General features: G+C 38.5%; 1 protein-coding gene and 3 long non-coding RNA genes across 25 annotated transcripts in view; 2 read left to right on the forward strand and 2 right to left on the reverse strand.

Moving 5' to 3' along the window:
* Positions 1-6,904: 6,904 nt before the first annotated feature.
* MEF2C (myocyte enhancer factor 2C) lies at positions 6,905-143,370 on the forward strand. Of its 15 annotated transcripts, none has more exons than XM_048290835.1 (13): positions 20,477-20,994; positions 30,152-30,202; positions 32,377-32,623; positions 64,220-64,417; positions 76,622-76,825; positions 105,866-106,009; positions 112,470-112,656; positions 113,759-113,806; positions 128,228-128,400; positions 129,582-129,605; positions 130,547-130,676; positions 131,589-131,724; positions 138,632-143,370. In XM_048290835.1, exons 4-13 carry the CDS (start codon positions 64,364-64,366, stop codon positions 138,951-138,953), a joined length of 1,422 nt encoding a protein of 473 aa, XP_048146792.1. In that variant the 5' UTR covers positions 20,477-20,994; positions 30,152-30,202; positions 32,377-32,623; positions 64,220-64,363; the 3' UTR covers positions 138,954-143,370. The 15 variants fall into 15 exon arrangements, with proteins under 15 accessions (XP_048146798.1, XP_048146805.1, XP_048146801.1 ...); XM_048290836.1 differs by having other exon boundaries at positions 32,400-32,623; XM_048290841.1 differs by lacking the exons at positions 20,477-20,994; positions 30,152-30,202; positions 32,377-32,623 and adding exons at positions 6,905-6,994; positions 16,747-16,845.
* A 31,274-nt stretch (positions 143,371-174,644) lies between these two features.
* Positions 174,645-288,358, forward strand: part of LOC125319392 — a 116,554-nt gene continuing 2,840 nt past the window's right edge. Inside the window, exons 1-6 of one of the 7 annotated variants that reach the window (XR_007200706.1) lie at positions 174,645-174,846; positions 178,010-179,019; positions 187,950-188,757; positions 231,148-231,249; positions 273,104-273,158; positions 274,449-275,249. This is a non-coding gene — a long non-coding RNA (uncharacterized LOC125319392). Of the gene's footprint in view, positions 174,847-178,009; positions 179,020-187,949; positions 188,758-231,147; positions 231,250-265,867; positions 266,592-273,103; positions 273,159-274,448; positions 282,173-288,358 lie in introns of those variants that run through there. The other 6 variants (XR_007200705.1, XR_007200708.1, XR_007200709.1 and 3 more) reach the window with 6 other exon arrangements.
* LOC125319393 lies at positions 184,248-194,233 on the reverse strand. Of its 2 annotated transcripts, none has more exons than XR_007200712.1 (4): positions 194,054-194,233; positions 190,768-191,098; positions 187,936-190,692; positions 184,248-187,649 (listed from the first exon to the last, which is right to left on the reverse strand). It is a non-coding gene; the product is annotated as an uncharacterized LOC125319393 (long non-coding RNA). The 2 variants fall into 2 exon arrangements; XR_007200713.1 differs by having other exon boundaries at positions 193,543-194,233.
* Positions 266,818-288,358, reverse strand: part of LOC125319394 — a 34,615-nt gene continuing 13,074 nt past the window's right edge. The window contains exon 2 of the long non-coding RNA XR_007200714.1: positions 266,818-267,362. This is a non-coding gene — a long non-coding RNA (uncharacterized LOC125319394). The remainder of the gene's footprint in view (positions 267,363-288,358) is intronic.

Genomic DNA, 288,358 nt, shown 5'->3' on the forward strand with positions numbered 1-288,358 from the left:
TCTGAATTCTACTAGACATTTCTCTGCCTACTGCCGTGGAGCGCTGTGGGATATGCCCAGCCTCGGACCACACCACCAGCTGTAATAGAGCACTGGACAATGTTTGCTGTCATACTAAGAACTGGGAAGGTGGGACAAAGAGAGAAAATCAAGGTGAAGTTAGTTCTCTGTATCATTCCAAGGAGCAGGAAAAAGGTGCAAAGAGAGAAGAAACAATGTGTATATTCCTCCTTTTGTACTAGAAACTGCGACCAAGCAGGTAGGGAGCAGCCAGCAGCCAGCACATCAATCCATACACAATGCAAAACATACACACCTTAGTAATGCTCAGATTCTGTGATAATGTTAGGTGTTTAGAATACCACAGATATCAGAATTAGCTGACATGCAGCTCTAACCAAGTTGGCTCTATGCATACAGGCATGACAACAGATTTTAATCACTCCCCCTCTTTGGTGCCAGTTTTCCAACTGAAGTCTCAGACAAGCATACACAACCTGATGTTCTCCTGGCAAACATCTTTTTGGCAGACACACTCTTTGAGCAGACAGTAGGTACATTACTAAGATGATCCCTGAACTTCTTCCATTATTCCAAAAATCTGTAGTTATTAGCAATTCCCAGTGAAACAATTTTACATATTTTCTTAACAGACATAATCTAGAATACCACTCCTCCTGCTCATTTCAAATTACTGCTAAATCATTATAGAAAATCCAGCACAAGGTACATACCCCAAAACAGTAACTTTAAATTTGAATGGTTGAAATTTGACAACCCACAAAAAATGAAAAATCTCAGTACAACTTGTGTATGTCTGTGGTACTGGAACCACCTCAAATGGTAGCTTTCAAAGCAACTGTTCATGTAGAATCAAAGCACTAAAAATAAAGGAGGCCCACTTACTCATTTATTAATAAGCATCTTTTGTAGTCACCAGGACAAATGCAAAATAAATCTCTTAACTATTGAACAGAATGTACTTATAAAACTGTAGCTTTTTATGAGTTTGGGAGACAACAGAAAAATATGAAAAATTACTTGTGGGAAGAGGAGTTGAATCATTTTTACATGAAACTGGGAATGTTTAGTGAAACCTTATTTCACTGATCCTTTCCAATGTTTATTATAAATATTCCTTTTCAAATAATTAATTTGACAATACACCATATTGCTGATTTGGACTAAAATGTTTTCATTCTAAAACCTCATAACATTTTGAGGATTTTGTTTTGCTTTTAGATACTGTCTATGAATCACTCCCTATTATATTTACATTTCAATTCTTGGGCAACTATACTGGCAATTACTATGTAAAAGAGTTATACAAAACAGCATATCAGTCTGTAACAAACCATACTTTGGCAGAAAAGGTCACTATTAATTTATTACTTTAAAGTAACTTATAGTCAGTGTTAACTGTTCTGCAGTAAACATTCCTGGGGAAGTTCTCATGTATTTTCTCTGTTGACAGAATCCTGGAGTACATTTAAAATAATGGCATATACATACCCGAGTTCCTCCTGACTGTAGCTGCTCACACTGCTTTCACTCCAGTGGTATAGATGCATTCATATTTGTCTCAGAATTGTTTTTCATTATTTTTATTTTAACTGTGAGAGAACATAACAAGACAGGCTTGTTGTGAGTTAGGTATTTGTAGTTCCTGGAACCAGCTATCTTATGGCATCAGCCTGTCACCTTACAGGTATGTACCTAGTGTGTATCCTCTATGTGAACCTCATGTGACTGAGGCAGTGCTACAGCCTTCACAGAGTGGCACAGAGGCTGCTGCACTTGAGATGCCAAACTTGGGCACTGCCATGTCATCTCCTCCCTTACTGCCCCTGTCCTCTCATATTGAATTACACAAGCACACTGGCTAGCCAGTATTCATGCATGTGTCAGAAAGTACTTCTGACTACATGAATAAATTCTGCCCATAGTTTCTGTTACGCTTTTTAAACAAAATCTACAAATAGGAGCATTTGAGGTGCTTGCACATATGTGTATATGTTTGTCTCAGCATTTCAGCAGAATCAGTAACTCACTGAAAGATCAGATTCTTCTCTCTAATTCACTCACCTATACTTCCCCTACAGTACTTTTATTTTTCTTTTTTGAGAAGTTGTTCTCACTTTAGGGCATAAAAACTGAAAAAGTAGAGAAGCATGTTCCAAAGTTTTCTTTTTCTCCCACCCCCATAGACATGCTTTTTCCAAGACAGGTTGGGCCAAATGATCCTTGAGGCCCCTTCCAACTTGGTATTCTATGATTCTGTGATTATCTTTTTTCCTGCCTTCAGCTACATTTATGCCAAATCTGACTGTTTCTGCTGCACAGCATGCATCTGCCTCTGCCTACAAACAGCCACAGACATGAACAGAATTATTCCTACTTAAACACTGTCTCTTCCCTCTGTTTCCTTCTCTACCTCACTACATGAGGTATTTCATAACCATTCTCTTTCATAACTTATGGACCTACCTATTTCCAGCATTTTACTATGCAACTTCTTTCCTAAATATAGATCTTCATTGCAGTGAAATGTGGCTCACCACCATTGCAAACAACCACTTAAATGGACAGATACTTCACATTATCTACCTTAACCGTGCCCTACATTCTTTTCTCAAAATTGTTCAGAATGCTGCAGCTAAACTGACCCTTTTCCTACCATACCTCTACTGTCTATATACCTTTCAATTTACTTTTTCTTTAGGAAAAAAAGTTCAGTTCCTCCTCTGTATCAGGAAAACCCATATAACCTTGCTCTCTCTCTCTCACTTGCCAAATGTATATTTACATCCTTTGTCCTTTCAGAGTTTGCACAGTGATACAGGGGAGGCCACATGCAAATTTGTCCATGTATATTTACTGCTGTATTGCACCTATTTGAGTAAATTTATGAACGGGGAATTTCACACTCCATCACCTTGCTACTGTAACTGTGTACTTCCCTCTTGGAAAATCTCTGCTCCTACCAGTGGAAGCAGACTCCTACCCATTTTCGAGCCCAAATTTGAACCAATTTTGTTCTGTGCAAGTTCCTCAAACATAGCTGCTTTTTAGTCAGTCAGGTTTCTTTCTCAGTCCTTTTCATTTGGGTGTGCTTCGGGCATGTAAGGTTCAGAATTTTAGGCTTGTTTTTGCTGTGATAACTCAAAAATAAGAGGAGGATATTCTATTCCTTGTATAATTCCTTGTATACATTTTATTCTGCTGATGATCCATAAGAGCCTTCACACAACTCAGCTCACTCTTCACAGCAATACTACCTACTTCTTTCCCATATTCCTAAATTTTTCCTGGTTTTTTTCCCACTTATTTGTATTTGATCTATAAATTCATAAAACATTAAATTAGCCTTTATTTTTCTAAAGTACATCTAAGTTGATGTACTTCACTAGAATAGTGATCTGTGGAAAACTAAAATAGTAATAATAAGTTAGGCATATGATGATCTAGAGTTGTATAATATGCCCATTATCATACGATCTGTGCAGTTTTGTCATAGCTTTTTAGCACCTGAAAAACTGAATATAGGCCAAATGTTGAATCTCTATTTTGCGTGATGGAGAAGGGAGACAGATTTTATCTGCAATATGCTCAGGCTGACTTTCTAGCATTTTGGAAGTGATTCTTTAACAAATGCTAGGGGGAAAAAAAAGACATCTTGGATTAAAAAGCCAAAAATCATAAAGCTGAGAACATTACTTAGATGAAGATTTATGTGCCCAAGAGATACCACTACCAATTTTCCTCATCCCTTTCTCTCCCCAAGATCTGTGGCTAAGAAGAATTATATTTTTGCCACTTACATAGAGTCAACAGGGCAAATCTAAGTTTCATCATTTCAAAACAGCAGGGTTAAGCCAAACTTTCACTGTATTTTGCAGCGCACCTGAGCAATCCTTCAAGTGTGTAACTGAAGTTTTATTTGCTCAGGATGATGAGCAAGGTCAGAGCTTGCTCGTCCACCTCAGGCTGAACACATAGAGGGCTGAGTAGAGATTAGGTTCTCTTTCTACTTCCCCATTTAGTACCCCAGCAACCTTGACCTTGTAACAAGGTCAGGCACACGATGAAAGGGAAATGAAAAAACTGCCATGTGTGCTGCATCCTTCTCTGGAGGCTGAAAGTTTCACCTCTCTGATATGCTTAGTTGGCTCAGAGTAAAAGTTCTTGAGAGCAATCACAATCCTAGGTCTCATGTGGCAATTTGCAGAGCAAACAGGCCAGCCCACAGGAAGATTACTCACTGAGGTTTTCACAGGGGGTCAGGCTGCTTCAACTTGCCTACACCATGATCATACTTTGTAAATAAAATGATTGCACATTTGTAAACAGATATCCATAAATAAAAGTATAAACCTGATATGGAGAATCTGGCATGTAAAAAGGTAACAATTTTTATCATATAACAAAGTTTTATAGAATTTCTACACAAATACTACAGCCTAATCAGTGGAGAAGTCATTTGTGTTATCTGCACTCATCAAGGACTGCGTTGTGGACACAATGGGGCAAATAAAAACAGTAACAGTAGTAAATGAAAATAATATGCAGGGATACAATCTTAGCAAACCAAGATTCTAAACCAGTAGGATTTCAGTGAGAAGTACTGGATCTTTGCAGACAGAAGTGTGTTTTTCTGATAGCAGTTGTAGTTAATAAAGTATTCTATTGTTACAGCCTGGCTCAGGTGAAGAAAACGCTTTTTATAAACAAAATTAAGGCAGGATTTTTTAAAAATACATAGAAGATGTTAACTAATGGGTAGCAATAACCCATTTTCATATTTTTTAAATCAAAGCACATTAAAAGTGTGCATCAGTTGTACCAATTAATAGGTGGAATTACAAGAGAGTCTTGAATTTGAGCCAAGGCCGTGTTGAAATAGCTACATTTGATCTGCAAAGGATCTTCTTCAGAATGATAGTTTTGAAAATAAATGTAGTTCATGCCAATTTTTCTTTTTCTGCATGGAAATATAGAGACATAAAATCCCGTATTTCTCTTAGCTCTATGCTTTGAAATTTTAACTAAGAAGTGTGGCAGACACATCTTAAAAGAAAAATTATTATTTTGCTTTTCAATTACTTCTGTGTAAAAACTCAGAATAAGCTCCTTTATTTTCATTCTTTTGGTTCAGTTTCAAGACAATTCCATGACCTACTAAACAGTGACATAGGTGGGTATGGCTGTTGCCAAGAGAAAATAGTCTGATTTCTTATTTATTTTCCCTATTTCTTTTTCAGAAACACAGAAAAACCAGACTAGTTTAATGCAATGAGAGCAGTGATTAAGTCTGATGATAATGTGAACTATGATCCTTGTTTTTCAAAGAGTAATGAATAACGAGAAGTTTCAGAATTTCCATTCATTAGGACTTTTGGAACATTAATTTTAATCTAAGAATTAGAGCAGATAGGAGACTTGAAACTAAACACTTTATTTTAGCAAACATGAAGAAAGTACAAGATCTTTATTATGACAGATATGAACCCCACAAAACAAGCTTCCACAAAGAAAATAATAAAAACACTTACTTATTTGGTACTCAGCTCCTAAACCCTGAATAAGGGAAGTACATATTGAGAGAGAGGTACTTAAAATGTTTCCATGGTTACAAGATGATGCCAATAAGGTCCATGTTTCTATCTGAAAGGGTGCCCCTGCAGAGACATACAGCTTGGTGAGTGGTTGTTTATACAAGTAAATAAATAGGAACCTTGTTTATCTTACAAAGAGCTCCTGACCCACAATTTTTGTCTCATTTGTTAGAAGGAACATTTTGCTCCTTCTAAATAGCATATTAGAGCAAAGTAGACACCATGGAAATTTTTTCTTTAAAGCCACTTGAGTTTATGGCATAGTTTTCAAGTAGAAAATGGAGTATCTGGGTATGCTACCAATCCTGGCAAACCTATGTTGGTGACTCTTTTTAATTTTGTGAGAAGACACACTGGTGCAAACGACACCTTTCTCTTTCAATTACCAGAAGCCATCTCCAGGAAGAAAAAAAGGAAAAAAAAAAAGGCAAGGGGCAGATATAAATTATAAATACCCCTATTATGAGTAAATTATAGATATCCAATAAGGACAAGCATAACAAGTTTTGATCACTTCTCTCAAAAGAGCCTCCATTTACTTTAACTCCCATTTTAAAAGTGGCTGGTTCCTGGATAACCACAACATAAGTATTACAAACATGTAATTTTGAAATTCAAACTCTCAATTCTGTATGCTTTCTAATTTTGGGAATGAGATTAATATCTTCTACATGATACATTTGAGTTTTCTAACACTTCTTGGACAAAAAAGCACAATGAGTTACAGAAGAGAAATACAATCAATTTTAACACCTAGCACAATTTAATAACCTGAATTGAAATTTCTGTGTGGTGTGTTCCCATTTTAAAAAAGTTTTTTTCCAGCCACATTTAATAGAACAAAATCTCATCTTGTTCATAGATTCTCCTTGGAATAATGTGATTTTAACATCTATTTAAAGGAGGAAACTTTTTTGCCATATACGAGCCTCGTGTCCTTCTTTCTTCTTGAAGAAGCAATTCCTGGTTACTGGATAAGACGACCGAGTAGATATTTTCCATTTTAACTTACAGGGTACTTTTGAAGGGGGATGGCAATGCTCTGTTTATTTGCCAGCACTGACAAAGGTCTGCTTGTCAGTGATACCTTTTACAGCTAAATTTACTTGGGAGTGACAGAAGCAGGTGCACCTTGGCCTGCCAGACACTTGTGCGCCCACATCATGCTGCCTACAGGTCAACATCCAAAGGAGAAAAAGCCCGGGTCTGCAGAGCAGAGGGTGAGTGAGGCAAACACAACCCAAACTGGGGGGGCTTCTCTTCAAAGCCAGCTGGTCTGGCTTTATTCTACAGGAATTTTTTTTACCTGCCAGTTTGATCAACAAAGCCCTCAGCAGGTGCTGACGGGTACAACTTCCTGGAGAAGCAGAAGGGCACTGGTGAGTTTTAATAGAAAAACTTATTAAATAATTATTCTTATGTCTTTGGAATGTTCTGCTTGCCACAGTGATTCAGCTCCAGGCTCATGGTTACTCTCACAAAGCTTTCTTCAAGAGAAAGCAGATAAGCTTTGTAGCGTGCTTTCATTTAACTTGATACAGTGCTTGATTTTAGCTTCTATTGCCAAGAAAAGTTTATTTAAACTAAATGGATACTTATAGTCCCTTTCTTTCAAACTGTTTCTATGATTCTGAATGGAAAGGACATAGAGGATTACATGCAGGAACAGCAGAAGCCAGACAGTGCTGGCTGAGGGTGTACTCTGTACTCTCCATCTTCCTCCTTAAAAATAAATGAGTTATCCTGATAATTCCCAAATAAATCAAAAGGATTTGTTGTCTGTAGACTGCTTGGAGCTTCAACAACCATTCTGAGCTTAGACATTCCTTCTGAACATCAACTAAGTTTCCTTTGTAATAAATGAGTGAAATTAACACTGTTTAGAGCATTTTACAAGACAATCAAAGGGTTATCACACAAAACCATTGCCTTATACTAAAGTGAAAATGTAAATTGTAAGCTAGAGGCTTCATGAGAGCAGAGCTTGACACGGTGCTTTTTAAAGATATGAATTTACACATTCCCTTGTTTTAAAACCACAAATTATGTCTGTGTGTGTATTCTTTAATTTGCATAAGATTTGGGAAACTACATGATGGGGGAAAAAAAATTATTTTTTTCCTAGAACAATAAGATTTCAATTAATGCAAAAATGCAGGAAAATGTGACCACATGTTAAAATAAATATTTTCAAGGGGAGAAAAGCATTTTTATTATTACTTCTATTTCAAGAATTCATTCTTTTAACTGTGTTTCACAGTATTCATTACAAATTGTTGTGTTAAATTGAAAACATTTATTTGAGTAAACAGACAGAAAACTTAACCATATGAATCTTTTTCAGCAAACAGATTACATAGGCACAAGTCACTGCGCAGCATAGAAGGCACTAATGGGGGAGAAAAAGGAATCACATGTCAATATACTTTTAGATTATTTCTGTAGTAGGTCTTCCCTATATATCAAAATAAATTATATATCAGCAATGCATAGTCTAAGATTAGGCTGAACAATAATACCTGAATAATAATGACCTTTCAAACACCCATGATCTTTGATTTTGTTTCTGCTAGGCTGCTTGGTGTGGGAGCCACACAATTGACAGGGAAGTTCTACCTCAGCAGAGGTAAATCTGGCATAGTTTTCATCCATTTTCTTCATTTTCAGAGACCGGAAAATGAAGAAGAGGTTGTTTCTGTTTCTGGAATGTGCTATATTAAAATAATCACAATTTTGTTTGCTGCAAAGATATCCTGCTGTATGTGAGAATAAAAGGCCAATAGCATAAAACATTACTAGTCAAAGCATAAAGTAAACTTCTAAATATGAAATATACACTTTAAGATCAAGTATGAAATATAGAACAAAATGAAATCTCCAAAACTAGATCAGCCTTTAAAATGAGCAGTGCCTGTAAAACTCTGCTGTTTCATGCATAACATGTAATGTATGGAAACCAAATCCCCTAAATAGTCATTAAAACCAAGCACTGTTAAATATGAACTCAGTAAATAGTAATAGCAGTTCCTGGAGCTAACTAGACTTTGTACATGCCACACTAAACAAGAAAAACATACAGCCTGTAGTTTAGAGCCTTTAGTTCTGTATATTCTAAGTTCATCAGCATTTTACTGTATTGATTTTAAAGGCTTAGAAACAGTAAATAAAGTGACAAACTCTTGGATAATTTCATGAAATTACAGGTAAATTATTCTGTATTTCACTGAGGGAAAAGAGTATTTTGTGAAATGAAAGATGCTTTCCTTCTCTAGAAAAAGATTGTTTAATGCTTCAAAAGGTAGAGATTATCACCATTAGACCATTATATTTAAATGACTGTCCTTAATTGGACTTTCTGGTTTCTTATTTCTGTCGTCAACAGATTTCAGCATACTAAGTGAAATTCTGAAATTATTCTGTTATTAATGAAGTACTAACAGATTAAGTAATAGGGACACCTAATTTAATGCACTGAAACTTTATAACTATTTCAGTTAGAAACAAAATTACCCCTAAAATGCCTGGTACATTCCTTTATTTTTGTACCAACTATTCCCTATTAACTAAGACCTCTGTGGTCTGTTTTGTAAACTATGACAATTTCTTCTACAACTATCTTTTTATCATTTTTATTTTGAAAAGCTACAGTGTAGCTCAGCTTTCAACCACATGTTTGTCTTTTCCAGTAAATCCAAGTCTTAGTGGCAGGAGGATATCTGTATTAGTTTTTTCCATAGTGCATGTAAATAAAAAATGGGATTTGACCACAAAGCTTTGGCAAAAATCTCTTTAGGAGATCCACAGTCTGGATTGTGTTCTTCAAAAGTTAATTTAAATTTTTTCATATACTGTTATGTGGTATTTTAAAAGCATCTCATGACCTTCTACTTACACTGGTGAAAACTGGACACTTTCCACCAAAGGCAATGAAGTTCCATATAAAAGTTAAATAAGAAGATGAGATACTGATAAAAAATCAGGAAGGGAGTAGAATGAATAGCCTTAATTACCTCTTTATACAAGAGTATTTTAAACATGAAAATTTTCCATTTTGTATTTCTATTATAAAGTGTATTTGCATATATACATGTATACGTGTGCATATAACGTGTGTGTATGCACAAATATATATATGAATTAATACACACTTTAAATTTATAATTATTTTCCCTTGGTACAGTAAACAAAATCTTATTCTAAACAAGGCATATAATTTTCTTCTTGGACTTTCATTAATTAATGTTTTTGTTCAGAAATAATTGGTTATTTGTCCAAGACAGTCACCATGGAAATCAAAGGATCTGACTAACATTAGGAGTAGTGGAGAACTCTCCTCTTTGCCAGTGTGCTGGCGACATAGGGAGCCACTTGGAGCCTTGACTGAGGGCTCCATGCCCCTGAACTGTCCTGGTGACTGCAAATGGATGGCTTTGCAGCTGTTCTCCACCCCTGCACCCCACTGTGGCTCATTCCCAGGTGAAGATGCATTCACACACCACTCTCCATGACTGCTTGGAGCTCCACCCTCCTATCCCATTTCAAATATGCTGTTGCACTCTACACTCACCATAAACTAGGTAATGAGGATAGGTCTCAAAGTATACCCCTTGTCACAGTGTATAGGTACACAAACAGTTAACGGGAGTTGTCTTCTCCAGTTAAAGTACTGACAACCTATTGCATAGTCAGATATGGGTTTGTTCCTTTGAAAGCAACTAAGCATTATGAGACAAGCTCTGAAAGCACCACTTAAGAAATCTCCAATAAAGACAAAAGCACTGTGCTTTCTATGCATAACTCTAAAGGCACTGGGTTCTAAATCAAGTTCAATAAATACAAAGAATAAACATCTAGATTTAAGCTAACATACACAAGTTTACTGGAAGCACATAAAATAACTGCACAGGAAATAATTTTTAAAATAATAAAATAATAGATGAATAAAACAGCAATTACAGCTTTGTTCATAAGTATAGCTATATAGCATTACTAGTTCTACATAGGTACTTAGAAGCTGTACTTATGGCATATGAAGTTCAATCTAATGTTAATGTAGCTGATGCGCTGTATCCCAAAACATAGAATCATCTGTCAGGGCAAAAAAATTAAAAGCTGAGCAGTATGATAACCAGTTGCTAAGTACTAATCCTGCAAAATAAACCTTTCTGTTTATGGGTCGCTACATTTGATCTTCTGTTTTGGCTCTTTTTTTAACAAAAAACTCTCCCCCAATAATTTTCATTTCTCTCTATTTTATTGCTACAAAAATAACAATAGAGAAGTATAAAAAATGGGTGCTTCCTATAGTTTTTGCTATAGGTACCTGCACCATTCATTCTTTTCCTTTACTTTTTAAAGTCCTATATAACTATATGCAAATAGCCCTTTCCCTAATATCAATCCATCTCCTGAATTTAAAATTATTGTAGAAAGAATGCTTGGTAATAACAATTTTTTTATGTGTGTAATAATTATAAAAGAGTACATTAATACTGAGAAAAATAGAAGAGATTGTGAAACAATCTACCTGTATATCAGGAGATTGTTCCTATCCTTGTGAAAATACATCTGGCCATTTAATTTTATGTCCTTGCACTAAATCAATTCATTAGCCATTTAATACCCCACCTCAATCTCACTGAAATGAGAAAATACACAGGAATACAAGGGAACTGGCTCCCACTTAGGGCAAAGAAGCACTTGGTTCCTTTGTTCCCAGGAGAAACCACTCCTTAAACACTTCTAAACTGCTAGTTTAATCTGCAAAAAAGGATATGTGAACTCCTCATCCAAAAATTCTTAACCCTTCTATCTCCACTAGCAACAGTCCTCTTGAGTTACTTCTGCCTATATTCCTTTTGTCTTATCTTCCCCTACATGAATATGTAGACTACAAAAAGACCCTTTGGTCTCACTTAGGAGCTAGAAAATTTTCTAAACCCCTTCCAAATATGTACCTGTTCCCCAGCTCCTGCCCCTTTAGCTGAGCAACAGCAAAGAAAACGATTCAATCACATCCAGAGACAAAGAGGTTTTACAGCACAGACCTTCCAACTGCTGTAGATTTAAAATGTAAAGAGAGATACTAGGGCCACCATAACATATTTATTTGTTACTGAGTGCTTAAAACTAAAAAGGCTAACAATATACTAGGTCAGTTCAAGAAGTTCCAATACATATTTGGATGAAGTTAATTGAATTTAAAAAAAAAAAAAAAAAAAAATTCCAAATCAAGGAACTTCTTGGATTCAGTAATCAGGTTTCTTCTCCTTTAGCCATGTTAAGGTAGCTATCTGTAAAGTCATTGCTGAAATCGGACCTCACTGGTCTGATTGGTGCAGGCTTGCAAGAACATAACAGACCAGAAATGGGAACTTAAATCTGTCTGCATCATACATGAGCTGTATAAAGAAGCTCAAACTAGATCATATGGCAGTAACAGCAACTTCAGATGAAATAAATGTGAACCAAAATACATATCCAAACATGACCTGAGGTTTTTTTCCTTTTAACTTCAATAATATCAACTTTTAAAGTACTTCCATGGGAAGACTTATAACCAATGACATCACAGCAGGGGGCTCATGGAAGTTTTAAATAGATGTACGTAAGTGGCACAATCACATCTAAAAGCTGACCCAACTCTTGTGCAATTACGTTTATCGTCACAGAAGTTACGACTTCTTCTTCCCTTATCAAGAAGAGCTGTCAACTTTCAAAAGGCCTCTCTAAATCATCTAATAAAAATTTGTATTAATTATTGTTTTTACAACAGAGATATTAGTATTACAGCAGCGCTTAGAAAACATATTTATAGATCAACACTTGGGTTTGGAGCTGTTCAAATGCAAAACAAAAACATGAATTCAGTACAGAAGAGTTTGAAAACACATAAAACCACTGCATTTTGTCAAAATATCAACAGAATAGCCTATTAGTTCTCGATATCTGCATGCAAGCATATCTGTATAAAAAGTTTGAGACTAATACCTTCATACCCTCATTCCATGTACTGATCTATAGCTATTGTATTCTATATTCAATTTATGGTGTAAATATCTCTGTTAGAACAGGTTGGATCATTGACCATTAAAATTTGTACATCATTTACTCCAACTTTGGTTCCAGAAAGTGGTATGAAATCTGAAATAGAGGGAAATTGTCAGAGAAACAGCAAAAAAAACCTGGTCACTTACCTAAAATATAGCTCAAAGTCTAATCTGGAAAACTCCTGAAAATTATTTTTTAGGGAAAAAAATCAACAATTTTGAATACTGTAAGAGAAGTGTTTTCATGTGTGACGTTGGAATACACGTCTAAAGCCAGAACGGGAAACCATAGTGGCTTTCAGGAGATGAAATTGACCAACCTTTTTTTTCCCCTGGAACATGTTTCATTCAGAATTTTGTTTGAATTGTGGCTAGGGTTCCATCCAAAACAAACCTCTATTTTGCTTGGCCCTCAAAATTACAGTGAATTTCATTGTCTACGCAGATGCAGATGCTGATCTAATTTGTAGCAGCTGCAGAATACTTAATTAAGGCCTTTCTGGCCATCTTTGTCTGTCTGCTTCTGTATCACATCATCACTCAGTGCAAAATAGACAAAAGCTTGAGTGTCACACAATGAGCAAGGGGATGCAATCATATTTTTTGGTTTGGGTTGTGGATTTTTTTGTCAAAATATCTGAAAATATCACAATACCTTAGTCAGGCAATTCAATTTCTGGAAAAGAGAAGGAATGCGCAGCCTAAAAAAAGCTTTTCCCTGTTCCCTCCCAGCTTTTTCCAAAATGAAAGTGAATCACAGAGAGATTTTCCTTATTCAATGGCACACAATCACGTGGACAAATAAATGTGGTAGAAGGAATAAAAAGGGTGGTCCTTACTTAAATGCTAATTCTGAAACAATTTCTGACAGCCTTTCCCCTTAGAAATAAGTAGAAGGAACTGCCCCAGCAGGAACTTCTTTAGAAACACCCAGCTAATGGTGCAGAGGTTTAAGACATATAAAGCCACATAAATTAACAATGAAATACAAAATTATCTTCCTCTGCATCAATTCTAGAAGCTGTGAGAGATAGCTCTTCTATATTAGCAATCAAGTTGAATGGTAAAGATACTGTATTTCTTGGGTGAAGGCTGTTTAATAATCTAGATAGACTTTAATTACAGAGGTATTAAACCATAAAATAAATTACAGTTCCACCAAACGCTTTGCTTTCGAAAAAAAATTCTGATGCTTCTGCAAGTGAAGATGCAGAATTATCAGACTGATGAACAGCAGTTCATGAAAATGACAACATTTCCAAGATTATTCTTCAAATATATTCCTGTACTTAAACCCTATTAAGATGGGGAATTGACTCCAAAGTTCCACTCTAAGCTCATATTTGATCTATTTTTGTATATTTGCATAGGAAAAAAGAAAGCCCATTTAGCTTGAAATTTTACCTAATTAACTTTATGTCAGAAGAGATTGGGGAAGGGATGTAGAATTGAAACTAGTTACGGAGCTTTTGAGTTTGTCTGAGACTAAAGTTTTGCTTGACAATTTCTTACTAGCACTGAAAACTTCAAAACCCTTGATGCTTTTCTTTCAGGCAAGTCTAGACCCAGATTTTTGGAGTCCCTAAATCTCAGCAAGGGAGAAGTTAGTAGGTTAAATTCTTCCTTTATTTACACTTAAGATCATGGGCCACAAGAGTTGTGCCCCTAAGTTGCATATGTGTATATACAAACTCTACACATTTGGTGGAACATTGTCATACCATAATAAGTATCTCTGAATGACTTACAGAGAGAAAGTGGCCGGTACAGGAACTGGAGTTAGAACATACCCTGAGATTAATTTTGAAGCAGAAGTGGGATCTGGGTGGCCAGTGGCATAGGGCTGAGCTTCCATTGTAGTATCTCAGCCTGTCAGAGTACACTGGATTTCAACAGACTTCAGGGGACCTTTGGACACACCACATAAGCTCCACAGCATCCATGTTCCACACCAAGCAGGAGATTCAGGATTTCTACAGATGTTAACTTCCTTCAGATGCAATTTCAGTCTCATTTTGAAGAAAAATATAAAAAGATACATAGCTTAAGTATTACTTATTTCTAAAATGCATGTGTGGCAAGAGTGGTTATCACTAGACTCAGATTTAATTCTAATATCAGTCTGTGTTGTCATTCAGAAGGTAATAAATACTTTTTTTGCACTCTTTAGGACAATTTTAGTAATGCCTAATCCTTGAAAGAAAATGTATTTATCTATGAAGAAGCTATCTCCTATCTCTAGTCTGAAAGCAGTTTTAAAAGAAACTACAATTTTAAAAAGTCTTGGATAAAAATAACCTTTGGGCAGCTGTTTATGAGATATTTAAAGGACAGTATGAACTTGCAAACTACAGTTTCAGAAACTGCCTTTAGTAACAATGAAACACTGCAGATTACAAGAACAGGATCAATTTAGCAAAACAAACAAAACCCCTTTTCATTGTTGACTTAACGCATTTGGCAGCCTTTTTCCCTTAAAATCAATCTCTTCCCTGCAAAGGTCCTTGAAAATATCAGCAGGAGAGCATAAAAAAAAAAAGAAAAAAAAAAAAAAAAAAGCCTAGTAGAGGACAGGGGGAGTGGGGAGTTGAAAAAACATCTTTCCAAAAGGCTGGAAACTAACAGATAATGCCCAGTATTAATTAGTCAATTAGTCAACCTCCAAGCCCTCCATCCAACATCAGTCCACGGCTTCAACACCGGCCTGCTGGACACCGATCTGTCCCATTCCCAGGACTGCCATATGCTGCTGGAGCTTCCCGAGCCTGGCCCTACGTGTTTGGCCACTTCAGCCCTCTCTGAAGCCCCGGGACCGCGGCTCCGACCACCCACCACCCACCCTCCTGCGGCTGGCGGGCAGCAGCCCCTGCTCCAGCCTGGCCCTGAGCTGGCAGGATTGGCAACCCGGGTCCCGCTGGCACTGCAGAGCTGTGTCTAGGCCTCCCATAGTGGCGACACCCACTTGTTCCAGAGGTCGGAGCCGTGGGCAAAGGCTCTGAACCGGCTCCGGAGGGGCCCGATAAGGGCAGTTCTGCCGGGGGACGCGGGGCAGCCTTCCCCAGAGCCACCCTTTGGTCTCGACTTCCCAACTCTTTCCTAATCCCGGCCAGTCCCACACAGCCATAGCTGCAGTGGAACAACCACCGCTCCCTCTGGCCCTCCCTCGCCGGGACCACCCGCTCTGGCGTCAGTCGGCGCCCGGCCGGCCTTACACCGCCCCCGCACTGCCCCAGCGTCTTCCCGTCGGAGCAGGGACGAGGAGAGGGCGGTGGAAAAAGCACCGGCAGCGCCGGCGCGACCCGGGAGCCCCTGGCACTCGCTGTCCCGCCCGGCGCCGCCAAACCCGCGGAAGAGATGGGGTAGGGGACCGGTGTCGTACCTGTTCCTGCCGTGACTCACGACCAACGCACCCGGAGGAGCGCCCCAGCACCTAGAAATAATGAGTCAATAAATAAATGATGAGAAGCCCGGGGTAGTGATGTGTGCAGGTGCGAAGGGTTGGGGCAGAGGCCAGAAAGGTCGCCCCTCAAGACCAGTCGTCCTGGTTGGGACCCGCTCTTCACAACTACAGGTGCAGAGAAAAAGGAATATTTGAGATAAAAAAAAGTTCTGCTGCTGCTACCTGGTGTTGCCTGCCTGAAAGCAGAGCCGAGGAGATGCATGTCTGGTGTTGGCATCACACATACCAGCCCTTGATAAAAGGAAAAAATTAATATGCCAAGTTTTACTACTTTATAATTCACCCTGGCCTTTTAAACAGGCATTTATTAAACAACGAGATAGCTGTGTTTTCCAAAATGCATGTCAACACACAAATACCGATTGGAGGGTAAGTACAGCCTGTGATCAATAGTTTTGTAATTTTATTGATAGCGTAGCATCCCCAAGGTAGGATTTAGATGGCGTTTATAACAGCTTCTGAAAACATCAAGTTACTTACAAGTAAGATAGGCCTAAGTGCACATCAGCAAAGATTTGTATCCTTTTTATAGAAATTGTTTCATTAATTGCTTTAAATATATTGAAGTACTATAGGTTTACATTTTAATAATATGCTACTTTTGTGCTTTTAAACATCCAAGGTGCCGAACAAGAATTGTAAACTCCGAAGTAACTACTATGGGAAAGATTAAGTAAAGCATTGGAGGTGGATCATTTTGACAATAAAGAGGGTGTATGTGGTGAGTGTTTAATATTCCTTACATTTAATATTACCAAGTGCTATTTATTATTTTTAGGTTTTTGTTCAAAGCAAAACCTGGAGAGCAAAACTCTATTATATACTTACAGATACACCTGTGACAAAGGCTTTCTGTAATCATTGCTTGATGGGTATGACACCATTTTAGTAATGGCATGCCATTTTATTTAAAGTTAATATGCCATCTGTGCCTACCTTGCAGATTTTTTTGCAATTAAATTATTTTGCAAAGAAGCATGTACATGTCATCTCACTGCAGTGGTTTACAAAGCAATTAAATTATGCTCTTGGAATATATACCCTATTAGCTTTGAAATTATCTGAGTTTATGTATTTTTGTTCATTATAAAAGCATATAGATTGAGGGAATATTCTGAATGAATGAAGAACAAATACAATACTGTTGAATAATCTTGTGGGGTAGATTAATCTATAGCCTCGATTTCTCTCAGGGTGGGTTGCTGTGGCAACCGCCCCAGCTCACTTTAAAATAATTTCATAAAGCTCACTTCAAGAGCTGCACCCAGCGTGGGCCAAGTTTAAAAGCAGCCAGACATGGGAAGAAGCGTTATACTGCATTGCTCGTACAAACAGGAAGGTGGTGGAAGAGAGCGAGGTGTAGAGTGGAATGGGTTTGAGCAGAACTTTAAACAGAAAATAGAAACAAAGCCAACCCAGGGTTAAGATGCAAAGGAGGTGGATCATTTCATAGTAACCTCACTGCTTTTCTGTTTAAACACCATGAAAGGATTTAAACTGGCAATCTCATTTCTCCTAAGGGAAAAATATGTTCTGCATCCGCAAAAGAACAAAAACGGACTTTGATAATCATCTTGAAAGGAAATGTTACCTTGAGGTAATCACACTTGTAATGGAAAGAGATACTCGGGTACACTCTTTAATAAACCTTTGGAGATGGGATTTTATAATTATTACATTTTGACTGATGTCTCATAGTTTAAAACACTGCATGCCTCAGGTGGTAGATTGGGAACAAAAAATTGTGAGCGGACCTACACATGGACTGTGGACAGCAAAAAAGCCTAGATTTGAGTCTTGTGCCAGAAATTTGAAAAGGGTGCATTTGTGGAGAATCAGTACAAGAACAGACATCAGAACAAAGTTTTTTTACTGTTTGAAATTATTCCAGATTTTTAAATGAAATGCAAAGATAGGAAAAAAACTCCTAAACCTTTCAAATTATGCTGCATAAATTCATGCCTTATCTAACCCTGAGATGAGTGACAAATTTTGATCCCTCCCCTTATATCTGTTTGTCCATCTAGCATCTGAATCCTGTTTTAAAAATCAGGATGTCCTTTACATGAATTTGATGAATTGTACTCATGACAAAAACTTGGCATGGCTTTAAGGTGCTCCAGTACGTGAAGGTCACAACTATAAAAAGATTAGACCACAAGTGCCCACATGGAGGTGTAGTTGATGTTCTAAACTGCTGTATACTTTTATTTTCTGAAATACTTGCCTACTGTAATAATTACTTTCAAAATATGGCAGTGTTCATGTTCTGTCTTACCAGTTGAAGGGCTGTGTTACCAACTAACCAGAAACCAGAAAACTTACACATCCTGCACAAAATAAAGCAGATGAGAGTAGGTTTCAATTAGAGCACAAAAGTGCAAAGTTTTAACACAATTTTCTATTTTTGCCACTAAGAATATACAAATACTATTGGATGGTTGGGTGCCACACTGAGAGACCAAAATTGTCTGCAGAAAAGGCATAGCAAGGGTACAACCTGTGTAACTGCTGTATTTCTTTCCTGCTGTGCTTCACAGCAGACCTGAGCTGAGAAAGTATTTATTTCTCAATGTTTTTTTGGGTTCTGCTGCCACTGCCAAGAATATGTGCCTCTCACCACCGTGTACAATGTGCTTGGCTTGTATCTGGCTGCCAGGTGACTCTGGGCACATCAGTATCACTGTCATTATTGGTGTGGGTATATTTGTAGCATGTCACTTCATGGAGAGTTGTGCACTCTCACCCAGACAGACCAGGAAATGATGAAACCCACAGTATTCTCTAGGGATTTGCAATGCGATCAATTGCAGGGTGCTTGTTAGAACTACCTGAGCTTTGTTTTGCTCCAACCAAGCTTTGAGCATCCATCTTTTAAAAAGTGCAGTGGAACTGAAAAGGTATTTATTCACTGTCAAATACTTGGAAGTAGGTCAGTGGCCCAATGAGATGATTCTGGGGGAAAAGAGTGTAAGACCAAGGACTTGTATTAAAATAACCTAAATATATATTTATCACTGTGCTTGAATTCAGTCATTTGGTTTTATCACGTGTGCTGTTCCTATTTCCAGTACCTTAATTTATCATAAGAAATAATAGTCTGTGCCTTTACAAACTCCCCTGCTGCTCCCAAAGGATCATAAAAGTTGGCTATCTGCATAAAAATTAAGACAAGTATGTGCAAGGTCCAGTCTTACTCAGAAATTACTGCATGTGCTTAATCTGGATTCAAACTCACATACAGTGCAGTCCTTTCAGTCCAGTTTTAGAACCAACTGGACCTATTAAAAAAATAAAGCCCTGTCCACACAGAGCGTGCTGTCAATGCTGCGTTTCTGCGAGTGAGTCTGAAACGAGACTGTCACCGGCAGCCGCCCGTGGCCCGGACTTGCTCGAGGAGGCGAGCGGGCCCGGATCCGGCCGCCGCTCTCCGCAGGGGAAGCACCGCTGCACCGGCGCTGCGCCGGGGCCGCTCCTCACGTCGCGGGACGCGGAGCCCGATGAGTTGGGGAAGTTGGACTGCTCAGCAGGCGCAGGGCTCGGAAGGGGGAGCCCCGCCAAGGTGCGAGGGGCTGGGCAGGAGGTGTCGGGGGGAGGGGGCAAGTGCCGGAGGACGGCAGCCCCGCTCCACGCCGGAGGCGGTGCAGGGGTCGGCGCCCTCCGGACTGCGCGGGCCGCCGCGGGCCGGCTGCCCCCTCTCGGCGCCCGCCCCTCCTCGCCGGAGGCGAAGCCACGCCGGAGGTGACGCCTCGGGGGTGCCGGGGGTGCGACATGCAGAGATGTTCCGGACCCTGGGCCTCGCAGGTCCCCGCGTGCGGGCGGGCTCGGTCACTGCCCCGCAGCCGGGCCCTGACCGGCCACGCTGACCGGCCGCAGATGCGCTGCCGCGGGCACTGCGCGCCTCCCCGCCCCGCAGCCCTTCCTGCCAGCCCCCGCACGCGGCGGTACCTCGCCAGGAGGGGGAAAACACGCACCGGCTCGCCGCCTTGTCTTCGCTTTGTATAATAAAAGATGTCATTAGGTTTGCGTGTGGCATATGCCATTACCCCCACCGTAAAACTAAAATTAGCAAAATGTCAGGAATGGAAAGATTGATTCACCCAAGATGCAATTATCATTTTAAAAGTGCTTGATTGAGGTGCTGATGCTCGGTGATTTATTCTGCATACCATATACATAATTAAAGTAGTGTAGTGGAGCAATTTATCAATCTAGTTTAGACTAGAGGGGCAAGGAGCTGCTGCCGCTGCTGCTGCTGCTGCTCTATGTTTGTTTTATTAAAACGCTTTCGGGATCTGATCCCGCCCCCTTTTTGCAAGAGTGAAACTGGTTATTTCTCCGTCTCGGGAGGAGAGAGTCATTCGTTTGGGATTGTGGGAGAGGGAGAGAAATAGAAACGCGGAGAAAGAGAAGAAAAGGGAGGAAGAAAGCAAAGCAGAAAAGGACGCCTCATCTGGCGTGTAGTTTGAATCCCTTTCTCGCCTCCCCCTTCCCCTCCGCGATGTTACAAAGGCTGTGAGCTGTTCGCCTTTTCCCATTCGCTTGCTGTCACTTCCTTCCTGGACGATCTCAGGACGAGTCCGGTTACTTTTAATCCGACCAGCAGCTCAGCCACTTTCTCCTCCTCCACGCCGCGCACACACGCGCACCACACACACACACACACACACACACACACACACTCCAGGCATCTTCTGGCTGCTTATTGGATTGACTTTGAAGGTTGTGTGTGTGATTCAAGGCGGCTGCATGTTGAACCAGGTGGTGAATATTTAAGGCTGGAAGAAGTAAAGGGATTTTTTCTTTTTCCTATGAAAGAAAAATATCTGAAGGACTAGTCTGATCAGCCAAACGGCTAACTGTTTATAATGTAAGTACATGTGAAATTCAGCGTCGGAATGAAATATAGTGGGCATGGTACAGAAACCCTAGGTACATTTCCTATCACCGTTTGAAGAATGTATCAGTCATTTTATGTGAACTGGGACTGAGATTGCTTGCAGACTTTTTAGTGTGTGATTGTGCAGTTGCTTAAAAGTAACTTGTTAGACAAGTAACATAGTTAAATCTCTGTCTAGTAAATTACTGCGGACTTGTCTCTATCAGTGTCGTTAAGTGTTTTAACTTTGATGAAGTTAGTTTACATAATTTATGTGCTTGATATTATGAAGTATTGGAAGCTTATTTGATTTAGATAGTTCTTAGTTGATTTAAAAGCTATGACCTTGTAGTGCTTGCACTCTGATTTATCAGACTAAGGAAACAAACAGGTTTCAGTGAAATGCTCTTAAACTTCGTGGTACCACAGGCTCTTCAGTCCTCAGTTTAGGTAGTGCATGCTTGCAAGTGTTTAACTTTGTGCATCTTTCATCTGAATTACTTACATTTGAGATGGAAAGACCCCTTGTATTTATGTGGGAACTTAAGTCATGGGCTGCAAACCACTTTTGGAATAGCATGCTTTGGTCTTTACACAGTACTTTGAGTAATCTTTAAATTTTTTAACAAAAAGGAGTAGAGATAATCAGAATTACATAACTAGCTGGTGTAGTTGCAGTACAGGCTAATCGCTTACAGGCTAACTTAAAGTTTAATGTACATGAGAGACTTACAAGATTATTGTTGCATTACTTTATTATAATACTTAGTATTTCCCATAAAACTTAGTGTGACTTTCTGTCAGCCTGAAAAACAAAACAAGTATAAAGACAAGCTAATAATCCCATTTCCAAAAAAAAAAAAAAAAAAAAGAGAGAGAGAAAATAATAATAATAATAATAAATAATAATAATAATAATAATGATTAACAAAAAAAGCAATGAAGTATGGTGCAAAACAAAATCTAATGAATCATTGTGGGTACCTAAGCATTGCCTTTTATAGAAAAGTTCTATTTTCTTTATTGTATATAATGACAATTATTACCAAATAATTGCATACTTAAATAAATACTGTAATACACAATTTAAGACTACAGATTTAAGAGAATTAAACAAAGAAAAGCACTTTACCGATACTTTGCTGGTGATCAGAAAATAATTGCTTTGACACAAAATTTTCCCTGCACATATCTGACCATCACCTTAATGGCAAATGTCCTAGTTTCATATCTTTACTTTTAAATGATTATAAGATGAATGATAAGCCAATTGTTTTAGATGTAATTGTGATTACATTTCTTTCATTAGCACTTTCCTGGCTATTGTGTTTGAAGAGTAAAGATGTTTATATGGAGTGTAATAACTAATCCCTAGATGCTGGGCAAGGCATGGAAATATTACCACCTGTGAACCAGTACTACAGCACTTCTGTATTGCATATGTACTGATTTTCCATTCAAATGATAAGACAAATGGTTTCTCTGGGGATTTGTTACTTTGTGAACTATTCTTATTACAGAATTTCAATTACCTTACATTAAATCCAAAACCTGCAAAACTTTCTTACTTTATGAGTTTTCTTAAAATACCCATTATATTATTCTTTCTGTATTAATGAGTACATAATTCATAACATAACATTCAATTCATAACACTGAAATCTCTGCCCACAGTTGTGTTCTTTTGGAAGTAACAGAAAAATTCCTTGAAGAACAACTTAAGACAATGGCCCTTAGTTCCAGGTGTCTATGTTCCTGGTTGTACACATACATTTATTTGAAAAACTTGTTCATATATATTTATACTAATATGCTCTATGTAGTATGAGAAGATGGTTCTGGGACCTGAACTTGGAAAGGTTCTTTCATGCAAGCAGTTCTTACACAACTAGTCCTGCTGGCAATGCTGAGACTACTTGTGTGAAAACGAGCAAGTCACAGAGATAACAATTTACAGGATCAGGACCCAAAGAGACTAAACCTCTCGCCTGTCCCAAAGCTTTCACAGGACAAAGATGTAAAGAATGTCACTTTCAATGTCCTCTAAAAGCATACAGGGATCAGATACTGTCTGTATCTTCTTAAGATTATTTGACCAACAAAAAGGGAAATTTAAGTTTAAGAGCCTTATTAAAATTGGTAGTAAATGATGAATAGTTTGGGAGGTTACGTTTTTTTACAGTTATGTTCCTGAGCTTCAAGTTTTGGACCATAATAAGAAAATTCATGCAAATACTTTCTTACTGTGAATTTTCTTCCAATACGGGATCAGGAAATTTTTCTTCCTTTTTTTAAACCTTTCATCTACCTGCAACATGTATATTGAAAACCAGAGGTAACTTTCTTAAATGGTTCTGTCTTTTAAAACACCTAAAATATTATAGACAAAGAGAAATGAAGCTTCCCAAAGCTTCTCACAAAAGTTTGACTAAGAGATACTTTGGTAACTCATTATTCAGTAGATTAAAGTAATTATATAGAAACTTAGGAACTGGGAAGGAGTTGTGAATAGAATACTTCTGCCAACTTAATTTCTTTAATTTTACTTTTCTCTATAACAGGTAAATTTGTTGTTCACCAGGATAGTTTCGTTCATCTTCAGGGACAGCTAAAGTTATTTCATTAAGGAAGAAGTCATTAATTTCTATTATGTTCTTGAAAGAAAAAATGCTTGGTGTTTGATACACTGCGATCCATTTTTACCTGTTTGATATTGTTATTCAAAATTACATGATAATGATTCCAAAAATCAAGTAAGGTGTAGTGGTATTTTTTCGAAAACCCTGATGATGGAAATGAATCTACATAAGGTGTTATGTAATTTCAAAGAGTTAATAGTCCTTGCTTCAGCATTCTGAATAATAACCAAAACACTTATATTTGTGATGTATTCTAAGTTTTTTAATTTCTCTACATGATATCAGTAGAGAGATTTTGTATATCCTCATTTATTCTCTGTAATGACTTGGTACAAAATATTTTAAAAATTATATATTTAATTCCAAAAGCTAGAAAACTTCAAGCTTAGCAGCAGAGTTAAAATTCTGGTATTTGAAAAGGATGAAAATAGAATTTTGCATCCTGGATCAGAAGCAAAATGGATTCAGAAGAACTTTGGTCAGCAAACACTGGTGGTACAAGTGAAAATTTGAAAACCTGCATTTTTAAACTATTTTTAGAAGTAATTATTTGAGTTCTCTGACCAACTTTAAGGTCATTTTCTTAGAACTGATGATCAATGTACATGTGGACAGGTGATTAAAAGCTAGTGTCTTCAGCCCTCCACTTTAATGTCACTGTCTCATTGACTGCAGTGCAGTAGAGCTTGTCTATTCACTGAGATCTGTCATCTTTAGGAAATCAGACCAGCTTATAGGGGCGATTCGCAAAACCAACAGTGGCAACAAAGTCTTATGTGCCTTAGAAAAGAGGATTAGGCAGTTCACATGTCGTTTTGATTGGGCAGAGATAAAAGCTGATTGCTGCTGCATAGCAAGGCACACTTCAATTTTAAGTGATTATTGTATGAGACAATTATAACTCTATTGCTTAGTCATTGTTAAGGGCAATTTGAAGCAAGGAAAGCTCAATTTTGACATTAGTGGATTTGTATGACTTTATAGTGAAAGTACAGCCACTTGTAGCATTGTTACACCAACTTTATAAAAAATGTTTAATACACCACTATGGGGAATTAAAATTAAAATGTAGTAGATTATTGTTCTGGGATTTGTTTAAAAATATGCTTCTCTAGATAATATCCTGTAATCACAATTAAAAGTTCTTAAAAGTGCCTAGCACTTAAAAAGTGCCTAGGCTCTAAAAAGTGCCTAGGACTATACTAAATTCGCAGCACTTAACCCTATTAAGAGCTTACAAGCAGAGAAGAGTGCCTAAAATGTGCCAGGGCTTTGCAGATTTAGCAAAAATTATACACAACTAAACCATCTTACTTTATTCTATTATTTTTTAAATGTAATGTGTTGTAAAACTATTGTGTCGCGTGTGTGCAGTCTGATTTGAAAATAGCCAAGAAATTAAGTGCTGTCCCTATATTATCAAATATGTCATTTATCAGTGAGAATAAAGAGTTTTTCCTATTTGCACAATTTAGTTATAACATACAGCCTTTAACATTTAGAAGTATGAAAGTAGAAAGCTGATAACTTCTATGGTAATTTCTTAGCATTTTTCAAAAGAACTACTTTTTTTACCCAACTGATGCCTCCTAGTGTTTCATATAATAAAACACTAATGAGTCAACCATAAATGTAAACATTGTTCTTTCATTTTCTTCATCTTGTGTGGTACATAAAATTAATATTTATGTATTTAATTTTGTATGTTTTATTGTAATCAGGCAGGAAACTCGCATAAATTCAGATGTCTCATTTTAATGCATACTGAAGGTACATTTTTAGTTTCTTTCATTATAGCTTTGCCTAGCTGTGTTTTGAAAAGTTTAAGTTATATAGAGTACATTTTCTTTTTTTCCTTTTGTTTCCTATGTACATTAAACAAATTTCTCAACAATGTCTTATTAAGCTCAAATGGGAATTTTAAAGATTTGCTAGCATAATGCTTTGAAAAGCAAGCCCTTCAAAGTAGGCAATTAATGCAGTTATAGAAACGTTTGAAATATACTAAGGGACCTCACAGCCACAAGACAAAAAACACTGGCCTGAGACATACACACTGACTACAGTCCTCAAAGAATAGTTATCATATTTTGTAGCTGTTCCTGATTATTTTACTGTTGAATAAGCAAGAAAACTGTATTAAGACAGTTTTCAAATTCACAACAGGTACACCTTGCTCTTTTGTATGTATGGATGGATTATCAGTACTTCTGATAAAGGATTCATGTGCGTAAAATATTGAGTTGGATCTTGAAGTGGTAAAGACAGTGTCCTTTTCTTACAACAGCAGTCTGGTCATGTAAATCCTGAATGCCACAAAAAACCACATTCTCTATCATACAACAGTAGAATTTTTTACCTTTTATTTTATAGGAGAGTTTAATTTTCAAAAAGTTAGCTAGCATCATTGTGACAAAACAAAACCTATGGACCTCAGCTCTATATTGGATCTGTCGGGTATGCTCTTCTAATGATAAAGAAGCAGCCAAGTCTGAGCATACTCTGGCACAATTTAGTGGCACAGTTTTATCTAAAGTATGAGATCAAGTTAATGAAAATTGAATTGGAAATAAAACCATTATTCTAAGACTTCCAAGAAAAGCTATGAAATTCCTTGGTACTTATTCTATTCAGGACATTTTAAAACAAAGTAAAGTCAGTTTGCAATTAAAAAATCAAAGTTTAAGCATTAATATGGGTCATAAAAATTTGTGTGTTCTTCTCAATGTACATACGGTAAATTTAGGTGCCTGCTTACAGAAAGATTATGACTGAATGCAGAGAGTTAAATCTATATATGCAGATCTTGGTATTGGGAATTAGTATTTGATTTTAGAATATTTAAAAAACGCATATTTTAGGATTGTGTTTTGCCATCAGCCCTGTTAATATAAATTTTTTCTCCCAGTAGTTTTAAAGTGCAAAGAGATCTTTTTGAGATCAGTCATTTATTTAACCCAAGAAACATCACATAGAAGCCTAGCCTTTAAACTTTCTTGCATCTTGAAAGTGTTTCAAAGTATGCAAATGACACCTGGTATTCTGCCAGGAAAGCTAACATGCTATTGATATAATTTTCTGATATAGCTACATTGCAACTTCCACTGTAAAGAGAAAGCAAATGTGGAAGAAAAATAGAGGGAAGCATAATGAAAAAGAATCTTTGAGTCATTTCAATTGTAGGACTGATACTCCGAAATTTTGCCAAAGAGAACCCCACCCAGCCTTTTTTTTTAATTTTTTTTAAACAACTGAATACATTTAGATTGCAGAAATATGTCCTAGGAAAGCCTACATGTGTGTTATCTGACTTAGAACAAGTTCTGGACAAATTGTCTGAGAATTATTTTAACACTGTAATATACTCTGTGACAATATGGATTCAGTAATCACACCAGTGAGATCTGATAGACTATGCTCCTTTTGTAATCCTCCGAACAGGTGCTTTAGCAGTTACCTGTTCCAGCAGGGTAGATGTACTTATTTCTGCCTTCTGGCACCTTCCCCGATATTGGAAGCCTGCAAGACTTTGAGTGAAGAGAGCTCCAGAGATCTTGGCCAGTACAGTTGGTCCTGGAAAGTCAGTCAGTATCTGCTGCCTTCGTTTAAGTTAACCATAAGGCAGCCCACAGATTAAGGACAGAATTGAGCAGATGGTATAAAGCTACTCTGTCTGCTTTTCCCAGGTTATAAGCTGATACAAAACTTAGATTCAAATCTAACAAGTCTTATCTTACTCTATTTTCTTCAACTATATAATTGATTAGGTGAAGTTTATAATAAAAATTATTAACCAAATACCAGCGCAGGAATTCACCTTAAATATTACCATCTTTTATTTCTTATACTGTAATCAAAAGATGTAAGTGAACTGAATTAGAAACAACATTATTTATGTTTGCTTTTATAGATATAGGGTGCATGCCACTTGTGGAAACCATGCTCAGTTAAATTTCACTATTTACTTTTAAGTTGTCAATCAATAACTGTTAGCAAAGTATGTACAAAGGGCAAGAAGGGAGGATTGTGAAATTGTTTATAAAACACATCTGCACAAGTCCACAAAGTGCAGAACATTGTCCACGTGGTACATTAATTTTAGTAGTATAAAAAACCAAGTAACACAGTAGCGTGTGCTATTTATGTGATTTTGAATAGGTTCTTCCCCCTAGTGAAAAATATATTTTGATATGACATTATATTTGAAAAAGTTGTGCATTCTTTTAACCAGATAGGGTAGATATTGTTAAATCATCAGAGAAATTGTAATGTTTCAGAAGATATTCACACTGTAAGAAGCTTGACTGCAGCACTTTTCATTTAAATATTCAATATGGACTTCATGGAAAAAGTTGTCCCTAAAGATGGGAGCTAGGAGAGGAGGACATTGCAGAGAAACAACAGGACACTGAGGTTCTGTGACCATCCTATAATGCTGGCCCATATATCCCCTTCAGACTGGCATTTAGCTTCATGCTTCTACTGCCAAGAATTCCCCTCTGATTGCCATATCCCATGGGAATGCCTAGGCAACTACTATAAAAATTGTTAATACGGTCTGGGGATATTCTGTGAAACCAGCAGGAGACAGTATGTTCTCTAGACTTAGCCTCAGGGCTGCTTTATGTCTGTCTATCTGTGTCCTGAATGTGTTTCTGCCTATACTGAGTATGATAAGTGGGAGAACTGCAAAAGAAGAAGGCCTTTAGGAAGATTAAGAGGAATGTGGATATGGTCTATTTGGTAAGATGGGATATAAATGGAGGAGAGTGGACAATACATGATAGCCAAACTTAAAACATTAATCTTGGACAATTTTTTCATTAAAAATTCCTGTTGAAGTGTATTTAATTAATCTTGCTGTGAATAATCTTTAACTGTTGTAGACATAGGGCAGCGGTCTTAATGACTGTTGATTGAAATAAATCGTACAGTTGTAAGGAATGATCTTTTGAACAGTATTTGATGAGAACCTGTTTTACCGACAGTCTTGGAGAAATCATCTGTTTTTCCTTCATCTTGTTTATGTGTTGTGATGGAGACAAGGAACTGATATAGCAGAGGAATGAGAAAAATTCTGTGTTATGACCCCAGTGCAATCTATGAAATAAGTGTGAATTTGCATACTTACTAAACTTCTTCATGACACATTTTTTTATTTCAGAATACTGGGCCAGAAAATGCATCCATGCAGTGGCATACAAAATGTATAACTTTATCCAAAACACCCATCCAAATTTTAGAAATTATAAATATGACCATAAATGTTGGTAAGAGCCTATGAACTGGTATGGTCATTTAAAACTAAAACAAATTTCATTCATGTTCTTGAGTATACACATTTAAAAAAATATAGCCTAGGTTAGTTGGATTACTAGTACTCTTAGCTATATGATGAATGGTTATCAATTGGAAATAATATGGATTTACATTTAAAATGTATGTTAAGTAGAAAATAGTTTTTCAGTTTATCCTTAAAACATGATTAAATGATTGGCAAGCTACCTAATTGAAGCAGAACTTCCCACAGTTGTACCTGTATCCTGGGTAGGTAGAAATCTGCATATCTTCACAAGGAAAACAATAGGATCTGGTGTTTCTATTTTATTTTTGATGCTGCAGTAAAAAAGATTATGCATAGGATAGAAACAGAAGAATATTCTACATATCCTGTAATATTGGCATGCAAGTGGGACTAATATTTTTGTGGGTTTTCCAAAAATTGTTATTGACAAAGTGAAATGAGAATCTATTTTCAGTACATGTTTCAGTACTTAAATCCTCATCCAGAACCTTGCATTTAGTTCAGTTATGCTTCCAGTAGAAATTGTCACAGGCTTAGTATTACATTCAGTGGTGACCTGCAAAATAGTCATCTAGAAAGCATCCTTCCTGGGTGCTATCTTTTCTGGAATTTCATATTTTTAAAAATTGCGTAAGGGGTGATACAGTGGTGATAGGCATAATGTAAATCCTATGACAGATACAAAGCAAGCAATAGAAAAATTACTAATTTTGCATCACAATTCTAAAGCTATTAGGATTTCTTCCCCATGTTCCTAATCGCATAATAATATACATAAGTGACAGGGCAAGGATTTCTCAATGGAGGCAGGGCGTGTTTTTTATTTAACTTTTTTTTGTCAATAAATAACAGTATGAAGCAATATCTTATGCCGCAAAGAGACATGACATAAAAAGAAAGATATTCTGGTCTGTTTTTAGGAGCAGTACTTGTCGCATATCTGGACAAATGGTGATTTTCTTGAGCTGCTTTCTGTTACAAGTCTCTAGAAGTCACTAATGTAAAACAGTAGCACTCTGTTCTAACATTTTTATATACATAAAAATGTATATGATTACAAGCAAACCTGTCATGAGACCACTACTTATTTGAATACTCCAACGGGCCACTGAGTAACGCTTCTACAGATTTCAGATAAAAAGTAATTTTAAGAATAGTCAGGAAGAAAGTATTCATTCGCTCTTCTTGCTTTATTGTTTTCCAGATGTGATCAGAAAGAGAAAATTGTTTCACTAATGGATCAGAAAATTGCCCTGTGAGTTAAATATCATCTAAAAATACAGGTCCCATGCTTGATAGATACAAATTCAAAATACAATGTGGATATACCAAAAAGGCCTCTTTAAGATCACAAGGAGTCTAAAGACATATAGTTTTGTGAGATTCTGATGATGATAATTTGTGAAAGAAAGAATCATCACCATTCTATTTTCTTATGTTGGTCTAAATCCTATTCTTATATGCAGAATAGTTAAATCAATACCCACTATTATGTCCATTCACAAAGACCATTTTGAATATCTCATGATCTAAACTAGATATCTAAAACTAAAATACAGGTTTTCTACTGAAAAAGTGAACATAAGGCACATTCCGTTTCAAAGTGTGCTCCAAATTTTGAACAAGTTTCTTGAATGTAATAATTGCCAGCACCACATGTAACCCATTGGTTACAATTTCTAAGACCAGGGAGGAGAATCCTTCAGTATGAATTCCAAAACCTAAAAATAATGGGAGCATTTAAAAAATATATGTTTATTCTTAATGTACAATTCAGTAATTATCATCTCCCAAGAGATACATGAACTTTATTTGAGGCAACAGATGTGAGGTAAAAAAATTGCAAGTGAAGCGCAGAAGTGAACAACAGCTTAATATATACAGTGTAAGAGAAGGGAATCAGAACCCCTAAATGTAAATTTTAATTGGAACTGCATACTTTTTTTTTTTTGGTGCAAGTTCATTATGCAATGCCTCAGTTGAATGAAATAATCAACTTTATTAGAACCTTAAATTTGTGCTGGGACTTACTAAAAAAATTAGAGAGGACTTAGGGCAACACCTAAAAGGGGAATTTAAGTTTTACTTTGCTGTGTCCTGTTGTCTACCAGAATCCACAACCCTAGATTAAGTCTGTAAGTCCTTTATAAACACTGGTTTAATTTTTATAGTAGAAATTCAGAATTGAGAAATCTGACTGGAAAGACTTCCTAACCTTAATATAGAGCAGTTAATGGCAAATTCTGTCTTCCACTGGTGGTAGAATATTCTGGGAGAAAGCTACTCTCCGCTTCCAAATGTCAGGCCATTACATTTTTGTATAGATAAAGAAATAGTAATTGAATGAAGGACTGTAACTGAGTCATGTTTCCCTGGAATGTCATAGTTCCTTACCTGTTGTTTAAGTCTCTTGTTCTCTTTTATCTCTCTTACTAAAAAATGCAAGCCTTTCTGTGTTTCTAGTCTGTAATATAGCTTTAAACTAGTTTAAACAACAAATTCCATGCCATTTTTGCTATTGCATTGTCTGAAAAGTTTTACTTTATAAAGTACAATGTATAAGAAAAAGTTCTTTTGATGTTATCTTTAAATTTGCAAGTCCATTCATCTAAATATGTAAAACCAGATTTTAATCACCTCTGTGACAGTATTTCATAATTTTTAGTGACCTCATTCTTCCATTTGAGTTTGTTTTTGAACAGAGATATACCATGGCTAATGAGGTTCTGAAATCTAGGATAGGAGTTAGAAACATGAAGAGGTGTTTGAATATGAGGACAGTGAGCATGCTGTAAGTGAGAAATGGATTGATTATGGGTTGGCTGAGACAAGAAGTACAGCTTCAGAGTGTGATAAATCTCTCAGTCTACCTAGGAGTGTTTAATAAACCTATATGAGAAAAAGTAGTTCAAAAATAACCATTTTTTGCATGTTCTCTCTCATCTTCAGCAGAGTTTGGGTGGTCCTTTAGGAAAGACCTTGTGGCCTAGCATGCATGCCCTTTCAGCCAGTTTCTTGTATAGTTAATGTGCCTGTTGAATGTGTGGGTGTGAGTCCAAAGCTAATTTCCTGACCACATTATTATGCTTGAATTAATGAAGAATAACAACTCTGGTTAAAAAGTTCCGCTGATATTCTGCCTTGACTAGTATTTATCCAAGAGTATGGAGCAGCTCATAAGTTATAAAAGCATGCTGCTGTTTCCTTTTCTTTTACTATAATTTGGAACTTCTGATTTCAGAAATACGAAGAGAACTTACATCCACATATAATATATTTATGTAAAAGTATTTAAGATATAAGTAAATACATGGCACTATGTCCTTTGCTCATGTATTCGAACATAACTTCACTGACTCAATGACCTACTAAAAACTGCTTTATATACAGACTTCATGCTATTAATTAATATCCACCTCTTTTTCTCAGTTCCACTCTGACTCTTTTTCCAGACTCATTAGAAACAAAGATACCATTTGAATAGAACATTTCAAAAGAAGATCTTCTTATCTTCTCTTCTGGACCACCTTGGGAAGAATGTATAAAGATCTACCACTTCTTTGATCAAGAACATTATAAGCAGACTTAAGCAGTTTTCTAAGTCACCCTTGGGGGTTAAAGTCTGCATAAAGTAGGCTTGCCATTCACACATCCTGAAAAGAGATGGAATGTGAAGGTACATTTTATGCTGTTCTAGAGCTCTTCTCCAATTAGGAGAGTATACCTCAGCTTCTGTCCGCTGGATGTTAATTATATTATGTAATGAGTTTTATATATATATATATATATATATATATATAATTATGTATGAGTTTTATAAAGTCCAAATCATTCCATTTTTCTAATGTTATTCTGAAGTACTGCCAGAATACCAAATAATCACTGTATATGGTATACATATACAGTATGTATACTGAGACTGCTGGACTCATGAGAATTCCAGATGTTCCACATTACTTGAGGTGCTCAGAACATTAGATGCTGTATTAGTCTTTACTCAATTGGCAGTCCCATTTTATTCCTGTTGTATAAGACAAAATAGTGTGTAAAACATCAGAGTAAAATTCAGAAGTGTTAGTACGTTCTTGTTATTGGAACACTATTTTCTTTAGAAGGAAGGAAGGAAGGAAGGAATTCGGAAGGAAGGAAGGAAGGAATTCGGAAGGAAGGAAGGAAGGAAGGAAGGAATTCGGAAGGAAGGAATTCGGAAGGAAGGAAGGAAGGAAGGAAGGAAGGAAGGAAGGAATTCGGAAGGAATTCGGAAGGAAGGAAGGAAGGAATTCGGAAGGAAGGAAGGAAGGAATTCGGAAGGAAGGAAGGAAGGAAGGAAGGAAGGAAGGAAGGAAGGAAGGAAGGAAGGAAGGAAGGAAGGAAGGAAGGAAGGAAGGAAGGGAGGGAGGAAAGAAGGAAGGGAGGGAGGGAAGAAGGGAGGGAGGGAGGGAGGGAGGGAGAAAGCATGCTGTTCTGGTGCCTTGATGAGTCAAGAGCTGGAGAATACTTTTAACCATTAGTGGAGATCAGGTTCTCCTTTTATATGAGAATACATAGTTGCAACTATTTTTGTTGCCAGTTCTGTACTGACAACTGTAACTCAGTGATCCTTTTTAGAGCCATCTTGGATTCTCAATCCATATATTCAAGTGAAACTTGAGAAGATGCAAGAAGCAAGAGCAAAGCTGACTCAATCACCATTTATGCTAATTCATATTGTCAGACACTCTAGTCCTGTAATGCTAGAGTACTAGCAGGCAATTTGCTTAGTATCAATTTTAGGTAAAATGCTACTTTTGTCTGAGAGCACAACTAAGCAGAGGAAGGATATTCTAGCATCTACAATGGCAGCCTGGATTTAGGCTGTGTGGAATTAATTCTTCCAAAACCCCTTTTATAGCACTGTGAAGATTTCACTTTGCTCATGCATCAATTCCCTGTCTGTAGAATGAGGTGATATTTCTATGAGACAAATTCTGTGGGACACAGACACTGCAGTAACAGTGTCCATATAAGTACCATAGGGAGTAAACAAGGCAATGTAGACTATAAATATGTAGTGACTTTTAGAGAATTACAGTCTAAAGCAAAGCAACAGACTCTTAGATAACTTCACTTTTGCTAGAAATCCATTTTAATTAAAGTTCAGAGCTTTCTACTTCTTTCTGTCCGTTCTTCTACTTCTTTAGTAGCTGTGCCAAGGTATCCATGTGTGTTTCTTCCACTGTCATCTGGCTCATTCCCAGCAGATGCACACAATCTGTTTTGCTGTCATTGACAGGACTCAGTTTATGAAAAAAATGTGGCAGAACATGCTGCTGTAGTCACTTATACAGGATTCTCTTTTCTAAGTAACTGAGAAGAAATTAATTCTTTTTGGGGTTTTTTACATATTGTCCAGTCATAGGATTTTATCCGGACTACTTTGCATTGGGTTAAACAGAGTATTTGTTTAACATCTTAGCTTTCTTTTTAAATTCCTATTTAGTAAAATTAAAATTTGCCAATAATACGAATATATAAAATCACCACAGAATGTTGACAGACCTAATTTCAAGTGGTGGCAGTAATTCTGGCCATTCTGGAATACATGTGCTATTCCCAACTATTTTAGAAAATATTATAGTATTTCCTTTAAATTTTATAATATAAATACAAATTTTCCAATTTATAAATAATCCTGATCATCCAAAGATGGGGACTCTTAAGTATCCTGGATATATGTGAATTATAGAAAAGGATTTGTATAAGGAGATGTGTGCTCCTTCTCATGCAAAGTTCTATTCAGTAAGAGGCTGAGTAGAAACAAATCAAAAAATGAATTTTTTTACTTCATTGCCTACAGAAAAAAAGCTCTAAACCTTAATGTTATCACTTATTGTGATATTGTGGTAACAGGTCCTAACAGAGATTAGGGCCTATTGTGCATGATGCTTTGCAAACACACATTAATGAGCAGCTCTACCTTTGGACTTAACAGCATGAACAAACAGGATAATAAAAAAGACGGTAGATGGAAAGAAATGAAGATTTTTTACTATTACAAATGTCTTGCTGTTCTTCTCAGTGTTCAGTAAGACTTGGTGTAAGTAATTAAACTTTATGGAAAGTATCTAACCAGACAAATACTGTTTATTGGATGCCGGGGTGTTCCCATTGTCTTCACCAAAGACAAAATTAATCAATAGCTCAAATTTTGTGTTCCTTCTTTGCTGCTTTCTACCTCTATCCCAACGAAAACAGGGATGACAACAGCACTTTCCACACTGGACTACTAAGGTTACAGCCTAAGCCATTAAAAAACCACTAATGTTAAATGTGTATGGGCACTCTACATGTTTATTAAAAAACAGAATTTGCTTTACAAGCTGATGTTGTCTGTAATTCTTTCATTTTGATCTAAATTTTCTCTTTGAACTGTACTTTGTTTGGATGGGTTGATAGCTCTGGCTTCCTTTTTTTTACTCTACAGCTAAGGGAAAAAAAATCTTCAACAGCTAGAATCTCCATTAATTCCCCAACATGACAACTAGTGTAGTGAGTCTAGTGCCTTGGCTGGCTTTGAAATAGCTATATATATACATTAACATAAATTAAATATATTTAAAGAAAGTTTATCTGTATTTTCAAGACATATTTTTAAACACTATTTCATTTTGGGAAATGCCTTTAATATTCTTACGACTCTCAATTCGCGCTGTTGTCCCTCACATAGGTGTTTGGTTTTGTGCCATTAATAGGGTATTATGCTAAAAAGGCTACCTGGAACTATGCTACAATGGCAGACTGACGTGTTAACTAGGCTTGTGGGTTTTTTGTAAAATTGTTTCTTATGAATATGTACATATATTTATACGTACGTACATTTCTCTATATATGTGTGTGTGCTTTTTATACAAATATATATGGTTTTCAAACTATGATTACATGCTGCTGGGTATGCCTTAAACTGTAAATAAAACTGTCAAAATGTCTCTTCACAGTTAGACCTCATAAAAATAATCAGTCCATAATCACATGGTGTTCTTTCTTCACATATATACAGTTGCTACATAAAGTGAATGACTTTCTTCTATTGTTCTAGACTTAAAATCCTCTGTATTATGGGTTAGAAATACAGTATTTTTTAGTGGGTTCTTCGTATGTGCTTTTATATATGTTGGTGTATGCCAGTATCAAAAAAATAAATGTAAGAATACCAAACATAATTTCTCTTGATTTTATAGACAGGTTGAATTAGAAGATGACTGTAACCCTGTTTTTCATTATAATATTTTTAATTTTTTTCATGTTTTTTGAGGTGAGCATTTTTGTATTTTGCGGGGGTCTATTACAAGATAGACCTTCAAGGTTTCTGGAATTAATGTCAACTTTTTAATTAGTCCTAAAATTACTTTAGGATGCGATTTGTAATATGGGCATTTCTAGGAGACAAATACTATTGGTGTATCAGTTACGACATATAATGTAAAAAGAAGACAGAGAAAATAAGGTCCTTAGATGATTTCATTTGCTACCTCTATGCCTTGATTACTAGGCTCAGTTCAACTCAACAAATATCATTACCACTTAGCTATTACCCTTTAAGACCCTGATTACAACACACCTATTAGTTGTTTGGGCAGCAAGAAGTGAAAGGAGTAATTTAATACATTTGTAAAAGACTAGAACTTCTATCCTGGTATTTGTCACAAGAATTGATTCTTATCTGAAGTGTCAAGAAAGATGGCAAAGACCAAATGAAAGAGTGTAGAATGCAACATTTTCTCATTATATCGCCTGTCAAACTTCATTTTTTTAAAACCACTCTGTTTTAAATTTAAGCATATTGACTATGCTACCTTTGTTTAAAAAAAAAGCCAAAACAAACAAACAAAAAAAAAAAACCCAAACACCCTCCCCCCAAAAATAAAAACAAAAACAAAAGGAACTGCTGCTAGCATAGCAATATATTGCTTTTAGATCTAAATGCTAAGTGCCAGAATCTCAAAACCGTTTGCCTGGTATTTCATGATCTTACTTGGAATCTGATGTGATAAAAAAGATGAAATTTATACACTTCCAGACTGGACAAATTAGATGATAAATTCCAAAGCTGAAGACCTACTATATAGAACTCTGTTCTATACATTAAGCAGTTTCAGATTCTGTTTCAGACATCAGTGCTGATCTTAGCTGTAGATGCTTTGCAAGTAAGAAGATGAAATAAAGAGGATGTTTCAGTTTTTTCTTCATTTTACACAGCTGATCATTTTCCATGGAAAAACAAACAAAGAAACAACTAAAGACCTTAAGAAAACTGGTAAAATTAGCAGAAAAACAATAGGCTGAGAGCTGCTTTTTCATAGGTGCTTCGGATTTTAGTTTACATAAAATAGAGCACTTAGCTTTGTATTCCATTTATTTTCACCACTGCTGAATAGGGACTAGCATTTTCAGACTCCCAGTAATGTTTCAAAAATAAATATTGATACTTAAGTGAGAGTATTGCATATCTTCAGATAAAACAATATATAGAATAGGTCAGTAAATCTTGTACATATTTCCATCTTACACTTGAATAGTAACATAAATAACTTGCAGATATCATTAAAGGTATCAGTTTTATGTGTGATTATACACTGGAAAATTAGGATAAAATTAATGTTATAAGATTACATTTTCTTGCTGTTTACAAAGTAGGATAGTTGGGGCTTTTTCCCTTGAAAATACTTTCCAGTGCCTTGCCAATAGCATGTTTCCAATGGGAGAATCACCCTCTCTAGTTGGCCGAAGCAGATTTTTTACCTGTGTCAGGCTAGATGTGCACTTTTCATGAGCAGAAACAGCCTATTTTTGTGATGTGAGCTGGCCTCAAAAATGTATTATTCATAGAGCTGGGTTCTTCACCAGTAATGATAGTCTGGGCTAGTACGGCCCTTCTGAAAGCACTGTTTGTACGGGGAATTTTTTTCCTTATAAAAATACACATATCCTTTTTTAAATCTGTTTGCCCCCAGATGCAGGAGAAACACATAACTCAAGAAAAAATTATACTTATCCACAGTATAAGAGAGAAGGGGACTGTCTGGATGGAGACAGGGCTGACCACTGACTCTTACAAGGCATACAGACTTTGCTGTGGTATACAGTCGCACTCCACCTGCTTAAATCTCAGAAGCTTGTCTCAGAATCTCAGAACTGCATCTATGCAGTGCAAGAGATACCTTAAAAATGAGTAATTTTTAATCCCATCACAATACTCAATATACAAAAATGTCAGTAATAAATTTTATGGTCAATTCTATTATGGCCTCTGTTTCTGTTACAATTTGTCCTTGGCAAAAATACAGACAGTGCTTTAATTATAAATTTATCATTTTGAAGAAAAGTACTGTAATTTTTAGTGTACTTTTTTTGCATTATTCAGAAAATTTAAACATGCTGACAGTGTTAATATGACTGAGGACAAAGCAGTTCTTTGGTGGTAACACTTCTAAATTATCTTAAATTGAGCTTAATTGACAAAGCTATCTAATAACATTTTATTTTTTATTTTCATTGGCAGTGTCATTAAGCCTTCAAATACACTATCTCCATAACTGTTTCAGTTTTTTATTTCTGTTATCTAAAAAATGTAAAAATATGAATGGACAGAGAGCTTTGTTGTTTTCAAGGCCTTATAATTCCACTTTAGTTTGTTTGAAAATATGAAATGTAAGTAGGTGAAAACATAAAGTATATTATATCTTCCTGATTATGTAGATTCTGTTGTGTAGAAAATATACATTTGATGTGATAGAATGAAACCTCTCTCTTCAGTATGTTAGAAATAGCAATTTAAACTGCAATCTACTGTATAACTCCACTTTCTTTATGTTTCAATGACAAGTCAGCAGTAAGACATAGAACTCTGATTCCGAAAAAAATTCAAGCCATGAAAGCTCTTATTCAAATGCTCAGTTAAATAATTTGCACCCCACTTAAAGTAAGGCCTATACCAGACCCACTGGGCAATTCAAGCACTGAAAGATCCTGACGTTTTGTTGAACAAGAAGAGGCAGGACATTTCTGGAGCTGTGAAGAGAAACAGTTCAATACAAGAAGGCAAAGCAGATATTTAAGGAGCATATAATCTCTTGGCAACATGATCACTTTCAAATCTTCAATATTTTCTTAATTTTTATTGTGTTTCTCTCTATAGAGCATGCAAGGCAAGGGGTTTTTCGTCTCTTGTGCATACAGCACACTTCCTACAAGCAGAAGCTGGGTTATGGGCAGAAATATTATATATTTTTAAATGATATATAATATATATCATTTTAAAATTATATATAATTTATATATTTGTTAAAAAGAAAAAAAAAGGCAAAGCATCAAGTTTGTGTCATCAAAAAGATTTTTTCCACTACAGCTTTCAGTCATAATTGCTGCATACAACAGCTTCTCAGTAAATCAGAAAATTTTAGCTATTTCAGCATTACATTAAGCTAATATTTTCCTTCCTTTAATACACACTGTTACATAACAACACTGAAAAATAGTCAACTTGTTTACACAAACTATTTCTCTGAGAGATCTATTCCTTTAAGCAGTAAGGCCTGGTGACTGTGGAAGGTCTTTTTCTGAGTGAGTAGAATTTATCTGATTTTGGTTTCTTTGCCTATCTTGCTTAATAAGAAAAAAAAAAAAGCAGATTTATACAGCCTCTATTCTGAATTGTTGAAGTGTGAGAAGACATTCTATGAAAGCCTCTTCCTAAACTGGACTAGTGAGACAGGCTGTTAGTTGCACAAGGAAACTTGTGTTGCTATCTCCTTCAGCATCTTCTCCCATTTCTAACTCAAGAGAAACTCTTTTCCACATCAGAATATTCACCAAACATGTTGTATTTTCTGGCATCCTTAAGTGTGACATTTTCACACAACACATCACAGAAAACATTAGACACTAAAACCTCAGACCAGGAAGTTTCTTCCCGTCTGCATGAAGCCACGACAAAGGTACATGTTATGAAAGCGTAATTTTGTAGCCTGCACATGTACAAAGCTGCTCTAAATGAGGTTTAAGGAACGCAGTAATCTGGGTATATTGTGTAGTTGTGTTAAGATAAAGGACCAAATTTTTAGTAGAAGACCTGAATTCTTTTCCCATTATTCTCTAGACCTGCTGCATGACTCCAAAAATTCCATTTGAAAATTCCTACTTTTGCTGTAAAACTTCACCAGTGTCTGTAGGTTATAAGTGAAAAGCAGCGAGAGAAAATTTTATTATATACATTATTTTATAATCAGTCTACTATTTTCAGAAGCTTCCGAAAAAATAGCACTTGTCATTTGAGAGCTGCAGCTGTTAGTCTGTTGAGACATAGAGGGGATGGGGCAGATATTGAATTATTCATGAAGGCTACTGCTATAGTTGACATAAGTTCACCAGCTAATTCCCCCCCTCCATTATGAACTTTCTTTCAAATTTAGTCAGGCTACAGGGGTACAAGCTGTTACTTTTAATAATCATGCTACCAGAAGTTTCATAAACTGTATCTGTCACATAAGCTTTCTCTTTTAAGAAAGTTACTTACTGTTCATTGGGGGCTGATAAGTGCTTAATTTTTAATACTTTTAATTCATGGATAATGTGAATAATCTGATGTGCTTTTAAAACGTAACTGTTACAAAAATGTTTTAAAAATGCACGTAATCATTTTTTTACCTTAATTTAGTTTGATGAACCAAACCCACTGGCATTTTCATTATATGCTTATTTAAATTTTTTGTGATTTATGAACACAAGGAGGTTTTGTGTATTGTTACTTACAATACATTTTTCAGTTTACAGGCCAATTCAACATGTGTAAATGCAAGAAAATCTTAGTTTGCCCAAGCATGAGGAAATAAAGTACTTTATATTCCAAATGCTAATTCATTTGCTTGCATGAGGGAGTTGAACTAGACGATCTCCAGAGGTCACTTCCAACATTAAGTATTCTGGGATTCTGGGATAAACCAACTATTTTGTGGCCCAGGCTATCAGACTAATAATAAAATATTTTATGCTCCTGCAAAGCAGTGCTGACATTCAAGGTTAGTTTGGCAGACACCAAAATCATGTCATGAAGTCATGGTGGGTGTTGTGGGAATGTTAAATATCAAAAACTTTGTCCCAGTTTGAGCAATAAGGAGCTGGGTGACTGTCACACAAAGGATTCCACAAACGTAACTCTTCACATAGGCAGTATTGTCAGCTATCTCTGCCTTGGCCGCAGCAAAAGCACAAATCTTACCAGCATGTATTTGTTTTCTTTAGGAGATTTCTCTCTCCTTTTACACATCACTACAGTCTGATTTGGGGATTTGTGAGCAGTAAGAAATTGTAGTAAAAATTTCATATCCAGTTCATCCCCCTCTTCTCTGTGGAGATTTCTGCAGTGAATGAGATTGAAAAATGTCTTTTTAGTGGTGTGCTTGATGCAGACAGTGCCCTTATTTATCCTGTGATGACCTCATAGCAGCAGCACATGCCCTTTTGATGGAGAGGATTATTGTAATTCTCTCCCAGAAAGGCTTCCAGCAGCTCAGCTCTGTCACTTGCAGCCTGTTCAGAATGCAGTGACACACTCTCATCCTGTCTTGAGCAAGTACCTTCGCTCATTTACTTAATCTGCTATGAAGTAGCTGTTTGATTTTAAAGTTTGCTGCCTTAATTTTTAAATTCTTAATGGTTTAGATCCTGGCTATTTTCAAAAACTCCTCCACAAATATCATCTTGACAGATATCACCACCCCCACAGCACATTTTAGGAATTTCAGCATCACATCTTAGGTTGGCAAGTTATGTCCTTTGCCGTGATAGGTCTTCAGTTAAGGAACTCCCCCAGGAAATCTGTCTTGAACCATAACTCCTTATCAGAAAACATTAAAATTAAATATACATTCTTGGCTAGTTTTTCTTCTCTGTTCTTATTGTTCAGTGTAATTTTTATTAGGATCATATTTATTCCAGATTCTCTCAGTAATTCTTGGAATTGTTCTTTCAAATTTTGTTTTTCCCTTATTTGCAGAGTAACCTAAGCATACTACTGATGTAGTTATGGACAGTGACTTCTTAATGGTGTTTCATGTCTAGAGCATGAGCTTTTTTGTGTTAACATAAACCATATGTCAATATAATTGCTTATTAAATAATACACAGGCTGCTTTTTAAATTTAATGTATTTTTAAAAATAGTATTTGAATCTTTATTCCTCTTCTTTAAAAGGAAGTATGCCTTTCTTCTTCCCATTATGCATTGTAAGTCTTAAATTATTTCTAATCCTTTGAATTTTACATTGTCTCATTGGTGCAAGTTTCTTAAATAATCTGATTTAAATTATCAGAACTTAGAATATTTTCCAGATTGTAGTATTACAAAGTGAAAGCCAGTCTGAAGTGGGGAAAGAAAGTTATTGGTAGGTGGTTTCTTCTTCTTACATCAAATTTTACAAATTAGCTATTTTTCAAAAAAAAAAAAAAAAAAAAGAATAGGAAGTGGGGGAATTTGGCATGCATACCTGAAGCTAGCTTCATTATATTTAGATCTTTTTAAATTTTACTTCAGTGCAAACTCCTTGCTCTGTAAGATTAGCATACTGATGATGTTTTTCACTTTTTTTTTGTCATGTTATTTTTAGTAATCTTCCAATGGATTACAGTCAATGGCAATGCCAACGAACCTTTTAGCCCAAAAAATTTTTGAAACTATCTAGAGGTGTTACATATTATTAAGATGGGAATTTACAAATCCTTATTATTGGGTAGTCTTAAGGGTAACTTAATCATTAAGCTTTGAGCCACAATCCCAGTAGAATGTGGTGTTTTTAATAGCACTGGTTCCTATGAGCAAATTTTATTGTGGCATCATGGAATACCATGCATTCTTTTGCTTATGATTTATTCTCCCTAGATACAAAATGGTAAAAGAGATGTGTTAATCTATTTTTATTCAAAGGACAGAAATAGCTCTGTTACAGTTCAGGGATAGAATAACCAATATTAATATACTACTTGTTCATAGTCATGCTATACCTGATGCTCACAATGAGAATATTGATCAATTACTAGGAAAGATATAGAGCACATTTTACAGACCATTGTTAAATGTTACTTTCTTCCGTTTCAGTGTTTCCTAAAACACTGCTGAAAATCAAAAGCATAACAATACTACATTCAAAAATAGATAATGTGTTTCAGTGCTGGTTGCAACTTTGTGCTAGATAAAGAATCACACTGAGATGACCCAAAATTATCCTTAAAGAATGACAATATTTTATATTATTTTCCCTCTTGTCTGGATACTTAAGTGACATTTTTTCTGGGATTTATGCCCTACATATGTATGAATTTATACAACTGACAAAGAAGTGTGTCAGAATGCAAATTTATCTCAAACTTGAGGGAAACTGTTACTTGATTACCTGTTTTTCAGCATGCCATTAGAAACTGGCTGCTAAGCAGTACAGAAAGGAGAAAAAGGCAGCTTATCTTGCTTGTCTGGCACTTAACCAGTCTGTGACTGATAACTCAGCCTGACCCTGACCTTGGCAGCATTGCACAAGTAATCTTTATGAGAGGATAAATTTTTAACAATTTCTCTAATATCTTAGATATAAAAAAAGCGCCATTTTAACAAAGGAATGCATATTTTCTTTTTTCTTTGTACCTTGAACAAATGTATTTGGACTAGCATCTGCCCAGGACTTTAAATGCTCTGTTTCTCATTTGATCTCAGTCCTTATTGTAGTACCCTGGGACTTGATGCAAGTGCATAAGTGAAGATTACTTCTGAAGTCTTTTTCTGTCATTAATTTTGACATGCTCAGATTGTGTTGCTTAGTGACCTAAAGCTGGAATATTGCATTAGAATTAACAGTGTGGCAGCAGGGACATATTTTTAGTCTATTCAAGATGAACTAAAATGATGAACTTATCTCCTTTATCAAAGGAAATGCACTACTACAAACAGAGAAGGTAGGATAAAAGAAGTGGTGCCGTGAGCATTGCCATGAGTTCAGATACTAAGATGGAAAACATCAGAAAAGTCGGTTGACTCTAAAAATCAGATCTGTTCAATTGCTTAAACCTGTATATGTTTGGTTCTAGTGGAAGCTTCATCTCTTCAGGACATTGCATATCATGTTCATTTAAACTCCAGTTTTACTTAAAATATATGCAAAAGTTGGAACATTATTACATGTTTTTGAAGTGTTTTCCTTTTCTGCCTCATTTTATTTAGCTAATGTATTTATCTTTTAAGGACAGCAAAAGGGTAATAAAATACATGTGCATGGAGGCAAAAAGTCAGAACCGATACTTTAAACTGTAATACAATCAAGGTAACCTGCTTCATAATCTCAGATCAAATCACTGATAAGCAGCAAGAGATTAGAAGTGGACTCCAGTTGTAGAAAATATTTTCTGAAGACCTGTGCTAATCTTTAAAAATCTTAGGCTTCAGTGAAGACAGCAAGAGCAAAATGTTATACTACAATATTATCAGATTTTCTGTTACAGAGACTACATAGTCACTCCTAAAATGCAAACTAGGAATTTTTTCATTATTTTCTAGCTGACAGAAGAGAAAAAAGGGTGTAGAACTAAATCACTTATTACCAATCATTATTCCATGAACAGGGAAGAATTTAAAAAATCACTGCACCCTGCAACAGGTGCACAGAACTGTTGAGATGAGTCACTATTTCTATGCAATGCACATATTTACCCTTCACACTTCTTGTTTTCATAATGTGCATGACATGTAATCCTACTACATAGCTACAAACCCCACAGCTGTGACACTGGGCCTGCTTTCTGCAGTAAAATGTAAAAAGTCCAGCAGTAGTAGAAACCAACGTGACAGTGAATTTCACAAAGGATTTAAGTTAATAATACTCATAAAAAATCAATCTCACAACATATATTGACTAAAATACATGTAAATTCTTGCTAATAATCATAATATACTGAGTATGTTGTACCATATTTTTCACAAGTTACTTTTCTTTCAGTGAGACAGGGCTCAAAACATAACCGTTTTCATGTAATTTTACTTACTGTATTCCAAAATTATTTTTACCTTGTCAAGTAGAAAGTTTCACATATTTCCTTTGAAAGATGGCCAAAATTCAGGGAGAAAACTCCGTAAAAATATAAGCAAATATATCAATGCATTCTCATACAGATTTAACAGCAAACCAGAATATAAAATGTAGTGATGAATTTTTTTGTATGAGCGAATTCTGCCATGTGTACCTTGGAAAATGGAAGACTAATTTGGTTACTTACAGGCTATAATTTCAGGCTTAAGTACAGGCAGTAGCAAACATTATACAATCTACTCAAAGTCAGTGTTGGTATTTGACAAAACTGGACAGACAATTCTAGGTTTATTCAGAAAATGCTCAAGAATTAATTAGGTTTAGTCTATAGTTTTCTTTCATGGCATTGTTATAATCATCCATAAGTTGGTATTTCAAAAAACTCCGTGTTGTAATCAGTTTTATCTGAATGTAGATATTAATTTCATTGTTAGGGGGAGGTGGATGCAAAAAATTCATGTCTTCACTAATGTTCATTAATTTGAAAGTAAGACCTTATAAGCTTTTTTTTTTCTGTTATTTTTCTAGAAAAGTAAAAGAGAAAGGCTGTGCTCACTTCAGATAAGTTGAAATTCCTGTTAATAAAAAAGCTCTCTAATTGCATATGAAATAGGCCTCTACAAAACTTACTGTAGGCAAAATATGAGCAAGGAACAACATTAGTTCACCTGATTCTGAAGGCAGAGCCATGGTGAAGTGTTAACACTTCAAAGAGGACAAAATATTATGAAATCTGTCTAAACCAAAAAGCAAAGAGTGTCTTCTTCATCTGCATTACGATTTGTATAACAGAACAAATTCCATTATGGAGTTTGGCCAGTATGTTAGGCATATGAAAATCATTATAGAATTAATTGGTATCTCTAACATTCTCAGTGATCAGGATCTTGGTTGCAATTCATTAGTAACACACTCTTTTCTGTTCGCATAGTGCCTTCAAAACATCATTGGTTGAAACGTCTTTAATTTTATTATCTGTGCAGGTTTGAAGTCTTATGACTGAAGGCCCATTATTTAACCTGTTATTCTTTGCACCACTGGAGTTTATAGGAAGATACTGTCCCTGTCCTAAAGAATTTGCAATACATAAATCTGACCCAGATTGACCCTGATTAGTCAGGATCAACAGGATCACAGCACATGCTGGTTTGAGTGTAGCAACTCAGGGAAGTGTCTTTTTCATTAATGAGGGTGACCATACACCATACAGTTTAAGAGTATTTGACACCTCTTTGATTGAGATTGACAAGTCTTAAAAAGATGAACATCTAATCTCACCCTCTTATATGGCAGCAGAGCATGGCTCTGACTTAGGGTTTAGGAAACAAGCAAATACTGCTACTCTATCTGTCTTGATGAAGAACATGCTTTGTCTGTGGCAGATGCAAAGCCTGTTTAATTTTGAAAGAATCCTTACATTCTGTTCCAGGTAGTGTAAGACTCTCTGTTCTTGCTGCTCTTCTGCTTTTTATCAGATAAGTCAGGCTGAGCAGAGTGAGCTGTTTTAAAACTTCGCATTTTAAATCCATCTAAAACCAGCCTGCCATGGACATGACTCTCTACATAATGATAAGTGTATTTTTGATTGATGAAGGGAAATAAGTGGTACAGTAGCTTAACCAAATTTGCAAAAGAACGCACAATGTCATGTTCCCTTGTTTTTTTAGGAGACAAGGTATTGTACAGTAAGGCTTACAACCACCAGTCTGTACACACCTGAATTCATACCACAAATTCTTGCATATGTCTTGTCAGTGGTTATTTCTACAGACTCATGCAGCAGTGGGGTTTTCAGAAACAACCTCGTAGATTTGCTGCAAGCTCTATTTATCCCTGCAAGAGGTTTCAGCAAGAGCTACAGACATGCTAACGCATGGTTCTCATCTGAAGAATCTGCTCTGTGAACTGGAACAAATTATTCGGGAATCTAACATCAAAGGATGACAGACAACAAACAAAAAAATGCAAAAGTAAAGACTTTGACCTGAAAAAACAGCCCCAAAACCACACTAAACTTATAAACCAGCAAGAGATTTGCCTCCATTTATTGGAGCCAAGAAAAAAATGACAACTGAACAACAAGGTCTAACATGGGAAATAAATCAGCTAGTTCTTGTCTCAGGGTGATGGTGTTGAAAAGTAAATTCATGAGCTGGTATGGGAAAATGTTGAATGATTAAAATTACATGACAGCATCCAAAGTATCCCAGTAATTTTATCCCAAATTTCTCAGTAATTTAGACTTTTTAACAGCAAAAGCTATAGTTGTTAAACTTTCTAATCTATTCTTGAATATATTCAAACTATTTTATAGCTGTTTCATGCAAAATTGCAGAACGGAGCCTTTGATTCCTCAGTGTTCATCTCTAAGCAACATGAGAAGAACCTTTGTAGTAACATTGCATGTAGAGAGTAAGAGGATGATGATGATGATGATGATGATGAATATTACTATTTCAAAGATTTGTGCTCAATTTTTGTGATGCTTTATTACTGTATAACACTGCTGTAATCTGTGAGGATTTAGAGCCTTCCACATCATGGCAACTCATCTCTCTCCTCCAGAACCAACCAGTTGACTTACTTGAGAGAAGCACCAACATATTTTTCTTTTATTTAAATGGGATAATACCATAGAGATGTGTGGGTTAAGCCCATTTATAGTCTGCAACCTTGATACTAAAGTGATCTTGGGCATTTAATATGGTATTTCTCAATTTTTTTTCCAAAGTCTCCACTTGTAAAAATCAGTAGTAGAAAGATTCCAACAGAATTCCATATGCACAAAAGCAATCAGGAAGTGGGATATTATTTTCATGAACTCTGTTTGCATGCTCTACATTCTGAATTTTGAAATAATTGTAAAAACATATTGAATTAGGTTATGGCATGTTGTTGACATTTCCATTTAGTAGAAGCCATTACTGACTTAGATAATTTTCACTTTTGCAGCACAGCATGGATAGATAGCAGGATGAATGTACTTACAGTATTTCATCATGCATAATTTGTTATATCTGAGATACAAAAGAGTATGCTGGAGATTTTTTACCTGGAGATATAGTGATAAGTAAACCACAATTTGATACATTTTCTTGGAAAATATGCTGTTTAGTAGCAGTGCACTGATACTTACTGGTCATTTATGCATGAGCTAGTTGTAAAATTATCTTCATATTACCTACAAAGAGAGGAAATTTAGGTTTACAAGCTAAGAAATCACTCTGACACAATATTTCCATACAATTAAGAACCTGTTATAATTATTCTGCTTTTACTGTTTGCAGATTTTAAAGCAGATTTATTATCAGGAAGACATACTAAACTTGAATCTGTCTTATCCAAAATGTGGTTTTATTCTAAAAGAACTGTAAGAATAAATATACAGTTCTCATCTGAGTCTTGTTTATTGTATCACTTGTAAAGTACTGCTTGTTTTGCACCTTGAATATTATTACTTACCCCAAGCTGTCTCTAGGACCAAAAGCGAATTTTCTGTTATAGGCATAACAATTAATAGATATGGAAGGTATTTTGTCCAGTCTTTTCATCGGTTCATTTCAAAATTGAAATTAATCTCTTTTGCTTGAGGCTTCATAGTTTACTGTCATTAGTTGGGGACAGTCCAAGTCATGAATTTTCAGTAGTAGAGAAGCCTTGGGATTTTCAGCTGTTTCTGAGATCTTAATCAAAAATGTTACTGATTGCTTGGGAATCAATGAAAACCCTCCTGAGGAAAAAAAAAAAGGCAGCATAACCTTAATATTATTCACAGTGTTTTGTTAAAAGGGGCAATGATTCATAATGATTATTTTTTTATCATAATGTAACATAGTGAGGAATGCCAAAAAATATTATCCATTTTTATTCTATGTGAATGGGTCAGAAGTATCAGTGCTTTTGATCTTTTAGAGACAATCTTGCTCACATGAGCATGCTCACATGCTCACTAGCTTTAAACACATAGGTTTTCTGTTTGACCTCTCAGCATATTAAGTTTTAGCATATTCAAAAATCTTTGCCAATTCAGGGGTTGTGAATCCACAGCTTTGTAGTCACTGGACACTTCAGTAACAATATAATAAATTCTGGTTTAAGAGAATTAACTGTGCTGATGACAGAAATTCAAGCCTGTAACATTACTGGAAACAGCATTTCTGAATCATTGAAGAACTTACAAGGTGAGAAAAGGACCTTAAAAATAATCACATTTCACTTCTGGAGAATACCATTGTTATTATACTATTCTTGTTAGCAATTTGTCTGGTTTTAACCATGTATAACTGAATAGAAGTTGAGCGTTTTTAAAAATACTGGACTAATGTCCAGTCAGATTACTGAGTTTCAACTTTTGGATCTCTTTCAAACACAGAAGCGGAAGCACTTCTTTTTACAACACCATGTTAAGACAAGGACACACTCTCACATATGCACACACATACAAAAAAGGTACTTTTCAAGTTGCTTCAGAATTTGCTGGTTGCTACATGGTATCCTAAAGGATAGCAGGAAGAAAAATGCATAATGTTTTGTAAAAAAATAGCAGCTTATTTATGCAATGTTTCAGGAATTAAAATATTGCTGTCCAAAATACGAGTAGTAAAGAGAGTTGTTCAGATTAGGCATCACAGTCAAAGTTCTATCTTAATAAAGCAACAGGCTTAACTTTCCATGCACATATATGTGTAAACTATTTTAAATCCTTCTCTTTATACAAATAACTGTTGCAGGGAGCATAGAGATTTCATTTTCAACAGTGTAAATACGAAATAACAGGACTGGCTAGGGTGTAGTTTCACTCAGGGCCATGCATTTGAACAGCCAGCACCACAATGCTGGCCCTGGGGCTACAATGCGCATCTTTACAGTGCATTTTTGGTAGAAATAAGGAGATGCTGTGTTTTCAGAGGATTGTGTTGACAGCAAAGTACATCAATGAAGGCCACCTCACTCACAGTGAAGGTCTGCATTTTAAAACAGCACTAAAACAAAATAGTCATTGTGTTTTGACAAGGGTCTTAACTATTTACAGCACAACAGCCAGAACTGCAAGTAGAGCTGGATCTCTCAAAACTAACCCCAAAGCTGAAGGTAGTACTATTACTAGGGGCCTCCTCTTTGTAGCTTTTTAAAATACAGTCTCCATTGTCAATGTAAACATTCAGAAGCCCAGGCTGATACTTCTTTTTAAAATGCAGACTTGATTTATGACAGCTGCATTGGATCGTTAATCATATATTATCTTTATGGGAGCTTTTTTCTAACATATGTTAATTGGCTGTTTTCTGTGACAAATTATGAGCTCTTACTTTGATGAGGTTCAATTGCAATCATGTTGGAGTAGAGTATGCAGAGTTTCCAGCCCCCACTGGCTCCTTAAATGACTACAAACATCTGCACGTCACTGCAGTGCTGAGTAATGGCAGGATTTGGATTGATCTGATCTCTGTACTGAGCTTTTTCCACAGGATATTTTCAGCTCATGACACTGAATCTGTTACAGGGTTTGCTGGTTTCAGCAAAAGGGCTAAAAATAATATCTTTTATGGGATTATTAGAATACAATGAGAAATAATTAGCAGTATACTGAAATATTTTTTAATATTCAGAAATTTCAATGACTGACTAGAACTCAACTTTATTGCATTCAAGTTTACTGATGTCATATAGCATTTCCAGAAGCAAAACTGCTGCCTGCTTTTTGAAACCCATGTTTTTTAATTCCTAAATGTAATATTTGCTAGTTTAAAAAAAAGAAAAATATTTTACTTGAGAAGTGGTTGGCCTCACTTTAATTTTTTTAATTTTTACCAAAGAAAAGTGTACTTCCCAGCTCAGCAGGAAATGTATCTAATTATGCCTTACATAAAATTGCACATCTTTCTGTTAGTAAAGAAATATTTGCACTGAAAGTTACTGTCTTTCTATCTTTTTTATGTTAAGGAAAATCATGCTTATATTTGTTCAGTATGTAAATTAAGGAAATTCAGAAAAAAAATCACCATAATGAAAGTTGCTGTGTTTTTTATTTGGTACTTAATCTTTTAATGATACCTGTACACATAATCTTATTTTATACAAAGTTTCATTGGAATTACTGAGACAAAAAATGTGTGCTGTATTTTAATATTTTTACTCAAAGCTGTACTTAGGGTGAATGTGCAAAAATATGAAATCTTATATATTGTAATAGTGAGAGAGCAGCCTGGTCATAAAACTGTGTCAAACAATATCAATTACATTGCAATTAATTTAGCGGAACACTACACAGCTCAGCTTTGACCTAAACCAAATGGCATTAGATAAATCTGTCCCATTTGTTCTTCAGAGACAAGATGGGAGTTAAATTTCCAAGCAGGTGTTAGAGTTTAGAATAAGAGCCAGATGTGTATGGAAGCTACTTCAGTCCCATGAGGGTGGTTTTAATTCAGCTATTTCCCTGGAGTACCACACAATCAATGAGTTTCAAATCCTCAGGCTACCTGCCTTTATGTGAAAACATTTCTTCGCAGATTATCACTGAACATGTGTGCAAAAATTAGAGCAGAAATTAAAGGTAAAAAATTTTAACCTCAGAATTTACATGAATATCACATTTCTTTGAATTTCTGCAGTAGAAAGGTGACAACCCAGTGGAAATGTTTACAGAAGAGATGTATCATTATAAAGAGAATTGTAAGCAGTGCAAAACTCAGACCATGGGTATTTAATATGTTTCTCTAGTGACCGCTTGTTGTAGGCAGTATTTTACAAGTAAGCATATGTAGGTCACATGCAGAACAGTGAAGAGCATTAAAAATAGGTGAATTGAATTAGAGAGAGGTTTCAAAATGATGATTTTGAATGTGTTGGCCCTGCTTCCAAGTGTCAGTGAAAGTAAAGTGATGCATTGAATTAATCTACCAATGGCATTCAGTTCTACTTGTTAACATGAGCTTAGTTGGCTTTAAGAAAATAAAACAAGGTAAAGGGAGATATACATGTGAATGACAGGGCTTGGCACTTTCTTGGATTTTGAGGCCTGTGAGCCATGTGTCTTAATTGGGGCCAGTTGGGATCATTTAATAATTGCTGTCAGAAGATCAAATTTAATTCTCCTTATAAAACGACCACAGTGGGATAGAGTTAAAGAAATTGTCATCTGAGATTTCAAATGAACTAAGCTTTAATTAGGTTGATTAGGATGCCGTAAGAGAGAGAGAGGGAAACAGGAAATTGATGCATCTGCTGCGTATCATGCTGGACCTTATATGACAGTACTGTCAAATGTCTTTATTTCAAGAAGATACACATTAGCATAAAGGATGATAGAGCTAGAACATCATGCATATATAAATGTGTTAGGTATACAAGGTAATTATAACTTTCTGAAATTAGTGGTTTCAAATACAGGTATTAATGCTTTTACAGTCATAATCTTGGCCCTTAAGATTGCTTTTATACATTTTCACATATTCTAAATTATCTTCTTTATTTGCTTACATACTCACTGGTTATGCCAGAGGAGAAGTACAGCCCTCAGAATTTCTCTATTGCGTAATACATATTCACTGTACTTAGTTCTCAGGACACTTGCATGACCAAATCCACAGGTTCCAACAAAGAAACTGAGTAAAACATGAAGGTGACATGAAATATTTTTGACAGAAAAAGGAGCACATCTCAGACATGCTTGCATTCCCACCTTGAATCCAATTCTTTGAACTATGCTGCCTGCTACTTTTGCCACAGCCACCTGTTTCTAAGGATATATTTTATCAGAAATCATCTTACATATCAATAGACCTCAAAAAGTGCCGTTTCTGAGAAAATGTAATGCACTTTCATGGCCACAAAAAGATTTAGCTTGATTAGTATTAGATTTAGTATTGATTACGTTTTTGCTTTTTTTGCATGCTTTTAGGATAATAAGATGAACAATGCTGGCAGTGATCCTGTTAGAAAAACAAAATGCTCATTGAAGGTAGAATGGAGATTATCAAGCAAATTCCTCTGTATTTTCCTTCTGCAAATTAAGCATATTTTGTATATTTCTGTTCTGATATTTGTTAAGAGTGTTGACTTTTTGCATTGGCTTCTGCCAAATGCAGTGTGTTGTGTATGAATAAGAAAGAAATAAATCCAGCTGCATATGCTAATGGAGTGGTTATAGCTGAGGTTCTGTAAGCAGGGTGTGATGCTCACTTGTGGCTTTTGTAGTTACAGACAGTAGCAGGGGTACCTCTGTGGTAAACACCATCCCTTTCAGTAGAAATTTTGCTTTTACAAGGCTTGAGGTGAGAGCTGTTAGACTCCAATTCTCAAAAAAATCAGAAGATCAAATCCTCATGTGGAAAGTATGAATTAGTTACCTAGCAGAGTTTTCAAAAATTACATATGAACTATGATGTGGTTGAGCAGCACACTAAATTAGACGAGGCTATTTATGTCTTTGTAACTAATGCAGATACAAAGCTGCAGCTCTTTTAGCTCTTTATCATATCACAGCATAATTCCTCAGTGTGTTGATTATCTTAGGTTTCTCTCTCTATTTTCATGTGAATATTTTTAACAGAAATATATCTATTGTTTGCCTAGTTTTTAACCAGTAAGGAAAAAAATGAAATTTATAGATATCACACTAAGCTAGAACAGAAATTTTTTTCCCCAGTAGAGATTTTAAGCCAATTGTTTCAGACATTTTTCTCTCATAAGGCTTTTTTTTTACTTTTTTTACATGGAAAATTCCATGTTATCTTTCCTTTCTTACAAGCAGCTTTATCTGTTTATGCATTTTCCTAGTTTCAAACCAGTGGGAATCCAGTTCGGATCTTTGAGCATAGAGAGATCCTTCTTGTCAAGATGCAGCCAGGACGTAGAAAACAAATAGCTTCAGCCAATGATTTGTGGTGTGCTAGCACTAACAGATATGGCCACATACTTTATTTCTCGGTAGTCAAAACATTCCATTTTTTCCAACAGATGCTTCATCTTGAGCATGCAGAATTGCAGACATGAGGCACAAGGCAATATATGTGCAAGGTTTATTTCCTATCAAGTGGCTTGTGAATTTTTTGTAATTGTAAGTTCTTCATTGCTATAGTGCCACTGTACATTTTTTTCCTTTCTTTCAGAGCAAATCCATTCCAAATTTGTGTGTTTCTACTTAAATTGTCTGTGTTTTGTATGTTTAACAGCAGTAACCTGTCCTAATTTATGAGCTTTGCCATTAGGAAGGACATATATTTCACAGAGGTGGTTCCTCACTTCTCTGCAGTGAAATGCAGGTGTGGGGTTTCTTTTTTTTTATTAGCCTTATTATGTACCTGACATACATTTCATCTCCTTTTGTCCTTGGGAAAAAAAAATTATCTGAGTGGGATTGGAAGAATTAATGTAGACTTTTGAGTTGTCATGGTCATTGGGAAGATAGATATATTTTCCTTGCTTTTTTTTTTTCCCCTTCTTCCTCCTTCTCCTGCAGACAGCCTGCAGCTGTCTCTGGGTAAGGAGTTGAGTTCAGGGAGTGTCATAGTTCTTATACTCATATTTATCATATTAGCATTCTCACAAAAAGACAGCTTAGCAGTTCTCCACAATGTTGTGCAGTCTACATTTCAGAAGAATCATATTTAATTCTTGACATTTTTGGGAAGGTCAGGAATTAAAGTGAAAAAGATGTGTTTCTATAACCGAATACACAAAAAAGAGAAGCAGAACATCTCTGTGTCTAATCATTCCTCTTTAAGAAAGAAATTACCAGATGAAGGATATACTAATCTGAGGTTGCATTAAAAAACTAATAAAGGTACTTAAATATGAGTTATGTGTTTAGGGCTATATTATAAGAAAACAAACCTTTTGTTTCTGTGGTAGTATAGTTGTAGCTAAAATAGTCTAATACCATGGACAAATTATTTCTAGACAGAGATAATATATCTCATTTTCCAGCTTCTATAGCTGGAAACAAAGGATCAGTTTGGGGTACACTGAGGAGCCAAAGAATTATACAACATAAAGGATTTTTTCCAAAATTATTAGTCTTCCTTAGGTACTAACTCTGCTTCCATGTTTACCTGACTTCATTTTTCAGTACTAGTGGTGGATCTGTTCTAATGTTGGTATGAGTTAAAAGGAGTAGAAATAAAAATCATTAACATAGAAATCAGTAATATTCTCTAAATTAAAAGTCACGTCTGTCTGAGACTTGTTCCATCTTTGGTGAGTCATTGATGGATTTGGATGCCTGGTTGCATCATACAAGATCTAATAGCAAAAAGTAAATTAAAAAATATCTGAGCCATTATAATCAAAATTTTCAAGCCTGGGTAGGTGTTATCATACAGCAAAGTACTATCAATTAACTTGAGATTCTGGCATACACAGATTCCATGGGACTCCAAATATTTGTACAGATTTAGTGGAATTTCAGTGGCTCAGGACACCTGTGAAATCTTTCATGTTTGATTACCTCATTTCTCTGGTAGGAAGCTGAACCATGTTAAGAGTCATTGTCCATTTTTGGCTTGAGTAGCTAACCAAATTCAGGGTATTATACAGGTGATTGCCATTAGGGCAGGGAAACTGATAAGTGACTCAAACATTTCCTTAATACTGTTTGTTTACAAAGCTTTACTATATCTCTAAATGCAACAAGCCTTGAGAATTGATGTCCATTATCAGGTATTAATGTTTGAGTTCCCTATCCTGTCAGCTGAGCTCTTTCCCAATGTTTCTATATATTCAGCTTCTCCTTATCATCACAAATTACAAACCTTTACAAACTAATACCTAGTAGAGCTCTTTGCTGTATTTTTTTCAAGTTTTCAGGACTATAAGATCACAGAAATTATGCTTACTAGCAATAACCTTATAAGTTCCATCTCTTTCATCTTCCAGACATTACTCAAATTACTCTTAATATGGCAACACCATAAGCCACACTTCCAATTCAGAAAAAAACATTATGCCACCCCAACATATTTATACAGTTTTCACATCAAGATATTTCCCATCACAAACATGAAACAGTTTTAATTTGGTTCAAGCTTTACCTTGGCAATTTTTGTCACCTTAATTATGTTGGAAAGGATTCCTTTTATTAACCCCATTGACAATGTTTCTATAGAGTCTGTTTTCTGGTATTTTCTTACAATGAGGAACTTATTTGCATCTCAGTTTTTTTTCTCTTAATTTCTACATTCATGTTCCTGGTTTTATGGTATTTTCATCTACAGTTTTTTCCTCTATTCTACCTCCTTAGATCATCCTTCCTAATTTTCATCTTAAACTTTGAACCAACTATAGTCCTCAGTCATTTATTTGTTTGGTAATTTAAAGACACTTTGGGTTCTTATTATGTTTTTTTTCTATTTATTTATGCCACAAAAATAGTTTCTAAAAGCATTCTCTTTTCTCTAAAATCTTCCTGTGATGATTCATTTGCAAATGTGTAAGATATTCGTTTTCAAAATATGATTATGAAGTTCCTGCATTCCAAGTCTTTGTTCCTCCTCACAGAGATCAAGTGGTAGTGCAGCACAAACCTGGAATAGCAGAACTCAGCTACGTTGTTAAACATAGATATGTATGATTACAGTGAGAAAAGGGAGGATTCCTTTGGAGGATTCCAAAGGAGGATTCTTTGAGTGAGAAGAGGATCCTGGGTCAGAGTGTGTAAAATTTCTCTGAAGCTTGTTGGATGAAAACAAATGAGACCAGGCCTGTGTAGATCTTGACAAGTCCATCCGTTCTATCCAAAATTTACTTCTCTTCTCCATCCATTCCATCTATTGCTTCTAGGCTAATCATTGACCATAGCTCAGACAGACACTGTCTAAGTGCATGTACCAAGCTTCCTTGCATTTCTGCAATTCAGCAAATTATAAGCAGAAAGTCTTACCCCTTAGGAATCTCTTAGGAAATAATCCTTTTGAGAATTAATCCATAACTTCTTCAATAGAGGAAATCTAAAATTGCCTGTTACTGATATTGGCATTACTAAGCACTTGTACACAAGTTCAGACTATGATTTGCTATTGTATTACACAGCTTTTTCCAATAATACCTGGAATTATCCCCTGATTCTTAAAAGCTGCTTTGGGGATATAAGTTACACAGACTTCCTCACATACAAACATTACTAACAAATCTGTACATCTAGATCTAACCACAGTCAGAGACTGCTTTCAGGTAATGCAATAACTTAACACTAGAGATCTTACACTTTTCCTGTAATAAGCCAACACTCTTTAAAGTCATTTGTGTTTAAGAGTGCTCCCACATTATAGCACTAGTATTTTACCTTGTGCGCAAGATGTCTTTCAATACAAGTAGACCCAAACCAGAGTAGCTCCAAGACCTTTTCAGCTCACAAGATGCTAAACCTTACCCTGATAAATGCTGAAGTGCTTCCTCTTTTTAGCTCAGTAAATGACAGACTGAATTTGTGAAACACCTTTCATTATATTCTTTATGCATCTAGTAACTATAATGCAATCCAATCAAATTATTAGCTCAAAACTGCCAAGACTCCTATGTGAATTTGCAGTGGTCCAATTTCTTGACTCCATTTTCAGTCTGGTTTCTATTCGTAGGCAGTCTCCATTTCAAAACAATTAGATGATTCACTTCTCAGTCCTTTATTTTTTCCCCTTTTATTATTAGCATGTCTAATTGAAGAAACTGCTATGCTTGAGCCAGTCTCTGAAGTACCTTATAGATCTTATTCCATTTATATTGGTCACACTCCCATTATGTCCGTATAGCTGCTAAGGGTACATCATGAATCTAACCATAAACATGTAGACCTTTTCTTCAAACTATTTACTTTAAATTTTTTTCTTTTGGGTGATGGGTACACATGGAAATACCACCCAATAGTTATTGTAGTTTTAAAATTGACTCTTCACAGGTATATATTTTATACCATCATTTGACTTAACTGCTTACTTAAAATCTGCATTAGTGTCTGCATTCTTTGCTTCACAAATCAAATAGTCCATTTTAGCCATCTTTAGAAATGTTGTAAATTAGCCAAGTCTTCCTTTCTTCATCAAGCATAGCAGGCACATATCTTATGCCTGGAGTCCAGGCAAACAGTTTTCATCTGGTGGTTGCTTCTTTTGGCGTACTGCTGCAAGGAATGACTCACCATCTGTGGCAAATTCCACAATCACTTGGATGTATTTTGGTCTTCTGTCATGGTTTTTTACCAGCATGACCAGGTTTGGTATAACATGCATGCAATATTCATAAAATCCTTCTTCACTATGCTGGATGGGTGCTTCTCAGCACATTCTGTGAAAGGTAAGATAAGTCACTCTTTTCCTTTCATACAGCCATGGATTGACTTAAATAGAGAAGCAGCTACAGACAAAGTATTCTGTGTCTGGATACCTCAGTCTCTTGAAAAGCAGGTTCTATGGCATAGAGAAATAGGGCAACTGTTAAGTATCATCTTCTCCACTGTTTTGGCAATGATATTTAGTTTTCCCTCAAAAAAATTTCAGGGGATCTTTGCAAAACAAGAAACTCTTCCACCCATGCTGCACAAGTTCTTGCTCTGTGAGATAACTTGGTACTGTATCTGAATTATAAGCTACATAGACCACAGCTGTCTGAAGCATTCTTACAATGAGTCTTCAAAATGTTTAATTCCAAATTGAAAAAAAAAAAATAATAATCACATTGCAAAATATTCTCATGGCTTTTCCAAGGCATAGAAAATAATGGTATTGATTAAGCCAGTAACTCAGCTGCAAGAGAGGAATTTTTCTGCAATTCATTGCTACATTTTCATTATACTAGGAATATGTTGAAATGTAAACAAGAAAATAAGGTATAACTCTGGAAGCTCAGATTTAAAGTAAACACTTTCTACTATCCTTTATACATAAACACGCAAACTAATAAATGGAGTGAAATAATCTTAAAAGTCCAGTAGGTGCTTTCAAAATCAGTTGAAAAATTAATGAAATATTAATTCAAATCAAATTATTTAAGTTTTCTCTTAAACTTCTAAGTAACAACTTAGATATAGGGAATGATTTTGTAGTTTGCAACTTTATGAACATTTTACTCCAGCTGTGGTTCAGAACTTCATTGCCCTTGAATTATTCTCCATTATAAATTAAGCTCATGCCATAAGTCAGAAGTCAGGTTAGATAACTGAAACGATAACAAGCCTTGGTAGTTACAGATTACAAATATTTTCTTTGTGTACAGACTTTTTGGTTTGACTTACTGTCTCTCCAGTAGTCTCCAGTACTTCATCTATTATAATATATCCATTATGGTGTAAAAGTTTGTTTTATATTTCCTGGAGCCAAATGATCTCTTGAGAGTTAAATTTAGTAGATTAAAATGAACTCTCTTCCAACCTTTTCATATGGCAGCCTGCCCATAAGATCAAAACACATAACTGTAGGTTATGTTTAATTTCTAAATCAGAGTGTTGTGGACAGATGTTTGAAAGCTTAAGATGACTCAGATTCATTTTTCATGGCTTTCTGCCTGGAAAACCATACTGTAGATCGTACCATTTTTGCTTTATTGGTATATTGCCATGGTGATGACATATATAATTTTATCATAACCTTCTGTTAATGGCCCGAACTGTATCTTTTGTAATGACCATGCAACAAAACCACCATGTAAATGTGAAGAACCACTTCTCTCTTTAATGTCAGCTGATCTCAGTCAGATAACATGGTATATGCTAATTATTTTCACCCTTCTCTGCATTTCTTTAAACTATATCCAGCTCAAGGTGACAGACACAAAATGAGTAATGTCTTCAATTGATGCAGTATGCCCAGCTGTTTCTTCACTGTGTAGCTGTCTTTGTCTGTGTGTGGAACATAGCCGGGGATTTTACAGAAAAATTTGAGTGACCATTTTATCTTAATATGTGTCCCTCACTGTTGATGTTTATGGTTATGTTGCAGTTTTTGCAGCTAATTTTTCATCAGAAAAGTAGACAATGTGCGCTTACTCAGTACATTCACATTATTAGACAGAGATTCAAAACTTGTTTGAGAAAACAGGTTTGCATAAAAAGATGTCATAGACCTTTAGAGTTACTTATATATATCAAGATAAGAATGGTAAGAGAAAGGGAACAGCACTTTTTTGTTTACTTCCTTATATCAGCATAATAAAAAAAATATTGTTTTGTTCTTCAGTTTTAACCTAATTAATCCACTCAGAATGCAAGCTGTTTAAAGTAAGAAGAACATCCTTATGACAAGTTTGTTACTTTTGTAAAGCCATGAATATCCTAACTTCTAGCACATTTTAACTTGGTTTTTCTCTGGCTGCCTTCTTGTTTATAAATTAAATATTGTTACTGTCTTGTTTTGATACTCCTTATTGCTCCTGGTGTAACTTCTCAAAGGACTCTCTGTCTGGGGTGTTGCAGCAGAGCAGATTCAGACAGTTCTGCGCGGAGAAGGAAGTGGACAGTTTTGGTTCCCATTTTGCACTTCTGGAACAGTTTAGGGAAGGAAGCACCTTTACACCTTTTATTGTTTGTGGTTGCTGACATAATATCCTTCCCTGACTGCTCTGTGCGTGCTTCCTGCCATTCTGTCGAGATTCTTCTGTGTTGCAAAGAAAGGATAGCGGGTGTGCATGTGTGTATATGTGTGCACATATGTCTGTGTGTGAGTGTTCAAAAGAGAGACAGGAGCAGTCAAGTGATTTGCTGCATTTTTCCTTTAGCTCTGTTCCCTTCTCAAGGCTCAGATCAATCTCCTGTCAGCTACCACTACCTCTGCCAAATCATATAGTGAACAGAAGCCCGCCAAAAATGAAGTTCCTCTTTTTGTAAGCAGTCTGTTTTGGTTTGGTTTTGGTTTTTTTCCTTGCTGTTTGGCTTTGCAAAAAAAATGCAGAAAACTATAACACAATAGCATCTAACTGTGTTTCTTTAAATGCAACTTGTTTGCATGTGATTATATCATTAAGTTGGAAGGTTTCTTTTATGTGGAGCGACTTCAACAAAGTTTCTTTTTAGATTCTGTTGGATAATTGAAGCCTGCAGTACTATTTGACTTTTGTAGTACATTCAACTTTTCTAGTCAATGTGCTTTATTAGTGTTCGTGAAATAAAAATTTACCAGTTAACAGGAACTTTAAATACTTAATACTGCAATCCTTGATCCTGCAAAAACTTTCAAAAGGTATTGAGAGCACTGATGAAGTCCCAAGCAGCCATGGGGATTTGTTGGTCTCCAGAGTTCTTTACATTCTGTTTGACTTGGAAATTACCAGCCTTTGAAGGTTACAGCCCTTGCATGAGATGACTTGATTTACTTATCTGAATTTCACTGAGTGGGAATCAGTCCAGCTATCTTTTTAATATATGTACTAATGAAATATATAGAACTATGAACAAACGCATAGTAAGAATAGCGCTTGAAGGACTGTGTGTTGATAGGTGTGTGTGTAAATATATGTATATACGTCCATATATGTGCATGTCTGTGTCTGTGTGTCTGTGTAAAAGACTGAGATATAGAGAATGCCACAGGCTTCCCAGTTTGTTTGCAGTAGTAGTAAGAATAGCAGAAATGTGGGGGTTTAAAAGGAAATATATTTGCTACAAAAATTGAAAAACTTTTATTTGAAATTAAACTGGTAGGAAAAATGCAAACTAGGACCTACAGGAAGACTTTTTTTTTTTTTAATCCATGCAAGGAAACTTAACTCACTGCCCGTTTAAGCAAATTTATGTTTCTTTGCAAATTATATATTTTATGCGGATGACCTAATTATATGTTATATGCAAAATTCTGCTTATCAAGTCTTGCATGAATTACTTTAAGATAATTTTGTGTAGATCACAGGAATGTTAAGGTTCTGACTTTAAACTGTCTGTAAAAGCTGTTGTTGTTTGAAGACTGGTCTTAAATATGGAACTGGTAATTGTGTGGGAGGGACTCAACATACTGCTCCTCCGCTAAGATTTTTATCCTTCTTGACAAGAGTTTTCTCAGTACTGAGTTTTTTCTGAACTCACTCAGCATCAGCATCTTGATCTGCAGAGCAGCTCATCCTCACTAACCTCACCACTGCTCTAATCTGCCCACCCTGACCTTCCACCCTGCAGTGAATAGAAGCTTAGGCAGACAGAGGGCTGTAAACCGATAGCACTGGCCTCAGCTAAATGAAAGGAAAGGAAGTTGTTTCATATGCATTTGCTGTGGATTAGAGCGTGGGTTTTCTGCTACAGGGAAAGCCTTTTAGACTCCTTTGAGTCCTGCATGTGCACGGGAAACACCATTCTAACTTGTGCTTTGTGTCAGGGGTAAGACTATAGGAAAAACAGGAAAGAAACCCAATCCAAGGAAATCTAAAATTGTTTCTAAAAATACACTGGGTTTGTTTGTCAACACTGAAAATCAGATAAGACTGTCTCCTAACTTTGTTTGGAAAAAGACTTTTAAAAATACATTTAAAAAATAAATTTATTTCAAAGTTTTGGACTTTTTTAACTTTTTTTTGTTGTAGCAAATATAACCACAACCTTTGTATCTTTTTAAGCAGTGAGAAGTTATTGTTTTCAAATATAAAAAGCAACAAAGAATTTTTGCAATCTACATTTTATTATATTTACTATATGAATTGTTCAACATTCTGTTTTCTGCATTACAGTAATGATATATAAATATGCCCAGAAAATCATATAAAAAGACATTCATGTACAGAAATGCAGTAAGTATTATACTTGAACATTTGTTTTGCTCAACAGATTAATTACATCATAGTGGCTAGCTAGAAAACTCTGACTGACTGCTTATTCATCAACCTTTTTTTTCTTAAAGTGATAAAACACTTGAGCAGCTTAAAGTTTAATGTATGCAAAGAAAATCAAAGGATAATTGAGGATCAGAAAGAGTGAAATCTAGGTTTTCTACCTCAATAGCTTTGAATCAGAGCCAAATAATGCATTAAATGACCAGGATATCAGCTTAGTGTTATGTAGCATATTGTGAGAATCTATCAAGTTGGCTGAGAGACGAAATAGGATAAATAAGGAAATACTAGACTCTGTTTTAAAATTACTAATTTTTTATTTCCAAGGCAATAGTTTTACTGCACAGTGGAGCTAATACAAAAACTTCAAAAGAACAGTTAAATTCATGTTATTCAGATTTCTTTTTCCTCTTCCATGTTTCAGAAAACTTTGTGCTGTTCTATTAAAAATATATAAATATACAAATATGGTAAATTAAGATTATAAAAGGGAAAAAACTTGTGTCTTTTACCTTATAGTAGACTAAATATTTTTTGTATTTTTTTTTATTTCCATGGGCTCTTGTATGGTTAAAAATACTTTGTATATGATAGAAATTAATTATGTGGTTTATAACATTTTGTGAATATTTCCCTGCATGGTGTGTTCTTATATACTGTACGTATCTCTCCAAGCTCTGTGACAGAGCCAGCATTGTAAAGCTCATGCATTAATAAAACAGTGAAAATATTTTTCAAAACATTCTTAAATTGTTGTCTGCCTCTATTATTCTGTTTTTATAGAAAATATATGTTTGCAGGTTATAAATCCTTTGTCAGAATATTTTAGAATTTACACTGAAATGAAATGAGGGAAAAGTGCACTAGTGTTTTCTTCAAGTATCTTCAGTAATACTTTCACTGATTTATATCCTTAAAAAATAAGGTTAAGAATTTTGGATTTAAAGTAGGTAATATCTCTTATATATCAAGTAAGGCTTTAATAAATGTCCATCATATTTGCATAATGAGGGAAATTATCACCTCTGCTGTCAAAACACAAAATTGTTTTCCCTTCTGAAATGAATTAGCTGTCCTGCTGAGCATACATAGATACAGAATGGTTCATTAATGCTCTGATTTAGGCAATTTGTCATATTAGAGCTGTGAATGATATTTAAAGGAATCCAATTCCATTAAAATTTTTTACTGTGTATTTCAATCTTTTTCTTTATTTCTTGATCTATTTATGTTTGGGGCTTTCTTTCACAAAAATAAGCCTTTGAATAAAATTTTTTTCTCCATGCATTACTTATTTTATAGGTGCAGTAAATTTTTATTATAATTTACTTGTACACTAAATTATAATGAGGATGCTTGGCCAGCTTCATACAGCAACTTTCATGTGGTTATCAGTTTCATAGTATCATTTGATTTCCTTTCTGTGTTTAGCAGGAACGGATGCAGGAGACTGTGAACTGAGTAGTGCAAGTGCTGAAGAAGGAGGTTTGTTTTGAGGAAACAGGAAAGAGGAAGAAAAGAGAAGGGAAAAATACGTAATTTTAAGGAAGAAGGAGAGAAAAAAAAACGGGGACTATGGGGAGAAAAAAGATTCAGATTACAAGGATTATGGATGAACGTAACAGACAGGTGAGTTTCAAAAATACCTGACTTGAACCTTATGTTATATTTATAAGGTGACTTATTATCAAAAGTGATTAAAAAGTTGATAACTTAGTGTATTATGCATATGGTGACATATATGTATACATATACAAAAAGTATTTTAAAATATCAAAGAAAAAATACTTTTGTAAACAACCTGAAACACAGTGTTTTCAAGTTTAGTAACATGCACAGTTAGGAAGTTTTTACTTGAGGACCTGATTCTACAAAAACTGCTGTGTGTGCTCTACTGCACACTTGCTTTGACTTCATTCTGGAATACACATGGTTAACCATATCTGTGAGTTGTTACAGAATACAGGCTTTTAGTACTATATTTTGTGAACTGTTATAATATGATTTATTATAATATGAGGACTTTCATTTAAATTCAGACATCCCAATTATTTATGCTTCTTCACCTTTGCAGTGTCTTTATTTTTGTCTCCTTCATATGAAAAATTACACTGCTTCATAAAATGTCTCATCTTTTCCTGTCTGAATTTTTAAAGGAATTTGAGTAGCCTAACATGTTCTAAAATCCACATACAATAATATTAGCCTGTTGTAGTTATAAAACCAATCGCTGTTTAACTAGGTCCAACAGGACCGGTTAATTTTTACCTCTGCTTTAAATAAAATGGCTAAGGAGCTGTCACATATTATCAGCACTATGGCTGCTAGTTAAAATATGGTCATAAATTAGAGAATTTGCTTCCCTGTTTTCACAAAAATGAAACTCAATAGCTGACATCTTCAAATATAAACGGTGAAAGTTGCTGCTGTTTACAGCTGGTGTAAATGAATGGATGTTTTGTTGAAACTGGAGATTCACAATTATGAGAATCTCTCCATATAATTATTTAATACTATGATTAATGTTCTTCATACACCTGGCTACAATTTAGAAATAATCTTCAGTAGCTGATTTTTAAGAGCTTGATACTGAGTTACTATTAATATAGCAGTACTACTAATTTGATCTATAAATTTCTTCATATATTCAGGGATTTTTTTAAGAAGCTGTTAGTCTTGGAGGATTTTAAAAAGCCATAAAATCTCAGCCTAAGCATAACAACAAATTATAGTCTTTAAATATGCTTTCCAAGAATTTTAAAATTTTGTGGTGTTAGTAGTAACTTGTGATCTCCATAGCAGAAAATCATGTGTAACAGCAAAATGTTCTTTATGATGGATACATTTCATGTTTTCCCTAAAGGCTGGCTGTTCTTGTGAGACAAGCTAAAAAGCAATAATTCTAACAATATAGAATTATCATCATATTTATTTTGATTGTCTTATAGCTCAGAGTTGAAATTGGATTTGAAATTGGATTTGAAATATTGAACTTAATCTATTATTAAATATTAAGTCAGTAGTTGTTTGAAACTTGCCCATGCTACAATGGTTTCTTTTTGAAGGGAACCTGAATTATTCTGTAAATGATAACACAAAATTTTGCCACTCATAACTTTAGTTCATACAACAGCTTCAATCTCAACTTGCTTACTCAAATATAGGATTCGTAGAGATTTTAGCTCCACTTTTTTCAAAAAAATATCTTTCAAGGCCTTAAATATACTTTTAAAAAAGAAGACAGCTAGTGTTCCAAAGCATTCAAAGTAGAGTTTCAAGAATTCCAGAACCAGCTTTCAGAACTAATAATTATGAATAAAACCATAATATTAGAATGCCAACAAGTGCAGTGTTAATGTAGGAAGTGTTCGTGTTGCTAGTATTTCTTAGACTCATAGAATCACAGAATGGTTTGGGTTGGAAGAAACCTTAAAGACCATCTAGTTCCAACTCCACTGGGCAGAGAGTCCCTCCAAAAGACCAGGTTGCTCAAAGCCACATCCAGTCTGACCTCAAACACTCCTAAGGGGCAGGGCAGCTGCAGCTTCTCTAGGCAACCTGTGCCAGTGTTTCACCACCCCCACAGTAAAGAAGTTTTTCCTAATGTCCAATCTAAACCTACTCTCTTTCAGCTTGAATACATTCCTTCCCATCCTGTCACTCCATGCTCTTGTAAAAAGTGCCTCTCCATCTTTCTTGTAGACTCCCTTCAGGTACTGGAAGGCTATAGTTAAATTCCCCCAGCCTTCTTTTTTCCAGGCTGAACAATCCCAACTCAATATTTGCTAATGTTGATTTGCCACTATGAAGCTGGAGGTATAGATTTATATTATTTTACTCTCCACATCAAAAAACTGGCTTGATTCTGCTTTTTATTTTTACTAATATGTTAATGATAATTTTAAAAATATTTCTGCTGACTTTATCTTGCATTTAGTGCCCTGATAAAAAGCTCAATGAAGCCAGCAAAAAGGTTTTGGAGTGTGGGATCAGGCTTTTTAATTGTAGTAATATATATGTGATCAAATAATATTTTCAATGATAGTTGATTGAGGTTTTAACCACTTATATGAGATGTACTCTTTCACCAGAACCTCACTGGTTCTTAAAATATCACAAGGCATTGCTGTTTTAGTGTAGCAGCATCAGTTTATTTGTTTTCTAACTTGCACACTTCCAGTAATCTTAAAATATTAACTTTTTTATATTTCTATATTTTCTTCTTATTTGATTGCATAAATATATAAATATATACAAAAAAAAAAGATTAAAAGGTTGCAAAAGAAAAAAATTGTTAAAAGTTTTTGATTAGTAAAGCTAAGATAACAGCTCAAGCACAGTTCTACAAAGCCTCTTTTTAGCTCCATTTACAGATAGAGACATTTTCTTTCTACCTCACCAAAAAATGTATGCAAGAATGGCAGCAAGTCAGTTGGCTAGAAACTGCCTTATTGATGTATATATTTAAACATAGTGTGGCTTCACAATACAAGGTATGTTACATATGATATACCTGGATGGTGCATCCTCAGCTGTTCTCAAGCACATAAATCCTCTGCAGTACTGCACATGCTGGTAAAAATATGTGGAACACGTATCATATGAGGAGATATAGCAGTAGTTTAATTATTCTGTCTCCTCTCCCAGTGCAAAGGTGAGTCTATTTGGAAAGCAGGATATTTGCAAAAATGTTCAAGTTGTTAAAAGACCTGGGGAACGAAATTTTTGTCCTTGCTTTCCCAGCCTCCTGAATAGTTATCTATGTCAACCATTTAATGGTGTATTTGTTCTGTCAATGAAACAGCTGTTTCCTTGCACACTACTATCTGCTACAGTTGGAGACTCCCCTATTCTTCAAAGGGCTTGTATGAGTGGATTGGGAAGGACAAAAATAGTGTTGATTTCCCTTCAAGAGAATTTCCTCTGAGCAAGTCTAGTTGGTTGGATTTGTGTACTTTAGGGATCATCCTGGTAATAAATAAGTTCAAATTATCCAGAGTCAGATTTCTCACTGCAAATCTCACAGAAATATGCAATATGAGGATACAATCTGTGCTTTTCCAAAAACTATTTGAAACTTTGATTTTTGGGGATAAATTAAAGGAAATCTACTGCAACCTAGTTATTAGAGGCCCAGTCCTTTTACCCTGGCCTGCTTAAGAGTTCTCATATCAAATTTAGTGAGTGCAGAATTCAGGCTTCTAACTTGGAGGAGCCATTAATTTAATGTTGTTTCATGTGGGCTGCAAGTTGGCTGTATTTTTCTAGTGCTCATTGTTACCTTGTGGTGACAAAGGTGGCAAGAATGTTTGACTCTTTGGTTGTAAAAGTTTCAGAGAGGCCTATCTGAAAAATTTCCTTTTACCACTCTTTGGCACATGTAGAATGGGTACGAATAACTGCCAAGGCTAGATTAAATGTTTATTTATTTTGTTTAATTTGGTTACCACCACAGAATTAAATGGAAATAAAAACTCTCAAGTGAATCCTGCTATAAGCAGCCAATGTGATGAAATACTTTCTTTTTATTCCTGTGATAATTCTTGGATAATATAGTCTTCATAGATGTGGAATGAATCCCTAGTAATATTGTTCAGGCTCATGAGGTTGTGCTAGCCTTGTCAACAGACCATTCAAGTAGACTGTGACTGCTTGCATGATATTAATTGCAGCATCAGCAGAATCGATAGTCAAAAATATTAGCATTGACGTCTGATGCTAGAAGTTCCTGACTACTACTACAAGTTCTTTCTGCAGAAATTTCAATTGAACAGATTGGAGAAGGCTTCTGTGAACACTTCTACGTTAGTTAAAAAAAAGGAGGAGGGTCATTTGGAAAAAATGTGTGAACTTTATTTTCCTGTGTTTTCTTAATTGAAAGAAATAATTCAGCTACCTTTACCATGGTAAACACATGAGGGGGAAATTGTATTCATCTGCCTCAGAAAAGTCCTTGTATTTTTTCTGTGCTTTTATAAGTCTGAAATATTTTGTTAGTTTTAATGATAGCCTTTTGCGGTCTGCTTTATATGGGGACAATCTGAAACTCTCTTTGCAGCCATCCAGACAGGGCTGTCCAGGCCTAAAATAAATAGGTGTAATGACATAAATGATATTGTATTACTCTTATACAAGGCCTCTCATAAAATATCTCATTAAGTCAATGGTCTGAGAGCTAAATCTAGAGGTTTGACCTAGGAACGAGGGCATATTGACCCAATGTTTTTTGGTGTCGGATCTGGAACACTCTCTTGCATTTGATCCCCATCTTTTTTCTAATTAGTATTAGGAAATATGAAGTCTTACAGGGTAATGCACCATTTTTTCTCCCTATGATTTTCTTGCTCATTAGTTTTGCATTTTTTTCCTACTTGTGAAAAGTCACAATTAAAACTGAGTTTATCTTATCTCATGATTCTGCACAGTGTTCATTTATTTCAATTTTTAATGAGCTGCCTGGGCCTTAATTATTATTAAATACCATAGTAAGTGTACACTTCAATATTAAGGTGTTTAACATTGAGACACCCTTTTTAAAGCATCACGTCTGTGTAATTCAGTAGGGTATAACAGTAACAAACACTTGCTGTTTAATTTTTTGATGCCCAGACTTTTTACCATTCTTTAATTTCAGAAAATCGGTAAAGCTATAAGTTAAGAATTACTGAGGTATCAATCAGCTCAGTGGAGAACAAATCAAAGCAGATAAGTAAAGCGAGGTTATGGGTCAGGGGAAGAATATCCTGGAGGGAAATGACCATTTGCAGGAAGACCTAGATTTGTTCTACTGACTTCAATACCTAATGCTGCTAGTTTCAAAATTAATTTCAGCCTCATGTATCTATTTTCATCTGTGTCTCAGCGCTATTTAAAAGGAAAGGATAAGAGACTATCATCTGAACCGGGAGCTTCCCTGTTGAAAGAGGGAAGAACCTTGAATATTAATGCTAACATGAGCACAAGACAGATAAAAAACATTTTTCCCACCTATTTACTTATATTTTCAGTATTCTTTCACGAAGCATTTTCATTTTATCCAAGATATGAGATTTCCCCACATGCCCCCAGGGAAGTGTTTTCACATGAAAACATAACTGCTTGACTATGCAACCAAGCATAATTTTCATCAAGGAACTTTTGTCTTAAACATCACATGCTTTATCTTTTACACATTTTAATTCATTGCTAATATTAAATTACACACAGATATATACTTGAAATATAGCATTAAAATTAGTCATTGGCCTTGGTTTTTTAGAGGTAAAGTTAGGTTTCAGCAAGAAAAGAATTGCACCCCAATTTTTCAAGACTCCTAATTTGTAGTGATCTGTACAACTCTGGCAACACTTTTCATGTTATGCCAGACTACCTGAGAAGTAACATTTTAAGAGAGCTACTGAAATGAACCGTGAATTTCTAGAATGCAATACTTTAAGGTTAAATATGCTTCTATTACAAATTGATGTTCTGAGCATAATTTAGAGTGAATTATCATACGGTAAATATTTAGTCAAATTACTTTTAATTTGAAGTGTGAGCAAGAAGCCTAAGTAAAGAGAGTGCAGTAGTGAATGAGACATCTGCCAACACAGCAGAGCTAAAAAATAGTGCAGACAAAGGCACAGCCTTGCTGTCTTGCAAGGAATAGTTTAGAAAACCCTGGGGGAGAAAGAGCTGGAGGTGGTAAGCAGAACTGAAGCCATTGTGGAGAGGAAGAAGTTACACTCTTCCTGTTATGACAGGAAATGCAGACAAATGTGCTTCCTGACCATTTGCTCAGCAGGGAATGAAATATTCTTTGACCTTTACCTTATGAACATTTTAGCAGCACAGAACTAGTAAACATGTTTTTTACAATAAACATCTGTTTGTACCTGCCAGAACTAGTGATAGCACACCAAAAAAAAAAGTCAGCTTTTGTGTATATTGTATTAGCTACTGTGTTTTTGAGATTATGTTTTTTGCCTAGAATGTGTACGTATCTGTAGATCTGTCTCTAAAGGACTTAATCATGTCTCTCTGGTTCAACAAAAGGAAGTGAAGTATCAGAGATTAGCTGTGATTATTCTTTCATTCTTGTTTGGTCATAGATCCTAATTTATAAGTTAAAATGGGAAGCTTACTGATACTGGCTAACTTCCTAATTTCTTAGGTTGCTGGATCATCTTTAATTAATATAGCTTTCAATTTTATCCCTCCTTTCTTTATTTTACACGGGAAAAACTTACAAGATTGACCCTCATCTTGGATTTGGGCAGATTGAATATTATCACTACTTTAAGTATTCAGTCTGTTATTTTCGTACAAAGATTCTAAAAATGTGGTGCAACATAAAAAACCTTCTTTTTTACATGAGTTAATCATGAATATTTTATTTGTTATGCCTATAATTTTACGGCATCCTCTTAGAACTCCTCTTTATCTGGACTATTTAGCAAGTCATAGCTCAATATGCTTGAGGCTTTCTGGGGCAATAGCTCATTTACCAGCATAAATCAATGCTGTCTTATCCCTGTAAGTTATGTTGGAGGTTTATAAGAACATGGAAGCAGTCTGATGAAAGTCTTTCATTTAATATGGTATGCCCAACTATTGCATAAAAGAAGGTTTGTCTAGGTCAAATTCTGCACTGGTGCTGTTTGCCAGTCCCATTTGAGATTTATTGTAAAGATAGTTTCAGCCAGACCTCTTCATACGACAAACAGTTCTAGACAAAAATCAGAGGAATTTCCTCAATAAGAGGAAAAAGGGAAGAGAGAATATGACAACAGCTTTTGCCTCTCAGTTATTTGAGATTTTGAAAGGATAGGCTTAGGTGCCTGGCAGTGACATTTCAGTGAAGAGCCCCTGTGATTACACATGGCCAACTTGGCCTTATGTTTGAAGTTGGGTAGACTGCTCATGTAAGTACCTCCTGTTTGTCACATACATCGTATCTACTGTGCTTGCTCTAGTCCTCATATCAGAAATTTAGACATTCCAGATGAAATAAGGAGAAACAGACGACACTTCTTTTTGACAACATGGTGCCACTATCAGATACTTGTGTGATCCCTCTTCTTCACCTGTTTAATGGCAGGAAATGTATTTGGGAAGGATTGTGTGAAAATTCTGTTTCTCTCATTTTCCTATGTCAGCAGCAATATACCTCTATAGCCAGAATAGAAAGAAGTAAGGAGAGCACTGATATTCTGACACTGGCTGGACTGAATTACATGAAACATCACCAGACTCCTACTTTGAAAACATAAAGTGTTAGTACATATGCTGTGACTATTAGTGACAAATAAGGAGTGATGTTATGGTTCAGCCTCTCGTAGTTTGTGAGATTTCAGAAAAATTACTAGAAGGATATGAATTAAAAATAAAGCTAAACTAAACTGAACTAAACTAATCCCAAACCAACTCCCACCAAAAGAAAGAAACAATGACCACATGGCAAAAAAGATAGATAATGTATCCTGAAGCCTGTATTCATTAAATGAGAATATTTATGGATGCATCTGTTTCTTCACTGATATATTAAAATCTATAAGAAGTAAAAAATTGTCATTACAAATTTAGTTAAATAAAGACTATTTCCAGTGGCCAGCATCCCCATTCACAAATCCAACACAGCTACATTATAATTTCAGCATATGAATTTGTAATTGCAAACAAGCAACAGTACCTTTTAATTAATGTAGCTTGAGTAAGTTTAACTTAATAGTGATTAAATAAGAAAGTCTTCTCTGCACCAAATTACCCTATAAATGGAGCATATGAGTGTGTGACACACACACACTTGAATTCAGGCTGTTTACACCTCCACTTGCATATATACCTTAGTCCATTTGAAAGTTGTTTGCATGGAACTGAAGAAAAGTCAGGGTTGAAATGGAAAAACATCCTTTTTAACAATCTCTTTTTTCGATGCGTTTCTTTTAACACATGTGTTTCACCTTTAGTTAGAACTCCATCCAAAATGCATAAAAATCTCACCTTGATTTATATCAAGGAAATTGAAAGTTGGCTACTTCACTATAAGTATTTTATAATCAAGTAACATCTTGATTAGCTCACACCATAAAAAATCACCAGCATTAATGCTTATTCATACACAAAAATGCTTCAGACTTCAGTAACCTACCTTCTTGGTACCACCATTCTTATTAGGACAATTACATTTAAAATAAATAGATAGAAATTAAATAAGTAGAATGACCACAGTTCTAAGACAAATATAAAAGACTAGTAGGTTTTGAGTTAATACAAAGGGATAGAATTAAGTTATTTTTGGTAAGATTCAGAAATAATTTTGGTGTTATCCACGCCCTACTCTTTTTCCAGTATATGTAAAACAATGCATTCAAGCATCTCATTCAAGTATTTAGAAATTGCATAATTGTTGAAAACCTTGTATTTTATATACACATGCTTAAAAAGGTTTTAAAGACCCTTGAATGTTAGCCTCCTATCTATTCCACTTTCCACTCCACTTTAATTTTCCATCATTTTCACGCTGTCCTTATAAAATATTCTATCCCAAAAGGAAAACCTAAATTGCTTATCTTTCTCCTAAAGAGAAGTAGGTTTGTTAACTGGAAAACTTACAAATTAACAATGATTTAGATAGGGGGTAATTAAGCATACATTGACTAATATTGTGAGGAAATGACATGTAGTGATTTGATTCTTTCTGCTGAAAAAATTAAATATTAAAGAGATATTGAAGTGTATGCATTTTTGGGGGTGTCTTATTTGAAATATGTAGATGGATTTTCTCACTGTGTGTATGTTTTCCTTCAGTGTCACTAGCATTGTTTATGTCAAATGACAAAGTGACATTGTCAGTTGTTATAAGACACTATCAAGACTGAGTAATTTGAACACAGTACATAATTATAAGACTATGTGAACACATGAATTTTTTGGTGATGTAGTTACAGTTTGTGCTCATGACAATGTGAGTGTCTTGTTCATTCTCAGCACTAAATCAGTTCAAGTGTAATCAGAGCTTCTACAATTGAGTTGGAAGGCAGTTGCACACTGCCTTTCAACTAGACAAAAGAGAACAAATCTTTTACATAACTTATGCTAATTTTTGCCACTCAACAAATCTTGTTCAGTACTAGAATATTGTCTGCTACCTTAGAGAATATTTATTAGATACCTTTAGTGTGGACAAGTATAGTTAACATAGCAAATGGTGAACAAATTGAAGAAATAAAGTTAAGTAATAAACATTCTGCTTACTTACATTGCTCACAAAAGTATTTTAGCATATGGCATATTCATCTTCCTTATGTAGCCACATAGAAGAATGTATCCAAAGAGGTAATTTTGGTAATTTTGGCTTGAAGAGTATTCATAATCTTTTCTGAAGTTACTGACAGGACATTTCACTATAAATTTGAAATGTTCTCTATTATAAACTCTTGCAAAAGCATAATAAATTTACATCTGTGTATATGGATAATGTATATGTAAAGATAAACCACTATGAATGAGATATTTAAAAAGAAGTGGAACAGTAGTAGATACAATTGCCTTTAATTCATTAATCAGCAGTTAAAGAAAGGATTATCTGGTACATTCAGAAAATATTAGGAAGATCAAGAAACTGAAACCAAATTAAATTCAGAGTAATTAAGATTATGTTTTAAAGAAAGAGAAAAGGAAGATCTAGATGATTTGTTGTTCTGGTTTGTGGGGTTTTTTCACTGTCCATAAAAAGGAACTCTAACCAGTATCATTCTGGTAATAAGTATTATGAATTAAGTATCTGCTGTGCAGCAGAGCTGAGTGGTTTTTCAAAATGTGCAGGAATTTTACCTAACAATAAACACAAACAGTGGCTTTAAGGATATTGTTGTACTGGAGTGGACTTTAATGGTGAAAAGCATGCTAAATGCAGAGATACTCCACCTACAGCACGGTGGTCAAAAAATTGATTGAAAGGCATGTAAGATGCAGAAAAATATGTTGAATTAGTATATTTTATTTTCTGTATCTTTAATTATTTCTAAAACAAGCTTTTATATATATATATGTATACATATATCTTTCAACCATTGCGTTTCATTTTTCTGTAATCAGAGAAACCCTTAAAGGAGTATTTTGAAGACAAGGATTTTATTATCATTATTGTTATTATTATTATTTAGAATTTGAGTGAAGTTTTGTTACCTGTCTCATTATTCATTCCAAATATCAAAAGCCATGATTAACAAATTTAGAAAGAACTATCAATTGTGCATGCTTGAGACCAGTGCTGTAGAAAGTGGTTTTTTAAAATGTTTGAATAATTGTACTTAATGGCAATCCATCTTTTCTTAACAGTATGTTGACAGAGGCTAAAATGATACAATAAAAGAAATAACATTCTGTATGCATTTGGGAGAATAAGTGTTCACAGTATGGGCACAAAGCCTCATCTTTCTGAGACAGTCTAACAAATAGGGATTAGCAATACTTAAAAAGTCACGTTTTCCTTGGCCTGACATGCTGGGATTTTAAGGTAGTCTGTGGTTGCACTTAGCATTAACTTGTATTAGAAGTGTGACAAGCTAAAACAGCACCCATCTGAATCACAGACAGGCAAATGTTGCCTCAGCATTAAAGAGCAGAGGTGCCACTGTTAATGGGTATATAAGGGATGGTAGCAACAAATTCAGAATCAGGCAGACCAATAAACTTAGTTGTGTGCCTGTCCTTGACATGCAAAGTACCTTGACTACGAGTTAAATTTGATTAATTGTAGGCTTAGCAAAACCATTTTTTGTCTTAAAAATTCCTGTAAATGAAAATTATTTAATAGAAATTGCACATGTGAAGAAACAGAGAAGAAAAATTCAACCACACAATTCGCTTAAACAGCTCTTAGTAGTTTCTTATTTCAAGTCACATGTCTTACTGGAACTTGTAAGCTAGTAGTAGACGAAAAAAAGTCATTTGATGTGTAGGTCTTTCATTGTCAAAACAGTCCCAGTGGAAAATTATGGTTTTGTAGACTATAATTATAATTTTCATACTGCATGGATTTTGCACGATGTCAGGGCATTAGTTGGCCTACTGAGAACTTGTAAACACATCCCTATTTCTTTCCTATATAACATGATCTAAAGCCCTTTGTACTTAAAAATGCCAGTTCACATTCCTAAGCATATGGCTTGAAATGAAATACGATAAGTGTCTTCAGAAAAGACTTTGTTTCAAAGGCTGCTGACCAGCTATTGTTTTTTCTTCATTCATGCTTTATAATTCTCATTTCTCACAGGTGTGAATTTTTAATACTAGATATTTCTTCAAAATTATTGTGTTGTATTGTGAGCAATGTATCTCTTTTGCACTACTTAAATGCTTATGAAATAATTTCTTTGCTTCGAAGCTAGCAGGAGTTGGGGGGCTTTAAATCAAAGTCAATTGCTATCAGAAAAAAAATCAGAATTGACTGCACTTGTTCAAGCTATTTACAGCTGCTAATCTGAGGCGCAGTTTTTAAATATTGATGGAAAAGATGTATGCAGTCTAAAGGGTATCTGAATTTAAAAGTTACAGAGAGACATGCAGTATCAACACTTCATAGCACCACTAAATGAAAATACCTCATAGTCCTTACCTATATCTCAAGTTTTGTGGGGTGATAATTACATATTACTTCTCCCTTGTGTAATACATACACACACACATATATAATCTATTTTGGAGCTGTATTTGTATTTATGCATTTGTTTCCTGAGCATATTCAATTCAAAGACTACAACAGTTCCACATTATATTTCAGAAAAAAAGGAGAAGGACTAAGAGAGCAACTGGTGGATTTCTGATGCACATTTTTTGCTTTTTTTCCAGGTGACTTTTACAAAGAGGAAATTTGGGTTAATGAAGAAGGCTTATGAGCTTAGTGTTCTATGTGACTGTGAGATTGCTCTGATCATCTTCAACAGTACCAACAAACTGTTCCAGTATGCCAGCACTGATATGGACAAAGTGTTGCTGAAATATACTGAGTATAATGAGCCGCATGAGAGCCGAACGAATTCAGATATTGTTGAGGTAAGTCTTCATCTTTTGCTCTGAGATGGAGGTGCCCCAAGTAGATTATACCCTCAAGTGACATAGCAGCAGGAGAGCAGAACAGGACAACAGGGCATCGCTTGGACATTGGAGTCCATGAAGCCAAAGCTGCAGGAAATCCATGTCTTTTGTGAGCAGTTTTATATTTCTGAGTCTTGCAGAAACTTCTGCAAAGGGATTTCTGCCTCCCTATTGCCCAGCTTTCTGTGCTGCTTTGTCAATTTGTCCCATTAATCCTCTCCATGCCTTGACCACTACCTACCAGCTGAATCTCCCTCTTGTCTTCTACTATCTTCCAGGGACATGGTCTCTGGAAAGCATTGCATAATTTGTCTCCACAATCCAAAAGTTATAATATTGTCTGTCCAGAAGGAATTAAGAATAGATTGTAAAAGATGTGGGAGAAGATTTAGAACCACTTGTTGGAGGCGTTTGACTGACTTTTTTAGCTTTTTGTTTGTTTACAAAGAGCGTCTAAAAAAATGCAAGTTGATTTACAATCTGCTCAGTAAAAATATATCAGCTACCCACACAGAATATTGTTACCATAATATAACAGTAACAGTATCAAAGCAATAGTGTCAGAATGCTAGAAACACTTTTTATTTTTTTTAAATTATAAGGAACAATTTTTATTTACAATTACTGAAAATTATTAATTTAAATTTAAGATTTTAAAAATTAAGTTTATAATATTTGGAGAAAAGTCAGTTTACTTTACTTTAGTTTGGATTCAAACCATGAAAAATACATGAAGCCTTCAATGATTTTTTTGCTATTAACAAAGCACACTATCTTAGACAGATATCTAAAAGATGGGTTATGTGACCTACACAACTCCCATTTCTAAAGCACATGACTGATTAGGGATCTAAAGGCTCAATTAAAAATGTAGTGGAAGGACGACAACCTATCTGAAGGGTCAGTGAAAATTTATTCCTGAATATATTAGTGTATACGCCTAGTTTACTCCAGACCTTTATAAAGTTAGTTTCAGATTTTTGAATGATCTGGATGTTGTCTGAAATGATACTTTGATGCTTTTAGAATCTTCACCAGGGTTAGCCATGTTTTTGAGACTAGCAATGTAAGAAAGTGAGTTATTTCTATATAAAATGTTTTTAAAGGATAAAAGATTCTGCATAATTAAGATAGTTAAACTTGTTACAAGGAGTTCCAGTCACACCACCTTAGATGGGCAAAGATTGCACACAGGAATATATATCTCTTCTGTCTATCCTTATGTCAGTATCTAGGAAGTTACTGTTTTGCTTTCCTCATTATTTCCCTCCGGATTCTCTCCCCCATTAGAAGAGGGTGAGGTTCTGACAGCAGAATAAAATTTAAGTGAGGTACTACTAGAAGGAAAGTGCATAATTTCTTCTTCCTCTCCATCATCTTTCCCCTCTTATTTCAAATATTTTGTACAAACATGAAGCCTTTCCTGTCACTTAGATCTAGGAAGTCATGTCCTGTCCAACAGAATTCAAATTTTATGCCCAAAATAAAGTCCTGTCCTCTTTTAGTGGCAAAAAGCCAGAATATTCTTAGCAGAAGAGTTTCCTGTGATATCTTTACTTCTTCCTGCAGGCTTTCTTGTGAAAATAGGTGACTAATCCAGTTAGGGATTTATTACTTGCTTTACAATGAATGAATACTTTTGATCATAAGGACTATGGCTTTTCAAGGAACTTGAATGAAAGCTTAAAATTTCAAATAATGTTGACATTTTCAGAAAGAGCGCTCACTGCACCGGTAAAATCCCTTTCTGCATAAACAGTGGGCCAATTTAGATAGGCTGATCAGCAGTTTTGCATGCAGATGTGTAATTTTCTGGCTATACCCAAAATTTGGTGGGCAACTGTTTTCATTTCTCCAAAAAAACCAAAATAAAAGTAGGTAATTGAAATAAATGTTATTTAAATTGAACAGTAGACATAAAAGGCCAAATGAAATGAATGTTCTATCAGCTCTGAGTTTGATTTTCTACTTATCTATGTTCTCCCTGTAACATAAAATACTTAAACTATATCAATATTTGTACAGTTTCAGAATCCAAGGAGTACTTCTCCAGGGTGTAGGTTTGAACTAGAATTCCATATTAACATGCTTTTACTGGATATTGAACATCACAGTTACAAGTACAGTAGAGGACAGAGCCCATGAAAATATGCAATCTGATAAATGGCTTGACCCTTAGTGTAGTCTGGGTATAGTTTTAGGTACAGGATATAAATCTGCCACACATTTAAGTATTTTAATTGATCAGTTAAACTGACTACATTACACATATTTTCCTTGTAAGGAGTCCATCTTCTTTTCACTTTCAGACAGCTACGTTTCACACTTACAATTTTTAATCTTGTTCTTCCAGAGCAATCAACAGAAGCTGAGAATAAGACAGCATTATTAAATCTGATAATTTTCAACTAAATGTCTGTTGTATAACTATATTTCAGCAGAAGAAAAGGGCATAGCTGTGCTCATAGATTTCTGCACAGTATTAGAGAAAGAAAACTTTTTTAGTCAGACCTATGAAAATTTGAAATTTAACTAAAAACCGTATAAAAGTCTTTAATTTAGAATCCAATTTTTGTTCACATTCAGCATAATATTAACTATTTTGTTACTTTTCAGTTTTGGTAGAACTGTGTAATCAGACATTAGAGTGTGGTGCAACTTCTTTGAGCTACTTATATTCAAAGAAAATTAAAAGAGCAACTCTCTAATATGTAGTTAATTACTTTTAAGTTAAACCACTGCTATTCAAATAGAAAAATGACATAACTTTTCATGTAGATCTGGATAAAACTGTTAATTTTATAAAGCAAATATTTTCTGTGTAATTACTAGTATTAATTATATTTAGCATTTCTGAAGAAGTGAGTATTCAAGCCATAACTTGTTATTTAAAGTATCAGAAGAAAACAAGGTCATATATCTAACAAACATCACACTGTTTTTTAATGGAAAATTAGTTCCACCCAACTTACAGGTATATGATCTCAATAAATCTATCTTGATAAAAAATGGAATGCTAATATTAAGAGAATTGTAAAGGCCAATTACTGCTCTTCGAGCTTTTGTAGTTTAATGATTTAAACAAATAACACTTTCTTTCCATATGTAGCAATTTTATTTACATGTAATAAATATAACTGAGATGTTTTCCCCTTACTTCATCAAAATGGAGTTGATTAACATGAAATTTGATATATCTGAGTTTTTCAGGTCACAAAAATTGTCTACCAGCTGAATGTGTTTCAGTTAACACCCAGTAAATATACTTACAACATACATAGGGAAATAAAAGTCAGTAGACACCCATGAAGGAGAAAATATATGCATTCTATACTCACATTTATCCATTTCAAGAAACAGTGACAGTTACTGTGAGTCTTACCAAAATCTGCATGGAAATATGCATACATTCTGGGAAACAAACAAACCAAACAAAAAAAGCCAACAAAACAAAAACAAACAAACAAAAAAGGTACATTCTGAAACTTGTGTTTAGCATATAACTTGATTCTTAAAATTGAAACTATTATGGCCTCACCCACCAAACTACTCATACTACAGTCATTCATTCAATTTTCCTTCAGTTAAAAAGTGAACATTAGTTGCTGGATTTAGTAATTTCTTTTAAGGAACAGCAGAAACTCTGGAGAGTTCATTCAACACAGAGAAAAAATATAATACTTCATCTTTGTGCTAACCTCCAAGTGTGTATGTAAATTCCAACAATAATATATTCAGCATAATTGTATAAGACTAGGCAATAACTCTTTTGTCAGTAAGGAAATGGGGAACAAAAAATGTCAGCATTTTACAAAGTCAAGTATATGCATTATGCTTTCTTTGGATTTATTAGAAATTAGGCCATATCCTTTTCTTGTTTCTGTAAAACAGAAGTAGATATAACACAACTTATTTTAGTGATATCTCAACGCCATACTGCTGTGGTTAACAAGAATCTAGTTCTGAAGCACTATAAGACCACTACTCAGAAGCTCAGAAAGGACCTCACGCTTGGACTAAAGGAGGCAGATTTCAGAGCAGGAATATGGGGAAATGTTTTGCTGCAAATATAATTAAAAGTCTAACCATGCTACAGAACTGCTGTGATTCTTCAGCTAAGCCATCAAGCCTTTGCTGATTTAAGGTGAAACTCCCTGCCTGTTTTCTTTCTCATTGTCCCTTTTTCCTTCTCATTTCTTTCATGTCAAAGCATCAGCTACTGTCTCAGCTTTAGAAAATCTCTAGTGAGTTTTCACTAAGTCCTAATTTTGATTCAGTTTCTGGTATATTGAGTTTAATACACTGAGCCTTGCTCTGGGTGTACATAAATCATTCCTTCACAAATCACTCACTATTTTATCTTTCAGCTCTCTTTAAACCCCCAATCCATCAATTGCTTTGGCCCTGGTGCTATTATTGTCCCTCTTTCTCCAGCCGACTTCTATTCATCTGCTGATTCAGTGGTCACTTCCTTTAGTCCAAGTTCTCCTAGTAGTAGAACTTTCAAATTCATCCCATTAAACATATCTTCCATTTTGAGGCAAACTCATTTCCATCTCCTCAGTGCCCCTTTACTATACCACTAATCGCTAGTAGAGAAAAAAGAGAAACACAGACTTCATTCATCCTTCTCATTGCTAACTGAGGTTCTATATCATGAATGCTGATCATCCACCAAATATCTTAATTTTGCAAAGTTTGCTGCATAAAACCGCTAATTTGTATGCTTGCACAAACATCTGTCTGATCTTTGCAGCTCTCCGTTACCTTACAAAAAATTCTCCCATAAACTCAATGTCTTTTCTGAAATGTCTCTCTTGTTACCTGCTTTTTGATCTATCTTTTTCTGGCACCTGTCTTCAACTGCTCCTTCATTTGTCTCTCTCTCTCTCTCTCTTTTTAATCAAGTCTTAGAAGGATTTAATGGTCCTCAACATAGATTTGTACATATAGGAAGATATCAGCCCCTGCAATATGCGGTCATATCTTTCTGCTTCAATAGAACCTTAATCTCATCCGGCTTCTCATCTATACATTGTCTTACTCTGTTAGGGATTGATTTTCCGTTACACTTGATGGTACTCCATCCTCTCTTGCCTCTTCTTTCTCATGGAAATTAGGTAAGTTTGGAAAACTTGAATTCAGTGAACTCTTGCTTTTAGTGATAGTGAAGACTTAATCAAGAATTAATCTGAGCTATTCTAGGAGTTTAATTATTTTAGGGACATTTTGATGGGGTTGCAGGTTTTGCATGGCAAAAAAAACCCCAAAAATGTAGTTCTAATTTGCAATAATATGTTCCATTTTAAAATAATTTGCACATTATAGATTCTTTTTCATAGATAATGAGCATCTAGCATGGTCCTTTTAAATTGTGTTGCATAGGGTCACACACGTTCATTCTCTAGTAACTGCTGCTGAATTGACCTTTTACAGAGTATTTTTCCTTTTCCAGTGGACTTCTGTATTTGGTAAGCAAGAACAGTCTGAACATAGAAAAAGAAATATGTGCCATTTGCAGCTTCATTTTCCCCTAAGAGCAAGAAGTGAGGTTTTGAACATGTGAAACTCTCCCTGCAGATTGCTCATCCTTTGTGTTTTACAACACATGGAGAAATCTTCACAGACCTTAACATTAAGAAGGCAAGGAACAAAGTATTACCAAGCCCTGTAGAGTGGTGGAATTCAGAAATTTTTTTATTGTGTGCTTTTTTGTTTGTTAATGGTGGAATTCAGAATTTTTTTTATTGTGTGCTTTTTTGTTTGTTAAACAACCATTTTTACTCTGAAAAAAATGTGCCTAATGAAAACATACAACTAGTGATAGACAGCAGTTCGTTCTTCCACTGATCTGTAGAAAAGTTAGTTTGAACTGAAAATCTGGTCGTTTTTTGTATGGCCAGTCCCAACATGTTAATTGGCATACTTTTAAATCTCCTTGAGGGACTTGAGAGTTAACACTTAGTACAGCTTTAGCACAGTAGAAGGTTGGAGTTGATAAGAATGGCACTCAGGTGGCTATAGGCAGTACTTGTGCCTGAGAGGAATGCCGCAATCCTGTTTTGCTCATGGACTTACTGCACATTATCCCATCAATCCTTACAGATGTGCTGTGGGTCCTATAGCACATGTAGTCAATGGATGTGGAAGTTCCGAATGAGATAAAGAGAAAAGAAAATTTCTTCTGTCAATTATTTCTAAAGGTCACAGAGCTAATGACTAGCTGGGAGGTTAATTAGATTCTGAAAGCCTCTTCATATCAATTAAGATTCTTATCTGTTTATTTGTGGTAAATAAGCCCATACAACTCTCTAAATGTTCTCTTTTTAGGAAAAATAAGGCAACTGTTGTAGCTTGTTTAATGTAATAGGTGTATTTTCTTCTCTTGTCATCATAACATAATACTGCGTATAAACAAGCCATGAAATACACATCAAGTCAGCTCCTGAGCTGCTGAAATCAGGGGATTTCTTTCAACTACCATGGGCTGAAGATCTGGGACAGTGTGGAAAGTAAGCCTGTATGTAAGAAAGGTTATTCAGGGTGATCTAAAGACAGTACAGTGTATTGGATACTGCCCTGGACTAGGACTCATGAGACCTGGGTTTTATTAATAGCTTTGCCAAATACTGTTGTGTGACCTTGGGTAAGTCACATTTCCTCCTAATGCTTCAGTTTCCCTATCTGTGAAATGGGGATAGCACTATTGATTTCCTTTGTAAATTGGTTGAAGACCAGTTGCTGAAATAACAGTTACCATTTACACAGGACAGATATTTGGAAGGAGTCTGGCCAAAAAATTTCCTTTGGATGATTATTTAGGCTTTTTAAATGCCTTTGTCTTCTTTCATTTTTTAGAAAATACAAGCCAAACCACTATTGCCAACATCATGTATGACAAAACCATGGGACTGAATTCAAGATCTTCAGCATTTTTCCTTTGTCTTTGTTTGCCAACTGAGTATTGAGTCTTTGAATAATATGTTTGTAAATTAATGTACTCTTCTGAGTTTTTTCTGGTTTTTTCCTAACCATGACTGGTTAAAAAGAAATCTCAGAGGGAAAAATATCTTGGTTTCGAAAGTAATACAAGGCTGTCCATTTTATCAATCTTGAACTAATTTTTTAAAGCAACTACTTTAGATATACATCTTTTCCAAACAAAATCTGACATTCTTACCTAATCTTATTATTTCATCAATTTGGGATTCATGTAAATAGTAGCTATTACAAGACCACAAGAAAAACTTCAAAGCTGTAAAACTGTTTGGTAATTCTACTCTGTCCAAAGTAATCTCTCCGTGGAACTGCTGTTTCAGTCAGTGAGAATGTCCAAATTAGTCCTTCTACTGCACCCAGTAGGTAGCAATTTATTCCCTTCCTCCCACTTATCCTCATGAGATTTTTGATTCTTTATCTTCCCAGGCTATTTTCAAGCTCTCCTTGATAATTCTGCATCTTCCTGTTACTGTGCATTTAATAAGTCAGAAACTTTAGTTGCTTTGCAGTCTAGAAGAAGACAAGTAGAGGGTCAGGGGTTTTTTCTAATATTTCAAATTAATTCAATACGTGAAAAATGCAGCTAGGGGAAAGTTGCATGCTGAGTTGTTTAATTTTGCTTTATCTCAAAAAAAAAACCGTTTTCCATTATGATTTATTTCAGCAAGGATTTGGTTAACATGAAATAAAGTTTGTAATCTGTGTTGGTTTAACAAAACCTGGTTGGTGGAGGCAGGGAAAAAAACCCTGGCGTCCCCTCCATATATATCTCAAATGAAAGCAAAGCCACTCACCTGAGAGCTACTTTTCCATATGTGGAAGAAGAGAGAAGGGACAGACAAAATAAAATGGATCCAGAGTTAGTTATTCTGAAGCACATGGTATATGAGAATCATCTTTTGAGTGTATTTAGGGGGTGGTCTGGGCCTCCTATTTTAACCTTGTTGTGGATTGTGTCATTTTATTTTTCATTTATTCTTCTGTACTTTTTTAATAGTTTTTAAAATATTTTAATAACTTAATAAATTTTTGGATGAATTGTTGCAAAAATACTGAAATGAACAAGGTGAAAAATATGTGCAGAATATAAATATGTTTCAAATGGTTCATTGCCTTTTTTTGTCAAACTGGGATTTAAAGCTGTATTTCTTAGAGCAAAGTCTATTTCACAGATCATGTTTTGTTTCTCCAAAACATGATATATGGAGCTGGAAATATCTTACATGTCTGTGTAACATTCTTAGAACTTAATAGCTCCAAAGTTTTATCCCAATGTAACCACTGGAGAACGTTCTTTGTTTTTGTAATCACTGTTTCACATAGTAACAGCTTGTTGTATTTTAGTCTGTTTGCCAGAGGGTAGGTTTATTTTTAAATGCCTGAACTCTGAATTTTCTTTATTTTTCCAAGATTGGAAGCAGCTGAAATGCCTGAAGTTACAGGTTGAAGGGCTTGCTTCACAATATGAGATGAGAAGCCTCATTCCCTCCTCCTTGTGTTTTTCTTTTTTTAAATTTTTTTCCTAACAATGTCTCTTAACGGATATTTGTCTAAAAATAGAACACTGTCTAACTAAAAATAGCTTGGTGCTCAGTCTTGCCAAGGAAAATGGAGAGGAATAGGCGTGGAATAGAAGGCTGAGTAATCCAGCTCTATTCATTCACAGATCCCTTTGAGAATATGGGCAATGATAAAGTGCCCTCAAAAAACCACAGGCCTGACTTGCTCTCTTCAGACTCCTAGGTGCCAATAAACATTTTAGCCCAAGGATATACTTTTTTTTCCTCATGGACCGTAAACACTTTCTGAAAGACAAGGCTTTGTTTCACAGAAACTAACTTACTGTCAAAAATAGCTGACTTTCCTAAGGTCCATTTTTTTTTACATTCCACATGTTTTTAATTTATTTTAAGATAAGCAATGACTGCAATGCTCTGTCAAGAATTACCATGAAATGTCGCGTAGCTAGCGTGAATGCATGAAAAAAATAGACGCTTTTAAATTATTTCATGTGCCCTCAAAACTTCATATATAAGTAAGAAGGAAAAATTTATCACTCTGATTCGGAGCAGCAAAAGTAAATTGGTAGACATTATTTATTTCACTGAAAAATCAAACTTTAGCTGCAGAGCACTTCTGCATATATATAAGCTTTTTAATTTCTAATTGTTCTGAAACTCAGATTTCACCAAGAGAGTATGGAAGATTGGAACAGAAAAGGGCAGGATCTAATTTACTTTAAAATAAACCTGTTGAGAACCCTGCAAAGCGGGAACTTTTCATTTGAAAAGCTGTCAAATTAGAGAAAATCGATCTTGTTCTGTATTGCAGTTTTTCGTTTCACATCTCCATTCTGGTATTGCAGTGTGAGATATCAGTACTACTACATGGCAGAAGAAACACCAGGAATGGTTGAGCATGTTATGTAAAACAGGAGTGTTTGTTGTTGTTCTGCATGGAGTTTTCTGCATTTGGGTTTTTGGTTGTTTTTTTTAACCTGAGTAACCTGGTCAAACACAGCAACAGGGTGTGGAAATGTCAGCGCAGTTCACAGGGTTATTTGAGTGTGAGTATTGTTTTGTTTTGTTCAGTTCCTGTAATGCTGCTTGTGATAAGACTCTGGAGACAAAGGACGATAATTGATGGAAAGGGACTTAAATCACTCCAAAAAGAATCAAGGTCCTTGTATTTGGGTACATCGACTCTTCTGGTCTCCTTCCTTCTTGTAAAGCATTTTGTCTTCTTGCATGTTGGCCCCCCTCTGCTCTTTGTAACGGAGGCAGGCCACAAGTAATTCCTTTATGCAGTACACAGGGTTTTATTGTGTCTGTGTGGTGTATTAGTAACTACCAAGGCTGAATTCTACTATTGTATCTTCACTTCAAGCACAGAAAAATAGGACACACTACCCTGCATTACCATTTTCAGCCTAGATAGTGAGCTACTTATAGCTGTGTTCCAGACACAAAGATTTTTGTAAGCAAGTTCGTTTTTAATTTTCATCATTGAAATACCCCTGCTTTGTAAGACAAATACAAAATATGGTTATTACCCAGATTTGTATGCAGTAGTGATAATGACAAGTGTAAAAATACTACATATTCTCTTACCTCACAACTGTTTTTAATATAAATTACTGACCTTGCCCTCTTTTCCCCCAAGACTTTTTGTTTTATTTGGTTTCTATAAGCTCTCAACTGTTCTTTGTTAAATCAATGTTGAAGATTATGCAACGTTGAGTTTCTAGCAAAATCAGTTACATGTTGCACAGTTCTTCATATGCTTACACATGAGTAAGGGGTTTTTAGATGTATAAATGTTTCCAGATGTGGGCCCTTAGCTACCCCTCATTAGGTTAAAAGAGCCCTATGGTATCAAAAGCCAGAAAATTCTGCTATGCAAAGCTCACTATTCATGTTTCATTAGATCCTTGATTAAAGCCTAGAGAGGTCAATGGGAGCATTCTGACTAAATTCACATCTGCCTTGTTACAGTTTCTAGCACAGACAAAAATTTCTATGGATTCTGTCACCTTTTGTAGTAAGCAATACTAGAATAGGTCTTACTTCTAAAAAGATTTATGGAAGTCACCTTTTAGACACTGAAACTTGTCACAAAAAGAAAATTGAATGCTCCTGCAAATCTCTGCAGAACCATGGCTCTTTTTTTGAAGCAGTCAGTAAAGGTGACAGAGCTGGGACCTCAATAGTTCGTAACATGAGTGGCATTTATGTATCAGTACTCAGAAGTAAAACTCCCTGCCACAGAGTTGTGAATTATGTGAGAAACAAAGGCACTCTGAAGTAGAACTTCATCACCAAAGAGGATAGAGATGAAAAGTCAGTCTAATCTTGGCTTTATGCCTACTTTATTCTCCTGATAGGGAGCCAACATCTTAAATGTTCTGCTCAGGCTGGAACACCTTACTTATGTGATTTGTATGAAGCAAAACACCTGCATACCTCTCCTTCCCTAGACTGCACACAAATAACACTATTTTTGTGAGATGCCTTTCCACAGTTTTCGTGGCTGTGGCAAAAGTTCTGTTAAACTTCAAAATATGCTGACTTTTCTTCCTTGTTACAGTAAGATGGTATAAATTAATTATTTATTTGTGTATTATAAAATTTGCATCGATCCTCTATGCATTATGTACTTCATATTGATTAGACTCCATTTGCTCTGAATTCAGAGAGGCCTCTATGTGTCTTTTTATATGACAGGTGAAATTAATGTAAGTTACCAAATTTGAAGTGCTATAAAACCTCAAACACTTATGCTTTGTTGTTCTACATTTTTAATAATCACAAGTCTATAGTCAGGTATGAATCAATGTCCATATTCCAGAACTGTTAAACTTTGTTAAAATCTTAAATAACCATTGCTCATTGCATTAGAAAAACGCCATTTAGAGAGCTTCAATCAACATTTTCTTTATGCAGCAATCTATAAATCCAAAACTTTATGTAGTTGTGTTTTCCTTACTTAGTTTTGCCATGAACATTTCTATATATGGTTACCATTAATGGAGAAGTAAAAACTGTTAAAAGAAGTTGCATCATCCATGTTCTAAACATTTAGTTAATTTTTTGTGTAACAGACAGTTACGTAAAAAGTAAAAAACTGTGATATATTGGATATGCTTGCATTAAAAAAAATCTCAAACTCATTTATTTATATCATCCTGTGTGATCTATAGACAATTATAGTGCAGAGTTATAAAAATGATCATGCACTTTACTTTGGATTGTTGAAGCAACTGTTTATTTCTTTGATCAAGTGTTACAGCACACAGGTTGCTCAAAGAAAACAAATTGTAGAAGAATCAATAAGAGTACTTTAAACAACACACAGGGATTGGTTCAAAAGAGATCAAAATCTTGACAAAGAAGCAGTACCTATTGGAACATCTCATTTAAAGTATATTTAGGTTACTACAATATAACCGTGGCTGTAACACGAAAAGCATAAAAATATAAGAATTTTCCTTTCATTTTTATAATCCAAGGCATGATTATTACATCTAACTTGTTCAAACATATATCAGTAAAGTGGAAGCTGTATGGATTCCTTCCAATATGTGCCTTAGCATCTGAGCTACATTTCTGTAACCTGTGTGAAAAGAAGCTTGCCATCCTAGACGTAAATTTTCACATGACCCACATATATTGTTTAACTCTTGAATAAAAGCTTGTAATTATGCTCAGTACTTTCTATCCTATATCTGAAAATGTTTCACAGGAGTGACTAAACTTGCCTACAATATGGCAACTTGGTCACTTGTCCAAAAATCTCATCCAGAGGCACATGAACATTGTGAAGGATCTGTTACTTGACCTTCAAGATTACTAGGGGCCTGTACTGTGCTTAGTAAGTATTGACGCAACATGGGTCAAAATTGACAGTCTTTCCCAGTCTTAGTTTAAGACTCAAAGGATTTCAACAGGTTTTCCTCAAACAAAAATGCTGTTACAAGTCAAAGAGCTCTGTCTCCTGTCAAGGTCTGTTTCTCTGGCTGAACAAATGGTGCATTTGTTAATGCTCAAAAGCAAAATATTACAGTGAATGGTATATAGGTTTAACCATCTAGAACTGTCTAGAGCATAGGAAGCTGAATAAATCCTATCCCTTCCAGGAATACGGCAGGCAATAGTTTTGAGCCTATTCAGATAAAAGAAGAAACAGAACCTGTGTTTCCAGTTAGCATGCTTCTAACCACTAGCTGTTATATAGATAAAAGGTCAGGAACAGCAATGTTTTCTTAGAAGGGAAGAATGAGTGTTCCTTGAGCCTTTGACATGTTGACTGTAGGAGGCGACAGTAAGTTTCAGTCAATACCTGAATATCCAGTAGGAATGTGGGTGAAGGCATTTCTGTATCTGTGGGTAAGCATCTGTCGCGGGTTCGGTTTGTAACCGGGCGGAAACACCAATTTAGTGTAGTGGTTTGGTCCAAAATACTCATTACTGTTTATCTGCTGTGAGATAAGAATTAGGAGAAATGCAAAACAGGCACCAAACTTGAAAGAATATAAAGAAGTTTATTAACAGACCTAAAAGGAGAAAAAAAATTATACCACCTTCAGAACTCTCCTCCTCCCCCCACCTTCCTCCCTTCTCCCACTGACAGTGTGAAAAAGACAACCCTTGAGATGTTCAGTCTGTTTACCACTTCCATAATAACCTTGTTCAGTCCATTTAGAAAGAGAAGTCTCTTCTTGCTCATGCTATGAAAACATTATCACAACGAGACAGCCGCCCACTTCCAAATATTGTTCAGTCCATTTAGGAAGAGGAGTCTCTCTGCCTGCGTGTGAGTCCTTTCCCCCGGCTTGCAGCTTTTCCCGCAACTGCTTTCGAGGGTCCACTCTTGAAGTTTTTGGGGTACAATTTTAAGGTTGAGCCATTCAGAAACAAAAACAGAGGCCCTTCTCCTTCCCTGGGAGCAAAGGGTCTTCATCATCTTCATCTTTAGGACTATCTCTGGGAGCATCTCTAGGGACTGAGGTTTTCTCCTTTCCCGTTTGGAGCCAAAGTCCTCATCTGGTTCATCTCTCCCTGTCCAAACTTCTCATGAAATTACAGCTGCGTCAGCATCTGCCTATCTCAGCGCAGGTGCTTTTGCTCACGAGTTAAACACTCCACCCCCCATATCTTCATGAAATTACAACGGGATACTCTGATATATCATAGCTTCACAACAGAATTTCAGCTTTAAGCATCTCCTCTCTCTCTTCCCTCAGGTTTTCAGCTCTTCACAGCAATAAAAGGGTTAATCTCACCTCGGCCTTGCAGCTTTGCAGCTGGAATGTTGAATTTTTCTTATCGAAGTGGAGGGGGGGGAGAGCCGAGCCGCTCCGACTGCCCACGGCAAGGCAGTGGGGGGGGTTCCATGGCTGGAACAGGTCCATCGGCTCCAGGATGGCCGTGGCCCGGCCCGGCCTGGCCCAAGCAGGGCCTGGCCGGGCCCACTGGGCCCTGCTCGGGCCCTGCAGCCACCTGTCCCAGTGCCGGAAACGAGAGAGAGCTTGGGGGGGAGTTTGCCTATTCTTAAATGTGGATCACAGAGGTGGTCACAACTTTAAGTGGCTTAGAGAATTGTCCATATTCAAACTGGCCAGCTGATAGGTTCTTTCAGTTCCCAGAGGAAACTGTAAACACCCCTTAGCAAGGACGTCCCTTCCGGGACTATGCTTGCTAACCTATGACAGCATCTGATGCTTCTGATGAAGGATAAGATTTCTGAAATCCCATTTGCTTGGTCTGGGTCACTCACAACTTCATCACATTCTCCTAGGTTTGGACATTGTTCTGTAGCACCAAACCCTTCTGGTGCCTCAGATCCTAGCACAGTGTGAATTCCACTGTGAAGATCAGGTGCCTAAATAGTTAGTATTGCCAAATTGAGCTTTCTATGTTCCTAAACCCTTTATTAGATCTATTCCATAGCCCTTTCCTGTAACAAGGCCCTCCTTTGCAGCAAGGCAATCGCAGCAGGGTGTGGACTGCTCTTTATGGTTTCAGGGTAAGCTCAAAGCAAGAAGGAACACCCCTCATTGACTGTTTTCCTACGCTAACACTTTAAAAATTGCTTCTGTTCCAAAGGATGCTTAGAAAGAAGTGCTGTCATTTCACTGTCCTGGAGACATCTTCACGTATAGCTTTCAAGTGGGGGGCAGGAAGAGGTGGGAGCTCTTCCTAATTGGCTACATTAGCAGAACCCTTGAACAGTTAGGACCCCTTTAGATAACTACATATATGTAAATATAATATGACAATTGGGAAATGATCTTTATCAATAGTAAAGTTTATCTAGTAGGACTAAACCCACCTGGTACTAACACTTATGAGAGATTCACAACTCTAGCCTGAACTAGGGAGATCCTTCTGGGCTTGGAGTTGAGGTGAGACACTGGATACCAAGGGTTATAGAATCTTCTTTTGTCTATCCCACAGATTAACTTTTTCATTCCATTCCCATTAAGGAGTTGAGAAATCCACCTATTCCTGTACAGTGTTTTTCATGGAAGAAATTTTCTTAATTCCACTCTTTCTTCATGAAGGGTAATGGAGTTAAAACACTGACTAAACCTAAAAGTTCTGAAGTTAAGTCTGCTTCCTACTGATATCCATGACCAACTGAGTGGCAGGAACAAAAGAAGTACTCGTTGATTCCTGCTACTGCTATTTTATTTGTGGTCTTGTGATCTACCATACCCAGGGAGAAATAGGAATTTTGCCAGTTTTACAATCTATGTAAGTAAGCTTTTCTGCAGTTTATTTGGAAGTTTCACATTGTTGAGAAACTCTAGAAAAACCTCAGGACTTTGAACCCCTCTACAGATTCTAGGACCAAAGTTTTGCACTTCTGAACTGGAGAAATTCTTTGTACTAGTCTGAAAGCAAACCAGTGACTTCAAGTCAGAGATACAATTTAATAGGAAAATTAAAATAAATGCAATAGTACAGAAACATGACACCCTGTTGGTCAGGGTGGTGGTAGCAATCTGATTAAATGGTGGCTGCAGTCCTCTTGAAGTGATAGATATGGCTCTGTCAAAGTGGTGATCCTGTAGAAAGGTCTGGTCTTCCTCTGAAGGTCCAGTGGTGGTTATGTAGCTCTTGTCCTCTGGGAATCCAGTAGGTAAAGGCTGAGCGTGGTGTTACAAACCTCAGATTATATCCAGGTAGGAATGCTTGGTTGGAGGAACATCTCACAATGGGATGATGTAATTTTATGAGTCATGCAGTGAGGCTAGATGGCCCATTAACAGAAGATATCTACCAGGGGGAGTTACCAGGGATGCGTCATGGAAGAGATAAAGAACCCTGCCCCACCTGGTTTTAACAGACAGTGATACAATACATACTTTTGGTTCCATCTTGCATTGTAACTTAAGACATTTTTGTATTGTGGTGTATATGCCCCTTGCCCCCTTCACAGAAAGGGTTTTCTAGCATTACTGAATTGAAATTTTAGTTATTTAGGAGATTGTTGGCTTCTTTCACTGCTGTTAAGTGCTGTGTGAAAGCCTGAGCCCACTAAAATCAGTCAGGATCTCTTTGCCAGATCTTTAATTGTAATATATCCAGAGTAAGAGGCAAAGCCATGTGTATTTTGAGGTAATCCCAGTCAATCTTATCACGTTTCTGCTTTCATTGGCACAGTTAGCTTCTGATTAAATTTTTTGTATTCAGACATGCAATAAATTATAGAGAACCTGAAGTATTCTTTTATCATTCTATGTAACACTTTTTACCTTTATTCTAGGCTGTTTTATTGCACTGTAAATGCTCTCCAGAGCCTAAGAAACAGCTCTGGCTTCTGTGGCAGCAGGCAGATGGCTGCATACAGCTTAGAAGATAGCCGAGATAGGGGAATAAGTAAATGAACTCAGTTTTCTTGCTGAAGAAATATCAATAGGCAATGCTATTTTTCTATCTCTCATCATAATGGTTTCAAGATTGGTCTGTAGTTTTGTAAAGCCTCCAGCACAAGAAGACTGGGAATAGTGCTTTTGCCCTTGTGGATTTCAGCTCGTTGCTGGGTAAGAACTCTGTATGGTTCTTCCTTATACACAGGCTGAGCACTTTAGAAAAAAAATCGGAATGCTACTGGCTTCTGAATATTTTTCTCAGAGACACAGAAATCAATATTTACCTTTTTCTCAGGAACACAATCCTCAAAATACTATTCATATCCATGGTGCCAAACATTTGTGAAGTGACTTATCACATAGGTCAGTTCACTAAAACAAATGCAGACCACCAGGCTGCTCTGGATTTGGGATTTTTAATTAGAAAAACTTTCTCATATAAGAAAAAGTTCTTATATGTGACATAACTTTGTGAGGGTCTGAAAAAACACCTGTGTTATCTAGAGTACCCCTAAGCTATTTATTGCCTTTCTTGCGTTGGAGGTTGCAACCTTCACAGCAGAGTCAGAGGAAGAGAATGCATGCCTACCCCTTGACTACTCCATCTCCATGGCTCTGGCATGGGGTGAGTAGTTTCTCATGGCAGGGCAGAGCAGGCAGCCCTGTACAGTGATTTATGCTGCAGTAGCAAGAGACATCATAACCGGTCAAGAACCCACACATAACTCTTCACCAAGTGAAACAGTATCTGTTATATCCACCTTCAGAGTGCTCTTCATGTCTACTTCTACCAAGTCTCAGAAAAATTAGGCAGGCTGAAATCTTGTTCCATTTATTCATCTCTCCTGTGGAATTAGGGGACCCAAGTGGAGACATCTTTTGTAGCCCATGGATCTCTCTCTGTAAATACCATATGATTAAAGATTTTAGATCTCAGACAATAGACTTTGCCAGGCCAATATACCAGTTCATCCTACAAACCTATAATTTTGTCCAAAAAAAGAAATCCAGTTTTACAACGAACACCCTAACATTTAAAATGTTTTAGCTGTGTCCAGAAGAAGCCAGATTTTTCAATGTTTAGATTCTGAATTAAGAAATTTTTTTCCCTTTCATTTTCTATTCTATCTTCTCAGCCATGATTTTTCTAGTACCTGTGTAAACTGTGTCCTGGCCAAAATTTCTGACTAGATCTTGAGTCTGCCTCTGACATTCCTGTTTCCTCAAGCAGTGATAACAACTAGAAGCTGCTCTGTTTCTAATGCTTTCTTCTTTCCCAAGCAGAGCACTGAAACTGACCATCATGTTGTTAATTTGACAGCTTCAGAGGGCAGAATGTAAAGACAGGTTCTGCAGGTGTATGTGAGGGTCGGTCTGTTTCTCTATACCAAATTTAGACTCCTGACTGAGTATTTTACCACTTGCTTGGGGTTTCCTTCTTATAGCACCCCAATTATGGTAGTGGTAACTATTATTCAGCTTTTTATAGAGGGAAAACTATAGAAAAGTGAATTAAAAAAAGCCCATGCAGGAAGTCAGTAAGAGAAGTGGGAGTTAAACTGCATCTTCTTGGGCTATACAGTAACAGCTTAATCCTTGGATAATCTTATGTAAAGGGGCTTCTGCCTCCATGATGGCACAGTTTGTCGTAATAGAAATTTAGAATACCCTTGACTGGAAATTATCAAAAAGCTTTTCAGAATCTGACAACTTTTTGCTAACTTTGTCATTTCTGGTTGTCTTCTTTTGAGAGAAGTACTTACTCATCTCAAGGGAAGAGCAGAGCGATAGGAGCAGTATGACTTTTAAAGAAGTTATGCTTGAGGAAAACCATTGTTTTGAAGGACCAGCTTTGGAAGATAATCATCTAGTTCCAGAGTTTCACTGAGCTTCTCCATACTTCTGACTGCACTTTCTCACTCCTTTTTTTGGCTAGTGTTTAGCTAATGTATCTGCAAATTTCAGCTCGTAAAGTTCCTGTCTGCATCTTACCACTCCTGTAGGCTTTTCCATGGGAAAACAAAATCCAGTTCTTTGTTTCTGTCAGATGACACTTTGATAAGCTGACAAATACATATCATAGTCTAGAGATTTTAGCAGCTGTTTAAAGATTGATACAATTTGCACGAATGTTTCTGGTAAATAACAGAACTTACATACAGGAAAAAAGCCATCTTAGATATGAAATTCAGCATCATTTGAGTTATCTGTTTTCATAGTTAAAATCATGGGCCAATTTGGATTGTGAAATCCTGTAACTTGCTTTCTCTAAACTTAGTGAAGAGCCTTCCTTCTCTTTCTCCTTGGTGACAGCACTCTCAGCAGAACACTCAGTTGATGGTTGTTGCTTTGTGCTATTTAAGGCCTCCGTGCTGCAAAGAAAGAGGAGGCTAGAGTTTCAGGGATCTAGCCTCTATTGTAATTCACCATTTTTGAAAAATATATTGGTATGGGCATTTTTACCAATGGGTAAGCAATTATAGTACTATGAAGATAAAAGGAAGCATTTTTTTTCCTATAGAAGAAACTGCTATTCAGCAACATTTACTCATTGTCATGCTGGTACCTTTTTTTTTTTTTTTTAATTTAGTACCCTGTCATTGGATCTGTTATAAAATAAATGTTCCAATTTTGAGAGGAAAAACAAACCTGTTCAGAACATTGATACATTCAAGATTTTTTGGGAGACCTCCAAAGAAAACCCAGGCGCTGAAGGAAATGGTGTTCTTGTCTCACTGGGTGGCATTTTCACTGCTGAGTCAGTGCTGCAGAGTTCAGTGCTGCTGGAAGTGTTCTGTTTCAGATGAAATAGAAAAGCAAAATGTCGCAGTCACCTGGCCCCATGGTTGAGGGTAAAGGTGTTTGCCTCATAATCTGGGAAAAATTGCATCCAAAGTAACTTACACCATATGTTACACTTTTATTTGTCTGAGGGATGCATCATTTCTACTCCTGAAAACTTCAGTGGCTAGTGAAGCTACACAGGTTGGCGATATATTCTCCCCAGGATGGTTGCATTTTAATACTGTATGAAGCAGTCACTAAAGATATAATTTCAGAATCTCTTATGGATCTTTCAGAACATAAATAATGCTCAAAATATATGCAAAGAATAATTCCTTACAGCTGTTATTCTTTCACATAACAGGCTTTTGTGACAAAAAAAAAATTCTTTCAAATATATGTGTTCTTCTGTATGTCACATTTCTCAAGTTCTGTATTTCACTTTTCTAAAGTATTTTGAATATGTCATTTAGTATTAAAGGTTACCATTTATATCATGGAAAACACCATCTGCCTTTGAAATAGTTAATTTTTTCTGCAGCCGTTTATATTAAGCCCTGCATATTTCAAATACTCTATATTTCAAGAGCTAGCAACAATGATGTAACAGACTTGGTAACACCATTGTACATCTAGAATATCTTGACTGGTATCTTTACAGCTGTTCCAAATCCAGCTATAAATTTGCACTAGTGTAAGTGAGATCTGACTTCAGCCTTGTATTTGTGTATATGTCTGACTAAATTAGACACAAATGAAAATGTTGAGGATGGTGCTCCATCTGGAAGGGCTGGAGCCAGAGGAGGATTATAGATAGACGAACATAAAAAGAAAGAAGTGAAATAACAACCTGTTGATGATTACAGTGTTTATTTTTAAGGAACCTCATATTCCCTAATGAAACTGAAATTATTCTTCTGCACTACTGTAAAGTTTATTTTTCCATTCATACACTTTCTGTGTCTGACAGCAAAACCTAGTACAAATCAAATATGCTATGTCTCACCAATATCTTGTTCTCTTTCAAAGATGCTCAATAAAGCTTAGAGAAAACCTGGCCATTTAAATACTTTGTGCATTTCAATGAGATTGAAAAATCAGTCAGGTATATAGTGAACTGATATTTTGCTGTGGTCAAGGGCAAAAGGTGAGTCAGGAATGCAACTATTCTGGCTTTAGATTATCTTTGCACCCCTCAGCTTCCAGGTCTGGCTACAGAATGGTGGTGCTCCTGCCAGTGAACTAGTTGAAGTAGCTAAAATATAGAAGCTTTGTCTTCATGGAGTTAGTTGTTCTGCAAATATTGTATCTCAAAAAATAATGGGAGTCCATTTTCTGTAAAAAGATAGGGGATGCAAAATGGAGACATTTGCCACTAGGCTATGATGCTAGCCTTCATTCTTCAGAAAGCATACAGTCATGGGAGGACACCATGCAGAAAGAATGGTGGGAAATACAGGAGAGTAACCTCATGTTTTTTACCTTTACCTACATCTTCCATGTTTCCATAACTCAAAAGAAGTGCCTGGGCCTTTGAGCCCTCAGTAAGGAGTTAGAATCGCTGGGGTACTCAAAAGGCACTCATAAGTATTTCATCACTAAAACAAAAATATCCTGAGAATACCTGTCATAAGGTAAATAATCTGATAATTTTGTGCATAACACACTGACAGCCAGTCTCTGGGCCGTTGTCCGGTGTTTTTAATACAACAGAACAGAATTTGAGTTTGTTTTCAAACACAGGTTTAGAATACATCTGCACAGAAGTTTCATTTGAATACCATCTTTGGGTGTAAAGAGTGCATTTTACAGTGAATTGTTACTAACATTTATGAGAAATTCTGTTCATTGAAAGCTGGGGGTTTTTTTCCTTTTTAAACCTCAGATATTTACAGAGGGGATTGCATGAGAAGCTGTAATCACAACTAGGTCAGCATGACATTTATGTCACTAATCTTAACACCTCCAATTAATCTCACATGTGAATCCATTATTCAGAAAATGCCAGTCTTGTCTGAAGAAACATATCCCTTTTTTTAACTCCACTAATGCAGCACACCAGCAATATTAAGGTAGTATTATACTGCATCAGAGCAAATGGAAGCTGGTCATGCAAGTGTGAACACTTCTAAAAAATCCATCTAGATTTGAACAAAAAGGTGCTGAGATGTGATTTAGTAGAGGGTATGCATATACATATATTATTTTTTAATATATATATAAATGTATAGATACACACGCATATATTTATGTGCATATATCTGTAAGGAGCAAAGACTGCACTCCTGTAGCTGCAACCACATGAGAATTGAGAATTGTGACAGCACCATGGGTGAAGGAAAGACAAACTCAAGCAGCCAGGAGCGGAGTGTCCCCAATCAGCACCGCAGCCCTGGGAACAGCCATCTATGGCCACAGGGCAGCAGGTGCTGGCACTGACAGGTGCAGATGGCAGGGATGCATGACATTTCTGGGGACCCGCTCCCTGCTGGCTGCAGCCACATCATGCCAGCCAGCACCACTGGTCATTTGATGCTCCTCTCCCCCCGTGGATTCCCGGGTGGCTGGGATCAGCAGGTGTTGCTGCCATCTCCTCTTTCAGAGCCCAGGAAATGCGATCCCCTCCATTGACGGTTGGCGTAGGAATCCTACGTCAGCTGCCATGGGGGGTCTGTGGGTTGTCAGACCTTTTGCACCATGATGATGGATAGGAAAAAGCCCAAAGGATGAGAAAATATCCTTAATTAGAACCTCAGGAATTATTCAGATATAAATTCTTTTAAAAACAGTTTACAAGTGATGGACAGAAATCTTTTGCGTGTCCCATGAAATAATTGTGAATATAGGGGGCTGTAAGTTTACAAGGAATCACAGAATAAGCTGAATTGGAAGGAATCCACAAGGGTCATCAACTCCAGCTGCTGGTCCTGCACATCACAAACCTAAGAGTCACACCATGTGCCCAAGAATATCGTCCAAACACTTCTTGAACTCTGTCAGTGTTGGTGCTGTGATGACTTGCCTGAGGAGTCTGTTCCAGTGCACAGCCACTCTCTGGGTGAAGAACCTTTTTCTAATATCCAAACTAAGCCTCCCATGACACAACTTCATGGCAGTTATTGGAGTCCTGTCGCTGGTCACCACAGAGAAGAGATCAGTGCCTGACCCTCCTCTTCCCCTTATGAGGAAGTTGTAGACTTCAATTAAGTCTCCCCTCAGTCTCCTCTTCTCCAGGCTGAACAGACCAAGTGACTATGCATTAGCAGAAATTTTAATATAGAGCTTTAATGCTGGAGTCCTCATGTGATTTGCTTTTGTTTCTTTCAGAGAAAATCCCAAAAGATATGTGGCTTACTTTAGCCACTGTGAGATCTCTGAATCTGACGTACACTTCTTATACTTAAAAAGCCAAAGTTACCCAGTCTAATTTAACTCTATACTAAACAAAAAGCACTTGCAAGTTCACAAGATTGAACATTAAAGAAAGGGATTTTGCATGATCTCTTTTAGAGAGCACACAAACCTCTGCCATCTTCCCATCTCCAGCCTCACCAACTCTCCAGAGGGGAGATGTAGGCACAGCAGCACAGCAAGGTGAGTTCTCTCATACAGATGGAGGAGAGGCACTGCAGAGAGGCACTAGCAGATGTGGTGGCGCTGACCAGTCTGCTCCAGGCTGCAGGGTCAGCACAAACAGACAAGTCCTGGATGCTCTGGGGCTGCGCCAGGTGCACTGTCTTTCAAAGCTCCCCCATACCCAAGTTAGGTAGCAGAGCTATAGGTAACAAAGAAACAAAAATCCCACTATCCCATTGCCCTTTTGAAAAAACGGATTTTGTTTGTACCCACACTGCAAAATGTTGTAGAGATGCCTTGGTACACAACAAGAGCATGAGTGGAAGAGGATAGACTGAACTCTTTAGTCAGGTAGAGATCTCATGCCCTGCTGAGCTTGCAGTACACATATACTAATACTGTCAATCCATTGGCTGATCATTTGTAAGCAGAGAGAAGCAGGTGTTACTGGCAAAGGCTGTCGGTGCTGTTTGGTTTCACAAGAGGTGTGATTAGAGAAGGTACTTGAAGGAGGAGAGAATAATCACTTAGCATGTGAAAATCAAAAGCAAATCCAAGCAGAGGATTTGGTGTATTGTCGTGAAAAACACATTTACATGTATTCATTTGAAGACAGACATATAGTACCAGACAACTGAATTTTTTTCTTTGAAATTTGGTAAAAACAAAGTAGTAACAAAAAGATTAGCATGGAGCTATAGAAGTTCAGCTTAATATAAGCTCTGTAGCTTGTTTCAAAAGGAATGCAAACCTCAAAAACATTTTATGATTTTTGGAAAAGAGGTAAGAAATGTTCCATTTTTCTGTGTTACTGGTATACATTTTTGTGTGTGTGGAGTTTGATAGATAATAATGTTTTATGTGATTCTCCTAAATATACAATTAAAGTACATTAGTACCAGCATACTAGTTTATGTCCATTATTAAATGTAAAAATTTATGAACTCTATGTTAATGGAACATAAAATTTGAGACTTTAGTTACACATAAGTTAGGAAATTCAGAAGGGTGGTTCCCATAGCAACCCATCTCTTCCTCTGTGTTTTTCATTCGAGTAGAACCTTTCATTACTTGATTGCACCATACATTGTATCCTGCAATTTCATCATAAAATTTCATCATTGTATAACCAAGAAGATAGTGGAGGTTTTCTTCACTCAACACTTTCTAACTTTAATATCTCTGTTGCACAGAGAGCAAACTGATGCCTAAATGAATCACTTCCATGTCTAAATATTTTCTGCTCTTTTAGGGGACCACCATAAATTTGGCCAGGTTCTTTGAAATCATAGAATGATTATAATTGATACAGCAGTTGAACACAATAGCATATAATTCCTTTGAAATTGGCTATTGTCTTCTTTACCACGTAAATATGTAGGTCCAGTGAAAAGAAGAGAGACAAAACCATTTTTCATTTGTGGCTAAAAGATTTATTCCATCCAGATATGGGAAAGAAAGTGATAGTGAAAATTGAGGGCACTTGAAGGTTTTTTTCTGACAGTCAAATGGGAGTGAAATGCCAAATGTATTTACAAAATTGCAAGTCCGTGGATTGTCGCCAGTCAGTCTGTCAGTTAAAGATCATTGTGGTGGCTTCTAGACAACCTAAAAGATATGGGAATTTGTAGAAGTAGACATGCAATTCTGAATTTTCCCATACTGTAAAGTTTGATTACAGATGAAGACCCCGTGAGATCACACTTTTTATTACACAAATGAAGATAGTGATTAACCTAACCTTGTTAGGTCTTCATTGCAGAGGATATCAGAAAGGAACATAGTGGGTTGGTCAGAACCTTTTGGGAGCCTCATCAACTGACCTAGCCTTTTAATTTGGCAACTATACTGTGAGCATTTCCAAGCCCTGGAGTGCAATGAGAAGCACTTCCACAGCAGATAAACCTATTAAAAATATGAATGGACAAACTAAATGATGAGATGGAAAAAAATAAAATAAATTCTAACCTTCTCCACTCATTCTGTTAAAGAAATGTTAAAAAAAACAAACAGAGGATAAAACTGCAGAAACAGAGACTAGATTAGGAAAATGAAAGGCTTTTCCTCCTCAAAAGTCTTCAAAATTACAATGATTTGCATTGCCTTGATAACATCAGACCTGGGTGTTACTGCCATATTTTCTTTTGAGCTTCCATAATGATGATAAGTTTTGCATGAAATGAAAGAAAATAGTTGTTTATACTTCGTTTTACAGAAGTCAGCATGTCACTAAGTTAGTACTTCTCCTCTGAGGTTTACAGAGTAGGATTTAGACTAATTGCTGGCAATGGAGATTTCAGTCAAAGGTTGTTTTCCTTTAACCATTTTGTTGTTCATATGCTTTGGCTGATTTTAGGTTATTGGAGTCCAATATAATTACTTGTTTGATTGCTTGGAAGAAGTGGAGCTTCCGTAGTTGAAAAATGGCTTATTTTCCTTAAAAATAACTGAAATCTGGCTTGGAGTTCTCTAGAATGCAATGTGCTACACAATTGTGCTATTTTATCCTTTTAAAAATTCCCTGAATAGTCATTAAATCTTTGGAAACTAGCTAATCTCTAGGAGAATGTGATAGGTCTGGCTATTTTCCAGGGTTTGCAAAATGCTATGACAGCTTAACATCATAGAAAAATTGTTTCTAAATCACTGCAAGACTGGGTCAAAGACTCCAGAACCAGGCTCTGCTTTCAAGAGGTTACACAAAATAGGGGAGAAGAGGAAAACTTGACACAAAGTCCAGAGAGCTTGTGAGAAAGGATTAATCAGCTTAATATTGGTCAGCACCACTTGTGCTGTATGAACGTGTGTTGTGTTGAAGCACAACAATAAATGAAGGAAAAAAAATGAGAGATTTAATGTGGTAGTTAATGATGTGAAGGAGAGTAAAATAACAAACAAGGTAATACGATAGGGAAAACTGTAGCCTGCATGTTGAGATGCCAGAGATAATACTAAGATGTTCAGGGTCATTATTTCTGTCCTTTCTGTCTGATACAACTCATTGCCTTAGTGCAGAGTTTGTCACTTCCAGCCTTCTCTCCTCTCCAGTGGAGGACTGTGATGTGAGTGTGTGCATTCCAGTCCCTGTGTAATCTATCAATCTGTTCTTCTGTCTTTTCCCTTAAAACTTCAGTTTTTATTCAATGCCAAGCAAATCTAGGGCAAAGAGAGAGGTCTCAAAGACAGTGAAGTTTCATGAAAATTATATGTTCTTGTGCAAAAAAAGAGAAACCAGAAATTACTCCCAGAAAGACTCCCCGCTGGAAGCAGCATTGCAGCCTGAGTCCTGACAGAGAGAAGCAGCAAAGATCAGCAGAAGGATGGGTACCGAGGAGATCTTCTCTGCATATTGCACTTTACCCCAAAATGCAGTTCACAGGAGACCAGACATTAGTTCCAGCACTCACAAAGCTAGGAGCTGTGCCTCTGAGTCCAGCATATATGAGGAAATTCCTGTTGCTTAGCCTTAACCCATCTCATTGAAATATGTCTTGTTTTAGTTTGGGATTTGTGCGGTGTTTTGTTGGCAGTGGCTGGGGGATTGTGTCTGTGTTTGTTTGCTTGTTTGTTTGTTTTGATTTTATTTTTTTTTGAGATGTGGTGGTCTGCATTACTGAGCTTGATTTGCACCATCAGCCAAGGTACCAGCCAAACACACTAGACTGATGTTTTTTGCAAGGAAAAAGTTTGCCTCTACTCTTTAGGGCTAAAGTTATTTTTGGATAGAATATCAACACAATTTTATTAAATTTGGTTCTTGTCTTTTCTGGTGAAAATAGAGATTGGTTTTTCTCTGCCTTGTGTGGCAAGCCACCTGCTTTCTAAAAGCATGAAAATAATGTAAAAGTAAATAAGTAATAAAAGCATGGGAGGGAATCCAGTCTCTTTGGAGATTGTTGCAAGACATATGTTGGCTCACATTGCCTTTCCTCTTTTGAGCATCTGAAAGGTGCAGTGCATCCCTGAACCTCTACAAACCATAGTAGCAACTGTTTCACCTGAGTGCTACGTAATCGTTTGCAGAGCTTTAGGTCATTGTGAGTATGCTAAGGACAAGATGCATCTACTTCACCCAGACACAGTCTTGTGAATGCAGTAGACAAGGATTTGCGATGGATAGGAGGGGAAAAGATTCAAATAGGCTACAAAACATTCCTCCTGTTCTTCTGTTTTCATATTTCTTTTTGTCTGTCATCTCAAAGCCTGGAGTTGAGGAAGCCATTTAGTCCAGCTCACATCCTCATCAGTCCTCAGGGACTCCATGGGAATCAGCAGGACTCCATCAGTGAATCAGATGAGCTCAGGAAATGTTCCCAAGTGTGCTGATCTTGGTTTCATGTCTGGACAGCTTGATCTAATCTTGAAACAGAATATTTTATGTATTTAGAGGACAACTGTTTTGTCCTTACATGAAGAGAAGAATGTTAGTTGAGATTACAATGAGACATTTTGCTTTTACTATATCTTGTTGTGTCTATTAAATGTATTAAACAGCAGCTGATTGCAAAACCCTCTTTCTAATTGGCTTGTTTCAAGCTACTAGCAGTAGATATCATGCACAACTATGTCTGTTTTGCTAACTGAACATTTAACATTTAAAAGAAAAAAGAGAGAGAAGAGGGAGAGAAAAAAGTTGTAGGGAATCATTCAGGTTGTTTTAGCATCTCAAGTTTTTATTCCATTGGATTATAATTTTATTGGTGTGTCAGAAGTAGCTTGTGGAATTGACTTGAAGTGTCTATAGACATGAAGTTTGAAAAGAAAGACCTACATTAAGCCATCCTTCCACAAATGTCTAAATCTGTTTCAGAGGTCTACAATGTGAGATTGGAAGGGTCAGAACTCTTAGGGCAGATCACTATGACTTTGCTTAGTTGATGAAAATGGAAGGTTCAGGGTTTTTTCCATAGTATGAGAACAAGGTATGATATTACAATACTTAAGGGTAGTAACAGTAGCAAGCCAAACATTTTCATAAAGAAAATAATTATGAAATATACTATTCCTGAAGGAACAAAAAGCTCAGATGATACACAACCATTCTAAGAAGGCAAAAAGAAACCAGAGTATCCCACACTGACAGACAGCACAAGCATAGCCACTTATTAACACACATTAGGTGTTATGTGATATTTTCGTTGAACTTGATATTGCTCAGCCAGGTTTCAACACAGAATGGACTGCAAGCTGACTTTAAAAATTTGTAGACAGCCAACTGGACTTTGAAGAGTTTTTCAGTGAGATATTCTTGAACCTAAATATGAGAATCATTAATATATTGGCTTTATGTACTCTTGCTTGTACTTGAGGAGTCCACACTTTTTTCTCATATTCTTTTACCTTAATATGGCCTGTGGCTGTTCTTTGGTGTTCTGTAAAGGTAGGTCACTTAAAACCTATTTGAAGCCAGACAACTATTCTGAATTGCAAGCTACTGATTTCATTCTGTTTTTAAGATTTTTCAACTCTGCTATCTTAGTGATGATAAACATGGTCGTGAGTATTTGAGTAGCTGAACATGAAATTCTTTCATTTTGACTTTTCACTAAGCATCTGTTTTAGCAGTGCTTTTCCCAGTACATTAAGCTTCAGCCCTGTGCATTTGTAGCACTGTAAGTGTAGTCAATAAAAAGTAAACACTATGTCTAGAAGATCTTCATTGTTATTTCATAGCCATATTATCAACTCTGCCCTCCCTCTTGTACTATCAAAAGCATACACACTTAGGAATGACATTGCTAAAGTCATTCCTAGAATTCAGTTTAGGTAATTATTATTCTTCTGTGAAGAAATCTATTCCTAAATATGTTGCAGGTTTGATTCTTTTTTCATTTCCTCCTCCTGCATCCTTCAGAAAAGAAAAGAAAAACATCAGTGTATTCCACTGTAAACAGTATGGATAGATATGTTACATTTGGTTTATGTCAAAATAAATTGCATTCTGTGTGTTTAGCTTAAACCCTAAATGCTGTGGGATATGGGGATCATGGAGCAGGGGAGATACTAGCATAGGTACTTTGCTCGTTGCCAGATTCATTCTTTATTGATTGGCTCCAGCTTCAGCAGAGAGGTCTTGTATGGTCCTCACTTGGCACTCATAATTGGAGACCTACAGCATCAGTGTGGTGGATCATTAGTCACCTTCTTTCCTTAAAGCATAATGTAAAACTTTCCTATGATGAGCCATTTGTGTTTCTTTAACACTACTGAGTCTTTCTTGCAGCCTTTGTCAAGGATGGAACTTTCCAAATTATGTATTTCAGACATTGAGAAAGAAAGGACTTAATGGCTGTGACAGTCCAGACCCTGATGCAGACGATTCAGTAGGTCACAGCCCTGAGTCTGAGGACAAGTACAGAAAAATTAATGAAGATATTGATCTAATGATCAGCAGGCAAAGATTATGTGTAAGTACTCTGAGCTCCTTTTCATTTTTTTTACTTTCTGATATTTCTCTGAACCTGGCAGGCATTGCACAAGAAAGAAAGCAAAGGTTGTGAAAGCCCTGATCCTGACTCCTCTTATGCTCTCACCCCACGCACTGAAGAAAAATACAAAAAAATTAATGAAGAATTTGATAATATGATCAAGAGCCATAAAATACCTGTAAGTACCAAAGGTTAGATGGCTGTCTGCTGGTAACTGCTGCAGTAACAAACCATAACCCTTTCAGTTCTGGCTTCTTAAGGAAATAATTTCTGCTAGAAAGAGGCTTTAATAGCCAAATATGTAACTAAACACTGTGGTCAGAAAATTTCTCACAGCATACTTTTCTTTCAAGTCTCTAACTCTGACACACAGACAAAGCCCATTATGGGTGAAACCTACGGAAGGAAGTGAAATATTCATATATGAACTATATTCACTTGATTTACAGAACTGTTTTACCACATCACTTGCCCAAATTATACCTAAAAAATAACAGTGGAAATCTTTCTTTGTGGACAGGCTAACAAATCCACACAATACTTTCTGTGGTGATACAGAAAAAACAATGTGGAAATGAAATTCCTTTTTATATAGTAATTAGTGTGTTTTGTGTGTGTAACTTCAATTCCCAATTGTCTCTGCTAAACTCAGTTGCAGCACTGAAGGGTTACAGCTACTTGCTCACTGCAGAGAAACAGACTGCATGAGAGCCTAATGGCAGGATTCAGACATGTTTGTGTGTTGGGGTGATTTTACAGCTTTATCAGAGAATTTGCTTTGACCTCATCAGCATTTCTCTAATGCTTTAACATGAGATAAATTTTGTTTTAACCAAGTCAAAATTTCTAACAGTCATATGCCTTGCCAGATATTTAAGAGAAATAACTCTGCATGTGCTATTTGGCTTGCACAAGACATACAAAGGATGAATACTTGGTCATTATGTTTGATATTACATTTATAAAGCAAACAAAAAGAATATGGAGGTTTGGAGGTTATATTTAGTTGATCTTCCAACTGTCTGCGGAAGTAGGAAACCAGATATTGACTCAGATCCAAAGAAGCATTTGAATTTGCATAGGTAACTGCTTATTTCTAAAAGACAAGAGATTATGTGTCTGTGTTCATTCGTCATTCCCATACAAAAGTTGCATGGTTATCTACCAAAAACATTGTCTGGATACCCAGAATGAGCAGTGTCTTCTGTAGTGTTAGTCATTTGCACATACAAAATTTGACACCTAAGATGAGGATACTTCTTAAGGAGGCTCAGATTCTGTCTCAAGCACTCTAAGTGTTCTTTCCATTAATTCTCAGCAGAAGGATTTTTCACTCAAGGTAATTAAAATTTGAAGGAGTTCTCACATCATGCCAAAAATATTTTGGAAAAAAATAAGAAGACTAAATAACACTTTCCCAGAGATCAGAAATGCACCAAATTTGATAAAGTAATATTTGAAATGGCTGGTTAAGGATGCCCAACATGTATATAGAATATCAGGAAGGAATACAGATATGTCCCAATCTTTTTACCTCCTTTTTTATTTGCTTCTTTTGGAAAACTGTTTTTCTCAGAACAAAAAGCTCTAAAGCTGTCACCGTGCATTTGGTTTCTCAGGATAAAACTCAGTTTGACAAATGATGACTGCAGCATTTGGGGAGACTGTAATAAGCCAGAATGCTTAACCCTTTTTCACATCAAAATCTCACCAATTGTCATTCTTCCATTTCTTTTCTCTTTCAAGGATGACTTTTGGCTTTTTCAAATCAAACTGACAGAGTTTTCACCAAGCTACTTTTCTGCCTTAAAAATGTATTTGGGATGACCCTTCAGAACCTCTGTTTATCTTATGCTACCTGCTTCTTTCCTAACAAAATAGACATGCTATAATCATCTGAAATCTTAAGACAATTAAAAAAAAAAAACAAAACCTTGAGAAAAAACCTTCATTCCTGTAGTAGTGAGTTCTGTCACTCCTTATCTCGATAAACATTTTGGGAAATTGTCTTTTCTGTAAACTCAGGAAATGAATAAGATTTGGAAACAACACAGTTAATCTGAGCATGGTACATGAGTTTTGTTTTCCCAAAATTAATAGGATTTCCTACTGGTTGCTTTCATTAAATGTAACTTTTTGACATAAAATATAGTCCTACTTCAGCAATTATTTGGTGATTTAGGGTATAACTTCCTACCTTTTGGGATGTTGTGAGGTGCAGTGTATTAATATTTTTGTGAAATTACTTCAGAGATGTGTCAGAGATGAACTGCCAAAAGTTAGCATTTTTTCATGTAAGACAGAATAGCCCTTCTCTAAATACTTCATATGCAGAGCTCAGGGTCTGTATCCTCCATCAAGCTGCTTACCTCAAAAGGAAGAAACAGTAGATATATTCTGCTAATGCAATAGGAACTCCTTCTCTTGGCATAAGCTAAGATGTAATGGGCAAGATAGAGCTCACAACTAGTGCATAATGGAAATTTGTAACTACTTGGTTTTATATATATATATATTGTATAGAGTAATATCCTTAACTGGACAAATCAGAATAACTAAGTCAGGGAAGATATATTCATTTACTTGTGATCATCAAAGGTAACCAAGAAATCTGTGGAGAAGAAAGCAAAATTAATCATAAAGTCACCAAGTCTCTAAATCACTACTGACAGAATATATGAAACAATGCCTTGCCTGGGCCTGGTCTTGTAATGTAAAAAAGCTGCTGCCAAATGAAAACAACATTGGCTTTTGCTCCTAACAGCCAAGCCCAATAATGCTCCCTCAGATAATTTTCTGGGGATAAGTATATTGTTCTAAACCATCTGATAATAATTAGACATTTATTTGTAATTTTCATAAGAGTGATGAAAGCAGAGGAGACAGAAATAGCCCTCTAGAAACCTATAAGTATCTCTGTCTCTGAATAAATGAAGGCCTGGTTGAACAAGGGAGGAATAAAACCAATATTTAACACAGAATATTTGGTTCATTAACTTCCAAGGGGGTTGAGTGTCCAACATTTTGTTTTGCATCATGTACCACAGCTTGTGGAGTATGCATTTTACACTGTGCTGTACACTGGCAATATCATCTCTGGTGAGCCATCTGCCCCTTTGGCAGTGGTGTCCAAAGGAGAAAAGACAAAGGGAGGGGGAAAAAAGGCAAAATGTGGCCAAAAAACAAAAAAGCAAACATGCTGAAGCAGTGGGAAGTGTACTTATCTCTGAGGTGAATCCTTTGAACAGTACCCAGCAGGCTTTTGACACCTTTTGATGTCAAATAACAGTCTCACAGACAATTTCTTAGCTTTGTTTGGTTGTTAGTTCAGGCCAGGAACAATTCCCAGTAGTCAGTCTATGTGCAGTTATGATTTTTTTGAGGTTGAGAAAGCTTAATGGTATGGACATGAACTGCTCTGTGGCCTCAGACGGCCTCAGTTCCTCCCTAGTTCCTACTAATATAGATATTACACAAGTGCACCAAAAAATTTAACGTCCGTCAGGCTGAGATGGAATCAATGTGTCCTGTGGTTTACCACCAGGAATGACTAGGAAATCTGCATGAGGTTGCAGGTCTTGGTAAGAGATTTGTAAGACTTTATTAAAGTCAGACAAACAGAGCAAACTGTAGTTAGAGGTGTAGTGTTTAATACTGATGTTTATCCAGTCAAACTACTCTCTCTAACTTTTGACTGTGTAGAAGAAAAAATAAAAACTACTGTATTTCAGATATAGTACATATTGTGCTGAAAGGCAAAGAGTAAACTGACTTCGCCCTGATAAAATTGCCTATGAAGTGCTAGGTAAATAAATGTAAGTAGATCCAGAGAGTAGGTAAAATGATGAAAACTAGACTATTAGTACAGAAATTAAACAAATAATTCAACTACTTTAAAAATATATTTTTAAAATGGCAAAATGAAAGCTAAGTTTCAGATGACTAGGGAGACTGGCAACCTCAAAAGCAACCAAGACTGGAGCTCTTTTGTGCTGTACTAATGTACAAAAAGAAGAATCTAGCTCTTGAACAGTTTGGTTTGTAGATGGAAGGAAGAGCATAGTGGTGAAAGCAAACAAGCTTGTTGAATTCTGGCAAGACCTTCAGTTCTGCATTTGTTTTAGTTTATATAACAGAAATTTAGATTAGGAAAAGATGTTAAGAAAATAGAGGCAATAATAGTCTCTACCACTACTCAGAGGGCAGACTTCATAGGTTTTGTGACATGGGTGAAGAAAATATTGTGTGAAGTGCTCTCCTGTGGGTAACAGTCAATGCAACATGGACTGGCACTCAAGCAGGCAGGACCATGGGCTCAAAGACACCAGGGAGAGAACTCCATCACAGCCCTGAGTGCTGCAATAACGAGAAACTCCATATTGGCTTATTCATGTCTCACATAAGGCTGTAATTTGGGGTGAAACATGAAGAGCTAGTCAGATCCTCCTGTGAATTCATGGGCTAAAACCTTTTGAAAAGGTAGGAATTAGCAGCAGCTGACTTTGAGCTCCACAAACTGTCATGTGCTTCTGACTAACATGGGATTTAGGAACCTTTTGGGTCCTTCTGTGGCCAGTAGAAAGAATGACTTGCTTCAAAACATACCTTCAAGCTGATAAAATGTTTCAGATTATGCTATATGAACCTATTTCCAAGGAGCCTAAATCTCAATTATAAGGATGCAGATTGCATGTAGATTCTTACATCTGTAGATTAGATGTAGAATATGAGGATTACCAAAACACCTCGCCTTCCTTTCCTACCTCTACTTAAATCAATCAGCTCTATGAAATATACAGGCTTGGGAGTGCACTTCAGCTTCTCAGCAAGGGGAAGCAAATTCTCGTGTGCAGCCCCCAGGCTGGGGAGCAATGCCAGCAGGCCCATCCACTGAACTACTGTTATAGCCATCTCTTGCAGAAAGGAGGCCACAGGCTACTGAGAAGGTATCAGAGATAAATTAACACCTTGAAATAATTCAAAGGCATTTGTGTAAATTATCCTTAACCTCATAACCTGAAAATTTTGATCTGTGTTTCAGCGGTTAGGCAAAATAATTCCTCTATATTTAGAGTAAAATTTTCTTTGTCCCTAGAGAGGACCAAGAAAGAAAAAAAATAAGCTTAATTGATAACTGTAATTTGATGGATAGTGCTGTAATACACAAGGCATAGCCAACAGCTCCAGCCAGAGAAGAGACATGGGGGGCACAAGGTCAGGGTGCCTCAGTTGCCTGACTAACAGATAATATGTCCAGCTCTCCATGTATTCCCTCCAGGTTCTTGAAGACACACCAATACTATCAGCTGCCAACAATAAATTTAAAACCTGTGATTTCCTCCCTTGGAATATATTACCAGGCTACTTTAAAGAATTTTTTTGATATGTTTAAGCTCTTGAAGCTTATAAGATTGCTAAACTGCAAATCGAGGGGTACTTAGCTTGCATTCAGGTATTGAATATTTAAAATCTCAGGTAATTCTGAAAAGGTTTTTGTGATCAAAAAGGTGAAAAATTAATAATTTTTTAAACAAATAAATTAAATACAGATTTCTAATGTAATCATAACTTTTATAGAAATACAAGCAACTGCTACCTGAGAAAACCCCAACCAACCAAGGAAACCTGAGCTTCCTGAGAGCATAATCAGATATGCATCTCCTCACACACTCTGTTAGTGAGGTACATTATTTGGGGTTTTTTTTGAAAAGCACTCTTGCAAAGGGAAGTGGTTCAGGAGAAGATGTCGAATTTAAGTATGAAAAGAGTATATTGAAAATGCATCACTAAAAACCACCTCCTCCCCCCCAAAATAACCCCACAAATACTAGTGTGTATCTAAATTTCTTGTATTTGTTAGCTGTCTCTGAGGAGAACTTTACTTCTTTTAAGACCTTACAAGCTAAGATAGAAACTCAGTAAAAAGTGATTTGTTGGTGTCTTTTACGTGATTTGGGGTAATTCTGGTTGCTAAAACAACACAAGCTGAAATTAAAGTCTTTCCTTTTGCATTCTGCCCCTTCTAATGTTTTTCCATGCAATGAAGTCACCATTGTCATGTACCCTCAGTCTTGCAGTCATCTGTGACACTAGATTAAGGTATGACAAGTGAACAATTATGACTTCACAGAATGAAAGAAATAGAAAATTAAGCTGCATTAGGCAGAAGGTTTTTTTAAACAAGAAAAATATAGAAAAAAATAAAAAATCTTTCCACTTCTTACAAAGTAAATATGCAAGCTGCATTAAAGGAAGATAGAATCATGATTCGAAAAATCATATTTAAAAGCCTTGGTAACTCTTTTGAAATTCTTTTCTTGAGTCTTGGGGGAAAGGGACAAGCATAAATATTTTAACCACCAAGTACAAAAGGCTGTACTTGAAGTCTGTTGCATTTTTGTACTATCCTCGTCTTTGTTTTCCTTTTTTCCTTGTACAGGCTGTTCCACCACCAAACTTTGAGATGCCAGTTTCTATCCCAGTGTCCAACCACAACAGTTTGGTGTACAGTAACCCAGTTGGCTCACTGGGAAACCCCAACCTTTTGCCACTGGCTCACCCTTCTTTGCAAAGGAATAGCATGTCTCCTGGTGTGACACACCGGCCTCCAAGTGCAGGTAACACAGGTAGGCTCTGTTCAATCCTATCCCTTCAAATGCTCTACTATCAGCTGCTTGCATGCTTTGGGTCACTTTAAACTGTACTCCAAGAAACAAAAACTCTATTTTTAACAGTCATAACAGTTTGTCCAAAATTGCTGTGTTGAAAAATCAAAAGAGACAAAAAAAAAAGAAAAGCTGAATGTTGACTAAGACTGAAGAAAATCAATGGAGGTAAAAAGGGTAAAAAGGGAGGGTAAAAGGGCAGACAACATGTTCTTTCATAAAAATCAGCTTATCTATTTAATTAATGCAAGAACTTACTATACCATAAAGCTGAGGAGAAAATGTAGCCAAAGCAAAAAAATTGAAGCAAGTAAATTAGAACACTCATTACTTTAATAATCAGTCTACAGGCTAAATGCACAATTTATTTTTATTGATTCATTCACAAGTTCCTTGATGGGTTAATGTCAGTTGAGCTCTGTAGTTCAGGCCCTTACATAGCAAGAGGTTGTGCTTTGTTCTGGTGATGATGAGGGCTCATCTCTGAATAGGAAAAATGGGGATTAGGTTATTTCAATCTGTCTGGCTCCAGCAACATCAAGACCTTCAAGTACACCAGGTTCAACAAATCATTTGAAGTCTCCAAGTGCAAAGAGAAGTTTTAAAAATCCTTAGTGTGAATGTTTGTGAAAGGCTGAGGAAATTAAAAACTATGTAAATATATATACCTTCTGAGTTCCGTTCTTGTCCAGGAACCTTCAGCCTCTTCCTCCCAATCATTTGCTTTTCTGACTAACATTCAACTAAAGACAGTTTTCAAATTAAGGACTACTATACATATCTTTCAAAAATAATTTTTCATATGCTGTGGAAGTATGAAACTAAAATAAGGAAATTACGGGTCGTCCATATTTTGTGTGTCCTTGAAAGGCAAGTGTCTCATACAGGTAACACTAAACTTTATGATATTATAATTATGGGTCTGATTCAACTGCCTGTTGAAGTCAGAGGAAAGAAATGGTGGGTACTGCAGCAGGCTGATTGAAGGTAGAGAAAATGCTTTGAATGTTTGAGTGTTGTAATTTATTATGCTCATTTACAGCATTTCATTTCAACCCCGTAGGTGGCCTGATGGGTGGGGACCTCACAACCGGTGCAGGCACCAGTGCAGGTAAAGAGAAGAGAGTTTATATTTATTTTTCCAAGTGAATAAAGGACTTACTTCAAAAGTTGAGTTCTAAAATAGCTCCATTTTGGAGGTGGGATATTAAAAATTGATTGGCATTTGTTTAATTCCCTCAGCTGGGTTGTGGAGAGTTCATTGATATTTGTGCTTCTCTTATTAGTGGAAAGAGCCTTGTTTTCCAGCAGCATCAAAAATCTCGCACCTCAACAAATTCCACAGAAACAGATGTCTAGTTTCCTTCACATTAGCCTTTACATAAAAACTTTAAGGTACATTGCTTTGCCCTGTTCAAGGAAAACTCGTAGTGGAGCCAGTGTTAGAAACCCTGATCCTTTTTGCATCCTGGGAAAGTTTGCCATTGACTTTAGTGGAATTGGTGTTTCATTTTATGAATTTAAGCTTGAATTATGATTTCAATATTGAGTTGCTCATTGGACTTCTGTGTACTGTGTGAAGATTATATTTCAAAGCCCTGCTCTAAGACCATTGCTAGTCAGCAAAATCTGTTAGCATTTACTTAAATAATTAGTAATTAACTTAAGCTTAGTTACACGTGTTTGCTTAACTGGTTTGAGACACAATAGGTAAAGGATTTTCAAAATACCCAGGCAGAGAAAAAGATTAGCCATTTAGTCCTGCTCACTTAGAACTAATGAGAACTGTACTTGCTAAGGTCTGTGTTATCAAAGCAATGTTATCAGAGTAGTCCCCTTTGCTCAGTAAACTCAGTGGTTTGTAAGAAATATCAGCAATGTTACATTATGACAAATACACATTACAAAAGGCAATGGCAAAATTAATTTTGCAGTTTGAGAAGTAAACACATATGTTCACAGAAAACAAGCTGAGTGGTAAAGCATGGTATTTTGCTGCGGTAACTGCTGTCAGAGAAAATTGTGTGGGAAAATAGTTGGAAGATCCATTTTGTGCCCTATAAACCAAGGCAGATATAAATGGCAATTCCAATATTGTCTCTTAAAATTACTGATAAAGAAATTTTGGATATAATGGTTTGGGTTTTTTTCTCCTTTGTCTATCCTCAACGTGAATTAAGGACCCCCACTCGCCTTTTATCTTCACACATAGATGAGTCACAGATATTTATGTGGTGCATTCATAGTATAATTAGAGCTGCACAGCACTGTACCAGAAAGGCACTTTCTGCTAAAGTTTTGAGGAGTCATTTTGTATTAATTTTGGAGTAGGGAAAGCAGACCATGGAAACTTCACTATCAGTCTCCGTTGTTCTCAAAAAAGAGAAAGCATGACAGAAAATTATAATTTTGTTCATTATCTCTAGTTAACCTGCAAAACAGAGCTAAAGAAAGATTCATTCTGCAGTGTTCGCATTTCATCTTACTTTTAAGCTTGTGTAGAATTTCAGAAACAGCGGCAGACAGACTTGCGTAGGAATTGACCGCCCTATTAAGGGGCTCCCTCTCCCGGCTCATTTAGAAATATCATCACCTCGTTACTGGTCTCCCGTTCCTTTAAATAGACGCTGAAAAGCCGTTAGTAAAAGCAGTGTTTTCTTTTAAAACACGAGCATACTAAAATTAAAATTCATCTGCTTGTGCATTTCTCATAATAATCCTTGTGCTTAAAAAAATCTGAGTATCACTACACCAGTTGAAAATTTATATTCTTTCTAAATATTTTTTTCTTGGAAATATATAAAAAACATATATAAGCATAGAAGACAATGGTTTGATTGTTTACCCACAAATTAAGAATTTGCATTAAGCTCTCAAGCAATGTAACTTTGGAGTAGGCAATTGATTTGAGGGGCATATATATGAGGGACATTGCTAGGAATGCATCATAAATATTTAATTGCAGTAATAGTCTTTGTTCTTTGTTAGGCAATAAGAGCTTTAAACGTCATTGAAGAAGAGCTTTCTAAATCTCTTCAATGCAGAACAATAGGAAGAATTTGATAAAGGGCTGAAGGAAGATGGAAAGATCATAATAAGGTTGAATCCTCTGTCTTAGTTGCATCATTCCACAAAGGCACTATTTTGGACAGTCATCTTTCTTTAGGGTGCAGAAGAATAAACATCAAAAGTTCTCTTTGTTCATCATTTTTCACAGGAAACAAAGAATTCTCTGTTTTCTTCTATTTAGCATCTGAGAAGCTGGTAGCATGATCATGTTTGGGTTCATATTTCTGGCCAAATTAGAACCTTCTGAATTTGCATTTTTCCACAATATCCAAAAATAGCATATGTTCAAAATAATATACTCCAAGAAGAAGAGTCTCAACAGTTTCATTTCTGCTATTATAAAATGAAACTACTTTTAGTTACTAACACCAGACCTCAGTTTCTGCACTACTTCAATAAACTACAATAAAATAAATTGCACTATAACTGCAATATCAGATATGGAAAAAGATTATTTAAGCCTGTGTTTTAAGAAGTATGTTATTTCATTGGTTTGGATTATTTCAAATAATAACCCTGGAATCATCCACAATTTACCTTGGGAGTCAACCTAAGACAAAAATAGATCTTAAAAAGCTGACTACTTCTTTAATATATTACACAACTAATTACCATCTATGGTATTTTTAAGTTAAACAAAGGTTGTCTCAGGTTTGTTGGAGGAAATTTGTTCTTAGCCAAACACTGATTGAATAGTTTCTATCATGTGATAGTAGCAAGTGCCAACAAAATTGGAGTGAACTTCACACTTATTATCATTGCTAAATTATAAATACAGCAATGTCTTTGACACTATTCTCTCAAAACAGAGGCTTTTGATTGAAAGACAGAGCAAGAACTTTTTGGACCCAAATAGCCATGGTCTAAATCCATTTTAGTTTACTCCATAACTAATATGAAGGCTAAGTGATATGTTTACCTGTTTATATAGTAGAATATGTGAAGTTCTTTTAATTCAGGCCAACAATTGCCTTCTTATCTTCTGACAGCTGAGGTCCTCAAGTGCCAGCCAGTATCATAATTTTCTAGCACTTTCGTTCTCTTTTTTCTTTTCTGGGTCGTGTACTGACTGTGGGTGAATGTATTATATATTCTACTAGTATTTCAAGCCACATGGGAATATGTGTAATAGTAGCAGTTTTTAATTTATATGCCCTCAGGGTAGAGGCAATCTGGATGTTATATCCTCAAAGAAGTGTGGTTTAGTAAAAAGATCTGCAATCTGCCCAATTAAGCTGACCAGCAGTACCAAAAATAAGCAATGTTTTCAAAGACATCTAGCTGCATTAAAGACTTTTGGAACTATAAATACAAATAAACAAATGAATTTAGTTTTTTTAAAAGAAATTAAAATGTAACAGGAATATTCTTTACTCTGCCCTGAAATCATGTTTGGCATAGTCAAGAGAAGGTAATTCTTGGACTACAAGTGTGGAATATGTTAAAAATACAAATGAGCTTGGAGAAATATTTCTCAAACCACAGCTCATGGGCAACCTGTTAGTAGGACAGAAACTGGGTTTGCCAGGAAGAGCATGACAAGTTTTTGCCTGTCCGTTATTACTTGATGAGTGCAATGACCCACAGACTTCTGATCCAAAGACTGGAAAAAATGTGGTACAGAAGCATAGTAAACAATACTTCCTGTCCAAGGAATCTCACAGTACAAAAGAAAGGACACACAATCATTCATAACAGAGTTTGTGATGCAATAGTGCCAAATCCAAACAATAAGAATTCATAAATTGGCACATTGACTTAAAACCATGGAGGAGATAAGAAACGAAAAACATAACAGCTCTGTTTTTCCTTTTCCACTTGTATTATGCCTTTAAGTGATCTTCTTCCAAGCTTTTCTCCATATAAGAAGGAGATGTAGATAGATAGATAGATAGATAGATAGATAGATAGATAGATAGATAGATAGACTTTTTTTCTTCATTGTGTTAAGGGAAGCACCTACAGGTAGGAGATTATGTTAAAGCAGGGAGAACACTAGAACTATTTGACAGGTCTAATACATAGTATGAAGGAAATAGTCTATCTACTGAATTTCATATCTAAGTAGGCAGTCAACACAGGTTTTTCCAACTCTAATTCCATGTAACAAAAAAACACATGAAAGTCACATCAGTGAAACTTTGAGAATAAGTCTGAAAGGCTAGAAGCTGCTGTCCATATAAAAATAAAAAAATCTTGCAATGTGTGTCATATGCAAAGGTTGGATGTGTTCAGTCAACATATGTGACCTCTTACCAAAGAAGAGATCCATGCAAGGCTATTCTCAGTAGACATCAGTGAAAATCTGTAAAAATTTGGCCTTTATTAGTTTTCCACCAGTTGTGTAATTGTTGACTTAGTAGTTTATTTAGGTATTCTCTGTCTCTTCATCTCTCTAATAACAATGTTTCAATATTTGTATTTACAAAAAGACAGCCTGAAAGGTTCAAAAAGGAGAACGCCCTAAGTTCACATGTAATGAACAATTGAGTGAGTCATACGAACTGGTTCTTTGTAAATGGGATTTTAAAGACAGGCATGATTTACTTCCTTTATTATGAGAAGTTTCAAATGTTCCTCAAGACTAATTTGGGTTCTTTAGATAAAATCCCTTTCCTAGTGAAGTCTGGGGGAATTTTATGCTTGCTTTAAATGGGACAGGGATTTCACTGTTTTTCCTGTCTGTGCATTCTTGCTCACTAAGACACAACACTATTTTCTGTTGCACACTGCAGTACATATTCTTGTTCAAATTCAGAAAATAGAAGGCGGCATTGCAAATTAGAAAATGTCTGGATTTCATGCCTGTCCTGAGTTCTGAATGGGATAGCTGATGCCTCTTGGATCTGGACTGCAGCAATGACTTTGCTGAGAGAAAGAAAACAAGAATTGCTTTTAAACTTTGGAAGCTATGACTGCAGCCTCACATGGCAGTTCCTGACAGTATTAAGTTAACATGACCTCTGCCCTTTAGCTTTTGACATGATTCACCAATTAAGATTGAATCCAACAGTTCCATTTATTTTCCAAATCTCTTAAAAGCAGATTTTTCCTGTGCTAACAGTTGGAGCAATCTCCCAGTAATAGAAGCCAAAGGGTTAGTTACTGATCTTTTCAAATAAGGCATTCTATTTATTCTTGTCTTAAAACATTTTTCATTGAAAAAGCAGTTTCTGCAAAATGATGATTTCAAACAGCCCAAAAAGGAAATCATTTGTTATCAGCAAATAATTTGTTAAAAGCAGGTGATTGACAAAGAGGTCATGGCTTCAAACTGAAAAAGGGCAGATTTAAATTTGGTATTCAGAAGAAATTATTGACTGAGGATGGTGATGGTTTGACACAGGATCTCCAGAGAAGATGTGGATGTCCCATCCCTGTACATGCTCAAGGTGGCAACCTTGGGTGGAGTTTTGAGTAACTTCTAATGAAAGGTGTCCCTGCACTTAGCAAGGGGTTTAAAACTGGGTATCTTTAAGGTTCTTTCCAACCCAAACCATTCTGTGATTCTGTGACATGATTTGTCAAAAGCCTCTTGCCGGCAGTCAAAAGATGTAAGTCCTCTTTTCTTCCCAGGCATGTATTTTTCTCCTATGTATTTTCAGAAAGCAGTGTATTTTTCAGCAACATAGTTTTTTCTCTCTGACGTAAGTCACATTCTGGTGTTGCTTTTTTTTCTCAATTACTGCATATGCTGAAACAACCCATACTAAAAAGAAAAAAACACCTGTTTATTTTTTGCATAAACAGGACTAGAATGGAGAATCTTCTCAGCTAGCATACTTATAAAAGTACCGTTAAGTCCTGAAAACATATTTAGGGTAGATGGTTATCTCAGACCTTGGGGGAAGGCCATGTACGAATTGTTCACATGTTAAGAGATCAGGGCTATGCCAGTAACTGCAAGATTTTTGGAAAATCTGTGATACAAGATAAGTTTCTGATAAACATGCTCAATACTTGGCACTGACCTCTCCTATTAGACTACATCTTAATGTGGAAGACAAGTGTATTCCTAGTGCAGAACATGGACTAACATTTGCAAATGTCAAGCAAGAACAAGAGGGGGAACTATGCAAGGTCAGGGACATTGCACTGTGCCAGCTCCTCATGGTAGCAGGTTTGTACCACACAAGTGGTAGGGGCAGGAGATGTGTTTTACCTTGGTAAGACACTTTTTTACCATGGTAAGAGCCATTACTCTCTGATCCCTGACATTTTGCTTGGACCTTACAAAACTATGACACAAGAATACATTCCTGTTGCTTATTGTGCAGTGCCCATGTGTTTAAACTACAGCCATATTTATAAATCACTGAAGACCACTGTATAATTAAGCAATTTTTCTCAATAACTGCAACTTAGTCACTCTTTTGATTAGCTGAAGTTTCAATCAAAACAAGATAAGGTGAAATATATGGGTTCTGAAAAGAGCATAGCTATTCATAAATGTGTTAGAACAAAATAGTGGAAATGGAAATAAATTAATCAATAAAATGAGAAGTAATGATAACAGAAAGCTAGTGTTTCTGCATGAAAGCTGCGTGATCTAAGATTCCTGAAGTGAGATGCCATTAAAGAATTATGAAAGCAGATAATAAGATGCTATGATTGGGCATTATATTATAAGAATACTGGCAATAGTAATTGTAGTTCAAGATTAAAAAAACACAAACAGGACCTTGATTTGGAGTATCTATTGCTCTGCTTTGTTGAGTCAAAACAAAACAAAACAAAACAAAAGGAATAAGGATCATCATCCTTGAAGAAGAAAGTACATTTCCCCTTCTCTCAGTGTATAACTTAACTACAGACCCTTGCTGTCTATGATATACATCACTATTCCAAAGGTTGCAAGGAGGGAATCCATGTGCTGAAATACCTGCCTACCACTTGGGAAAAATAATTGCAGTGAGAATTGTTTTGAAGGGTTTCTCACAGTCGCTTGTGTGGGTAGCCACAGGCTAATTCAAAACAGTCAGGTGCCACCTTTACATTTATTTTATTAAGGTGTGAACTCCTAAAGTGGGGAAATACTTACTGCAAGTACTAATTTAGAAACATTTAAATACAGATCTTATTATAGCAATAAAACATAACCGCAGTGTTGGTGATCAGGTTAGATTGCCATGCACTTGACTCAGAAGTGAAGTGTTTGCATGGGGTGTGATGTACAAGTCAGGTTTCTGTTCTCATGGTCTTTCATGGTAAATCTAAATAAGCCCACCTATTTCTCCATTCAGCTGAAAAATCATCTCAAATTTCTAGCCACCTAAATTCACAGCTTGCTCTTAGACTTTCAGAAATTTATTTTACAATATGTCTTGCATTGTCAAGTGACCAAAGAACCGCTTCTTTTACTTTGAACCTTCTTTACTTTGAACCTCTGCCTGAGAAGCAGAGGTTCAAAGTAAAGAGGTTCACTGTCCTGATGGAAATCTGGGCCAAATTTCTGCATTATGGGATAAAAATGACTTCTTGCAGCAACAGGTTTGTGCACCAGCAAATACTCCACAAACACTAGATTGTAAGGATGTTCCAATTTTTATATGAACTAGACCACGGGTTAGAAATAATTTTGACTACTTCATCCACATAAGCAGTTCAGTAAGACAGCTGGCAGTACTCAATATGAAGCGTTGATGATGTGAGTTGGGTTTTAATTCCTATGTGAGGAACATGCCACCAGGACACACTGGGGTCAGAAAGCAGCTGGAAGCCTGGAAGAGCAGAGGTTCCTAGGGCTTTGCAGCCAGGACCCATCCCACTGCCCCAGCCAAGGAGCAGGGCCAGTGAGAGTACGGGACAGACCCAGATGCCATGGCAGACCCAGACCCAGGCATCCAGAACCTCCATGTGGATGGGGATGGACCAGGATGTTAGCCTATGGATGGGTATCCGGTCAGGCAAACCATTACACTGGTCAGAGGACTATTGGCACCAAACATGTCTTTCAGTAGTAAGACACATGTTGTCACAATACATAGCATCTGAACCTAAGTACTTGAACCAGCACAGGGACAAAGCAAAACTGAATAACTGCACAGAATCACAGAATAAGCCAAGTTGGAAGGGACCCACAAGTATCATCAACTCCAACTCCTGGCCCAGTAAGTCATGGAACAGAGAAGTAACTTCCTTCATAATATACTGCAAATATAAGCAGATAATACACAGTTTTCCTAAGGAAATTTGAAGACACCATTTACCTCAGCTGCAATGAAAGAACTGGAGATTTGGCTGACTTCTAAAATGAGAACTCACCCAGAATAATTAAATGGGATGCACAATGTGACCTTTAGCTTTGTTCAGTACAGGTGGCATGTACACCTAAATTGCCTACAGTATTGGGAGTATTTTAGTGGTTCCCAAATACCCTCTCATTTCCCAGCCAGGACAACTGTAGTGCCATCAGAGAGCCCTTTTCATCTCTTTAGACTTAAAGAGCAAGAAGTTCCCATTGACAGTTATAGAACCTGCGTGTCAAGAATGGATGAGTTAGAGAGAGTTGACTTAGATTTCTGTTGATGTGGAAATCTCTACCATTTATTTATATTATTTCTAAGTGGTTGGTTCTGAAACTAACAAAGAGTTGTTGAGATAGTTTTCTTCTCATTCTCCTCCTATTCTCCTAAATGTCTGTGTGTTCTCTGAACTGCCATCCTGTTTCAGTCCCCTCAAAAAAGTAGCTGCTGCTTTCACAAGATGTTTGAGAATTCTTCCACACAAAGTCATTAGGTTTTTTATACCACATCTCTCTGAGTTGGCTCCCCATAATTCAGTAAAGAAGGTCCATTAGTACAGTGCAGTGGGAACGGGCAGCTATTTTAAAGTGAAGATTTTATTTTTCTCTGGATTAGGGTAGCAGCATATCGGTTTTCTTCTCCCATTTACAGTTAGTAACACTTGTGTGCTGTGAAATGTGACACGCATGTGACATATGAGTAAGAACTTTCAATTACCTCTTTTTAAAATTATATTTAGGTGAACAACAGTACAGCTTCCTAGCATTAGTTCTTTGTTGTTGGTATCTTTTTATTTTGGGTGATAAACCGTAGCCTGTTTCAACAGTGTGTATGCATAAAAAAAAGACACATAAAATGTAAGAGAGAAAAGGAAACTTTTATTGCCTTTTAATTAGTATTAAGAATGATTACCATTCCTCCAGAAAATAGGAAAATAAACCAAGTGATGAGTGCAAAACTGGGTGCAAATTTAGCAAAATTTCTATTGATTCTTTCATATATATGCATATATTTTGAAGTTATAACTTCTGTAGATAACTTGCAGAATAGTTTGCTCTTGTGTTTATATAGATTAATTCCAAATTTAACATTCTTTTTGAGAGGCTTGGTGATCAGTCAATGGGGGAACCCAGAATACAGAGAATATTTCTCTGCTTGTTTTGAAGGGTTCTACCCCCCTGGACAATACTGGTTTTGACCTTCATCCATGGAGAAAATTACCTACCCTCTGGGAAGAATTAGAATCTACAATGGTGTGAACTAGGTGATAGAATATTATGTAAGATTGTCACAAGGTGAAAAATTTAGAGTTTTTGGTTTTAATAGTATAGTAAGTAGATAAAAGCAGAAAACATCAAAATGGAGGATTGTTATTGTTCTCCAGACCTTCTTCTTCTTCTCCATCTACTCCATATTCTGCGGTAGAAGTGGTCTGGGATGATTGGATAGAGAATTCCACAGTTCCTGCCTGTGTGACTAGAAGATTTATTAGACATTGGTAGAAAAGTGAAAATATCTTGCATTTTAAGATTTCATTGGGCAATTTACCTTTAAAAAGGCTGTGTAATCTTGATAATTCGGCTTTTGCTGCATTCTCTGCTTCATTCTATGTCTGGGTCACGTCAGTGGCTTGTACTTTCCTGATAAGACTTAATAAACAACTATCTGAAGATTGAGAAAGCGAAAGGTCCCGTTCACCTCTAACTCCTGGCAAAGACTCTAAAAAGTCTCTCCCAACAAGGGGAGACACAATTAAAGGTACGGACTGCGTCAAATCAACATATCGTATGTATGGGATATGCATTTAATATAACCAAGCAAGAAGCAGATATCCTCCATGAAATCCAATGTACATATGCATCTTGGAAGAAATATGAAAGTTTTCACAAGAGCATACACTTATTGGAAACTTGAAATGAGCGTTAGTATTTATTAAAACTTCTTCAAGAATTTGAAAGTTCGCTTTCTATTAAAATTAATCCCAGGTTCCTAAGCATCTTGTAAATTCTCAACCCATATGTTCCGTGAAAAGCACTAGAGTAAACAAAAGAGAGATCAAATAAAGGACATATAAATTGTGTGTCTTGTTCTTCGTTCTCCCACTCTACTTCTTCAGACTACCATAGAGGATTTTTCATTCAATATATCTCTATATCTTTGAAGTCACAAAAGATTAAAAACAAAAAGAAAGAGAGAAAAAAAAAAAAGAGAAGAAAAAAAAGTAGGAACATGACAGTTTCAAAAGTTCAAGAAATCAAAATACTAAAATTTTCCAATTTTTCCAGACTTAAAGACTTTGAATTATTAAAATGATGTTCAAGAATGTTGAGAGGTAAGGAAAAAAGTTATTCTTTTCTCATTTGTGTTATCTTAACACGTGGAAACCTTCCTGGCTTAAATACTCAGTACAGAATTATTGTTCTAACTCTAAAACTATTAAGAATTGCAGTCACTTTGCAACCCCTGTAACACCAATGACCAAAACTCCTTAAAAGGTACAGGTGTTAATAATAGAGGATGAAAGGAGAGAAGTAAACTGCTTGCTCCCTGTTCTGTCCTGAGTAAACTTATGCCCTTCTGGTATCCTGAAAATCTAAAAATATGGAAGTGATTGTTTAAGGTGGTATTACATGAATTTGTAACACAGTTAAGATTGTAGTTTTCCATGATTAAATGGACTTTTTTAATAATTCTTCCTGATTGAATAACTGTCAGTGCACAAATTCTGAGTTTTTTGAAAAGTGATATTACAGGGCTAATCATGCAGTTTGTACTTGGACAGAATTCATTCTAAAGTCAGTGGCACTTGTGCCTAAATGCAAAATGTGGGAGCATACCCAAGAGGAGTGTTCTGTGCTCAGAAAGCACTTGACTTTATATTTTGCCATTAATCTAAATACAATTTCTGACACTGCATTTCATGACACGTGCTGCTCCAACAGTCCATCTAGAAACAAGCTCTTTCCTGCATAAAATATTTTTGCTCCTACAAGTCAGTATAATACAAGGAAAAAAATTCTTTTTCTGAAAACTTATGGAATTGAAAATGCTGTAAATTTACAAATTCTGACATATGCCCTTAAAAACTTCTGCATCCACTGTTTTTATTTTCATTATGCATTACAGAATATATTCATAATGTTTAAAAATGTTCTATTCCATCAAAAATATGGCTTTTAACCAAATAAAAATGTAAAGCCAACTTGTTCTAAAATCCATCTGGTTTTCATTTTCTTATGATCTATAATCAGGAAATCCATTCATATACGACATATAATTTTTGTGCTTTCAAGTGGATAGTGGAATGAGATGTTCTGCATATGGTCACATCTAAATTGATAATTGTCCAGGCAGAGTGCAATTTTAAAGTATAGCATGAAGGAAGGTTTAATTTGTACATTAGAAGTCTTATACATTTGTTTTGCCTCTGAATGTAAATGAGGCCATTCTCTTTGGTGGATTTATCTGAAGGTGGGACAGCTGCCTCAAAGCAGGCCACAGCCCTCTTGAGTTAAAAGGATACAGTTTAAAGAGCTGGTTTAAATGCAGACTCTTCTTAACTGTAAACCACATGCATGCATTCATCACTGATTTCCAAATGATGGGTTTCTGTATTACTGGTTTAAGGTCCACAGTCTTACATTCCTGAATCCTCATTATACCAAAAGAATAACAAGTTGGTAACTGGAAAGAAGAACTATTATTATATGGCTCCAAAATGCTAGCTGGCATAATATGCCATGTACAGCAGAAATCATCTGGCAAAGAAAAGATTGCAGTAGTTCTTAAAAAGAATTTGATGTTTTTAAAATATATATATAAGAAATCTAATCATTGTTCAAACTATTTTACATCAGTGAAGATGTAAACTTCAGATGAAAGTTTCTGAAGAATAAAGCTTCATACAGAAGCATTCTTTCCCCTAATGTTTAATAGTAAATTATATTAAGTACATCGTATGTAGGAAATAGGAGTTCTTTCTTGTAAGGTCCTTTGTTCTCCAAAAATCACAACTAGAAACAAACATACATTCTATTTTGCTATATATCTTAGGTCCTATATTGTAGAACTGAAAAAACTGCTGCTTCAAACAATTTCATTGTCACTCTGAACAATTCCTTGTCATACAACAGATTTCACAGGCAGTTTTACGTCCTGCTGGTAAAATACCTCCTGTATGAAACTGACACCAGAGAAACCCTCCTTTTGCTTCAGTTTCTGCTGTTGAACACGTCATGCTTTGATTTTCAGTATTCAGTTTGTAAATGATGAACTTTTCAAAAATGCAGTGTGGTTTCTGGCAGAAAATATTGTTGTATATTCAAAATGCCCCTTCTAATTTCACTGCCTGTAGTAACACACAGCATTAATTAGAGCATAATAGATAGCTAATCTACATTGAGAACAATTGCTCATTTTGAAAAAAAAAAGCCTACTGACACAAAATGGAAAATTTTGACATCATTCTGCTGAGCTTGCTTAGCAAGTCAAAAATACATTTCAATAACCCATTTTATCTTACTAACTGTATGATGTTATTAAAGAAATAAACAACAAGATTAACTAAACTTAATCTCTAAAGTCATTTTAATACAGAATATTGGAAGTGATCTGAGTGCTCTTCAGTTTTCATTGTTTTGCAAAGACTTGGGAGATCATGATAATAAAAAGCGTGAGAACAAACAAGCCAGGCCAGACCAGTTACTAAGGATACCTGACAAATACAGATTTCAAGCAGTTTTGTGATAATTTTCCTCTGCCTTAATCCTGGTGTTCACAGTTCAGGGTCTCCAAGAGCCTAAAGTGGCATACTTGTATTTAACAGCCTCTGACAGATTTTATTTCCATGTATTTGTTGATTTGATAAATACAAGTAGCTGATGCGCTTGAGGATTAAAAACATTAAAATCTTAGTCATGCTTGGACACACTTCATTATCCTAACCAGAGGAGCAAATTGCTGTCATGTACTGTCATTTTTATGCCCGCCTTATAGACATTATCAAATTTAGTTCCATAATCCATTTATGTTCTTTAGGGCTATAAACCCCATTTCACATCCGAGGAAAGAGGCAGGAGGAAGTGAGATACCGTGTTCTTCACTGACTTTGGGACTACAAAGGAAATTTGAAGGTCCAGGGTTTTTGACCCAGAGGTCTCTGCCACACTCACTAGCTCATCTTCTCACACAAATTCTAGGCTGTCTGTTGCAGCTCATGAACAAAGGCTGAGCACAGAACAGAAAGCCTTCCCTAGTGTTTCTTTGGTATTTACCCACGAAAGTTTTCTCTTTCCATACTAATTTTCATGCTATTCCCTCTCTATGACTGGGCAGTTTCTGTACCTCTCCTGAGATTGTGTAGACAGAATTTCAAGGTTACACTAAAAAGTCATCTTTTTCCCTAGATTTTATGTGGGTAAGAGGTGAAATCAAGTGAATGAAATAGGAAGGTCTCATTTTTATTGGTATGGTAGGTCAATAACCTTATGGATACATAGTAGTCAATACGATGTGGTGAGAGAAGAAAACCCTTTTTAAAAAAGGCAAAAGAAGCATTTGCTTGTCAGAATTGTTCCTGGGGCCTGCAGAAGAGAGATAAAGATGAAAGATACGGTGGTGTTTTCCAAATAAGGTTATGATGTGGCTCCCATTGACTTTAGTGTTGACAGACCAGGTCCAAAAAGTGTAGTGAAAAAGACCCCAAAGCATTTATGAATCCTCCTGGTCCTCCCCCCGCCTCTTGAGGAAATTACCATTTTGTTATACTCATCCTTTGTTTAAAAGCAAAACAAAATCATGACCTGCAAAGGGCTGAGTCAGGAAAGGCACAATCTTCTGTAGTTGTCAAGAAAACATGGAATAGCTTTGACAGTTTTTATGCCCTTAAATTATCTGACTTTCCTGCTCCTTGTAAGGCAAATGCCAGATGTTGGCTGCTACTAGGGCACAGTATATCATGCTATATACGACAGTGCTGTAAACAGAGTTGTATCATTGAGTTAATTTCAACACATCACCGAGATGGCAGCAGCCATGAGAGAAAGCATTTGAAGACCAGTTGTTCCAAATATGGCACATGTTGTATTTTCCTATAAAGATACATGACATAGATATTTACCATGAGTTTTGTATTTCACAGCTTTAGAAAGGCTTAAAAAAACCAGTGGACTTTATCAAACTTCTCTCTCTTTTTTTTTTCTCTTTTTTTACCTTAATAGGAAATGGATATGGCAACTCCCGCAACTCACCAGGTCTGCTGGTCTCACCTGGCAACTTGAACAAGAATATGCAAGCAAAATCTCCTCCTCCAATGAATTTGGGAATGAACAACCGTAAACCAGACCTCCGTGTGCTTATTCCACCTGGAAGCAAGAATACCATGCCATCAGTGGTAATGCATTTTCAAAGCTCTTCTTTTTGTCTCCTTCAGATCGGAGTTACTTAGGAATTTCAAGGCTGGCTCAGGCAAATAAATTCTTGATTGTTTGATTTTTCTGACTTGGGCTTGACATCAAGCTGAGGACGTAGGCTGAGCCTCCTTGATTGCTTTTTTAAGTCCTATTTACTTTCTACTTTTTGTCTGTTGGGTTGCTGAAGAGGAGCTGCACCGTGCAGAGTCTAAACTTCTGCAGTGTCTTTCCCAGTAGCTGAAAGAGTCTTTCCTGAATTTTTTATAAAGGGTGACTTTAACCCTGAGGATTCCTAACTTATTATGTTTTTCTTAAATATTTAGCCACACAGACTCTTAGCAGAAGGCATATTAACAGCAATAAATTAATTTGAGCCCTATCACTGTGAGTTCCAAATTTTGTAATGATAAGAGGTAGTAAATAGAGCAAGAGAAAAAGGAGTATGAAATTTCTGTATCTCCTGTCAGAACTAGTGAAATTTAGGCAATATACTATGCTAGAAGGCTGAATTGGGAAGGTATCATGTCCACGCCGGACTTTCCAAAAGTCCGTTTCCACGTAAATCTTTCATGAGTATTTTAACATTAAAAGTGAACTTAATTTTAAAAGATGGTAATGTAAGTGATGCAGCTTTCCATTTTGTAACAAGCATTATTAAAACAACTTCCAAGTTGGCTTCTTCAGCTTGATGCAAAATAAATTAATCATCAAACTAAAACTGTCCATAAATGTGATGCTGCCTCCTAAGTGAAAAAGTGACAAATAGTCCTACACAGCAATACTCAAAGCTGACCAAGGCAGTGACAAGCTGTCTGCATCAAATGAATTATTCCAAGCCCTTTAAAAATTATATTTTCCAAGGGACTCTTTAAGTTGTCAGGTATAGCAAGACAGTCTGCATCCAATGGCACTGTGGAAGAAAAAATTAATTCTTAGAGAAAGTCTTGTGCTGAAACCTGGATAGGTTGTTCCTACAATTGAGACAAACACTCCATTTGAAGGACAAATAAGAGATCTATGAGGTGTATTTTTTCCAAGCTATGCTCAGAAGTTGTTTATTTTGCTGCCCCTATGAGATGAAACTATTCTGTAAGCTAAAAACCTACATCCTGGTAAATATTTATATTTACTAATTTTTAACACTCCTTTCCTATGCAATCAGTCTGAGGATGTTGATCTGCTTCTGGTAAGTGGTAATGATGTTCATCTTAATAACAAGGAAAAGAAAACCAGTTATTTTTCATTATGTAAGTGAAATGTTGGTTGAAATAAAATGGAAAATGCTACAATAGCTATGTTGTAAACAGAAAATTCATCACAATTTTTAAATATAGCAATAGAACGCCAGATGCAGTTGTTGTTCATATTCAAATTATGCCTCCTAGAATTAAGCTTTCATTTTGGTGGTGGTGGAGAGCATGTAAACTTACGTTGTTGAAGATGGTGGAGCCTTATGACATCTTTTTTGGTGGCTCTCTAATCATTTTTTCCTGCCAGTCACATAATTAGAGTTCTCTAGTGTAATTTTTACAGTGCAACATCTAGAGCCCTGGAGTTAAAGATAAGCGAGTAACTGCTGTGTAATCTAACAGCCTTGAAGGCTTGGGGCTTTTTTTTGCACAAAACAAAGTAGTCAGAGCTCCATCTCCTGGTAAGAGTTCAGTGTTCAGCAATCTGGGGCTGCTCCTCACTTTCAAAATCCAGAAGAGCTGGGTTTGGGGGTTTTTCTTTTGCCTTTTTTGTTTCATTTTGTTTTGCTTTGTGGGTTTTATTGGTTTTTGTGGTTGCTTTTTTTTCCTATATGAGTGAAAAGGAAAACGATGGGAATAGAGCTTATATATTTCATTAGTTTCTCACATGATCTGTTCTACCAACAATAAAAGCAATCTTACTAGTTCAGTTACCTAGGAGATACTGATGTAATGGGTTACTATGGTGACAACTGGTCTCTTGAAAGCTTATAAATGATAGGGTTGGCAGAGTTCATCAAAGCCACATGTTAAATGATTAATTTCTAGAAGTTTGTTACAGTCTGTATTTCTCATGCACAAAACATTCCCAGAAAGCAGATACACTCAACTGACTTAAAACTGGTCAATAATATGTTTATTTTACTTACTTTAAAAGAATCAAAGGATAAATAACTCCCAGTCTGCTCAGTCATTGGCTACTCCAGTGGTTTCCGTAGCAACTCCTACTCTACCAGGGCAAGGGATGGGAGGATACCCATCAGCCATCTCAACAACATATGGTACTGGTGAGTATGAGTGCAGGATGCAAAGGATGGGGAAGGGAGCAAGGTGCTGACAAGTGTTTATCTCAGTATTAATGAATTAGCTAATGTTCCTTGGGAGAAACTGAAATATTCATAGCTATTATGCCTTTGCACTACATTTGCTTATTCTGTACCTGTCACTAACTTCAGACACATCTATTTTAAAGTTAGCTGTCTTGTTTGAAGAAAAATTGATTTGGTAGCTTTATTTCATTGGCTTTAATTTAAAAAAAAAAGTGAAACTTAAAACAGTTAACAGTTCTTAGTCTTCCTTGGAGATAATTTCATGCAGTTGAGTACACTAGTACATCCTAAAGCCATGAGGGTAGTGGGAATAAGCAGCTTCAGTATCTCCACATCAGTGTTCAGTAACTGTTGGCTATCACACCTCCCTACCTGGGAGGGCACAAAAATGAAGCCTCAAGGCATCTTTACAGTTCCTGTTGTGAATTGCTGCTGTACAGAGTGCACACAGTGACACACAGATCCAGTGATATTAGAGAACACATGTGTTGTTCAGAAATAGGCTGCCTGCTGGATTCTTCAAGGAAGACTCTAACCAAAATGTTTTACTTTTCAAGTCTTTCTGACAGTGTATTTGTAGTTAATTTGTAGTTATGCATATGTAGTTATTGTGAATTTACAGGCCAAGAATGCTTTAGATCTGCCAGACCCAGTAAAGCCCTGCTAGATTCCAGAATAATTATTAGTGCATTACTTGCTCCCAAGTTAATGAGTTGAGGGAAGAGGAAGATCTACTTTTTCTGCTGTAACTTAAGGCGATTGTGCAATTAAAATTAAAAGGCTTACAAAGTGACATGAAAATTACTGTGTTGTTTAATTGCTTTCTCTTTAATTCTCACTTAATTATTGTCTTTCTGTTTTCAAATCTAGAATATTCTCTGAGTAGTGCAGATATATCATCTCTCTCTGGTTTTAATACAGCCAGTGCTCTTCATCTTGGTTCTGTGACTGGCTGGCAACAGCAACACCTACATAACATGCCACCATCTACCCTCAGTCAATTGGGGTAAGCAGTGTTTTCTTTACTTTACTGTCCTACTGTGACTTCAGTCTCCCCAGTAATTCCAAATGTGAAATATGTCAAGTAACATACCAGAACATAGTTACTGTGTGTAAAAACTAGATTTTGCAAAACTGGAACAATGCAATTCATGGAAAGTTTGCTAGGGAGCTACAATGAAATATTCTGTGTCCATATCTTCTCAGTAGTGTATTGTTTATGTTTTAGTTTTTATTTCTTTAAATAGCGTTTTATTTCACTACTAAAACCAAACACCTATATTGTACTGATGCTATATTTACTATTTATGCTTTTTATTTCCAGTTACCATCACATAAAGACTTACAGTAAACTAGAATTTTTTCTAGGCATTTTAATAAAGTAAGATTTACATAATTAATTGACCTGAGATTAAGACTTAACCTTATATAATAATAACATACTCCCTTCTGCTCAACTCTGAAATTCAAGTTTCATTTCTTTGGAGATAATTTTTAGAGAAAATACCATGATTAGGCCAAATAACTGAGAGCTCACAAAACTTAATTTGATGTGCCTGTACTGAGGAGGACAGGTATTCCTGCCCTCTAGTGGCTAATTTTACAGTATTTGCTCCAGTTTTGGAGAAACGCAGCGCTCTATCATCTTGGGATCTTTGAAATGTGAAAATTCACACAGGCAAATCACCTGATCAAGCAACCTCTTGGCTCATTGAAATGAACAAGTGTATGACTTTCAAATATTGTGATATCTGCAGTTTCTATTGAGTAAGACCATAGGCATGCACAAGCGTGGCACAGTAGCCTAATGTATGGTTAGACATGTCAGAATTTTAAAAGGTTTAATCATAAAAATAGAAGCTGAAAACAGCTGGAGTGTATTTATGAGGAAAAATTTTAATTCATATATATTTGAAAAGAATTTTTTTTTTCAGAAAGAAGTGTTACACATATGCACTCTTTTTTTTTCAAGATTGTTGCCATAATGTGGAACTATTTAATACTCTAAATGCAGCTTAAATTTCAAAATTCTCTTTCTACTTTGTCTGACCATTTTTTGTAACTTATTTTAATGTCCTTACCATCTAGAAGATTTGGGTTTTTAAGGACAGCTATACAAGTGTTTCAAATGAAACAATTTTTTTAAACCTCATTCCTATATGAATAAGTATATAGAGATACAAATGACATTAAAACATACAGCTGAAATACCTGCCGTGCTAGAAAAAATAGTCTTAATATCTTTCTCTTACACTTTTCTTTTTGAGTTTGCACTATTTCTGGGGCAGCATTCAGACTTACTGAACAATCAGTTATAAATTCGCAAACAAATTGAAAGCTCGCTTGTTAGATATCACTGTATAAACAATCGGTACCATACCAAGGAATGTAATAAGGCTATTTGGTTAGCCAAAAAAAAAAAAAAGTATAAATTAACTCCTAAACTAACTACATGCCTTTTCAGATATGTCACACATTGTGATCTGTTTCTGATTCATATTGCAGAATGTCAAAGTGTAATGACTGTGGCTGTGGATTACATTCTGAGTTGCTACCCTTATTACTATTCTTTCAATGATTTGTAAATGAATTCAGCTATGAAAGCTGCTTCACAGGCAGCTCTGAAGAAGTCTTCTATCACTGAAGAAAATCATAGGCCTTTATTTTATTCACTGAGTTCTACATGCAAAAGCATTTGTTTTAACTTTTGGATTACTTGAAAAACTTGAAATTCTCTAGAATATATTCAGTCCATGTCAACCTGATCTAGAATTTGCAAAAATATTTTAAAAATTAAACAAAATTATAGTCATCTTCACAGACTTGAGAAAAAAACATCTAGAAATGTTTTGACAACACAAATCTCTGTGTTGAGATTTGTGACCTCACCTGAGTGAGGTAATACACTGAAATATTTGGCAACTGTGAGATGCCTGTTGTTAACAGTAGGCTATAAAAACCTGTGGGAAAACAAAGTTAATGGAAGAGACATTACAGCTCTCCTTCAGGTTTTGTTTTTCACCAAAGTCTAGAGGTGAAAATCAGCTCTGCTTCCTCAATGCATGACAGAAGAATGTGGTTAGTAGTAGAATAAGATAGGTTAGATGTAGTGTCTTGCTCCAGATCAGTCCTCAGCAATTTCAGTAGCACTGTCTGAACCATCTTGAAGGTAATTAGAGATCTCTGCAACCTAGCTCTTAGTTCTTCACGCTGACTGTGCAATTTGGAGCCACACTAGTGCTGGTGAACTAGAGGGTAAATACATGAGTACATGGAGTAGCTCACTTTCACTTTCTGTGCACCTTTTGGCCTTCTGCTGAGCCTGGTGAACAGCATAACAATGTAGAGCCTGTTTAGACATGACTAGGACATTAAAACAAGCCAGACTTTTCAACTTTTTGCGTTAAAAAGCAAAATAGTATTTTCATGGTCTTTTAACTGCATCTACCTCTGGAAAAAATACACATACAAATTCTACTGAAAATCAGTCCCTCCCAAAGCTTTGGGATTTGGCCTGAATATTACACTGATGTCTCTTACTGCTTATTTAACATGTTCCAAAAAGACTAACAGAATTTAACTGCTGATAACCAGAAGGGAAATCCTTCTCAAACTTTGTAATAAATTATCAAAATTTTTATGCAAAAATCCAAAGTATGAGAAATCTTCCTAGCCTAAGAGACAATATTTTCATCTAAAAGTAACATCCACAGGTGAAGTTTTCACTTTCCTAAAATATGAATGCAAGCATAGAAACAACATTTAATCTGAAGATGCTTCAATATAGATAATTATTTAAGAGAAGTAAGAGAAGTTTCTCTAAACTTCTACACAGATGAACAAAAAGTTGTCCAAATTCATACATAATATTGACTTGTTCTGTGATCCTTACGTAGCAAGATTATTACTTAGCAATAATTACTTTTGATTAGATAATAACTATATCTAGATATAGGGAAATATTCTCCATTAAACAATTTTTATTGAAAAATTTGGAAACAGTTACATCATGTTTAATGAATTTATATCAGTTCTGACAATTTCCTTGCTTTTAATAAAACCTTATGTATTTCAGATTGAGCCTTCTTTTCTTATGCCACAATTATAAATAAGATGTTCTAGTAATTCATTTTCATGTTATTCTTTGTTTTAAAATTCCTTTTTAAAAAGTGTAAACCTTAACACATGAGAGCCTAACAAAATGTCCTGATACAGAAGTTCTTATTCTGCTTTTACATTGATCAGAAAAGTATTAAAAAATAAACAAAACCAACTAAAAAACACTTAGCTTTTACCTAAAATAAAAACAGAGAGGAGGGAAGAAGTTGAATTGCTAGTAAGTCAAAAATATCTTCTCCTAGATACAAATTAGCACATAACTAAGGTTACATAAATAAATTTCTCCATGAATTTTCAATGTTCATTTACATGTATTTATGGGAGAAAATTATATGAAGTGAGGAAATAAACTGATTTAGAGAAGCAAGTGTAGGCATAATAGAAAAGGTGCATGAGGTTTTCTTCCTTCAATAGACCACTTTCTCTCTCTAAAAAACCCTACATTGTCCATGTTCATGTCCTCATCACTTACTCAGACCTGCACTTCTACCTGTGTCATGCTGAGTTTCAATACCAGTTGGAGATTCAAGTAGAAGGAGATGCATACAGAGCTGGCATCATCCCAAGTTCATGGCACCCTGTCTTCCTCCCCACTTCTCACACAGCAGAGCTGTGTTGTTGTTCTGTGTCAAAACCAGATAGGAACCAACATTTCTCCATGTGGCCATCATAATCTGAATAAACATCGAATTTTAACTACACTGGCCTCAACAGGGACTGCTGTGCCAAGTTAAAACATTAATTTTCTTCATTGTCCCCATAAAATGAAGTGTTTTCCTACCATATGTGGAAAAAGGTCATGATGTCAGAATAAGTGGTCTGCCTGGCACCTATTCAGTGCACATAACTATATACAAACCTTTGAAATAATTTTCATTAGTTTCTCAGTAGTTTTTCCATATCCAAGACCTGTTTGTTTACCAGGGGATTTAGTGAAGGTTTCACATGATGAAAATAGGGCCAAATTAACGTAATTATATGAAGCAGCAGTGTAAAATATGCATTGATACATATAAGTGCAAACAGCTGTTTCTACACTCACACATACATATACAGGAAATTAAACCATTTTGCAGCAGACTGAACTCTCATTTCTTATGGCGCAGCTTCCATTCTAAATAGAGGTCAATCTTCTGTTTGGAATACAGATTTATAAACTGCACCTTAGCACCTATTATTTCACCATTCACATGTATGTGTAACACTGTGTTTCCCATGTAAGTGACCATTTTAGCTTAGACGAACTTCTCATAAAAATGTTTCAGAAAATGTTAATGAAATATTGCAAATTATAATGAAATAAAAATATATCAAATCACAGAAATACTTTCAGCAGAAAAAGTTTATATTTAGAAAGAAAAAAACGGTGACTCAAAATAAGTGCTACAATTTATTTATATTGTTACAATTTGTTTATATTGTTCTAAATCTCAGAACTTCAGTCTTGACCTGCCAAAATGACTTCTTATCCTTTTTTAAATGAATAGAAAAAAAGGGGGGATTCAAAATTCAAATCAACCTGTAGCATTTATAGAACTGCCTCTAATTTGTATGCCAGGTGATTATGTAATAATGCCGGTGATTCCCAAGGAATCTGTAGAAAAGTCTATAGAGATGCATTCTCATACTCACTTCTGAGGCACTATTAAAAAGGCAATATTCCAGCACAGCAATACCAGCTCTGTATCAATGACACTCAGTTCATCCCTCTAGATCTGTTCCCTTGGGTGCTGTCACACAATAGAATGCTAGTATGTTCCATGTGAACACATTTAACTGAATATAGTTCTTTTTATCTATTTTTATCTTTTTTAATTATCCCCAGCTTTGCAAAGTGGCATGTCATTTGCTCAAATCAAACACTTCTAAATCAAATGCCCAGGCTCCACCATCCTTTATTACAGGACTTTCAGTTTAGCTATAAGCTTGGCTTGTAAATTCATGTGTAATCTTATCATACTAAACTGACAGCCTGTTTACTCAGGTGAAGTCCTAGGATCTCCTAAGCAACACAAAAATAAAGTCACTGGAAATGAAAAGAAAAAAATGACAGAGATGTATATTGGATTTTCGTTGGATTGTTTTTAACAAATTTTCAGGAAGAATGGAATATTTCACTATGTTGGAATGGCAAAGTCTTATATTTATAGTTTCTTATATGTATTAATTTAATATTTACAGAAACAATACAAAGAAAATATCCTGCTTGAAAAAAGAAAAAGGTTACATGTTTTACTATTGAAGGTTATTATTCATGAACTTTGTAACTTAAGAAAGGGCTTATTGCAGGTTTGAGAAATACATCTGTATAAGACTGAGGGGTTGATGAAAAACTTGGAGGTAGAACATCCTGTTTACTTTATTTTCTAAAAAGATCCATTCATTATTAAACACTGCAGTAATTCCTGATAAAAGAAGATTATATCATTCAATATTGAAGCCTTATAGTTTTATTTTGAATCTGTCAGAAGAAAAAAAATTCATCCAAGTAGTAGTAAATGTTGTTTCAGTAACGCTTAGCTTTCAGTTGATGAGATACCTGGGAAAGTAGAGTATTTCAATAAATGAAAAGACCACACCTAAACTTACCTCTGTCTTCTACATACTTAGAAGTTCCTTACAAATCCCAATATTGCATCTTCTTGCATTAAAAAATGCCTGCATATCCATTTCGGTTTAAAATCTTGCAAAGCCAAGTGGTCTGTTGCCCTTAATGCCTTCCTACCCCTCTATAAATAAATATGAATAGAAACCTTGAAATGCTGTCTCTAGGGTAATACACTAGCTTCAGCTGAGCAAATGGTCCTTGAACTGGAACATAATGGGAACTGCATGTTGAGAATTCTATTTCAATAATGAAAAGTCAAGTTTTGCCAGGAGGTGGTGCTTTTGTACAAAATATTCTGCAGATGAAAGTAATCTCATTTCTCCCATAGAGATAAAGCATGTTCTCAGTATTCACTCTCGTCCCTACCTGTTTCCTCTTTCCTCTGCCACTACCTGCCCATAAAAATGCACAGAAAAAAAAAAAAAAAAAAAAAGCTTAGAATAGTTATACGGCCTACCTTTGAAAAAGTTTCAGCATAGCGGTCTGTCTGCTAATATCATCCTTTGAGCTTGGCTTTCCAATGGGCAAGCAGAGTTGTCCTCTACCCTCTCCTATTCCTCTGCTTCCCTTTTGTAGTTTATCCAAATGCATTCTGGATTGAATTATGGATTTACAGATTTAAACCATAAATCATATCTAAATCCTTGCCTGCCTGTGCTATTTTGTTGATGTCAATCCTAGGACCAGTAATTTCAACTTTATTCTGAAAGGTATAAAAATTACCAGACCAGAATTTTTTGTTTCTGTTTTGCATCTGAAGTCACATGTCAAAACAAACCACAATAAAAATAGTTGTGTGCATTCAAATTAATGGGATTAAACCCAGAAGAAAGTCCATGCTTCCCCTGTCTCAGCTAATGCATACACACGCACAAGTATTAGTTACACAGAAACCTGCAGGTGGTTCCAACAGTGCAAAGGCTCACCTTCCCAAATTTGTGATGACATTTGATTTTAAAAAAAAGAGAGAGATTGAAAGTGAGACCTCTCTCCAAATTGAGGGCTTGTCTGTTGTGGTGCTTTCATCTCCTGGAATTTGTGAATTCTGCTCAGACAACAGTGCCCAAGCTCTCTGCATGTGCTGTTCCTGGTGAGCTTTTACACTGGTGTTTTGTGTGAGTGTTTGTGCATATCTGGGGGCTCCATGCCTCCTCCGTCTGTAACTGGGTTTCCTTTCCTCCTACAGAGCTTGCACTAGCACTCATTTATCTCAGAGTACAAATCTCTCCCTGCCTTCTACTCAAAGCCTCAACATCAAGTCAGAACCTGTTTCTCCTCCTAGAGACCGTACCACCACATCATCGAGATACCAACAGCACACGCGCCATGAGGCGGGGAGATCTCCTGTTGACAGTTTGAGCAGCTGTAGCAGTTCCTACGATGGAAGTGACCGAGAAGATCACCGGAACGAATTCCACTCCCCCATTGGACTCACCAGACCTTCGCCGGACGAAAGGGAAAGCCCCTCTGTCAAGCGCATGCGGCTCTCTGAAGGATGGGCAACATGATAGCATTATTACTATTAGTTGGGGTTTTTTTTCTTGCAGTGTGTGTGTGCTATACCTTAACGGGAGGGGGGAGGGGGGAAGGGTCGATATGCATTATATGTGCTGTGTGTGAAAAAAAGTCAGGTACTCTGTTTTGTAAAAGTACTTTTAAATTGCCTCAGTGATGCAGTATAAGGATAAACAGAAATGCTGAGATAAGCTTAGCACTTGAGTTGTACAACAGAACACTTGTACAAAATAGATTTTAAGGCTAACTTCTTTTCACTGTTGTGCTCCCTTGCAAAATGTATGTTACAATAGATAGTGTCATGTTGCAGGTTCAACGTTATTTACATGTAAATAGACAAAATGAAAACATTTGCCAGAAATGGCAGATCTTTACTGAGAGAGAAAGCAGCTGTTATGCAACATATAGAAAATGTACAGATGTTTTGACAGACCCAGAAGTTGGGTGGCCATGAATTGATGCTAGAAAGAGACTGGGTCACCTAACATACTGAAAATGCTCACAAACATGCAGGCATATTTCTGGAGTATGGCACTCATTTAAAAAGGATCAGACCATTTCAAGAGGACCATACTTCTAAAAATGTTGAGTTCGAGGGCTGACATATTTAATTTTTAAAATTATGGGTCTGCATCATTTATTAAATAAAAAAAGTATAAAAATATGTACATTACATTTTGCTTATTTTCATATTAAAAAGTAAGACAGAGTTTGCAAAGCATTTGTGGCTTTTGTAGTTTCCTTAAGCCAAAATGTGTTCTTCTTTCCTTGATAGCTTTGCTAATCTTTTAAACAGTCCTGAAGAAAAAAACAAAAAGGACTTTTTGTATAGAAAGCACTACCCTAAGCCTTGAGGAACTCCATGCTTTGCTAACCAAGATAACTGTTTTCTCTTTGCATAAGTTTTGTTTTTGAAATGTGTATTTCTAATTATATAAAATATTAAGAATCTTTTTAAAAAAATCTGTGAAATTAACATGCTTGTGTATAGCTTTCTAATATATATAATAATTATGGTAATAGCAAAAGTTTTTGTTCTCTTAATAGTGGGGAATTATATTTGTGCAGTTGCACATTTAACTATTTTCTTTCAGTTTTATTTTACTGGGTATATGCTTTACAGATCAAAGTCAGCTGTTGAAAGACTGATCTGTAAACGATTATACTTTACCCATGGTGTAACAACTTAAATCATTTTAATACAGCATTTTACAATCAGTTGGGTGAACTGCCATCCATTGTATATACTGATTAGTTCTTTCATGCTGTTTTGTGCATTGTAACAAGTTAAGGGCCCTTCTATTTCTTAACGTCCTGCGTATCTTGTAGTTTTCCATGGGTTAAATGACAAAGTGGCGTAACTTGGCCCTCTCATTAATGAAGCTGGTATTCTGCCTGTCAGAATTGAATGTACAGCTTTAATGGCTGTCAGCTACGTGAGCGCAGGTGAATATGTGCTGAAGCAGCAGGGGAGACAAAGGGAGGGATTGGCACAAACATGCCGGTTGTATAGATTCCTCCCCTCTCACAGACATAAAACTCTTAAAGAGATCATCAGTTAAAAGGTCATTCAAAACTGGTTGATTTTACACAGCCAATATTGGCCATCTGGTCCTTGGTTCTCATGGACCTCCACACGTCATCTCACAGTGGGCATGTTGTTGAGCAACGCCCCCTGTGTGTTTACACCGGAGCAGGACTTGCTTCAGCACACGACATCCACATTTTCTCCAGCCTCATATTGTTCCTCTGACTAAGATAGCTTGACCAGAGGGAATGTGTCATTTTCAGTCCCTCTTTGTCCCTCTTGTATATTAGAAAAAATGGTATATTCAAGTGTTTCAGTTTAATCTTTCTGTTGGAGGGAAAAAGTGTTTAAGCAAAATGTTAGTGCCATAGTAAAAGTGTAATATTTCTCCTTTTTTCAAGAGTCCTTCTAGGTCTCAACTACATACATTGACATTATGATGAAGAATATAGCTGTGACAGTGAAATGTCAACGCAAAATACTTTGAAGTGAAATCCACACTCTTTTTTCCACCTATATATGCAGTTGCTGTGCACTGCTCAGTGATAGAGTGTACCTCTCTGTAGTAGAGAATGATGATCAGACTACAGTGTGCATTAGGACACAGGCTCTTCACTTACCATGACTTTACAGAAGCCTGCCTTACAGGCACTTTCAGCCGTGCAGGGGCTATAGCATAATCTGGAAACTCTTTAAGCAGAATACTGTGCTACTAATGCGTCCATCTTATCTCGTGTAGCAAACTGCAGGGTAAACAAAGATACGCATGTTTTAAAAAAAACAAAAAATAAACAAAAAAAACCAAACCAAACGAAAACAAACAAAAAAAAAAAGGTAAAATGGGGCCCATAATTAATTTTCAAACACAAAACCCCTGTGTTTGAAACCACTTTCTTCACCCTCAGATTAATCTGTATTCATATTCTCGTCTGAGAATTTTGAACTTTGGTGTGTCAAAAATATGCAAATATATCACAAATGTACCTTGTAATTTCAAGAAAAAATACAATTTTATTGGTATCGTAGTAGAAACTTGTCAGTGGGGAAGGGGATTTGGTCTATTGATATATTAAGAATAGCCATATTAAGAGTTTACCTTGCGATTTGCCTCAGCAACACATGAAAAAAATGAAAGGTATCATATTTAATGAAGATGCAGTGTAATATATTACTGCAAGTAACTAAGAAGAAAGTAGCGTGAAAAATATTGCCTGGGCAATTTATATTAACTCTGACAGTGATTTTTTGTATAAACACAAGTAGAACAGAATCACGTGAAAATAAATGCCAGTCAGCCCTCTTGTTCCTGCTGCAGAGGGCAACTAATTTATACTGGCAAAATTGTGGGGGATAATGCATATTTGCAAACTGATCTAATGATAAGAAGCACAACTTTGATTGTGAAGTCACTTTCTGTAAACTATAACTGTCTACCTTTCTTGTTCCTTTATCTGTACCTTACCATTTATTGTATTTGCAAAAGCTAATTTGGGTTTATTGTGTGATTCCTTTGTATTTAAGGAGTTTGGGGCAGAGCCCTGAAAGAGTATTAACATTTACTTTACCTTAACCCATGCTATATGATGTTTTAGGCAACATTCTTAATTGCAAGTTCAAACACCTGAAGTGGCATTCTAGACATCTGCAAGTATTGTTATAGCTAAGCTAATCTCTATTAAAAGGTGTTGTCAGTTAGTGTTTAATTGCTGGTGACAATTATATGATATACCTTACCTGCACAACATGTACACTGTATGCATTGAGCCATTCACAGTAAAGCTTTGGTCATTTCAGTGTCTTTCAAAAGTTGTGTTTTATAACAAAATGGCTTATATTTTTCCCAGAAGAGGAATTTAGCAATTTTTAATGACTAATATAAAAACTATCTGTTGTCCTCAGATCTTTTTCAGGTAAAGTTAGCATAAGAATAGAACTCATAGGCTGTTTTCAAGGATGTCAACCCTTTTGTATTGTATGTGTTATCCTATATACCCTCTTTTATCTGTAGTCTAACAGCTGTTTTGTTTTCCTTCTTCCTTCACCTTGAAGGTAAACGCTTTGTAATTTTTTAAAAGCCACTTGAAACCTCAATAAAGGCTGTTGCCTAAACATGGCATACTTCATCTGTTCCTGTTTGTGCCATCTGCTGTGATGTCGTCAGTTACATGGCATTAATTTCCTGCCACTACAGGTCTCTTGAAGGACTGATGGAACATTGGTGTCTGTTAGAATGCTTCAGACTGTAGATGTAATAAAAGGCTTTTGTTAATATATTTTAACCAAAGATGTGGAGCAATCCAAGCTTTGAGCCACAGACTTTCTGCATCAAAAATATCCATTTGATTATTTTCATAATCACGTGTTGCATTTCTACCTTCCCTTCTCATACCTCAGACTGATCCATACCTCAGTTTGATTCAAAAAAAGGTCAGTTAAATAAGTAATTTTAAAAAAAATTACAAATTAAAAATGCAGTACTAGAGTCTTTTGTGTATTTAATATCAGACCTGGGTTACTGCAGGCATTACACTTGGATTGCTTCAGATGGTTTGTTGTATCCTTTTTTTCTTTTTTTCTTCTCTTTCATGGGGATTTGCTTCCATAAAACAATGGTGATAAAAAAATAGCTTGTAAATGGGAGCATACAAGCATTTGCAACAAATATTAAAGTAGAGGCTCACAGCGGCATAAGCTGGACTTTGTCGCCACTAGATGACAAGATGTTATAACTAAGTTAAACCACATCTGTGTATCTCAAGGGACTTAATTCAGCTGTCTGTAGTGAACAAAAATGGGAAAATTTCAAAAGATTCTCCTGCTGGAAATAAGGTATAATTTGTATTTTGCAGACAAATCAGTAAAGTTACTGGCTTTCTTAGTGATATGGTGTCTGTTGTGCATTTTTTTATTAATTTAAATAGTGTTCAGTTTTCACTGTTTTGAATTGTAACACATGAAAGAATCAGCACTTTAACTACCAGCAGCTGCCTCGAGGTCCCTTACCAATTATTTGTGCTTGCTTTGAAAGCTAAGCAATGTTTTCTGGCACACATCACCCCACCAATTCAGAGAAACTCCATCACTCCTCTGGAGTCAGTGTCATTTGGAATCAGGCCATCTGAATCTGTCCTTGACATCTGACTAGCAGAGGAGCTTGATGAAATAATGTCTGGCTTTCAGGTGCTTAGTTACTGAAAGGGAATCTAAACTCCCACATGTCCTGTGAATTATATCCATGGGGACAACCATGCAAAAACCCTATAAAAAATGCATGTTCTGTGTAAAAATAATATATCATTGGATCTATTATTGTCTAACAAACCTGCATAAGGACTGTGTCAGAATTAATCTATTCACCTTTCTATACTTTTTTCTGGGAGTTTTTGTTTGTTTGTTTGTTTGTGGGGAGTTACAGGGGGGTTTTCCTACTAACGTTTATATTTTCAGAATAAAAGAATCACTTTATTTCAAAAAGATGTGGTTTTATGCCAGAAGCAGACAACCTATTACAAAGTTAAGGTGCTTGGTGAATGGGACAGTTTCAAAAATAACTTTACAAAGCCTAGTTCCTAAATATGTTTATGAAAGAAAACTGTGCTGTGCTGTTCCTTTTCACAACAATTTCATTTAGGAGAAATACTGCTAGTATTGCAGTGTTGGACTACCAATGGCCTAGCAATTGGCCTAGCAATGAGATGTTAAAACTAAGATTAAATGTCATTTGTTTTACTACATATTATATTTTGCTCAAGTAAATCCCTTTATGTCATCATTGGCCAGGATTAACAAAATATTTCTGAAAATGCAGTTGGCTTAAAAAATTTATCTGGGAGTCATCTTGCAGTCATCTGTGTGATTAATACTGATAATGTTATACCTGCATTGGAAAAGAAATTACTTAGAAAATAGAGTCTGTTATGTACTTTGTTGTGTTATTTATTGCTCTGGAAAAAAATAAGCATAAACATACCGACTACTTTGCTGTAAATACTATGAACTATATTTATAAACAATTTTTTAAATTATGTTGCAATGGGAGGTGGGGGGAGAGTCAACAATTCTTTAAATCAGCTTTCTCACTTTAGGTTCACATATGTCATCCTAAAAAGCAATTGTGAAGTGTACAGTCTGAGATAATAACTAAGAGGCATACATCTTCCACCCAGAGCGTTTGCTTTACCTGAAAATTCCTTTCTTCTTTTCTTTAGCAAAAATCAACATAGCATCTTTGTAGAACCGGGAAACTATGCTGAGACAGTTGTTGCGTATGTCACATTAAGGAGAGCAAGCCAGCAATGTGACTCATTCATACCTAACCCTTTCTCAAAGACAATGCTTGCATTTCCAGAGGTAAAATACTGGGAGTGAGAGAATCCAAAGAACAGCAAGGAGGAATTATTTTAAAACAATCAGATCATTAAGTCTATAAGCAGCAAAAAGATATTGTTCATGTCTCTACTGACAGACATAGCCTATTCCTCATTAATTCAGTGGAAATTTACCAATGCAGCAAGATTTTACCTGCTCCATCTAAACTGATGCATGGAACTCCAGTTTTCTGGAGTCCCTGATTTTGGGACATTCAGACTGCTTAGCCATATGACTACATTTTTTTTTATTCATGTATTGTACTTAATGCTTTACAGTAAGTATTGAGAGTGTCTGCAATAGGTAAATCTATACTGCATTCTCCGCAGTCCATGTAGACACATCCAAGATAATTCTGTTGTGAGCAGATATTTTGGTTAACAGTAGACTTTCTACTGATGAAGGTATTTCTTTCTCCTCTTCCAGCAGCTATTGTAGCAAGCTTTTGTTCCATTCTGCATCCCCTTGATTCCTAAAGATACTTGAAGGCTAACATGAGAATACTTGAACTTGAATGGAGTACATTGCTTGTGAAAGCTGCAAAGTGTGCTGTTCTAATTGTCCTTTCTACCCTCTTCTGGCTTTGTGCTTCTGTCTGTGGTTCATTCATAGTCTGCCCAAAGTTTTCAGCTTGAAGTATCTGTCTCTATTTATCAGGACAATGATCTATACGTTCTTTCAGGTTACAAAATGTTGCATCCTTCTGGGGGCAGGGATTGATCACCATTAGTTGTGAAGGTTTTACTTCTTTGACCAAAGAAATGAAGTGATGTAATAGAAGATCTAACTGTGCAGGAAAAACTTAGAAGTGATAAAACTTAGTGTGTTTTCATGATAAACATAATTGGTGTAAATCATTATTTTGTTTTGGCAGACATTACTTAGATAATTATTTTCTGTAGAGTTGCTCAGGATAGGGTTTTCAGTCTCACAATGAAAATGCAGCATCCTGTGCGGCCCAAGTCACTTTTTTGCAACCCTTTACACTATGGTAACATTTTTTTATGGCAGTGAGAGCTAGAAAATACCACTATGACATCCTTTACAGTTGCATTTTACAGTGGGAAATCTTGACCTAATACATATTACTCTGTCTGTTCTGAATACAGAACAAGATGGGCAGGAGACAAATTTGCTTGAAAGGAGAACACATATATCCAAAGAAACCATCAGACAGCAGATTCACAAGGCCATATGATGACCAATGTTATGCGTAATTAAGCAGTAGGCTTTTTGGCCATAAAAGATTCTGAAAGTAAACATCCTGGGTAAGTTCATAATGGGTTTGCTAATTTAAGAGGGCATAGTTCCAATTGTCTTATTAAGCATGATGATACACTTACCAGCAAGAGCAAAGGAAGATTTTCCATGGCTTATTTTTTGAAAATAAGAAGCATTCTAGGGAACAATTCATGTATGCTTTTTGTGTGTGTGTGTGTTCTTCCCCTGGAATATCCCCTACAGACTGCTGTAAGGGAGAAGGTAATGAGAAAAGTGGACTTTTGATGTGATCCCATGTGGCAGTTCTTGTGTCTAGACATCACTTTATATAACCATCCTAATTTTCCCTGCAAACCCTTTTTTTTCAGATTATGCATATTGATTTTAAGTGCTAGAAATTAATACAGTACAGATGAAGCATTCAGCACACATCATCAGCCAAGAGCTAAACCTGTCACCTAGCATGGCTTTGCTTTTGCAGGAACTCTGGGGGGAAAAAGAGAATTTATGACCTTTGAAAGAGGGGGCAGGCAACTGAAGAAGAATACCAGATGTTAGGTCATGTAGAGAGAAAATTAGAAAGGAAAAAGCTCAATTAGAATTCAATCTGGTCAATCACTGGTGTGAAAGATGTAAAAAAAGTGTTTTTATAATACATCAGAGACAAAAGGAGAGCCAAAGAAAATGCTTTACTGAACACAGCGGGGGACCATGTCAGCAAGGACAAGGTAAAGGCTGAAGTACTTAATGCCTTCTTTGCCTCAATCTTTAACAGTAAGACCTGTTTTTCTTAGGGAAACCTGACCGCCGAACTTCTAGACAGGGAGCAGAATAGTCCCCCTGTAATCCAAGAGAAAATAGTTAGTGACTTGCTGAGCCATTTAGACACTCATAAGTCTCTGGGACTGGATAGGATTCATCCAACGGTACAGAGGGAGCTGGTAGAAAAGCCTTGTCAAGGCATTCTCCATCTTTTATATTCTGTCTTGGTTAACTGGGAAGGTCCCAGATGACCTCAGTTTGGCCAATGTGATCTACATCTCCAGGAAGAGCTGGAAAGATCTGAGGAACTACTGGCCTGTCAGCCTGACCTCAGTGTCCAGCAGCTTTATGGAGCAAACCACTCAAGTGTGATCACTCATCACCTACCAGACAACCAGGGGATCAGCAGAAAGGGTTTATGAAAGGCAGGTCCTTCCTGACCAACCTGATCTCCTTTTGTTACCATGTTACTTACCTGACGAATGAAAGGAAAGCTAAGGATGTTGTCTACGTGGACACAGCAAAGTCTTTGAACTGTGTCTTATGGCATTCTCCTTGAAAAGCTGTCAGGCCACAGCTTGGACAGTTGCACTCTTTGTTGGGTTAGAACTGGCTGGATGGCCGGGTCCAGAGAATGGTGGTGAATGGTGCTACACCCTGGCTGTTGGTCACCAGTGGTGTTCCCCAGGTCTCAGTACTGGGGCCAGTCCCATTAATTATTATTGATGATCGGGAAAAAGGGACTGAGTCCACACTCAGAAAGTATGAAACTAAATTGGGTGGGAGTGTTGATCTGCTGGAGGGTAGGAAAGATCTGAAGATGGATCTGGACAGGCTGAACTGATGGACTGACGGACAGAGGCCAATGGTATGAGCTTCAACAAGGCCAAGTGACATGTCCTGCACTTCAGCTACAATAACCCCATGCGGTGCTATAGGATGGGGAAAGAGTGGCTGGGAAGCTGCCTGATGGGAAAGGACCTGGGAGTGCTAGTCAACAGATAGCAGGACAGACTGAGTTTTACCCAGGAGGCCAAGAAGGCCAAAGGCACCCTGGCTTGTATCAGCAACAGTGTGGCCAGCAGGACCAGGGCAGTGACTGTCTCAGCACTGGTGAGGCCACGCCTTGAGTGCTGTGTCCGTTTCTGGACCCTTCACTTCAATAAAGTCATTGTGGTGCTGGAGTGAATCCAGAGGAGGGTAATGAAGCTGGAGAAGGTCTAAAGGGTAAGTCATATGAGGACTGGCTGAGGGAGCTGGGATTTTCAGCCTGGAGAAAAGGAGACTCAGGAGTAACCTTATCACTCTACAACTCCCTGAAAGGAGGTTGTAGCTAGGTGGGGCTCAGTCTCTTCTCCCAGGCAACCAAAGAAAGGACAAGAGGAAATGGCCTCAAGGTGTGTCAGGGGAGATTCAGGTTGGACACCAGGAAGAACTTCTTCACAAAAAAGGGTTGTTAAACATTGGAACAGGCTGCCCTGGGAGGTGGTGGAGTCACAATCCCTAAAGGTATTCATGAAACAATTGAACTTAGTGCTATGGTTTAGTTGACAAGGTGGTGATGAGAGAAAGGCTGGATTCAATCATCTTGGAGGTCTTTTCAAACCTAAACGAATCTGTGAATCTGTGCTTTTCCAGTATTGTGCAGTATACCCAGTTGGCTTAAGTGTAAACATGCAACTGTTTATTTATTCCACAGCAGCCAGGGAAAAATGAGTAACTGCATAAATTACAGACACAAGGGTACAGTTAAGGATGCATGATTGATAGAATTAACATGCACATGCAGGAATGAGAAAATATCAGTGTGTAAGTATAGAGATGGGAAGTGAAAACAAAGTGATGACATGAATGCAAACATGGGTCTGTAATTTCACAAACCTGCTGTTCAACTACATACCAGAATTTTGCTGAAAAGATGGATTCGTAGTCGTCTGCAAAGTGCCAGGTACAAAACTGCTCTCACCATGAAAAGGTTTGCTTGCATGTGTAAATATGCCAGTATTAGTCATCAAACTTTAATTAATAAATCACATATACACAAGCAATAAATAATGGAATATTTTTTCAGTCAGAGTACCCAGTTACACAGAAAATGTCACGAAATGACATTATCAGCAAGTATACTCTGTGTATAAGATTGCTTTTGAAACTAGCCCATCAGACCAGCATGTGAATGGATATGCTGGATTAGACATCCTGTGCAGACTTTGTTTACAGTATCTAGACTGACCAGTTTAACAAGGATGCTGTGGTTTAATCAGAATTAGAATTAGAATTAGAGCACTAAGTGCAGAAACTCCTGAGCAAAATTCCACAGATATATTACATGGATCAAAATCAAAGGCTGTTGGATGATGGTTTCTATTGCCGCTAATATCTCTGCATGTAGACTGGGATATTTTCAGAGTTTCCTAAAATGTGTTTATATCTCTGAGACAGTGAACTAATCAAGTTTAGTTATAGTCTAACCATGAAATCATTTAGTGAGGGTAATATAGCAGCTCATGAGAAATGATCATGACAGATGCAGTATAAATATAACAATCATTTTTTAAAACCTCTCCTATATTACCTTAGCATGAAGAGGCAGAGGCTGAGCCAAACACAACCTCCTGCAATGACTTCTTTGCTATTTATACCCCTCGAATATTAACGGAACAATTCAGTCTATCAAATTGTTCAATTCTTGCAGAAAAACAGACTTTGTCCCAAGGTAGAAGACAGATAGAAGAAGACAGCTGGACAAATGAAAAGCATACAAGAAAAGCAAATAGCTTGCGAACATCATTCCAGCGCCCTCTTTCTGAAATGTTTGAAATTTCAGCTGTTCTAAATTTGAATGGTCAAAAAGAGAAGTTACATTTAAACAGTGGTAAAATTAATCCTGATTGAGCTTTTCACATGTCATTGTGGGTGTCCCTCACAAGTGTAAATAGCAATTTGTAGGGAGTTTGCAGAACTGCAGATCAACCTGCAAATAAAGCAATGACAGTTACCAGTGCAATGACTTCTAATCCCATTTAAAAGGTTAAAGGACCTTGAACAGAGGAAGAACAGTGGCTCAAGGTTTTAAGGTTTTCAGAACAAAAATGACTGATCAGCAAACTTCTGAATGTAGCCCAGGAATTATATACCCTGCCTCCTGAAAACACAGGTAATTTCTCCAATCAAGTGTTTGGGGCTGATTCACTCTACATCTTCAGGAAGAAATGTGGATATACTTCAAGTGTATTATGGTTTGGTACAATTTTCAGGTCTTTTCTTCTTCCAACATGCAACAGATACCTATCAATCACCTCCTGATATTTTCATGGAAATTTCTTTCTACTGCTGATCTTTCTGAGCCTCCCACTTCTTAAATAGCAGATGAATCCTGAGTCAGTGTATTAAATATCTAATATTTCCTCTCTTTAATCCTTTTTATTGTAAGAGTTTTTCAGGACACTGAAAAATACAGACAAAACCCATCTTATGTTAGTATGGCTCAGAGAAAACAAAATTCTTTCTGCCTCAGAAATCTGTGAGACAAACAGTAGCTTTTAAAACAACTGAACTGTTGTTTTAGGGAAAAGTATCCACAGGGAAGCCACAGAAAAACAGGTGCTCCAGCAACTTGTATAGCCAACGAAGGCAATGCCATAACACACTTTCAGCTGTCCCTCTCTCCACTTTCCTGATTGGGAAAGAGTTAGGGTTAGGATTAGGGTTAGGGTTAGGATTAGGTTTAGAGTTAGGGTTAGGGTTGCTCAGCCTGGGAGATGCTGGAATGCGAGAAGTCTCTTCCTGTCCCCTGCCCCATTGTGCTGTGCTGTAGATTTTCCCTTGATTGAATCATAAAATCATTTAGGCTGGAAAAGGCCTCTAAGGATGTCAGGTCCGGCCCCTAACCCTTCATTGCCAAGTCCACTATTAATCCACCTCCCCAGATGCCACATTGACACATATGTTAAGTCCCTCCAGGGTTGTTGACTCTACCGCTTCCCGGGGCAACCTCTTCCAGGATTTGATATCCCTTTTAATGAGAAAATTTTTCCTAATATTCCAATCTAAACCTTCTGTGGCATAACTTTAGGCTATTTTCTCTCATCCTGTCATTGGTTTTCTGGGAGAAGAGACCAAAACCCATTTAGCTACAAGCTCTTTCAAGACATATGTAGAGAGTGACAAGGTTCCATATGAGCCTCCTTTTCTCTAGATTGAGCCCCCTGCAATTCCCTCAGCTGCTCCCCATCAGGCTTGTGCTCCAGGCCCTTTCCCAGTTCCATGGACCTTCTCTGGACTCACTGAAGAACCTCAATGTCTTTTGGGTCGTGAGGTGACCAAAAATGAACGCAGCACTCGAGGTGCACCTCACCAGTGCCCAGTACAGGGGAACAATCTCTGTCTTGGTTCTGCTTGCCACACTAGGTCTGACCCAAGCTAGGAAGCCATTGGCTTTCTTGGCCACTTGGGCCCACACTGGCTCATGTTCAGCAACTGTCAACTAACGCAACCGGGGGTTTGTCACCACAGGCCCCGGTGTGCCCTCGGGCAGACGGGACGCAGCGTTGGCCTCCACAACGTCCTCGCTGGACGGCTCAGTGGAATCGGCGTGGGATGGGTGCGTGTGCTGGCTCCTCCTCAGAGGAAACACGTCGGGCAGCCGGTGGAATAGGCTGGTGTTAGCCCGGAGGCAAAGAAGGCGGGAGGGGCTTCTCGTGTGAGTTCCAACAGGTTTATTTACAGGAGGGACCAGGGACCAGCCAAGCCCCGAGGAGCCGCGGGCTAGCCCCTTTATGGGGGGGTGGAGTAAGGCAGGGAAAGAGAAAACAATCAGTGGGGTACAAGCAGAGGGGAGGATACAATTTTTCAGAACAAATGGGGAAAACAGGGAGGCAGGAGTCATAACAGGGAACCAATTAATAACTACAAAAGGGAGAACTTTCTGGAACAGGGGGAGGTAATTTAGGATTGGGAGCCACCCAGGGGGAGGTAACTTAGATCTCAGTGATCTCTTCTGGTGACTGACATTTGATGGTTTCAGCCCGAGAGCAGGCTGACCCACCCCAACAGTCAACCAGCACCCTCAAGTCCTTTCCACCATAAAAAGTGAAATCTCACCAGTTTCACCAAAGTGAAAGCTTTCCAGTCACTCTTTCCCCAGCCTATAGCACTGCAGGGGGTTGTTGTGACCCAAGGGCAGAATCTGGCACTGAGCTTTGACTCTGAAACACATGCTTTTTTACTGGACCTTGGGTGTTGCTTACTGCCTTCTAACACATTTTAAGATGGAGGACAGAAAAGAGACACAATTTAATGTAATAGGATTTTTGTATGGATTTTCCAGAATATTTCCTCATGCAAAGTGCTTTCCCAAATTTCTCCTCATTTGTCATAATTTCTTTCTTTTTTTAATATGCCAGTTATACAAGATACCAGTTTGCTCCTTTCTAATTTTTCCTTGTAATATTCCTATCTAACTTATCAGAACTTAGAGAAGAATGTTATTAGAAAGAGAATTTATGGGGCATTATAAGAGAGAATTGAGTAGTGAGCTGTAAAACCTGCCTGCAGAGGCACATGGCAGCACAAAGGAGCACATGGCAGCACACAGAGATGCTTGTCTCCACTGGGCCCTTGGGGAAGGAGGTGTCACATGGCAGACCCCTATGGAGAGGAGCCTTCCAGGAGCTGACAGACGGGTGAACAGCGAGTGATCACCCCATAGAAGGACATTGAGAAAGTGTGTTGCTGATGTGGCAACACGGGATAGGTCACGCCATATAAGGAAATATTGTGCCTCAAAGTGTATAAAACCAGCTCATTCCTTTGAATAAACGATTCAGATTCTCTGCTGGTCTGGGTCTGTGATTCAATCGCCGACAAGAATTAGTTATATATTTCTACAGAGAGAGATGATTTTAAAGAGAAAATTTTAGCTGAGAATTCATGGTCAGTCTACGTGTTGCTGTTTGGATATGTTGTTGTTTACTCCCAGGCTGAGTAACATCTGAATGAGGGTATTGAAGGAAGAAACATGGAAAGTATAATCAACTGCTTATAATTCTAAGGCTTTTCAAGGGTTTTTTATAAATTATGACGTAATTTTCTCCTATAAGATTATTTCTTTGACTGGGTTCTCCCTTCTGCTGCTGCATCACATACCCCAAAGGTGATACACCTTCTGCAGCACGGAGGTGTTACCTGCTTGCAGTTTACTGTATGCTTTGTTTGAAGGACTGTGAGAAACCAACAGCTTGCTTTACCGTGGCTCTTACTATTTTAGGCAGTCAAAGTTCTCTGGAAAAACACGGAAACAGAGCCTCTCCAGGGAGAAAAAGAGCAGAGTGATGTACAAACTCCAGTCTTAGCAGGGGTGGGGTACGGATCATGTACCCACAAGAAAACACCCACACAGGAAATACTGAAAAGAAAGAGGGAAGGAATGTTTCCTAAGATGCTGAGGGGAATTGTGTGAAGATTGTACAGTGTACGATACCATGAATTGCTACTGGAATGGAGCACAAGACCAGTAATGAAGATTACAAGATTACAAAGTACAGAGGGAAGAGGGAGTTCACCTATTATCATTTAGTATCTCTTCCTGATACCCTGTTATTTAAAGTTTTCATGTGTTTAAGAATTAACTTTTTAAGAAAACCTTGCTTGAGTGATAGCATTAATAAGAATGCTCACAATAAGACAAATTCAGAGAGTGCCACCTGAAAGCTCAGTTCAGCCAAGGCTCTCATCATACACCTCTTTGAGGATATCAAGACTCAGCTTCTGGCTTACTGTGGCTGTATAATGAAAGAAATTATCAATTTGTTCTCTGTTAATTCCTGTGATTCCTTATGAACAGAAAAATTACTTTCCCCTAGTCAGAAGCTGGAAGAAAGAACACAATAAAATGTATTTACCCTATGAAGAGGCAGTTTACATCATATTTGTTCTGTTTGCCAAACATGGAAAGATAAGGCTATATAAAAGACAATTAATGACACCTTAATCTAGGGGTAATTTTTCAGTAGGCACTGTAACTCTCCAGGTCATTTTTATCCAATATGGTCTCTTATTACGAATGTTTTTATAGCTGTGAGAGTCGTAGCTGCCCACTTGCACTTATTTCTTCTGACAAAGCCAAACAGACCAGCTGCTGTTTCTAAGAAATTTCTATGGCCATTCGGGCAGCTGGAAGGAGGCTCTATCTGGGTAGTTTTTCAGCTGATGTTATCATCAGTCTTCCTTTAAATATTCTATCAATAGCTGCTGAAGAGACAGGCATTAGCAAGACCTTTTCTCTTCCCACTTTCTGAATGGCAACAGATTTCTCCAGCCTACTGGATTATAAGGAAGATAGTTTTGCTAGTAAGGAGAAGTATCTGTCTCTCCTATACAGTTTTTCTACTCTGTTTTTTTGGAGTCACAGGATATTAGGCTTCAGGAAGACCCTTCCTTTCCATCTCCCAGGCATTTGGATTTCCTCTAATCTTTCTCTTTGACAGTCAGTGACCCCAGACAGTTCCTCTATTCCTTATTAAAAAAAAAATTTAAAAATTAAAGACAAAACTTCAAAAGCCTCTTCTACTCATTGTGATGCAATGATGATTTTTTGCCTTTTTTTATATATACTTTTTATATACCCTTTTATATAGCTTTTAGGTATCCCCAGTGCTTTTAGCATGCATACTTACAATTCCTTGAGTCTGATAACTTAGCTTAGACCCAGTATTCCATTAAGCCAGGAGACCAAACATCCTGGAGGCCTTGCAGTTGTGGCCAGAAAGCCCTATGCTATCCTGAGAAACCAAGGTCTTCCCTAGAACATCCTGTAAACTAAGATAGGCCCAGCCAGGGGGGGCTTCCTTGGGATGGGGGGCTTCATTTGAGCATCTCAGTGGGTAATCTTTGATAGATACGCTAATTTTCAAGGTCACATATTGCATATGTGATCTATCATCAGGGTGCATTTGGGTGTGCATTTCGGCGCATTCCACCTGGGCAAGCTGGTGCACCTTAAGGATCCTTAAATAAATACCAAGGTAAAAACCCCTTTTCCCTTAAACTATGTTTGGTTCTTAATTCTAAGACCAGAGAAAGGCAACAATTGGACTACATCCAGTTACTTTAAAGAAACCTCATACTTCACCACTGCCTCCCTGATTTTTGGAGAACAGGTCCAGACATGCTCTACATAAGTAAGTGGTCCCACTCCTTTGCTCACTACACCGGGTTTAACTGATAAATGCAAAGAGTCAGCCAGAGATGGACACACAGCTCTTGCACAGCAGCACCTTGTCTCAGCCTCACTGATGGGTGATTTAATTTCCCTAAGGTTAATGCTGTTTTATACCAGGGTACAGGCTAAGCAGGACTGAGTTTAATTTACAGTGTAAAACTCCTCTCTGTGGCTAGAATATGTGGAAAAATCTCATGCTGTCCTCACATTGCCCAAAGGAGAAAAAGCAACTTGCTTTGCTCTGTTGGGTACTCAGGTGATGGAGGCATAGGTAGCATTCTGATACCCTGTTGTCTTGTAAGTCCAAAGTAACTTTCTATGAAAACTAGAGGACTAAAAGTACAATTTTAATAACAGAGTTAGTGAATAGACAAACAACAAGACAGAAATAGTCTTCATTAAAAGACTGTGAGTCTTCAAAATCATGCCAGGCCACAGCTTATAGGTGTCACCTTGAAGTTAAGGTTGCACCAATACCCTTAATCTCTTCTCTATTGTATAACATGTCTGATTGGGTCTATCCCTTTTCTGGGCATGTTGCAAAATATAACTGTTCATTAATATTTTCTTTGGAGAACAATGGGAAAATTCTTCCTGAAGTGACATAGGACAGCAACTAATCTTTTGTAACTAAGACTAAGATATTTTCAGATCAGAGGACTTGATATTATTACTAACTATATGTTAGATACTTAGAAACTTTTCTAGGCAATCTTTTCACCTTAATTACCTTTTAAATTTAAAGGAATAAAAACTCTGCAAATCTTGAGAGGCAAGCTGTTCTTTCTGCATCTCAGTTTTCTCCTGTGTCAAAGACACTCCTGACCTATTCAAGACCTTTTCAGCTGCAAATCTCTAAGTAAACAAAGACAAATGAGGACATACACACTATGTTCTTGGTGAAGGGGGATGAAAGGCTTACTATGGCTTGCATGCTGAGATGGAGAAACCTCTCTGTTACTGGAATTTGTTCCATCTCTGTGAAGGACCACAGAGACTGATGACCTGGCATCACTTGTGTGACTAACAATCCAGCTGTGTATACAAAAAAAGGTGAAATTCAAGCCTGATCAAAGCATTTCATCAAGACACCCCCACACAGCTTTATAACCAGTTTGCTTGAACTGACCAGGCAGATCTGCAGTGCATGTTTCAAGATGAAGATCATGGAAGGTGTTGGAAGGGGTCTAGTTGCCTTCAGTGGGCTTTGGAGTAGGACTTGTATGTTCAAAGGCACTTCCCTAAGGTTTATCAGTGACATCAGGAGCTGCCTGACCACTGCTGTGAGCAGACAAAATGTGCTTTGCCTAGCAGCACCCAGGCATCTCCCTTATGCACCTGCCAGTTTTGCTGCACAGACCCTATTAGTCCGAACTGTGCCCTGAATGCAGTATCTGTCCTTTTGCCTGCTAACCCCAGCTCCTTGTGCATGAGCTTCACAAAGTAAAAAATGGCAAAGCAGTTAAAGAGTGATTTTCAAATCCTCTTCCTTCTGGTGGGAATTTAAACCTGCGTCTTGCCTCAGTGCTCCCATTCCTAGCTCGTGGGTGAGCAGCAGGACCTCCTTTTCTTCTACAGGAGCAGGTACTTTCAAAGTGAGGGAGACGAGGACAGGTCTTGTGACACAAATCCATTGTTTGTGTGATCAATCAAGCACTCTTCTCTCTTTGTGTGGTTGTGTTAATAACTGTGTTTTGATAGACACATGGCAGCAGCTCCCATCAGATAGAGTAGCTATAGAAACTGCTAGTGGTGCATTGCTGATCCCAGCTCACAAGGTTTTGGTAAAAATATAGCTCACATTATCTTCCTCCTACATCTTGGAAACAAAGACATCTGACTATGCCATACAAATGGTTATTTCTGACCTCAAATCTCTGAATGTAGAGATGGAAACTGCTGTTTTGTTTTGATTTTTTTAATGACTTGACGTTATCTTCTATTCAAAGAAGCCTGTGGTGTATTTGAAGACTCCTAGAGGATCACTCATAATTATGTGTGGGTTTGCAGTTAAACACTACATGGCCAATATTTTCCATCATTTACTAAGCTTAAATAAGACAAATTAAGTGTGTAGTTATGTTTAAGTGTATAGTTGTGTTATACCTAAATTTATATTTATGATATGCAATAATGGAACTTAAGTATAAACCTTTAGAAGACTATGAACTTAATAAAAAGCCCTTCTTTTGTGCAAAATTAGTAGCAGGTGAAAGTTTATCATCACTGTCTGGTTTTTTACCTCCATAGTGTTTGTGAGATCGTGTTTTTAAGATAAGTCACCAAACAATCCATATCAAAAAAAGCTGGCTACAGGGAAAAAACTAGTTCAGGGATGTTCAGGATGTTCACCTGGTTGTGTTACGCAGGTCATAAAATAGAAAAATCAGCTAACAATCTGAATTGCCATCTCTGTAGGCCAAACCTGAGAGCATATTGCTGCATGTATTTCCTCAGGGCAAAGCTAGGACAGAGCACAGGACTATTTTGAATTACAGACACTGCAGTGGCTTTTTTCCTCTATCCTCTGATATGCAGGGAGAGGTGATGTGTTCTGACAAGTTTCTATACAAAAAAAAATAAAGACAGAGGTGACACTAAAAAATAAATCCAAGTTGGGAAGCCCATGTCACCACAGAGATGTCATTAAAGATGAAGAAAAAGAGTGAAGAAGGACTAAAAGGAGATGACAAGACCCTCTTTTTCAAATATGTCCGATTTCAGAAAGCAGTAGCATATATTGAAGAGACATCTTAAGGGAGGAGGTCTAGTGGAAGTCTAAAGAAGTAATTTTTTTCTACTACCACCATCTTTTATCATCTTAAGGTAGAGTAGAATGGGAGATGGTGTTGCCAGCTCACTTATTTACCATGTGGCTTATCAAGTGTAGCCATGGACAGTACTTCTACCAGGTCCTGGTGCTGGCACTGGAGGGGTCATCAGGCCATCCAAGGTACTGTGAGGCTCAGCCCCAAACTGTGGATTGCCTGTAACCTGAAAACACAGGAATTTTTGTCAGTGAATGTATGCACATTTTGATTTTTTTTTGCTGTATAGAGGTGCATGCAGTTTGGCAGCTGGAATTTCTGCTTCTTCAGGAACAGAGTTTTACTTCTTGGTTTTGCATGAAGAGAAGCTGGATTCTTGCTCTCCTACCAGCTTTTGTCCCCCCTTTGTCTCCCATTGCCTGCAGCAGCAAACCACTTCCCCCAAAACAGATAGACATGAGACTAAACCTTCACTGTCTAGCTGTCTGACTCTCCTGTCTCAGAAATTGATGCTGTGGAGCTGGCATCCAAACAACCAGGCACACCATTCATACTGACATCTGTTTCAGAGCAAAGTTCAGTCTTTCATTTACACTGTCTTGCTTTGTTTCTGTGCAGACACCACACCTGAAATACCACCTGCTCCTGGTCCATCCTCTTTCTGGGACACTTGGGACATCACTTTTGGGATATTCTGTCCCACTCCTTGCTTGCATAAGCACTTCTTAGGTGCCTCCAGCTGCTGAGCAGCAATGTACACCCATCAGCACTGTGTCACCCCTGCCTTACTGTTGGTGTGACCCAGCCCGCTGTGGGGCTGGGGCAGCGTGATGCCAATCAATCCCGGCCCATCCCCTAGATCGAGTTTCCCGAAGAGGCAGACTCAGAGGGTGGGTCGAGGGGCAGCTCAGAAGCCTAAGCTGCACCCCCCGGGCGGTGCCCGGGTACAAGCCGCCTCCCCCGGTTCGGGAAAATTCTCGGTTACTCGGTTGTTCACTGGTTCTCTGTTACAACTCCCGCCTCTCGGTTTCCCCCAGTGGCTCTTGTTAATTTGTATCCTCCCCTTGGCTTGTAACTCATTGGTTGTTTTCCCCTTTCACCAGGGTTTTCAAATTCCCTATAAAACTGAAGACGAGCCTTAAGGGAGGATCCCATCATTCCCATCATTCCCACCATTCCCATCACATCGGATTCCAGCCTTCCGAGCTTGTTCAGGTTGCGAAACTTCTAACAATAAACCTGTTAGAAGTGAGACCTGAACAGCCTCTCTCTTCCTCTGTCTCCGAGCTAACGTGAGCCGATACCATCTCGGCTCCTGCCATGTTCCCTCTGCAAAGAAGCCAGCTAGCTGGCTCAGCCAGCAGCTCTTTTCCTGATGCAGAAGTCGCTTCAGCGACGCATGGAAGTAACACAGCTGGACTCTCTCTGACCTGGGGCATGCCAGAGCTCATGCCTCGAGCACAAGTACTGCATTACCTTACTATCAGGAAATAGTTCTCTTTCTGGACATGCGGTACAGCTGTAACAGAAAATGCTACTTCTGAAAACAGTCCCTAAATACTCTCACAGAGGACTTTGTCTCCCTCCAGTGACTGTTGAGTCCCTACAGGGAGTAGCCTCTTAATTTTTATGAAGTTAGATGGTTTAAGTGAGCCCCTTCAGATTAGAAAAACAGACCGAATCTGAGATCCTCTCAGCTGACTTTTTATGTGTTGTGGGAAGTAGATTTTCACGCCACCTTACACTGAGCTCACTGATGTGCCAAAATACACCTTTGTGGTAGGATAACAAGGCTTAAGTGCTTCACTTCCCTTGTACTTGTGGCATCCTCTGTCCATTAAAGATTTGTGCCTACTCTTGATAAATACAAATACTTCCCTCAAGGAAGACCTCTTCAGTGCTTTACAGCCAGTAAAGCTACTTTTGTTACATAGACAAGACTTCCTGTGGTTGTTGCTGTTGCTGTTGTTGTTGTTTTTAATATACATTTATGTACCTGTCTTAGGCTTTTGTTTTCCCCAGCATTCAAATAGCTTTTAGATGTGGTCTCCAATTTTTCAGCTTCTGTTTTTAAAAATGAATCTAAGAATGTGTGAACGTGAGGGAGTGTTCCCCCATGAGGGAATGTCCTCATGTGACATACTGTTCTTGAGTTGTACAAAAATGCAAAATAAACTTTCTGCACATCACCTTTTGAGAACAAGGGGTTTTGGGGTTTTTTTCTAACAGTCTCAAGATGAGAATTACTGTAGATGCTCAACAAGGTTATTGCTTTTCAAAAGAAGCTCCACTCTGCTGGTGGCTGCAATCACAGACCCATGATGCATGACTTCACATTTGACTTGCATGTGTTAGAAAATGCTTTGACTGACACAAATCAAAACTAGAATACACTCTGTGACTTCCATATAACTAATATTATTTCTCTCTTGTCCAACCAATCTGCAGTTGCCAGTTGTAGGGTATTTTGTTTAGTTTCAAATAGTTAATAAAATATTGGAAAGCACAGAGCTATCAACTGAGCAATAAGACTTCTGTCAGAAAAACACTTCATTTGAGAGTTTTTCCACTGACACCAATTTTTGAGGTCTACTGGTTGATCAGTTCCTAAGTCGTTACAATATGTGTTGTACTGATAACCTGATAGTCTTCACTCAGACTGTCAGGCATTGCTAAATCAAACTGCCTTCCTGTGCCAGTTTGGCCAAATTTAGAAATATATTCTCTGAGAGAAGGCAGGTTACAACCATCCCTCCTCCACCAGGTTCAGGAAAAAAGAAACTTTTTCCTCTAAGGAAAGTGAAAGAGATAAAAACTATTTATTTAACAAACACACGGGAAAAGGATAATAATGCTAAATAATAAAATCTCTCGCTGTGGAGAAAAACCTGGGAAAATGTTAGAGTCCTCCCTTTGGTCTCCCTCCTCCTCGGAGCTAGGACTTGGCCCAGGGCCAGGCCCTCTGTGCCCAGTGGAAAGTCCTCCTGATGTATTCTGATATTGAAGCAGTCCAGCAGAAAAGGGAGAAAATCCGAAATTCCAGTAAAAAACAAAAGTTCAACTCAGTCTCTCTCCAGGGAAAAAGAAGCTGAAAAACTGGCCAAAAGCTGGCTGGAAAGCAGCAAGCCGGGTGCTTCCCTCTGCTCTCACTCTCCTGCCGCAGCTGAAAAAAAAGTCGCCATCTCTGTGTGACCTTGAGCAAGCTGCAAACTGCTTTGAAGAAGTTTTGCTCAGTTTTTCCTCCCCCCTCTCAGGCTCAGTTTAAAGGCATAGAAAGGCACAAAATTAATTCCTAGGCATAGGGCAGTGATATGGGATACACATCATTAAGTCACCCCTAGGACACCTGCATAGAACTACACAGTTGCTCTTATCAGTAAACCCAGATATCTTATAAAATCATATTTTTTTGATTAAAGTCATTTTCCATAAAACTGTTACTTGGCACTCTCTGTGCTGCCATTCTGTTCTTCACTGTGCTGTGTCAGATTAATCATTAATTATTTTTTCCTTCATAACTTAATGTCATAAAAAAATTTAAGACTACACATAGAGACAGAAACCTTATCATGAGTGATTCAGGACTGTCCTTGATACTTTTGTCGAGTAGAAAAAGGGCTTTTACTGGCAGTAATATACACCTTTCAAGAAATGTAAAGTGATTGCCATCCACAACCACTCAAGATCTTGCTGACAAATGGTCCTGACTTGTTGGGGTCTCCCTCCCTGCCATGGAGCCATGGGAGAGGGGCCCTGGGGGGGAGACACCGGGTTTCCCTGCCCCTGGTGAGCCTCATTCCCGATTGGTTGGTTTGTGTTTCCCTGTGTGGGCAAGGACCCTTGGGTCCCATGACTGGGAGCAGAGTCCCGGCCATGCGGCTGGAGAAATAAACATCTCTGAAACATCTACGATGAATCTGTCCATATATACTTCCTTTCCACAGGACTCCTGGTTTGATATATGCGTGTTACAATAATCCCCGCTGCAACAAACTGGTGGAGGATGTGGGCTTGACACCGATCCCTGAGGAAAATTCGTGAGTAAAAAACCACTCTAGACCTCTAGAAAAACATGTATCTAGAAGTAAAAGGAATCCTTGAACAACAAAACAAAAAGGTATTGGAACCGGGAGATCTAGAACATTTTTTTAACTGGCTTTTCAAAAGTCTCGAGACTTACTTTTTGATATCGAACCTCCTGGATCTTGTGAGGGGTGTTTCTGGGACGAGATCTGGGATAAGGTAAGGGATCAAAGAGAAGCTTTCCATGCATACCTAATCAGTGAAGCTCTTGAGGAGCATTTGTATGGTCCCATTACCCCTAAAGCAGAAGATCATACTTATCCCGTGGCCGAGACCGCGCGGCTGCCACCCTAGGGGCGCGTGACCGCAGCCGTGCTGGCGGAGGTGCCTGTGCTGGATGCGCCCGGCCCCCTCAGGAGCGCGCGCCTTACTGCGGACCCCATCCCTGTCTCGGGGTCCCCGGCCACGCGACCGCAAGTGAGGGAGCGATGCCACAGGCGCCGTGGGTGTCGTGGGTCACGAGCAGCCAGGAACCGGGCATCGGTGTGGAAGACCGCTCTGAGTGACTGGCTCGGAGAGCCCTGCAGAGGGAGAAGCAGCGACACGAGAAGCCGCGCAGCGTAGCGCCGAGCCGAAACGGGGCCGCAACCAAAGCAGCGTGGAGTTTGTGGAGCGGAACCGCTCACAGGGCACAGGGCCAGCGGCAATGGCAACGCGGGGCCACACAGAGCCCAGACACGCGCCAGAGCAGCGCCGCTCAGAGAGTGTGGAGCAGCCGCAACACGGGGGCCCAGCCGAGACGTCGGAGTTGGCGAGGCGGCGGCCACGCGGGACCAGCAGCCACGACAAACACGCAAGCATGTGATAGGAGAAGTTATAGCAACGAAAATCACAGGAACTGTGAAATGGTACAATGTAAAAACCAACTATGGATTTATAACACGAGATGATACAGGGGAAGATTTATTCATCCATAGAACTGCCATTAAAAGGAATAACCCTAAAAATTACATGCAAAGTGTAGGAGATGGGGAAGTTGTACAATTTCATATAGTGCAAGGAAAGAAGGGTTTACAAGCAGCAAATGTTGCTGGGCCTGGAGGTATTCCCGTCAAAGGCAGCCGTTATGCACAAAATTATAAACAATATCCATCCCAGCAACTTCCCTACCCACAGCCTACTTCCCCCTTTTACCTTATACCCAATATGAACCCCTTTCCTAAGTTTACCGTATCCCCACTTTATTCCTAATCCGTTTTTCACCCCATGGCTTCCCTATACAATTCCATTTCCCTACAATTCCTCTCCGATGCCGAGGAGGGGATGAAAAGGGGGAGGGAAGAAATTAAACCCTCTCCTGCCTCAGTTTCCCCACAAAGCATGCCCAGAGAGTTCTGTCTCCCTTCTGTCAGCCCTAAGATGTTCCAGAGAATCTGTTTGGACATTTAAAGACTCAGGAGGGTGGCTTGTTTTGCCTTGAAACTGATCTTGGTATGTTTATCCAGTTGTTTTCATTCTCCTTTTATTAAAATAAAACGGGTGAGATGTTGGGGTCTCCCCCCCTGCCATGGAGCCATGGGAGAGTGGCCCTGGGGGGGAGACACCGGGTTTCCCTGCCCCTGGTCAGCCTCATTCCCGATTGGTTGGTTTGTGTTTCCCTGTGTGGGCAAGGACCCTCGGGTCCCGTGACTGCGGAGTTCCTGAGCAGAGTCCCGGCCATGCGGCTGGAGAAATAAATATCTCTGAAACATCTATGATGAATCTGTCCATATATACTTCCTTTCCACAGGACTCCTGGTTTGATATATGCGTGTTACAGTAATCCCCGCTGCAACACGTAGTAGTGTCAATTATGCACCTAATATACTTTAAAAAATTATCACAGGAAAAGCACTGAGTTTTACAATATCCACTCTTGTTCTATTTGCAGTCAGTGTCATCCGTGTTCTGAGACTGAAAAGATCCAAAAATCTGTATGTGAATTCAAATCATTTTCCCAGCAAAGCATCAATTTTTGGTCACACAGAATATGGCACTGTCCTAGAAAATTACTCATTTCAAAATGTATCATGAGTGAGGTTTTTTGGTGGGTCTTTGTCGACACAGTAGACAACAAATATGGTTCCAAAAGCAGAGCAGACAAGATGAATGTAGACTTAATTAGTTGGGATGGGTGAAAGTGAGGAGGGAGACAGTGAGCAGTTCACTAAAGAAACACAATATTCATGTAAGAGAACAGAAGGGTGATCAAAGAACAGATGCTTGTCATCTCTTTGAGGCACACAAGCTGCATCACCCCTGCCTTCCAGACAAGCTGTGGGCAACAGGAAAGAAAATTCCATGCTGAATGCTAAACATGTTATATATTTACCTAGCAGTAGCAAATGTGAGAATCAGTGTTTGGACAATTCAGCAGTGAGGATTGCTGCTGTTGCTTTGTATGGCTACAATATGGTGGGAAGTATTGAGAAGCTACCTTTGTCACCAGCACAATAAACTGAGGGAAGAAAAGTTTTATAGAGAAATTTCAACAGTTAGTCTTGATCTGAAAAGCTAACCAGGAGTACCATCTGAAAAGAATGGAAAATGCAAACGGACACTGGAAGGAAACAAGGGTTGTCATACACTGCATCCCTCTTTTGGCAGCGCAGTGGAGGCCATTTGCAAACAAACCAAGATCTCACATGAGCTTGCTTGTCACAAACAGAGCAGTAATAGTGAGGTATTAGGGAAAATGTGTGATATATACTTGGCTGATTCATTTATTTCTGCTGCTGAAGGGAATCAGTGCCCAAAGCTCAGTCTGTGGAGTCTCTGAACCACCCCTCCTTGTAATTACCATCATTGCCAGAATCCCCAAAATTGTCAGGGACAGACCAGGCCCTGCCATTCAGTCCCTCCAAATCACACATACAGGTGCATCATGTAACGATGTTAAATTTCATGCGTGAAGGGAGATCACTGTCCTGTTGCCAAGAATAAAAACTCCTGTGGCCAGGAATGAAATTAAGAACTCTTCAGGGACACCTGAATAGCTCAGTCCTTCACCCTATTCTCATTTTAAAACACTGAAGTTAGGCTATAAGGACAATGTGCGTAGCAGGAAATGTGTATGATTTTGAAAATATGCCTATGGGTATAAAGGGTAGATTTTCTTCATTTTTCCTTTTACTAAATAAGTAACAAACCAACCTGTTTAACTCAGCACTGCCTTCCAGTAGTGCTGTATATACAGCAATGTTTTAATTACTTCTTTGGGGAAAATTGCTAGTAATATAGCTATTTGACTATCTGCTCTTTCCCATGTGAGAGCACAGAGTGCAAGTAGAGTTTTATGTTTTACTCACCGTTGTTTGCTTAATCACATTCTTTTCTTCCAGTTTTAAAAGGTGATTTGTTTTTAGGGGTAAGTAAGGAAGAAAAGTAGCCACTTTTAGGAAATTAGAAGGATTTTTGTTTGAAAAATGGGTTTTAAAAGAAAAAAACCTTATATTTTCTAAAAGGCAGGTGCTTGTTTTTGTTAACCTCTTCTGGAAATTGATAGATATTATTTTATCCAATGCAGCCAAAAAAGTAACATTTATTGAAATACTCAGTTATACTACAAAGAGTAGTTTCTGGCCTGCCAAATATTTGTCAATATGAACTATATCAAGGATTGGGAAGTAGAAAAGACAATGTAATTTTACTTGTGCTTAAAATAGTTCTTTCTTCCACCTGAGCTAATTCCATCAGCAAAACTATTCATCTCTTCACTGCTGAAATAAGGTGTTATGAATCAGTCTGACAGATTCTCACTCTCCCATTGAGATCAACTTGGAGATAAATTGCTGCTTTCATCCAGTTCACAAAATCACAAAATACCTGAATTTTTAAATGTGTGCCTAATAAATTTTTTAATCTTGCAAATGTTTGTAAAGTGCGTGTATTAACTTTGAAATCATTACAGTTGTGGTCTCTCTGTGCTTCTTAATTCTAGTCCAGTGTGTCCAGTCCACTAATCCTAGTGGATTGCACTACTAGGAATGAAGCTCCTCTTTTGATTTTGGGAAGTTTAGTGGAAGCCTTGGAATTGCTTACGCCCCAAGTCAAGAGGCTTCACTGCATTCAGAAAAGAAGTGATCTTATAATATCACCTCTAAGCCAGAAAATGAAGCTTTCAGGGTGACAATATGCCATAGGCACTGTAGCATTACATCTGTACAGGACAGCAAACCTGAATACATTTGGGTTTAGATTGGAAATTGCTTACCCAACTGCGAGCCACTGTTAATGAATCCGGGATAAAAGGGGAACCAACTCGTCAAATGCTTGATTTTTTGTGGGGCTCTATGCTCTTGCTACCAAATGATGTTAAAAATATCACTAAGCTAATACTAGCACAGCACCAGCGTATGCTGTTTGGAGCTTACTGGCAGGCTTTATGCCAGCAGTCGGTAGCAACGCAGCGGAGAGCAGGAAATCCTTTACATGAGGTAACTTTAGAGGAATTAATGGGTCTGAGAAATTATACCCGGACAGAAGCACAGGCTCTCGTAGGTCCTTACAAGGTCCGGGAAAGCATGCAGCTGGCTCGGCGAGCAATAATCAGATTAAGGACTCGGGAGGATTGCCATCATATATGAGTATCAGACAGGGAAGAGATGAGCCATTTGGTACCTTTATAGATCACGTAGCAAATGCTGTTTTAGCAACTGGGCTTCCAGACTATATGCATGGTATTTTGCTTAAACAATGTGCTATCCAGAACTGTAACTCCACTGCACGTAGTGTGTTAGTTACTCTGCCTGCTACTTGGACTATTGAGGAGGCACTAGAGAGAATGTCACAGGTCCCTGTAGGTCCCCAAGCTATGATTGTTAATGCAATAAAGGAACTTGGAAAGGAACTGGGAATAGGGATGAAACAGCAGGCTGAGGTAGCTCAGAGGCAGATTGAGGCAAATCAGAGTCAGGTTTTAGCTGCCCTTGCACCTCTGCAAAATCACCGGAGCGGGTCTCGACGACAGACCACCCGACTGCGATGTTTTCGCTGTGGAGTCTCCGGTCACATGAGACGGGATTGCAACGCTGGTAATGTCTGGTGTCAGCATTGCCGATCGGACACCCATGCCAGCACTGCCTGCCGGAGGGCAAAGTCGGGAAACAAGAAGCCGAGCAGGAAGGCCCACCCCGCGATGACACCAAAAGCGGCAGCATACCCAGCGACCCAGGAAGTCAACACCTGCGCACCTCTACCAGCACTGAGCAGCACTTTCGTCTCCAACCTGCAACCCAGGGGAGCCTCGGGTTGGACCTGGCAACCTCAATAAACTGTACTCTTATAGACAATCGACCGCAGCGTGTCCCCACCGGGATCAAAGGACCTATAGTTATAAACGGGAAAGCGGTCGGAGCACTTTTAATCGGATGCTCATCAGCTACTATGGAAGGATTACAAATACTTACAGGACTAATTGATGCGGATTATACTGGAGAAATTCAAATTATGATACAGACTCTTTTTCCACCAATGTTTATAGAAAAGGGCACTCGACTAGCCCAATTGGTGCCTTTGCCGGTTCTCACTGAAGGACTATCACCTATACACTCCAGCCCTAGGGGTGAGGGAGCCTTCGGATCCACAGGGCCGGCAGCCATGCTCACTGTGAGCTTGAAAAGTTGGCCACGCCGCCAGGTGACAGTAACATACCAAGAAGAGACTGTTACCCTGACAGCACTCTTAGACACTGGCGCTGATGTATCCATCATCAGCAGTCACCACTGGCCTCAGCATTGGCCCACCTTTGAATCTGACGCTACAGTCACTGGAGTGGGAGGACTTACCCTCGCTCGCAAGTCCCATTGCAATGGGCTATAGCTGAGCAAGTGATAAATTGCAGTGTGTCCATCATCCCATTGCCACTTGGTGTCGCTGCTCTGATGGGACGAGACATACTCGCTCAAATACTTTGAATGATCGGGGCCTACACATAGCTCCCGAGAAAATTCAAACTTCAGCTCCGTGGATTTATCTAGGTTGGAAAATCACTGACAACACTATCCAACCTCAAAAGCTTACCATTCATACAGACATCCGTAACCTGCATGATGCGCAGAAACTTATGGGAGATCTGCAGTGGCTTCGCCCCATAGTTGGCATTCCTAATGAACTGCTAAATGAGCGTCGTTCAGTTTTGAAAGGCACCAACCCTGCACAGTCAGTTACACTGACACCTGAACAGAAGGCTGTGCTACAGACTATTGCAGAGCAGATCACTACAGGCCTCACTTCAAGACGTGATCCTGCATTACCTTTGGACATTACAATCATTTGTGGCCCAATATATCTGCTCGCTGCAATCACCCAATGCAAATTAACAGGAACGGGGGAGCCACCTGTTGCAGTGGGGATCCTGCAACACGCATATATCAAACCAGGAGTCCCGTGGAAAGGAAATATATATATGGACAGACAGATTCTTGCTAGCTGTTTCAGAGATGTTTATTTCTCCAGCCGCATGGCCGGGGCTCTGCTCAGGAACTGTTCCAGTCACGGGACCAAGGGTCCTTCTGCCCGCGCAGGGAACACAAACCAACCAATGGGAACGAGGCTGAGCAGGGACAGGGAAGCCCCGTGTCTGTGCCCTCAGGGCCCCTCTCCCAGGGCTACACGGCAGGGGAGGGACCCCAACAGCCACCCAAGGATATTAGGGTCCTAGAATGGATTGCACCACCATTGCAGCCTAGAAGGACAATTCAAGAGAAAGTGGCAACTTTAGCAGATTTAATTCAAAAGGCGTGCATCAGAATTTTGCAGGTGGATGGAACAGATCCAGGGACGATCTGGATACCTATATCGCCCACGGATCTAGAATGGTTCCTGCTTAACTCACCGAAGCTGCAGCAAGCCCTCTTGAGCGAAGGACCTAATTTGGTAGCAAAGCCACTACCAACACCTGTGTTAGCCTGGATGACTAACCATGGGTGGATTTCTAAACCAAAAAGAGCTCAAGAACCGCTGGATAATGCACTTACTGTGTTCACTGATGCTGGAAGAAAGTCACGGAAAGCAGCTGTCACGTGGAAAGAGGATAACACTTGGAGGCACCGGATTCTAAAAGCAACACCAGAGGATTCATTACAAACATTAGAACTTTATGCTGTTGCTTGGGCCTTGGTGCGATGGAAGGACATTCGCCTCAATATTGTTTCAGATTCTTTATATGTAGTAGGGGTTGTGAATCGCATTGAGGATGCAACACTGCATGACATCAAAAATCAGAGACTGGTAGCACTCCTTGTCAGCATGCAAATAGCAATTGCTAAACGAACTAAAGCATATGCAGTGCTACATATTAGAAGCCACATGAGCACAGACGGCCTAGGGGAAGGAAACAACAGGGCTGATCAGCTAGTGGCAGGAATCGTCCAGCCCCCACTACCTGTTCATCAACAGGCGAGGGAGGCTCATGCCACCTTCCATCAGAATGCTAAAGGACTTGCACGAAGCTACGGCATTTCCATAGCCGAAGTGCAAGCAATTGTCAAGGCCTGTCTGGTGTGCAGTTTCCATAATAGTGGAATTGGAATAGGCTGTGGAGTTAATCCCAGAGGACTTAAAGCCAATGAACTTTGGCAGATGGATGTTACGCATGTTCCAGCATTAGGCCACCTGAAATATCTCCACATCTCTATTGATACCTATAGCCACTTCGTTTGGGCTACACCACAGCCAGGCGAAAAGGCTAGAGACATGCGCAGACATTTAACTAGTTGCTTTGCAGTGATGGGAGTCCTGAAAGCCATCAAGACGGACAATGGCCCTGCTTATGTTAGCAAGACCATTCAAACGTTCCTGCAAACATGGAACATCAGTCACACCACAGGAATCCCACAGTCACCTACTGGGCAAGCTATTGTAGAGAGAGCTAATGGGACTGTAAAGAGATATTTAGAGAAGTTTAAAGATATTATAGACCCAAAAGAAAGAGTAGCAAAAGCTTTGTTTGTATTAAACCATCTTTGTATTTTTGGTGATGAAAAGGAGCCTCCTGCAATAAAACATAAAGAAGAGGCTCCACCAGCTCAAAGGGGAACTGGAAGCTATGTTCACTTTAAGGACATGGCTACTGGGGAATGGAAAGGCCCTGCAGAAGTGTTATATTTCGGTCGTGGCTATGTTTGTGTGCTTACTCCTACAGGTCCGCAGTGGATACCCAGCCGCTGGGTCAAACCGACACCGTGCAAGCCTGGATCCTCCATAATATCACCTTCCGGAGCTGAGTCTGCTTCGGCTACATCTAGTAGCTGATCCGGTGATCACACATCTTGCAAACATCGTGCCTACCTGACTTAGGCACTTTGAATTCCGGGAGGAAGCAGAACAGCTAGTGGACACCCTTGGTATTATCCAGGGAAACTTAATTGTCGAACCTGTGGTGTTTGCGGGAAGCCAGGGCATTTTGCATGGTTTCTTATCTGATGTGGGGGTTGTAACAAAGAGTGGTGGGTTCATCAGACACTTCCGTTAGGGGGAGCACGGTGTATTAATTGTGAGGGGACTTGGCGACGTGACACGTTACAGAGAGCTTTAGAACGGGAAACTGGTTTACCAATTTTTCAGGGTCTTACTCTTTATGAGTCAGTAGAACAACAAGCTATTGCTGAATTTCGCTATCGAATTAATCACAAGGTTGCTTGCATTCGCTTACAGCTTAAATCCGAAAAAGTGCATAGAGTTTGCGGAGATGGCCTTAAGATACCACGCCAATGGATGGTGCGCCATTGTAAGTGGGAACGCATGTGTCAACGCTTTAGTGCTTGCAACATTGCTGATAACCGTGCACGCTACCGATCCACACCACGTTAGCGCTATAGACCACCGAAAAACATGTGGATTACCTGGGCTAACCAAACAGGCCAAGATTCTTTTTGCTTATCCTTAGCAACGCCTTCTGACCCTTTCCGCACTTGCCTTATTGGGGTTCTGTTAGCAGAAACTAGTAGCCTCAAAAAATACACTCTCAACTACTCAGAGCCAGAAATTGCACTCTCAACCTTTTGTAATGCAAGCCATTCTACCCTCACTGATAACTATCTCGATACTCACCTCTCTACTTTTAACATCTGCAATGACCTGAAAATAAAGAAAAACCCTCTAGCTGCCCAAGCACGAGCAATTGCCTTAGGCCTTAATACATCCATGTTTGAGCCACAAGAGCTAGATCTCTTAGGCTCTCAGCCCAGTCCCTACTGTCTTATGTTTAAAGGCAGTCACTTTGACAGCAGTGTCAGCCCCCAAAGGCCAAACAAAGACAGTACATGGCTGAGCCCTACCACCTCATGGTACTTTAACATCACAGTGTACTGCAATGGCTCAGTATGGCCAGTTGATAATCCTCCACAAGAACCTAGGGCTCTGCCCTCAGGAACTTTCCTCATTTGTGGAGACAGGGCATGGCCAGGAGTGCCTTCTAAACCAGTGGGAGGACCGTGCTATTTTGGGAAACTAACAATGTTTGCTCCTAGCATTCAGCAACTGTTAAATATTACACACAAGTGAGCACGACGAAGCGCTCTTCCATTAGATCCTAATTGCAGAGACGATGTGCAGTTATGGAAAACTCCTGCTGTCTTTTTTGCTTCTCTTTTGGTCCCAGGAGCTGCATTAGCACGTGCCCTCACTCAGCTTAGAAGGTTGGCATATTGGACAGGCAAGCAAGCAAATGTCACCTCACACCTGATAGGTGAGCTTGTTGCAGACGTGGATAGCTTACGCCACGCCTTACTGCAAAATCGTGCAGCCATTGATTTCCTACTGTTAGCACATGGACATGGATGTAAAGACACAGAAGGAATGTGCTGCTTTAATTTATCAGATCACAGTAAATCAATCCACTCTCAGCTTCAATGGCTCACTGAACATACCAAAAAGCTCACTGTTCCGGGCAGTCCTTTCGATAGATGGTTTCAAGGGACCTTTGGAGGACTTGGAGTTTGGGCCGTAAGTCTCATAAAAGAAAGTCTTAGATGGGTCGGCATCATACTTTTGCTATTGCTTGGAGCACGCATTATATTTTCTTGTTTAGCCAAACGTGTAGATCAACTAACTCAGGGAGTTTTACTTGCTCAAACTAATATAAACGGGGGAATTGTGAGAGATTGGTTACGTGAAAAGGGACATATAGATTCGGGATATACAGATTCTTTGCAGCTTACTGATTTGAGAAGCTGGCTACGTGAGAATGGGCACATAGACCCTTGCAGCTAGCTGAGCAAGGTCTCATAAGACAATGCACCACACATCCTGTGTAACAACTGAAGTTACAGAATATTACATGTATCTTGCTCAGTAACTGAACCACCATCGAGCCTTACTGCTGAACTATGGGTTTATTTGCAGAGCCAGCAAGGTTAGGTTTTGGCAGTATAAACAATGGACATCTGTGGTTAGAAGGCCAGGGAAAAAAGCAGAACTGCTGACCACGAAAGGGGGACTAAGGAGGGGTTTAGGATCAGCTTAGTCGACATGAACCACTTAGAATGCGCTGTTACAAATATGCATGAAGCCTATTATTGTTAGTATATAAGGAGTTCTGGTACAATCAATAAATCGGATTCCTGCTGATCACTCATATTGAGCGTCTGGGTTTCCCCTCTATCGCGACAGTTCTACATTTTTTTTAAAAAAATACATAATCTCAGTATTGCTCAACATTTTAAAAGATATATAGTCCGCAGCCTGTGTAATGAAGTGAATGGAAAGAAAAGGAAGTATAAATTTAATTTTGATATTTGTACCCCTGTAATATATCAATTTATTTGATAAGTGACTAATGGGTTACAAAAACAACAGTGGTGGTGTTATGTGCTGCAGAGATTCTGGCTGACAAAGTGAATGTCTATATCAGAGTCTAGAGTTTGTTTTATAAGGAAATTGTAAATATGTGGAAAACCTGGGGAACCTCAAAACTAGATCTAAGAATGGAGGGGGAAGAAGGCAAACAAGGTTTTGATATCTAACACCTAACATTTACCTCTATTGCTCTGGACACAACAGGGAAAAACAGTGCATGTTACTTCTATCCATTTTAATCTTGTTCTTTCAAAAGTGTCCAATTGAGAATGGATTTTGAGTTTCATTTTATTAATTGTCTCTTTTCTGTTTGTCAAAATTATATGATAGGTATTTAGGTAGAGTTGAGGAGCAGTAACTGAGCATTTAACCATTTTACTTAACAACTGTCAAACATAAAGTCACAGAGAAAGACTGTTGTATGCATCTCTGTGAACAAATAAAATCTTAGCCTAGAAAATAATCTTGATTACAACAATCCTTAGGCAAGTGAAAGATGCTTTTATTTGCAAGTAATAAGAGCTTTATTGTAAATGCACTTGCCTTTGAATGTTGGCTGCTGAACACCAGATGAAATGTTTTTCATGTTTATAGATTCATCTGCAAATTCATTCAAAGCGAAACAAAACCCCGTAATATTTTAGGAATAAAAGCTATCTATTTCACATATTTGGGGTCAGTAATCACAAGCAAAGCAAAAGGGCTGTGTGAGAAGCAGGGTCTGCAGCTAAAATAACACCCTGATTCTTCATCACAGCCCCAGTGAAAACAGTTTTTAATGGTTCAGCTGATACCTTAAATAGGAGTTTTCTGCCCGTCTCACAAAGCTTTTGTTTTACTCTTAGTAGCAGCAAAACTCTGCCACTGGGAGGGGTCTGTTAGGCTCAAGAAAGCTAATATTCATTAATAAACATGGATTTCCCTTCAAGGGTTACTTCTGCTCAAGGTTTAGTTTCTGATGCAAGTGAGAGTTGGTAACCAGTGACAAAAGGGATGGCTGGTGGGAACTTACCTCAAGTTGTGCTTCCTGAAGGAAGCTTTCACATACGGAGATTCGAACCTACAAACTCTCACCTCTTTCTCTGGACAGCTGCGGAACCTTCATGGGGATGTGCGGATCGGGGTAGGGAGGACAAGAAAGCAGCTGCCCCGGCTAACAGAACCACTGCATGCCCCTAACAGGGATAAAATAAAATTATTGAAATAAAATTTTAAACATAAATAGATAAATAAAGCCCAAAAAAACCCAAACCAACAAACACTCAGCAAAAAAAAAAAAAAACCCACTGAACATATACATTACAAAAAAAAAAAAAATAATAAAAAGGAGAACAAATAAACAAATTGAAAAACACAACACTTCCCTGCCGCGGGTGTTTTCAGGTCTCATCTCTTTTTGTCACATCTTTTTCAGCAGCCGTCCTGTCTCTACACCCATTTTCAATACGATCCCTCTCCTTGGCCTCGTTCCACCGCTTTTTTCTTCAAATTTTCTCCCCCTTTCCCTCGCATTCTCCCCTCACCCTTTCCAAATTTTCACCTTTTTACTGTATTTTCTGCTTTGGGCCCCGGCTGATCCAAAGGGACCCTCCGCAGACTCACCACCGCATTTCACAGCGATTTTCTGAAGTTTCGAGCATCTCTTAAGAAACAGAAAGTCTCCTTTATTTTCAGACTTATCCCGATTTTTGTTTTATTTTTTCCTTGCAAAGCACAGACACGGACGGCGGCAAGGCTGCGCTTGCTCTCTCCCGTGTCGCTGCCGCGTGCTTTACCGTTCCTATCACTATTTTTCCTGCCTATTCGGATGTTGCCGCGTTTCTTGGGTCCCCGAGGCAGCGGGGGCGGTGGTATGGGACCCCGGAGGACGCGGCAGGATGCGGGATGCGCGCGTGCCGGGTGAGGCGCTCCCGCGCGGTGCCGCCAGGGAGCGGCAGCGCCGCATCCGCCGCTCCCCCCGTCCCTCCCGATCCCCCGCCCCGCGTCCGCAGCTCCCTCGGGATCGCCGCTGGTACCGGGTCCGGCACCGCCCCACGCACCCACGGCTGGCGAGCGGTCGCTCTCACCCAAGGGGGAGGGGTCTGCCCTGGTCTCGCTCCCTCTCTGTCCGTCTTACTGTCCGTCCGTTCCGGGGACAGTGCACCACTCTACCTCCGCAGGTTGGTTTCTTCGACCTTTTTTTTTAGTAACAATGCTAATGATGATTATTAATAATCATATTTATAATGGTAATAATAACAGGTGTAATGTAATATACCATTTGGAGGCTGGTTGTTTGTTGGGGGGGAATTATATCTCCCCCCACCAGACGGGTAAGGCGCAAGCATCGATCCGCTCAGGACAGCTTCAAAACCAGGCAGAAGCAATTATGTCGTGATGAAAACCCGGTATTAACCCAGACGGAGGGGATGAGGGCGGACAAATATGTTTTTTGTAGTGGTTTTCCCGAGCCCTGAAGGTTTTACTTGGCGCTGGCTGGTTCGCTGGCGATGGCGGAGCGGACGTGGGGTCCCGGTGACAGCTAGGAAGCAGGCGGGGTCTCCATCATCCTGCACGAATGTCTGCTCTGGATGGCGCTGCATCCTGCCAAACCACAGCAAAGAGAGGTTTTCTGCTCTGGGAGGTGTGTCCCTACGTCCTGCTCTCCTTCCCGTCCCAGATTTGGACAACTTGCCCATGAGGTAAAGGTTGTTTTTTTCTGGAAGTAGGAGAGAAGGAGCTACGTGCAGCCTGCGTATGGGGAGAAGCTGTCCTCGCAGGACGAGGGTGTTTCCTCACCTGTCAGGGACTGTGCCTGAGAACCCTTCCTCAAAGCCGCTTTGCGTTTGGTGACCAAAGCCCTCCCTTCTCACTGCATCTATCTACCCTTACAAGCCAGCCGCAGAGCTTTGTGTACCGCAGGTTACGGGGGTGCCTGCAGGCACATAGGGACACCTAATTCATGCGATGGGGTGTGACACCAACGTGAGAGTTTCAAGTTTGCTCCTACACGCAGTTGATTCCCACCTCCAGGTGGATCCTGCGTCACAGGTCCACGATCACTGTGGGTTGAACCACTCCTATAGATAATTTCCAACCCCTTGGTCTTTAGAGAGTGTGGTTATTCATATAGGGGTTAAAAAAAATTTAATCCTGTTGTTCCTACAGTTCTTAGAGAAAATTATTCCCTTTAATCATGTCTGGAAAACATACATGCTCACCTAACAAAAAAGAAAGTAACTGAGGCGATTCATATCAACTTCTCGTTTTCCTCTAACGGGAATAATAATCCCAGCTGAAGCGAGTCAGTGGAGCTCAGGGAAGAACTGCCTTATGTTCCTCACGTAGCTGATCAGGATGAGCCTATTGGTACCTTCCCAGCAGGGAAACTCCCACCTCGGTTTCGAGGTCGGGCAGGCTCACATCTCCTTCCTCACCCGCACGGAAAACAGGGAGCTATCACTGTGTCCCTCCCGCCGTGGACGTCCCGCGCGGCTCCGTGCACACGCCGCACTTCCCGATCGTAGAATCATAGAACCTTAGAATCCCGGAATCAGAGGATCATAGGATGGTTTGGGTTAGACTGCAGTAGGAGTGGGATCTTACTCTGTTTTAAAGACTTGAAGTAAAGCGTGCCAAGCCAAAGCATGTTCCGAAGTTCTCGTTTTATTACTTAGGCACATTTTTATAACATTCCTCTCAGAGTTTAAAATAGAGGGGGGGGAAAAAAAAAAAAAAGGTCTCAGTTTCCAAAGACAGAAAACTTTCTATCCTCGTTTTTGAGAAATGCTCAGTCCTCCACCAGAAAAAAGTGTCCCGTCCCCATAACGGAAGTTTTGGCTGAGCAGCAGCCGCAGGACTGGAGTCTACCTTGAGTTGTTCAAATAACTAAAGCAAAAATATTACATTTAATACTTCCGATGCTCTTGAAGTGATTTTGTGTGGGGAAGAGGAGCACGAGTGTGTCCTGTTTAAAGCCGAACTCTCTTCAGGAAATGCCACAGACCGAACATCCCGATTCCGGCTCTCGTTGCCTGGACAGACAGTTTTCAGAATGTCCTACTCTTCTGTCAGAAATGTAGGTGTGCTATTCGCGATAAGAGTTTTGAGAAGAGAAAACCGTTAGAGGAAAGACGAAAACAGAACTAAGTATTTCCCTTGGCCAGAATAATTAAGAAGGATTTTAAGTTGTTCATACCCTATTGTATGGCTTCAGGCTCTTAGCAAGACTTTTTTATCTCATAATTATGTTCAGCACAGCTGCATGGGTGGAACAGTCATTAATAAATTTGGAAATAAACAAGTTTAACTTCAGCAGATTCTCCGCCCCTTTAAATTCCTTTGAAAAAGCCGAATACCTTGCTTTTACCTGCCATATATTTATACGTCAGCTAACAAGAGATAAATTTGAGAGCTACTTTTTAAAACAAGCAGCCACACACCCTTGTAACTTAAACAGCTGGGCCAATTCTCACTCTTTAAAAATCCGGTGCACCGGATTTCAATGGCCTTAGAATCAATTTGATGATTTCCTGTCTAACAATCCACTTTTTATCTCGCCTGAATTCTTAGAGTTCAATAGTAGCTGATGCCTGGAGCTGACCTGCCCAGAAAGAGCTTAGCTAGCTTAGCTGATTTCTGAAGTCGAAAGCAATTTTCATGAATCCCTACCAAAAAACAAAACAAAACAAAACAAACCACCACCAAACCAAACCACAAATTCAGGACCTTCCTTCATCAGGTAGTGGCACATTACAGACATTACAGCAAGGATAATACCAACTCTTCTCATTGTGAAATGAAGTCAGCCCTAATACGTTTTAGTTTTTATTTTGGAAATAACTAAATTAAAAGGAACATATTTCTGCATTCATTGAAATAATAGCATTATTCGAAGGACTTTATTTCGGTAATTTAAATAATAGTAATTACAACGTGGTCTGGCTTAGCTGTTTCTGTTATACTAATAACTTTATATAAAACCATAATCGATAGAAACTGAAGACAAATTGTGAACATTTTATAAGATGCTTAAAACGCATCTTTTTGTGCTTATGTTACATTTATTTTCATATTAGTAGAATCTGGTTTTAAATATATTTTAATTCTTATTAGTTTAATTCGGTAGCATTAACACAACTTCTCATTACATTATTTGGTTTTTGGGGTATAGCATATATTAGACATAAGCGTCCAGAAATGTGTTGACAAATACCACTGTTAGCTTACTTTCACTCTGTTTAACAAAACTTGCATAACCCGACAGAAACCACAGTCTGGTTGATGCACTCTGCTCCAAATAGCTGTATGGCAAATAATATTTTGTCGTCATTTGTATTACAGAGGGAAGAAGGCTTATAATTATGCCATCTTGGCAAATGGCGCGCAAGTCGTGACGGATGTCGGAGTCACAACTGTGGGGACGTACCCGCCGGGTACAGATGCCAACAATTTTCGGTAAAGCTTTGGGAGAATATGGCCAGATAAAGGTCCAGCCAAGGAATTACAAGGGCCATCGGTATATCTGCAGCAGTGAAAGTTTCGAGGGGGTCCGAGTCGAGATGCTCCGGCCCCAAACATTCGGACACCGATGTGGCGGAGAGGGGCAGCTGCCTCTCATTGGCTCCCGATAACCGAGAGTGCCGGGCACCGCTGGCGCTTTAGCAAAGACGCTCAGCATTCTTCCCGGGTCCACTATCCTCCTGGGGGGCTTCCCTCCAGCAGAGCTCACCCTGCCCGAGAAGACTCTTCCCCATGCCCTCTGTCCCCTCCAGCCCCGCCGCCGGCCTCCGTTTGCAGAGGCCTCTTAAATTTACCATCAGCATCAGTAGGAACAGTACTGTTAATTACGACAGCCAGGGCTGGCGCGGGGGGCGATGCGTGGCGCGGGGAGGGCCATGCCCACCCCAGCCACCAGCGCACTCGAGCCCCGGCCGCCTAACTATCGGCGTGGGACGCGAGCAGTCCCGGACACCCTTCTCCTTCTCTTGGCCCCAGTCTCGAGTACCCCTGGGGCCCATAGGCTAAGCTCCGAGTCCTCGCCTTGCCTGGCAGGGCTTCTGAAGGAAGGCCCCCTCGAAAGACGTGTCCCCGTTCCCGACGGCTGTCTGTCTTGAGGCGGGAGCAGTGGAGGTAAGTGGGTGGGAAATACCGGAGCGAAGGGGAGGAGTGAGCCACGTCGCAGTCCGGTGTGGGGCAGCACCCGTGGCCGCCGCCCTCTCTCCAACAGCAACGGGCCCCTCCTTCCCCCCCGTCGCTTCTTCCCGCCCGTCCGAGCGGGGGTGGGCTGGAGAAGCCTCTCTCGGCGTCCCTGCGAATAATGGTGCTCGGCAGGCGGCTGAGGAGGCAGCGCCGTGAGTACCGGAATGGGGAGTCCCCAGAGAGGGATGTGGGGGGAGGTCGGAGCAGTCTGCCCGTGCTATTTCATCACGAGGTGGGAAAAGTGTGTCCGGGATTGGGGGAGAGGCGGGAAAACCCCGCCGTTCCCTGTCCCCTCTCTGACCTTCCCGTCTCTGCCTTCTGAAATAACGGGCGAGGGAGAAAGTTGGGGTCCAGGCCAAACGGAAAGAGGAGGACGATCCAGCAAGGCGTCTCTTCCGGGCGGAGAAATTTTACCGCCGCACCCCTTTTTTCTTAAACATCCTCCTGCCCCCTAATTTCTTACCGTCGGTGATAAAACTTATTCACGTGAAGGGAAGCTATTGGATTTCAAACCTGATCAGCTGATGTGGCTTCACCCATGGGCTCGTTAAACATACACACGTGCAGGGGTCCGTGGCATATCCGCACCGCGCTGTCTGCGCCCTGAGCATCGCACCGCACCGCTCCGCACAGGCATGAAGGATTAGGGAGCGGGGGCAGGCCGTCGAGTGCCCCTCGGGATGAAATCTAAATCAGTGGTGTGGGAACCAGGTGGTGGGCACTGGTGGTTCCTGTAATTGTTTGGGTTGTGACTGTGACTGTGACAGTCTGTACTGGAAAAGGATGGGGCACACCCTGCGCCAGGGGACAATATACAGGTTTGTGTATAGGTCTGTCTTCTCCTGCCCAGCGTCCTCTTGGGGATGTGAAAGAGGGGATCTGAGGTCCAGTAAGAGTGGAGGGAGGTGAGGTGACAGCCTTCCATCACTCTTTAAAACCGTGCTTCCCCGCCAGACCTCCCCGGTCCCGCAGCGTGGGAGCTGAACAGCGGTCTGACACCACCCTAGCTCAGTTTCTAGATTCCCCTGTTGCTACTGAAAAGATGGAGAAGAAAACAGGAGTGGAAGCGGGCTGTCAGGGCAAGGGGCTCTGCGTGTCTGCCCTGGTCGATGTCCCGAGGGTGGGATGGGTTGCCCGACAAGCCCTCCTCCCGATGCTCAGTTCGGGGAATGCGCTGGGAGAGCTCTGAAAGGTTTTGTCAACAGGCATATAAGCATCCAAACTGCGAGGTCTTAATGAGGGTGCTGCTGTCCCGGCTCCGGGGGAGGGTGCTCCGGCAGCGTGGGAACCGGCGCCATCAGCACTGTCCGTCCATACCTCTGCACGGCGCGGCACAGTGGGGAGAAGCGGTGCCGCCAGAAAGGGGGTGGGACGAAGACGGCGATATGTTGTACAGGGCAAAAATGAGCGAGAACAGTCGTTTTAGTGTCAGAATAGTCATCGCAGTTTCGGGTGGTACCAGAACAGAAGGACAACATCCTTCCCAGAAGGACCAACAGACAAAGGCCGCCACCACGCCTTCTTCCCGAGAACCTCCGGAGCCCGTCGGTTCTGTCGTTGCTTTTAATCCTTATTTTTCCACCGCTCCAGTTGAAAGCGGCGCTCAGATAATCTACTGGGTCCTTTGGCTGAGAAGGTCCTTAATGCTAAGAAAAACAACTCGAAATAGTTATCCTATTGACGGGCGGAGAAATTTACACTTTGGTTTTACTACGTGGGAGATGTAGCCGAGTTTTGTGTGTTTTCCTCCGTGTGCATCGCTGGTACCTGTCGGTATGGCAGCTAAAACACTCGCGGGGAAGGTACGTCGCGCGTGATTTTGCAACTGCATTTAGCAGCGACGCTGCTTTTAAATTTAAATGTTTTATATACGAGCCCACTGGGAAAAAAAGAAAAAAACAAAACCAAAAAACAAAAACAAAACAAAAAGAAAACAAAAAAAAACCACCCCACATCATGTTCTTATATTTTTTTTGTCGAAGAAGAAATCATTTCCTGGAGGTGCAGAAAAAACGTCCTACGAGAGATACGCGGGTTACTTTTCTATCTGTCCACAGCCTGTTAAGATACGAGACAACCACAAATTCCTAAGAGGAGATGTAGGAAGTCAATTATAGAAGCACACTGTCTTGGAGAAAGTTCAGCTAATGAACTACCAAAATCGAAAAGAGACCAAAAAAAAAAAGAAAACTCAAAAAGAAGGGACGGTTAATCCAATCAAACACAACCTCTAACTTCTCGGGAGTGCGTCTTCTTCCTGAGAGTCTACTGCGTTTAGAGCTCTTCACCGCTATTCCCTCTCGTAAAAATTGCATTTCTTTAACATCAAACCTTTCATTTTCATTACTTTTATTAAAAAGAGGAAGGGAGAATCGAGGGAAGGCAAAAGCCTGCTGTGATCAGCTAACAAGAGCTTCCGAGAAAAAGGTCTTTCCACGCAGCACCGGTACAAATTCAGTAAAGAACGGACGGCCATTCTGCAGGGAGGAATAATAAAATATTGCCGTTCCCTGAGATATTGCAGCTTTCCTCCCCCGCCCCCTGCGTTTCGTAAGCCCGACTTCTCTTCAAACAGGCACCCGCAGACCGACACCGTATTTTGATCCCAACAAACAGCTTGTGAAGCGAGGTGTGGGGAGGAGAAGGGGGCGACAGTTACACACCCCACCCTCTCTGGGGACGAGGAGTAGAGACGGGGCGGAAAGCTGAGAGCACTCTGACAGGCAGCACTGCCTGTCACCGGAGGGGTGCTCTACCTGCAGAGCATCCTTGTTCCCGCTGGGTATCTCTCTAATTTTTTTTTCGTACCACTTTAAGGTTTGGTTTGGTTTTGGTTTTTGTTTGGTTTTTTTTTTTTTTTTTTTTTTTGGTGGAGCAGAGCCCATATGCGATGGCCAAGGGTATCATTAGGAAGGCACTGGGAGGAGACGTGAGACGGCGGGATCCGCACACGGTGCGGGTCCTGCCCGCGGGCGGGCACCGGGAGGTGGCGCTGTTCCCCCGCTGCCGAGGCGGATGAGGGGCGCGGGGTTCGGGGCAGCCGGGCCGGGCAGCCCCGGGCACTGGGCGGGACCGACCGCACGGAGGAACTGGATGTCCTCCCGCCTCCTTCCTGCCTTTTCTCCCCACTGAGAAGTGAGATCCGGCCTGCCCAGGCATTGCAAACGGGGTGGGGAGGGAGGTAAACATAAACTTCGCACCTGCAGACTGAATTTAAAATCAAAGCAAAACATAACAAGGACATGAAAAAGGCAAATAAAAAAAATCCCCCCCCCCCCAAAAAAAAAAAATCAAGTTCTCTGCACTGCAAGAGACAGTATTCATGGGAAACAGCGAGATAACCGTGAATTTCAAACCTTGTCTTTCCAATGAGTTATTTTACGCTTAGGTATAAACCGGACACTAAATTAAAAGAGCAGAAATGACATAGCGAAAATTTGGTTCATTCCTTTTCAGCCTGTGCTGAAAGTCAAAACCGTGCCGTGCACGGAGACTCAGTTGCTCTGGCCGGTCATCCCGGGCTGGGATACTGAAGTTGGCATTCTGCATTCTCGCCAAAACACCCCTAAAGAAGAATTTGCTGTACTTCAGCCTCTGAAAACCCCAATATTTAGTGATTATATCAAGTCTGGACGAAGGAATTGCAATTTCCACACCCACTTCTGCTGCTCCTCTTGATTTCTGCCTTTGTACCTCTAATAATGAGAGATGTTCTTAACCACAAAAAATGGGCATTGGATTTTTATTATTATTATTTCCAACGGAGGTACACAGTGAGGGTGGGTAGGCACTGGAAGCTTTTGTGTAAGGAATTCGATTTTTTTTTTTTTTTCCCCGCATATGCAGAGAGAAAATTCTAAATTCAGTTTTTTCTCTTACGGAAAAAAAAAAACAGATTGTCATGCCAAACTTCCAGTATTTCACCAAATATTATCTGTTTGAAATTCTACATTTTTTCGTTTCAATATTTAAGTGTTGTGGAGAAACCAAAAAGTAAAGAGAAAGAGAAAAGGAACGAGAAAAGAAAAAGAGAAAAGAAAAAGAGAAAACAAAGACCTTCCACTATACCCACAGTACCTGCACCTCCACTTTTGTAAAAAATAATTCTTACATGTAGGGCAATATGGAGTTCGGATTATTTATATATAGTATAAGAAGACAGGGATGAAGAGATGAGGGAGAATATTTAAGTGTAAAATGCTGAGTACTGGGTTTATAGGAGGATAGGTATTAAAAGCATTGGTGGGAGAAAAAAAAAACCGATGATGGGGAAAAATGAATGAGAAGATGGAGAAATGGATTTATTTTAGACATTTATTATTTATAAGCCAGCACTCTGTCTCATCCCCGTGGCCGCAGCGACCACCCCAAATCTGGGCATCGTTAATGCTGTTATGAATTCATTTGTTTATCTATCCTTGGACGAGAATCCGAGAAATCGCCAACTTTGGTGACATTTGGATCACCTTGGATGATCCGTGCAGATGCGCAGCGGAACATAGGCCTGTTTTTAGCGGTAAATCCGATATTAGACCGGTATTAGGTAATGGGCGCGCGGGGGGCTGAGGGAGGGCGGAGGCTGTATTTATTGTTCCTGTTCCACCCGTCATGTTCAAGTGTCAAGTGTCTGGGATGTGGGGGGAAAAGTAGCTCTCCCCACGCTGCCCGTGGCACAGGCAGCCGCGCAGGCAGGGCGGGGGAGTGGTGTGCTGCTACCCCTCTACCCCCGGGGCTTATACAAAAGCGACTGTTGTGATTAGCAGGGCCGCTGTGCAGTAACGCGGGGCGAGGAGGGGAGAGGTGGGGGAGGGATGCTGCAAGGCGGACCCCCGGCATCCCGCCGGGGAGGTGCTCCAGAGGCGGAGGCGGCGGCTACGCCCGTCCCGTCGGGGCTGCAGCGAGGCGCGGGGTAAGCCACCGTGGGGTGTGGGGGATGATGCGGAATGCGCTGCGGAGACGGAAAGACGGACAGACCCACGCTCACTTTTGCCTGCCTCCCTGCACACGCTAATGGAGATCCGCGAGGGAGCGACAGCTGCACGTGCGCTCATTAAAAGAAGGAGGTGGGCGGGGGGTGGATTGCGTCCGCGGGCCGGCAGTCCCCGGCACCCACTATTGGTAAAAATGTGTAGAAATGGTACTTTCTTGATGGATTGCTGCTATATGTGGTAAGGTAAGAGCTAATCTGAGGGATGACCGTGTCGATTTCCGTTTTCGGAGAGTATTATTTTTTACACGTTTTACGGGTAGACACCTGACTATTTTTTACTGGATGACATATCAGTGTAGGGCTTGTAAAACTGGAGCGAGAAGTAGCGCTGGAAATAACGTAAGAAATGACAAGGAATTAAAATATACTTGTGGTGAAACGGGCACTGAGTAAGAGACACTCCACTCTTTATTTAAAAAATACATGCGTAACAGTCTTTGGGGAGGGCTAACTCTTGCCCGATATGTCCATTCAGGTAAGTCATTCATAGTGTAATTATCTACGCATGCACATGAGCTTTTGTAAAAGAAAAAAATATTATGCACGGGCGCTTTTTTGGTGGAATAACGTTATTCATTTAGAAACATAACACTCGTGGACTATAAAAAACAGAGTAATCTTCTGGTTTTAATATTTAAACTACTCTTCTTTCTTATCATTACCCATTAAGGTAAACTGAAATGTAGTAATAGTGTTTGTCATATAATTCAAGGCCTATGGATTTTCAGATAAAGCAAGTGTAAGGCTACAAGCAGTATTTTAAAAAATAATCTAAAATAACACTTTTTCTATAAATAATTAGGTACATGGATTCAAATATGTACTTGTTAAAAACAATATGTAATACATTTAATAATGAGTACCTATGACAGAAATTACAAAATGTCTCCCTCGGGGAAAGCTCTCCGTACCTGGCTTTGCACATTTTAAGAAAAATATTTTGAAATAAACCATTCCTGAAATAAAGGCAGATATAAGTGCATTTATAGGCTGTAAAACAGCAATGAAATGTTTTAAATCCATTTAAGCAGTCCCCATTACACGCTTTATCTATATTGCCTTATACCTTAAAACGGGGCGGAAGGGGAGGGGTGTGTTGGTGATTTCTAAAATTTCGTTTTCTTAATTTAAAGTTAATTAGATAATCAAACTTCCAGTTTCCAGCTAGCAGTGTGATAACCGAGCAGGATAATAAGATCCTCCTGTCTTTTTAATGTCCAATAAACATCTTGTGCACCTTGATTTATAAAACTAGCACTGTACATAATCTGTAATCTTATATAGAATAGAAGCATGGAGGCAACTAGGTAAAAAGACACGTACACTGCAGAGTCTCACCAAAACCGGGGGAATAGGAGAGGGGGGTGAAAAAAGACAAGTATATTTAAAGAGATAGAAAGGAGGGAGCGAAGGAAAAGTGATAGGCTTCAACTTTCAGTAAATTAAAAACAATGCAAATATACCTTTACATATGCATCAGTATTAAAAGTAACACACGCTGGAGCCAACAGGAGCAAGAGGAGGAGAATGGCGCAACGGTGGATCCCGGCTCACACACCGCAGCCGCCCGCGCCCAGACGGGCTCTTCTACGCGCCGCAGCCCGGCCCCGATCAGTCATTTCGGGGATGTTTGTTTTGTTGATGATGATGATATTTGGAAGAAAAGGGGAGGCCCCGCTAATTTCCGCTAATTAGGATCTTCCGAAAATAGGGATGATTGCTTCGAATCCTCGATCTCTTCTCCGAGCAGGGAGGGGGATTTGAATATTCTTTTCTTCTTCTTCTTCTTCTTCTTTTTTTTAATGCCCTAATTTCTTTAATGTGTGTAAGTGTAGATGGACGTGCAGAATGCCTTCAGCTGACGTCAATAGACGCGACCTCTCCGCTAAACCTTGAACGTGAAGCGGGGATGGGGGGACGCGGGGCGAGGGCGCAGCCGCGTGGGTACTCCGCTCTGTCCTGCGGGCGCGCAGGCTTCCGCCCGCGCTCTATCCCATGAAATAAGCTCTGGCAGTAGCAGCAGCGCTGCCCAGCCCAATGCTTGACCCCAAAAGAAAGCGCATCTCACCGCAGCACCGCCGACTCCGTCCAGCCTTTTTCTATCTGTTTTCTTCCCATTTTTTGTTCCTTATATATATATATATTATTGTTGTTGTTGTTATTATTTGGACGCTATTTTCTGCTTCTTTTCATCAGGAGACGAGTGGAAAATAGAAGCTTCCAACCAATTTAAAAACATAATAAGAAAATTTCCCCCTCCCTCCCCAAAACATTGCATGACAGAGGATCGTTGAGCCACTGAGGGTGCAGCGTCCATCCGGGCGCTGCTTCGTAGCGCATCGCGGTTACGGGGCTCGGACAGAGGAAGTGAGGGGAGGCTAGGCGAGCGGCCGGAGGAGTAGGGTGGCCCTCATCTCGGGTCGCAACTGCCGCCGGTCTGGTCTGAAAGTCCAAGTCGCTCTCACGGCTTTGCAGTGATGCCCCCTTCCTCCACCGGGAGGAGACGCGGTGTGAGGGAGAATTCGGTGAGCGACAGATACAGTGCTAGCGGGCAGTAGGTTAGAGCGTTTTGTCCTCCTCTTTCCCTTCCCCCTCTCCTTTTGGAGACTGCGGTGTGTCGTGACGTTTGGGAGAACTTTCACATCCCGGGGAACTTTAGACGGCGAGGCGGCAGGATGAGATACAGCCGGTGGCTTAGAAGCGAGGAGTGTTCTCTGTTAGCACCAGAGTTTCTCTCCTTTTCTGCTGACATTATATATGCTTTTATCAGCCTTCTATGAGCTGTTCCAGAGTACCTCTGTGAACAGCCGTTCCTTGGGCTGCACGCCGCATAGTCACGCACTGCTTCTCCCTTCAAGCATCTCAACTAAAATGAGATGCCCTCTCCAAGAACCGGAAACGTGAGTGTGTTTCTGACCGGGGGGGCGGTGTCGACTCATAATTTTTTTTTTTTTTTTTTTTTTTTGGTACGTGCAGCCAGGGACTCTTGCTAAATTCCCTCGATTCCCTGAGGGCTGGCGCTTGGATCCTCACAGAGGTCTCTTTGTCCTCCAGGTCTCTGGCGGCTGTACCGGTAGGGGATGCCCGTCTGCTCGGGGCTGCTGCGGGGCTCTCCCCGCGGAAATCTGCGCCTGGGAACAGTGGAGCGCCTTCCCTCTCCCTGGAGCCAAGCTCCGTGGGGACACACGCCTGTTGTCATATACATGCATATACGTATATGATAACAGGCGTGTGTCCCCCATCCGTCTATATATATATGGATGGATACCTACACATGCATACACAGACACTACGTGTGTCTGTGTGGAGGCATCTGTAGGGTGTATATATGTGTACGTATATATTTATTAATTTCTGCGAGTGGCCCCTCCTCTCGCCCGCCCCAAACCCCTCGCAGCCTCCTCCCCTCCTTGAAAACTGCCCACGCGAGAAGCCGTGTGTAGCCGACTCGGAGTGGGGGGCCGACACGACATCGGCCCCCCGCGGGCACACCCCACACGCCCCCCAGACGGGCTAGAGCAGGGGCGCGCCATCATGCCGCCTCCTCGCCCTGCACACCTCCCTCTATCCCTCCTCCATCTCTCCCTCCACCCCTCCCTGCACACCTCCCGTTCCGGCGCTAACCCAAACTCCTTCCCGCCAGCCCCCGCACCCTAAAACCTAGCCGGGGCTTTCACGTGTGTTTTCATGCTGGTTTTAAACGCCGACAGATGGATGAGAGGGGACAGAAGGAACCGGCAGCGCTTTGGGGCATCCTCCTTCCAGTGACGAGAGGTCACGCTACAAGTTCACCTGACAGCGGGAATGGGAAGAGTGTTTTTGTTAACACCATGATTTTTCCTAATCCTCCCCTTCCCTTCCCCTTCCCCTTCCCCTTCCCTTCCCTTTCCCTTTCCCTTCCCTTTCCCTTCCCCTTCCCCTTTCCCCTTTCCCTTCCCCTTCCCCTTCCCTTCCCTTCCCCTTCCCCTTCCCCTTCCCTTCCTTCCCTTCCTTCCCTTCCCTTCCCTTCCCTTCCCTTCCCTTCCCTTCCTTCCCCTTCCCTCCTTCCTTCCCTTTCTTTCTTTCTCTCTTTTTTTACCTGCTGTTGGCCAGCTGCTTGGTTGGACAAAAATTGCACCGAAATACCAGTGCTTCCCAAAATCAAGACTCAGATGAAACTCTTCTTCAGAAGTTAAGTGGAGGAAAACACCTAAGGAAACTCCGACCTTTTTTTTTTTTTTTTTTTTTCTTTTTTTTTTTTTTTTAAAGTTTCCAAAGAAATGCGGGCTTCCCTTCTTCTCCCGGAAAAAGTAGCCACTGCTCTTCTTTACACAAGACATTTCTAATTTGTTCCGTCTGTCAGAACGGGACTATGAAAAGTTTTGGTGCAAATTCATTATCTCTGGCAATGCATAACGTATAGTAGGAACTGAAAAAGACCGTGGCAATGGATGAACAATAGGGGCTTCAGTTCATCAGCAACAAAAGCGTTGGGGAAATTTGTTGAAATTTCAGAGCACGTCCTTCTTAACAGAGAGGGCTGGACTAGACCTTGGCCAACCCCTCCAAAAAACTTGCAGAGCCTCACATACAACAGTTCACTTTCTACTCCGGGGCGTAGGAAACAGTGTGGAAAAAGAAAAAAATAATGGCAAAGCCAAGCAACTTTCTTGGTTTCTCTCCCATTTTTCACGGATGGAAGATTTTAACTATATTTGAGCCGTTGGAGCAAGAACAACACCGTGGAGCTACGTGGCACTGTTAAATAGGAATGGCGAGGGGAAAGACGTGAATTTCTGGAGACCTGAAAGAGCTTTTTCTGCTCCGAGGGGGCTTGGCCGTGGGAATCTTTGTTGCCGCCAGAGGTTCAATTCACCCCCTACATGTGGGGCAAAATCTTTCCCGATTAAGGCAAAGAAATGTAAGTACCTCAGTGTTTGTGTATGTATGTGGGTATCCTGAATTCCCTGCAAAATTTGGGGAAGCTGAACCCCGAGCAGATGGACGTTTCCCACCTGCCTGTGAGCCCGCGATGAGGCCGGCTCTTCCCGGGTAGTCGGAGCGAGTCGCTCGGCATAGCTCTGTCGGCTTCCTCTAGCTCCCGGCGAGGGACATTTGATTAACAAGGCAGGGTTTATTAGTGGACACAGCGGCTTACGCCGGTGAGCCGATTTTATGTGTCTGATGCTAAACCTGTTGGTCGTGGGGCTGTATTTAGTTGCGGGAAATGTTCATTATCTATCAGACTGCCAGCGGATGCTGAGCTGTGAATTTGGTTTGCAGTGCCTGGGTACCCTCGGAAGGTGTGCAGGCACAGGAACAAACACTCACGGGATTGAAGTATAGCAGTTAACAAACCACAAAAACAAACAAAAAATCCCCACAAAGTGCAGGGGATTGGGGAGAGGAAAGGGGGAAGTGAAAAAAAAAAAAAAAAAACCAAGGGGGGGAGGGGGAAGAAGAGAAGTCGTAGGAATAAATTGCAGCTGGTCAGGGTTCAAGGGATTGTTCGCAGCAGTTAGTCCATCCGCTGCCTCCCAGGTAGTGGGTCACTCGGAGCAAGCAACCATCACTTCTCGGGTTCTCCAAAATGCATCCCTGTCAAAATGGCTCTGCTCAGCACAGGAACGCACCTGGCAAGGGAGTGTCGGGGACAGGACAGTTTCAATGGAGTTGGGGGAGGGCCAGTGAAGTGCGGCCCGACCCGCTCACCCTGGCCCGGGGGTGCACCCCCTGCATCCCTCTATCCTTTCCATCAAAGCAATGGCATCCTTCGACAACCGCGGTCCACTCGTGTCCGTTGAACGGGTGAAACTGCCTCATCGTAGCATCTAAGAACACTGTTGCTGCCTGGGGAAATTTTTTTTTTTTTTTTTTAGCTGAGGCTGTTGTGATCAATATAATGCAATGAAAAACCAGCAACTTACGTTGTATTTATTTACCCTCGCGGCCCTTGATAAACTCGCAGAGCTGTAAATAGAGACTATGCCTTCCCGGTAATTCCAGTTTCAGGACATCATTGGTCAGGAACATATGGGAAATCTGGCGGGGAAAGGCTGGTTTAATATGTTTTGCATGTTTTGAACTGAAGGCTAGGTGGAGCCTCCAACCTTCGTTACGTAACAGGTATCTTATATTATACAAATCCCAGATCTGCCTCTATAGTTTTTGCCCCTTCCGTTCAGCAGCCCCAAATAATATTTTTAGCCTTTTATTTTTAAGTGTAATTATCCAGAAATAATGATGCAGTTTAAAAAAATATATTATTCATATTATTTCCTGTAAACATTGATAGCCGTCTTTAACCCTGCAGATACAGGAGGATATCACTCATATCTATTTTGTGTCATCCTAAATCATCTGCAGGAAATGTGGCTAGCTTTTTCCCCTCCTTTAATCTAGGGTCAAGCATTTTAATGATTTGTCTAATAATCCCCAAAGTCAATATACTCAGCGCCCTCTAAACACATAGGTTTATCCATTCACATATCTTTCCGGAACAAGAATCAAACATTGGAAGTGTTTAAATTATGATCCTTTGCTTTTTGGGGGCCTATTTTTCAGGTTTAAACAACGCAGACAGACCACAGGTAGTGACAATTGCAACAAGAAACGGTAATTTTTGCTTGTTTGTTTATTTAATAAAAGTCAGAAGGTATTATATATATTACCTACAGAATACATGTCCTTTAACGGCACACGGTTTCCATGTGTAATCACTGACTCTTTGTGGGTTTTATTTTTTTCTGTGACTTTGAATCCTTGATACACTTTCTTATTTATGAATTCGGATTTGTAGTAGATATCCCTTTGCATACTCGATGTTCAATGTAAGAGAAGTATAACCTTCAGTTGCCTGTAAAATGAAATTGTGGTCACAAAGGAATGATGAGGAACCTTCATTGGAAGGCGAGACAGTCGAGTGACTTACCTGGATAGGAGAAAAGGGATGCTGCTCTGCCGGGGAAAATGGCTTGGACTGTACTGGCATGCTGTACTGTTTACCTCTACATTAATTTTGTCAAAATTTAGTACGAAAAGGAATTTATGTAACACTACGCCCCTCTTATATACATCACGGCAGCTTTAAGTGGTGTTCCTGTGTGTCTTCCCAAAGAAGGTGGGGATGCTGGAGATAGGATGGAGGTCTGATTGCAATGATTAGAGAATCATAAGCATTCCTCTTTAAAGTCAGTGGAGGCGGCTTGCTCTTAAGAATCTATGCAGGATATTTCTTCTTTACGTCACAGCCATCTGGAGCCCTATAAAAAGACTAGAAAATAAGCATGACGATCTACAGGCCATTAGCAGGAATTTATTAGGGATCTAGGAGTAAAAAGTCAGTGTTTGTATTCCATAACTTCCAATAGGCAGGTTTTTCTACAGTGACTTTGGAATAAGTAAGTTTTATACAATTATGTAAACTGGAAGAGAGCAAGCAGTGTTAACAGCTGCTTTTGACAATTCAGGTGATGTTTTGGGCAGAATTTTCAGAACTGTGCATTGCTTAAACTTTCCACGTGCTAGGCAACACTGCACTTTTAGAAAAGTGCTTTACAACTGCTGCATATATTTTTGTATTCAGAATAGGCAAATACTTAAACAACTTATGATGATTTTAAAGCTCTAGATGTCTGAGAGCTAGAAAATGTAATTGGTAATAAGGCTAATGAACAGCTAGGTCATAACCATTGCATTGCCTCTTTTGATGTGTTTAAGCTCCAACGATTAATCAACAAAATATGTCAGGTGTATTGCAGTTACTTCCCAAGTTAATTCATACGTGAGGTGGCTGTGAGAAGACAGCTTGGTGTTTTAGAGATATGCCTTGTGTCTTTGAAAAAATGCCAATTTGCAATAAGGTACTTTGCATTTAACTCTAAATCTGGTAGTGTGACAGCTGGTGACATGCATGCACTTACCATGTACATATGCATCTGTGTTAATATGTATTATATATACACATATGTACATATGCTCTTTTATATCTACATATGTACCCGTATGAGCATAGATGCACACACACACATACATGATCACTTGTAATTTCATGCCTCTGACTGAAAGAATTCAATGCATAAGCTGACAAGCCTGTCTGTGCAACACATGCTTGATCACCAACAATACTGCCCCTAGCTATTGCCATAAAAAAAAAACTTTCGCCTATCTGCCAATTCAGAAAAACTCACACAAAGCCATTAGAAATTTATATAGTATCACAGTGATCATGTGCCTCTGTTGCATGAGATATCTTACTCAGTTGCCCCCCATTGTGCCTGAACAGCCCAAGAGGTAATGAAGAAACTCAGTAAGTCATAATGAGCATTATAAAAATTCTAACCATTTTGTGCCAAGAATGCTGGCACAATTGGATCAATTAGGTAAAAAGCACTGGTGGTAAAAAAGCAGTCTATGCCAGGATATATAATACCTGTTTAAACCAGAAGTGCTCAGCTTCAAAGTCTTAGAATCTGAAAACGCAAATAAATTAGAAATATCCCTGCTGGATTCAGATTTAGCAATTAGCAGATTAGCAATGTCTATGTGCTACTTCTTGGTGGCAGTATTAATTTTGGGCCGTGTCTGACAAATGGGATTGTTTCCCCCATTTTCACGCTTTCATAATTGCAATAAAAATGGGCTTGTTGATACAGTTGTTATTTTACAGTGTAACCACATACACCTGCATATATATTTTTAGCACAAACACATAGACACATGCACCTAGACTGACACATGTATGTATGGCTCCCCTGTGTACACGCAAGGGGATATAAGACTTATCATACAAGCAAGCTCTGTAGCCGACACAGAGCATCAACAACTTCAGTGTAACCCCTTGCATTAAAAAAAAATCCACCTAAAAATAGCAATGCATGTAAGCGCAGGTTAATTGACTAACAAATGTATTTAAATGCAGTGTGGCCTGTGAACTGTGATTGTACGTGGACATTTTATTATCGTGTTTTATTTTGCACATTTATCGTGTTTTATTTTGCACCTTAGAAGAGGAGTAGCAGCATGAATTTTAACTTGGTATTTCTTTAGGAGTTCTGAGCAGGTCCATAGTCTGCCTGTGCTTAATTTTTTGGTGTGTATCTCATACCTGAACACAGCACACAAGAGCTGTTGAAGTGCATTTATTAATTTATTAATTTAATTCTACCAAATTAATGGTAGATCGCAGTGAGAAGGTTCATTTTATCACACGTACTCGAGAGACCTTTAATGTTTGCTCTTTAGACTTAAGAAAATTCTGTACAAATCATATTGTTAAATAATTCAAAGTATAATGTTCTTTTAGCGGGCAGGGGTGGGGGGAGGAGGAGCTGAGAGACTGAAATCCTAATACTGTACATAACACATCCTAACAATTTAGAAAGACTTGCCTCCATTGGTTCCATGAGTAACACCAGCATGCAGTTTTTCTTAGTACGAGGTTAATAAAAATAATCGATAAATCAGCGTTTTATACTAAGGCGTTTCGTCAGATGATGCATGGTCGTAGATAAATACTGCTGCAATGTTCACCTGTGTTGCATTCTAATACAGACACAGATACACACAGGCTGGGAGGGAGTGGGGGGTGGGGAGAAGGGCGGCGAGAGGGTATAGATGCTACAGAATACGCTGAGCCTGCTGCTCGCAGCTTCTCGCACAGACAGGCAGAGGAAAACGCCTCGCACGACAGTCCCGCTGTAAATACCTGCGAATCACGATAGGTGCGAACCACGACACAGAATGTGAAGTTAAGAGGAAATGAAAATCCACACCCCTTCTACCCCCAAAGCAACTAACCAACCAAAAAAAACCTCATAGATGCACAACGACAGAGCAAATTGTCAGTGTAATTACACATCGACTCACTGCGCAGCCCCCCCTCCCGGCCTCCAAGCGCAAGGCCCCCGCTCCCCGCCGCGGCATCTCTCCGCGCCAGCGGGGGCTGCCCGAAGAGGAGCGCGAGCAGCGCTCCCTGGGATCAGACAGGCTGCTTCCCGGCCCCCGGGAGAGCGTCCTCCCTCCGGCCTCTGGATGTTAGAGCGGTCTGTGCTGCAGAGGAGGAGGAAGGTAACGGCGGCGAGTGGATCCCCCTCGTCAGGGCGGCGGAGGTGGCGCTGCTGGAGGCGAGACCGGACTCGGTCCCGGCGCCGGCCGCTGGTGGCTCATGCATATCAATAGCCGTGTGTACTTGAGGTTTCTCATGTCATCATCATTACCTTGGTCTCCCGCGGTCCAAGACCTCTGACCTTGCCGGGCTGGCCCGCATTTTGGCACTGAAACCCTCCAGCGATGACCCTTTTCTCCTTTCAGACCGGGGGCAGCAGCAGCCGGCAAGACCGCCGTCTTCTTCTCCCCAAGCTCTAGGAGCTCCGAGAAAGCGAGAATCTACACCCTCACCCCCCTCTTGCTCCCCCCCCCTCCCCCCCCCCCCCCCCGAAATACACACGCAGGCAAGATATTTGCAATCAAGCTGCCACCATTTCGCAAAGAGGTCTATGTCGTGCATAATCTAAGGGATCAGGAGCCGCATCCTCGAGTCATGTTGTTACCTTCCTACTGAAATGGATTTTTCCCCCCTTTCTTCTTCCTCCTATACTGCGCTGGAGAAGGCTTTACATCTTCATAGAAGCTAAGGAGTCTTTCGTGAAAACGAAGCGATTTACAATGCAAATAGGGGCCTGTAAAAGGATGGATGCTCCTCTCTCCTAACGCAACTTGACTCAACATATTAGCTGGTTTTTATTTTCTGGTATTAAACAGACGAATTGTTGGCTATCCCTCCCGGAAATTACTGGCTGAAACAAAAAGTTCAGAATAAACTTTGAAGGCAAGAAATCGCTTTTGGAAGTTATTAGCTGCACATACATACAGACATACTTACATAAAAGGATGACATTTTAAAGCAGCACTAGTGCTCTTGGAGTAAACAACATGTTTGCCAGAAAGAATCTGGATTGTAGCAAGGACTAAAAAAAAAAAAAAAAAAAAAAAAATTTAAAAAAGCTTTGAGGGAAGCGAGTTGTTATCTTTGGTTATCTAGCTGTATGAGTGTTTTGGTCTTCATAAAGCTAGATAACCGAAAGTAAAAACTCCTTCAAGATCATCGTACAGCACGTGAAAATGAAAGACTGCTGCGAGAGACAGTAATAATCGAGATGAGTCAGGAATGCTTATTGAATCTAACATTTTTACAGCTGAAGATGAGACTGGAGGAACTTAAATGGCATATTTATTCCAAAATAAGAAGCTGCCGCATGGCACAGAATGGATATCTACCCGCTGCAGAGAGAACATGGTACTGATGGTAAACAATGTATGTGCAAATATTGCTGTTGAATAAATAAATAGAAACCCAGAACAGTCAACGTTCAACCGGACTAAGAGGATATACATGATTTCTTTTTCTATTAGAAACCTAATGCTGAGTTTCATTTTGCGAAGTGATTCATTCCAATGAAATGGCCTAAAAAATAAAGGTGGTTGCTGGTGATGATGAAGATGGTGGTGCTGATAACACAGAGCTGACTACTGAACTGAGGAAAAAAAGAAACCAAAACAGAAAAGCAACAAACCAACTCAAAACCTGTCTGTGTGCATCTGAGTCAAGGCATCGAGGTTACTTTCAAATTATATGAACGCCGTCTTTCAGAAAAAGTTTACACCGAAGTGCAGACAAGCTTAATAATTTATATCTACTTAGAACGCGGCGGAGCTGGACAAAGATGGGGGGAAAAAAATAATGGCCGATTTTTTTTTTCCCTCTATTCAAAACGAGAGCATAGATGCTTCTCTGTTTCGTGAGGGTTTCCTTGAGGAAGCTACTGAAGCAGAAAGACATGATGCAGACGAGATCGCCTCCCCCCTGTCAGAGTGTTAAAAAATGTTCTGTGCCTTGCTCTGCGCCTAGCATTGGAAATGAAAGTGACATTTACTCCAAAACCCACGTGTGCGCCTCCTCTCTTTTTGTTTAAGGATGATCAGATCTATCCGGGAAACAGCTCTGGCATCCCATACCGAAATAATTAGGACGTATACAGACCTGACAAAAACACGGGGCGGGGGGGGGGGGGGGGGGGGGGGGGGGTGGAGGTAGAAGGGTGGAGGGGAGGGGATGGAGAAGCGGAGGGTCTGTCTTGCCTAATTGATTCCGTTAAACGACGTGCAGGAGATGTGAACAGCTGGGCGCTCCCATTCCCACGCTCAGGGCAAATGGCAGCGCCGTGCCCGGGCGGCCGGTGACAGACAGCCCGGCGGGGGCCGGGGCCGGGGGAGCCCATCGCCAGCACCCGCGAGAGCATTTCCCACTCGCTGCCATCCCAGAAATGCTGGACGAGGGGACGGGGCTGCAGAACACGCCTTCCGCGAGAGAAGGGCGGAACTTGAGCCGGAGCGGAACTTGCACCCTTCTCCCGCGGAGGGCGCGGAGGGACGCGGATTTTGGTCCCGATGGAGGAAGGGAAGGCCAGGGCAGGCGTGTCGGGATGCCCCTGCAAGAGTCCTCTGTTTTTATCTTTATAATTATGGCGGCTTAGGCGCCTCTCGCAGCGAAATCGAGAAGGATTAATTGCTCGGGGTAACGTATTTCCTTTGGACTTGACCTAAACGTCTTCCCAGAGGCACGCTGGAATATGATACTGTGTTAGTAACCGAACATTCTCCACGGCAGATTAAAACAAGATCAGCGATAAGGGAATGGGGCTCAGTGGTCTCCATCCGTCTGGGGCAAACCTCTGCACGCCGCTTTTAATACTTATTGAATTTTCTTTTGTATTTTCACTTTGTTGTTGAACTGCTTATAAAACGTATTGGTTTGGGGCTTAGAGTGGGAATATTCACCTTCACGCCACACACTGCACTGTAAGAAGGATGCAGCAGGCGTACTCTGTAGCTAAACCAAAGAATTTTGCCTCAAAAGTTACCCCATCCTCACTGTAGCTGTTAAAGCAACCTTAGTTTCGGCCAGAGGTTCCCGCCCGGTGGTTGCCGGCAGTGCCGACCGGGACCCCGGCCAGGCGCTTTTGAGGTTAAACCTCCGTTTTTGGCTGCGCTACATGTGCCAAAGTTTTACTGCTGCAGCGCCCGGCGAGGGGAGCTGTGTTTATTTACGTCGGAACCGCGTTTGAGCCATCAGCCTTTCACCGCAAAATTCCCGCCCCTCATTTACTGCTTGTCTAGGGGTGCTGTTTACCTAGAGCCATTGTCCACTAAATTAACATTTACATGACAAAGTGCGCGGCTTTCTTTCTCAACGAGCTTCAATTTAGGCGATAAGCTGTTTTCTGGGGAAACCCATTGTTTACTTAGGCATGAATAGTGTCAATTTACTTAAATTGTTGCTTGCGTCTTGGTCTTCAGTGTAAATTTGTGAAGGAAAACATCAGAGAAAAATAGCAGCATTATAATCGCGTGTTGGCCATTGTCATCTTAAATTGTTTTGTACCTTATTAATGTCACGTGACTATCAATCAATAAAATATCGCTGGCTATTATTGCTATTATTAATATTACTACTCCTACTCCTTCACTCCTTCATTTCTCTGCACCTTTTCTCCTACACAGTAAACTTCTAACTTGGGAAAAGACAGCGTATGGAAATGTGGTAGCAGGCCCTCATTTTTATGCTTTAAGAGGCTCATGCAGCAAGTAACTAGGAAAGGTAATCCTTCCCTAGGATTACCTACCTGTTAAGTGTTGTTCCCTCAAATCTTGTAGGAGAAAAAAGTCAGTCTATCAAGCAAAGGAAAAGCTTTATGTAATGGGATGAAAAACCAAACCCAAACACAGAAAGCTGAAATTTCAGTGCCCAGTTCTCTCCAAGCTACTTCTAGCACTGGAGGAGACCGGATCAAGTTTATTTAGCATACCAGTGCATTGTAAAACAGTTGGAAGGTAGTTGCAGGTTGCGTGAGTGTGCATGTTAATTAGCAGGATATTCTTTGTGAAAAGAGAACAGCAGATTGCTGTGCAAGGCCAATGTTAAAAAGGCAGCTGAATTTAACACCATCTGGAAGAAAAGATCCCTTCACAACTTTCTCACACCGTCAGACAAAACTAGTGTCTCTTGTTCTGAGCCCTTGTCTATGCAACCATACAATACTGAGTCATTATACTTTTGCTGAGAGAAAATTTGAGAACACAATATGGGTAACCGGTGAATGACCAAGTTTCATTATGCCCGCTTAAGTCGATTGAAATCTACGTCTAGAGCTATGAATGGCAGCATTGTTTTCCTCACCGGGGCTGTACTAAATGTCAGCACAGTGTAAAGAAAAACTTGAAGTCTGCAAATAACTTACCAGATCTCAATTATAATATTTTCCCACACTAGAACTAATATAATTGCTAGTGCCTACAATGCCTGAAGTACAACAAAAAAAGACAGAGGAAAAAAATTAGTTCATTTACAAGTTATTTCAGCCAGACAAACACTTAGATTTTCTTAAAATGAGTTCAGCACATAGAGTTGAATAATCACTTCCTGAAAAGTTCAAGCAACCAAACTGCTTCTTAAGAAATTTAAAAAATAAACTGTGCAAACTAACTTGTATTCAGCAACCATTTTAACCCTCCAGCTTGGGACTGATGAAATATTAGTAGACGTACTTTACAGTACACAGATCACTTTTTCTGAGTCTAGCAGATGATTTCTTCTTTAAAGTTTAGCAGAAGTGGCACAAGCAAAGCAATGGGAAATGTATTTCTCCAGGAGCTGGAGGAAAGCCAGCAGGGCACCTCAGTGTTGACACAGGTACCAGAAGAACAGTTTTCAGTTCTCTCAATTTTTAACTACTGCTTTTTTACCCTCACTTTATAATGGTTTCTGTTATGAGTGCTGTTCAGGTCAGTCCTCTGCTTAGCATTCATGCACAGTGCAGACTAGGAAACAGTTCAAATGCATGGTGAGGGGTTAGTTGTGTGGGCTTTGTTAGAATGTCTGTGTTTTAAACCTGAGTGACCAAGATTCTGCCTGTGATTCATAAAGCATGGTACAGTTCCTGGCATAGAAACTTGAAACGGTGAGCAACTACCGTTGTGCTGAATAACACATCCCTTCAGCAGCTCCACTTATTGCATTTCCTAGCAGTTCCACTGCCTACAGCGCTGGACACTGGGAATGCTGGTTCATGGGGCAGGCAGAGGTCTGGTGGGGTAACTGGGCAGGCATTGGTGCGAGATAAATTCTTTTCTGACTTTCGCATGCAACCACTTGTGAGTGAGGGGCAGCTGGGGCCTTCTGGATCTGGAACAGAAACAGGGCAGCACAGGCAGTTGATAGGGAGATTTAAAGAGGAGCCAGGCCTTCACCAGTCCCCTGCCTGCTGTACAAAACCTGGCAGCTGTTGGAGGAGGGAGTTCCTTTCACGTATCAAAGAAGAGTTGTTTGTATGAGTGGACATATTCGTGTGCCCACCTCCCCTTTCCTGAAGTTTCCATTAATATGCAATGGCATGGGGTAGATTCATAATTTTGTTTCAATTAAAACAGGTGGTGTGAAATATTTCATTTTGTAGAGAAGCCAAGGACACACTGCCTGTTTGGTCAGATCCCTCCCTTCCCATGTGAATTAAAAATTGTTTTCTGTTTTCTTTTGTCTAGAAGGATGGGTGTATGTGCATAACTGTCCCACCGAGGCAGGATGGGAAAAGTCCGTTTAAATTTCTAAAGCATACACCCGTTCCATAGATTGCTCACCCTGGAGTAAGCACATTTATTACCCCTTACGCCCTCCATTATATTAATTTAGAAGAAAGAAAATGTCAGACTTTGACGATTAGATTTCCTATTTAAATGGCAAGTGCATGAGGTAAATATTAGGGCATTTCTTATCGCCCTTTCTGGGAGTGGGAAAGGAGGGGAAAGGAGGAGACAGGAGCCCTTTGTGACTGTGCTTTTGCCTGTCAACAGTTACCTGGTTTTTTCTTCCTGAAGCTCTCACTTGTGTAAAAACAGATAATTATAAAGATACATTTTTGTCTGTATACATATACATCCACAGTTTATGGTGTAAAGCTGCTGTGACCCTGTCAGGGTCAGAGTCTGACATGGATGAACTTGTGCCATCCACTTTGTGGGGATCAGGACTGAGTCTGACACCAAGCTGTACGGCCTGACTTTAGGGATATATGCAGCAATGCAGTGGAAAGAGAATGTGGTGTTCAGTCTGTGTCTTTAAATCTAATACTCAGAAAGCTATTTTCCCCCTAATTCCATACAACTAATGCTAATCCATGCTTGCGGGAGTGGGAAAGATAGAGGAGAGGGGACAGAAATTCCCCTGGCAAACGAGGAGGCTGCGTTGGGCCCGCGGGTTCCCTGCCAGGCCGAAAGCCCCTCCACGGCCCCCCAAGCCGATCCTGCTGGTTCCAAGCCCAAGCCACGGGCCCAGATCCACGGTGGCGCCGCCGAAAAGCACCCCTAGCGCCCGCAGCCTCAGACCAGCCGAGGAGATTACGCGGTCCAGTCTCCGGGCTCGGTTCCCGCTGCGCGGCGGCCACTCTGATTGGAGTTTCCCAGGAGACCGGTGGCGGCGCGCACGGGATGCGGCGGGATGCATCGGTCCGGGGCTCTGTGTCTCTCCTCTTCCCGCTAGTACCTAGCCGGTGCAACCCCGCCCGGCCTCATCCCCTGTGCCCTCTTTCCGGCCGCGTGGCTGCATTACCACTGTGAAATGTCGTGAGCGGTAACCTCTAATTAGCACTGCCCGCCGAGGAGCCGCCTCTGGCGGCAGCCAGCGCCCTCCTCCCCCTGTTTCGAAGTAACTGAGTTACTATCGCGACTGATGCGCCGCGCCGGTGTGTTCGTCCGATGAGGCAGGTTCCAAAAAAAAAAAAAAAAAAAAAAAGGGGTCCAGGTCTTAAGCAGTTACTAAAGCCCATTAATGACATCGTGCATGGACATTTAAACTTGTTGTAAGTTGCAGAAAGGATTAAGAAGAAATCACGCTGTGCAGGGCTAATGATACCATCTTGGCTCCGCAGCATTGTCAGGTGCAGCTCAACCCGCCTGCAGTGGTGACTGCCCTGCGCCCCTCACTGCAGTGTCATGTCGCAAGAGCTGCTCTGCATAGGCCACTAAAAGGCTCTTTGGAGGGCCCTGCAGTTACCTGATACTCAAGGTGCTTTGCTGTTACTTAAAAATCCATAACCACCTGCCTTTGAAATTTCTGTGCCTGGCCTACACCATAAAAACACGTTTTAAATGTGGTTTGTGCCAGAATGGTAAACACTCATATTTAATGTAGGAAAAATCATGGAATGCACTGAGATCAGGGCAAAACTGATCTTTCTCCTCCAGGTGTAGATGCTTTGTTGCCATATTTCTCAGTTCCTTCAGCTCTTACTTAAATCTGAGGCATAGAATCCTAGAATGGCCTAAATTGGAAGGTACCCACAAGGATCATTGAAGTCTAGCTCCTGGAACTGCCCAGGACAGGCCCAAGATTCACACCATGACTAACAGTGAATGGGTATTCATTCTTCCTAAACATGGATGGTTTAAATATCTATGCTGAAGTGCAGTGTTTGACAAGAACCCAGATCTTCTTCATTTGCTAAATGACTATTATGGCTCTGATAGTACTGTGAGGTGAGTGAGCAAGGTTGCAGAAGGGAGCAAGATCAGCATACCCATGTAAAAAAGAAAGTATGGAAACTGCCAGTGCACAGGAAATTGTGATAAGGAATCACCTTCTGCTTAGCCTTTTGACCTCCAGTTTGTACCTCAGCATGGAGAAAGTAAAAGCCGGGTCAAAATGAACTTTGTGAGTAAATGACTATGCAAGACAGTCAGCAATTTGTCTTCTTTAGGGTCTTATAAGAGTTTGTTGGGAAAAATTAGTATTCTGTGCTTTAGGTCAAAAATGGGTAGGTCTATTTTTGACTCAAATAGGAGCAACATTTCACCTTTTGAAAAAGAACCTTTATAGTCTGAATGGATCATTTTCCCTTCAGAATAAATCCTATGTCAGTGAAGAGGGACATATAATAGTTATTTAACTATGATTTTTTAAAAAGATGTCTCTTCAGTTACATTTATTCTGTTAATACTGTCAGTTGTCTGAAAGGGACATTAACATAAAAAATACTCCAGTATCATTGTCATGTAGAATACAATCTTTAAGAAACAAGATTTTAGGGTGTAATAAAATAGTACAATTATCATCAGATTAAGACTACTAGCTTCATGTAATTGGAATCTAACATACAGTAACTTTGTATGAGGAAGCTGGAGTCAGTAACAGAAAACCTTCACAGCAAGGATGGTATCACACATATGCAGTTTCCTCTCACCTGTCTTAATTCAGCAGCAGTTTCAGCTAATTCAGTTACTTTTACCTATTCAGTGGTACATCAGAATAGGTAAAACTAGCTTTCTTTCATATATACATATATATATATGAATTAATGTCTTTAGCTATTTTCTGTCACAGAAAACAATTGCTGCTGTAGCATCTCAGAATTCACTGTAGGTGTTTAGGAAAGTACAGGCTGGTGGTAGTACAGGCTGAAACAGAGCCAGAGATAATTCTTCACTTATTTTTCCACATTAGATAATTGTTTCAAAATAGACAATTTATACCTTCTTCTCTATGGCTGTAATTGGTATAAGTATACATTGTAGAGATTCCTGTTCAGCTGAGTACTTGGGATTTTATGAGCTACCAATGTTTTACCAGTGGGCATAAATATATTTTTGGGAAATTTATGAATATAAATTTTATGTTTTCCTTTAAATTCCCATAATTCTCATCTGGCTGGGCTCATATAACAGCTATGTAGATCCTCTTTTATGTACATGGACATAGTTGGCATATGCAAACTTGTGACTTTGAATCTGGAAACCTATGATCTGTGTCATCATTTGCATCGTCATGAATTGAATTTACTATGTTCCATCGTATCCATACACTCTACCTCATTTGTCTCCAAAAGATCTTTTGCAGCCTAGTTAATTTTGTGATTCTCTGAGTCTGTGACTTCATGTGCTGAGGGAAGATCCATAGTTAATGCAGTTGCATAGTACAGATCCTTAACACAGTTATCAGGAGTTAGTCACCTCTGTCCCCAGTCTGTGAGTATTGACAGTACAAAAAACTTCCATTTCTTCCCTGCATTGTCCTTTACCACTGATGATTGGTGGGATAGACTAAACTACACAAAATCAGGTAGCCATTTAATGAAATTGTAATTAATTTGACAGCTCCCACAGTAGCTGGAGGAGAGAGACTCTGGGATGATATTGTAAATGACATTTAAATTTAAATTTTCTTCCAGTCTTGCAGGAATAATACTTTATTTCCTATAGAATGGTTTAATTCCTAGTCTGTGTTCAAATATTTTCTTAAAATAAAACTGAGAAGAGAAAGCGATTATTTGCTTTCATCTTTTAAAAATAATTCATCATATACAGCTATGTAGTATATTAACATCTTGCATAGCACTGTATTATTAAGTTAATCTAATGCCCAGAGTCATTACACACATTCCTGGATGTCCTTCTGATATCTCTCCAGTCCACTGGATTTTGAAGTGCAATTATGTAATTTTTTTTACTGATAAATAAATTTCTATAATTGTAGTTGAAATACCACTGAAATTCACAAAACCATTGCATCTAAATAATGTATTATGCATTTCTTAATTATTTATCAAGACTAATTCAAAATAAGTGTAGGGAAAAGCATACATTTATTTTTAAATAGTACCTTTTCTGTACCAGGTCAAAAAATGTTCCACATATCAAAAGAGAGAGAGAACAAAGTTTCCATCCTTAAATGTAACGAGTTTGTTTTGGATTAATAATATTGCAACAATGGTGCCGTTCTTACTGTGAACTTGCAATTAATTATAATATATTTTGGCTAATACATAGAATTTCTATTAATCGGAAGACAAGAAGGGAAGAGTTAATATGGGTGAAAGGTGAGTGTATGTAACAGTAAGAAGAGAACAGCAGTTTTAACTTACACTGAGGAACAGTGAGGACATGGCAAGATTTTAGTGGCTATGGATTTAACAGGGAGTGTTAGAGATACATCAGTAATTGCAAAATTAAAACAATGGGTTACATGTGTTTTCAAGTCAGTATTCAGTGCTAAATGTGTAAAGCCTCAATAAGCAGCATGGTGGTTATTAGAAGCACTAGGCTGTTCTGAGGGGTACCATTTAGCTATACTTTCAAAACAACTTTATTTTCAGTCTCACCCAAATTTTAAATCTAGACTGGGTCCTAATCATCAGATAGAAATCATCACAGGCATCATCAGATCTCAGTGTACACACAATAGTTTTTATTTTCCGTTTTCAGAACAGACCTTTATCTGGCTGCTAATGAAATACAGGAGACTGATTGCAGAAAGCCTGCAAGGGCATATTTACTGTACCAGATATAGCAAGCCCCATTTGGTGCATTAGCATTTAGTCATTTTATGCAAATTTAGTGAGAAAATTACTCCTGTATATGATTTAATATGCATCAGCGATAACTCATAATGTCCTTATAAGAAGAAAGAAATTAAAAATTCATTAGAAAACTAGACTAGTGATGCTACATGGTTAAAACATTATTAAAGCATATTTCAGTGTTTTGCTTACACTAGTGTTCTCATCATGGTGCCACCATTTCATGACAAAGAATATAGACGAGAAAACATTCAACTTAAAATGTCTGCTGGCACACATCACTGGATTTGTATGTCACTAAACAATGAACGAGCATAGCCTTGAATACCAACTATTTAATTAGCACTTTTGCCAGCCATGCATAGAAAACAGCTCATTTACATGTGTCATGCTTACTGATTATTCCCACAAAATCTACTGGGGTTTTTTTAATGTATATTGCATTGCATTTATTGTATGCCAACACATGAAAATCAAAACATCTGTTACTATCTTAAAAACCTTGAAATTCAGAAATAGAATTAAAACATGTAAAGTTTTATTTCTCTTCTACATATATTTTAATTATTTAATTTAACCTTAAGTGTGGCATAAAAGACTGGATACTAATAATAACTGGATAACTAACTAATAATTAAGAACTTCAAAGGGTAACAGAAACCCCCTAACAGTCTGCAGTTTAATTAAAGGCTATTATTATAAACCTCTTGAACATGGAGCTACATTTAATGGCAAGTGGTGACTTGTAAATGCTTCATTTGAAAGGTACCACTCCTGTTCTAAACACTGTTGATAGACAGTCCTGTAAATTCTCCCAGCAAAAGTCTCCATTTGGAGCATAAATGGGATACATTTTTAAAATATTTCTGTCACTTCAAAAGTATACAATTTTGAAGTATTTTGCTTAGAAATAGTCACATGTTTTGCTCATGTCTCTCAACATCTGCAAAATGAATAGAGTATCATTGAAGAGATGTGCCAGTTCATAGAAATGAAAGTGAGCCATTCGATCACATTTTGCTAGTAGCATACAGTAATACAGCATACATTCCCTGACTGTAAACACAAACATAAGGTACTATATATAACACAAAGGTTTAATTTCTCAGTGAAATTTAAAACATTAATCCAATTTCATCTATGGAAAAGTAAACTTGTGTATATTTTATGAATATGTCGCAAGCAGTATATAATCAAGTATATCTGGGAATGTAGGCTAAAAGGCCTATCAAATAAAAACATGTTGTACTGACTCCCAGTCATTAAGCCCAATCCTGTAAGGTGCCTGCTTTTCAGGCAGTCTTTATTGTCTTATGGTGTCTTTTAAATTCAGCATCTCCTATAATTAGGAGCTGCTAAAACAGAGTTTCAGGTTCACCCTATACAATTGGTATTTCTCACAAATGGATACAATCTTCTATGTTTTCACTTTTAAACTGGATTTTGATCTGGTTTTAATATGTTTTAATGCCTTAGCTCCCTCAGGTGAAGCCCAATCCTGTGTCTAACTTGCCACAAGTTACATAGTGTTAAACATCAAAAGATATTTGAATTCTCAGGCGCAAAATGATGAGTTCACCTAAAAATGAGCTAAAGAACATGCACTTTTAATGTTCTAATAATTAAAGAAAATAATCATGATCCCCCCTTTCCCCCCCCAAAATAGCTTAAATAATTACAGACACTTTAGTAATATTAAGGAATTTTATTATGAATACAGAATTTAAAATCTGAATTTACTTATTTACTAATAATTTGGAGTGTGCAAAAGAAAAAGCTCATGCTACTATATTTGGAGATACTATAGAAACTTGTGGGAAAAGTAAATGACAAAGCATAATTAAAACAGGTTAGCAATATTTTATGGAAACCACAATGTAAGATTTAATGTGTTAAAAAAAGGTAATGAACATATGAATGGCAAAAATATCTGAAACACAAATAAATATTCAATAGATACAGATACTGAGTAATAGAAAGAGACCAAAGGGTAAAGAGAACAAGTTACAGGGATAAAATTTGACTTAAAAAGAAAAAAACAAAGACAAAAACAAAGTTAGAAACAGCAGCAATGCCTTATAGGCAGTATATGTAAAAGCATCCTGTTGGGAACCTGTAATTTTGACATAGGAATATTAGACTACCTAGAATATAACTCACCATTAAAAAAGACCTATGATAAGTCAAACTGAGAAGATACAGAGAATAGAAGAGGAAAACTGGTAAAGTAACAAAATGGAGGCATTTCTTCAGAAGAAAAGCTTGCGAGAAGCGACTAAGCTAATGGATGATCAAGGGAAATATGTGTGGGTGCTTGGATAAGGAATAATTCCAGCAACCAAAGGCTTGCATTATGTGGGTCATTTTTTGTATGCACTCAGAGTTTTCTTTGACATTAAACAAAGCCTGGCCAATAAAACATAAAACACAATGTAACATGCTGATGTGATGGACTATGTACCTAGGAAAGGTAAATAAGAATATGAGCACAGGAGATCATTGTCTAAGTATCTGAAAAAATTCCTAGTGAGGAGGTGGATGGTGGGTTAGATTGAAAGGAAATAATGTTAACTCCATAGCCTGAGCCCTTTAGACCTAGAGTGAAGAATACTCCAGAGAAGTTACTGCAGGTTAAAATCCTGTGTTCTTGAGAGGATTGACTAGATCACCTCTCAGATCTTTTTTTCATCTCTAAATTTTTATGATTAGGTAGTTATATGATTCAAGGTGATGCTTTTGCCTAAGGGTAAATTTTCAAATAAAATGTTTCCTAAAGATAAATGTGGATAGTTCGTCTGCATACTCATTTTGAGAAGCACACACAATAGACACTTACCAAGATAGTGTTTGCTGCCCTGACACCATCACCGTAGTAATAGGAATACAAACACTATCTTGAAATACAAATTTAAAAAATCAGAAATTAAAAGGGTTGGCTTAAGATGCATAGCTTTATGCTGAAGATCCCGAAGGCCTAATTATATTAGATATTGGCACATTCCTTTCATTTATTTGACATAGGTAGATATCTATTGCCTTAGCCTTTTTTTCACAGTTTCCTGTAATACAGTGTGTGAATTATTCCTTTCTGTGAGCGTGTTACAAATATAGCATATTGCATATGATTATATTATGGTCTATAGCAACATGCTTACAAATAAAATGGTCAAAAAATGTATCTTTAAATTTTTGTGGTTTAGACAGCTTGCACTGCCCTTTAAAGACGCTTGCATCTTTCTACTGAAGTCAATGAGCGATGTTGGTACTATTGCAAAATCAAGATCTCTTTATGAATGTCTGTAGAACGTTAAAATTACTGAGTGTCAAATAATTTATAAGTTATTGTCTTTGAGTAGACACTGACAGAATACCAGGCCAGGTTACTTTCAGAGGGGCCTGCCCAGGTTTCATCCTTAATTTTCAGTTTGAACATGGCATGAACATTCAGCCACTTTGTTCAATAAGAAGAATATAGTTCAGCCTGCCAAATTCAAGCACTTTGACAGAATGATATGAGAGCTGATTTGGTGTCTCTGAGTTGTTCTCTATGTCTTACTGGCACCATCACTGCCGTGCACCATTTATAGTCACACGTATATACATATATCTATATCTATTTTTCTATATTTATACACATATATATATGCACATATATATGTAAAATATATATACTATATGCAATATAGATGATACTTTATATACAATATAGATGAACTACCTAGAGAGCTTTTACTCCAGAGTAGAATTTCTTTGTGTCATTGTTTGCTAAATTAGAGAGAAAAAAGACTTTTCAAAAATAATAGAAATCATATTTTAAAAAAAATGGGGTAAAAAAGAGCTGTCAACACCAAATCACAGAATCACAGTATCAGAGAATATTCTGAATTGGAAAGGAATCCATTTTAACATTTTTTTTCCTTATAATTTCCAATACTAACTAGGTATGATGAAGTCAGTGGGTTATCCTGTATGTTTTCTTACATGGTCTTTTTTGCTCAAATACTGCCACGCCATTTCATGATGCCAGCTATATCTTGGTGTGTATTAGATGTCACAAAGGGTTGGTGCAAGTGTGAGTATAGCCTTGACATGATCTGTCTCTTGCAGTTTATCCACAGTCCTTTTCTTGCTTTTCCTTTCTTAGATATTCTGTGCTTGCTGTCTTTTCCTCCATACCAGTGCAGAGGAGGATTTGGCTGTCAGAAGTAAACACAGAGAGCAAACACATATTTGCTGCTCTTGGAATGCGAGCTTTGCTGTCCTTTAGGGTAACTAAGTGAGAAGAAGAGCTTTCTGCAATGGGGGTATCAGTGTTAGAAATCAGCCTTTACAAACCAGGACATTGCCTGACCTACTGACTTTGGTTGTCTCCAGTGAGGTTAATAGAATTAATTCATATTTGCCATGATTTAAAATGAGAACAGAATCAAACAATTTTTATTCTTCCCTCAAGTTTGCCAGCCTGTTTTGCTAAAAATAATACCACTAATAATAATCCTTCATGCATTTTTGCAGTATTTAAATAAGAATTAAGGTTGTAAAGTTTGTTTTCTAGGGCCAACCTAAGTATGGTAGGGGATTGCAGAAGTAAGATTGTCAAAAAATAGGCCCGTATATATTATGTACATCCAGTTTCTCTGGTTGGTTCACTCTACCAAAGAGCAGGAAAGGATAAGTAGTACTTAGAGAGGAAAAAATGTGCAGTGATGAATAAAATTAGAACCTCTTCAGCCAATCAGAATATAAAGCATTGCAAAGCCAAGAATAAACATTTTACAGCAATTGAAGATATCTGCACAATAATTTACAATAAGAAGTCAATTTTATTATAATTTTGCCGTGAAGACTCATTCTACTATGTATTTGTGAAATTTATTTTTCATAATCTAGGTTAAAGCTCCAGATAAATTTGTATTTAGTATATCATAGATTTGGGTAGAAATGGATTATTACAATAAAGTTTGTAGAGTTTTGGAAGTGTTGTTCCAAAATGCTAAGGTCTGAAACTTAGTAAGTAAAGAAAAAGGTCTTCTTTTTTTTTTCCTTGAGTAAATTGAACAAAATGTCCTGATTTGTGGTTTTGCTGCATGATTTCTCTTCAAATTAGGTATAAAATGTGTGTATAAATTAGTAATAAGCCTTTCTGTACAATAAGTTTGGGGCAGATTATAGATGGATAAACTATATTTTAACAAATATTTCACAAAACAAGCAATTTAGTCTTTCTCACAAAGGCAGAAAACTTATTGAAGGAAATAACATCAAATCTCCCTTAACCAGTTAAGAATATGGGAAGAATTCTAATATCTTTTTAAACTTGTCTTTGTATGATAATTGTGATGTAAAATACTCCATAAAATGTAAATTTCAAGTAGCAATGGAATAAAATGTAAAATTACGGAGTATTCTAAAATATGAAAATGTGATCTGTTGATCTTAACTTATAAATCAGGATGAAAACAAAACCCTTTTCCTATCTTTATTTGCACAGATATTGCAAGTAATACAGCATCCTTACAAAATGCTTAGCATGTATGTCTGTGTATGTGAGGAATTATATGCGTAGTCTCCTATGTTTACATTAATGTAGAAGATGTATAGGTATACATATACAGAGAGAAGGCACTTCATATATCAAATTCTTCATAAATGCTTATTAATAATAAAATAAGGTACACTTGATTGTGAAGCTCACTACTTGGAGGCTTTTATTATTTTTTTTTAAGAAGGGTGATCTCTCAACTCTGCAACTGTCTTTCAGAAGACCTTGAGAGATGACCTTCCATCACCAAAATTATATGTCTTTTTAAAATTTATTTTCTATATATTAAGAAAGCTTGAGGGAATTATTGTTCTTTCAAAATATTTTTTTTTTAATTTGAAATTCTCCATGAAGGACTTAAATGGACATATTTTCACTGGGAAATTTATCATTTGCCATCAGCTTGAGTCAAAAATGGGCACAACTGAGTTGGTGCTGCAGGTATCTAACTTGGACTTTATTTATACTTGGACTTTATTATATATTTATATATAATTAAGGAATATTCAGAATTGTTTACAAATAAAGGTTTTTAGTATGCTTTAAATGTGTACATCTGCTGTATTATTTTGCCAAAATGAATCTTCTGTTTAGACATGGCCTCGAAGCACAGATGGATCAAGAGCATATTCAGCACTGCTTAGGAACTAATTTGGACCTTGCTCTGATTTTATGTTTTATCATTCTGAGTACTGGAAACTGCATTTTTTTTCTATGTTATCTTCAAATTTCGGTGACAACTCTCTCTTCAGTGAAGAGTTCTATAGCAATTTGCCAGCTAGTAGTATGATGACATTAGACAAGTAAAGAAGTTGAAAGCAGAGCAACTTGGAAAGCAAAATAAATTTGAGTCAATTACACACGAACATTTTTACTTAGTTTGAGAAGTCAGGTGATTTCAATAACTAAGAGACATTTTAAGAAGAAGTGTCTTTGACTTTTGGATTAAGAGCTGCTAGATGTAAAGTTTCAATAGATTATTTAAGAGAACTATGAAAATCTAAATATTCCTATTAATGGTCCCAATAGTTTGGTATGAGAGAAACAGTTGTCCAACTTAATGTAAAATTAGGAAGCCTTAGGGTCGGTGTTCTTCAGTTCAAGTATTCCCAGAAAGCAGAACTCCTGATTTGCATTGGCAGTTAACTCCTAGTTAAATAGATCATCTTCACTAAGTTTCAAACAAGCAAAAGCTTATGCAAGCCTAACTTGTATGTCAGTGTCTCATCTGATCAAAAACTTTATTAAAATTCACCAAACCTTCTTATCCTGAAATTCATTCCAGAGAAGCATCTTTGGAGATCTTCTGAATAAAATCAAGAATTATTAGATAAATGTTCATTTAGAAAGCAATGTACTCTCCTCTAGATATTAGTTTAGTTAAAGATAAAATTAAAATAAAATATTTATCTGCAATGATTATTAGAAAGGCCATCTGCTTTTGGAAAGCCTAGATACTACTTATTTTAGAAAAACATGATAAATAAATTGAATAAATCTACACAGACTATTTTTTCTCCAGCGAATTTCAGCAAATTTATTGAAGCAGACAAGGAAAATTCTCAATCTGAAGTTACTCTAAAGCATAGCTGACCTCCAGGCAACTGGTAAAATGATTTTGTACTTCATACCTACAGTGGTGGTTTCCAGAACTATAAATTTTTTTGATAATTTTTCAGTAAGGATCACAACTGAAATTGGATTTCAGGGTAAGGGTGACAACTGTATCAGTAACTTATATAACAAAAAAAGTAAGTGCTGAATCTCCCTGGCACTAGGGTCAAGCACTGAATTTGGCATACCTTCACTAAAAGCCTATATCAGTATAACCTTTATGTCAAGTCTATCCAGGAAATTCATCTTCAAAAACAAGAATCAGAAAGAAATTTTCTTAAGAATCAGTTTGGGGTGCATTAGACTACCTTACTCCTAAGTCTGACCATTTAAGACCAGTCCCATATTGATCTGTTTTAGTTCAATCTTGATGGCTCGACTGAGGATTTTACATCTTTGTAAGCAAATTCTGAAATTAAGTCATAGTAAATGCTTTATACTTTTTAAAATGGATTCTTTCTCTCTCACTCTCTTTCTCTCTTTTCTCTCTGTCTCTAAATTTTAAATAAAGGTCTGTAATGAAGGGAAAAGAACCCAGCCAAATGTGGTGTGCATAGGTTAGGTAGATCAACTGTAGTTCTCAAAACATTCATGCTCTGGCCAGGTTAATTCCTGCCTCCCCTTCTCCCCTCAGGACCAAGCAAAGATACACCCCTACGAAAAGCTAACTGCCTCTGTGATATGCTGGTTTTAACAGAAGCTGAGACTGTTCAGCATCTTGTAGTAGACACTCAGCGGCTGAAAAACCATCATTTCCTTTCTCAAATGCAGGGGAAAGAACAATAAAGTAAAATCTCGAGAACCAGTCAATGTTCCCTCAAGGAAATTTCTTTTCTGACCCAAATCCAGCAATCAGTGAAACGTTGTGTAGGACATCAGGAATTTCTGACAGAACAACCTGCAGATAAAACCTGACTGTTCCTTTTTGAGGTTTAATACCAATCTCCACAAAACCAGAATAGATCTGGAAAACAGGTAAGTGGGAGCTTTTTAGTTGACTGCCATCAGTGGAGCTGGGATATGCTTCCATTTTCCATCCAAGAATCTCAGTCTTCTGACAGGGCACCTCGAAGAGATTCATGTGAATATGAGCAAATACTACACAGTGGACAATCAGTCAGCTCTGTTACTGGATGGTCAAACCTCCCATCAATCTGGGAGACCTTAGATGGTGCATTCCCTATGTAGGCAGAAAGTGGGGGTTGTTTTACAACTGAGTCAAGTTTTTAATTCCTGATCTTTTCTTGGTGCTGAACCCTTTATCCTAAACACTGCACAGAGATATACACTCTTTTTCTATACTGGGCTATATCCTTGCCCTAACAAGAAGGACATGCTCTTTAAGTTTTAGTTTACTAGATGAAATATGAAAATAACCAAAGAATTCTGCTTTGCATTTGTGATTATTATTATACACAAATTCTGTATGTCAAAAAAATGGTCCTGGACGTATAGTAAATGTCAAGATTTGTATTTGATTTGCTTTTTGTAAATATTGTTGTAGTTTACTAGTGAGCAATGAAGTGGCTTTTCTATCTCCTAATTATGAAATGTACTATGTCAGTATCTAAACTCTTGCAATATTGATGATAAAACAATCAAGCACAGAACCTAAATGCTGAGCTGCAGGGTATCAGAAAATACCCTGGATATTTGCTATATGTGGTGCTATTCTGCCTTTTACTGAAGGATTCTTCCTTTCACTGGGAACAAGCATTGTGTCTTTGTTGAATGAGGCCAGAAGAGAAGAACATAAGAATGGAAGTGCTTAAGAACATATCTAACGGAAAAAAAAAAATACTTTTGAAAACTTTCATGTCTGCTGAGGCATTTTGATTTTCCTCAGGAAAAAAAAAGAAACCAAAATTTTGGTCTTACTGTTATTAAAACATATCTCTCTGCATTATAATATTGTTTCATGTTGTTGAAGGTGAGGTTCCTTCTCTCCTGTCTAACCAAGTTCTACACATGTCATTGTAGTTGCATAGCTGAAGTGCCTGTACACCAAACAATCTTGTATGTAAAGGAAAATAACAGTACTGCAAGACTTTTAAGGAAATGTGTTGCAAGATTTGCGTGTGGGAATACCTGATATTACAATTAGACTTTAAAATGCCAAAAAAAGAAATAATGCGAAACTTACTTTTTTGATTAAATTCTAGAACTTAGATGATTTTGCAGTTGCCTTTGTGTTCTAGAAACACAAACTCTTATTTCTCACAAAGGAAATAATCATAAATGGCTTTAAATGACAGAAAGAAATCAAAAGGAGTTGAAAAATTATGACAATTCAAATGATAATTGAGCATGCTAGTTAGCATAATTAGTTTAACCTAGGTATAATACAATAAATGCTAAATCCAAGAAAAAAATTCTCTTTATTGCAGTAATACCTGGAATACGACTTCAAATTTAATTTCTTTGTGTAGACATATCCTTGCCTAAGTTAATCAGAAAGCTAAGCACCATTTTCCCATTTTTTCCAGTTCCTCAATTTACATATTCACTTTTATCAGTATGGACAACAGAATTAAGTCAAGACTGGTGACTAGTGTAGAAAAAATGTAGCTGAGTAATAAATTCTATTATGACAATGAGCAATTTAAGCAAACCCATTGATTCCTCTGCTCAGAAAGTTGGCAGATTCTCAGCCTATGCAAACAAAGAGCTAAGAAACATTGCGTCTCTCTTGATTTTAAAAAGTGATTTTAGTCACCGTCAAGTTTGGCAATATTTTCTAGTAGTCTGTAGTGAAAACTGAAATCAAGTCTGGATTTCTAAATTGCCATCTATTATTCTATACAGATAGCATACCCAGTAGTGCAGACCTCAATTTCTGCATTAGTTTTATTTTTTTAAGCTTACATCCCTCTATTGATAACATTCGATTCTCCCTGCACAGCACTTCTGTACAAAGAGCAGAGTCCCTATATTTTTCAATTGAAAGTTTGAAATTGCTGTGGCCATTTTAACTCATTAAAAGAGCTTGTTCTGAGCCTGAACCTAAATGATAAAAAAGAAAACAAGTATCTCCAAGAAAACAAAAGCAAGCAAACTAACAAAGAAAAAATGCCCCCCTGCCCCCCAACCCAAATATCAACCAGAAAAACCACAAAATAAATCCTGCTTATTTGCTTTATCAGGTGACTTAATACAGTGGAAAAATATTGTTGGATACATGCTCACCTAAGACTGCAGTGTACCAATCTAAAATAATGAGAGGAATTATTTTTCCAGTTGAATCACAATATTTTGTGAAGCTTTTTTCAATGTCTGGCATAAAAGAAACTTAAAATTATAGATATTCCAGTTCAGGAGTAAATAAAAAGATTTAAAAATTTGTTGCTTCTGGATATATGTTGTGTCAAAGTTTAATTTCCAAATTAATCTTTCAAAGGAGTGGTTTAGGTATTCTAATATTTCTTCCACTGTATTTAACTCAGTATGTGGAAACTAGAAAGATCATTTTTACATAACGGTGATTTTTCTAACTTTACCAAGTATCAACAGATTTTAAAATTTAAAAATTAATCTCAAAAATGAAACTACAATGTACTAAAATCAGCATATATATCTATCTATTACTAATTTTAAGCCAATTTCTAAATAGTATATTAAAAAAAAAGTGGTATTTTTGAATAGTTAACAGAAAAATACTGCAACATACAATATGAAAATAAATGTTGGTGAATGTGATATTGTCAGTGGTGTGACAGTTGTTTGAAATGAGAAGTACATAGGAACATTTAAGAATGTAAATTATACCTCTGAAGTAATAACAATTGAAAAGGAATACTTGATAATTGCATTCCTTTTTTAAGCATGAAATGTATGGAACAGAATGTAGCAAAAATCTCCACACAGATAATTGATATGACTTTGTTTTTTCTGTCTGTTTCTCAGTTCACTTATAATCTGATTGTTTTTCCCTATGTACCTGGAAAGTAGTCAAAAGCCAAGGAAAATGCATATGCTTCAGTGTTCCACTTTTAGGAGCTCATGCAAAGCCTCCAATTTTGAATCAAGGTGTCATTTATTTCTTGACTTTCTCAAAGACTTTTTCTATCATTTTGGGTCAAATTGTGACATGGATTTTTAATCAGAAGTAGAATTTTCCACTCACTCTAACAGGAGTTTCTGCTAAAAAATCAGTTACCTGGTCAGGATCACTATGAGATTCCTGCAGAAGAAAGAATCTGATGTCTCATAAAAATAGGATGATGTGGTAGCAGTGTGAAAGTTGGGAAATGAAAGAATTGATACAAAATGATACACAGAAATAGAAGCCAAGCTAAAGGCAATGTTTTGGCTGTTGGGTCTTCTTTAGACCGTAAGTGAAAAATTAATATTTTTCTATTTCTTCAGCCAGAGCAAAGCCTCAAAGACTTGCCTCCGATCTAGTTTTGTACTTTAGCGTATGTTTTAAAAAGTAGAGGAATATTGCTGGGGGAAAAGTAACAGAGCAGATCAGAAGAAAGCTGCCATTATTTTTCGTAAGTAGACAGACTCTGAGAACTATACACCCAGAGTTGCTCTAAATTCAGTATTCTGCCCAGGGACACTGCTGGTGAGTAATTAAGACTGCTACTGGCTTAACTAAACCCAATTCTAGACCTAAACATTCCTCTAAATATCACTGTCTAAACATTTCCCTAGTGAGAGTGTTTCATGCAGAGGACCTGTTTCAGCCATCCTGACTGTCATGGTATGATATTATGTGCGCATGGAGTTTAATTGAGGTTAAAAGGCAAAATTCTAATCTCATCTGTACAAGGGGTACATCTTGAGTAAAGCTATTAAGTTCAGAGGAGTTACTTTAGATTTACAGCACTGTAAGTAAAAGCTAATAGGGTACATTCACATACAATTTTTTACGCTTGTAAAGGTTACATGCTTGAGCACGTAGGTTTTCTCTTAAATTGGCTTTTGTGTCCCATATTATATCCCTATATAACTTACATATTCCTATAAGTTAGTGGTTTATAATTCATATATAAATGCAAACACTTTAAAATAAGATGTCTTTGAATCTGAGGAGATATTGTGTGGAGAGGAATAAAAATATTAACTTTTTTTCCCAGGAATGGCACTCTATTTCTTCTCAGGGAGGTCTTATATGGACTCACCCCTGTAGTATATTTTCTAGCATCCTTTGCTAAAAATGGTTCTGTCTTTGACAGATGTGGCTTTAGGCATGCAGAGGTTGTGACATTCATAGGCATAATGCATGAAAGCCTAAAAACCAGAGGATGCATCTTTCCGATTCCCTCAAAATAAAGTGAGGGAATCACACTGACTTTGTAAGGGTATATGCAGACTTCAGAAGAAACCAAAACATTACTTTTTTAGAGTTATAGTAATGGCCAAAAAACAAAAATACTTGGCACACTTACCATGTGATCTATTCACAATATTGAACAAACCTTAACTAATGTATCAATAAGATAGGTGATTTGACAGGATGTTTTTCCACTTAATATAGCTATGTCTTTGGGTTAAAAAAAAGTATATATACAGTATATGCTATTGAACAAAATGTGAGAGAACAAAACACAGCTATGAGTGTTTCCATGACAAAAAATATACAGTGTCATGTGGAAGGCAAAATAAGGAAGGGCCCAGTGGCTTAGGACTATTCTATTTCCTCCTAGGCCTAATTTGTTTCAGTTAGGTTGACTGGAAATCTTTTTGTTGTGTGCTAAAAGGAGCCAATTTTTTAAACTGAGCATAATGTTTTATAGAATAAAAAGGACCAAAGAAAAAACCCCACCAACACTCCTGGAAAGTAGGGAAGTGACCACTTTGAAAGCATGAGACAAAATATTTTGATAGATAAAGAAATCTAGAGCAAAATAAGAAGTGAGATTTAAAATCTCTAAATATAACTGTATTATAAATTTTTGAGATAACCAAATATCTCTCACAGGGGAGAATGTCACTGGCAAGGGCATGAGGATTACAGTGGGTTTACATTTGCAAACAAGGGAAGCACCCAGAAAATGCTCTGGTAGGTAGAAGTGGAAACTAACCCAACTGGCAATGAACCAGGGTTACAGAATGATAACGTACATGTAGCTGACATTCAGAGCTGTTTTTCAAGTACAGTTATTAGGATTCCAGGTTTTGGAATAAATAACCTTGAACAAAAGAAACTGAGGAAAACACCATATATGTATTGAATATCAATACACTGGGGACTAAAATGAATGGTGCTTGCTGAAATGCATATGGCCACCTGAACAAGTTTCTTAAACAAGAATTAGGCTATGTTTAAGTATTGTCAGCTCTGAAAATGTATTTTGCATTGATTTTTTACTATTTATTTATAAAATGTAGAGCATAGTTTTTCATAGAATCACTCTCAGTTTAAGTTTGAGATGCTTTTGTGTTTTTTCTGATATTAAAATTTTACTTAAAGATACAGATTGTTTTGGAACGAACTGTAACTCGTACCCCTCATAATTCATGTCAGTTCTGCCTATCCATTAATGTCTTAAAGTAACCTACTAGCACACAAACTCTAAAGCAGTGTTATAGTCATCTCTCTGTTATTGGGGTTTAACTGCTCCTTTAAGTAACCTTGTTCAAATACCTGTGTATAGTTGCACGGAGTGAAATAGTCATGGGTGTTGTATAAGAACTCCTGCCATAGAAAGCAAGGCAGACTGCACTTAATAAATGGGATAATTATCAAAACCTGAAAGGAATATTTTAAACCGGATGAACAGAAGTGGTGTTTCTTAAGTTAAGGTACATAATTAAAGTGTAAAAGTCACTTCCAAAAGCAATAACCAGGATGACACTCCAGCAAAGTATTAGATATTCTGTGACAATTCAAGTAGCCACAGTTACGTTATATGAGAAGTCAGCTGCATACAGATAAACAACAAGTCAAATAACAAAACTTTTCCTCTGGACGGGTAACTTCATCATGGGCCATTTCTATTTGTAAATTATTTTTATTCAGTTTAGATAATGCTGGCCAGCCAAAGAGTCAGGACAATCCAATCCAGGATATCAACTCCAATTCTTTTTGCTACCAGATACCTAATTCCCACAGAATTAATGGAAATTACATGTGGGACAACAGTGATTAAAAATTCTTTAGGATTGTGATTAAAGGTTTTGTATGAAAAAAAGCCAAACAAAAAAAAAAAATCCTTAGAGAAGCTGCATTTTTATACAGAACGTAAACCAAGGTGGTCCTTCAGTTCTAGAAACTGAAGATATCTCATATTTGATGATTTTATAGGACATCAATAATTGTATAATATTAGGGCTGCAGTGTTTTAAACCTCAAAAAATATGATTGAAAAAAGGCTTCCTTAAGTTACTTTCAAGGTATTCTTTCTTTAATATGGCCATTTATTAGATCAAACATTCTACTAGAATTTAAAAGTGAAGATTTCTTTTTATCTGTAAGCGTGTTGTAAAGGCATAAAGCCCCTTGTTCTGTAAAATCTGATGTAAGCTCTGCATTTGTAGTCCTTTTCTGCAAAATTTAATCCACTCTTTTTGAGACAGAGGGAGACTCCTACAAGTCTTCTGCATGTATTTTCTTTCACCATTCTGGTTTCTTTTCTGTCTGATTTTCATATAGCTTTTTTCTTTATCTCTTCCAATATGTATAATTTTTTTCTTCCCAAGTCTCAGTGAAGTTCTTCTGCCTCTTTCTTCCATAGACCCTTTGACTTTCCTACCCTTATCATTCAAGTATGGTGGATAATCTTTCTCTTAAGTCAGTGAAGTATCTCTATGTCTAGACTGCTTGTGCTGTGAGGTTACATGCTTATCTGTCACACCAGCCAGCTTTTCCAAATTGGTTTAGTACCTTAAATAAACAAACTGGCATAAATAAGAGAAATTCCTGCTCTTTTTTTATGTGAATGGGAAAACCTGTATATTGCTGGAATCATTATTTAGAGATTTTTACCCATTATGATAAGGAACACAGGACCAAAATTAGAGTGCATTTTATGTGCGCTTAACCATCATAGAAGCAGTAAAAGGCAAGGGAAATTTACAACACTGCATAGTATAAAACATGTCAAGATCATCTCAATGTGTGCATATGCATACTGAGACTACAGAATATGGATATTTTAAAGATGGACTAAATCATTTTGGCTCTATTCAGTCCAGTTTCAATAAAAAGATATGTATACCTAAGTTTTATTAATCAAGTCTGCTTATGTACATATATACACATTAATAGGACATTATTGCCATCTCAGGGCTGGGTTTAGGGTGTCATTTATTGCTCTTTCTTGATTAGAAGTCATGAACATGAAGTCATGTCTCAGAATAAACTGGTCTCATTTTAAGACCTGGGAGGCATTATTCTTGTTACTATATGTTTCCCATTCATTAAGAATTTTTTTTTTTAATTTGGGCCATCTGCTTTATATGCTAAATAAAAATAAAATGAAAATGAATGGAAGTGTCTGCTGAGGATTTCAGACCTCTGACACAACACACAGTCAAGTACAAAGTGTCCATAACCAGAAAACACAGTCATTAGATAACTAAATCCTTTTCTAGCAATCCCAAGGTCCTGCTCAGACTTTGTGTCACACCAATGGTTTGCTGAGATGCTAAGATATTTTATTTTCTACTTTTTTTTCCCCTTTCAAAGAATAGGGGAAAAAAAAGTTAAAAGTCCTTAAAATTTAAAAGAACGATAATAAACAAAAAAATCTGTTAACCTTGTATTACCTACACTCATATTACCCTTCCTTGACCAAAACACTTAATTCCATTTGTTTTAGAATGTTGAGAAACAGTGTTTGGTCAGTGTCAAAAGGCTCAAGAGTTTCTGAAATGCGTTTATTTACAAAGGCCAAGTCAGCCTCAGTATCAACCAAAAACCTTTTAGGTTGCTATGTAATTTTCCTCTAAGGGAAGATGTTCCTCTGAAGCACTACCACTCATAGATGGAGAGAGACAAAAAATGTTGCACTAGAATATATAATTTACCATCTTTCAACTGCTCTGGCTCAGTTTTTGGCCTTTAGTTTTGCTATGTGCATAGGGATTGAGCATTTATTTAAAAAAAAAATGCATTTTATAGACTTAGTTCTATATTTTGAAATAAAAATATCAGATTCCAACAATAAAGGAATGCAGAAACATATAGAGGTTATTATTGTAGAGTCGTACTGGGATCATGAACAATATCTTCAATGAAGATAACAGCAATAAGAAAATCACTGTGTTAGAAACAAACGTAGTCTGGACCTCTATTTTAAGTGATTGTATCTCCAACTCCTACGGCACTATGTAGTATATAAACATATGATCAATGAGGGGAAAAAAAAAATGCATGCAAAATCAAATACAGCAAATCAGTTGGGTGTTAAAATGTTACCTGCAAACTTCTAAGTAAGAGAAGGTGTTGAAAATGGAATGCAGTGACTATGGAAAAAATCTAAACTTGTCCCATTAAATACAGATTTTCAGTTACAGTTTTCAGAAGCATACAAAGAACAGTGTTACACTGGGAAGGCAGCTGCACCCACTTTCAGGGAAGACCCCTGAAAATTTCTTTGTGGTATTTTTTGAAATACATGTGTAAGCAACATTACAAAAGGGCAGAGTAGGATGAATACTACATATGGTGTGCCATTGAGAAGGTTTCTGGCTGTAACAGCAATCAGGCTCTTGCACTGTTTGCAATTTTTAGCCTTTAGTATTGATCATAACACTTCTCCGCTCATACCCTTGTCACTTTATGAGCAGGCATGGGACCAAATGAGTTTTACTTGACTTTTCTTACAATATTCTCAGGTAGAGAATTATCAAAATAAAAACTTGACACTGAAGAACAGGGTGATAATGGTTCTGTGTAACTACTTCTTTGCTCCTACAATAATACAAGGTTTTAATTTTGGAAGATGGAGAGAAGAGCCAACCTTCTTTTCATAGATCAGAACAGTGACAGTGATGAAATGCAGCATAGCAGTGTTCCTTTTTGCACATTTTACTTTTCTGCTTGAGGATTCTGGTTGCAAACCTGCAGATCCAGGACAATAATTTAATTACTGGACTTTATGCCAAGATTTGTTTCTTCATGTTGTATCACAGGATTGACTGTTTTAATATTATTAGCACAATAATATTTTAAAAATATTTTTTCATAGTATTCTGTGAGAAATTAATCATCAAAATTGCACAGAAAGTACTCAAGATGAAAAAAATTATACAAAGATGAATAGATAAAGTTTTATTAGGGCTTTTTCTTCACAGTAATTTTCTATAAAATAGTACTATGCACAGATAGTGCAGTGGATTATTCTCAGGCATTTGACTGTACTTTCATGCAAGTGCTTTATATTCTAATTCAATCCTTGTGTTGCATAGCGTGCAGTATTATCTTGCTTTCTTGTTATGTTACCTATATTATTTCATGAAATTTCATGCTTCTTTTTTCATGAAACTAGGAGTTCTCAAGACAGATACATAGTTTGTTCTGAACGACATCTGCATTAACACATATTTGCAAAAGTACCAATATTAGAATTTTTGGCACTTCCACTTCTGTCAAGGTAGCAAAGACTTACCTACCTGCATTTTCACAGGTCACACAAACATTGATGGAATAAGGTGCTTTCCTAAAATAGTGTTTGTGATTTCATAATGCTGCTCTATTGCTTTGTCTCTTTCATTTCCACAGATAGGAAGCATGGTGAAGACCTAATAGGTTACCTAATGCTTTTATATGCCACTGGAGGATTAAAAGTATTTTGTCTTGCAAAGAACAGGAGTCCACTACTTCCCCTGGGAAAATTTTCACCAGTATTATAGAATTCGTTTTGTTCATCTTACATTTGTTTTTTCTTAATGTCATTCAGATACTTCTATTTAATACTTGTGCTGTGTTCTCTTTAATGAAAATAATCTGAAAAACAGACTGTATCATTTTTCCAGATACATTCCCAAACATTTGGGAACTAATTCTGAAGTCATTACTAATGTACAGTGATGAAAATTTAGTCTCCAAATACAATTCTGCAAGATGCTGGGCTGCCTCTGCATCCTTTTTGGAGCAGTTCCCATTTTGCCCGGTCAGCTCTGGACGCAGCAGGCTGCAGGGACCAGCCTCCGGAATCCGGGAGACCAGAGGTCTGGCTCGTGGGTCCTTCCACAGGACCGCGGCAATAGAGGCAGGTGATGGAAGAAGGAGGCAGGCTCAATTGTGGATGAAATCCGGAAGGTTTATTGTGTCTCCGAACAGGGGACCTCGCCCCCCGGGGGTGTCCAGCAATGAGCCACCCTGAACGCGCCTGCCAGGGGTTTTATGGGGGGGTGGCGACGGGGGAGGGATGACAACGGCATCGAATCAGGGAAGGAGAAGGACGGGTCTGCGGGATGAGGGACACACAAGGGAACCTATCTTGGGAAAGGAAGGGAGGGATCCTCCCCCCAAGACCAATCACTCGACGCCCCTGCCAGAACTTTCTAGAAGCTTGGGAGGGGTGCCGGAGCGATTGGCAGGGGTCTGGGAGGAGACAAATAGAGAAAGCAGGGTTATGAACACGAAAGCAGGAGGGTATAAACTGGGATGGTACAGTAATACGAAACCCAAAGGGGAGACCCGGACTGAATCAAACAAGACACACTCCCACACTGGGCATACCCTGCAAAGTTTTGCATGTCTCTCAAATTCATCACCTTGTGGTTGAATTCAATGCTCTTCTGCCTTTGTATTAAGACTTCCTGATAACATTGTCCTACCTTACTTGACCTAGACATTTGACCTTCTTCTGCCCTCTCTTTTCTACTAATGATGTTACCCGTGGTGCCCTGGCCTCCTACTCCTCTCCTGATTTCTGTCATTTTGTCTCCTCCCCTTCATTCATATCCTCAGCAAACTGAATTAGGAAACATCCACCTTCTTCTTAGCAGGACTCCTGGCTGAATTCCAGGTTTTGCCATCAAAATTAAAGCAAGGTGTGTGTGATACTTTTGAATGTTTGTTAATATATTTATTTTGCAAGTTATAAATATTGAAATAATCAACCATAAGGCAAAACTGCTTTTGCTAAATAACAGAGGTTATTTACTTTTTGCCATGATGTTTGCATCACTGCTCTCATTTGATTCTGTATTCAAACTTGTGATGAGATTGTAGTAAAAGTAAACTTCTCTGGGAAAAAAAGGTGTTTGCTTTGGAAGTACAATGCCTAAGAAAAATAAAAGAAAAGTTTAAAAAAGTTTAAGAAGGTTAAAAATGCTTAAAAAGCTACAATTTTTAATGTCAAAAATTTAATGCTTAAAAAATTAAATGTTTCAAGCAATTTTAATGCCTAACAAAGGTAAAAAGGCAAAGAGAAATTATGCATTCTTAGTAGTAAAACAGTAATAGTGGTAGTACTTTGATCCTGAAATTCCAATAGAGAAAAAATTCTGCAATTTTCTATAGGCTTCATACTTCAATATCAAATGTACCCTGGGCTTCAAGTAAATTAAGAAATAGAAACAAATTAGAGGAAGACTTAATTTTTGGGCAGAACACAAAATTTATTTTGAGTGGAGGAAGCAGTATTCCCCTGTATTTGCAAATCCTTCTGAGTTGTAAAAATATGTGCAAGAAGTTATTTAGGATGCTGAAATGACAGAAGTATTTTCAATCAGTGTGGGCAAGGCTTTGAACGAAATCTTCAAATTAACAGTCATTTGCTCAAGTGTTTTGGATGCCTTTTTTAAGCTCTGTCAAAGCTGTTTGTTTGATAAGTGTGTATCTATAGGTCTGTTGAAAGCATCCTCAGAGTTCCTAGGCTGATGTGCATATTGAATCTGAATGTAGCCACATGTGCTGTAAAGGATTATTTGTGGAAGGTAAGGCAGAAAAACTATTAATGGTACGTTGAGTTGTCCTGTGTTGAATGACAGTGAAAATTCAGTCAAGAGCCATTTCAATTTGATTTATAAGACAAAAAATAGCCCAACTCTTTCCCATGTTCTTTCTGATCTTGCATGGAAACTAATCTGGGAAGACCATCTTTTGTTAGTTTTAGCCTAGATCTGTTGCTGTCTTTTATTATCTTCTGCTACTCCTTTGGGAACAAGAAGACATTTAATTGTTTCACTGATATCTAAATTTTCTTCTGCTATTTGCCTCAGGCCTATCCTGTATTTCTATGGACAGAAGCCCACGCATCCTTATGGCTCACCTAACATGTGAGCACCATCTTTAAATTATCATCACTTAAGAGTTTGGCAGAGAAGTCCTGTGTTCTTAGAGGAGTCTTCTGTTCTTATTTATTCTGCAGTTGTTATTTGTACACCAGAATTCTCCTGTGCCCTTAGACTATGAAATAAATGTGAAAAAAATATACAATTCTGTATTTTATTTGAAATGAAACCAAAGTGTCCTTTAAAATATTTAATTATTTTAAAAATCTTTTGATTTGACATTTTTGCCAAATCTGCTCACTAATAAATCAGTCCCCAACAAAATTATGATTACTTGAAAGTGAGCTTGGTAAAATTGTGCAACTTCATGTCTTTATTACGTATCTTTCTCTTTTGTTTGAGCTACAGAAAATTTATGTTAAATCTTTCCCCTATGAACTCAGTTTTAGGTGCAATGATATCCTTCTGTATGGAATAGAGAAATTCTCTTGCTGTCATTCTTAGCTATCTTAATGTATTTCTACAAAATCTTAATTGAGAAAGTGAAATTTTATTCCTTCATTTATTGACACTATTGATTTGCAAAGTGAGAATCATAGCCACAAAGAGAGAAAATCCCGTATGCACACTTACAGTCACATCTACCAACTGCCAGATAACAATCATATATTCTCATTTTCTTCATACGCATTCTTGGTTGTGTTTCTTCACCCACTGATCCTACTACTCAGCTACATCCAGTCACTGCTTTCTTGTGGGATTGGGTCTATCCAGAATTCAGACCCTTCACACAGGATTTCATTGTTTAACACTGAAAATCTGCTCTGCTCCAGACTGTCACATTCCACCTCAGAAAGAGCCAGTCTTTCACTTTTTCGGATTAAACATTGATTGTTTTTTTGTTTGAGTCCAGAGAACAGATCAGAATAGGGGCTGATTTGTCAGCTGAGGAATCCTGTGAACAATTGCAAAGTTCGTGCCTACATTTGCAGTAGACCCTCTGCTGGGAAAATTTGACTTAAAATGTATTCCCATGAAATTAAAATTTGAATTTTAAGCTTAGAATTCATGAAGTACCAGATGAATAGGAAAAACTCTGAGTATTATGTGTATTCTTACGTGATGGTGACTTTCATACAATTCATTACTATGTTTGGAGTTTTTTAACCAAGTAGGTGCTAGGACTTGGATTTTGTTCTGAACAAAGACATTTGTTCTGAACAATTTCTGGCAAAGTTGCGCAACTGACTGCTTATTTGAATGTCTAATTTAATGCCCACTTATGCAGAACTATGCCAACTACTGATGCATAAAAACTGCTACTGGTACCACCTATCTCTTATCTTAGTCACTGACGTGGCCCAGCTTTACTTAGTTTGTGAAATATGAGCACTCCGCTTGACTGCAGAGAAGTACACATCCTTGTATCACTGAACAGCACTTTTCCCAGCCTAATGCTTACAACATTTTATTCTGGTTTCCTTGGTACAATCTGTGCTTTTACAGGATCATCTGAGTATATTATAAACTTTTCCCATAGAGCTTTTTGTTTTACTGTTATTTGCAACTTTGCAGTATTGTGTTACTGATGTCATGCAGTAGCAAACACACTACTGATGAGAATATTGGTATCTTTCACTCTACACAGAAAAGATACAGTACTTCTCAAGCCTGGGATTTAATGACATTCTGTGGGAAACCAAAGATAGCAGAGCTTGGGTTTGGGATTTTTTTTCACCCTGCCAAATTGCATGGAAAACCTTACTTCAGATTTTTTGTCCAATGTTTTCCATTTTTCCAGAAATGATAAGCACTTATTCTTGCTGCTGAAATAAATGGAAAAACACAGAGCTTGTAGAAAACAGATTTTCAAGTATTAATATATTAATGCTTGTTTTTTTCCTTGTAGTAATTATCTATGCTTCATGTAATTTTGTTGTTTATATTACTGTAGAAATTATAGCAAAAAATAAAGTCAGATCAGTCATCTTACTAGGAGTTGAGACTTTTTTCTTCTGTTTTCAGAGTAAGCAGGCAAGTGCAGCTGCAGAAAATGGCACAGCTGCTTGAGGGGATTACTTGCAAGAGTATTTGCAGTGCCATCTTGAAAAAACATTTTGGAAAGTTGGGACGAAAAAGTGTTTTGACACAGAATCTGGGAGGAAGAACAAAAATATTTAAAATGATAGTCAGCATTGATAACTCAATGAAATTGCTGGAAGGGGTTGTTTTGCTTGCAAAAGTCTACTACTTCTGGGCGAGGAAGCCATTTCATCACACAGATGCTGCTGACAGCACACTATGATAGTGGTGGTGAAATAATTGCTGCATCACTAACACCTGTGAGCATCACCTGGAAATGGTGAGCTCAGGAGAGTGCCTGGCATCACATCTGGGGAGAAGGGGGGGTGGTATCATTGCTAAGCTTGTGAAGGGAGGTGGGTGGTACTTCTGCACAAAAGGAGAGCAAACCAAGGATGCACCAAGCCATGGAGTGCAAGGGGGACTGTTTTGAGCAGCAGTGATGGAAGAAGATGTGTGGTCTCCTGGGTAACAGGGCTTACTGTGAGCTGGGCTGTTGCAGGGTGGTAGAGATGTGAGCAGGAGAAGGGGTACTCAGTGAGGGCTTGAGGCTGCTGTTAGAGCAAGAACAAGCTCTGAAGGAGGCTCAGCGTCAGCTGCAGCAGTGTGCTGACATACACAAGGATGCTGAAGAGGCCTTTGCCCGGGGGATGGAAATACGAGTCATGTAACTCTCTCCTGAACCTGCTGGTAATGGAGAGACCATTGTTAAGCAGCCCGGAAAGGGCACTTTTAGTGTCTCCACTGAAATGGGAAAGTTGTTTCCTTTGGACTGGAAAATATGACATTTATTTATTTATTAATCAGTCTTAAAAATTACAAGGTAGAATTTCCAATAGTTGCAGCTCTAGCTTATTTATAATTTCTGTCTTGCTGGGATCTATAATGTGGCACTTGCAGCTAAAATTGTTAATGAAAGAAAGCCTTTTTGTGAGACCTTAATCAAGTTCTAAAAATTGTTCTCCTATTTAGTCAAGGAGTTTTATAAACACTTAGTTTATAAAGCCCATCAATCTGTGGGAAAATGCTGACTTGACCACACTGTGTTTTCAGAATTTTGAAGTTGTAACAAGAATTTAACTTTTCAAGAAATTTATTTTCATACTCGATGGAAAAATCTTTAGAAATTTAATTTTCTTCACTCGGTTCATAGCAGGAGAATCACATATACATATTATAAAAAGTTAGCAATCCCTTAAATGCTGTCAGTAAGTGAAATAAGTCTTTTTGTGTGTCTCCTTTACATGAGAGAGAAATTATAGTGTTTTGCAACCTAGCATATACCAAATTAATGTGCATATCTATATGAACATGTATACATATAAACATTACACTTCTGTATATAAACAGGGTATTAAAAGTTATAAAAAGGGTAGATTTGACACTTCTTAACCTTATATATCTGTTGATCTACTGAATGGACCCAATTTTCTTCTCTCTCTTTCTCTCCCCCTGCCACCTCCACCACCCCACCTTTTTGTTTTTGGCAGAGAGAATGAACCAAAATTATCCCTGTTGTCTTAGCTGTATGGCATAATTCATCAGACTAAAGACTAGGAATAGGATCTTGTGAATTAGTAAAAAAAAAATAAAAGGAAGAAACCCAGAACAGCAATAACTTTGAAACAAAATTCAATTCTGTTCCTTCTTGTCCATCAAAAATATGTCACTGTCTGTTTTGCAAATGTTTATGCATGCAAGAATCCCCTATAGGGTCTTTAGATGGCCCACATGCATAATATTAAATGTAGATATTTTAGCATTGAGATCTTGCTTGTTAAATTCCTCGTAGAAGGTCTTTTATTCACATAGAAAATGTGCTTCACTATAGACAGCCCTTACTCAAGTGTAACCCTATTGTATCTCAGGCTATACTCCAATGAGATAGTAACTTATTTTCAGTAGTAGGATACTGGACCAGGTTTGTGAGGACTGCAGTCAGAAAGTGCTCTTTGTAGAATGACAGACTGGTAGAAATTATTTAAGGATAAACACAACAAAGTAAAAGAATACTGCATTAGTGATTTAACCTGTATTTCTTTTTTTCAACAAGTGAGTTAGTTTGAGATAACTGTTGAATGGTCCTTTTTTTTTCCAGCATAAAGTCTTTTGATACTACTTGAAATGACATTACTAGGAAATGAAGTAAAATGGAGTGAACAGGTTTTTTATGAGTTTGTTTAATGGGTTACTATGAAAGCAGAGTTGAACTGCTTTGCGTTTTAATTTCTTTCAAAGGTCTCTGTCCTGGAAACACCTTGTTTCCAACAGTGGCAGGCTTCTGTGTTCTCATACTGAATCCGGGGGGTTCTGCACAGATTCACTTCCCTGCCACTGTGCTAATGTTTGCTGGCTCAGAACCGAATGCACATGCTTAACTCCACGTGCGTTAGTCATACCAATGAACTCAAATGGGGGAGGTGACCTTATGAAACAGCTACATCAGGGATATACAATACATTATTCTTAAGACTGTTCTGCAAACACATCTCACATTGCAGCCTGACACAACCTGAAAGACAGCTAATGGGTAAGAACCTCTAATTTAATATAAAGGCAAATTAATAGGGTGAAGGATTAGCAGCTCCTAACTATGTAATGCAGCCTTTGGATGTGATTCACTTTTTAAGGGAAAAAGGAAAAAAGCCAGCAACTAGTATGTTTCTAACATGATTAGCAAAGAACTTCTGAGAAATGTTTTCTACAAAAATGTGCTGCTGTATTTTATGTCATTACATACTTTTAAAATGCAAAATGAATTCACTTCACAGAATGACAGTATCTGGAGGATATAGATAGTGGATGTCCTTGGCTATAGTATGTTTACTTATCTTTGAAACTTGAAAAAAGGTATTTTACATAGCTTCACTGAATATCTTGAGTTTTTGAATGGCACTGCCTTGAAGTTATAAATTATGTCTTTCCATCTCTCTTTTCTTTAGGCAGTCTGAACTTTGTTACAACTTCAGAATGGCAATTGTGCTAACCACAGGCATAAAATAATTCAGCACTCCTTCTATCAGAAGTGTATTTTTACCAAGACACGCAAAGCGCGGAATTTGTATGTTAAGGCAATATTCATATGTAATATTAATGTTCTGATAATTTTACCTAATGAATGCTGGAAAATATGTGCTCTCTCACATCACTCAGGTTAATGCACACTCTAAAAATAATATTTCTTAACTCCAAATTTCCTTGTATATTTGCATCTCTGTATTATGCTTTCCAATGCTCAACACTCGGCCACAGCATGCAGCTAACATTTCAGTAGCCTGCTTCCTTCTTTTTTTTACCTGAGGTGCTTTGGAGTATGTCTTGACATACTCCAAAAGCAATTCTGCTTTATGTGTGTGGGATGCACGCAGCTGAATTTAGAAAGGAGTGTTGGTGCCATCAGATAGACTTGCTGCTGGAAGTTGTGTTCCTATGCTCCTGAATCAAAGTCTCTATTTTTCCCAGTTCTGCTGGGGCTGCTTGCAAAATTGCTGATATATTTGGCCTAGTGCTAAAGACAGATAAGTCTTATGTAGATCTTTAGCTTAACTCTCACTAAGAAAAGTACCTAAATATTGTGCCAGTGGCATGATCTGCTCTGTCATGGCTAGCAGAAGATGCAAGTCAGCCATCAAGCCATATGTGATGCTTTATTGTGAGGAAGCAGTGAGACAGATATCGGTCTGAAACAGTCTGCAACCTATCATCTGGGCCATGGAAATGACAAGGAAAGCCAAGCTCAAGCTGGATTTGAGGCAAAATGGGACAGCTTCAGTGCAGTCCAGATTGTTAGTATCTGTGCACTTGTAAAAGAGTTTACTCAGTCTTTTTGGTAAAGATACAAATAGTTTGGAACTTCAGGTGGTAAAATGGTACCAAGCTATGTACTAAAAAACCCAAAAAACCACTAAGTTAAACAGATGCTTCTCACTCCTGCAAAACTATCTTATGTATTGCTCATGCCCTAAGCTGATATTTTTGTCTAGCAAATATTATCCTAAAAGAGATTTATTGCATGAACCTCCACTAGTAGCAATACCTATCATGCAATGCCTTAAAAGAGTATATCTGCTTTGAGTAAAAATCCTCAGAGTCTCCTTGGCAAACAGTAAGTTACGCTTTTATTCCCTTTTCACAGCAATAGAGGTATACACAGAGGTAGAGTTTATTTATAGGTCAAGTACAAGATATTATCAGAACTAGGGTTAAAACTAGGGGAGTTTCAAGAGCTTTTCATTTTCTTAAGGACTGCATATTTCTATTTCATTTGTCCTTTTACTCTAATACAAATGAATTTATTAAGATAGGAATCTCAAAAAGCCAAATATCTGAAACATTATTGTGTAAGTTTTTGTGTGTCATGCTACCTGTAAAATTAGTGATTCATCTTTTGGTAGAGGTGCACTCATCTGCATCAGTGTATTGCACATAGAATCAAAGAAGGGAGGTTTTGTCATTTAAAGTTTGATTTAAAATTAAAATAATGAGTATGCTTCATAGCAAACATTTTTCTAATGCTCTTAATAATTGTATGTTTCAGAGCATGGCTAGAGTCCTATCTTCCCGATGAGAATGGCTGAGATGTCTGTTTGAAATTATTCCTGGAATTAGACCAGCATGAGGTGTCCTCTACCAAACTGAGGTAATACTGCTGAAAGGCAAGAAATCTGAAGTGATATATGTCCAACTGTCTGTGCATTGACAATGTCAACTGTGGAAGAAGTTCCATATGCCGAGGGCCAAAGGAAAGAGTCAGAATGGGTAAACCTGTGGATATCAATCTCTTCTGAGGGATATTTTGTTGGTGGAGCCAAAAGCTTTTCTAGGTAATTTCTAGGAGCAGGTTTTATTAACAATTACAGTCCAGACTTATGCCATAATGAAGCACCTTCTTGAAGGTTAACCAACTAGTTATTTACCTAACAATACTCAGCATAATAGCAAATACAGGAGTGGTGTCACTTTTAGTTAGTTTGTAGAGCCCTTAAAACCTCAGAGACTCCACTATGAGAAAATCAGACAATTTAAAATGATAGTGTGGGCAGTAATATTATGTGGCATATGGCTACTCAGGCCTAAGCCTTCTGCTAGAAAATTCACAAATTCTGCTTTCTTTAACTCTTCACCAGAACAGGTTTTGGTTACAATTCTTTTCTATCAGGGTGAGCCTGACATAAAAGGAGGACAAAATCAGCCACATTAGGATGTACATAAATAAGACAAGTACAATTTGCCAGTGATATGCATGAAAACTAATTTCCTTGCTATGGAATGATCTTTTGAAATGTTTTCTTTAAATGGTAATAGCTAAAAAGCAGCAGAAAATATGCCTGAATCTGAGGTATATCTGTTTCATTCTGTTTCATCAAGGTTACATAAATTGTGAATGGCCTCTTCATTATGGATAGTAGTCTGGCCTTGGAAAGATACTAATTATTATGAAATATCTTTCACTAATTGTTTCTCCCTTGAGAGTATTTTAAAAATGGTTTATGTTGAAAATAGTAAATGATAAACACTGTTTGTTAAGACGTCTGTAATGCAAAATAAAATATTGCTTCTGTTAATAATTTCAGCAAGACAGAATCAGTACGATTTTAATGATGTTATAGGTACATTGTGCTTCTGCCACCTTTGGTGGGAGGCAGAATAACTTGCCAACATTACTGTTGTTTATGCAGCCTGAAAAACCTGCGCCTGCAAAAAAAAATCACGGCTCTCAAAGTGTTATCAGAAAACAAATTAAAATAACACTAAACCCTTTGCAAACAATGCACTTCATGTTCCAAAATTCCATTTACTTAAAAAGTGTGACCTGATTTCAGTGGAAACTCTGTAGACAGGGGGTTGAAAATCTAGGTTCTTAATAATAAGAAAATCCTCACTCCAAAAATACGAAGGACAAAGGACCATCAAAGACTGATTTTTAAGAAAAAGTGTGAACAAAAATGTTTTTCACAAGTTTGTCAATGTCAGTCATTTCTTTCAGTTATTAAAACTCAACTTTGAATTAACTTAAATGTACTAGGACTTGGAAGATTTATAGGTATCTAAACATCTCTTAAAGCCAAATGTTTCTTCACTTCCTAATAACTGTCTCAATTGCACGCCTCTAGCAAAGTTAAAATACGTCAGTATATTATATATACAATTCTCTTTAAGAGGAAATATGCACAAAATTGTGTATGTATTTCCATACATATATATGCATATGCCCCTCTAGTTTCTAGTGGTCTCTAATTCTAGAAGTAAATGACATGCTGTTGAAGGTCTTTATTAAATGTACATTATTCTATAATGCAAGTACCACCTCATTTAAGAAATATTTTATTAATTTGAAGTTCAACAAAATGCTTAATCTCTTCAGAATTTTTAGTTCTACCTCCACTCTGTGAAACCATTAATAAGATCTCAGACTGATTTTGCTGTCATTGCTCACCTCAGTCTTTTTTTAGATATATGTAACTCAGGTGCTGGTCTTCCCCAGTATAAGCTAAAGACAATGGAAAAGGTAGCTTATCTAGAACAAGGTGCAAAACAGTATTTCATTAAAATTAAGCCTCTTGGAAAGCAGCAAATATCTTAAGTCAAGGTATCCTTAATTCATTAATTTAAGAACCTGTTTTAAAGTGACCACTGGAATGCAAATTACCTTGCAGTTCTGTGCAACTGTTTGTCAGGAAAGCTTTGATGAGATTTCATCTAAATTCCAGCGTAGTTTCATCCCAGTTGTTAAGGATACAGCAAGACTCACCAACCTAGCCAATAGCATCAAGGTGCCTTCCCCCTGCAAAAGGGTTTGGATAGGACAAATTTTGTGTTCAGCTCAGCTGCCTTGGATCAGTAATATGGGTGTAGTTGATGTGGTGTTTGTTCATATTTCATATTCTGAAGAATAGGGATTTTTGGATATAGTAGCAACAGGTGTTTTTTTACTTTTTAAAAATCATAAAACTTGTACTGCAGCAGCATTACCTGCTCTACTTTTTTGCCTCTATGGCCTGATGAATCTGAAATATTCTTTGCAAGTTGAACAAGACTGAGTGCCCTCATCTAGAAACTACACATTCCTGGTGAAGGGGGAAAGTTCTGACTTTTTCTGCAGAGATAAGAACTAGAGGCAGCCAGTAATAAGGACAGGCAGAAGAATTTAGGTAGAATTTAGGCTGGCTGGATCAAGGCCAGGTTGATCTATGTAACTCCTTCATTTTGGCATCTCCTCTAGCTCCACCAGATAGGCCAGAGTCTGGTGGTGAATTTGACATGTTTGGAGAGTTGAACATGTCCCCAGTAAGGCTACTTTTTTTTTTTTTTTTTTTTTTTTTTGTGAAAAGTGAGGGTCCTGAGCAAAGCTTTGTAAACAGTATCTTCCACTCTCTTGTCACAACCACCACTGTGACCCATCACTTGATGATTTTATGCTTTGAGGATTTTTGGGTTGGTTTGAGGGGGCGGGGGGGGGGGGCTTATTTGTTTGTTTTATGCAACTTTGTGATGAAATGGGCTCTCCTGTTCAGAAAGGTCTAGATTTTCGTAACCAGGATGAAAGCTAATGGTTAAATACATACCAGCAGCAAACGCATACACCTCTTTACCTATTGTTTCATATCATAAATGCTGTTCAGTTTTAATTAACTGATCAGTGCAAAAAGTGATAAATAGTCTTGCCATTCTTCCAGGGTCTACATGTTAGTTATTTTGTCACCATTTTACAGAAAAAGCATGTTGGGCAATGGAGCATATATGGAAAAGAGAAAAAGACAAGCCCTTCTCCTTGCATTAGAATCCTGGAAAACTGTCACTTTGGGAGTTCTGTCTTAGTTTTGCTAGAAGAGAATTGTGCAGTTGAGCTTTTGAAAGTTTGGCAGTGTAAGAATTAAAGCTTCCTTTGAAGCCATTATGGTGCTGTCACATAGTGTTTTTCTCAGTTATTCAATCAGCAGAGGTTGAAGGTAGAACTTTCAAAGCTGTAGCACAAGTTGCATTCATTTGAGCCAACAGAGTAACCAATAAGGTTACTCTTATTATTAAGAGGTCAGACAGATTCCTGTAAGTGGGCAGTGCTTGGAGACATTACACGTTTTGCCTCCAAGGATAGGTAAACTGCTGGGCTCTGCATCAGGGCTTGGTAGCCCTGCAGTTCTACAAGAGCAGTAATCCTATGGGAATTTTATTTGCAAAGTGGGTATTTGTTGGCTACCTGTGAAGGGAAAATCATACTGAGAAATAAGGCTATAAACTGAGCAGAATTCTTCTGAGCACAATGGGAAAGTGTCTCAGTTTAGAGACAAGTTAAGGAGAAAACACTCTGGAATGAGTGTTTCCTCTAAAAGAGTTCCAACAATCCCTGGTAGTGGATGAAAGTGGAAAAAAACCCAAACAAACAACCATTTATTGACAGAGTGCCCACATGGCATGGGGAAAAGGTAAATAAATCCTAGATATTAAATTTTCAGACCCCTCCCCCCCCCCTCCCCCCCCAACAAAATCCCAAAATGCCAGGGAAAGAAAAAAAAAACCCACAGCAATTTGTCACATAGTGGATAGAAAATGGCATGGGCTTTTAGGGAAAAAACAAACAGAAAACAGGAGATTCAAGCAGCAGTTCAGGCAAACAGATGTGAACCTGGTGTCATGGTTTGACACTGGCCTGACGCCAGGCACTCACGAGAGTTGCTTGCTCGCCCTCCTCTGCCACAGCTGGGCAGAGGAGAGAAGGAAAAAAATTCATTCAGGCTTCATTAGTTGCTGTAAGGACCAGGAGAAAGCACTTTAAGGGCAAAACAGGCTTAACTTAAAGTTACAAAGTGAATTTATTGCTAACAGAATCAGAGGAGGATAATGAGAAGAAAAATAAACCCTTAAAACACCTTTTCCCCCCAGCCCCTCCTTCCTTCCCATTGACCGCACAGGGACACAGGGCACGGGGGTTTGGTCAGTCCATCACTGAGATTTCCTTCCACTGCTCCGGGAGAGGAGTCTTCCCCTGTGAGGCCGTGGGGTCCCTCTCACGGGAGACAGTTCTCTGTGAACTTCCCTGGCGTGGGTCCGCTCTCAGGAGCAGCAGCCCCACCGCACCTGCTGCAGCCTGAGCCCCTCCCAGGGGCACACAATCCTTCTGAACTGCTGCACTGTGGGTCTCTCTTTCCACGGGGTGCAGTCCTCCACGGACAGGCTGCTCCAGCCTGGAAGGAAGGGCATCTCCACCAGGTCTCCCACTGGATCACAGCCTCCTCCAGGCATCGACCCGCTCCAGCACGGGCACCTCCCCCACGGGCTGCGGGTGGATCTCTGTATCCCTATGGATCCCCATGGGCTGCAGGGGCACAGCTGCTTCACCATGGTCTGCACCATGGCCTGCAGGGAAATCTCGGCTCTGGCTCCTGGAGCACCTCCTCCCCCTCCTTCTTCACTGACCTTGGTGTCACCATGTTGTTTTCCCTCACATGTTCTCACCTCCTCCTCTTCTCTGACTAGAAGCAAAACCTAGTGGCTTCCTTTTGATTTTCTTCTTAAATATGTCATCACAGAGGTATTACCAGCCTCTCTCATTGGCCCAGTTTTGGCCAGCAGCATGTCCATCTTCAGAGCCATCAGAGATTGTCTCTGCTGGACATGGTGGAAACTTCCAGGAGGTTCTCACAGGAGCCACCTCTGTGGACCCCTGCTACCAAAAACCAGGCCAAGCAAAACCAATACATCTGGTGACTCTGGCATTGGTCCCCTTTTCTCAGCAGATGAAGCAGGTGAGCTTGGTATGCTTTTTCTCACCAGCTTGGCTTTTTCCGAGGTGTGGAGCTGAAACAGAGCAGCCCCTTGCCTTTCCCACGAGTCCCAATGGACTTCTCTCCCACCAGTAATCCTCTCTGATCTTGGACCAAATCCAAACTGTCCAGTTCACTTCCAAAAAGCAGCCAAAGGATTGCTGCTGCAGCCTCTCCAAGGCCAGGGAAGGAAAGAAAAACTTCTTGCCTGGGCTAACAAAAAAGCCAAGCTAAACAAGCAAAAAAAACCAAAAAAAACAGACCTCACAGCACCCTGGATGCCTGGGGAGTGAGCGTTTGAAAAAAAACCTCCAAACAGCCCAAGGCTTCTGGTTCACCCAGGCCCACCTTAGAGATACAGCAACCATTTTTGGGCATAAAGCAGAGGGTTAGGGAATAGAGTATTATCATAAAATCACCCCAAGACAGAAAGGAGAACAGTCCTTTTGTTTCCCAAATCACATCTGAGTGTATTTTCCTTCCATAAATCAACTTTTTAAAGCTTGTGGTGTTTGGGGGTTTTTTCTTCTGAGATGCTATATATAAATCCCAGATGCTATATATAAATCCCTTTTCATGAGTGTGCAAAGGAGTGCTATACACATATATATATATGTATATATGTAAATAAAAGTAGGAGACAGAATATAGTGCATTTTGAAGGCACAGGGCAGCAAGAACACCTTTGGAGAGCTCTGTCTGAAGATTGCAAGGTTGGTTCTTATTCTCAGCGATGCTCTTTTCAGTTTTAGCTCATTCTCTGGAGTTTTATTAAAGATTCTTTAATATTTTATTAAAGAATTAAAATTTTTTTCATTGCTTACATATCCTGTTCTAGATAAAGCTGTGAGAAAGTAATTGACGGATGTTTAATTTGGATTAATTCCAAATCCACTGAGGATCATGGCATCAGTGTTTTTGTTTACAGCTCAGCCACCATCAACATGGTCTTCTGAAAAATCAGCATAAAAGTGTTAAAGGCCCAGTTTGAATCCAGGCCAATATTAGGCTACAGTTTATGCATCAGCACAGAGGAGTGTAGCGGGGGGGGGGTGGTCCCGGGAGCAGGGGAATCCAGCCAGAGTCACGATAAGAACACCGATACGATTTGAGCATCGTGCTCCAGTTTTATTATTCGGTTACACCAAGTTATACTTTTTCCAAAGTTCATGCCCCTTTCCCATGAGAAAGCCTCTAAGCAGCGGGGGAGCTGAGCAGTGTATACCTTTTCCCAAGGCTGTTCAAGGCCGCCGGCTAGCAGGTGCCTTGCAAGCCTGTTTTCAGCCTGAGGCCCCATCAGGGGTACTTCTGCAACAGCCCTGGGATGCCCAAGCCCTCCTGGGGTATCCTATATTCCACAAGGAATCCCTCTACACATCCCCCATTTTCTTTTTGGGCAACCCAGGTCTGGTCGATGATCTATCGCAGCCCCGCTTTAAGGCAAAACAAAATACATCCAAGTATTATTAAACCTAATATAACTACAAATAGCAATCGGCAGCCTTCTACTTCCAAGGTACACAGCCATCTGGTGATACCCAGACCCTTAAACCAATCTCCAGTAGGGTCATCTGTCTCCTGAAGGTTGTGCAGGCCCCTCTGGAGGTCAGAGTGGTGCTTGTGAATTGGGACAGAGTGGTCAGAAAGATTCATACAGCACATACCCTGGAACTCTTCACAGCCATGGCCATGAGCTAGTAGTAAAAAATCAATGGCTGCTCGATTTTGTAATACTGCATGTCTAACACTAGTAACATCTACGCTTAACTCATCAAGCATCTGCGAAGTTATGTTTAACTTATCCCTCTCCCAGCAAGCAAGTTTATGCAAAATAGCGTGATCCCTGGCTGCTGAAACACCAGGGAAAAACATAGATGCTAGCTAAATTGACTGCTTTCACTTGATCTAAATGGGCAGACAGCTGATTGAAAATGTCCGCTAATGCTCCTGTCTCAAGACAGTCAAAAAACAATTTCTCACTCTACCTCTGTGTCTGGTGCTATACCCAAAAATTTATGCAATATACCCAGAAATTTATGCAATTCTCTTTCTTAGTTTTGTCTTTGGAAAGGATTCCCCGACACCCACCACAAGTCACTAGCAACCACCCAGGGCAGCTGTTAGATCTGCCCCAGAGTCTCGCTATTTCTCCTGCTACGGAGAGTGGTGGATCTGGCAAGTCCTCAGCTCCTTCACGCAACCACGTCTGCAGCCTCTCCCAAGGCCCCTCGGGACAGGTCTCAGAGTCCCAGCTGTTATGGTAGTGGCGTCACTTTTCTCAGGAGCTGATGCTGACTGTGCCTTCTCGTTTCGGGGTCCTGTAGCATGGCACCACTTTGCTGGACATAGCTCTGGGCAGTGATGCAGCGATGACTTGTCCCTGTTGTTGCAGGATATTCTGTAGCATTGCAGTCCACGTTTGTTCCCAGAGCAGGAACTGTGAAGGGGTTAATAACAACTGTGCGATGTTGATGCAGTCCTTTGAACACAGGACATCTGCTGTAAAGATAGACTGCAAAATGCTTTGTGTAGATAAGTTAGCAAGCTTTTTGATTACTTTTTGTATCAGTTCTTGGTGTTTCTCCCCGTCCCGGGGCCGCTTCTGGGCCGCTTTGGCTTTGCAGGAGACCAAACCGCAGAAGCCGCGCTGCTGCCGGACGTCCCGCTGTTCGGCGGGGGGGGCGGGGGGGGGGGTTACTCTCTGCCGCTTTTGGCCGGGTTTTAGGACCTCTGCATTGCTCTGCCGCTTTCAGCTGGACAGCAGGACTGCCTGTGTCTCCTTGGCCCGCCTGCGCCCTGCCCCCTGGATCGGGTGTCCCAGCTTCCGCGTCCGCAGCCATTTCTCTCTCAGACGTCGGAAGGATAACATCCTGCCCTGCCGAGTCCAGCAACTCCCGCAGTGAGCGGACGGGTGCTGCTGTGCCTTTAATCGGTCTTTTCGCAGCCAGCCCGAAGGACCATGCTACCCTGGACTCTGCTCTGGTCTCTGGCCGCCACTCCGTAAGACCCCCGTCTGTTCCTTTCCCAGAGCCTCTATGGCAGCTGCAGCCACTGTCCTCTCTGTGTTCATCTCTGCGAGAGTGCCAGTTACTGCCCTCCAGATTAAGCCAAGGGCTTTAGCTTCTTTAGCTTCCTTTCCACCCTCAATCGTGGACAGCCACAGTTCGTTTCCAACTTCCCCCCACGCTTCGGTTGAAAACAAAAGCGAAGTGTAACTCAATAATCCATGTTCCCGGGCCCACGTAACGAGGGCATTCAGATCTCGGTCTTCTACAATTTCGCCTCTCATAGAGAGAATATTAGCTAGGAGTCGAGGTCCTGCCCCGTAGTCCATAGCTTCTGTGCTGCGGATATTCGCTTGGCCGCGCGAAAATACGGTCTCCGGCCACTCAGCTTTGAGGTTTAGCCCCCGGCTTTATTCGGCTTCGGGACTTATCCTCCGGCTGGCTATCCTGCTTTGAGACCGGGCCCCCGGCTTTACTCGGCTTCGGGGCCACCCGCTTGGTTCCCCTGGCTCCGCCACACCGATACGATGAAATTCGGAGACTTACCGCACTGAAGCGAACCTGCCTGAAGCAAAACTCACTCGGGTCCCTGCCGTTCGGGCGCCACGTGTACCGGGGGGGGGGTCCCGGGAGCAGGGGAATCCAGCCAGAGTCACAATAAGAACACCGATACGATTTGAGCATCGTGCTCCAGTTTTATTATTCAGTTACACCAAGTTATACTTTTTCCAAAGTTCACGCCCCTTTCCCATGAGAAAGCCTCTAAGCAGCGGGGGAGCTGAGCAGTGTATACCTTTTCCCAAGGCTGTTCAAGGCCGCCGGCTAGCAGGTGCCTTGCAAGCCTGTTTTCAGCCTGAGGCCCCATCAGGGGTACTTCTGCAACAGCCCTGGGATGCCCAAGCCCTCCTGGGGTATCCTATATTCCACAAGGAATCCCTCTACAGAGGAGGAGCATGGAAACAGCCATATTTTATGACTGAAAATATCTACTCTGACTTCTAGAAAAACCTTAGCATCTACTTGTATGAAAACAGTTTAATTTATTTTTCTATAAATTTTTTTTGTAAGAAGTAGAGTAGATTTTTTTAAATTTCCATGAGAGAGAAAAGGCATGTATTTTATTACAACAGCACGATGTGAAAATGTGTGGATCTGGATGAATGTTTGTACATATATAAAGACAAATCAGATTTTGAGAGCTAAAACTGAAACAATGCTTCCACTATCACCAGCAGTGGAAGGTAGGATGAAAGCAACTGCAATGGTGAGCTGCCCAAAACTGACAGCAACCATCTCAGAGCAGGTCAGTCAGTCCAAGTACATAATCTACCTGATGAATAAGCCAAAACCAACCCTAAATAGGTTTATTTTCCTGTTTGAAATCTGTTGAAAACTTCAGAGATGACTTTAAATGCCTGTAGTTGTTGCATCTCTTCTGCATTAGAGGCAGATGAATACCTTGCATCGTTAAGAAAATTGTTTGTTCATATCTTTGAGTGATTCACTGTAGTTGTCTCTGCTCTTCTGTGTTTGAATAGTCTTAGAAAGTAGTTTACTGGAGAAAACAGTCACTAACAGAAAATTTTAAACAATTACTAAGCACTTATGACATGGAAATTTTCATTCATACCCATGAGCATTAAAAGCCTCATTCTAAAATATTAGCTTAGCAAGAGAAAATCTTGTATTACTTATATAGCCAAATAGGGATATTGAGTTGGAAATAATTATTTTAGATAAAAAGTATTAGTTAGTTATTAAATAACTAAATATATCAAATATGTCTTTGATGTAAGTATATCAAAAATAATGGAAGAAAATTTGCAAAGATACTTGGTGTGATCCCTCACCATGGGCAAAACAGACTTGACTTGGGGAAATTAGTTTTATTTATTACCAATCCAATCAGAGTACAATAATGAGAAAAAAATAACAAATCTTAAAACACCTTCCCTCCAACCCTCCCTTCTTGCTACCATGGAAACCCCATACATTCCTGCACCTGACAGTCTTCAAGACAACTCTTCAAAACTGCATGCCTATGAAGGCAATTGCTTTCCCTGTCTTGTGGGTGTGTTCTGGAGATGGGTATGGAAAGGCAAGGTATGAATAGGTTACTTTTAGGTCTGTTTTCCTCATCTCTAGTTTATTTTCAAAATTGTCAGCTGGGATGGGTATGATGACTCATAATCTTGTTTTCTTTAGAAATCTTCCACAGCTGACTGATTTCTGTGAGCTTCATAAATGCCTAATGGAGGAAAAGCACCCTGTTGACATTGCTCCCAGAATTTAGGCTTCCTGTACTTGCAGATTTGCCATCCAGGACAGTTTATTTGTGTGAAAAAGCACCATTGCAAAAGACTGCATGTTACAGTGCAGATACTGCAACATGATATATTTGACAACAAGGCCTGTGGCAAAGAAATATATACGGACTGATTCTTGATAGATGTTTCAGAGAGATGTTTATTTCTCCAGCTGCATGGCCAGAGCTCTGCCGGGGAACTGCTGCAATCACGGGACCCGAGGGTCCTTGCCCGTGCAGGGGAACACAAAACAACCACTGGGGAACGAGGCAGGGGCTAGGGAAACCCCATGTCTCCCCCCCGAGGGCCCCTCTCCCAGGACCCCCTGGCGGGGGGGGGGGGGGGAGGGCCCCAACATTTCACCCATTTATTTTTAACAAAAAGAGATTTAGAACTTAACATTGAAAACAACTGGATAAACATAACAAGAACAGTTTCAAAACAAAACAAGCCACCCTCCTGAGTCTTTAAATGTCCAAACAGATTCTCTGGAATATCTTAAGGCTGACAGAAGGGAGACAGGACTCTCCGGGCATGCTTTGTGGGGAAACTGCGGCAGGAGAGGGTTTCTTCCATTTGTACCTGTTGGAACTCTAAACAATAATAGTTAATTTCTTCCCTCCCCCTCTTCATCCCCCACTTGGCATTGGAAAGGGATTTTTGGGGAAACAATTGGCAAAGGCATGGTTTTGTGAGGGAAACCATGGGTGAAAAAACAGATTGGGAATACACTGGGGGTAATAGGATATAGGATAAAAGGGAAAGGTGGGATTAGGAAAGGGAGACTGTAGGGGGGGCTTATAATGGAGATATTGTCTAACATGACAATTTTTAGCATATATACTGCCTTTTAGAGAAATGCCATCAGGCGCAGTGACCTCTGCTGCTTGTAACCCTTTTCTACCTTGCACAATTTTGAATTCCACCACCTCTCCATCTCCCAAGCTTGGGATGCATTTTTCAGAGTTATTCTTTTTAATAGCAGTTCTATAAACAAATATGTCTTGCTGGTTGTCACATCTCATTATAAAACCATAATTTTGTTTAATGTTATAACATTTTACTATTCCTAAAACCTTAGCTATGGTGATTTTTTCCTTTTTCCAAGTGGCTTCTGTTTTCTGTCTCACTGCGTTTTTGCTTTCGCTCGCTCCCGTATTGGAATTGTCGGGGCTGCTCGTGCATGCATGCTCTTCCCAGGGTCGCATTCAGGGCCGCACGGGCCAGGCCGGGCCACGCCACTCAGCTCCCTTCACGCTGCTGCTTCTGCTCTCAGCTGCGCTGCCACTGCCTGCCGCCGCACCCACGTCTCGGCCGGGCCCCCGAGCGGCAGCCCCCCTGCGCCCTGCTCCAGCGCACGTTTTGGCTAGGCACGCCTCTGCGCCACTGCTGCCAGCTGCCGCCCGCGCGCCGCCCCTCTCGGTCGGGCATTCACAGGGCTCGCTCCACCACGCGCTGTGCGGGGCCGGGCAGGCACTGCCAGGTCGCCCCGCTCCCGCCCCACCTCGCTCCATTGCCGACACTGCAGCTCGCGCCGCTCCACCTGCACATGGGAATTGCCTTGCTGCTGCTCGCAGAGGGCTCGGTCCAAGTGGCCTGGGTCGCATGGACTCTGAAGCAGGCTTCCCTTCACCAAGACACAGCTGACATTGTTTAACAGTCTCGGTAATTAAATAAAATTCACAAAAATATTCTTCCATCAGCATGTATTTTGACTCAGAAATTAACTGCGTCCAAACAGTCTTCCAAAAGTCTTTGGTAAGAATTAAATCCCAAGAAACATAGAAAACATTCTTAAACAACCATGCCAGGAAGTGTTTCAGTTCCTTTTGAGCTTGAATTAAGCTAAAATTTACGAATTGTTGTTCTAGAATCTTTTCAAGTTTAAGATAAATGTCCATACGCGGCTCTGAGAGCCAAGAGTCTTTCCATGGTTCCTCCATAATTTAGAGAGAATATCCAAACCAGGGCAAGAAGAGAGAGATCTAGAGTGGTTTTTACTCACAAATTCTCTGTCCTTAGGGATCAGTGTCTTGCCAGCATTTCTCTACCATTTGTTAGAGTGCAGATAGTGCAACCCGATGTATCAGACAACGAGGCCCGTGGAAAGAAATACATATGGACCAATTCTTGATAGATGTTTCAGAGAGATGTTTATTTCTCCAGCCGCATGGCCGGGGCTCTGCCGAGGAACTGCTGCAATCACGGGACCTGAGGGTCCTTGCCCATGCAGGGGAACACAAAACAACCAATGGGGAACGAGGCTGACCAGGGGCTAGGGAAACCCTGTGTCTCCCCCCCAAGAGCCCCTCTCCCAGGACCCCATGTTGTGGGGGGGGGGGGGAGGGTGGGTGGAGGGCCCCAACAACTGCATAAGTTAAATATTTCACTATGGAGTATGGGTTCACCTTTGAATCTCTGTCAGTGAAACCCACTCCTGCAAGATCTATTCATAACACTTTGATCTTATTTCTCCTACATAGGAAAAGTGTCTATAGTGAGATCTTGAAGGGATTCTTAGGCATCTCACATTAGGAAAAGTGAAGGAAAAGACTTTTGCTGTTTAAATTAATTCATGCTTCCCCTGGGTGGCCCAGCTGTGTTCCAGTAGCAGCCAGTGGGAGTCTCTTTCCTTTTAGAGACTTTAAGATCTCTATCACCTACTTTTGGACAGAAACCAAGAAATTATCTACTGAAACTTTCCCTCTCATTGGCAGATCCATGAAATTAGTCAAAATCTGGGTGAATCAGACATAAATTTCCATAACACAAAATACACTTGCTACCGTATAAGAACAACCAGAAAGTAATATAATTAGGGGATCCAGTATCTTTATTTTCAGATGTAAGGCAACCAGGAATCTTTGGAATTGAAACCTGGCTGTCCATGTTGAACCTTACCAGTCAAATTCAGCACTTTATAATATTATTTTCTCAGGCTACATGTAGTTAGGCATATAGCAGATATCTCACTTGCCATAAATAAATAGGTTCTTCTTAATTGTTACCTACCACTAGTGTGTTTGCCTAAACTCTTATCAGCAGAAAAATTAAATGCTTATAAAAGTGAACGACTTTTGGAGGCAGTTTAGACATTGACTTCTTATTTTCTCAAGCAAAAATAAATCTGTAAGTATTTTATAAGCAAGAACTTACATCTGATTTAATGTTGAATTATATTGATAAATCAAATGCTAATACTGGATAGCTGGAACAACTTTAAAGAAGAGAAAATGTTTTCTCTGTTTATAGGTTTTGCTTTGTCACTGTGCTGCACTCTATATCAGAACAAAGGCTATATGCATAATAAGATCTTGCAAATGAGGTGAAATCAGCAAAAGTATGGTGGGGAGAGAACCATGTAAAACATGGCCATAAGCATAATGACCAAGCAGTAGAGAATTTAAATGTTTAGCACCAGCATGTTTCAGTTTATTTTTCTGTCATATTTTTGAATGTGTAGACCAGGGCTCTTGAAAGACCAGAATGAAAAGACCTCTGTTCTGGACCAGAAGGATTGATAGTGTTATTTAACAGACTGTCCAGATATGCCTCCCTGACCTACAGCTATTTACTTTTATTTTTTAAAATAGAATCAGCATGGTAATAATTAGCAGCAGTAGTGGAGGAGAGAGAGAACCTGTGCTCTGTGTTTTGGTGAGAGAAGTTATTTACAGCACTGCTGCACTGATGCCAGCTCCCCATTTCAGCCATGATGGAAGCTCTGAGTACAATAGAAGCAGAATACCGATATGAATTACAAATACATGTATATGTTACTGCACTGCCTCCCTCCCCCTCTTCAAATGAATGTAGTCTAAAAATATCCTCCACTCTAAATTGCTTTATTGCTGAGGCAATGTCTTGTGAAAGCACTATGGTTACTTACAGAAGAAAACAAAACCTCAAGCCCCAGACTGAATAAACTTCAAGACTCAAACAGAATAATGTTAATGTGAATTGTTCTACATTTGACTGCAAATTAACTATCTCTTTGACTTAATAATGTGGCGTGCATGCCCACATTAAGAGCAAAAGTATTTTACTTTTGGAGAATTTATGAGGAAAAGCTTGTTGCTTGAAATAAAAATGGGAGAAAAAAGTAGATGCTACATATGTACATGGTGTGAGATTTTTTTATTGTTGTAGCCCAGTAAAAGTAATTTATATTAGCTTTTGGAAAAATAATATCAATTATTCGTTCATAAGTGGATCTTAAAGAAAAAAATGGGAGGAGAAAATACACGGAAATAGTGCATGGAATTAACATTAAAATTATTTTTAAATTTTAGATCCAGATTCAGCAAATTTATTTAGAATAAACTACTCCGATCAGTAATTTATTGGTATCAAGAGGTTTACTCAGATAAGTGTTGCAACTTGCAAGGACTTGCAGAATAAAACCCAAGAATGTAAATATTTAGAAAATAAGTCATTGATGAAATCCTTCTTTTCACAAAAGGAAATATTTATTTGGCAATTGTAAAATGTACTAATGAAAGGCTTTCTTTAAGAAGTGAAAATCAGCTAAGTAGGAATTGCTTCCTTTGAACTAGTTAAATCCTTTCTCTACTCTCTACCAAAAGAAGAATTAAAATTAATAACTCTATCTCTAGAATTTTAACTCCTTTGCAAAAAAACTTATCACTGCTTAATCAGCACAAGTGACAAGGATTTATGAACATTTTCATTTCAAGTGCATTTACATACACACATATATATGTGTACATAAATTCATTTTATTAAAGCTGTTTTACGCAAACAGAACCTTAAGTAGTTGAAGTACTAAAAAAGCCAATCAACATATTCTTCATATATCTGTAAGTCCATAAGCCTCTTAAAATTGTGGAAATACAGAATATTTTCTAGTTATATCTTGATTTTTATTCGAAGTTCCTGCAAGGATATAGGCCTGCCAGTAATACAAACTGTAGTAACAGGGAAAAAAAAGCAGAACACAGGGAATTGTATATAAGTCCATGAATAACAAGAAGCAGGGATGCTAGAATTATGTATTTTATCACTACACTCCTTTGCCTGTAAACCACAAGGTAGGCAATTGTGAGATGCAATACTGCCAGCTCTGCAGAGTGTGTGTGTGTGTGTAAGACAGGAAGGAGGGAGGAAGAAGGGAGAGATGTGGGGGAGAGGAACAGAGGTGGGGACATGCAAACACAATAAAGCATAACATTGCTGAGCATCTACGTCTGGTCTGTCTCTCTGTATCCTACTGATATCAGTACTGCAAGAAGGGCCACAGAAACAGATGATTGTCCATCAATAGCTTGTTCTTAATTCAAGTACTTTTTGACAAAGGAAAAAAATACTTGTAACTTCAAGTACAGGGAAAAATGAAATGTTTAATTTTCAAGGTATGGCAGTGCCTCACATGTTTCACAGGCTGTTTACCAATTGTAAAATACTGGCATACATCTTAGTTACTTAGCACAGCTTCTTAGGAGTGAATTAATATTAATAATTGCAGTTTATCTTTTAACAACAGCATATTTTTAAAAATTACAGTTTTAGGGATATAAGATGCAGGTGAGCCCAGAGCTAGCAGTTCCTTGGTGTTATTTGGCTCCATGGAGACTATTTTGTGAAAGTATAGGATATTTTTTTTCTTTATTTGATGGATGCTGGGACATTAACAAAGAGTGACTGAGTTGGCTTAACAAAGAGAAGGAGTGCTGAGTGTGTTGCTTGCAAGAGAATAATCACCTTCCAGAGCTCTTAAATCCATAGTAGTACGTGTCCTGAGTGGCTTTTGTTTTCCATGTCTTTTGTAAGCTTTTAGCATTTGATTTTCTTTTTTCCCCTGCATCAAATGTCAAGTTAATTTACAGGGCACTATTACTGATATATTTCCTTGGTTTGCAGTTTTTGGTGAAATACAGGCAGCTGAGACCAAGTCTCACTGAGGGTGAGGGGGAGGTGCAGGACATACAGTGTGTGCCCATGCCTATAAATTGGCCGCCCATGTGACAGCAGCACTAGGGAAACCTCCCGTCCTCATTTGCATCCTGAAGACTATCCAGGATTAAACCCAACTGATTTCCATATGGGATTTAGACTTGACATTTATAATTTGGTTCACAGATCTCTTGAAGGAAAGTTTGTTTTCCACTTATAGATGGAAAAATCTTCTAAGATAAATAAAGCTGGCTTAGCAGCAGCAGCAAATAAATATCTTTGTTATATTCCTTAAAAATTTATCTTATGTGATTACCAGACAGAGTCATGCCACCAAATTATGTTTTGCTCTTCAGCAATTCAAAAGAAATATCTATCAAGATCTACCATGTTTCAGTTGAAACATGTCTCAGTTTAATTCCAGAAGTTTACTTACCATAAATAAAATTATAAATAATGGTTTTACAGGCAAATTAAAACAATCTTGTAAAGATATGTAACAAAGATTTTACACCTTTCTATCTTTATGTAGGGAGATGCAATTTTCTACCTGCTCTATGCATCAATTAGTGTTTTCCAAGCAGCATGAAAGATGCAAGTAACTCTTACATTTGAGTGTGCATGTAGTGAATTTATAACAGAGAACTAGCTCATTTTTGTCACCTGACAGCATCAAAAATATTTTGGTGATGCTTAGCACTCTAGTCTTAATAGCTGGTACTGATAAAAACCCATAAACCAATATTTTAATAAAATTTTAAATAAACCAGACTTTAATTTTTATTGAGAGGTAGTAGAATGCTTTGACTTCTCACTAATTTAAAGGAACACATTACCATTTTTATCAGTGCTGCTGTCCAAAAGGCTCTCCCGGTAACTCTGATGCAGGATGCCAATACCTTCTGTGAGCTGTTTAGCAGCTTTTCATGATCAGGGTTTTAGCAGGCATATCCACTTAAATGTGGCTTCCAAATCTTCAGTTTTTGCTGAACAGCTCCTGAAACTTAGCTTGGTCTGAAGAGTGAGAACAAACACCAGCTCAGTCTCCAGGCTGATCCTACAAGAGTTAGAGTACACTAAAACAAAACGTATGCCCTGAGAGCACACAGAGACCCAGCCTTAGTGTTTTCCTATTATGTTTTATTCAATGAGTTTGTGATGATATAGATTATCCAGAAATCATGCCCTGATGTTTATTTTGGCTCCATGCCTGTAAGGCACTAAGCGTTTTTGGAGGACCATTTCTGGTGACTGTGTGGAGGTCTCTGAGCACAGAACCTTTGTGAACAGGGAGCAGATGGTGGTAAACCTTCTGTGGCTGATAAAAGCTCAGTATCTACTCAAGCAGAGAAAATTCCTATGCTTACATCAATGCATGTCCACGTTTTCTGAAAAACATGTTTAAGACATTCATTTGATCTTCACAGATTCGCTGGCATATTATAAATTTTAGCCATTTTGAAAATGCAGTGTTTTGGGGGACCATATTGGGTTGTGCAGCTGGGAGGCACACATGAGCACATCCATGAGCCTGACTCCTTGGGTGCAACATTTTGCCCTCCTTTCATATGCAGTAAGACAGCTGTAAGTAATATTTGCAGTGTGTCGCAGTCAGATTTACACTGTGGATATACACGGTCACAAATAAATGTAAACTGCCTGATTTGGCATCCCTGTGTAATGCAAAGTGAAAGCTTCCCACATTTTTTTATTACCTTCTTGCTAATTTCCCCAATTAAATCTAAGACCTTGCACAATAATGAAAGACAAGGCTTTCAGTGAGCTCTTCTTCCACTACATTTTTATGCAAGGAGGACAGGATTGTGTTCGTGTCCATTAAAAATACCATACAAAATAGCTTAGAAAAAAATTAATGAATAAAGCAGAAAGTACATCTGTTTTTCAAAATACAAATGCAGTTGTGTATTTATGTATTTAAGAGACACAATGAAATGTATTCTTGAAATTTATGAAGAATAAATAAGTTCTATTAAGAACATATACAATTAAAATTGTGTTCTCTCTTTGCAGCCTGCAATATTTTTTCTGTTTAGGCATATGAGAATAGAATAATTTCTCTTAAGATGGAAGGTTTCATAGAATAACGATCTTGCATGTTTTAGTAGTTAATATTCTGAGGCATGTGGCAGTGTAAATAACAAAGATTTTATTTTACAAATAATGAAACAATATCCAGTAACACTTGTTATTTGCAATGTAACAGGCAATTTAAATATTTTTTGTAAAAACCTAGATTTCTCAATATTTCTGTTGCATGCTATTGTGTGGTAAATATCCACTGATATTTTGAGGTCTCAGAGTGCATCGCACCTTCATTTACAAGTAACTTTACTAATCTTAACCGAAATCATGTCATGAATTTGAAGATATAGCTGGTGTGCTGGCCACTCAATACCAGGAACAAAAATGCTCATAATTGGTAATCACTATAAGCAATAACTTTTTAGACCCCATGTCCGTTGATTTCTCTAATAAAATGTGTATCCAGACCTCTATGATGGTCAACAGATCTGGAACATAAACACGGTTTGCCATAGCAGCAAATCCTTGTCATTGTGGTTGAAATAAAATGAGAAGAAAATATTGGTAAATTTTTCTATTAGGTGGGTAATCAGATTATTGAAGTAATTAGACAGATCAAACTCATTTTCAGAAAGTAGCCCAATACATGAGATATTTTACTCTCCATTGTTATCTGTAGGGAACAATAACATGTAAAATATCTATAGAAACACCTTTGCTCATTGCACGTAAATAATCCGCATTAAGATTATGCAGTTTTACACGCATGCACACATACGTACCAGATATGCATTAAAAACATGAAGCTTTAAAAAGTAGTATGCTAGTAAAGTATGTGAATTTTAAAAGATTTTGTTCAAATACCTACCAGCTCACACTGTTCTCAGGAGAGTTCAAGGAAATATTAAAAATACTATAGAAATAAAAAGGATTAGATATTTGTCACTCTCATTTAAATTGATGTATGCTCCTGTCCTATAAATGTCACATTGGATAATCCTGAAAAATTACCATAAATCTCGACAATTATGCATATTTATGATGGTATTTTGCATAGCACTAATAGTGATTTGCATGGCGGGGCTGTGAAGGGAGGCAGGTGAGTAAAGACTGAATGGTCTAGAGGACTAAATTTATTATCAGTGTCCTAGAAACAGACTCAGCAACAGTTTTGTTTTGCTTGTTTTACAAAACAAAACCAATTTGCCTTGCACCACTCTCATGATGCTTCCAATTTGCTGGCAGTTTTGTGCTCCATACTTAGCTAGAAAAAGTTAGCTTGGGTAAGTTTCTGAGGGATACTCATGCTAATTAGAAACATCTGTTACTGACAGTTGTAAAGAAATCCAAGAATAAGAAATCAGAGGAGTGCTTTTTCAAAATTGTTTTTTTTGTTGGAGGCAGAAGAGTTGCATTTCCAGCAAATATTCATCAGCCCATCCCAGATTCAAGTTCATCCTCACTTCTGCAGATGAGGCCCAGAAAGTATTCAAGCAAACTATTAAAAGACCAGGAGAGACAGAAAGCTTGTCCTGCCTCTGGCTTAATAGCATTTTGTGCTGAAAATGGAGAGCAGAGTTAACCAGAGACTCTAGAAGTAATTATTGTCAGGGTTTGGCCAGCACAGATGCTTGGGCAAGCAGCGATTGTTCTTCCCACCGGTTCCCTAATAGGAACAACAATACTGGCATTGTCCTCCACTTCATTGAGGGTCTTTGGAGAGGGAGTTGGTTGCTGGGAGGAGGGTGGGAAACTGACAGTCAGACCCTGCTCCAGAGGAGCCTCTCCTGCTCCTGCTGCAGCAGGCTCCAGCTTTTGGCATCAGCGGTGCCAGCTGAATGGGCAGAAGCCAAACATGTATTACCATCTTCTCATCAAGACTTGGAGGCAGAAGTGCCATTAGAGCCTAACAAGGAAACAAACACAAAATTAAAGATTAGGTGTTGGGGTCCCTCCCCTGCCGTGTAGCCCTGGGAGAGGGGCCCTGAGGGCACAGACACGGGGCTTCCCTGCCCCTGCTCAGCCTCGTTCCCATTGGTTGGTTTGTGTTCCCTGCGCGGGCAGAAGGACCCTTGGTCCCGTGACTGGAACAGTTCCTCGGCAGAGCTCCGGCCATGCGGCTGGAGAAATAAACATCTCTCTGAAACAGCTATCAAGAATCTGTCTGTCCATATATATTTCCTTTCCACGGGACTCCTGGTTTGATATATGCGTGTTGCAGTATCCCCACTGCAACAAATGGTGGAGAATGCGGGCAGAACGATCCCCGATCCCTAAGCGACTGATTTGTGTGAGTAAACCCTGGAAACTTTGGATTCCTCTTCTTGGTTTTGCTTTGCTATTCCATATCTGAACTATGGAGGAACCGTGGGAAGACTCTTGGCTCTCAGAGCCGCATATGGACATTTATCTTAAACTTAAAATGATTCTTGAACAACGATTTGTAAATTTTAGCTTGATTCAAGCTCAAAAAGAACTGAAACACTTCCTGGCATGGTTGTTTAAGAACTTTTTCTATGTTTCTTGGGATTTAATTCTTACCAAGGGCTTTTGGAAAACCGTTTGGACACAGTTAATACTGGAGTCAAAATATATGCCGATGGAAGAATATTTTCGTGAATATTATTTAGTTACCGAGAGTGTTGAGCAATGTCAGCTGTGTCCTGGCGAAGGGAAGCCTGGCGCAGGGACCGTGCGGCCCAGGCCACGTGCACCGAGCGCTCTGCGAGCAGCAGCGAGGCAGTTCCCGCGCGCGGGCGGAGCCACGCGAGCCGCAGTGTCGGTGGCGGAGCGAGGCGCGGCGGGACCCGGCGGTGCCCGAATGGCCCCGCACAGCGCGTGGTGGAGCGAGCCCCGTGAACGCCTGACCGAGAGGGGCGGTGCGCAGGCGGCGGCTGGCGGCGGTGGCGGTGGAGCAGAGCCGCGCCCAGCCGAGACGCGCGCTGGAGCGGAGCGCGGGGGAGTCATCGCTCGGGGGCCCGGCCGAGACGTGGGTGCAGCGCCCGGCAGCGGCAGCGAAGCTGCGACCAGAGGAGGCGACGCACGGAGAACTGAGCGGCGTGGCCCGGCCCGGCCCGCACAGCCCCGAACGCGACCCCGGGAAGAGCGCGCAGGCACCAGCAGCTCCGAGAATTCCAACACGGGAGCGACCGAAGGAGAGAGCAAAGACGCAGCGAGACAGAAAACAGCAGCCACTCGGAAAAAGGAAAAGATCATAGCAACTAAGACCTTAGGGATAGTAAAATGGTATAATGTTAAGCAAAATTATGGTTTTATAACAAGGTGTGACAACCAGCAAGACATATTCGTGCATAGAACTGCTATTAAAAAGAATAACCCTGAAAAATGCATCCCAAGCTTGGGAGATGGAGAGGTGGTGGAATTTAATATTGTACTAGGGAGAAAAGGGTTACAAGCATCGCAGGTCACTGGGCCTGATGGTGTTTCTGTAAAAGGCAGTATATATGCAAAAAAAAATCGTAGTCATGTTAGACAGTATCTCCATTGTAAGCCCCCCCTACAGTTTCCCTTTCCTAATCCCACCTTTCCCTTTTACCCTATATCCTATTACCCCCAGTGTACTCCCAATCCGTTTTTTCATCCATGGTTTCCCTCACAAAACCATGCTTTTGCCAATTGTTTCCCCAAAAATCCCTTTCCAATGCCGAGTGGGGGATGAAAAGGGGGAGGGAAGAAGTTAAACCCTCTCCTGCCTCAGTTTCCCCACAAAGCATGCTCAGAGAATTCTGTCTCCCTTCTGTCAGCCCTAAGATGTTCCAGAGAATCTGTTTGGACATCTAAAGACTCAGGAGGGTGGTTTGTTTTGTTTTGAAACTGTTCTTGTTATGTTTATCCAGTTGTTTTCATTCTCCTTTTATTAAAATAAAACGGGTGAGGTGTTGGGGTCCCTCCCCTGCCGTGTAGCCCTGGGAGAGGGGCCCTGAGGGCACAGACACGGGGCTTCCCTGCCCCTGCTCAGCCTCGTTCCCATTGGTTGGTTTGTGTTCCCTGCGCGGGCAGAAGGACCCTTGGTCCCGTGACTGGAACAGTTCCTCGGCAGAGCTCCGGCCATGCGGCTGGAGAAATAAACATCTCTCTGAAACAGCTATCAAGAATCTGTCTGTCCATATATATTTCCTTTCCACGGGACTCCTGGTTTGATATATGCGTGTTGCAGTATCCCCACTGCAACAATTAGGCCTCTTTAACACATGTGGGGTTTGCCCCCATGAGATCCCATGACAGAGGGACCACTGCACATGATGGTTCATTTGTGGGGGGTTTTGTTGTTGTTTGGGATTTTATCAGGTTTTTTTACAGCTGAGAGCACAACATGAGCAAGGTGGTGTTATATGTAGCTTTTTAGACATCATGTCATGACCACCTAGCCCGGCAAATTGCAGTTCTCTACAATTTCATTTGCAACAGTCTGTTGCACAGTGCTCAAACCTGTGCTTTGAAAACACTGATATTGTCAATACTGCACGGCTCCCATCCAAAGTTCTCTTACACACTCTGTTAATGTGATTACATGCTTTTGGGTGAACAACTGTGTGCATCTTTTTGTGTTTCTAAACTCAATCTACTCTTCAGGATCAACATCAACACATGGTGGCCACAAGTTACTCCTTGACCAGGTTCCAGGATCTTCTCCCTGAATGTTTCACTCCTTCATGAACCATTCCACTGATCTACCAGTGCTTCTTTTGGGGCCAAATGCTGCTCACCATGAGCACAGGACTCAGAAAGTAATGAGGTGTTAGACTCAGTCTTGAGTCCCTTCCAACTCAGGACATTCTATGATTCTAATTCTCCAGTCCCATTTCATCCTGAGTTCAGAGCAAGGTGGCCTAATCATGGCCCCAATACAAAAACCTTTTGTATATCATATTTGTGGTGGAGCCAGTGGAAGTTGTGTGTTTGCAGTTTGAAGAATTAAAGCCCTGGTCTGCAACTGTGTAAACTACACTATCTGCACAGAAAGGATGTCATTAAGCAATGAAAATCTGTGTAACATCACTTGTAGAAGCCACGTCAGCAAAAACTCATGATCTGGCTCTGCATTAGGCATGTTTAAAAGTATAGATACACCTAAACCTGTGACAAATTGTGTACTTGAATGTACATCACCAAAATAACAAGTTGGGAGAAAATACACAGCCATTTGTTGAATTTGTATGACTAGAAAATTTGGAGTCTGGAGGTTATTTAAATGTTTATAGTCATAAGTTATGAAGATACAGGTAGATATGTGTGCGCAAAGAAATATTTCTATTTCTGTGTTAGTGATTTCATGTCTTCAGAGCTGAGCATTTGTGAGAGGGAGCCACGCTGGAAACAGTTCTCAAGTGTTTCTTGCACAGACATGTGTACATATTTACCTGAAAGTGGCCAAGAAGTTTGGCATGATGGTGCAATTATTGTCATTGCTGTAAGTATTCAGGCCTCTATAGAGGGGTGTGCTCTTCACAGACCCAATGTGAAGTTTCCCTTTGTTTGTGCTGCATTTAACTACTCTGTCAACCACAGGATGCTGGTAGAGTCTGTTTTAAATGTTAATATTCTAAAGAAGACATGGGAATCTTCATTGAATTATCTGTTTGCCAAGCTGCAGGGTGTGCATAGAGCCTGAATGAGAAAGATCTATAATAAATCCCTATCCCAAAACCCTAGGTGAATGATGAAGGCAAACTGACTATAAAACAATGATGCAGAAGGCCGTAAGCAGTCTTTTGTATAGAGAAGTATCTGATTCTTAAACAGCAATTTTGCAAAACAAAAAATCCTTTACATTTTGTGCTTTGTACTGCCAAATTTTGTGCAAGGATGATTTAAGATGTTTTTTGGACCCAGACAAATCTGCTCTCATTACTCTTCGTGCTATGTTTCTTGGGAAATAAAGAAAAGAGAAAGCAATGCTAAATGACTATGAAATAACAGCAAAACCACAGCAAAGAGCATCAGTGTAGTACAGTAAGGGTTTTTGCATAAAAATTTTCTACCACTTGGTATGCATGTGTGTGCAAACACAACTACAACATTGCAACTTCTGTTAGAGTAAGTATGGATATTATTCTAACATCAGCGTCTGTATTTCTGGATGATTTAGGATGCCGTGCTAGTAAAAACCCAAACTCTCAAAATAGACTTCTGAGTCTGATTTTGGTTTGGATGTGTTGTGAAGGCAGCAATCCATATTGGCATTAGCAGGTTTTCCAATAAATTTTTATATGCAGTCAATTTTTATAAAAACAGGATAATTAAGAGTAAAACTTTTTCTGAAACCCCTAAACACCTTTATCAGAGATGTAAAATATTTTGTTAACTCAACTGAGAGGATAAAAAAAAAGGGAAGCTTTCAAATTTGGGAACATTTCTTAATATGCCAGCCTCATAAGAGATATGAACTTTCCTGTTAACTTTGTCTCTTGCTCTGAGGCCATGATGACCACAACAAAATTATTATAAGACTGACTTAAAGAATTTAAATATTTTATTTTTATAGACCTAAAATCAGGGTCTCTGTTTTTTGACACAACCATGTACATTCTTGCTTAGGGCATTGATGATTTATAGTGGTCATGTATTCAGATTAAACTGGCTCCAAGGCTGTGTTGCTCTTCTGGTTCTTCCTATTTTTTTTCTTCTTGTATTCCATTTTGTCCTGAGAAACTTTTTATTTCAGTGGTTTTTTTCCATTTTGTAGACCTAAATCTTCTACTGATAAAATCAATGAGACCTGTATCACTGGTTGTTGAAGAAGTACAGCAAAGCCATATTTCTTGGCTAAAATACATCAAGCAAAGGTTCTTGTGATTTTAAAGGCTGGTTCATGCAACATTTTCTTTAACAGATTAACTTGCTTCCTCATTTACACAACTCATTACACTCCTCTACTTAAATAAGAAGTAAACACCATAATGTATCTCAGCTTCTTCACATGAGATCACTTATGAATAAAGGAAATGTTTAGATGTGGCAACATTGCAAAAATTTGATTGAGTGACAGGGAAAAATTTCTGTATACAATACGTAAGAACAGCTCTGGTGGTCTGACACGTTTGAATAAATTATATCAGAAGTCAAGTATTCTTATTTCCTCTTCCTTTTTCAACCAAGAAATCTATATCTGGCCTTAAATGTAGTACTGATTATTTAAATTTTTTTTTTGTAGCCTGCTAATTACACCAAGTTTTACTCATGCATTGTTAAAGGAAGGTTAATAAACAGTAGGAAAAAAATAGACTTCTGAAACTCAAACTGCAATTAGATTTTGTAATGTTTTTCCATCTGTAATAAATGCATTTTGTGTTGTTCAAAACTAGACATTTTAAATATATTATCTGGTTCTTTGATAAAAAGAAATAATTTTAAAACATAAAAGACTTGATGGCATAATTTAATTTTACCTTTCAAAAACACAAAGCCAAACCAAGCAGCTTACAAAGGAGGAATTTTGATAATATTTTTTTCCCGCATATTAAAACAGAAAAATAAGAAAGAAAATAGGAGGGCAGTGGAGAGGAAGGCAATGGACAAAGAGGGTGGAAGCATCTTACTACTCTAAATACTCTTTGGTATAACTTTTAATCTAGAATGAGAATTATTTGATGGGTTTATCCAGTAAATACCGAAGTACATAATCAAGACAACAGAATCTTTTTAACTGGGGAATCTGAAAAACAGCTACTGGCTGTTAGCAGTGTACAGTCAAGTAGTATGCAACTGGCTTTCTTTGTCATAGCAGTACTAGCAGGGCCTGATAAGGAAAAATAAGAAAGCTATCATGTTAATAGCTAAGTTAATGCCAAAATAAAGTAATATTTCTCCTGTAGGAGTAGCAGCTGTCTTGTACTATTGAATTCAGTGGCCTACAAGGTTCTTCGCAATGAACATAACCAGCTGTGCCTGGCAAGAACAGGCAGCTTGCAGCACCTCAATACAGGCTCATAAACTTATTTTTAGTAGTTGCATAATTTTCCATTTGTAAATGGTTTTCAGTACTTTTCAGTATTGTTGTAGCAGACAGTTGTGTTGTCATCTTGAACGTTTTGGGGTTGTTTATTGTTTGCTTGTTGCTGATGGTTAGCAGAAGAGACACTTTCAGGTTCTGTTTGAGGAAGTTCAGGGCCCTGTTTTAGGGAGTTCAGCCTAACAGAATTAAGCCTGACAAGTTTTAAGTCTAGTACTTTCTGAAATAAACATAAAACAATGGTTTAGATTTCTAAGACAACTCCTGAACTGTGTGAGACTCAAACTTTCCCACTTGCTTTACACATCTATAAATAAAGACCATAAAAGAAGAGTACAACAGGATAAATCAACATGAATTTGAAATCCACTGCAACATATTAAATGGTGCAGTCTGACTGAAAAAAACAGTGACCCTGCGGCTTCCTGCAGTTTGAAGCTAATTGTTTTCGTCAGGACGGGAACATCTGGAAGTCCACTGCAGTGTCCCACCAGCAAGGCTTCCGTAACTGAGCTGGCTTGCAGAGAATGAGCCCACTTTGTGGTGACACAGCAGGCTCAGACACCATCTATTCTGCTCTCCAAACTGTCATGCATAACAACTTCATTGTGCTAAATTGAACTTGAAAGCAACCAAAGGCTATGAGAAGAAGGCTATGAGAAAGGCGTGCTGTCAGCACTGGCAAAAGCTGACCTGGAAAGTAGGCTCAGAGATGGGAGAATAAAAGACTAGGACCCATGAACATAGCATATTGTTTCATGTTAAAGTATGATTCCCATACCAGCAAAAGTAGCAAATGTGATGTAAATTTATTTAAATGGATTCCACAGCTTAAAAGTTTGCCAGCCGCTCTTATCCAACTTTCCCAGCGCTCTGATTCTTTACTTACAGTTGGAATATAATGATATATAGTCATCATTGTAACAGCTTCTTTGCAGAGACACAATGACGATTAATAGCTAGCAGCAAATTTTCACATGGGCTCTGAAGCACTATGGCATTAAGCAGCCAAACACTCCCAAATCCCCCTTTTCTCTTCCACTGAAAAGTACTCTCCATGTAACTTGCAGATATGGACAAAGCTTATCTTAATTCCAATCAGCTTTTCCTCATTCAAAGAAACCTCTTTTTCGTAATTGATTCATGTGCATTTTTCTTTCATCTTTCACTGAGCCTGAGACTCTTCTTTTTACTGGGTGGAGAGAGGAAATAATTTCAGTAATAACTGGTTTTGCTTTGTCTTTCCTTCCGAAATATATTTTGAGACTTTTCTCAGTTAGTTGAGCTAATGCATATTTAAAAGACGCACAAAACTGAAAAGGAAGCCTTAACTTTCTCTTCGTTGAACAATTATTAACCACAAGCACTCAGAGAAACAGTTCTAGTTGTTGTCTAAGACTGGAGAGCAACAACAATAAGCTGCCTCAATTTATTGTATCAATTGCAATTCCCATGAGAAACTTTTCGTTGAAACTGGAATAAATTCACTTTTCCTTGCAGAGTTATTTCAAAGACTTTGAATAGATATATTTAATCAGATTTATTTAGAAATACCTACAAATGTCCTGTCCACATTGATGGAGAAAGAATATTTCTAGGGTAGTTTCAGTGTTCCTTTCAACACTTCCGCTGTGATAAAACTGCACTTGGAGGGAATAACGCTTGATTTACATCAGAATAAGCATAGAGCAGATCAGCAGGATCCAATTTTAGGTTTTAATTAGGGTAAACACTTTTAAAGAGAAAGGAAAATTTGCACTAGTGCAAAAAAAGCTGAAATTTACAAAGAATGTCAGTTTTGCTGCCTCTTTGGAGAAACTTACACATTCTATAACTCCATGTATGTATCATATACACCGTTATTTTTAGACTTTGCATATTATTGGTGTTCCACTCATGAAATTATTATTTGATCTGTCCAATCCAGGAAAGTATTCCTTGCCCTTTGTATATTAGATATAATGGAGATGAAAATTGACTTTGAAAATAACATAATATCTAGGAATAAGTAGTGTTTGTTGAAATTATTTCATAGAGCATGTGAGATGAAGAAGTAAATACACTCATCACCAATCTTCTTTTATGCGCACTTTAAGAGAACACTCTGGTCAAGTTGTCTGTTAATTTAGTAAGTTTATTGTCCGGAAGTTAAAATGTTCATTTTAACTCTTCTCACAATAAATTATTTTGAAAGAATAAAGAATATCTGTGAACACTTTCAATTGTTTTTTATTCACAAAAAAAATTTATTTGGTTTGTTTCAGGAATGAAATTTTCTAGTGAGATGAGTGGCATGACAGATTTGGTTAATGATTTTCATCAAAATTTTCTTAAGATTACTTACGAAATAACATTGCATATCAAAATCTCACAAGAGATCAGATTTCTACTCAATTTCTTTATGTTTCTGTCCTTTGTAAGCATGTTTGCTCCTTCTCTGTGTTTCAGAGATTTTTTTTTACCCTGGTGTAAAAAAGCAGAATTATGGATGATTTAATATACATGACCCAAAACTTGAGTCAGACTCATAGGATTTTTGTCAAGTATTATTAATGCTCAGTGAAGTAAAGGTTGCATTACTAACCTGGGATTCTTCTCTTCCATCAGTGTGTGACATTCTTTGTTCTTATCTGTAAGCTACACTGCTTTAAAGAAAACCTTGCATTATTTTCTGCAAACAATTCCACTTTTGACTTTTAATTGAAATTACTCAACATTTAATTGAAAGAGTTAAAAATAATGCAAATTCTAGTAGCTATTAGTGACCAGTATTGAATAACACTTGCATTGCTGTTATTTAAGAGGGACTATCATTGAAAATATTCCTGGAAAAGTGGAAATCTAAGCCTGCATATGGATGAGGGAGAACCATTCACTGGTTTGCGGATCCCAGGTTCCTCACCTGTAGTCACAAATTGATCCAGTGTACCCTCTGAACAGCATTTATTATTTGAAACTCTGAAATTGCTGCAAAAAATGTAAAATCTTGTGTAGTTGATGAACTCCCCATTGTGTGTCTGAGAAGCTTTTTGTGTGTTGTTTATTCCAGCAAATACATAGAATTTGTGCACACTCCTGATGGCCTCAGACAATGGTATGCCAAAAACTGGCATGGAGGGCTAAAATCACAGATGTCATACCCTTTTCTGGACATGTCAGCACAAGCACATTAAACATGTCAATGTGTTCATGCATGCTAATATATGTTTTGGAGGACAGCAGAATCCCAGCACAGCTAGGGTTTCACAGCATTTGTTCTACTGTTTGGTGCTGTGTATGTAGAAGTTTCACAGAGGCAAGCTTTAGGTAACTGCAGTGTTAGATGGGAAAACTCCTTTCACAAGCAGTCCTTAATTATTTGTGGTCATAGGTTACATTACATAGTTTGTTAAAAATATTAGATGGATATGACTCAAGGGCACAGTCAAATATTCTTAGTCCTTGCAGAAGTCTAGGTTAGAATTTCAGGCTTGTATATCCAGAGTACCTTATGCTCTGTCTTCTACTACACAGTGAGTTTCTAAGCCACAGACTTCAGCTCTCTTCCCTCACTTTGAAGATTGTTTATTCCAACAATCCTGAGATATTTTCATATGCACCAAATCTTTCCATGGTTTCACCAGCACAGCCCTATTCATACCCACACCAATATATATCCCTGAATGAGTACAGCAGTTGCAGAATTGCAGGTTAAATCTACGAAAATAACTGCAGTACAGTCCAATTTTGCCATCTTTACTCACATTGCATGGTAACTTAAGACTTAAATGGAAAACCTGCTGTAAGTTACTAACAATCAGGAATAGGGGTCAGAACCTACTGCTTCCTGGTTTGGGGAGGTAAAAAGTGATAATTTTGTTTCTTCATTCTTGTTTACACTAAATATATTCCTTTCACATCTCCACCTTCAGTCTTATTAATTTTTTCTGCTTTGGCATAATTTTAATACAGATATGTAATGTAGGTTCAACACAAAGCTGACAGCCCACAGAATAAAGAAGTTCTGGGAATTCTTCTCCTATAGAACCTGTTCTCTCACATGATTCTTCTCTTTTCTCTGCGCTTTTTTCCTAGAACCTAGGAAAAAAAAAACCTTATTCTTGTTCCCTGGGCAGTCAGCTTGACTGCCTTTTTCTACACTCCTTGAAAACTCTTTTCTGCTGAGTTCCAGGACATCAGAGGTCTGTATCTAAGTCCCTCTTTGGCTTTGGAGCTGCCTCCCAGCTCACTGTCTCTTTTTTGAATTTGGTGGCAGTGTATGGGCTTGCCTATTTTCAGCAGCCTTTAGTCACTTCTTAGAAGATCACAGCATTAGATACAGCGTCACTCTCTCTGTGCATTGGAGATGTCTGACCCGGTGTGCCTACTAGAGTGGTGTAACTCTCCCTGTAAGGCCACACATTTATAAGGAAGAAGAAACTGTATTGTTTAGTTCTTCCTATTTTAAATTACATTTTCTCATTCCACGTATACACAGCTGCACATTTCCAAGTAAGTCTTTTTTATTATCCAATTCCAGATCACTTCTTGTTTTCTCTGTGGGCTGACAACCTTGTGTTGAACCAAGATTTCATATCTGTATTAAAATTGTGCCAAATCTTCTAAACAAATGCATTCAATTGTCTTGGGAAACAGCCCTGTGAATACATTGGCATTACATTTTGTGCTTAATCACAGCCGCAACAGCCTCTCTTAAACAAAGATTCCCAAAAGCTGTGAAGAAAACCTACTTCCGTTCAAAGACCACTCCAGAGCACAGCTTTTTACTTCTAAATCTCACCTCTGAAAATAATGAAAGATAAAAAAGTCTTGCTGAAGGTTAACCTAGAATAAGCCCCCATCTTCCATTTTTTCTATTTTTATTTTTGCCCTGGTTTCTGCATATTATTTAGGTCATCAGTAAGAGCCATAGATCAGGATTAATATCACAGACACAGGTATCCCATTATATTTCTTGAACTATATTTTTGGATCCTTGCTAACAATTTCTCTTAGTTGCTATGAAGGCAGATGGTGCTTTCTGCCAGAATTCCACTATTCCTGTCTTCTCTTACTTTCACCTTTAATGTTTTACTTTCTGACTCTCATGGATCACCGACCTTCGTATGTTTATCCAATAAAGAACCTTCTCAGAAAGGAATCTTCTCCCAGGTGTAGTAGAACTTATTTCTATCTACTCTTAAAGCAAACAGTTCTCAGCAAAGAAGCGCTTTGTACCCCTTGGGAAATAAGAAAGCCAACATGTTGTCCATTAGACTCAGCACATGCTGCCTCTTGCCTGAACATCATGCAAAACAAAGCTCAGTAAAGAATGGGGTATAATGATATGAGTAAACACTGAGGGGACCTCAGTGTCAGGAGTCCTGGGTGTATTGTGCTAGCACAGGAGAAAAGACTCAGGAAGGACATGGAGAAGATATGGAGTTTCACAACTGATGGTAAGAATGAAGATAAAGCAGATGGCTTCTGGAGATACCAAAAAGAATTACTAGGATTAGGATACAAAGGCATCCTTCCTTCATCAACTCACAGGAGACAATCTGTTCACATTTTTCACATTCAAAGGGATTTTTTAAAGTTTTGAGAGGCACGGGAAAATTGGAGCAGATCCAGTTTGGGGGGAACAAGACGATCATAATACCGGGGCACTTGGCATATGGAGAATGGTTGAAGGAATTGTGTTTGCTCTGCCGGGGGATGATGAAGTTCAGAGGATCAAAGAATCTTGTGTCTAAAATGTATTTATAGAGTAGAAGCTGGTTTTGCTTCAAAGTGATGTTGCAGTGGTTGAGTCCACCATGGGACTGGCCAGGGAGCCTCAGGACCCCAAAACATTGGAGGTCTGCTGGTGGGCAGGCTCAGAGGTCTAAGACCACCCCCTTTTACCCTTTTTAAGTCCATGTTCTAGATAGTTCTCCTTTCCTTGATACCCCACTGGTTCCTGGCTCCCTTGTTCCACCCCTCGCCTTCCCCAGTGGTCACTGTCCTGTCACCTCACATCCTCTCCAACCCCCGGCCCCCAAATGATAGGTTCCCACCCCCAGTACCGATCTGGATAAAACCCCGGACCCCTCAGTGTTCTTTGTTCTTTGTCCCTGGATCCCTTCAAGCGGGGACCCCAATAAACCCCTCGGAACTCCATACAAAGGACCCCTCCCGCCTCTTTGTCCTCGGCAACACTGCAGGAGCTGTCTGACTCTGTGTGTGTGTGAGTGGCTGTGAGTATCCACCAACTCTGGTGTGTCAGAGTGTGTCCAAGTGCATTTGTGCGACACCCCCCAAGCTGCTCCGAGATGCGATCGGGACGGACGAGACTTTCTTTCCACCCCCTCCAGCTTGTGCATCATGCCACAGTGATGCATGGTGACAGGACAAGAGGGAAAGGACACAAAATGCTGCCTGGATAGAGGGAAAACATCACTAAGAGCACTCTAAAATATTGGAACTGTTTGCTTAGGGAAGTGGTAGAGTCCACCTTGTTGAAAATATTCATGTCTTAGTTTGACAAGGCCCTGGATAACCTAATCTAAAGACTAAGAGGTTTGGGCCAGATGATTTCTAAAGGTCTCTTCCAACCTAGACTTCTCTATTATTCTGTGTCTCGTACTAGATCTGATTTTAGCATAGGGTAAAAATCCTAGAATAAGGCTAATTTTAAAGGCTATGTTAAAAATTAGCATACATTTAGCATTTCAAAACAAAACATATATTTTAAAACTATCTCCTTTTAACAAGGATGAACTGTCTGTCAGTTTTTAATCAAATTGAGAGTTCCACTCCAATGTGCTCAGTCCTTCAGCCTCCACTCTCACCTCAAATCTCTCTGCCTTCTAAGTAACTCTGACAACCTGTCTGTCTCAGATGTCTCTCTGTCAATCAAGAATAAGATACCATGAACTTCAGTTAATATAAAAGAGTGACTTGGATGAAAATATTTATTGCAGAAGCAACCAGAAAATATAATTTTGTAAAAACTGAATTTTAATTGTTTTGATTGTATTCCACTGTGGCTAGTGTCACTAAACATCTGTTATTGTGCCTCCCCTTTGCTTCTAACTTCCCACACCCCCTTTAATTCTGAGTTGTTCAATATCTCCTTTGTTAGTTTTAATCATCAAGTCAGCTAGCACTTCCATTTTGCTGCCTCTTATTTCCTACTCTTTATATTATCATTTGTCCTAAAATAGTTCATTGGTTCACACCTTACTCAAGTGATGTGCTTTCAACCCACCTCAACCTGGAACTGATCCTTCTCTGTGATCTTCCACACCAAATCTCTTTTCTCTGTTGATCTCCACCCCACGCTTGTGCCCTTCCCAAGACTTACTATTTGGCAGGGCCTCTCAGTTCTGCAGTGCATCTGCTGTTTTCTTCTGACAGTGTAACGTTTGGATTATTGTCTACAGGTATAGGGTCTTTTATACTGTAAACTCTTCATCATCTCATCATTAGTTTTTGCCTTCTGTGAGATTACAAACACTACCTTACGTCTCCAAAGTCTCATGTTCTTTTTGCCATGGAATTAAGAAGGCCAAGTGATTTCTCTTTTCTGCATGTCTTTTCAAATATTGTGTTTGTTATATCTGTAGAATAACTGTGCTTCTGTTCCCTGTTCAAGTGTTGATTTTACAGTCTTTTCTGCCTTTTCTGCAGCTTTCTGTTGTTGACTCCACTTGAGGATTCGTCAAGTTCTTAGAATCATAGAACCACAGAATGATTTGAATTGGAAGGGACCTTAAAGATAATCTAGTTATAACCCCCCTGTAGATGCTAAAAAAGCTGGCAGAGAAATTTTCCTATTTTTTACAGCCGCTTTTGAGTCTCCTTTCTCACGCAAGCTAGCTGTCAACAGTGTAGAGGGTTTTGTAAACCAAGACTTTATCTCACAGGTGCAAACTTGTTATGCATAGTCTTGTTTTCCACACTGAAGAAAATATTTTGAAATGGGTGTTGTAGCATTCAGCCAATCACCCTGGTAGGTGTATGGTCAAGCACCCAATAATGTTATACCACTCTTGTGAACAAAGATATATAAATGAGTCTGTAATTAATTAAATAATCCTGTTTTAGCCTGGACTTCTCTGTCATTCTTCACACCATCCCTGCGGACAACAGTGACACCCCTCTGCCATTGGGGGTTCTCCTTTCCTTTGCTATCATGCCCAATCATGTTCTTCCCTGTTGCTATGCTCTTGTCTTCTTTACTAAAATCTTTGCTCTACTAAAATCTTTTCTCTTATCCTGTTGTCATCTTCAGGCACATGATATGCTCTCAGTGGAAAAGAGGGTGGGCAACAGTCTTTGGAGAAGATGAGTGGAGCTTCTGGAGGACTGTCTGATCTGTTGATGACATCCTCTCATGCTGGTCTTCAGGCCAGGATTCTCACCTTGGTACAGAGCACTTCAATCTGATCACCTCACCTCTCTCTGGGATTAGCTCCTCTGTTTACTCAAGAAAAATCGAAGAGAAAGACATGCTAATGATCTATCTCTCCCTGTCCTGGAGCAGACTTTATGTCTCTAATCCTTTTTCCTAATTCATTCAGTAGTGCTGTTTTACCACCTGCACAGCAGTTTTTTCAAAGCCACCTTTATAATGTCACTTCCTATTTCAGCTTTTCTTCAAACAAAACAATGGGGCGTGATGTCCACAATTGCAGCAATAGCAATTTTAAAATAAAATATGAGGCAGCCTGGCACAGCCTCAGCTACAAACTGTCTGGCTGTAATAGTTTTGGTATGACTTAGATCAGCCTCAAGATGACCTCTGTCTGTCCCATGGGAACCACTGCACTGGGTAAAGATCAAGGAAATACTTATATATTTTGCTCTGCCTTACCCATCGGGTCATGATCCCTCCCTAACCAACCACTCCTACAATACAAATGGCAAATGGTTATTACTATATCCCGCAGCCATAGGGAGGAGAGAGATCCAGCAGGCAGGAATTGTGCAGCAAGCTTGATTTATTTAATTATTTTACAAACTCTTTTATAGACTTTTTTCTTCATAGTCTAATTGGACAAGGATCAGCCACCCCCTGGGGTGATTGGCTAAAATCCTAAAACATCCATTGTCAAAATATTTTTCTACTGTACCATAAACATAGTTCTACAAGCTCGCAGGTGTTCATAGTTTATAGAACTCTGCTACTAACTTCGTGAGAGAGAAAAGTATCTCACGGGCTTAGAAAGAAGCAGGAAAATGTCTTGCTAACAGCATTTTTGTATCCACAAATGGTGGCGTAGCACACAAAACCACTGCAGCCAGACCTGTGGAACATGATTCTTAGAGTAATATTTTTGCTCAGTTATGATCACATTGTCATAAATGCAATTAATAAGAACATGACCTCATACTTTCAGCATCCCACCAGAACAAAGATGCATGTGTAAGTCAGGTTTTCTGTACGAGTATCAGCTTTCTTACATCAGTCTACTCTGGCAGGTGCTGAGGACAGAAAGTACCTCTGTTAAAATTCATAGATCCAGTTCAGGAATGAAGCTGAATAAGTCTTCTTAGCACAAGGAAGAGGAGAAAGAATGGAAGATGGTGGGCTGTTGGGCATCTTCTCTTTGAAAAGGGAAGAAGAAATTGTGAAACATAAAGTAAAAAGTAGTTGAAAAAAATGGTTGTATTTATCCAGCCTGCTGAGGATGACAGCATTTCTTCAGAGGCCAAGTTGGAGAGCAGCAGTCCTGGACTCAAAAGGCTTCAGTGATCTGGCTATGAAACATCACAAGGAATCTCACCTGGAAAAATGATTAAAGAAACTTAGGTTATGTCAAATACAAAATATATATAAACATATTACTGAGGAAAACAAGGAGTATATAAGTGCTCTTTATTTGTACAGGATGTTGTACAGGCTCTCTGTGCAACAAAGAATCTCATTCACATGGATAAGGATAGCTTTGCGTCAAGGAGGAATTTAGTTTAGGGACCAGAAATCCATGAAAACCTGTTTTCTCATAGTTATGTAACTTTTTGTTTGCTTACTTAGAACTGACAGCATGCTAATTGACCTACAATACATGAAAAAGAATCCTTTCTATTAACTGGTATCAATAACAATAAAATTACAGCATACTCTTGTGGAAAACCGCCCAAAAATAGGAATAAATTTGACATGGAAGGTGACTATTTTCATCTTCTCTTGTGGAAATTACAGTGTAAGTGCCTTTTTAAGATGGACTAAAATGAAAAGTTGGGGCAGGTCCAGTTATATTAAAAAATTCAGGTGAACTTCAAATTCTTTTTTTCTGAAAAGCTAAGGTGAGCTGCTTATTGAGCCAGCCTAGCTCACATAGTGAGGGACAATAGGGAACTACTGTGCAACAGCTTCCATGTGACAGATCTCTACCATTTGCCCCAAGGAACCGGGTCTGAACCTGAAATATGCAGAAAGGCATCATAGGGAGAAAAAAAAACCCTGTAGAAAACAGAGTAAAAAGTTTTTAAGGATCACAAACAAAACTTGTTTGAATTTGTTACATGCTAGTTCATGGACGCAAGATATGCAGCAATCTAAATTGGGATGGGATTCAACAAAGGGTGATGCCTTGAGGTGGCCACCTAAAAAACAGAGGCTAGACAAGAATAAGAGAATACAAGTAGGTATTTATTTGAAGGGCCTTCAAAGGCACACCCTGGGCAGTCAAAAGGCTACACACAAGATGGACCCTGGGTCACGGGTTCTTCACACTTTTGTAAGTTTGATCCATTTGCGTATCAGGGTTAATTCTTAAATTGTAAGTTCAGTTAATGATGTAATTACCCCAAGTTAGCCCCTCATCTCAAGGCTTTAGTTTACACATTTTGACGCCTGGCACAATCTAGGTGTCCTTGGAGAGGAAACCAGAGAGGCTTTGTTATGCCTAACCATCATGAGAGAGCAGTAGTTAACAGGCCACACGAAACTTCAGAGTTACACACTAGGCAGTACAGGATTTGAAAAATATAAAAGTTAAAACCTAAGGCATCATTAAGGCATCATGGGTTATTAAAGTGAAACATTTCCTGCAGTTTCTGTGCTCATTTTGTGTGCATTTACTTCTTTTAAATGGAAAAATAAATCTTGAATTCGTGCTTGAGCCATCTTAGCTTTTTGTTGTGAAAAATTTTGCTCGGATTCAGTGAGTTGCTTGTATTTTGGCAGCTCCAGGAAAGAAATTCTGTGAAACACTGGGAATAATATAAAAATGTAGTATCACTGTCAAGCAATCAAAAAAACCCAAACTTTCAATACATAGGTAATAACACTGCAATCTACAAAGGTGCTGTAATATATCATATCCAAGATGTGTTACAAATCCAGTAGTATTTCTGAACAAAGTATCTTTGAAAAGACAACCTTTCATCAGAAATCCTGGTAAACTAACACCAGAGAACACATTAAAACTGTAACAGATTCTACTCTTAAATTTCATAAAATTGCCTATATTTTGGTATTTCCTCTATGAGTTCATATTTCCCCATGAAAATATAGCAAAGTCAAAACCAAAAAAATCTTGAAATCTTTTTTATGCTTTTGATAATTTCTTCAAATAATGTTTAATTTGCAATAACTCTTTGAACCATGTGGAACAGAGTATTTTTAACTTTTCTTTCTCCACACTCCAAGTAGTTGTTGAAACAAAAAGAAAGCAATTGAAGTATCACCTACATAGTAGACAACTGAATTTGTTGCAAGGTAATCTACATATGCCAGGGCATACTGTAATGTCTCTGTACCTCTTTTAACATAATTGCTTATTGGTGACATTTTTAGTTGCAAAATTCAAAGCTTTGTATATTTTTTGCTGAATTATTAAACTTTTTAAAAGAAACTGTTTATTCTGTATGAACTGCAGCTTTTGTTTCTTGATAATAGCATTTCTCTATTAGGGAAAATATACAGAACTCACAATTTCCCTTTCTATTCAAACATTTTAATTGAAATTCATCTGAATGGGCTAATCTTTGCAATTTTTATAATCTTATAAATTGTTTATGTTTTCTTCTGCTTGTCACAGTTCATAAGAACTTATTTTAGAGGTATTATGAATGATCATGCACATGATTTTCTGTTGTACTGGAAAAGAATTACTATTCTGTCAAAAATAAAAGTGGTACTTAAAAGGAAAGATTTATCTTTAGCTAGTTAAAAGCCTTTCAAGAGGTTCACTTTGTTAATTACACAAAACATATTTCTTTTTGTTGTTGCTTCCTCTCTTTCTCCTCAGTTTGTGTATAGTTCTTTATTTTTCCAAATGTTTACTGTTCTTTAGATTTTTGTAAAGGGAAAAGGAGGAAGGTGATTGGGCCATGTCTGTGCCAGGTGGTTAACTAAAATATTTGATACTCTGTGTTTCAGTGAAAATCTCTTTTTAAAATCACAGATAAAGCAAGGTCAGAGGAAAGGCATTCTCTTGAATTATGAACTGAGGAACTAACCTGGGTACATGTTTTTGAGATATCTAACTACCCACATAGTAATTAAGATAAAACTGGAGCTAGCTTCAGGTTTAATATCTTTCACTGAAAGTTGGATCTTCTGAAATCCAATGCAAGGTAGAACTCACAAATGGCGACTGCACCATGGGCTGCAGAAAAATCCCAGCTCCAGCACCTAGAGCTCCTCCTCCCCCTCCTTCTTCACTGACCTTGGTGTCTGCAGAGTTGTTCCTCTAACATATTCTCACTCTGCTCTTATCTGAGCATATTTATAACAGTAATTTTTTTTCCCATTCTTAAAATATGTTATCACAGAGGTGTTACCACCGTTTCTGATTGGCTTGGCCTTGGCCAGAAGTGGGTCTATCCTAGAGCTGCCTGGCTTTGGTTTCCATCAGACATGGGAAGCTTCCAACAGCTTCTTACAGAAACTATCCCCGTAGGCTCCTTTGCTACCAAAACCTGGCCATGCAAACCCATGGCTACCAAAACCTGGCCATGCAAACTGGTCAATTCAGTCCTAAGCCCTTATACATCCCTTTACCCTCCATTACTTTGTACAGCATTGCTGTAGTCAACAAGCAGAATTTTATGAAGACTTAAACGTTGTTTACATAGACCTATGCGTGTACAAATTGGCTTTGTGGCACTTGGTCTAAACTGTATTAGTTAAGATGGAGTTAGAGTAGTTGTTACTTGTTGGTTAATAGGACAAAATCTGAAGGTAAATAATACTAATGGTTTAGCAACACTTGTGTTCACACGCTACTCCCCAGGTACAATGGTTGTTTTGTTGGTGCTTTTGCTTTTATTCCTTTCTTTTAGAGAGTGTCATAAACATTGTTAAATCAAGGTGGTTTTCTTCCACATTTTTCCAAGCAAAATATGGTCACTTACTATTATAATTGTGCTCCATGATAGTGATTAAATTCCAAATATGCATGCTATATGTATCTTAAATGCTGTAACCATGTTAGTCAGTTATATTTGTTATATATATGTATTAATCCATCTCCTCTTCAAGCTGTCTTAAACTGTTTGGCAGTGATCCCAATCCCACTAGAGCCAACAAAAGTATTTTCACTTTATTTCATTAAGTTTCCAACCTGAGCTGTATCAAACTTGTCTAGGGCATCATAAACACCATGTTTTCTTTCACAACAAATACATTTAGGCTTTTGTTTTCTTTTTATTTTCCCTTCTTGTCAGCTTTAAGTCTTTGCTGTTCTGCTTGCCTAAGCTTCACAGATTGTGCAGCAGTGCAGAAGAATGAATGGTCAGACCCCTTTGACCTACACACTGTCAATCTCAACCTTCAGTTCAAATCCACCATCAGCAGAGGAAAGCATTTATAAAAGCATTTATCCTTACGCAATACCCAGGCAGAATGCTGTCTGGGGGCAGAAAATACTAATTTCCTAGATGGTTGAGTTGCTTCTGGACATGAAAGCCTGCGAAGTTTCTGGTTGCCTACCCAAGACTGTCTGTATCTGTGAAGTTTCTGAAAATCTTCTGAAGATCTCTGAGAACATGGATATGATCAGCCCACACTAACTACAGGAGAAATGGGTAGGAGGCTGCTAAAGCAGCAAATGACAGCTCCCTCTGCTTGCTTTGCTGGTGCTCACATCCTGAAAAGTCAGAATATTCACTGCTTCTGTGATGAAGGGTCTAGTCCTTGACGATCATCAGTACTAATACTATGGAGACAAAAATCACGGTCCTTCTTACCTTCTCTGAAGAGCAATTTCAGCTCTCTGATGAGCTATGCCATGGCTACATGGTCTCCTTTGATCTGGTGCTGTCACAGGGTAATGAAGTTCAGTTTTTGCCCAATGATCGAGAAATCTAGATGTAATTTTATATCATGGAGTCTGTTCATGTTCAGTCCTGGCTAGTTCTCCTCACCTACAGCATAACCTTGGCAAGTCTTGTGAAACTCTATGGGTCAGGCCAGGCCATCAGGCAAAGGAGGTCCAGTCCTACGGGACTTGATGCTTAATTCCTAAGAGTCAATACCATCCTGTCCCTGGAGGCTACAAAGATATCTCCGTCTTCTGCTGGTTTGTCCATGACAATGTGTGCATAAAAGTGCTTTAAAACAAGTAAACCCAGTTCGAAATGTTGGGTTTTCCCACTCCTTTCAGAATGATAACCTTAGGGGGCTTTTGTGTATTTAGAGGGTTTTTGTCTGCTGCCTTATTTTGTTTGTTATGTGACTTTTCTTATTTTTGGCTGCTCCCTGGATGTGGGAGGTGCTTCAAACCAAGGACACACTTAAAACTGGGTCATCTTTCTCCAATGACTGGAGAAGTTTTTCTTGAAAGTCTACAGCAAATTCTCAAAATCTTCCTATAATCTCTGGGAAATTGTGGAGTGGAGAAAACACGCCAATAAAGCCAATGGATATTTTGAAATTCAGGAATTTGTTCCCTCTTAATTCCTTGGTATTGGATCTTATTTTAAAGATTAATTTAGAATTAAAAGTGTAATTCAATTTATTTTCTACCTAGACTTCAAGTTATTAGATTGTATCTGGGTCACATTATCCAGCTTTTCCTTGCAGCCATAAAGACTAGAAACCCAATTTTTAAAAAATAAAAACAGGGTTGTCTTTTCTGGTAATCACTGAAGTTCTTATTTTCATACAATCAATTGGTTTCCAGCATTGCACTTCTTTCAATAGTGCCTGAAATATTGTCCAAAGCCAGCCAAATCATGGGAGTCAGACATGTCACAAACCAGGCTCTTAGTTAAAATTTATAGAGATATGATCCATGTGGATGGATTACACATTGTAATCTTCAGCTAAACCACAGATGAAGTGCTACACAGAGATCACCTTGCATTCCCTGGCCATGTGCAGACCAGGGAATTAATCCTACTCCCATGGGATAATTGCACTTACAGTAGTGTCAAGTTACTGGAGACAGTTAACATCACTCAGCCACACTGAAGAAAACTATAAGGGACATTTAGCTCCAGATGCAGTCCAAAAGTCTGGGGAATGAATGTGGTCCCCATCCCCAGCACATCTATATCTCTCCTCTTCCTTCAGGAAGCAGTGTTTCCATTCCTCTGAGATCACGGAGCAAAGTGAGATCACTACATAGGTAAGTAAATAAATCCCTGAAATTCAATCCAGCAACATGAGGGGTACTTCAACCAGAGAATAAAGTGAAGTATGAAACAAGAAATCTGGAATAACTATGAATTTTCTTGGAAGGAAAGAGTTATCTCTTTTGCCCCACAAATGTATAACGTATATTTTTAATTCCTTTGTCAAATACCACCTAAAAGGAGTAGTGCATCCTCACAAAATGCCAGGGATCAGGAGAACTTTTTTTGAGAAACACAGTCTTTTCAGGGACAGGTCTTGTCTTAGGGTTGTGATGCATTAGGGTTTTTTTGTCATAAATATACAAAAGAGCAGAGATGGCAACATAATTTGCTATATTAATTTAATATCATATGTACAGCAGCCAGGTAAGGAAAGGATTTAAAGACAAATAAAATGTAACTGCAGAGAAGCTTAGCACATCAAATCTAACCCATGACTGCATAATACAAGCGTTTAGATAGAGTAGGCTCCGGAGCTCCATTTCTAGACTTTCAGTGGTAGAAAAATGTGATTTTTTGAGAAAGAGAAAATCTAGGTTTTCTATACCAAAGGAGTACTGTCAGCAGAAGCAAAGAATCACTCCATTTTTCCAGATAATTCCTGCTGTCACTTAATCATGACAATGGCATAGTGAGCAGCAGAATTGAGATTTCCAATGAAAAGGATGATTCAATTTCAAAAGGATTTTTTTAAAGAGAAACATGCAACTTTATAGATACATGAAGAACTAAAATTATGTGGTTTTCTGAAAACACTTAAAAGCTGAAGAAATAACATTAAAAAGATACATACACTTTCTGTGAAACTTAATAATTCCCTTTTTTGCTTGCTTATCCTGATTCCTTTATCTTGGAAGTGGGTCATAACAAGGATGACAGTGCTGAAAGTCTCCTCTTTATTTTTCTTGTGCAAGAATCCAGTGTGATATCATTGCACTTTATGTACTATTCTCTATTCTCAGGAGAGGCTGAACATTCTACATAGTCAGGGCGAAACATGTCATGGAGCTGTTGCTAGAAAGGATTTTCTTCATCTACCTTTCTGGTCCCTCCACAGCTCCTGAATGTTTTGGTCTCAGCTCCAGACCTATTATATTGGATGTCATTACATAGGAACTAAACAAAAATGGGAAATTATTTTTCCATCCAGAATTTCCAGAGTTGATATTCTATAGTTAGGAAAGTATACACACTGTATATATAAGAAAAATAAGTGCAGATCAAGATAAATAGAGAAAAATGACATTATTTTCATTCTTTCTTTCCTTCCCCTCCCTCTACAGCACTCCAGTGTCTGGAAACAATTTGGGTCAGAAAATTATAAGTAGATGAACAACGACCTCCACTTCATAAATGTTTTAATACCCTTAGTGATGGTGTGAGTGATGCTCAGAGATTACATCATACTACCCATTATACTAACCATGTTTTTTTGCAGCTTATTGTACACTGACTCTTCTTGTAAGCATGAAAACTTTCTGTGAGTAGAGAACAAATGAAGCTATGTGGGATGCTTTAGCTTAGATTAGGCTAGATTCAAACCACCCTGCTCAGACAATTTGGCTCATGAAATTTACATTATACTGCAGTCTGCTAAAGACTCCACTTGTCAGCAATGAGTAAAACAAGTATTTCAAAATACACACCTTTTGGCCTTCCATTGCCACCCACGAACAAGAACAAAGAAGCTGATCTAGACATAGAAATAATAAAATTCAGGTATGAATACAATGCAGGAAATATCATAAGATGAAGCTTAGGAGAAGACTTGGGAAAAAAAAAAGTTCTGGTTTTCTTCCCCAAAATTAGTCTTTACAAAATAAAATTACATACTCACATTGTATTGGATATATTTTCTATACAAGAACTGTCACAACACCACTAGAAAAAGAGTGAGGTTCTGCAATATTTTTAATGGAATTCTGATTTTGTTGCTTAATTATGGGCTTTCTCATGTCAACAGTATTAATTGCACATTGCAGTGTCTGCTTCCTCCCAGGACGAGACCCTCAGCTACATGACATTTAAGTTGGAAATATCATTTTTGGCTGAGAGGAGAGTAACTTGATAATGTGACAGAACAGGTATGTTTGGCAAAAGCTTTTCATAATACACAGCAAATATTGAGACATCTTGTGCAAAATTGTTGCCTGTATTGAGTAAATACAAATAAATGAGGACTTTACTGAAGAGTGACCTGGCAGGTATACCTGCTATTGCAAGATATACCTTTCACAGTCCCAAATTTCATTTCTCTGAGGATGATCTATAACAGTCCCCTCCTAGGACACGTCTACTCCAACAGCAGCAATAGCTGCTAAGCAAAAGAAGATAAAATTGGAAATCATCACGCAGGGAGGGCATTTTTCTTTTTTAAGAGAACCAACATCATGGAAACACAGTAAAGCATGTTATGAGAATAACCTATGAGCTAAATTAGGCACACACAAAAATATAGTTTCAACTATAGTAATTAAAAAAAGGAATATCAAGCTTTCCATATGAACATGCTACATACACATTTTAATTAGCTCATCTCCAATTACAAGACTCTAATAATTGGTTGAAAAGCAACCTATTACCATTTATAGTATGAGCACTTGCAAATCAGGCGCTGATAGCCCGTCTCAGTCTTAGCTAAGTTGTGCTACCATTCTTCCAACAGCTGCATTGCAAGTGCAAACAGAAAATGAAACTCTGATTATTTTGAGTCTCACCAAATGGTTCCCTTGGAGACAACATCTTCCTGGTGGGCTAAAGAAGCTGCATACCACAAGCCTTTCCAATGGAGCCATGCTTGAGATGACTAGAGTACTAAAAAAAACCACTGTGGGTTGTGACACAGATTTGGAATGGGTCCTAAATCAGCCTAAACGTTACAGCAGACTGGGTCCACCCACCCCTTAAGGTCAGGCTCCAGATCCTCATTAAGGTCTGTATCTCAGGCAGGTACCACGTGTCCTGGTTGTTGTGGTCATCTGAATTTTGGATTTAAATATACCAAAAAAAAAAAAAGAGACCGAAGTCTTGGGGTACGCTGCTGGTAGATTCTGGAGGAAAGGCCACATACAGCATAAGGTTCGGACATAAATCAACATACCTACCATGGCAGTATTTTGATTCCGCAGTGAATGAAGAGTTAAATATCTATGGAGTTCATTTAAAGCATCCAAACTAATTGTCTAAAGCCAACAGTGTAAATAATCTTCAGAAGAAATGAAGGGAAGTGACTTAAGATTCTTTATATTTTCATTAGGAAACACCGAGCTAGCCATATTGCCAGTGATTTATAAACATGACACAGATGGTTTTACATTCTACCAAAATACTGAGAAGGATGATCTAGCAAAGGAAAAAGCAATCTTAAAGGTCTAGAATCATGAGTTTGCCCCTTTCATATCTGGCCTTCAGGAATGTAATGCACTTTTTTTTTGTTATTTTTATTTGAAAGTATGTCAGAGATCTTAGCTTACAAAATTAAAGATGAATACAAGTAATCTAACAGAGCTTACCTATCATTCAGGTAGCATGTTTAGATGCTACAGGGAAGGGGGGAGATGTTTTAACAGTGGTTACATTTCAAGGAGAATGATTTCTCCTGGGGAGACACAGAGGTTCAGCATTTCTCATTTCCCATTCTAACATCCTATCTTTCATTTCTTCTTGTCACACGTGGCATTACTATGTCTGAATTCATTTGAAAACTTTGGTTCTTATTTTGTGAGGTATATGGGTTATAAAATCTGTATTCAGCTGAAAGAATCTCTAAGGCCATCCAACACCATATATCTTTCTTGTATTTTTCCTTTTTTGTATTTAGCAATGAGTGGAAACTTTTACCTCCAAGGTAAGTTAATCGTGTTTTGTAATTAACACTCAGAACCTGCACTTTTTTGAAAGAAGAAGAATAAAGGCCTAAAGGCTGCAGTCAGTTAACTGTCTCTTGGCACACATTGCTCTCAATTTATTTCCTTTTAACTGAGACCTTACTTATAATAAAAGTGTTGTTGCTGACGACAGTGTTGCTATATGAACACAGATCATTTTGCTTGGTTTTGATATATACTAGTAAATTATGGGAGATCATATAGCTCACAGAGCTGACACAAGATACCTCATAGTCATTGTTTCAGGTTCAATATACCATATTAAACTATTCCTTTTAAAAGACAGTCCCAACAAATGTATCCTTGAATGTTAAGAGATAAAAAGATTTAGAATAGAGGATAACTACCTTATTTGCAGATGAAGTGCACACTTGCATGTTTTCAAATAAGGGGCCAATTGCAGTGAAGTAGGAATTTGAAAACACAGAACTGAAAACTCAAAACTATGGGCAGTGTGAAATTGTATTTTAATAGAGAACATGAAGTTATAAGTGGGAAAAAAAGTTAAGAAAAATTGAAGCTATTAATACCATTTAACATAATAAGATGGAAAAATTTGAATTTATGGAATTCCATGTTGTTATGTAATGGCTACTTGAAGTTTTAACTAAAGTTTGATGATTTTAAAATATTTTCTTGCGTGTTCTACTCTAATTTTTACCTAAGAAGTAGAGCTGATTCCTCACCAGTTCCAGAAAAAAAATATTATCCATGTCATTCCTATCACTAGTTACTGCTTTTACTGTAAGCATTACTGCTAATGCTTACATCTTAATAAAATCAGAAGTTTCAGCAGGAGTTTAAAAATCCATTTATAACTCTTCTTCTTTTAACACCAGCTGGGAACTAAACTCCAAATACGCAACTCTCTTTCCCTGCTCCTTCCTGTAAGGGAGCGACAAGAAGGAAGAGGCTATGGGTTTGAAATAACTATTTACTAAAAGCAGAAAGCAATAGGATAAGACATGCATGGTAACAACATCAGTATTAATAGCAAAATTATAAAAAAGAGAGGATGTTTTACGCAAAAAATATATTCACCACTGGAAACAAAAAACCTCAAGTTGGTGAACACTTCCCATAGATTTCACCCCCATGGCCTCCAGACAAAGGCAACATGGTGAGGGGAGTTCCCACGGCTAACATTTCCCTGCCCAGCCCAAAACCAATGGAAAGCAGGAACAAATAAAGCTAGGTGGTCTGAATAGGGGTTGTGCAGCCTTTCCAGTGGGTGGCAGAAGGACCAGTTTGGCAGGGTTAAAGGTGACAGTCCTTCCACTGGAACAAGCCAGGCAAGATAGTGGCCTTGTGGTTCCAATGCACCAGCTTTTCCTGCTGAAACCATGTGTCCAGTGCTGCCCGGAATAAAAAACCTGGTCACACCCATACCGTGCTAAACTCTGCATCCTTCCTCTATAACCAGGACAATAACTTAACTTGTAAAAGTGATAAATAGAAAGCTTGACAGTGAAAAATATGTAGGTGCCTTTACAACTTGCCATGGGCTGCACAAAGTAAATGCTTCAGCAGCAGATCAAGAGTTCTGCTAAAAATAAAAATTAGTAATTCCCTGTCTCCAAAGGTAACGCATCCAATAATAAGTAGACCTACTTTAGATCTCAGTGTTATGAACAGAAGAAAGATATAATCATTACAAGCTGGTTGCTGCCAAAGAATCTGTGATTTTGACTTGATTGCATTTAGTGTGAATAAAAGGAAGAAAAGTTCAAGTCAAAATACAACATATACATCATGTTTTCAAATTCAAAGTCTGAGGGGTAGACAAAAATGTAAGGATATGTTGGAGAAGAATGTTTAGAATTAAAGATGTAAATGAAAGTTAAGTGGTCTATATTTACATAGAATCTATAAGACAGCAAAAAATTCTGATTACACAAGAAGAGCAGGCAACACTATTTTTTGGACACTAAGCAGAAAAGTGAATACATCATACAAAAAAATTAAACACGTTAAGGTGGGTCAACAAAGAAAATTGATTGCAATAAATATGAAAGAGAATTTTTGTGTACGTCACTGAAAAGTTTAAGACATCAAAAAGATTTATGGTTTCTTGACAGAAATAAAGAAACAGATAAAAGGATTTTAAAAAGACTGACATAGATCTATAATTTTTTTACACTGGGAATGAAATATAGCATACAAACACTGGAATTCTATTAGCAAAGTCTTGTGATAAGCCTATTAGTAGACAGGTATCCCAGAAACAGCCAAAATAATTTCTGTTCTCCATTTGGAAACAGTAAGAACATTTTTATTATATAAGAATATCCTTTAATGAGGTTAATGAGTACTTTCCAGTCAATTAATAGACATTAAACAACATCTGTCAGTAGGCCTGAATAGCTTTAACCCAAGAGTCATAAAAGACTTAGCAGTTGAGAGCACTCACTGATGTTACCTTTTAATAAACTTTGATATATCAGTGAAATGCCAGAAGACTGTTGAGAATATTGCTGGGCCAATGTTCAGAAAGGGCAAGGGGTTCTACCCAAGTAACTTGAGCCAGTGATAAAAATAGTTACTTTGGGAACCAGTCAATAGGGAATTAAAGAAAAGCTCACAGGTGATTAGGGAAATTAATTTTTTCAAGCAGATCTAACTTCTGAAAAAAAATACTGCTATTAAACCGTTCTCGCCTCCACTAACAACCCCAAATGAATAAATGGTAAATGGCTAGTGGGTGGTTGTTAAAAAAAAGGAATATGAAAATAGGGATTTTCTTCTAGAACCTGAATGGAAAAAGAAGTGTGCTTGTCAAAATTTTCATCCACTAAATTCAGCTCAAAAATTGCTAGTGGCATAATAAACACTGACGAGGAATCAAATAAAGCATTCTGCTTCACTAAATAAGAGGGGTCTGTTCTGATGTTTTAATACAGATGAAAGTTGCATTGTCTGCAAAATATGGGACTAGACCCTAGCCAGTAGTAATTGAGCAAAAGATCTCAGTGTCATACTGAGATCCAGCATTTCTGTGACAAGGAAAGGGTGGTGCTATCCATGCAGCTATAGCATCATATAGGGTTAAACCATGTAAACATAGTTTAGTTGGGGGGTACTTTTAAAGAAGTTGCAAAGTCAGAACTGGAATAGAAAAGAGCTCTCAAAAATATTTTTATACAAAAGATAATGCTTTAAAGTGAAATGCTTAAAGACTCCATCTGTTCAGTTTATCAAATGACAAATTGAATGGGAACTTGACTAGAATGTGTAACTATCTCCTTGCAAAAAAGAGGCTGGGTGCTGAAGGGCTCTATATTCCATCAGAGAAAGGCATAGGATGGACCAGTGGCTGCAAACTGAAGTCAAACAGATTAAAATGAGAAATTAGATACCATTTGTTGCCAGAGAGGCTGATCAATCAGACAAATTATCAAGGTAGGCTTTAGGATCTCCATCTCTGAGATGAAGACTAGGCAACTTTTGGAAGATGTGCTTCAGCTAAACACAACTAAGAGTTTAGTCAAAGAGAGGGGCCTTGAGCTCATTGCAGAAGAGAACAGATGAAATGTAGTGACTCGTGATGCAAAAGGTCACAGTGGTCCCAGACTTAAGCTTTGGGAATTTATCAGTCAATAATAGTAAACATACTTGTAATCTCAGTTGCAGTTGCAACTGAGATAGTAATACGGTTTTTGAATTTTATGTTATATCTGAAATTTGAGGGAGAGACACAGCCCAGGAAAGTGGATTATCCTATGGGAAAGAGACACAAAATTTTGGGCCACGAAAATTATCTATATATTTTTCCAAGGTCCTCCATGACTTCTGCTTTAGGACTGGGGTGAGTTTAGGAGGCAGTTGATCCAAAGTATTTTTGTCACATATGATTCCCGGACATCTTATGGTGTGTTGCTACTCCCATAGACCCTGGAAGAGGACCTCACTAGCACCTGAGCCCCTTGTGTTTCTCTTCTTGCAAATACGCCATTTCCATGGAATCTTAGGACCTGCACCTGCACTTGCAGGTGGGGCCTTTGTGCATCCTCCAGGTGGGCAGACAGGAGTCCATCACTTCCTGTCCTTAGTCAACAACCCAACTGACTATGGCATTTCATCTGGAAAAAAAAATGCTGCTTATAAAATGTCTGTGGCCAGTATTGAGACAAAAAATTTCTCAAAATTACACTAGATGTAATCTTGTGTACACCTTTTTCTCTTTGACCTGCCTTTTGTCTAATTAGCATCCACTATCTAATATTTCTTAAACATATCTTAAACATTTCTAAGTAAACTTCAATTCCATGTATCCTGAAAACAACTGTGAGGAGATAAGTATTTTATAATTACAACTATTATGAATTTGAATGCACCTCTCCTGTAGCTTCAAGACTGGGCCACAGAAAATATCTTCAATGAGACTTTTGTAGGGAGAAGTTACCCCAAAGCTGTGGAGTGGACATCGAATCACAGTGGGGTAAATCCCAGTTTTACTCCTCTGCTTCCTTGGAGCAATCTTCTCTGTGTTGCAGGAGAAGGTCCACACTCTTGTTATCCCTACTGCAGTTTTCCTCCCTTCCTAACAGGGATACAGAAACCCCAAGACATCCCCCAACATGCTTAGAACTACAGTTCTAGCATTCAATTCTTTGCTCATTTTAGAAGAACTGAGTTGTATATTTTCCTGATCATTCTGTAACTATTCTAAAAATAGAAACTCGTTGCACACAGCTGCAACACAGCACTGTAGATTTTGTCATTTCCAAATGCATATTCTTAGCTGTTGTATCTGCTATTTAAAGGACTCTTACTATTTGCCCCTGAAAGCATTTTTTTTTTAGCTGAGGTGTGGAAGAAAGTATCTTATTAAAAAGAAAATGTAATTTTTCTCATGGTTTGAATTTTAAAAATTTTCATGTTAGAGAAAACATTGTTATTTTAATTGAATTTTTCTATGCCACGCTTAAGGAAAAAGCTCTTGACTGTTCCATATTCCATGAATTTTCTTTTTTTATAGAGCAATTTTTGTGTGTTGAACATTTTCACATTTTGCTCTCTTTTCACATGACTTTGTATTCCTCAACCTCTCCTCCCCACTATAACTGCAAAATCAGCTACACAAAAAATAAACTAAATTGTGAAAAGCTTCTGAGAAGAAATAAGATAAAACTATGATGAAAACTGATTTTTTTCTTTTTAAAGCCTTCAAGGCATTAGGATTTTGATTCTTGTTCTCATACTAGTCTTGAGACGCTGGCAATCTTATTGCTCCTAGAGTTAGTCGCCTACGGTTCACCCCAATAGAATTACTTGCATACTCAAAGTCAAGCAAGTGCAGAAGTGTTTGCAGAACCAGGCTCTTTAATAAGCAGCTATACACTAAACTGCAAGAGCCTGGGATGAAAAAATGAGTCATCAGCCCTCTGAGAACAGTGTAGATCAGTTCTGTGGGTGCTACTGTGGAACGTGGTCAGACACCAAAATTGCAAAATTGCAAATGTCCTTTTCTCTTCAGTTTCCTCTCAGAAAAAGAGGGGTCCTGACATTGTGACATTTCTTTTGTGTTCTGACCATTGTGGTTTCAGACACCTGTACAGTTTCTCAGAGGAGATTATGGGTGGTCTGGTTAATTAGTTTTTCAGTTTGACATCCTGGTACATCAGCACAATTGCTTTGTAAAGGGAAGTCACAAAAACTCTTTTTGGATAACATGTGGAGGACATCAGCGACACCAAAGTGTTTATAAAATGTACAGTTGTGGCCATGCAGAACAGGAGAACTTACTCTGAGAGTCTGCACTTCTGGAGGGCTGAATGTGCCTTTGGGCACATCTCTCCACAAATATACATTTAATTTGGGGGATTCTACCTGAGCACTGATCTTTTGTGAGGGTGATGTTCACTTTACTATGAAGCAGAACAGGAGTGGCTCACACGCCATCTTCTCTTGTAACTTTTGCAGTTTGCATGCTTTTGCCTGAAGTATGACATGAATCATCTTCAGTTTCCTCTTCAGTTACCACACTGACCAACTCCTCTCCATACTCTCAATTTCCCTTATGAAGTACTTGATCCCCAAGATCAGTGCAATCTTAATGAGGCATATTTAAAATAAGAAAGTTTGTGTATTTTTAAAATCAACTTTACTGCACAACTCCCAGCAAACATTTCTTTGTTATGTATTGGTAGGATTTCACACTCTTTTGTATTTAAAAGAAATTATCCAATGTAGAGTTAATCTTTGGTTAAAATTATGCCATAAATAATGGTATAAATGATCTGATGCCACAAAAGAGGATCTTACTTTCCACACTGCCTAATTTCTTATTGTATGTCTTCAGTGACCTGATGTTGTGAAGATGTAGCTGGAATTGACATTTTACCTTCTACCTCCCAACACACAGAGCTCCTAGACAAGGAAAAATCCCAACATACACAGCTCCTAAGCATGTAATTTATTTGCAGCTGACCTCGCTCTGGTCCCTGGGCTGGGCCAGGGTGCAATGCCTTAAAAAGGACTTCAGTAGGGTGGTACAGATATCTGCCAGTGGCTAATTAAATTAAGGATGTTCATCTGGACTCATGGGTTTAACTCAGAACTTCCTTGCTGTGTTGGGTTGACCCTGAGTTGATGGACAGTCTTTAAGACCAATTACGCTTCTCACAATTTACATATTTAAACCGCACCGAAAGGCGGGACTTGCCCTTTTTGGTCGGAGTTCGCCTGCTGGAAGGTGGGGGGGCTCCGAGCCTCCCGGCCCCGCTGGGCCGGGCCGGGGCCACTGCCCCTTTCCCCCTTTCCCATCGCTGCGGCACGGACCCTGGGTCACTGAGGGGGACTGTCCCAGAGCCGCAGGCAGCTAAAACCAGCCATGGACTGCTCACAGCTAAACCCATCCAGCGCGGCTTCTGGGGACAGGCGGGTCCCTCTCCTCTCCATGCGGAGCCGGCGGAGCCAGCGGGAGCCGGCAGAGCCTCCTGTCTGCAGCCAGCACACTCCGTGCTGAACTGAAGAGGACACCACGCAGCCAGCAGCACAGAGGGAGCGAGGCTTTCCCCACCGTAAAGCCCGAACAAGAACACCCTTCAACATGGCGGCTTCAGAGTCAGAGAGAAAGAGAAGTGAGTCCCGTGGGACGGAGCTGAGCATGGCGACAGGAGAAAAGAGGGCGGTGCCGCGATTCTGGCGCGCAGCTTAAAAGAAACCTTCTTGCATGCCGTGGTAAGAAACTGTAATACCACAAACTGTTTGTCTCTTTAATCCATTTGAAGAACATGGGGGGGGGGGGGGGGGGTGGAGAATCAACGTGTGCCTATGAAGTTTGTGAAGAGTGCCTATGCCAGGCTATATAGAAGCAGTGAGAGGCTGTTAGAGACTTGTGGCGAAGAAAAGCCTCTGTGTGCAGGCCAAAATAACTTATCCTTAAAAAGATGAATAACCCCATGTGATGGCCCATGTTCTGTAGTGTGAAAGAACTGTGAAATTCTTCATGGGAGAGATGTCTACACATAGCAGACTGTTTGTTTCCGGGCGGGTCTGCTATTGGTGGCAGTTTGGGAACCACGTGCAACTGAAGGAAAACCCTTTTTTCCTTAAGCATAAGAGAGAGACTTTTCAAGAACTGCAACACTGACTAACATCCCATGTTCTGTTATCCCTTGTGTGAGCTGGATAAAAGGAAAGAAGTGCTGGAAAGAAGGGGGGGGGGGGGGGGTGGAAATTTACTTTAATTTTGTTTTGTTGTTTTCTCTTTACTTTTAATTCTGTTAGTAATAAAGCTCTTTCATTGTACTGCAACTGTTTAAGGTTTGTGGCCTGCTTTGCTTTTCTCCTAATTCTTATCTCACAGAAGGAAAATAAGTAAATAATGAATATTTTGAATCAAAACCACTACATTTAATTGGTGTTTTCCGCCCAGTTTCAAACTCAACCCGCTACATTTATGGTGGAGAATGCGGGCAATTAATGAGCGCTGTGAGATGAAGATTAATTAGGAGAAAATAATAAGCAAAGCAAGTAGAAAGTTATAAAATTAAGTAGACTAATAGAAGAAATTTGCTTTGTAGTAGTGGTAAAAATTCTAGGGGTGGAGGTTTATGTAATTTGTTTTCTTTTAGCTCTGGTTTTGCTATTTTAAGTAACTTTTGGATATGTAAATTTTAAGAAGCGAGGGGTGGAATGTGTTGGGTTGACCCTGAGTTGATGGACAGTCTTTAAGACCAATTACGCTTCTCACAATTTACATATTTAAACCGCACGGAAAGGCGGGACTTCCCCTTTTTGTCGGAGTTCGCCTGCTGGAAGGTGGGGGGGCTCCGAGCCTCCCGGCCCCGCTGGGCCGGGCCGGGGCCACTGCCCCTTTCCCCCTTTCCCATCGCCGCGGCACGGACCCTGGGTCACTGAGGGGGACTGTCCCAGAGCCGCAGGCAGCTCAAACCAGCCATGGACTGCTCACAGCTAAACCCATCCAGCGCGGCTTCTGGGGACAGGCGGGTCCCTCTCCTCTCCATGCGGAGCCGGCGGAGCCAGCGGGAGCCGGCAGAGCCTCCTGTCTGCAGCCAGCACACTCCGTGCTGAACTGAAGAGGACACCACGCAGCCAGCAGCACACAGGGAGCGAGGCTTTCCCCACCGTAAAGCCCGAACAAGAACACCCTTCAACATGGTGGCGTCAGAGTCAGAGAGAAAGAGAAGTGAGTCACGTGGGACGGAGCTGAGCATGGCGACAGGAGAAAAGAGGGCGGTGCCGCGATTCTGGCGCGGAGCTTAAAAGAAACCTTCTTGCATGCCGTGGTAAGAAACTGTAATACCACAAACTGTTTGTCTCTTTAATCCATTTGAAGAACATGGGGGGGGGGGGGTGGAGAATCAACGTGTGCCTATGTAGTTTGTGAAGAGTGCCTATGCCAGGCTATATAGAAGCAGTGAGAGGCTGTTAGAGACTTGTGGCGAAGAAAAGCCTCTGTGTGCAGGCCAAAATAACTTATCCTTAAAAAGATGAATAACCCCATGTGATGGCCCATGTTCTGTAGTGTGAAAGAACTGTGAAATTCTTCATGGGAGAGATGTTCTACACACAGCAGACTGTTTGTTTCCGGGCGGGTCTGCTATTGGTGGCAGTTTGGGAACCACGTGCAACTGAAGGAAAACCCTTTTTTCCTTAAGCATAAGAGAGAGACTTTTCAAGAACTGCAACACTGACTAACATCCCATGTTCTGTTATCCCTTGTGTGAGCTGGATAAAAGGAAAGAAGTGCTGGAAAGAAGGGGGGGGGGGGGGGAAATTTACTTTAATTTTGTTTTGTTGTTTTCTCTTTACTTTTAATTCTGTTAGTAATAAAGCTCTTTCATTGTACTGCAACTGTTTAAGGTTTGTGGCCTGCTTTGCTTTTCTCCTAATTCTTATCTCACAGAAGGAAAATAAGTAAATAATGAATATTTTGAATCAAAACCACTACATTTAATTGGTGTTTTCCGCCCGGTTTCAAACTCAACCCGCTACACTTGCATTTAGAGATTGACTGTGGAAAAACATAATTATACAAATGTGTTTTCATGTCCAAATCAAGGACACAGATGTAATCCTTGACTATGTTACATAACCCCACATATATCTAATCAGTAAAAATGCAAACCTCTTTTTATGCTTTTAAAAAATAATCTTTGCTTAACAAATATGTTTGGTTTTTTCCATGCCAAATACTTTCCCCATTTTTGTAAAATACAGCCTCTAAACCAGTCCTGTTGTACTCCAGGTACAAAATACAAATTATAATTCTTAACTCCTAATTTTTTCAGGTTTTGAATAGATATTGACCTTTCAACAGAGCAAAAAGATGTTCGGTAGTATGAATAGAAACAATAATGGTCAGTAGCATGTGTTGCATGTTATTTGAATGGAAAGTAATTTATCGCATCTGAAATAAAAGCTGTTTATTCTTGTGTCTCACTGTCTGTACCAATTCTTGCAACTTATCTGTGAAAAAGTGAGAAACTGTACCACCATTAGCATATGAATACTTGACACATCAAATTGGCTGTACAATAACAGAGGGACATTTGCTATCGGTGTATGCACACAGACAAAGCAGCCATTTTGGGGGAGAGAAGAAAAAAAATAAAATTAAATGGTGCGGGTGTTTAAACCATTGTTTGTCTCTCTGTTCCACATGGTAGTTTTGATCAGGGCAGCAAGGCAGAGTGGCTGGAAATTCCTAAAAAAATAAAACCTGAGCATGCAGGGTTAAATGTTGATACAAAAATAAGATGTGTTAAATTTGTATTCAGACAGTAGTGGATGAGACAGTGAAAGAAATGCAAAATACCAGTCCAGAATAACCAATTTTGTGTGGCCTTTTTATGTGTGTGCCTGGGGTGGAGGAGGAGAGAAACAAGGAGGTTGTACAGAAATAAACCATTGCCCATGTACAGTTTTATTTCATGGCAACGGCATCACAGGCCTTGGGTCAGATGTGTGAAACTATATCTCCAAGAGGCTGCATACATAATTGAGGCCCTATGAAGGGTTCTCAGTTGAAGTTGCCAGGCTACATTCATTCTAAAAGCAGAGCCATTTGTTATCAAATTTAAATGAACTCTCTCAGCACTGGGTACATAGTCTGAAGCACAGCTTTGCAGACTGTACATGCAGTCTGAGAGAGAAGGAGTGGTGCCTACTTACCTGTAGTGTTATTTTACAAAGGATGGAAATCTTACCTGTGTTTAGGCCTGAAACACAGTAATCTATTACCTAAAAAATGGTTGGTTTCTGAGGTGTATCATCATGCTTTGTTCTCTCTTAGAAGGCATAGTGATCTTTTTTCTTCTGCTCTTTTTTTTTCCTTTTAAAAAAACCATTGTGATTTCAGCTTTAATTCGGGAAGAAATTAGCAAATCAATATTTGCTGCTTTTTTTTCTGCAAGCACACTCTGGCTGCCTTCATCAATACATTTATTTTTCTTCTTTTGCCTTAAATGGAGCTTCAAGTGTTTAAACATATACATTAGCAACCCAAGATATTTGTATTTTTCAGACCCATGGCCTGCAACAGCTGAGGATGATCCCAGAGCTTTTACCTGCATTAGTGACCCTTATAGGTGTAACTGCAATGTGACTTCTCTCATATTCAAGGGTTACTGATAAGACAAAAGATAGCACTAATTGTTATAAATTTTTATTTACTTCCCTGAGCATCCCAGTGTGCCATGTGCTTTCCAAAAATAGGAGACATGCCCCTAGGAGGTCATATGGCTGTCACATACAAGACATGGGACTTGAGATGCCATCTCTTAAGCAGCAAAAGGCAACCAATAAAAACTAACACCGAGAACCACAAACAGCCATTC

This window comes from Corvus hawaiiensis, chromosome Z, assembly GCF_020740725.1.
Source record: "Corvus hawaiiensis isolate bCorHaw1 chromosome Z, bCorHaw1.pri.cur, whole genome shotgun sequence".
Taxonomy (NCBI): Eukaryota; Metazoa; Chordata; class Aves; order Passeriformes; family Corvidae; genus Corvus; species Corvus hawaiiensis.

Excerpts from the sequence above, each read along its gene's own strand:
- MEF2C (XM_048290848.1), top strand. The coding sequence starts at position 64,364 with ATGGGGAGAAAAAAGATTCAGATTACAAGGATTATGGATGAACGTAAC. Across the intron at positions 130,677-131,588 it reads CTCAACAACATATGGTACTG|AATATTCTCTGAGTAGTGCA; the intron begins GTGAGTATGAGT and ends TTTCAAATCTAG. Across the intron at positions 131,725-138,631 it reads TCTACCCTCAGTCAATTGGG|AGCTTGCACTAGCACTCATT; the intron begins GTAAGCAGTGTT and ends TTCCTCCTACAG.